This window comes from Nymphaea colorata, chromosome 5 (genome assembly GCF_008831285.2).
Source record: "Nymphaea colorata isolate Beijing-Zhang1983 chromosome 5, ASM883128v2, whole genome shotgun sequence".
Lineage (NCBI taxonomy): Eukaryota > Viridiplantae > Streptophyta > Magnoliopsida > Nymphaeales > Nymphaeaceae > Nymphaea > Nymphaea colorata.
In genome coordinates this window covers 26,046,473-26,318,624 of record NC_045142.1, presented here as the reverse complement: position 1 = coordinate 26,318,624, position 272,152 = coordinate 26,046,473, and the positions used below count along the sequence as shown (strand labels likewise).

At 39.5% G+C, this 272,152-nt stretch overlaps 23 protein-coding genes, 1 long non-coding RNA gene, 3 other non-coding genes and 1 pseudogene across 43 annotated transcripts; 17 read left to right on the top strand and 11 right to left on the bottom strand.

The window, feature by feature from the left end:
• Nucleotides 1-747: 747 nt before the first annotated feature.
• Nucleotides 748-4,260, bottom strand: LOC126410061 (uncharacterized). 2 transcript variants are annotated; one of them, XM_050077800.1, is made up of 4 exons: nucleotides 4,158-4,260; nucleotides 2,221-4,071; nucleotides 1,909-2,113; nucleotides 748-1,822 (listed from the first exon to the last, which is right to left on the bottom strand). In XM_050077800.1, exons 2-4 carry the CDS (start codon nucleotides 4,064-4,066, stop codon nucleotides 1,594-1,596), a joined length of 2,280 nt encoding a protein of 759 aa, XP_049933757.1. In that variant the 5' UTR covers nucleotides 4,067-4,071; nucleotides 4,158-4,260; the 3' UTR covers nucleotides 748-1,593. The 2 variants fall into 2 exon arrangements, with proteins under 2 accessions (XP_049933757.1, XP_049933756.1); XM_050077799.1 differs by lacking the exon at nucleotides 4,158-4,260 and having other exon boundaries at nucleotides 2,221-4,130.
• Nucleotides 4,261-9,850: 5,590 nt separating this feature from the next.
• LOC116255310 (uncharacterized) lies at nucleotides 9,851-15,432 on the top strand. Of its 3 annotated transcripts, XM_031631104.1 has the most exons (6): nucleotides 9,851-10,015; nucleotides 11,308-11,408; nucleotides 12,595-12,966; nucleotides 13,158-13,233; nucleotides 13,377-13,503; nucleotides 14,661-15,432. In XM_031631104.1, exons 3-6 carry the CDS (start codon nucleotides 12,853-12,855, stop codon nucleotides 14,842-14,844), a joined length of 501 nt encoding a protein of 166 aa, XP_031486964.1. In that variant the 5' UTR covers nucleotides 9,851-10,015; nucleotides 11,308-11,408; nucleotides 12,595-12,852; the 3' UTR covers nucleotides 14,845-15,432. The 3 variants fall into 3 exon arrangements, with proteins under 3 accessions (XP_031486964.1, XP_031486962.1, XP_031486963.1); XM_031631102.1 differs by lacking the exon at nucleotides 11,308-11,408; XM_031631103.1 differs by lacking the exon at nucleotides 11,308-11,408 and having other exon boundaries at nucleotides 9,851-10,020.
• A 5,285-nt stretch (nucleotides 15,433-20,717) lies between these two features.
• LOC116254934 (phospholipase D zeta 1-like) lies at nucleotides 20,718-38,466 on the top strand. Of its 5 annotated transcripts, none has more exons than XM_031630591.2 (20): nucleotides 20,718-21,224; nucleotides 22,205-22,306; nucleotides 22,548-22,669; nucleotides 23,239-23,380; nucleotides 24,952-25,119; nucleotides 26,470-26,643; nucleotides 27,415-27,657; nucleotides 27,739-27,855; nucleotides 28,252-28,391; nucleotides 28,516-28,665; nucleotides 28,774-28,930; nucleotides 29,013-29,525; nucleotides 30,868-30,978; nucleotides 32,314-32,460; nucleotides 32,535-32,732; nucleotides 32,920-33,021; nucleotides 33,353-33,484; nucleotides 34,021-34,086; nucleotides 34,764-34,825; nucleotides 34,923-38,466. In XM_031630591.2, exons 1-20 carry the CDS (start codon nucleotides 20,988-20,990, stop codon nucleotides 35,170-35,172), a joined length of 3,333 nt encoding a protein of 1,110 aa, XP_031486451.1. In that variant the 5' UTR covers nucleotides 20,718-20,987; the 3' UTR covers nucleotides 35,173-38,466. The 5 variants fall into 5 exon arrangements, 4 of the variants coding, with proteins under 4 accessions (XP_031486451.1, XP_031486452.1, XP_031486450.1 ...); XM_031630592.2 differs by having other exon boundaries at nucleotides 27,721-27,855; nucleotides 32,314-32,430; XM_031630590.2 differs by having other exon boundaries at nucleotides 27,721-27,855.
• LOC116255341 (small nucleolar RNA SNOR75) lies at nucleotides 36,250-36,319 on the top strand. The gene has a single exon (XR_004172845.1). It is a non-coding gene; the product is annotated as a small nucleolar RNA SNOR75 (small nucleolar RNA).
• On the top strand, nucleotides 36,836-36,911 carry LOC116255340 (small nucleolar RNA snoR53Y). Its single transcript, XR_004172844.1, has one exon. It is a non-coding gene; the product is annotated as a small nucleolar RNA snoR53Y (small nucleolar RNA).
• On the top strand, nucleotides 37,838-37,919 carry LOC116255335 (small nucleolar RNA R16). Its single transcript, XR_004172839.1, has one exon. It is a non-coding gene; the product is annotated as a small nucleolar RNA R16 (small nucleolar RNA).
• A 2,697-nt stretch (nucleotides 38,467-41,163) lies between the features above and the next one.
• On the top strand, nucleotides 41,164-42,123 carry LOC116254735 (uncharacterized). The gene has a single exon (XM_031630284.2). It carries the CDS (start codon nucleotides 41,421-41,423, stop codon nucleotides 41,985-41,987), a length of 567 nt encoding a protein of 188 aa, XP_031486144.1. The 5' UTR covers nucleotides 41,164-41,420; the 3' UTR covers nucleotides 41,988-42,123.
• A 5,874-nt stretch (nucleotides 42,124-47,997) lies between these two features.
• Nucleotides 47,998-54,812, bottom strand: LOC116254662 (dual specificity protein phosphatase PHS1). Of its 3 annotated transcripts, none has more exons than XM_031630192.2 (11): nucleotides 54,368-54,812; nucleotides 54,107-54,199; nucleotides 53,860-53,999; nucleotides 52,102-52,306; nucleotides 51,239-51,415; nucleotides 50,997-51,157; nucleotides 49,781-50,846; nucleotides 49,434-49,586; nucleotides 49,126-49,353; nucleotides 48,615-48,772; nucleotides 47,998-48,532 (listed from the first exon to the last, which is right to left on the bottom strand). In XM_031630192.2, the coding sequence occupies exons 1-11, from the start codon at nucleotides 54,398-54,400 to the stop codon at nucleotides 48,226-48,228; spliced, it is 2,721 nt and encodes a 906-aa protein (XP_031486052.1). In that variant the 5' UTR covers nucleotides 54,401-54,812; the 3' UTR covers nucleotides 47,998-48,225. The 3 variants fall into 3 exon arrangements, with proteins under 3 accessions (XP_031486052.1, XP_031486054.1, XP_031486053.1); XM_031630194.2 differs by having other exon boundaries at nucleotides 53,913-53,999; nucleotides 54,291-54,425; XM_031630193.2 differs by having other exon boundaries at nucleotides 54,291-54,419.
• A 9,960-nt stretch (nucleotides 54,813-64,772) lies between these two features.
• Nucleotides 64,773-65,935, bottom strand: LOC116254811 (RING-H2 finger protein ATL5-like). Its single transcript, XM_031630393.1, has one exon. It carries the CDS (start codon nucleotides 65,907-65,909, stop codon nucleotides 64,911-64,913), a length of 999 nt encoding a protein of 332 aa, XP_031486253.1. The 5' UTR covers nucleotides 65,910-65,935; the 3' UTR covers nucleotides 64,773-64,910.
• A 5,050-nt stretch (nucleotides 65,936-70,985) lies between these two features.
• LOC116254442 (midasin) lies at nucleotides 70,986-136,069 on the bottom strand. Of its 4 annotated transcripts, none has more exons than XM_031629836.2 (78): nucleotides 135,857-136,069; nucleotides 135,476-135,771; nucleotides 133,453-133,531; nucleotides 132,923-133,191; nucleotides 132,622-132,813; nucleotides 132,374-132,540; nucleotides 124,689-124,801; nucleotides 124,477-124,596; nucleotides 123,802-123,880; nucleotides 121,829-121,951; nucleotides 121,656-121,755; nucleotides 121,450-121,546; nucleotides 121,226-121,360; nucleotides 121,093-121,149; nucleotides 120,797-120,973; nucleotides 120,593-120,718; nucleotides 118,720-120,501; nucleotides 117,932-117,993; nucleotides 117,641-117,836; nucleotides 117,395-117,499; nucleotides 117,002-117,304; nucleotides 116,234-116,427; nucleotides 115,674-115,728; nucleotides 114,632-114,782; nucleotides 113,534-113,607; nucleotides 113,300-113,447; nucleotides 101,111-101,209; nucleotides 100,693-100,793; nucleotides 100,266-100,355; nucleotides 100,088-100,153; nucleotides 99,833-99,997; nucleotides 99,504-99,711; nucleotides 98,519-99,396; nucleotides 96,875-98,389; nucleotides 96,625-96,796; nucleotides 96,458-96,523; nucleotides 95,862-95,944; nucleotides 95,459-95,719; nucleotides 95,224-95,356; nucleotides 95,044-95,123; nucleotides 94,876-94,958; nucleotides 94,374-94,515; nucleotides 87,742-87,831; nucleotides 87,522-87,654; nucleotides 87,208-87,362; nucleotides 86,988-87,098; nucleotides 86,144-86,296; nucleotides 84,645-84,827; nucleotides 84,416-84,562; nucleotides 84,191-84,292; nucleotides 83,877-84,104; nucleotides 83,635-83,736; nucleotides 81,715-81,796; nucleotides 81,506-81,636; nucleotides 81,260-81,424; nucleotides 81,078-81,156; nucleotides 80,884-80,996; nucleotides 80,735-80,814; nucleotides 80,520-80,645; nucleotides 80,293-80,361; nucleotides 79,996-80,152; nucleotides 78,833-78,993; nucleotides 78,645-78,751; nucleotides 78,302-78,540; nucleotides 77,566-77,799; nucleotides 77,310-77,436; nucleotides 77,157-77,230; nucleotides 76,910-77,068; nucleotides 76,610-76,828; nucleotides 75,656-75,970; nucleotides 75,366-75,512; nucleotides 75,073-75,279; nucleotides 73,265-74,971; nucleotides 72,775-73,056; nucleotides 72,039-72,218; nucleotides 71,867-71,965; nucleotides 71,666-71,791; nucleotides 70,986-71,290 (listed from the first exon to the last, which is right to left on the bottom strand). In XM_031629836.2, the coding sequence occupies exons 1-78, from the start codon at nucleotides 135,959-135,961 to the stop codon at nucleotides 71,258-71,260; spliced, it is 16,269 nt and encodes a 5,422-aa protein (XP_031485696.1). In that variant the 5' UTR covers nucleotides 135,962-136,069; the 3' UTR covers nucleotides 70,986-71,257. The 4 variants fall into 4 exon arrangements, with proteins under 4 accessions (XP_031485696.1, XP_031485699.1, XP_031485698.1 ...); XM_031629839.2 differs by having other exon boundaries at nucleotides 96,637-96,796; XM_031629838.2 differs by having other exon boundaries at nucleotides 132,374-132,534.
• A 5,338-nt stretch (nucleotides 136,070-141,407) lies between these two features.
• Nucleotides 141,408-142,437, top strand: LOC116254845 (uncharacterized). The gene is made up of 2 exons (XM_031630451.2): nucleotides 141,408-141,602; nucleotides 141,687-142,437. The coding sequence occupies exons 1-2, from the start codon at nucleotides 141,513-141,515 to the stop codon at nucleotides 142,152-142,154; spliced, it is 558 nt and encodes a 185-aa protein (XP_031486311.1). The 5' UTR covers nucleotides 141,408-141,512; the 3' UTR covers nucleotides 142,155-142,437.
• A 20,074-nt stretch (nucleotides 142,438-162,511) lies between these two features.
• On the top strand, nucleotides 162,512-163,253 carry LOC116254190 (putative invertase inhibitor). Its single transcript, XM_031629381.2, has one exon. It carries the CDS (start codon nucleotides 162,582-162,584, stop codon nucleotides 163,119-163,121), a length of 540 nt encoding a protein of 179 aa, XP_031485241.1. The 5' UTR covers nucleotides 162,512-162,581; the 3' UTR covers nucleotides 163,122-163,253.
• Nucleotides 163,254-163,973: 720 nt separating this feature from the next.
• On the bottom strand, nucleotides 163,974-169,007 carry LOC116254186 (condensin-2 complex subunit H2). The gene is made up of 11 exons (XM_031629377.2): nucleotides 168,316-169,007; nucleotides 168,134-168,233; nucleotides 167,344-167,447; nucleotides 167,110-167,255; nucleotides 166,518-166,950; nucleotides 166,242-166,402; nucleotides 165,985-166,155; nucleotides 165,818-165,910; nucleotides 164,884-164,985; nucleotides 164,645-164,803; nucleotides 163,974-164,547 (listed from the first exon to the last, which is right to left on the bottom strand). Exons 1-11 carry the CDS (start codon nucleotides 168,485-168,487, stop codon nucleotides 164,167-164,169), a joined length of 2,022 nt encoding a protein of 673 aa, XP_031485237.1. The 5' UTR covers nucleotides 168,488-169,007; the 3' UTR covers nucleotides 163,974-164,166.
• Nucleotides 169,008-171,924: 2,917 nt separating this feature from the next.
• On the bottom strand, nucleotides 171,925-176,076 carry LOC116254191 (uncharacterized). Its single transcript, XM_031629382.2, has 6 exons — nucleotides 175,792-176,076; nucleotides 173,549-173,627; nucleotides 173,412-173,474; nucleotides 172,477-172,521; nucleotides 172,300-172,356; nucleotides 171,925-172,206 (listed from the first exon to the last, which is right to left on the bottom strand). Exons 1-6 carry the CDS (start codon nucleotides 175,986-175,988, stop codon nucleotides 172,114-172,116), a joined length of 534 nt encoding a protein of 177 aa, XP_031485242.1. The 5' UTR covers nucleotides 175,989-176,076; the 3' UTR covers nucleotides 171,925-172,113.
• Nucleotides 176,077-177,860: 1,784 nt separating this feature from the next.
• Nucleotides 177,861-186,928, bottom strand: LOC116254184 (uncharacterized). Of its 2 annotated transcripts, none has more exons than XM_031629373.2 (15): nucleotides 186,411-186,928; nucleotides 186,034-186,210; nucleotides 185,692-185,816; nucleotides 185,472-185,607; nucleotides 185,075-185,224; nucleotides 184,929-184,982; nucleotides 182,740-182,835; nucleotides 182,603-182,662; nucleotides 182,411-182,485; nucleotides 182,278-182,331; nucleotides 180,575-180,676; nucleotides 179,766-180,494; nucleotides 179,084-179,215; nucleotides 178,889-178,996; nucleotides 177,861-178,477 (listed from the first exon to the last, which is right to left on the bottom strand). In XM_031629373.2, exons 1-15 carry the CDS (start codon nucleotides 186,855-186,857, stop codon nucleotides 178,328-178,330), a joined length of 2,595 nt encoding a protein of 864 aa, XP_031485233.1. In that variant the 5' UTR covers nucleotides 186,858-186,928; the 3' UTR covers nucleotides 177,861-178,327. The 2 variants fall into 2 exon arrangements, with proteins under 2 accessions (XP_031485233.1, XP_031485234.1); XM_031629374.2 differs by having other exon boundaries at nucleotides 186,444-186,927.
• Nucleotides 186,929-187,693: 765 nt separating this feature from the next.
• On the bottom strand, nucleotides 187,694-190,682 carry LOC116254185 (probable pectinesterase/pectinesterase inhibitor 58). The gene is made up of 2 exons (XM_031629376.2): nucleotides 189,401-190,682; nucleotides 187,694-189,238 (listed from the first exon to the last, which is right to left on the bottom strand). The coding sequence occupies exons 1-2, from the start codon at nucleotides 190,485-190,487 to the stop codon at nucleotides 187,956-187,958; spliced, it is 2,370 nt and encodes a 789-aa protein (XP_031485236.1). The 5' UTR covers nucleotides 190,488-190,682; the 3' UTR covers nucleotides 187,694-187,955.
• Nucleotides 190,683-193,140: 2,458 nt separating this feature from the next.
• On the bottom strand, nucleotides 193,141-196,014 carry LOC116254187 (pectinesterase-like). Its single transcript, XM_031629378.2, has 3 exons — nucleotides 195,519-196,014; nucleotides 194,119-194,989; nucleotides 193,141-194,036 (listed from the first exon to the last, which is right to left on the bottom strand). The coding sequence occupies exons 1-3, from the start codon at nucleotides 195,714-195,716 to the stop codon at nucleotides 193,339-193,341; spliced, it is 1,767 nt and encodes a 588-aa protein (XP_031485238.1). The 5' UTR covers nucleotides 195,717-196,014; the 3' UTR covers nucleotides 193,141-193,338.
• Nucleotides 196,015-198,591: 2,577 nt separating this feature from the next.
• On the bottom strand, nucleotides 198,592-200,985 carry LOC116254188 (pectinesterase-like). The gene is made up of 3 exons (XM_031629379.2): nucleotides 200,655-200,985; nucleotides 199,643-200,516; nucleotides 198,592-199,545 (listed from the first exon to the last, which is right to left on the bottom strand). The coding sequence occupies exons 1-3, from the start codon at nucleotides 200,793-200,795 to the stop codon at nucleotides 198,848-198,850; spliced, it is 1,713 nt and encodes a 570-aa protein (XP_031485239.1). The 5' UTR covers nucleotides 200,796-200,985; the 3' UTR covers nucleotides 198,592-198,847.
• Nucleotides 200,986-206,701: 5,716 nt separating this feature from the next.
• Nucleotides 206,702-209,298, top strand: LOC116254189 (pectinesterase-like). The gene is made up of 3 exons (XM_031629380.2): nucleotides 206,702-207,442; nucleotides 207,659-207,963; nucleotides 208,361-209,298. Exons 1-3 carry the CDS (start codon nucleotides 206,748-206,750, stop codon nucleotides 209,047-209,049), a joined length of 1,689 nt encoding a protein of 562 aa, XP_031485240.1. The 5' UTR covers nucleotides 206,702-206,747; the 3' UTR covers nucleotides 209,050-209,298.
• Nucleotides 209,299-211,282: 1,984 nt separating this feature from the next.
• Nucleotides 211,283-214,753, top strand: LOC116253921 (pectinesterase-like). Its single transcript, XM_031628917.2, has 3 exons — nucleotides 211,283-212,081; nucleotides 212,796-213,100; nucleotides 213,915-214,753. The coding sequence occupies exons 1-3, from the start codon at nucleotides 211,381-211,383 to the stop codon at nucleotides 214,601-214,603; spliced, it is 1,695 nt and encodes a 564-aa protein (XP_031484777.1). The 5' UTR covers nucleotides 211,283-211,380; the 3' UTR covers nucleotides 214,604-214,753.
• A 6,118-nt stretch (nucleotides 214,754-220,871) lies between these two features.
• LOC116253947 (pectinesterase-like) lies at nucleotides 220,872-224,287 on the top strand. Its single transcript, XM_031628949.1, has 2 exons — nucleotides 220,872-222,099; nucleotides 223,410-224,287. Exons 1-2 carry the CDS (start codon nucleotides 221,112-221,114, stop codon nucleotides 224,093-224,095), a joined length of 1,674 nt encoding a protein of 557 aa, XP_031484809.1. The 5' UTR covers nucleotides 220,872-221,111; the 3' UTR covers nucleotides 224,096-224,287.
• Nucleotides 224,288-224,605: 318 nt separating this feature from the next.
• On the top strand, nucleotides 224,606-233,491 carry LOC116254057 (uncharacterized). Of its 2 annotated transcripts, XR_004172620.2 has the most exons (6): nucleotides 224,606-225,102; nucleotides 230,947-231,009; nucleotides 231,100-231,168; nucleotides 232,185-232,237; nucleotides 232,345-232,524; nucleotides 233,345-233,491. It is a non-coding gene; the product is annotated as an uncharacterized LOC116254057 (long non-coding RNA). The 2 variants fall into 2 exon arrangements; XR_007573348.1 differs by lacking the exons at nucleotides 232,185-232,237; nucleotides 232,345-232,524; nucleotides 233,345-233,491 and adding an exon at nucleotides 231,832-232,154.
• A 4,488-nt stretch (nucleotides 233,492-237,979) lies between these two features.
• On the top strand, nucleotides 237,980-240,151 carry LOC116254736 (pectinesterase-like). Its single transcript, XM_031630285.1, has 2 exons — nucleotides 237,980-239,312; nucleotides 239,429-240,151. The coding sequence occupies exons 1-2, from the start codon at nucleotides 238,337-238,339 to the stop codon at nucleotides 240,097-240,099; spliced, it is 1,647 nt and encodes a 548-aa protein (XP_031486145.1). The 5' UTR covers nucleotides 237,980-238,336; the 3' UTR covers nucleotides 240,100-240,151.
• Nucleotides 240,152-243,750: 3,599 nt separating this feature from the next.
• Nucleotides 243,751-245,784, top strand: LOC116254656 (pectinesterase-like). The gene is made up of 2 exons (XM_031630185.2): nucleotides 243,751-244,773; nucleotides 244,894-245,784. Exons 1-2 carry the CDS (start codon nucleotides 243,798-243,800, stop codon nucleotides 245,562-245,564), a joined length of 1,647 nt encoding a protein of 548 aa, XP_031486045.1. The 5' UTR covers nucleotides 243,751-243,797; the 3' UTR covers nucleotides 245,565-245,784.
• Nucleotides 245,785-250,614: 4,830 nt separating this feature from the next.
• Nucleotides 250,615-252,678, top strand: LOC116253889 (pectinesterase-like). Its single transcript, XM_031628875.1, has 2 exons — nucleotides 250,615-251,644; nucleotides 251,763-252,678. The coding sequence occupies exons 1-2, from the start codon at nucleotides 250,666-250,668 to the stop codon at nucleotides 252,431-252,433; spliced, it is 1,650 nt and encodes a 549-aa protein (XP_031484735.1). The 5' UTR covers nucleotides 250,615-250,665; the 3' UTR covers nucleotides 252,434-252,678.
• A 3,723-nt stretch (nucleotides 252,679-256,401) lies between these two features.
• Nucleotides 256,402-257,138, top strand: LOC116255286 (probable pectinesterase/pectinesterase inhibitor 41; annotated as a pseudogene).
• A 1,931-nt stretch (nucleotides 257,139-259,069) lies between these two features.
• LOC116254170 (sucrose synthase 4-like) lies at nucleotides 259,070-265,355 on the bottom strand. Of its 3 annotated transcripts, none has more exons than XM_031629349.2 (10): nucleotides 265,166-265,354; nucleotides 264,019-265,064; nucleotides 263,676-263,868; nucleotides 262,692-262,810; nucleotides 262,346-262,562; nucleotides 261,997-262,092; nucleotides 261,561-261,734; nucleotides 261,173-261,289; nucleotides 260,890-261,056; nucleotides 259,070-259,323 (listed from the first exon to the last, which is right to left on the bottom strand). In XM_031629349.2, exons 2-10 carry the CDS (start codon nucleotides 264,177-264,179, stop codon nucleotides 259,299-259,301), a joined length of 1,269 nt encoding a protein of 422 aa, XP_031485209.1. In that variant the 5' UTR covers nucleotides 264,180-265,064; nucleotides 265,166-265,354; the 3' UTR covers nucleotides 259,070-259,298. The 3 variants fall into 3 exon arrangements, with proteins under 3 accessions (XP_031485209.1, XP_031485210.1, XP_031485208.1); XM_031629350.2 differs by having other exon boundaries at nucleotides 259,070-259,430; nucleotides 265,166-265,352; XM_031629348.2 differs by lacking the exon at nucleotides 259,070-259,323 and adding an exon at nucleotides 259,542-259,923 and having other exon boundaries at nucleotides 265,166-265,355.
• Nucleotides 265,356-265,556: 201 nt separating this feature from the next.
• On the top strand, nucleotides 265,557-270,264 carry LOC116254169 (nucleolar GTP-binding protein 1-like). The gene is made up of 2 exons (XM_031629346.2): nucleotides 265,557-267,903; nucleotides 269,965-270,264. Exon 1 carries the CDS (start codon nucleotides 265,821-265,823, stop codon nucleotides 267,882-267,884), a length of 2,064 nt encoding a protein of 687 aa, XP_031485206.1. The 5' UTR covers nucleotides 265,557-265,820; the 3' UTR covers nucleotides 267,885-267,903; nucleotides 269,965-270,264.
• The last annotated feature ends 1,888 nt before the right edge of the window (nucleotides 270,265-272,152 follow it).

Here is a 272,152-nt window from a genome sequence, read left to right as displayed (position 1 = left end):
ATCGAACACGTTATTTTCTACATAAAAGAAGCAGCCCTACTGACATGGCTACTGCTATTCCTTTACACAAAGTTTAAATGAAGAGAGCTAGATACATAAATGAAGAAAGCATTCTTTGTGTCTGAATGGCTTATTGAGTATTCGCCAGTTAAAAGGGTTTCAGCGAATGGACATGCATGTTTTTCTAGTTGTCATGCTTGACTTGTGTTTTCTGGTGGAGCTACATGTCCTAGAAACAAGGTCAACACCTCAATATTATTCTGCGGAATGGCCTCTCTATCCTAAGAGCATTACGATTGATTTTAGCGGTGGTTTGTCCTGTCAGGCTTACATAAACAAGGATGCATAAATTAAAACTTGACAGTAAGGAAGGAAGACTGGTTTGTGGAATAGCCTCTCTACTCTTGAGGGCATTATGGTGGTTTTCTCCTGTAGGCTATTCAGAAATATAATCTTGATAGTCAGGAAGCCTGCATGTATGTAGATCTAGACAGAGCAAGCGTTTAGGAGCCGGAAGCTTCTATTGTCTGTTTAAGTCCTTACTAATCTGATTGTCATTTTGTATGGTCATTCCTGTGTTAGGAGATACTCGAGAAGAAACACTGGACAGCTTTAGGGGTTCATGTGACTGAGTCTATTTGCTTTGTCTGCTTAACTTGTATAACTATTTTCTTTGGAACAACAATAAGCAATTAGAAGTAGAACTGCAATGCCGAAACTAATGTGTATATGCTGCTTTGAATGCAGAGAGGCCACGTGCTGACTTCCAAAGAAGGGATATTCTTGCTCCATTCTATAATCACGTTGGTTTAATTATCTGCAGATGATTTCCCTCCTTTCAGGCTCGATCGTGTAAAGAACATTTGAAATAACGGCTTAGCTGAAGTAATCCAGTTTTGAACATTATTGGCTCCCATTATGCTGCAACCTGCTAGTTGTGGAACTCCTTTGTGGGAGCCAAATGCTTTCTATTCTTCTTTTCTGTACTGAAATATGCATAGATGAAGGCTTCAGTGGATCATACTTTGTTAGTAATACATTTTTATTTTCATTGATGCTGGTTCCGCGCAAATTATAAGCTGTTGGACCAGTATACTGTTACAATCAATGTTATCACTGCCGTATCGTATCGTGTATCGGTCGGGCCGACCTATACACTGTATCGTAACGTAGCGTAAATGTATCGTAACGTATCGTAAAATTAATTTTTTAATTTGTAAAAAATATTAAAAATTTATAAAAAATCAGAAAAAATCAGAAAAAATCTAAAAAAATCCGAAAAAACTAGTAAAAATCAGAAAAATTCAAGAAAAATGTATTTAAAGGAACATTCATCATTCATGTATATGAACTATGAAGTATGAGGTATGCATATGAACAAGACATTCCAAAATAAAAAATCAAACATTCAAAAAACAAAATAACATACTAAACAACCTAAGAGTATTCAATTACATCACAGTTCAGAAGTCAAAACTCAGAACATATTGACATAGTTTTCAAAACTCAAAACAAAAAGCATCGTCAATCGTCATTTGCATCATCATCTTCATTCTTCATCATCATCTTCACTTCCTTCATTAACTTCTTCTTCTATTCCCTCTGTTGCAAATGGAATGTCACCAACATTCCATTGCTCCCCCCAACCTCTCCTTCTTCAACAATCTCTACTGCTCCTTCAACATTCAAAAAATCAAGATCGTCCTCATCAAGTATTGCAGCTGGTTCTTCTTCAACCCAAGAATCTAATATATCAAAATGGTCAATGAAGATAGGATCATATTGATTGTGATGCTTCCTCGTAGATGTTGTTTCTAGTTGCCTAACAAGAGAAAAAATTAACAAATTGTTAGAGATTAAAATATATATTAGAATTTGATATTCTTGTATAACAAAACAAATGTTTACCTTTGTCTCAACTTCATATTATAACGAACATAAACAAGGTCATTCAACCTTTTATGTTCCAGCCTATTCCTCTTCTTACTATGGATGTGTTGAAATACACTCCAATTTCTTTCACATCCAGTTGCACTACATGTTTGACTGAGGATTCTAATTGCAAGCTTCCTTAATTCTGGGCAATCAGGCCCAAACCTTTCCCACCACAAATCTAATAACAGATGGAAAGTAAAAATGTTGTCAGCAATAAATATATGAGAAGGTAGAATAAAAGTTGAACAACAAAAACTAAAAGTATAAAGTTTCTTTTTCTAATACCTGGACGCATAGTTGTCCTGCATCGAACTGCTGTGTCTCTCGCCATGGTATCAGAAGCCGTATCATATTTGTTGATCGACATATGGATAGCGTCTTGTTCTTTACTGTCACTTACTAACACATCAATGCAATCCAACATGCCATACTCGACCTCTCTGTCCTTCTTAAAAGTGGGAAGATATCTAATAGCAGGATTTAGGTAGTAGGCTGCTGCATGAAGTGGGCGATGAAGTTGTCCAGACCACCTTTCATCTATAATCTTCCATATAGGCATGTACAACTTCTTTTTTCCCTTCATATTATCTCTAATGGCCTCCTTGGCTCTATTCATAGACTCGTATAAATATCCAATAGAAGGTCTATCTTCACTATCAACTAATCTGAGGACTTTCACTAGAGGTACACAAATCTTCAATAAGTGCACACATGATTCCCAAAAGTCAACATCGAAGATGGTATCCACAACTGTCGTAGCCTTTCTTTTATAGGCATGTGGATATGCAGCCCAATCATCATTTGAAAACATCTGCCTGAGAGAAGTTCTTTGCTTGACTATACCCTGCACAGTCAAAACATTTGTAGCAAACCGTGTTTGTGCAGGTCGAATCAATTCAGCCCCATTTGTGAATTTCCTCATCAAATTCAAGACATAAGCATGATTGTAAATAAACTTCGTGATTTCTTGGCATCTGTGAACTGTCAACTTCATATCATCCCTTTCACCAAGATCCTGAAGCATAAGATTTACACAGTGAGCAGCACATGGACTCCAATAAAATGTCCCATATCGTGCTGCTAACATTTCACCTGCAGCTTTATAATTTGCTGCATTATCAGTGATAAATTGTACGACATTTTCAGGCCCAACTTCTTCTATAACTTTATCAAAAATCCCAAACAACACATCAGCAGTATTAGGAGTATCAGACAAATCAACAGATTTTAAGAACATAGTACCAAGAGGGCAATATACAAGGAAGTTTACCAATGTTCTGTTCTTGATGTCTGTCCACCCATCTGCCATTACACTGCATCCTGTAGCTTTCCAGCTCAATTTTAGTTCATCACAATATGTCTTCACATCTCTAACTATATTGTTGAGAATTTTACCTCGCAATTTATGAAAAGAGGGCATTTTATATCCTCGCCCTACACTAGCAATCGCATCTGCTATAGGCTGATAATGATAAGAGTTTGCTGCATTGAAGGGAATGGATGCATCATAGAACCACCTTCCTATGGTTTCATCTGCTGCTTCAATAATATCCTTTGATTGCATGGCTATACGAATCTCAGGCTGAGCACCAGCAGCAGTATAATTGGGAAAAAAATTCTTGATCGAACCAGACATATTGCTCGACTTCATAGTAGGTACTCTACCACCACCAGTACGACCCTGACTTCTGCCACGTCCTCGTGAAACTGAACTTACACTTGCACCTCTTCTTTTTCTGGTTGCAGAAGAACCACCACCATGCATGATGCCTTTCCCTTTAGTTGTTTCCAAACTGACACCAACATCTTCTTGTTCAAGTTGAACATCTTCACCTTCACTTTCTTCTCCTTCATGTGGGTCCCCATATCCTTCCTCCGCATCTTCCATGTCCTTTTCAATCCTACTTGCTTTCACTGCATCAAGAAGTTGCTGACACTGGTGCTTTACATACGCTGGCAATGGGATCTCTTGGGAGCCATTGCAGGCAGCCACATCGCTGTGTGTACCAGCTATATGGTGTTTAAAGCGAGAAATCCCTCCTGATATGATTTGCTTACAATAATTGCACTTAACTCTTAATCTATTTTTGGGATTCACCCTTGTACACCACTGCCATGCAGGATCCGACATTATATCTTTACAAAACAAGTAAAAACATACAAATAAATGTAGGAAATAAGAGAAATGAACGATTCAATGGCAAAAATGAGTTATTTCTTACCTTCTTGGTGTTAAAAACCAAAAAACCCTCTTTCTCCAAGCTTCCCACCGTCCCAAGACTCCCCACAACGAGGAATGAAGCTTCTTCACCGGCAAATCTTGATGCAATGGAGAAAATCTCTCCCTCCCACGTCTCTGGTAGCGTTGAGAAACAAGAAGAGAGAGAGAGAGGAGCGTCGGTTTGAGAATAAGAAGCAAAAAAGGGGCCCGACGGCCCCTTTTTTAATTTTACTCCCGTATCGTGCGATACGGGGGTGTATCGCACGTATCGTGCGATACGCGTACGATACATACGCGTATCGTATTGATTAGGTGTACCGTATCGAAAATGATGATACGGACGATACGTATCGTACGATACGCGTCCGTATCGTACGATACGGATAACATTGGTTACAATGCTTTCATTGATGTTATATGTGGTTGGACTATACATAAGCAACAGTCCAAAAATTTATCTACGGTAGGTTTTTCCTGTCCATCAAACGGTGAAGTTTTTTTTTTCTTTCTTGGAGAAGTAAGTGAAACCCACAGTGCATTTTTGTTATGCATTTGCAACCGTTCTATTTGAACAGCTTATTTGATATTTCGTAAGTTGTCCCCAATGTTGCAACTCTTGTAAAGGGGTCCTTCCCCAGCTTGAATCTCTTGTCTAGATAATAATGAGAAAATGTGGAGCAGGCGTGGTGTTTTCTCTTGCTCTCTTATGATGCGTTCCATGTTCAACTCTGGAACCAAAAATTTTCCGGGTGAGAAAATTATGACCCACCATGAGAAAAGGAGTCCAAACCCTGCTCCCTTTCCCTTTTCTCATGTCCCTAGGTCTATGACTGCAGTGGTACCTTGGTTAGAGTTAGTGTACCTCCTGGCGCTACACTCCACCTCTATAAGACACGATAATAGCTTTTATAGGAGTTGTTCTTCCCTTTTTAATTTGTTTTTCCAATGAACAAATACAGATTGATCTTCTTGGCCTAACGCTTTTATACCGCTACGATTAAATTCTATATGGTAATTCTAGTGTCCTAAGTAACTTGTGGCTTGAATCAAACAAGTTCATTTTGAATTGGCACAATGTGGTTCCTTTTCATCGGCGAGACGAGCATGAACATTTAACGTTTAGTTTGAATTTGGTTAGCTTAGGCACATTAGTTAAATGGACTATGTATATATACTTTAAACCATTGTCATATATATCATTTACGGGTATTATAGGATGAGTTACTCCTGAGACATAATACGGTACTTGAAAAAATTTTGGATTTTTTTTAAAAATAAGGTAAAAATAAATAAATAAATAATTGATAATAAGACATTAAAAAATGATTAGATAAAATCATAAACATGATAGGATTTGGGTGAAAAATAGTAGATTAAAAGTAAATAATAGCCATATTAGGATTACCATGCAATAGATTTTGCCTGTTCCCATTTTACACCCAAGTGAGTTAATGAAGGAGTTAATGGTATGGGTTAGGGTTTCGTTAATTGAGGAACAGCTAAGCTCTCTCTCTCTCTCTCTATCTTTTTCTTTTCTCTTCTTTATTGAGTCTAATTTTTTGGTTAACCATGTTTCTTTCCTCTTTATACATGATCAAGATCCGTTACTCAGCACTCTCTTCTTTATTACACTTAATTTTCTAGTTAATCATCTCTCCCTCTTCCTTAATACATTTAAAAAAATAGAAACTTACGGTTTGGATTAACATTTAAAAACAATGCAGTAAAAAAGAAGAAAAAAAAAATCGTTTTTTTTCGTGTTTTTTTATTTTCAGACCTTTAAAAAAAAAGATGCATTTTATTGACGTTTTTTCGACTGACTCACATTTATTTAACGTATTTATCGTGTTTTGTGTAATAGAACGTGATTGAACACACTCCCTACGGCTGCATAAATGGAACAACGGTCGCAAAAGATAAAGGTACAAAGCTCATTTTTAACTTTTAAGGAAGAGATGGTCGAGGTGTTCCTCCGTTGCCAAAGTGTGTGGCTGATAATTGGTCCATGGGATGTATATATTAAGAACATAGTCGTTAACCCTCAAGGCGCAAGTTCTTTTCTTTTCTGAAAGTCCATGATTTGAACAAAGGAAAAAGTTCAACATTTGTGAATTCATGGATCATAGTTCCTGGGCCTGGGCCCAAAAAAAAGGAACTTGGGTCGGCCCGATAAACCTGGGTGGGCCTGACAATGAGTTTTTTTTTTTAAATTTTATTATAATTATATATATTTTATTATAATTAATTATAAATATATTTTAAATTTAATCAAGCCGAGCTCGGACTCAGGTTTTCCGGGCCGGCCTAGCCCGGCCCGATGCTCAGGCTTACCCTCAGAATCTAAGGTGGTTTCAGGACTTGAGTGGTTTACCATACACCTTTCGTGCAACCAAACAACCACCTTTGTAGCAACAAATAGTAATGCTCTTAATAATCAAGTTGAAGACATTGTCAACCCTCAAACTGACCAACTATGCTACGACTTTTTAAGCAAAATCAAACTTATGTATGAAGTTATAGCCAAATGGTTGTCCCTCAAATATAAATTTTGTTCCCAAAAAAATTGACTTGTTCAACTTAAATCATTTATGATGAACTCTTCAGCCAGTTAACTCTAAGGTTTCTTGTATGCCTAAAACTGCTGGATGACTTGAACAAGTTACTTGCTTCCACTGGAGCAGATTTGGGTTACCGATCTGGTGTGATAAGACTTGGATTTCTTTACATCACCGCCTTTAGAAAGGGAGAAAAGGAAAGGGGTGCACCACGAATACTGCATGAAGGTGGGGAATTTTTTTTTATTTCAAATTGGTGCTTCGTTTATGGTCAATTGACACATCCATCCCTGTCTTATTTCTCATTTTGCTATACACAAGTTCGCCTATGCTTTAGACTAGTTGTAGCAAAGTAGACTACAAACTTAGTAGAGAAATCCATCTAAGTTGGATTTCGGATAACTTTAGAGTGTCATTACATTTCCTACTAAAACCATATTGTCAAGTTTTAATCCTTAGAACATACGCATGCTCATGCTCCTCAAAGAGGCAAATTGCAAGAAACTAACCAAAAGTAATTTTATTTCTAAGATATTGAACAAACATTATAACCAAAATTCGTTGAAATTGTTATCTAAAATTACGATTGATATTCTTCTGAAATAAATTGAAGACTTGAGAAGCAAAGCTGAATGAGTTACTAAAATAGTAACGTGGAGTATGAATTTGTAGAATTAGGTACTCATTTTCACTTTGATGGTCACTTGATGCATGAGCCAACGGAAAAGAAAGAAAAAAACAAAAAAGGAAAATTTATCGTGAAGTTTGAGTGTAAAATGATGAAAAGGGTAAAAACTGGAAAAACGTGAAAAAAAAAGTGGATAAAAATGTTAATAAACACATTTTTTTTTCGTTTTTTGACGTTTAAAAAAATGGGGTTTTCGCCTCTTATTCAGCTTATTAGTTTGTTACTTTTTAAACATTTTTTGTTTGGAATAATACACGTTTTTTTGTAGCTATGGACAAAATGTTTTAGTGGGTGGTAGTCTCGATTTTTTTTTTGTTCTTTTTTCCCTCCCTTGCAGATTGGCCGACGCTAGCTGGTGCCATCTCAGAACAATCATTCTTATGTGTGTAAAATTATTTATCCAAATGTTATGCCGACACTTTAGTATGTTGGCACCAATCGATTGTAGTTGATTGGTTGGGTTTTTGGAGTTGCGTATTTGCATTTCTCACAAAGAAAAAAGTCTTGCTAGTGTCGTGCTTTCTTCTTCTTCAATACAAAACACTACATCTACTTGCCATCAAGGAAATTTATTTTATCCCAAAGTCCAGAGATTTGTACCTTCAGCGGAACAACCATAACCACTCCTGGGCTTGGGCTCCTGATTCGGTGAATCCCAACCAGTCCCATAGCAGTTTCGGCTTCAACCTCAAAAATGCTACGAACTATGACAACCATCTAGTTAGTAACCCTCTTTATAAACCTTTAAAGTATGTTACTTCCAATAGGTCACATATTAATATACCATACAAGCACAATTTTCTTCTGAAAAGCTAACTAAAAGAACACTCTGTTCAATCTGAAATCCCTTACACTTTAGATGAGACCGTACCTTGTTTTGGTAACAGGACATGGCTATGGTAAACTCTGTTATGGTTGTTACAATATGGTCAGATGAATCTAATATTTCCTTTTCAAACTTTGTGTTATGTCGGCAACGTGACTGTTTTTCTTGGTTGCTTGCTTGATCTTTCACTGAGATAATCTTGCTGAGACTCGTAGATTCAATGCCCTCTAATATTAATGAAGTGTCAAAAGAATCAGTATTCTGATCGGAGGATGAACATGCCGTTTTCTTTCTCCACCATCGCCCCTGTTGTATATGTAAATGCAAATTAACTTCGGCTGCCTGCTAGTTTCAACCTTCAATAATTTTTTTAGGCCCATACTTTTTTGTTTCATGTTAGGCAAAATTCTGTGAAATCCCCACCTTTTTCTTTATTGCGAAAAGGCATTTTCCAATGCTACCAACGTGAAAGAAAAAGAATCTAAAGAAGAAAGACTTCGCCCCCCCACAAGAAGTTGGCGAAGATGGTCATGAACATGAACCACATGATATTTCCTATGTTCGTCCCTCCAGAAGGACTCAATGCCATGACCAACTTACTTCAGATAAAGGTAAAGGGTACCTCACAAATTATTCATTATCCAATTAATAAATTAATTAATTAATTTCTGTTTCGGTTTAACAAATTTTTTTAATTTATAAATGTCTTCTGATAAATGATTGCACATTGGATAGTATTGTACAAACTACAAACTTTGGTGTCGTTAAAAGAATTGGTGCAAATTTTATGTGCACTATTTATGCATGAATACGAAGCCAACCAAACTTTAATTGGATTGAACAGGAAACACCTAGTCCAAACAAGCCTCTCATCTTCAATGCTCGCTATATACCTGGGCGACCATCTGTGACGGTCAGAGAGAGGAAGAGGGCAGAGAAAGCACCATCCGGTTTTCTTAATGCATGTCACTTGGCTCTCAAGTACCATGAATGCAGGTTTCCACAAATCCAACATTCCAATAAAACCATAAAAATCAAGTGTCAATATTAAATTTAATAATTTGTATAAAATTGATTACAAAAATTTCTTGAATCATAAAATATAATTTAAACACTGAAGTTTCAATTTTTTTATATTTCCATATAATTTGTATTTATGTAAACAACTTAAAAAGAAATTATAACGGACGAGCCAACGTTGGTACACAGTTCATTTTATATTTTTATTTTATATTTGGAACTGTGATGACATCGACTCTCTATATTACAAAAAAAAGAATATTGATATGCAAGTTGAAGGACAATATATTAATAATTGCGAGAGAGATGCCCATCTATGTGAAGACGTGTGCTTTCCTTTTAATTAATCGCTCCTTCTATTCAACACTACGCATTCGTTTTGATCAAACATTATTCTAACACAACAGTATTCAAACAAATGATAGATGAGCAACAGTATTTACAACAGTGAAGATAACGGAGGATGCAACTTGCGAAGCAGCGAAGCCCGAAAACGGGAATAGAGTAAGTCTCCTCTCACTTTTTTTTTTTTTTTTTTTTTTTTTTTTTTTTTTTTTTTTTTTTAAGGGTCCGTTTGATTGTCCGGGTAAAAATTTCACCCGCTCGACCTCTCACGCAAATCCCCCTCTCACCCGTCTCCTCCTCCCTCCGCAGACGACCCCCACATTTGAGACTGTCGCCGCTCTCACCGTCGCCGGTCCGCCGTCGCCGCTCTCACCATCGTCGCTCCGCTCCTCCGCCGGTTCACCAACGCCACAGTCGCCGCTTAAGTAAGGTTTCTCTCTTGCTGTCGCTGTGTCCCTTTCAGAAACGCCTAATTTTTTTTTCTCTCTCTCTTGCTCTCGTTGTCTCCCTTTCTGTCTTGCTCGTGTGTCCCTTTCTGTCTTGCTTCTCTTGCTCTCGTTGTCTCCCTTTCTGTCTTGCTCTCCCCCAAATTTCACATCTTCATATTGTTTTGATGCTGCATGTGCTGATTGTCTTTCTGATCAGAATTGCCTCTAGATTCCGTAGTTGATTAGCTTTTGAATGCCATGTTGGCGTGATTTACGGTTCTGCTTCTGTTCTCAATTGTGTATCAGCATATTGTTTAATCGTAGAATGCCTAAGGAGATCCGCGTAGAAGTTATGTTAGTTGCAGAGCGACTACTGAAATAGAAAACCTTCTACCACTTGTAAGATTTTTCTCCGCTTTGGAGGTGGGGAATTGCGTCAGGCCGAAACAGTGATATGGCTTGACACAACGAATGTTGTTCAAGGTTGAACAAGAAACTGGGCCTATGCATAGTGTAAAGCTGCTACAAGTTATGCGCCCCAAGCCCAAGCCTAGTGCATCAGTCACTTTAATTCTAGGCGAACGTTATTTTTCTGGGGCATTTCTGCTTTTCCTTCTCTTCTTGGTCTTCAAAAGTTTTTGCGAACAAAATATATGTTATCTTTCAAATTGTTTTTCATACAGTTTCTTTAAATTGCTTTTAATCCTTATCTAATATTTCTGTTATTAGGTTCACGTTATTTCGGTGCATCATTGAGGGCTGATGAACATGCATGTCTTAGACTTTGAAATTCTTGTGTATGTCCTTTTTTTCCACAGTTTATCCAGTAATTGTTCCTATATTTTTCCGTATTGCAAGATTTTCAACAATGCCTAGTTGAATGGTTCAGTTGAGCTCTACGTTAGTAAAATTGCCAAAGTTAGATGCAAAGGGGTCAGCAACGGCCTTTGGCTGTTGTGTGCGCAGCTGTGGCTCAAGTTCAAAACTTGTGTGGTTCTTGCTTATTCTTTGGTCATGCCAAAGTTGGTGGTGTACAATCTATGAGCCTTACTGCTGCTTTCCGAGTCTCCATACTCAAGACGGTTCAGTTCTGAATTTCCCATCCAATTCGTTCTGAAAGAGTTATAGAGGATGATTGGAGTTTTTTAATCGGTCTGGTATCATCCCCTCCTAACAGCATTCTCTTTCATACCTTTTAACTAATCAATACGACCTGGGAGAGCGTCTTTGGCTAAAACTCGATCGGTTTTTTGAAAACTAGCTTCTGATATGAAACTCTGGGTATTCAGGTTTTCTCTTGTTGTGTTCAATAAGATGCCTTGGGAGCAAGTAGCCTCTTCCAACGCACGACCTGCTCGTTCTGCTTGCAACAGTTCGATTAGTTCCTCAGGTGAAAAAACATTAGAGATTGCATCTTCTAAAACCAACATTTTCTGATGTTATTTATTGTACGATAATCTCTATATGCTTATTATGAATTTATACGCCGTGCAAATTGTATGAAGTGCTAAGTCCAGTTCCTTTCAGTTTGAAAAGAAAAGGCTCTTTATAAGTTATTTGCCAGCAATGCATATTACGCTGCGCCTCACGGCTGCGGCCGCGGCCGCGGCGTGCACCAGGCACATTGAAGGCTGCCGGCAAGCTATGGGACGACAGTCTTCGTTCCTCGGTCTAGCGTTCTAATAAGTAGGTTTAAGTTTGAAAGTTATTTATAAGAAAATTATCTGAACCGGAATCTGTGAGCAACGAGCATGTATTTTTCTGTGCTTGGGATAAGGCGTTTAATACAAATTGCTGTTGGAAGTCTTGAAATGAGCTTTTTGTTCTTTGTGAACATGATGATGCTTTGTATATTAGTTTTGCCCAAATGGCAGTCCTCTCTCTCTCTGTATGTGCGTGTTCTGGTTTCAGACTCTTTTTGCATCTCATAGCTATTTCTCACCCACAATCATTTTTCTTTCTAATTTGTAATTGATCCTCTTATACTGTTGACATTGGCACTTTTCACCTGGTTCATGTGTATCCAGTAACAAATTTTGTTTCTTCTGGAAATCATATTATCTGTCTGTGATATTGGCATAATTGTATCTATAATGATGACTTCTACTTGCAATTTATAGTGCATACTAGGCCCGTTAATATGTGTGAAAATTTGTTTGAGAAGCGTCTCAATGTGGGAGTTTTTAAGAATTTTCTTATTCTGTTCCAAGACCAACTTTGGTTGCCACTGTGCTTTTTTTTGTAGGATACGTGTTTACGATTAAGAAATTTTACCTTTTCAGAAGAAAATTGTGCTTGTATGGTATATTAATATGTGACCTAATGGAAGTAACAATTTTCGTGTACATTGCATTTTATATGCCAATGCAAAAACAATATTTATGAATATAAAAAATTAACGAATATGAAACCCCCAATTTATTATTAACTTATGTGATAAACAATACCTTGTTAAAAACTTGTTGATATTTATATTGATATTTTCCTTAATGTTATGTATTCACCAATTTGCCTTTGAAGCTTGCCTTTGAAGCTTACCCTTCAACACGTCGGGGCTTATGTCTTGTCTCTAATAGGTTCAACACCTCTGCCTCGCCTCATCGATTTTAGCAAGATTTTGGGTCGAGTTGCACAACATTGGAAGGCAACGTGTTCTAGTTGGCGCTTTGAGCTCTCTAGGCATCTCTACCTGATTCACTTCTCTTCACGCAGCAAAGGCCCGGGACAAATCCAGGAAGTTGGGATGAAGTGTAGAAGGAAGAATTCTCTTTAAGTCTCTACCTGATTCGCTTCTCTCCACCCAGCAAAGGCGTGTGAAAACCCAGAAAGTGGGGATGAAGGGTGGAAGGAAGAATTTGAAAAGGGCCATGGGGGATGACCTCCCATCCCTTCAAGAGGGGCAGTCCATAATGAAAGTGGCCTCTCTCCGAGGCTCCAATATCATCGAGGTAGCCATGCTTCAATCTCCACACCTTCTTTCCGATTCATAATTTTTTTCATCTTTGGTTTCGTATCTCAAAGAATGTTTTTTTTTTTCAATCTCACGAAGATACCTGATTTCCCATAGAATTGGCCGTGATATAGCTATATGTCTGTATCGAAAGATGATCTTATTTTTCTTCTTGTGTTTTATCTTCAGGTGATGGATGCCAGAGGAGATAAATCACTGGCATTGTTTCCTGCAAAGTTCCAGAAAAGCATTTGGATTAAACAAGGTATCCTTTCCTTGCCATACTCAAGCTTGGAGCTTCATTCCATGCTACATAATAGTTTTGTGAGGTTATGAGGGTTCATGTTCTATATTTTAGTCCTAACTTGATAGTAGGTCTTACCATGGTCGTTAAACCTTCAATCACAGGTAGCTTTGTAATTGTTGATGGAAGTGGGATGGACAAGGCACTCGAATTAGGACATAAGGTCACGTGTATTGTCTCACAAGTCCTGTTCTATGAGCAAGTTCGAGCACTTCAAAGATCACAGGAATGGTAATCCTAAATTATTGTGTTTGATTTTGTTGCCTTGTTCATTTGCGCTGGTATATGACATTTGTTTTATGTGCTCCAAGGAAATAAGCAAGGAAGTGCCTTAGATTTACATGTACCTCTTCATACCAAATTTGTTGCTTAAGTAGGCAATTTTCATGTTTAATCAAGCTAGATCAGTAATATTTGATTCTCCAAATCCTTCATCTATATAATTATGACTATGGTTTCCTGATGGGAATGGCTTTCTTTTTCTTTTTCAAGACGGCTGAATTTGCTTTAGTTGGTTCTACGTTCCAATTGGGTCTTATTTGATGCTTGAGTTGAACATTAATTGGTCGGCAAGGTATGGTGTTGATATTGGACCTTTTCATCATACATAGCTGTAAAGTGAAAGAAAAATGCAAAAATTAGTATTAACTTAAAGATAAGAGCAGTCTCTTATGCACATTCAGTTTAGCTCTTCGTTTTTGTACCACTACAGAACTTGGCTATGCTTCTGTGAGAACTATACCCACCAATTTCATACCCAGCCCTTCTACTTCGAAGCTTATTTTGCTGCAATAAAGGGTTCCCCGTATAGGATAGATTGTTCAAGTTGAACTGCTCATGCAACTGGACCCAAGGAAAAGTTGAACTTCAAGTGATGCTGGTGGACTAGATGTTGTCAGGTTGGGTTTGCGCCTCTTAAAAGTTTTGGTGCTTGTTGTGAATTTGCAATTCTCTTGTTCATTGAGGATCCAGGCGTTATGTGTTGCTAAGAGGCTTTAACTTTGAGGGGAAGTCTGAATCCATGTTGTTCAGATGTAGACACAACTTTTGGGAGAAGAAAATGGCTACTCTGGAAGCTTTCCTTTTTTAAATGAAAGTACAGAAGTCCAACTTTTTCTTTTTATGTGTCGGAGGTCACAATCAGAAAACTATTATTAGGATCTTGAGCTTGCTTAAGTGTTGGCCTCCTGCTTTATGCTGGTTGAAGAACAGTCTTCTCACTTGTGAACTGCGTAGGAACGATTCTTTGCCTTCGTTTCATCTGGCTCTGCAAAACAATGACTATCTTGTTATAAAACATCTTTTGTGGGCGTGTTTCTTTCTCTTCTGTTCTATTTCGTTACTTTCAATCTCAATGCTCATTCTCACTTGTCTTAATGCCCATGTAGGCCAGAAGTATTTCGCACTGAGAGGAGTGAACATGGACCAACAGAGGATGCTCATCCCACAGAAAGACAATGTTCAAGTGATGAGGATGATGACCTTCCTCCACTTGAAGCCAACTTAAACAGAGTCCGGCCATCACATTTTTATGTGGAGTCTGATGCTGATTCTGACGCATCTTCAGATTAATTGAACAAAGTGACCATCTTAAGCTTTATCAAGTTGGCTGCTCTTGAAGCTATACTAGAGCAGCTTTCGGGAGTTCAGTCCTGATTTTAACTTGAGATTCGGAGCTTCTCAAGTCTACTGATTCTCAAGTCTACTGATCTGCTTCATGTTGTTGGTTTTGAACGTGGTTGATTAATGCTTAACATGTCAACGCTTGATTGAGCCCTAAAGAGGGGTAATTTTCGGTTAGAAGAAGGTGTACAACGTCTGACATTTTGAGCATTCTCGACTGGCTTTTTCACCTCTTTCGAGGGTCAATAGGTATTCCTTGTCACTGCTTTTCGAGCTAAAAGACCAGCCCTAGGTTTCTTGACGCAGGGGTAATGTTGGACTGTTGCAGAGAGTTGTGTGAAGACATTGAAATGTTCAGCAATCACTTGAAGGTTAGATAATCCGGTTGCTGCTTAGCCCAGTATTTTGTGTATTTATATGTATAACTGTGTATTTATGCAAGTGCTTCACTAAAAAAATGCGAGCTGTTCGATGAGATAAAAAAAAGTATAAAGTGAATTTAAGTGTAATTTATTTTTTTAAATTTTTAGTACCAAATCTAATCGTAGTGAGAAAAGCAACAACATAGACCATGTTCTTGTAGCTCACAAAGGTTCGAATTTCTTCCTCTTCTTTCCTTGTACATGAAAAATCAAAATTTGTGTCCATTCACTAGATAGATTCACTTCATTTATTGGTTTTCAATGCTCTCTTACCTAAATTAGCCTTTGTCGAGATGGGCTTCTACACATATTACTCCGGAAACTCGACAGCAAAAAGATCCAAACTGTTTTACATTTTTTACAAATGCATTCCTATAACTTCCAAAATTCGTCACCAAGGAAAAACGACAAGTTTTACCTTTCTGGTATTTTCTTTCAAACTACAGCAAAGCCAACAACGTAATAATCACCCTTCTTGACATAGCTATCACTTGATTACAATTTACAAGTACAGGTCAAGTGCATGCATTAACGCTTCTTCATTAACTTGCTTTACTACTACTCTCTTTCTCCCTCTCCCTCTCTTTATCTATGTATTATATATATTTGTAGACTCTGTAAAACCAGGCAATGTGCTAAGATGATGAAGCCGCAGGCTGAATTTGAGTCACTTCGTCAACGTAACGATTATATGAGAATCATTTGCATTTCGTGGAAATAAATTGATCGACATCTATATCCCATGGATGCAGAAAGGAAAACGGTTCTACAGCCGAATCCATCAACTACTCCTACCATTCATTCATCCTTACTGAAGCAAACTTGCCTCCACTGAGCTACAGTTAAGCAAAACACATTCTTCTAATTGAACATATAACCAGCAAACCCAGTTCAACACTTTCTCATAGTTTCCTACTTGGCCTTTATATTTTTCTGTTAGCTAAAAGTGCGCAGTTTGGACACACAGATTTTGGTGGCAGAATGATGCAATTTCAGCAACTTCCAGAAACCACTATATTAGATTCACATATTTCCTGCATTCAAATAAATATTATGTGTATCTCAGAGAAATACTCTAAAAGTGTTCATCAATCTTGTCTGTGTCAATATCTTCTTCCTTTCTGAAGACATATTCAACCACAAGACCAAGGTTGTCAACAAATTTATGGTACTGTTGGCATCCTGCACACTATTGAACACTTTTACCATCAGAAAGCATTTTGAGAATGAAAGAGATAAAGAAGACATTGTGACACTGCAATCTACAAGTTACAAAATAAAACCAACCAATTTCATTGAGAGGCTGGATACCCCACAAAAAAGAAAAAAAGAAAAAAGAAAAAGAGAGAGCAAAGCAAACTCTGGCAACTAAAGAAACAACTAAATATGAGGCCAACTTCAATACTTGGGTTACACGGGTGCACCACTAATACTGCATGAAGGTGGGGAATTTTTTTTTTTTGGTTTCAAATTGATGCTTCTTTTATGGTCAATTGACACATCCATCCCTGTCTTATTACTCATTTTGCTATACACAAGTTCGCCTATGCTTTAGACTAGTTGTAGCAAAGTAGACTACAAACTTAGTAGAGAAATCCAGCAAGTTGGATTTCGGATAACTTTAGAGTGTCATTACATTTCCTACTAAAACCATATTGTCAAGTTTTAATCCTTAGAACATACGCATGCTCCTCAAAGAGGCAAATTGCAAGAAACTAACCAAAAGTAATTTTATTTCTAAGATATTGATGAAACATGATAACCAAAATTCGTTGAAATTGTTATCTAAAATTACGATTGATATTCTTCTGAAATAAATTGAAGACTTGAGAAGCAAAGCTGAATGAGTTGCTAAAATAGTAACGTGGAGTATGAATTTGTAGAATTAGGCACTCATTTTCACTTTGATGGTCCCTTGATGCATGAGCCAACGGAAAAGAAAGAAAAAAACAAAAAGGAAAATTTATCGTGAAGTTTGAGTGTAAAATGATGAAAAGGGTAAAAACTGGAAAAACGTGGAAAAAAAACTGGATAAAAATGTTAATAAACACATTTTTTTTCGTTTTTTGACGTTTAAAAAAATGGGGTTTTCGCCTCTTATTCAGCTTATTAGTTTGTTACTTTTTAAACATTTTTTTAATCAACTTTTTAAATTATTTATCCAAATGTTATGTTGACACTTTAGTGTGTTGGCACCAATCAAGTGTAGTTGATTCTTGGAAAACATTGAGTTTTTGGAGTTGCGTATTTGCATTTCTCACAAAGAAAGTCTTGTTAGTGTCGTGCTTTCTTCTTCTTCTTCAATACAAAACCCTACGTCTACTTGCCATCAAGGAAATTTATTTTATCCCAAAGTCCAGAGATTTGCACCTCAGCGTAACAATTATAATCACTCCTGGGCTCGGGCTCCTGATTCGATGAATCCCAACCTGCCCCCTAACAGTTTCTGCTTCAACCTCAAAAAAACTACAAACTATGACAACCATTTATTTAATAACCTTCTTTATAAACCCTTAAAATTCATCACAATTTTGGGTACAATACTAAATTTTTAGAATGTTTGATTGATCATTAAACTTCCTACTTCTTTCAAGTAGGAAACTTTTCTAATAGCCAATTAATCTCTCCCTGCAAAACTTTGTAGATAGTAATCCTAAAAATAAACATTGCGGGTTGCATTTAATAAAACATGGTTTGAGTAAATGAACACAATAAGGCACTTTTCTTTCATTTGCTTTTTTTGCAATAATTTTTTGGGTGGTGTTCTATTATTGCTTTTAATTGATGAGGTGGAGGTTTGACACATACATCACATGATGCCAGCTGTGCATGCTTAGGTATAAAAAGAGAATTTTCTACTTAAGCATGTCCTTTCTCCTGTAATTCCAATTACAAGCTTCATGTTTGTGTTTTTCTTTTCTAGTACTCCCAAACCAAGAAAATAGTTCTTCTAGAATCCAATCTATGAGAGCAAGTACCTGGGATAAGCTCGCGGATTTGTGGCACATCACCAATGCCATGTTTTCCCACATTGTCTCATAAGAGGGTGTTTGATATACCCAGAATCATGGAATTTTACAATAAAAATGTTTATTTTTTTACGAAATCATAATTATTAAACAAATGAGGTATTTTTTGGAATTAGGAAACTAAAACCTGGAATTTTGATTTCATTCCAGTTTGTGGAGGAATTATGATTCTGAAATTTTCAATCATTCTGAAATCAAAATTCTAAACCATCAAATCAAACGCCCCCCAAGTGAAAAGTGTTCTCAAAGAAACAAATGAATGCCATTGTCATTCTTTTCATATTTCATGCTTTAATTGGAGTAAGAAGGGCATTAGGGAATATCGACCTCTATTTAAAAGTTGTAAGGCAAAACTGAGTCCCCTATTAAGGAAATAAAAAAAAAATGGGTCCCATATCTGAAGTTATAGCCAAATGGTTGTCCCTCAATAGAAATTTGGTCCTGAAAGAATTTGTCCTCAATTCAATTTTAATGATCTAAGCTGAACTCTTCAGACAGGTGGACCTCCCAACAACTATTAGTTGTATGGTTTCTTCATTATTACTGCTTGGATGAAGTCATTTGCTTCCACTGTCCTCATTCCTGATGTGACACATTGGAGCATATTTGAGTTACCAATCTGATGTGATAAGATTTGGCTTTCCTTACATCACCACCTTTAGAAGGAGGGGAAAGGTAAAGGGTGCATCACACTTACTGCATGAAAGTTTTGTTGGTTCATAGCCAATTGACACATCCATCCCTGTCTTATTACTGGTTTTGCTATACACAAGTTCACCTATACTTTAGACTATAGTAACGAATCACGTCTCGGAGTTTTAAATGGCGGGGTTTTTCTTGGGTATAATATGGCGAGTTTGAAAAAAAAGGGAAAAAAAAATACGGTAAATTTTTAAAAATTTTAAAAAACTAAAAATGAGAAAAAAATAAAATAAATGAGAAACTAATAACACAAACATCAAAAGATAAGTAGATTTGTAACAAATAAAAAATGAAAAAAAAAACTATTTGGCATTAAAAAACTGAAAACGTGAAAAAAATGTGAAAAAACACGTTAAAAATGTGTTTTTTGTTTTTAACGGGTTTTCCAAAAAAATGTGTTTTTTTGAAGCTTTAAATAGCTATTTAATTTATCGCATTTTTTTCAGGAAAAAAATGCATTTTATGTAGTGATTTTGTTTTTAAGATATTGAAGAAACGTGACAACTAAAATTCGTTGAAATTGTTATATGAAATTGTGATTGAAACTCTTCAGCTGGACCCATCATGTTTTTTTAATAAGGGAATAAATTTGGCGATTCGGAGCTGGATTTGTCATTGACATATGTTTCAAGGACGAATATGGAAAAGATTTGAAATAAAAGTGTCGCCTTCAATAATTGAGGGAAAAGGTATCGTTTTGGAATATCTTTTGGTGCCGTGGATCTGTTTACGTACCGCCAAAAAACTTCTGAATGAACACGCCTAAGCCGAGTCCTTCCCCCAGAGAAACGGCTAAGACTCACTAAACCCGATACGACCCAGTTTCACCGAAACGAGTCGGCTTTCGTAAGCAACCTAAATCCAAAAAGGTGTGGATTTTAGATCTGGGTTCGTTTTCAAATCCAGATCCGATGAGCTCAAATTTGCATCCATCCTCTTTTGGGATCTTCACAGCCGATTGGATCCAGATTCAGGTGTGGCTTGATGACCCATTCCCACCTCTATGAAATGCACGTTTAACACTGGTATCAATCATTTGAATATTTGGATCGAAGCGACCAATTGACGTCAAAATAGTTGTCTTGAATATCAAATACATTGACTTAACCAATGTATGGTTTTCACATAGTTATATAAGTCCGATCTGAGCATATTTGATTTGAATTATTGAGATCAGATTAACCAAATCGTTCGGATGGTCAATGATAATGGTGCTAGCTTACCATTGTTTGTATTGATTGTTATTAAGGAAATAAATCCAATTTAGTGAAAGAACAACATGGTACCTCTCGGTTTTGATCTATCATTGAGCATCACAGAACAATTAGACCCACAATCAAATCGTAAACCAACGAGATCCAAAGCAAGTTTTAGATAACCATATTTTTGACTGGATCTAGATCCGATTACGCTAGATCCAACTAGTTCTAACTTGGTAAAGCTTAGCCCGAGCAAGAGTACCATCAATACTTCACTGGAATTTCATGCCAGCTAATGATATACATCGATCCGAAGAACGGACCCGAACCGTTAAAAAATTAAGGGTGTTGTGTCTCGGCTTATCGGACTCAGATCCGAGCAGAACCGATTCGTCATTCCAGCCGAATTCTCCCGCCTTCGTCGGGATTATAAATACCCAACCGCTTCAACCAACCACTTCCCTGGATTGCCGAGCCTGCTTCGTGGTTGTGAGCGCGACGCCTGAGGGAAACGAACAAGCTTTCTCTCTCTCTCTCTCGCTTGCTCTGTGACGCTACTTCTGAATCCGCTGGGCATGGAGGTTTTGTTGCCTCCGACTCACTAGGTTCTCCGACCCTTTGTCGAAGGAGGAGATTGTTGGAGCTCGGGGTTCAGCGGCGACGGCGTCGCCAAATACTCACGCGCTGCGGACGGAATTTGAGCTGGCCGGGAGGGCGAAGTGGCGGAAGAGAGGCGGTTGATGTCTGAGGAATCGTCGGATCGGTTCATCTTTGGTGACGGGGCTCACGACTATTTCCCAATGCCGTCGGAGACACCCCTGGCCGCCTCGTCTCGTTACTCGTTCCTCTGGGGGCCGGAACCAACGTGGATCTTTGATGAACTGCCTAAGGCGACGGTCCTCTCTATCTCGCAGCCGGATGCGAGCGATATTACGCCTGCGCTGCTCACGTATACCATCGAGTTTCAGTACAAGCAGGCACGCGTCTCATTCAGTCTCTGGAACATAGTTATTTAATGAATCTTTCCTTTGGTTCTTGTTTCGTTGATCGGTTAGCATTGGATCTTTTTAAGCGTCGTTGTACCTAAGAAAGTAGTTATTTGAATCGAACCGTTTCTGTAACATTTTCTGCATAAAAGACAAAACTGGTTTATCGGATTTTAAGTGCTCTACGTGGTTTCAGACGATTTTATTGGTTTTCAACTGAACCTAAGGAAATACACCTTTCTTTGGTTTCTTTTGATGCTAATTTTTTACGTTATGATTATTCTTTAGATGCATGAATGTTAAAGTGGACATCTATAATTGGATGCAAACAAAGTCCTTGTAATCTAAGGGAGTTAGGAACAGTTCCTCTGAATAGCAGACAAATTAACGAGGGCATGTTCATTTCTTTCTACTTTTAATTTTTTTTTCTTTCTACTTTTTTTTAAGCGATAATGAATTATTGACTGCCTGTGTACTGAAACGTCTTTGATCAACAGCACTGTGTTGACTTCGGCACTAATTATTGCTAGAAAGAATGCTGAAGTTCTAAAGAGCTATAAAGCATTGTTTTAAAGGGATAATATACGCCTTTTAGTCGTTATAGCAGTTAGCATTTTTTTTTTTTACCAGAGATCAGCTGAATGCTACCAAAATCCGAGAAAGGTTATGTTCCTTTGGTATCTACTAGCACTTTGGAATAATGAAAAACCTTATTCCCTGTAACATAGTTGTCAGTTTTGGAATTTGTTTTGGGTCAAACAAGGTTTGTAGAACGAAATACTAAATTAAGCCTTGCGAAAGATCTATTTTATAACAAAAGGGTGGCTTGCAGCTTGGTTTGAAAGCTTGATGTGCATTTTCTCCTTTCCTCATCTAGAAAATTATGACACTACGTTTTTGATACTTTTGCTTGTATTCAGTAGGAAAAATAAACATGCATATTTGTAGTGAAACCTTCTTTCCTTTTCCAGTTCAAGTGGCAATTGGTGAAGAAAGCTTCACAGGTTTTCTTTCTCCATTTTGCTTTGAAAAAGCGTGCAATCATCGAGGAATTTCATGAGAAACAAGAACAGGTAAGTTTTCTGCATTATCCTTTTATTATCTGATTTACTTTTGTTGATAAGTTTTCTGGAGTACCTTCTACCATGTTCAACATGAAGCATGTATTATTTTGTCAGTTAGATATCTATAGCAACTTTGTTTGTTGCATGCTTAGTAAACAGATTGCTGCATACATATCCAGTAAACAATGTGTAGCCTACTTTTGAAAAATTACCAATTCTAAGTCATGTTTGTTTATGTTTCACATGCAAGGCGAAAGAATGGCTTCAAAACTTGGGTATAGGTGAGCAAATTGTAGTTGCACAAGATGAAGATGAAGCTGATTATGTTGCTGCAGCACTACCACACGAAGAAAACTATGTAAATAGGAACAGGTGTTCCCTGAAACCCACAATCCAAAATGATATTATTATGCAATCAGTTTTCTGTACTGTTCTAAGATTCAATTGTTCAATACAAAGTCTGGTTTGTTCAATGTACATTTGATCACCTCTTGACAATCAACATTATGTTATATATAAATACCAAGCAAAATCATTTCACAAGCATGTAGAATTTGTATAATTTTTTGTATAAAATTATATGCTTTTTCTGACCACTCTAAAATATGGGAATTTTGTTTCATAATCTTCGTCTGTCTGCATAGCAATTTTCATTCTGTTGACAACTTGAACTTTCTGGAGATCTTTTTCTAGAGCTCCCTTACATTTGTTTGCTGCCTCTTGCATTCTCCAATACTGGACAATGATGTCCATCCCCTATGTTGCCTTCTCTCTCTCTCTCTACTCTCTTGCATGGTCTATAATATATACATTGAAATATGTGCACACAAATTCCTGCTTGTAATTCAATGAGGATGTCATATGTAGTGTATATGAACTAGAAAACATGTGAACTCAAAAGTATTTTGTGAAGATTTAGGTGATCATGTTTTTTGGAACAGGAATGTTCCTTCACGTGCAGCTTTGCCAATGATTAAACCAGCACTAGGACGAGAACGGTCTATTTCAGATAGAGCAAAGGTTGCAATGCAGGGATATCTAAATCATTTCTTGGGGAACATGGATATAGTGAACTCTAGGGAGGTATGCTTGATTTTCTGAAAGTAACAACCACTCTCCCACTCCTTGTAGACAAGAATGACATGCATCATTAGGCTGCACACTCACTTGCACTTTCTAGCTGAATTCACTTCCAGATTCGTGCATCCATTAAATTGTTATTATTCTTGTTCCTTTATAGTGCCTGTTACAAGTGTATATTATGGTTGGTCACATATTGCAATATTTTGAATCTTTAGCTTTGGCTTATTTTCCTTTATTTAAATTTCCCAATATTACCATTGTATTTATGAGGATCTAATTCCTTAAACTCTTTTGGAGTAAATGTTGTGTGATATCTTCAAGCATTGTCTACTGTAGTTGCAGAAGGTTCTTTGACTCATTTGTGAAAGAGCCTATTCATGGGAATATTTACTCTGCAGAAAGTAACAATTCTATTATTCTAATGAACACATTTTTTCAAATGATTTAACTACAAAATACTTTTATCAAATTACAGGTCTTTGTCCCAACCTGGCAAATGTGTTACGGGAATGAGGAAAACCATATTCATAGAGGTGGCTCGATCTTAATAAACCAACATATTGTAACATCTAGCAGGCATAGTGGATTGTTTACGTATTTGTTAATCCCTCTAGTGGCAAGGATGAGAAATCCTCTCAGGATTGTATTGCATATTTGCTGCAACGGTCTGGAGACAAAGTGTGTGGGCTGACTAAAAAGCCTTAAACTATTGTAAGATAATGTGAAAACTTTGGATGGCAGTTGTCACTTTATTTCTCGTAGGCCTGGCCATTTTTGTAATGATTCATTACTTTGTTCCTGAAGTCCATCAGGATTAATCATTAAATGGTATTATGCCACATTTGTTTCCATCTCCAAAACAAGCTTATAGGGACTCCTTCTCCCCCATTAACTCTCTCTCTCCCTCTTTCTCTCTTGTGCACATAGACACACACACACACACAACTCAGGCACATGCATGTTGGGAGGTGGGGAGAGTGGATGCCATTTGGTCAGGGGCCATTATTTTTTGTCTGTGTGTCTGTTTGCATACATGTGTGTCTATATTGATCCATTGAAACACTGGCTGCTGTGATAATGTATGCCACCAGGCTTAGACTTCCAGAGTGTTCCTGTTGAATTATAAAGTGCCCCTTCTCCAGCAGAGGCACATAAATAACTTGACCCATGAAACATGTGTGAGACTAGTTCTATCAGTACCCTTTGCTGGTTAGGTTTCATTCTGGACAAAGCCAGTTCAGTATTTGCTCAGCAGCTCAGCTAATGGGTATTTAATATTACTAGATATAATGAACTATTATCTATTCACAGAGTTGGTGCTAATACCTTAGAATGCCGACATGAGATTTTTACTTAACCATATGTTAATTTAGTTTCCAATCCATACGGAACCTGTTTTACCCATTTTGATTGAGTTCTTGAATTGAATGCCTTCTGCATATAATCCTTAGCAGTTCATATTGACTTTTAGATGTGAATTTTTAACCCATATGCTTTGTGAAATTTGACTGGCTTGCATTTTCTGTTTTCTGTCTTGTGCAAAAAGTAACCATAGAATTTATGAATTTTAGGTCTGCAGATTTCTGGAGGTCTCAACATTGTCTTTTCTTCCCGAGTATGGACATAAGCTAAAGGAGGATTATGTTATGGTGAAACATCTGCCTAACATTCAGAAGGATGTCAGTAGTTGCTGTTGTTTATGCCCTCTGTTTGATTGTTGCAATAGTAATTGGCAAAAGGTACAGATTTAGGGGTTCTTCTTTTTCCTCCTGATGCTTATAATTGTGATTTGACGGTATTTTCGTCCTTGCTATAAATCTTTGATCTAATTAAAGCACTGTATTTAAACTCTCTTTAACTAGCTCCAAGTTTCTGATCCTTCACAAGTTGTTCCATCTTGTAATATACTGCTTCTAGAACAAAAAAATGGCTCTTTTCTGTTCCATATGTTCATATGGGATATGTATGAGCCGTATGACTGTTAATCTTTATCATGTTATGCTGTTCCTGGAAATTTGGGAGTCAAGTTGATGTAAGAACGGAGAAATATTCTTGAGGCTAGACCTTGAGCCAAAATTTTCCACTTATGCCTTAAATAAGTAAGCTTGAGCTGAACTGCAAGCTTATATAGTTCAATGAGCTTAAGTGCATGATTGTTCTCATTGTGAGCTCCAAAACTTCTCCACTCAGTTAAACATATGTGGGTAAGTGTTTTTGGTACTACTGCAGGTCTGGAAGAACTCATAAAATTGACCTTTTCTTCAGAATATTATAATTTTGTAGGGCATATTTGACGGATTTGTTCTGCAGGCATGGAACTGTTTAATGGAAATCATCTTTAGATTTTAAGGACATGAAAAGAGAAAGTTGATGAATGCTTAAAATCAACTGAACTTGTTGGTATTTTTCTTAGTAATGGATTTTCTCTTCTCCTATGGGCGTGTGCTTTTTGATGTTGACATGTTTATCTAAGAAGCTAGTTTCTGGCTGGCTAGGCATTTCATGGTTAATCTACAAAGGTACAAACTAGAAACTAAGCTGTTTTATGGAAATTCATTTGCCTCTCTGTGTGAGTGTGTGAGACCTAGTCATCGTCTTGTCCTTTCAGTATCATCATTCATCAACAGCTGGGCACTCCTAGGAAAGTTATCTATCTAGCCAAGCCCCAAATAACCTGTTGCTTGATGATGTCATCAACCTAGTTGCTGATGGCAGTCACTTAATAAGCTCATATTGGAACTGAGGCGAGTCATGTCTCAGTCTTGTACACTCAGTTTGCCTGCTGAATAAATCATAGGAAAACAGTTGGTTTTAGTAAATCTTGTCCTGTAGGATCCACATATGATGCCTTTCTGTAGTTGGTGGATGGATAGAAAAGTTTTCATGCATAATTTCATCTCCTACATTCAATTCAAGATCATAATGCCCATTTATGATTTCCTTTACTTGTTTAGGTTTGCTTTGCTCCTTCTGTTACACGCATGGCTGCATATGTATATGTTTTATTGAATATGAAATAAACTTGTGCATCTGAAGCTACCTAACCTTTTGCATTGCATTTGCGGTAACTGATGACTTGCTTTTCACAGGTTTGGGCAGTTCTAAAACCAGGGTTTTTGGCTTTTCTGGAAGATCCTTTTGAGGATAAACTTTTGGATATAGTTGTTTTTGATGTACTTCCACCTTCTGATGGCAATGGTGGGACTAGGGTTTCTCTTGCAGAAGATACAAAGGAGAAAAATCCTCTGCGCTGTGGGTTCACTGTGAGTATCCTTGCAATTTCTGCTACTTATTCAGAAAACCGACTTGAATTTGTGAGTGTTTTTGGAGAGAGGAGTGGTCCAAGTTGTATTAACAACTTAATATTTATGACTCTTTCACCTGCCTCTACCTGCAAGATGCTCCCCTAAATGCTACTTTACAAGGCGACCGGCTAAGATTTGTGGTTTATGAACATTTATAAAAAAAAAGTGGAAGTATGAAAAATACGACTGCATATCTTGATTTTAGGAACAAATTGAAAATGCTATGTTAAATGCATCCCAAATATCTGTGGACAACTGGAATTGATCTGAGAAATATCATAGGCTTTAGGTTAAAAAACTTTTCTTCCTTATCACTGAGAGGATGCTGATATGTTTAGCCGGAAAGACTGCCTGCTTAACCTTGCACTACAAGTTTGTTTACTTTGTTTTACAGCTCCTTTACGAGGAAACCTCCAAATGTTCATACGGGTCTTGGAGTTTTAATATGTTCTGTTTTGGCAACTATTCCTAAAAAGGAGCCATAGTTTTAACATCACAATGTACTAAAAAATTTTGCAGTATCCTGAACGCACCATTGGGCTCCTTCAAGCCCTTTCAAATACTTATCTTCCTGCAACACAGGTCACTGTTTAGAGGTTTTTCAGGGATGGAGAACACTTATCGTTTTCATCGATACTCTTACTCTAAAATAATAGGTCAAATTGTTTCTAGAAAGAGAACATTTGTCTAGTACAAGAATATTTTGCTGATGTTTCAATTTCTCAAAAGGTGTCTTGCGGGACCAGGACCTTAAAGTTGAGGACCAGTAATAAGGCCAAAGTCCATGATTGGGTTGTTTCAGTAAATGATGCCGCTTTACGACCGCCTGAAGGCTGGTGTTATCCTCATAGATTTGGTGCTTTTGCTCCTCTAAGGGGTTTGAATGAAGATGGGAGTCAAGCTCAATGGTTCATTGATGGAAAAGCAGCATTTGAAGCAATTGCATCATCAATAGAAGGTGCAAAATCAGAGGTATATAAATTGTATGAGATTTGGTTTGGTCTTTCCAGATGTGAACTTATTATTGCTGATTAGCCTGAAGGGTATGTGCAGATTTTCATAACTGGTTGGTGGCTATGCCCAGAACTGTACTTACGCCGCCCTTTTAGTGTTCATGACTCCTCTCGACTTGATGTTTTGCTGGAAGAAAAAGCTAAGCAAGGGGTTCAGGTATCTAAACCTGGTTCCTGTTGATTCTATGATGTGTAGGAGTAGGAACAACCAAAACACAGATATGGAAGTCCAGTTTGCTTTAGTAATGCTCCCTAAGTCTATCAGGAGAATTGGCTTAATGATTTTGTCTTATCACTTGCTAAAAATCATCTTCTCCATCACAAACTGTAGATTCTACTTATCTGCTGGAAACTAAATCGTATGTTTCCTTGGTTTCTGGAAATTCAGCAATATTAATCCATTATCTGGATAATCATGAAAAAGTATGCCAAATCATTTGTATGAAATGGAGCATAGAGATCCCAGTACTTTATGCAAAAAATTGCATCTTATTTAAATTTAATTGTATATATCATGGGGCAAAAACATGCTGAATTTATTTGTATTATACAGATCTATATACTTCTATACAAGGAAGTTCCACTTGCATTGAAGATCAACAGTGTATATAGCAAGCGGCGACTTCTTAGCATTCATGAGAATGTGAAAGTTCTGCGTTATCCTGATCATTTCTCAACTGGCATTTATCTCTGGTAATGACTATATCTTTTAATGTTCTCTTTCTTTCCTTTTTTAACTATGTGATTCTATTACTTCCACTTGGTTTTTGCAATTGACTTCCGTATAGCACACTTAGATTACCTTCATGTCTTACAGGTCTCATCATGAAAAGATTGTCATTGTGGACTATCAAATTTGCTATATAGGGGGTTTAGACTTGTGTTTTGGTCGTTATGACAACCCTCAACATGAAGTTAATGATTTCCCTGCTCGGATATGGCCTGGCAAGGACTATTACAATCCCCGGTAAATACATCTCACTTTTTGGAATAACTCCCTTATACATTTCAATTAGCAATGTTCTGTCCTTCTGGACGCCTTTTTAGTTGTTGACTTGTTTCCGATGAATTACAGAGAGTCTGAGCCAAACTGTTGGGAAGATACCATGAAGGATGAATTGGACCGTGAAAAATATCCACGAATGCCATGGCATGATGTTCACTGTGCTCTATGGGGACCCCCTTGTCGTGATGTTGCAAGACATTTTGTCCAGCGTTGGAACTATGCTAAAGTTTGATTTCTTCCACATTATTAATTGGCTATTGTAGAAAATGGTTACATTCCTTATGTGGGATCTTGTTTTGTTCACACAGAGAAACAAAGCCCCAAATGAACAAGCAATCCCTCTACTTATTCCACAACATCACATGGTTATTCCACATTACATGGGTAAAGATAGTGCCATAGATCTTAAGCCCAAGCAGCATGAGAATTGTGGACTTAAATGCCAATATTCTGCTGCCTCCAGGACATCAGTACAAGATGTCCCACTGCTGTTACCTAAGGAGGCTGACCGAAAGGACATTGCTATTGGAGACACAAAAGGCAACGAACTAAGAATAAGTCCTGATGTCATTGACCAGAGAATGGTATCCAGCTGGAGCCATGTCTTTTCTTATAGGAAGTCGAAGGTTGATCATGGTCCAGATATGCAGATGGAAGGGTTTGTTAATGATCATGGTACCAAACGTATTCAAGGAAAGCCGTTGATAGACACATCTAAACAACAAAATGATGAGTGGTGGGATACCCAGGAGAGGCTCACATTTGACACTCCCACAAATGAAGCTACACAAGTTGGTCCCTGCTGCTCCTGTCGCTGTCAGGTTAATTTTGTCTTCACCTATCTGTTATATGAATTTTGTTGTTTTTTAAAATTCCCTAGTATGGTGCACATTTTTACTCCATAATTCTGTCAACTGATGCTATTGGAATTGCAAAGAGCAAATTTTTGTTCTGGATTGAAACAAAGGGTCTTGCTGAGTCTTTTGCTGATGTCAACATTCAATCTTAAAATTTGCTTTTATATCATGACACATTTAGCATCATATCCCTTCTTGAGGGCTGAAAATATCTAAGTCACATGGGTATGGGTACGGAGATATGGGTACGGACAAAACAACTTTAAAAATGTGGGTACGGGGGTACGACAGGATATATACACGTATATATGCAAAATAACACAAAAAAATTAAAAATGAAAGCAAGATTTTAATAAACAAGTGATATAAATAAAAACATTATATGTTAATGAATAGTAACTCTAAGAATATAATGAAAAGTAAGGTGGAAAAATTAAATCAAAGTAAAATTGATCAGTTTGGATCTAAAAGATACCAAAGTGTGTCCAAGTACCCAATTTGGGTACGGGTACGGCGACATGGGTATGTGGACCTTATTGAAGTACCCATGTGACTTAGGCTGAAATAATATGGCACCATGAGTATTATATATAAACCTTTATAAGGTGTCATCTGCTACTCCAAGTCTAAATTTGTTGACCAACTATGCTAACTATTTGTGGAGCCATCATCACTTCAAACTTGAGCTGGACTTATTTGGCTCTGGATCTGGATCTGACATTAGGGCAGCGGTACTTAATCCTGGTAACCTGGCTTGCCCAAGGGAGGCCTGATCTGAATCTGGTCTTGGATAGAATAAGAAACCAATTTCAATAAATTTTTTGTATTTTACATGCAAAATTTCTGGATCTTAATTGCACTTTGGGTGAGATTCATGTCCCTTACATAAATTTCTGTATTGCACCTACAGCCTTGTAAATGGGATCCTGTATATTCTACTCAATTACCTAAAACCCTAACGTTGGGCCCTAAATTTGGCTAAGTGAATTTGCCTCCATAATACTTAACCTTAGTAGGTCTGGACCTGACACCGCAGGGTCATTTTTCAGGTTGGACCAAAACCTGACCCATTGACAAGCCTCTCAAGTCTAACACTCCCTCCCACAGCAATGTCTGGATCTTTTTATTGAATAGTTCATTAGTGATCGCTGATATTCTTGTATATGTGTACCTGGATGAACTCATTCATTTATTGTGATAAACTTTATCCCAGTTTACTAGTAGTCTGTTGGCACTGGAAAAATTCAAGCTGCAGAAATTAAGGGCATAAAAATGGCACATTCACCTTAAATTTTTCTGGTGCTAGGTTGTCAGGAGTGTTGGGCAATGGTCTGCAGGAACAAGTCAAACCGAGGAAAGCATTCACAATGCATATTGCGCAATTATTGAGAAATCTGAACACTTCATATACATTGAGGTAACTGTCTTATCAATACCTGATTAGGAAAGAAACTATTGGCTTATATGCAATCCCTCCTTGGCACTAGAATTGTTTCTTATCCTTCCTCTAGCAGTGTTCTATGATTAGTACAGTTTAACGTTGTAGTAGCTTTGCAAGTTATGTATCCCATCTGTTAGCTTAATGACCAAAGTCAAGTAAACTTGTTGTCGGTATGGTGATGTTTGTGTGGAAAGTATTATTAGGATCATTTGAAAGAGCAATTCTTTTTCAATGACTTATGTTGTAATAGTTTTAATATGAAATGAGATTTTTCATAGTGCCTAAAGTTTTTTAGACTATGTTATTAATGTGAATGTCAACCACAACCCAAACTGTTGATAACTTGATTGATCCTCGATCCCTTAGAACCTTTTGAAATTGGCCCAATTAAGTTTGTTGTTGGATTCAATCAGCTCACTTCAACCTGCTTCTGTTAATAATGACCTTTTGATATAGCCAATAGGGAAGATGAAATTTCTATGGATCGTAGCTAAATTGTCCTAACAAGCTTCCAAAAGAATATGTGACTGGTGATTTACAGCCAACAATTGCTATTAGCCCATTAGACTTCTGGAGTTCTTTATTACATATTTTAAATATCCAGTTGAGAAGTGGTTGATCAATAATCATATTTGTAAATGAAAGTTTTACTGGCAACCTATTGAGTGTTTCTCACAGGTATCAAAACATACAAGATTTTACTGGAGATACAAAAGCTTTTGAATAATGCTTGCAGCACATCATGAAAATGATTTTAATCCCCAAATGCAATTGAATTATTAGTTTCATTAATGTTTCTAGAAGGACAACTTAATAACCTTATTGGGAAAAATAGTTGATGAGGCATAAGAAAGTTGATTAAATTGAGTTATTGACAGTTGTATTTTGTACTCCTAAATGTTCATGCTTTTCATTAAGGCTAAGATGTGGTTGGATGAATGAAATTATGAAGTGCCAATAGCAAAAAGTGATTGCCAGGTAGTTGGATCCTCTGGATATGTGATTGGTCTATTTAGGTGGAACTCTAATTTGTTGGTGTCAGAAGGTCTTTGTACACATGCCTGGAGTTTAGGAGGCTTCTGTATCAGGTGATAGTGTGGTATTTCAGGTAGTGAATGATTTGTGCACTAATCAGGTTAATACCTTATTCTATACAGTTCAAACATTGTGCTGCTTTTATCAACACATTATCATGATTTATTGGACACTGAGGATGTTTGACTTATGATGCCTTCATATATTAATGTTAAAGATGTATAGTCTCCTGTTTTTTAACAAGATGCTCATTGTCATATTCCCTCCATGTTTCAGAATCAGTTTTTCATATCAGGTCTTTCAGGAGATGATATAATCCACAACCGTGTGCTAGAAGCATTATACCGCCGAGTTTTGCGTGCATACAATGAAAAGAAAAGTTTTAGAGTAATTGTGGTTGTACCTCTCTTGCCTGGATTCCAGGTATCATAATTGCTGGTTCTGCTCTTTTTGAATCCATAAACTTGGTTTTTCTCATTAACCTTCTGATGCTACAGGGAGGGATAGATGATGGAGGTGCTGCAACTGTGAGAGCTCTAATGCACTGGCAGTATCGCACCATCTGCAGAGGACAGAGCTCTATACTGAAAAACTTACATGATATCATTGGTCCTAAAACTGATGATTATATTTCATTTTATGGCCTTAGATCTTATGGAAGGTTAGGCGATCATGGCCCTCTTGCCACTAGTCAGGTGAAAGTTGAAGCCTCTCTATGTTGCATCTCATCTCACTCTTTTTTGGTTAAGTTCAACTGTGCATCTTTGAGGCGATTGTCAAGATGCAGTGTTCCATCTTTTATCACTTGATTTATTATTGTCAATATCTTATGCATCATACCATCATGATTAGCTGATGTTGCAGTGAAATTTCCACTGTCAGGTCTATGTCCATAGCAAGCTGATGATTGTTGATGATCGTGCTGTGCTGGTTGGATCTGCTAATATAAATGACAGAAGTTTGCTAGGCTGCAGAGATTCTGAGGTACGCACATAACAACGTATCTGATTTTAGAAGGAAAGACCTGTGGTTTAGACTGTGGAGCCAATGAGAGTCGGATGTCTTGCCTTATGGCTCACGGTTGAGACATCAAGAACCCCTTAGCTGCCGCTGGCACATCAGGGAGCCTTGCTTTTGCCTTTATCATATTTTACTGGTGGAGCTTTTTGCCGTTTTCTCTATTTTTTAAGCCTATAGCTTCCATTCCAAGATTAAATCTGATTACTATTATTATATTTGAGAGTAAGCTAGATCAGACCTGTTAATGGTTTTTAACTTGCATTTTCTTCGTAAATTGTGGTTCTATTTTTTGCAGATTGGTATTCTTATTGAGGATAAAGAGTTTGTTGGTTCATGTATGAATGGAAGCCCATGGAGAGCTGGGAAGTTTGCTTACAGTCTCCGCATGTCATTGTGGTATGAACATCTTGGTTTACATCCTACAGAGGTTGGTCTATGTGTTCTGGTCTTCCTTTTCTCTGTTTTTATAGTTGCGGAATATGTTTAATTTTGTGTACCTTATGCAGCCTGTATCCATGTACATCTTACTCATTTTTATTCTGTTTTTTCTTTTTAATAATGCCAAGGATCACTTAAAGTCTGCCTGCATATGTTGGTTCTAGATTTAATAATCCATTTCCCGGAATGAATCATGACCATCCCTAAAGATCTTGCTTTTGTTTGTCTCTAACTCTACAGACTACAGGATATGCATGGGCATATTTTATGATAAATATATAACATAGTGCCTTATTTCCAAAAATTGCTTGCTGTGCATGGGCATATTTTATGATAAATAATTGACATAGTGCCTTATTTTCAAAAATTGCTTGCTGTGGTTGAGACTCAATTTTCTTCTAAGGAGTAGTGTTGGTCTATGTACATATTCTTCTAAATTAGGCATTCCACCTGTATCAACAGTTATCCGTACCTTTACAAACATGTCCCTTGTTATGACTAGGCTTGTTCTTGTTCTTCTTTCAGATGTCTAGAATTTGTGACCCTGTGATTGAAGCAACATACAAGGATATATGGATGGCAACTGCAAAGGTGAGTTCTAATTTGTGGTTTGCAAGCAAACCGTATCTGTCTTGATTTCAGTGACTCAGCCCTTCGATTTTTGCTTGAAATTCACCTTAGACATGTCATAATTGATAGGCTTAAAGGAGTTCGTTAGTTGCGTGCCGGTGAATATGCATGTGTCGGCATTTATCAAAGCAACTGCCGCATGCACGTACCTTCTTTTATTGTATTTGCTTGCATATTTTGTTGAAATTGAAAAGAATAAAAGCATGAAATACATTAAAGATGTCATTCGTAGATCCTACGTGTTAAATCTGCACCCTAGCTGAAGTGCATGCATATTCTATTTTAATGTTCCGAATGTCGGATAATAGATCGGTTTTGGATCAGAAATCTAATAGAAACCTATCCATTTTTTAGCCTAGGTGCCCTGGATATGTGTACTGTAGCTGTTCTAGAAGGCTTATTTATGTCTGTATCTTCCTCTTTGTTGCTGGAAACTTATGTTGATTACTCGGAAAAATTCTCTGTGATTGTACATTTGGTTGATTTACAACGCCGTTGATTGACCTGATTTGCATGAAGCCTGCTAATAGTGGTTGAACAGACTAAACGTTGCCTCCAAAGTTCTCAAGTTTTCTCTTTACCATTCGACATTTTGGTGCCTTAACTATTTGCCTTAATTCAACTTTCCGGATCTGCAGACAAATACCATCATCTATCAAGATGTATTTGCATGCATCCCGAATGATCGAATACACTCCAGGTAAAAATAAAATGGTGGGAATAACTCTTTTCTATGCGTGATCTTTCTTTCCTTGTAGAGATCCTTAAGCAAATGCTTCTATTTGTTATGGTTGCAGAACCGCATTAAGGCAAGCGATGGGTTACTGGAAGGAGAAGATTGGGCATACAACCATCGATTTAGGAATATCTCCTGAGAGGCTGGAGTCTTATCAAAATGGAGATGCCAGAGCAATTGACCCCATGGAGAAACTACAGTCAGTGAAAGGGTTCCTTGTCTCTTATCCCTTGGATTTCATGTGCCAAGAAGATCTAAGACCAGTATTCAACGAGACTGAGTTTTATGCGTCTCCGCAAGTCTTCCATTAACTACTTCAAGCAGAAATCAGTCTGCAGAAATGTGAGACGGCATACACCGAACTAGTTGTATATCCTCCTCCATTAATTTGTTAGTGAAGTGTGCACCTACTGCCTTTCTTGCCTCATTCAGATGGTTGGTGAAGGACGGACACCCTTTCCGTCGTTTGTCCAGGCAAACGATGGCGGAGGAAGTTTCCCACCACTGAATGCCTTGCCCCCAATTTGTAATTATTTTTTCCCTATTCTTTGCCCACCATTATGGGCGATATGTCACAATTCTTAGTTGTTTTATCATGGACAAGTGCATCTGTCAAATATGTAAAAGAAATAAAAAGCAAGGCAAGTTCCACAGTCCCAGGCCTGCCTATCCAATGGATTTGGATGTATAGATTAGAGAATGCTACCATATCTAATAGGACTAGTAGGAACCGTTATATCTTACTGGCACATTCGTGCAGTCTTGTTTGTCCAACGTTTCTTTTTAGATCTGGCTGGAAAGTTGAGCTTTGTGACTGTGAGGAGGGAGGGCAGCCGGCCGGGTGCGGAGCCCGACAACATCGGAAACGACCAGTCCATCTAACCCTCGCCGGCAGCCAGATCCATGGTCGGTCCAATGCTGGTGGTCCGGTGAAACGCGATGATGGTAATCGCCAATGGCCATGGAAAGAGAGGAAATAAAAGAGAGGTAGGAAAACTGAAAAGAGGCGGGAGGAAAATGACTAGGAAAAAGTGCGTGGAGCAAGGCCGGGTCGGGGCCCCGGTACCCGGGCCGGCTACTCGACGGTCTGTCGAGCAATAACTGGGTTCATGCGACTATGGAAAGTCAGATCTCGATGGCGATGGACGGTTCCGATGAAAGGCTTGAGCGACGAGGGAACCTTTAGGCCCTTGGAGGCCAATTTATTTTTTTAGGGGCTAAATTAGTCATTTTCAGTAGTCGGTCTGTCAAAAACCCTAGGATGCAAATTCTATATAACTAACCTCTCTCACTATCGACTGCCTCGCTCTCTCCCTGGTAGGTTTTCTGTTTATAATTTTTCCGTTCTCTGTTTTCCTTTTTCCCCTTCTGTGCTTGTGATGTGCGATCCTCTGTGATGAGAAACAGATGACGAGTCTGATATTCTTTGATGTCATACGAGGCATTTGTCTGAGAGGAGCTGTTTTGCTTGTCCTTCGTGATCTTTCTTGCCGATCCACCCCCTTTCTCTGTAACTCTATTACTATATGTTAATTTGTTTTGCGATACATAAACGCTCTTTCTTCTTTATTGTATATCTTTTTACTCAATTTTTCTTCCCTATAAAATAATACTGCGTTTGTTTGCACGCTAATGATTTTAACTCATTTTGTTTGTGGTTCTTCCTCAGCCAATTTATATCTTCTCGTTATAATCTCTGAAATAGTTCTTTCGGTCAGCACACCTTCCGGGACACTATTTGTTGAATTCCTATAGCTCTTCTTTAGTGCAGTTTTGATGGGCATTACCGCATCCGTGCTACTTCGACTAGGTTCTTCAAGACCCGCATTTTTGGAGTCTTGTTTGTCTTGTACGCTGTTTGAGCACTTGATTTCCTCCGAATGACCTTTTATCCAGAAAAAATACTAGTCTGGGTGGTTGTAAATTAAGGAAACGATTTTTGACACCCCCGTTGATCGTAACTGCAATTTGCAGGTTCCCAAGGATGTTTCCTTGACCATGCTAATACTGATTAGTTGATGAGTATTTTTCTCAAGTTGCTGAGGGAACTGCTTCTTCCATTTGTCCAATGTTTTTATCCGTCTTGGATGGTCTCCTGCTTTTGTTTCATTTTCTTCTGCGCTCGCCGTTCTTGTGTTAGCTCTTCTGCTGTGCGCCTTTCTGTGGTGCTGTTGATCTCAGGCTCGTTTGTTTGGATTATATTTGTAGTACAACCATTACAATTGTGTGTTTATATGTGTTTATCCTCTTGTAAAATTCAGATGATAATCCCGATTAAGTATTGGTCTCTCTCTTTTTCTTTACCAACAATAAAACACGCTCTTGCGGTGCAATATTTACTTTCTTGATCGATAATTCTCTTTTGTAGCTGCATCCTCATGAAGGATCTCCCACCTGTATTCTGAAACTTGATCTTGCATTTCTGACATTAGCATTATTTACCTACTCATCAGCACGCATTCTCAGGTTTTATGAAAGCTGATTACTGCATTGCTGGTGGGATAAAACTGATGCTTATATGTAATGGTTGGCTTACCAGCTCACTGCAATCTTTTGTTTTGGCATTAGAGTCAAATGGACCAACCAAAATATGTTTGCCATGTCACTTTGTTTTCTGTCGTAGACGAACATTTGCATTTTTTGCTTTCCAACTTCTATCTTTTCTGCGATTGGTGTTCCTATTGTTCATTAGCATCTATGCTGCAAATTAGTTTGTGCTGTTTTCGCAGTTATGCACGTCTTTGCTGAAGTTTTAGAGTAGTGGGCATGATGTTTAATCTTGAAAATGAATGATGTTGGCAATCAGTTTACGTTTTCCCACTTGCATCCTCTCGTTACATGGTAGAAATAGGGCTAACAGAAGGGAAATGATGGTAATGCTCTTTTCCTACTCACTTTGTCCTTCAACCGATTTCTTTTCTAAAACGTTTTCATTTGGTCATCGTAGGATGACTTTTTCTTGGAGACAACAAACAGCGGGGCAGATGATGTAAACTATCTTATCCTACACACTGAAATATGATGTGGACATAAACTCCGCTTATTATCTGATGCCCTTGTTTTCCTAAAAGTCTGTCTGTTCGTATGCAATGTGCAAAGTCCGTCGTCGTATTTTCTGTATAGTGCTAGCAGCTTCTCTAGTTCTTGGGAGATCTACTGCTCCACTCGAGCGTTGGTTCCCTTGCATTGTGAGTGTTTCTGCTTAACATCTTTTGGCGTCCCTGCATCTGGAGGTGGAAAATCAAACGGTTCTCTTTAAGGAGAAGTTTGGCACGCTCTCTTGTAATTTTACTTGTGGCATGCCTTCTTGTTGGTGCGGCATTGCCCATACATAAATGTGTATATCAATTTTTCATTTTTTACGTTGTATCTGAACATTCCATCTTTGTGGAGTTTATTTGATGTTCGGATCTCGTTGTCCCTAGCGTCATGCCTTGTAGTATTTTTCTTTTCCCAAGACAAACTAGATTGGAGCCGATTGTTCTGACCCTTGACCTTCTTCACCACGGGTGGGTGTTGGCCCATCCAAGAAAATTTGTCATATATGTAAAATTTATTTATTTTCTATTGGAAATCTAAGTGGTAATTATTTCGTTGATAGTTAATTATTCTTAAAAAGAATCCATGTTCATGACTTGGGAATTCGGGGGTGTTCTGAACATGATTTAAAGGCTATGTGATCTATTAGTTACTGCAGAACTTCTACTGTGGCTATAAAATATACACAGAGCAGGGGAACAGGGATCCTGGATTGCCACTGGTGTTTTTGGCCGTTCGCCCACCTTTGCATCTCTTCCGGACGAGCCAAAGCTCAATAACTTGCAAGGTTGGGAAGAAACGATTTCCTACAAGTTTCTGTATCCTTGGACTGGATTTTCAACGATTAAATACCTTGCACAAATGTTCGTAAATATCAGTTCATTTAAATTGATTTTGAAGTGTAAAATAAAATATAAGTTCATATCGTCCAAGTATCAGATCGGCAAAATGCTGATGCTATGCGTATCAGCCGATACGGAACGGCCTTTTAACTTTTCACATTCGATGCTTGTCCTATGGTTAGCAAAATTGTGACTCGGGCTTGAATTGGTGGAAGGTTGAAACACCTATATAATTTTTCTATAAATAATAGGAGGAAGAAGGTAAATTTCTTGGGACTTTATGTTTGATTTTTTTATCAGCTAAAACTGAACAACATGAAATATAAATGTGTATATTTGATAAGGTTTGTGATATTTCATAATTTAAAAAATAAACTTCAATTTTTGACTATGCACAGCAAAAAAAAAAAAAAAAGAAAAACCCCTAGTTGATCGATGTGTTTATCAACTATGGTTTGACCTACTAGGGGTCTGTCGGTAAGCGGTCAAGAAGTTGGTGCTTAGAAGTACCTGTCAAAGCTCAACAACTAAATTTGGCTCGGCTCTCACCTGTAGCGTCGGTCAAAACAGTGAGAAGTGACTGGATCCGTGCAGATCCACAAAATGGTCCAGACCCAGTCCTTTTTCTCTCCCTATTTTGAAACCCATTTACCTTCTTTTTTTGGCCTGTAATTAAAAAAATAAATATATTTTCTGCTTTCTTTTAGGCAAGTCCATAATTGTGATGGAAACTGAATAAGAGTCTAAAGTAGGATTTTATTTATAGAATTTTACTTTCATTGCTCTTGTTAGTTCTTAGTTCTATTTAAAAGTGCAACAATAAATTTAGTTGTAGAAAAATAATAATGAAATCGAGTTTTTTTGTTTCGAAGATAAGAGTTAACAGTTTTTATCAAAAGTTTTGCTCTTATAAAAAATTTGTAAAAATATGATTTCTAGTTACAAGGAAAAATTAAAATAATAATTTTTTATATAAAGTCATATATATATATATATATATATATATATATATATATATATATATATATTCAACTTTTTCTTTAAAATAATAATTTTTTTATAAAGTCATATATATATATATGTACGTTCCCGGTGGTCCAAATAGGCCTAAAATTATTGTTGAGTCAAAGTTGGACATTTCACTGGGCACGCCTCCCTTGAGCGCCTCCCCAACCTTAGACGCCCTTAATATCCGTCGGTTCTGGCGTGGACGGTCGAAGGACGTCTAGGCTTGGATATCGAGCGATGGAGCGCCTACCTTGTTCCCGAGTCCGTCGGTACTTTCACAAGTGGATTTTGATACTGCTCACAGATTATGTCAATTCAAATTCACACCACAAATTTTTTTCAAATTCAAAATAACTTGTTCCACTTAAATTTGGACATCATAGATGTCAATGGGTCCTCTTGTCCAACTTCCTCTGAAGCGAGAGACCATATCTTAAATCTAACGTATTTCCAATGCAATCCTTAGGGCTTCCTACCCTTTTATTACCAAAAATAATCAAAATACAACTTGTCTAAGATGTTTTAAGATCACAAGATCTTAGACAAAGTTCTTTGATAATTGATTTCTAAATAAGACATGAAGTTCTATGTTTAAACAACAACATTGGTTTATAAACTTTGCATCCTAGAATTCATGGATCTCAAGTCAAACCCCTTTCTTTCTAGCTTGATGGCCTTAAATAAAACGAACTCCCCTTTAGATCAGAACATCTAATCTAAGATCCTGGATAATCAAACCATATAGATTTCATTGGTAATTGCATTATCTATACTTGTTTTTTCAGTATCATTAAACTATAAGATTTATATCATTTATGCCTTATCTCTAGTAGGGCAAACCGAAGGACTTTAATTTAAAATTTGCTAGCTTTGGACAATTGACATTTTGGATGAATTACAAAACCCCCAATTGCTGAATGAGTTCACTGTACAATATTAATATATGTTCAATATTAATATAGTCAGCATTGAAGGAGTGGACACTTCGGCTCTCTTGTTAGGCAAATTGATCATCACACAATTGAATCACATCATGGACACTAAGCTTCATAATACTTTGCCCGTCATATGCGATGATCACAATGGCATGTCATAAAAAAGATACAACTTGCTTATATCCTTCTCAAAATATTATCTTTTGTGGAGGTTGGGACGTAAGTAATGAGATCACCGGGACCCTTTTTTACCTTTATCAAATCAATTTTATGATAAATTACAATTACTGACTATTTCTTTTTCCATTTGAAAATAGTTGAATGGGACCGAGTGAAGGCCCAGACGGTAGCTACAGAAAGTTATGTAGGCAATTTAAGAGATTGCCTAACTGGATTTCTTCACCGTGCTTGATGTGGGAGCAATTAATTACGGGCAATGAGGTAGACAGAACAAGAGTAGGTGGTCTGATGAAAGAGGTACTGTTATGAATGAAATTCTTGTTTTAGCAGAATCTGGAAATTTGGTGAACAATTGGGTCTTGATCTGCAAACAATCCATGGCCGGGAACGGTCGGACGTTTATTTATTTGTTTCCCTTCCCGTTTCCCTTCGAGCGCATGCACGATGGCACGTCTGTGAAGCATCTCTCTCTTCTCTCTCTCTCTCTCTCGGTCTTTCTGTGTGAGGGATCCGGTGTGCCTTTGGGTCGCAAGGATTCCTCATCGGCATCCGGCGATGGGCGTGGCGGTGATCTCGGACACATCATTGGTGTCGATTGCGCAGAATCTTCTAGGGTTTCATCCCGTGAAGGATCTTCTTCGATCATCCAATGTCTCCGTGATCACCGATTGTATGTCCGCTGAGGCGATTCTCGGCGGGATAGGCGCCATCTCCGCCGGGATACCGCCGCCGCCAGCTGTGAGGTTGAGGAAGCTGTCCGCCCCAAGCGCGCTCTCACGGAGGATGAGGCGCGCGAAAAGGAGGACGGTTTTGGAGGACGACGGCGGAGATTGGGAGGAGTTTGGTGGTGGGTCGGGCCGCGATGACGGTGACGGGCCGTTTGGGAACGGTAAGGATGGAGGCGGCGGTGGGTGGAGTTTTGGGTCGGGAGACGAGGGGTCGAACGCCGATCCGGCGTTTGATTTTGTGTACGAGGTGATTTCATGGTTAGCGCTTTCTCAGTGCCTTCAATTTGCCTTCAAGAGGTTTGTTCAGCTTCTGGAGGACAGGAACAAGGTTCCTGAGTTCGCCTTGGGTGATATATTCACGTTTCGGGCCCCACCCGCCAAGGTTGTTGGTTGAAAGTTGAAACACGTCCCCTTTCTGTATATTGTAAATACCAGAACACCGTTTTCTATTCATGAATTTCTGTATATTCTTTTATTTTCTTTGTATATCTTGGGTTTCTGATGTCAAAGAAAATTAATCATTTCTTCCCTCCGTTATTTCGTTAAATTTCTGTATAGTCTTCATTTGACTTTCTCTATGTTGGATTTCGCATAGCAAAGAAGGGAATCAATTTCTTGCTTTCATTTCCCATCTGTACATTGGTGAATCCTTGTGATTTTCTACTGATCTTTGACATCTGATTTTTGTCAAGGGAACACTTGTACGTAGGATCGTACGTCTCTATTTGATGTTAGAATATGACTGTTGAGTTTTTTCTCTCAATAATTTAGGCTGCATTAGGAACGTGAAAGATTGTCGAAGTTTAGCTGTTACCTTCTTGATACTGAAAGTTTCAATGTGCTAATGTCGTTTACCTTGGCAATTAGCACAAACATATCTGGCTTGGAGGCCTATTTAAAGTTAACAACAAGAAATTTAAAATAATAATACTGGTGACTATATTATCTTGTAATCCTTAAATGTGGGAATCTACAGTCACTAACTGGTGGTGGTTACGGGTATTTTTCTCTGGTGAACAAGATGAGATATGCAAGATTGCATTCCTTTTAAAAAGGCAACAATACTGTTTACCAAATGACAATTTCCGAGAAGCAAATGAGATCAATTTTTATTTTGAGATTTGAGCATAATCGACAATAACTTGTGCAAATGAGTTCTTATTCCTAGGTGTCATACAGATGCATGAGTAGCACATTATAGTTCATAAAAATGCAAAACTTGGAGGACTGATGTAGATAAACTGTGGTGGAAAGAAAGAATGTTTGCGGATGGTTCAAGACAAGTAGATCTGTTATTTGATGCAAAATCTGAAAAGTGTCCCTGATAAAATATCCTACACAAGGGTGTGGTTTAAAGCCAGAGAGGGAAGTCACACGACCTTCTCACTCACATTTTCTGTCGCACCTTGTGACAAAAATTTTGTAGAAACTATACAAGCTCAAAAGAGAATAGTGGAGGTGCCATGAGGTACACTTCACCATGCTTGAACAGGGAGAGTGTGGATGAAACACATTGTCTGTCTGACTGTCTCCTCCAGGATTGAGCCACACCCTAAACGACTTAGAGTGTACGAGGATGGTTAGCTCTATGATGGATGTTTAAGAACACGTATGTTAAGAGTTGGGGTTCTGATTTGTTGGACAGTAAACTAGAGGAAGCTGGGAGTATGCAAGGCAATTCTCAAAAGTGAAATTGTGAAGTCAGTGCCAAGAAAGTTGTTGGAATGTTAGACTTTTGAGTTTCAACTATTATTAGATTTAACTACTGAGAAGGTTGATTGAACTAAGAATATTAGAAGATGAAGTAGCACTTACGTCAGAGATTTGTCTAGGTAGGCGTAGGCATGTATGAATCTATTATGTTATGATTCTTGGTGTAGGAGTTAACACGAGGATCTTTCAAACTGATTCTTTCTTTTGTATGTTGCCAATCATTGTGCTTGTATGTGAGGTTTGGCTGAGGAAGCTAGTTACCTTCCTAGAAACGAGGAGTCTGTTGTGGACAACATCAATTTAATAATGAAACTATTGAATAAGTTGATATTTTTCTAAAATAAAGCCATGGCTGTCTCTTCAACTAAAGGTGGAGATGAAACTGGGTTGGATGTGAAGAAAATCTCATCTTGGTTGTCATCTGTATAAGTTGCCTAGTTCCGATTTATCTGGAAACAGCAATTGATCTGCAAAAGAATCTTGGTTTAGATTGATTTTTGCATCATATATCTTCTCAGTAGAAGATGACATTGTAAACATGCTTTGATGCGAATCTGGGTTAAACACTGAATACTCATCAATGGAGCTAACAAGTTTGTTTCTGAGCATGAACCATGCCTACCCAGAATTAGCAACATGTGCAGCGGAAACAACAGTAAACCAACTCACTTAATTAACCGCACAACAGACTTAACACGGAACTCTAGATTTCAGATGCTTCTTTTTGACTGCTTAAGCATATTTGGAAATGTTGGACATGCCTATAATTTTCTCTGTCTCTCACATTATGCACAACACAGAGCAATGTATTGATTGTGAGTTGCAGGTTGTTGATACTCTAGGCTGGAATTTTTTTATGCTTAATAATGATCGGATTGCTATGCGATGATTACATCATTATTAATTTGAATCTTTCATGATGGTGGGAAATATACTGTGGAAGATCTTGATAAAAACATGGGAAGTGCAGATAGTGGTAATCTTGCTACTTTTAGTACTTTCTATGTTCTTTACCTAATTAACTTGCACTTTTGTTTTTTTAGTCTTTTAGTAACACTGTAAATTTCCTGATTTTTTGCTCAGAAGGCATCCCCATTATCTATCATGAGTTTTTTGTTTGGAAAAAACTTTACATGTTTCCAAAAAAGATGTTTAGTAGCATTGTAGTTACTGAAGATGGAAGTTAGTCCTGGATTTATGAACCTCAGGTGCTTGACTGAGATGAGCATAATACGTACTGAGTTGACCATTTTTAAGAAATCTTAGCATTCTAGCTGGCCTACGATACATAGATTTTTGCTGCATAGTTATTAGTGCATAAATCTGGAAACATAGTTTACATAATGTTTAGTTGCCAGATACCCGCAAGTACCTTTCTTGTAAGTTTTTTGTTTCACAACTAACTTCTTTCTTAGCCACTAGGTCTTGCTGAGGTTCAATCTTCTCAAGCACTCTCATGTTTCTAGTTATAATGTTTAAATTGGTGACTTGTGTTGAAGGAGGTACGTGTTCAAGGTTCAACCAAGAGAGCAAAAACAGGGGTAGGATACACAACACTAAAAGGTCAATCATAAGAAAAGGTGTGGGCGAGATTAATTGAAGGTACTAGGGCTTAAGACTGGATAAAAGTAGAGTGGTTTTGAAAGTTAATAGCTGTGAGAAGCTATTCGATAATAAAAGGCAGAGTAAAGGATGGATTAACTAAGGATGCAAGTGTTAGACATGCTTAGAATATATTCTCTATAGGGATTGAGATAGCCAATGTAGAGTCCAGAAACTGAAATAATTGAAGTGGGGAGATGAAATATGAGAGAGTTCTCTGGACGAGCATATATATTTATAGGAAACAACTGCACTGCTCTAAGAATACAAAACTGACATGGTCTGTCACAAAATTCTTTCTCCAGCAGATGGATTGTGCAGAAGAATAAGATGGAAGATTCACATATAGTGGTCGAATCAATTTTATTGCATCAGTAATTGAGAATCCACAAGGAACCTGGCAAAAAGTTGGCACGGAACAGATGAAACAATTGGAAGAGTAAAGAAGGCACCCAGGATTTTTACTTGATGCACACAGTTAATTGTTTCACATTATTGGACGTCAGAAATCGACCATTCTACAGAGATCATTATGCACTCAGTTGTGGCTTTCAACAATTGACGAACCGACTTAAAGGTGCTGAAGAATGGTTAACCTTATGGATTAATATGGAACAATCAATAACGCAATTTTTAATAGTTAAAAAGTCGTTGACAAAGTGGTCAGTAAGAAGAAATGGACCGTGGATCGTCATGATTAGAACTAGGAGCAGTAGCCAGGGTGTGTGCATATTGGTGTGCAGGCACATGCTAGTGGGAAGTTGGTGCCAATAAATGTTAACAGGACTGCATTTTTGGTCATTTCATTTGATTCTTTGCTCTTCAATGTTCTCTTCGGACATCATCCCCTCCTTGTTAGCTGCTCTATCACAAAAATTGTAAAGGTTCTCATCATAAGTCATTAGTTTTAATCTATTGAACATTGCGTTTCTTTTTTGTTAATTTCGATTAAAATTTTGCTGCAATATCTCTGAGGATACGAGTAGCTTCTTGCATGATAAAGAAAGACACCTCCTCTGCTTTGGTTCAGATGGTTGATAAATTAAGGGGCAAAAGAAGATTGGTAGACGGGCAGCCACCGTATTACCTCTCCTCTGTCCTTTCGTTTTCCTTATTGTTTCCTTTTCCACCGTCATCATGCTGAAGGTTGATAAGTCGATGGGGGTTCTATTGCAGGTTTATCATGATACAAGAAGTAGGAACCGTATGGTAAATCTATTAGGAACAAATTTGTCATGACACGGCAGCTATTACGTTTAGCGGACATTGAAGGTTATTTCCCACAGTAAGAGGCTTTAACCTTGTCATGTTCCAAGTTCTATTAGATTGCATCTATTGAGCACAAATGTTTCTGTATTAGACTACTGGATAATAGTTCTGAGCTTTGAGGTTTCAATTAGCTGAAACTTTTTTCGCCAGAAACTTGGGGACTTGAACAGAAGCTTGGATTGTATTTGTAGGCTAGCAGTTTAAGATTTTCGGGCACTTTAAACCTTTCTTCTTGGTTGGTCTTGGGAAAAGAATCCAAATATAGAGCTGAGGTTTCAATTAGCTGAAACTTTTTTCGCTAGAAACTTGGGGACTTGAACAGAAGCTTGGATTGTATTTGTAGGCTAGCAGTTTAAGATTTTCGGGCACTTAAACCTTTCTTCTTGGTTGGTCTTGGGAAAAGAATCCAAATATAGAGCCGAACATAACACAGTATATGGTTCTTTCTGAGGAAATGCCGTCTTCCCTTAAGCCGTCGAGCATAAGCGTAGGTGTTTGGCCCTACCAACGTAAGAATTGTATGTTCGGCATGCCCTATTCTGGTTCTCTCAAATTTATTTTCGTTCGTGCTCTCCAACAAAGACTATTCAGGGCTTTAAGTGATATTTTTTTTCTCTTATTCTACGCTCGTTTTCCTGTGCAGTTCCTTGATCACAACTTACAATTTCATGTTTGAGTGCCGAATGCCTTCATGCTTGATGTTGGCATATGAACTTAATAATGACAGGGAAATACAAAACCTAACTAACAATAAAACAGTGATAAGAGAAAGACCGACGCACTTGTCAGGTAGTTGAAACTGGACGAGAGCGACCTTGTGAATGGTTCTCTATGATTGACGACTTCAGGAACTGCTTGTTCATCTCTTCCATTGCATTGCCAAGGCTGTGACAGAAATTTTCCATAGAGCCGTGCAAACCACAAAAATTGTTCATTTGAATATCTGTAGGTTGAGAAGGAAGGTCTATCTGAGACCATTTTTTGTTTCCAGATTGATACACGGTTATGCATGGGAGGGGAGGTTTTACTGTGGGGAGAATGACTAATGAGTCTCTCAACCCGAGGTCGTTTCCAGTACCAAAAGAGAGAGAAGGGCAGTTGGCTAGTTTTTAAGTTGATCCTTCGCGGATTTAAGAAATGTTCACCATGAATCTGTTAACCTGGCCGGCATTTTTCCGCCCAAATATGAAGTTTTCTGGGGCTGTGAATGTTCTTCGTTGTGGCGCCCACGCTAGCTTGATATATAACAGCTCGTTTTGGTCCTCTACATGTGACTGAGAAGAATCTAATAGGACGAACGCGAGGTGAGCTTGTGCCTTCTATGGAAAGGTTTATCCTTTTTCTCACTCCTACTCGCATAAATTGAAGCAAGGTCCCGTGGAGAATTGTCCAACTCTGGAGAGTCTGAAGATAACTAGCTGTAAGGAGGCAAAAGATGGGCCATCCTTCGGATGGGAGTCCAAATCGGCTGTCCATTGATTTACATTAGTTTGTTGTGAAGAAGGAAAGCCACAAATCATGAACAGCATTTGTTGAAAGAATGGAGCTTAAATAAGACATATTTAGGCTCGAAATAGTAAACTGTGTATACAGGCAGGGGTTGCTAAAATATGTGAACCAGAATGGACACGTCTGTTGGCCTTTTGGCAAATCTTTCGACGAAGAATGGTCGGCCTAGAACACACTTTCTGGTTTTAGCAAATCCAAGGATATACGATGCTTCCATTTCACATATCTGACTCGTCTCTGATGGGAGAACAGTAATGGGTCAATAGACTTCTCAATCTAAAGCTGCCACCTTTTTATCTAGAAGATCAAGATTGTAGGAAAATGAATCGATTTCTGACAAAATTATTTGCTGCTACTAGCAACAAAAGTATATACAACTGAATCTACAGAAAAAATTTCTTTCCGTGCTTCTGACTACTTGAGCCGCTTCTAGACTTGTACCTTTTTCCCAATGGACCGATATTAGGAAATCTAAAAATGGGGCTAAGTATCATGCCTTCGGCTTGTATGAGGGTATCCTTCCTTCCTAATCTTTCCCCTCAACCTATCTTCACAGCACCAATGATTTTCTGGAATTCCATCGTCATAGCGCTGTCAACACTTCCTGAAGAAATGCTCTTGTGCGACTTCTGCAAATGAAGCTTCAGGGAGCTGGTGCTGAGTCCAGCATTCTTTCCACAAATTGGGCATAGCTTCATCATTGGCTTCCTCTGCTGCCATTCCATTGAAGGGCTCCCATGCAATTTTTTATCGAGCTCCAACAGTATCCTTTTGAACCCATCATTGGGCTGCGAGCGATGATGAACCCTCTTAAGCTCATTCCATGCCTGTAGCAGAGTCAAGTGTCTGCAAAAGGTGAGATCCAGAGTTAGCAGAAGTTCCTTATGGGGGGTTCTTCAAATCTGAGATTCGATGGGACTGGTCATACTTCCTCAGCATCAGGTATGCAAGAACAACGGTCACACTTCTGCTCTTCCCTTCAAAACAGTGAACAAGAACTTTGCCACCTGACTGTTCGGCATGTTCAATGAAGTCTGAGCAAACTTCGAAGAGACTGTTGATTTCTGCATCGTCTGTATCACAGATCTGCACAACGGGAAGGTCATGTCAACATAGCAGCATGACATATTTGGTGAATAAGGTCCACTCATGATACTGGAAATTTTACAGGAGTGCTGGTAGGGAATGATGACGACAGGCAACTTAGAAATGGAAAAAGGCATGTCAGTTAAAGGGTGAATCTCCCTGCTTGACCTACGGAGGCTTCTATTTATTCACTACATTAGACACGAAAATGACCAAGGCATGTTCGCAGCGAGTAATGCATCCGAACACATGAAAGAACGCTCAAGAAAGAAACACATCAAGGAACCTCTCGACCCTCACTTTATTATTAGACAAAATGAAAGGGAACTGCAGAGGAGGAGCACAAATCTTACTGAGAAGTTGTTGTACTCAAAGAGTTCGTGAAATTGAGAATCTGCTTGTCCGACTTCATTTGAACATAAGCATAGTATATGTGTGATACCCAAGTATTGGAGGGTGTGCACAGATCTTGCAGCTAGTGCTCCACCGATAAACAAATTACCTGTAATCAATGAAGGCCTTTCTGTATTTGCAGCATCAGTAATCAAGACTATCCTTTCCAGAATGTGTTCTAGCCTTACCTGCGGGAAGCTACAAACTTATTTCAGACCGAAAAAAAAGCATACCCTACAAAAAAAATTCTAGGAGACAGGAAGATCACCTTGAGTTCATAGGCATCAACAACAATATGATTATCGCTGCCCTCGAAGAACCCACTGTTGAAGTTGTTGTCTTGGCAATATTTCACAACATCTGCTTTAAGCATTTCGTTCCAACGTTCCAGATCTCTACTCAGCTCTGCCTCCACCTCCACCTGTTTGTAGGCCAGATGAAAATAAAATTATATGCAGCCATCTGAAAAGGTCCCAAAAGCTAGAAACAAAAAGGGACGAAACTACAAGTATCAAATCATGTCAGGGCCAAATTGTTAAAAATTTAGAGAGATCATATGACATTTTTGTGGATAGACTAGATTCACATGTTGTATACACTGATATGAAACTTTACCTTGGCAAATTTGTTAAAGTCACGTAACTTCATGGTCAGTCGAAGGCTGCGGGGAGCCTCTAAACCCCCTCGATAATATCTTCCATGCCAATTGTCTCGTGAGATGGGAGATGTTGAATAAGAGCCAGATGAAGATGACTTAGGTGTTGTTTTCTGCAGCTCACACTCAACCGTATCTACATTAGTTTCTGTTGCATCTCGCTCCTTGCCAAAAGGGGAATGAAAGCTACATGTGGATGGTTGCCACGAATCAGAATTTGGAAAATCATCTCTTTCGGAGTCCCCAAGCGAGCTCCTGTTAATTATTGTTAAAAATGACCGAAGAAGGCAGTCCAATCTCTGGTAGACCGTCAAAAGAAATATATGAAATCCTTGTAACTCTCTGAGAGAAGCACGAAATCCACTTCGAAACTCATGGACAACAGGGGCTGAATCTGCAAAACTCGGATCTTGCAGTGAAGTGCCCTCTTCTGAGACCAGAAATCCAAGCTCTCCCCGACTAATTTCATATAGCAGGTTCCCTGAGAACTCAAAACTATTGAGAAGGAGCTCGACCATCTTGGGATACTGAGCTTGGTCATTTGCACGTTTACCAGCAGGAGGCCGGCGAGGAACACCTGTGTCAATTGCTATGACCTGGAAATCATCATATTTGGTATCCACTATTTCCTGTTCTCTGATAATATCAGCAGAATCAAGTGAAGTTGTCACCAACTCGGACAAATCTGAACTCTGAGAAACCAACGCAGATTTACATGGACTGATTCTACCATCAACTGAAGAAAATCTTCTCTCCTTCTGAAAAGTTTTGGATGCTCTATTTCTTCTTGGTATATAACCTAAATCTTCCTGAAATATTTCTGAGCCAGTGCATGCAACTTCTTCTGCAAATAATAGATTGGAGGAGTTCCCCCTCCACCCAAGCAAACGGCAGGGAAGTCTATCTTCATTTCTAAGCACCAGATCCAACATCAATATCCTGCCAAGTGCTGCAGCGGTCTTTTCAGCTACAGACTGTGATTCAAATGCACTCGTACTGTCCAAAAGGGGTGTGCCATGTACGTAACTGCCAATATACATAGTATAAGTAGATATACATATTCTATACTAAGTAGACGCGTGCATATTATAAGTAGATGTGCATGTCAGCATACTAAGAAGATGTTGGATGTTTAGAACGTCACACAAGCGAGACAACAGAGTTAGATGGCAGTACTTCATTAGAAGGAGACAACGGCTCAGTTCAAGCGCTTCTAACAACTCCGAACATGTCATTTCACCAATTTCATCTCCGTCTGCAGTTGCCTTTGTTTTAGCTTTCTCTGCACCATCCTTTATCTGCTGCCACTCAAAACTAGAATTGTGGATTACCCTGGCCTGCATCAAGCATTCATATGATGTGTATATTTTCCCCAAACTTAGAAATAAATGTCGAAAGTACCTACTTATAGTACAAACCTGTGGTGTTCGAATTCCTAACCATTTAGCAAACTCGTAGCCCAAGCGCTCCGACTGAGTGGCCATCCTTGAGGAGGAGAACTTTATCACTGCAGCTGCTTCTTTAGGAGTAAGGTCATCTTTGTCAGGCCTACCAAAAAGTGCAAAGAAGACAACCCCACCAGAATTCACTGTTACCTACATACAAGCATAAAGTTTCACAAAAGTAAACAAATTAATCATCTTATATTCAAAATAGAAAAGAAAAAGTTGATCAGGGAAATGGTAATACCACCTATAATGATAATCGAAAACAGGCAAGCTTGGGAATTGAAGCAAGGACGAGCTAAACCAGCCAGGAAAAAAGGGAAAATTGGAACCAAGGGAAATAGTTTGGAGGACTAATCAATTCATGAGCAAAATTAGCACTGCATCAGATGTTTGCCACTAAAACCAAGTTTTAAACAATCTTGGGATGAAAATTAAAAGGCCATCCTTGTCAGTTGTTACACGAAAGTGGTATAGTTTGACAAGAAATTCCTGATTTTTTGAAAAAAATTCTCTACTTTTGAACATCCTCAGTCCATCGATGCCGCAGTGCAGAGACAAAGATTTTCCTTTTTCAAGAGGGGCCATTATCTAATTTTTAAGAACTCTGCTGACGCTGAAATGAAATTTTGGAATATGCGAAGAGTAGATTTATAATTTTTCCAAAATTGAGGTTGGGCCATGGCCCTTGCTGCCCGCTCTAGGCCTTGATAACTAGGGGAGCAACTCGGGCTCGAACTTGAGCCGGCTGTTTTGCTAAAAAGGCTCGACGTCATAGGGTGGCGTAATCTACGATCATAAGACACACAGAGAAACATCTAGCAAATGGTAAATACCTCAACGTTCTTGGTCATTTCATCTTCAGACTGTTCTGCGCTACCGCTATGCTCAGTATGGTGCAAAGAAGAAAGCATGTCCCATGAGAACTCTCCTGACTCTATATCCAAAACTGCTGCTTTTCCAAGTCTGTCCCACAAACTAATCTCTTGGGATTCCTCATATGATGAGGAAATCCCTGAATCAGAATCCAAATCTTGCGGACTGTAAGAAAAGAAAAACATTGAGAATGAGGTTGAAGCAAAAGTTGTCAATTATGTCTGTATCTTTCAGATCAAGAACTTTCATATTGAAGCAATTGACATAGCTAATAAACAAAGACAGAAGCACGAGCTGACGAATGTTACAATTTAGATTTTCAGTTCTAGACAACAAAATATGTGAAAGGAAATAGAAAACAGGATGATAAATGCTTTCTTTGAACGATTTTTGTTACCCATTTAAACTGGAAAATTACGGTCCAATAAGGATTTTCCTAGTCTCCACAACAACGTAAGTAGTTGTATCCCTCATCCGTCATATTATGACCTGTGGGGGTAAAAAAAAAGAAGAATCCAGAACCCATCCAGATTGTCTAAAGCACAGGTAAATGTGAGCGTGTCTTTGTTAGCCTTTTAAAAGTTTACCCTTGTTTGAAGGAACACCATGTCCCAAATCACGCAGATCCAGTTTTCTGCCAAAAATGGCAGAACACCAAACAGATACACATGGAGCCCAGTCTATGGCATACAAGTTACAACATTGTTTCTGAAACTCCACCAACGACACGCCATCCCGTCCCTGGCGTTCCAAGAAAGAGAATCAACCGGGTTAATGCTTGGCGGCTCACGTAAACTCTCATGGACTGGTCTTATGTTAGGGAGCCAAAAAATTTCTGGCTAAGGGGCACTAGCAACCCTAGAAATGAGAAAAATTACCTTAAGGTGTCAAGTAAGTTTCATTGTTTTCATGTGGGCAATTGCCCATGCCCATCTTATATGAAACCCAACTTGGATGCCCTCAATAGCACAACATATTTTTTGAAGGTATGTGTCCGCTCAAATTTCGTCGAATCCAACCTAATCCAGTCCAGGCTTCGATCTCTTTTCTAAGACTAAATCCCGATCCGGGTGGCTGAATATCCATACATGTACAATGAAGTAAACAGGTGGAATGTTTTGCTTTGACTCGACCAGAGCTCAGGCACAAACTCGGCACGTTGAGTCCTGAGCCCAACTAAATTCCAAAAGGTTCAAGCTCAACCTACAAATCAAGATTTTTAGAAATTGTTGATCAATTTTGTTGGCTACATAAGGCACAGTTTAATTCATTGTCCGGCAATTCCCGGTCCAGTATCTTGTTTTGGTTCTAGCAAGTTCAAAACTTGGGAAACAAGCAAAATCATGAGAATTTCTAGTGCATGGAGTCTTGACCGCTCATCACATCGTGAGCAATTTTTAGTAAATTTAGCTTCATAAAAATTGACAAATGGTAGCTACCAACTGTGGATTATGTAGAAAACTACTCCGTTCACTACTATAAGATCATATTATACATCAGTTCATGAAGAATAAGTGTGGAATGTGCCGACATATATCCTGAAAATTGTTGGATACAGAGAACTGCTACGTTCACTAACACGTAGATCACATTATGCATTTCAAAGAACAATCATCAGAAAATAATCATCACCGTAGACAGATGGGAGATCCGGTGATCATCTCACTATATGCAACCGCCATTTTCCAACTAGAACATGAGAGGGGGACACCACTTACCGTTCGAAATCTCGATCAGACGTATCTGGAAACTGAAGGGGCATCGGTCTCACCTTCGGAGATCGGTTGGGGAATCCGGACGACCGACTGCTCATGCTCCGTCTACGAACCAGAGCGAGCCATTTGGAGAACGCCATTACCTGATCGGGCGAAGACCCACAGAAATTTTTCACAAGAATTCATGAAAATAAGCAAAACGAGGACGTGGGTATCCGATATTTTTCGCTAATTGGAACGCAATACTCACGCATGAGGACACGGACACGGACGAAGACGACGAACTGGATTCCTTAGAGGCCTCATCCAGCGCCCTGGCGAGCTCCTTCTCCTCTTCGCACTCCTGAAAATGAAAGAAATTTAAACCACCAGATCTGCTTTTCAGAGGAAAAGCGGAAAGAAACGCATCACGGCAAAAAGAGAATGAATTATACGTTGCTCTTTTCCCGATCCAGACGAATGGTGACCGATCTGAAAACAGAGAGCGAGAGAGAGAAAGAGAGAGAGAGACCTGGAGAGGAGGAACGAGCGGGAGCGTGACCATGGGAGGGACGGGATTGGGGTCGAGGGGAGATCAGATGGCGCTAATGATTTCGATTCTTTCCCTCCTTTTTCTTTTCCCTCTTTCTTAGCTTCTCCTCGCTTCCTTTTCTTCTGCAATCGGTTGCTTTTCCATTGCCCAAAAATAAAGCAAATTACTGTGTTGTCTTTTCCATTCAGGGCTCTTTTCAAATCGTGGGTCTTTTCTCGTTAGCTTTTTTTCACATGAAATTCACACATTCCATCGTCACAAACGAAATGCAAACTTTTCGCTGGTACTTGCAACAATGAAATATCATAATAAACAACATGCTTTGTATTTTGTATCCTACCAGGATTGGCAACTTAATGCTTTAACGTTTGAATTACTTCCCACGACAAGTGCTGGATCGCTTGAGTTGAGGTTTAATCTGATCAGAAGTTCATCGGATTTTGAAATCCATCAATTTCAAATTAGACCCTCAACCTCTATTAGTGGATGAGATCTTTTCACAGTGTAAAAGATAGATAAGTTGTAGATATCAAGTGCAGAACAGCTATCTCAATATTATTAAGTTCATACATTTACGATTCTTGACTTCCTTTTGTAGTCTCGACAATTTTTAGCAGCCTAGTGCGATTACAAATTTAATAAAATAAACATATGCCGTTTGGAGAGGCTGTCACTGCATATACTTGTTTTTAGAGTAAATGAAGTTTTTTTTTTTTTTACAAATTTAACTTGAAAGAACTAACTTAGAACTTAAACCCAGAAAATGAATGAACTTGTCGGTAACGACAAGTTGTGGATGACTTTGTCAATTGCCTATACATTATAATTGAAGTAGGAAACAACACCCTCCACTTTTCAAATATAAAAGTACGAGTTGGGAAATCTTTTATATGTTACAAGGAAGACTACAACGTACAAGTAGACTTGGTTTTTCAGCATTGATTGTCGGTCACATGGACACAATATAAATTTTTAAAATGTGTTTACATTGGTGAAAGATAGAGGCGCTGAACATGCGGCCATCTGGGCCTCAATCCAATAATAAGTCCTTGACGCAGTACATTGGGCGGGCATAATTAAACATAACACCTGATGCAGAGGATGTGTTGTGAGAGGTAGGAGGATTCCTCCATTTGAACCTGGTCTAGGAATCTACAAATCCAATGTAGAGGGATTGAATCTACAATACCTTTTGTTTATAATTGTAGATTTTTTTTTGTGATCTTCTTCATAAAATTGCACTTTTCATAAAAAAATTGTCAAATACATATATATATATATATATATATATATATATATATATATATATATATATATATATATATATATATATATATATATATATATATATATATATAAAGAAAGAAAGAGAGAGAGAGAGAGAGTCATCATATCTGTCTATCTTTTCAAGATGAAAGATGGGAGAAAATCAAGGAACAAATAAGATGGGAAAGATAGAACATTTTAGTTATCTAGTATTAATTTATAATATTTTTCCTTGATTTTTCTCTTAGTCTTTAAGTTGATTCCATTTTGTGTCTTGCACTTAAAAGTCACGTTCTACCAATTTCTCATGTATTAGTACATATATGTATAAAATGAAAAGTTGGTAAAAACCATACAACTTGGATGAGAGATAAAACCCAACCCATTAAAATTAATTATTTTTTTCAAATCTAACCATATTATGTTCTTAAGAGTGTTTTACTGAGAAACATATATTAAGTTAATCATTTTCTTACTTAAATAATGTTTTTATGTTTTTTAATAATAAAAAATAAACAGCTCCTATAGCATCAAAATTTTGATAGCAGAAACATCAATTTTTTTTTTTTTTTTTTTTACAAAAATGGCTTGAACTAAAATATGATTTATATTACATTGGTGTTTATATAAAAACATTAGAATGTTCACCTAAATCTCTTAAATTTGTATTAAAGAATGTCTTCACAAAATATGAACCTTATGTTTTAGTTCAGTTATTTTGTTAAAAAGAGATGATCTCTTTAACTATCATCGACCTTTTCTTGGTATTATTTCTCTAATGCTAGGGTTCTACGTTATGGTTTTGCATGCACCAGAAGTGATAAAAATGTCACTAGGGGGCCTCTTTCTTCCAAAGGTGGGCGTTTTCTTTGGAAGGTTTGGTTATTCACTACTCGAGTGCACTAAACAAACAGCAATTTAGTGTCAGTAAAAATGCATCTTATATTTTCATATGAACGTCAGTGTAGAAGAAGCACTACTGACGAGTAGTGGATCCCCACAACTAAAAACTATTGCCTTCGCAAGAAGCCTATAGCGGTGAAAACTTTCAGCGACTCATTGCGAAGGTCAGTGAAGATCCATCATTATTAACGATACTTGTCAAATTTCAGTGAATGTGTAAATCTATAATGACGAAGCATGGATCCGTGTCACTGGATTTTTTTTTTTTTTTTTTTTGTGTGTGCTATGTGAAAAGCCTATAGCGATGAGATCAGTCATCGGCATAGGCACTTCGAGGACACGAGTAAATGTCAATCATTACTGACGTCTTTCTTAAAAAGTCGTAAATGTACTGGTCTACAAAGTCCTTTCACGACAAAGTAAATATCGGAATACGCAAATCATTACTGATGTCCCGTCTATACGTTAGTGAAGGTGTGAATTGACAAAAAAAAAAACCTATAGCAGTGACAAGGGTATCGGCCATGGAAACTTCAATGACACAAAATAAATGTCAGTAAAGGTCAAATCATTACTGACGTCTACCTGTCGGGAATGACGTTGAAAAAAATTTTCTGTCGTTTTTCCATAAAAAAAACATTCATTTGCTTTTACTTTCAGTGATGCTGTTTTTTTAGGAAAACGTTATCAAAGGTTATGACCTTCAGTGATGTTGTTTCATGGTTAGAGTTTCAAATTTTTGATCTCTTGCATTTTTAATTAAAAAATATGATGATTAGTAACACGATACTATGTAAACGTTAGAGTTCTAAATTTCCATCAATCATTCTTTTCTTGTCCATATTTAAACTTTTAGTAATAGGAAAACAATTCTCATATGTAAATCTCACTTAACAGTGCTAAAAAACTCAGAAACTAAATCCTAATTGGTTAGAACATCGACTAATTAATTAGTCATGCTGATTAGCGATTTGCTACCTCATATTAGCGTCTTAGCGACAGTTAGGCCTGGGCATCGGGCCCGAAAATTGGCCCGTGTCAGCCCGATAACAACAGGGCCTGATTCGGCTCGATTTATTTTTTAATATTATTTTTATTTAATAATAATATATACTGTATTATTAAAAATATAATTTATATTTAAAACATAATTTTTTTTATTTTAACTGGGCTGGGTCTAGGCTGGGATGTTGGGTATAGGGCCAAGGCCTGCCCGATGACCAGGCCTAGCGACAGCCACCAGGCCACAGAAGGGCATCTCTTCCACCCGTCAAATGATGTTTTTGGGAAAACAAGAGAAATATTTCATGTTATTGCCAAAAACAGACACCCGAAGCTTTCCCTCCTTCCCCTTCCCAAGGTTAAAAGCAAGCAAGAGATGCCTAGATTGAATGGCCGACTGTTGAATAAGGTTGCACATGAGTTGAGTCGAGCCTGAGCTTGGATAGCTCGAGCTCGACTCGGCTCAATAAACTCGAGCTCAATCTCGGCTCGAACTCGAGTTGAGCTCCTCATAACAAGCTCGAGCCCGACTTGACTACACAAAATTGAGCTCGAACTCGGCTCGTTTAACTCGTTTAGACGTTAACTCGTGTAAGCATTAACTCATTTACCTTGTGTAAGCATTAATTCATGTAACTCTTTAACTCGTGTAAGCATTTAACTGTTGTAACTAGTGCAAATTTGTTTATTACCATCAAAGTTAAAACCGATGACCCAGATTTGGCAATATTCTATAGAGTACCGGTTTGCTAGTCGAGTCGAGTTCTTGAAACTCGAACTCGACTTGTTGATCGTTTCGAGTATCTTTAGAAGCTCGAACTCAGCTTGTATATAAATGAATCGAGCACGAGCTGAGTTTTTTTGAGTTTTTTGAGTGAGTTCGAGTTGGCTTGGCTCTTTGTGCAGCCTTACTGTTGTGAACATTCAAGGAAGGCAACCATATTAAGTTTTGATTAAACTAATTAATAGACCGCATCGGAGATTATATATTATGCAGAAACGTGATAAATACTACTTTTCTTCTTTTGTCCTACTGTTTTCTTATTTAATAAAAATGTAGAACAATAAATGAGTAATTAATGTCCCTATCCAGTTCATATCTATTTCTTGTTCTTTATCTTAACTTACCTGGCTAAGAAAAAAACACGCCACCCATGGCAGATTAGCCGGATCTTGTGGGTCCCCTTGCCCATCAATGTTACTGGGTTCAGATTAATTAGATCAGTCAACTTAGGTTAAAAAAATTTCTAAATTGATTATCATATTTCAATTTATTTGAATACTTTTTCATTTGAATGTAAATCTGACTACAAAGAAATTGGACTAAGATTAGACAGACCCATCCAAAATATAAAACTTGCCAATAAGGATGAGCTCATCATGAAATTCAAATTTAGATCAACAACATCCTTTTTAATTTCTTAAGGAGGCATTTGACTGCCTCTGATCTAAGATCCTCAAGATTTGAGATAGTCCGCAAATTTAGGATCAAACCCTTTTCCCTAGATCTTCAATCAGACATTTTTTTCAATGCAAAAAGGTTAATTGGATATTTGTAACCTGGATCATAGGTCTGATTTAAGATCCTTAGTTTAGATTTTATTATGATTTTTTTGTCACATTAATTGGATATTTTTCTCATTAATCTCATATCCCTTGTTCTCAAAGCAGTAAACTGTGCAAGATCTATAAAGTTTTGCTTTTAAAATGAAGGACTGGGGAATTGATTGTCAACCAATAGAGTAGGCACGTTGATCAATCAATGCGACAAATATATTTGTCAGAAATCTCTTGGTCTCCAAAAAAAAAAAAAAGAAAATTTTGAGAATTATTATCATATGGATGGATGAGGAATGAGATCCAAGTCCACGAGGGTCATGCTCTCTTAATTGGACAAGTTAAATCGAATTCAATGAAATGTGCTCCTTTTGCCTAAAGGACAAAGTCGGGTATACATATATATTTTTCCTAGTGCTTTAAATTTGTAAAACAAATCAAATCGGCCGACTCATAATTCACAAATGAGAAAAGCAAACATTTTTGCATTTCTTTTTCAAAAAAATTGAATGAAAGCATACATAAAAGTAAAAAAAGCTTAACATATTTAAAAAAAAAAGTAAAACTGAAGAGGGGGCGGCACTAGTCATTCATTTGGCCAATGAATCGAAGCATTTCAAATAAGTGGATTCAAGCTGATTCTAACAATCCCGAGGCACGAGTCATTCATTTAGCTAATGAATTGAAGCATTTCAAATCAGTCATTCAAGCGTATTGGATGGCAAAATGGTTCGGCTCGTCTAAGGACTCATGTTCGAGTCTTGGAGTGGTCACTGTCACATCCCAGTGCACTTTACATCTGAACCGTAAAAGGTTCTGAAACATGATATGTGAAAACCCAAAAAGGCGAGCAGTAGTCTCTCTTAAAGGTAGTGGAATGACCCACTCACGTTTAAATTAATGAACAAAAAAACTATTCTGACAACACCTTTCTCCCCAAATGAATAGCAATAGTATATCGTATTATATATAAAATATACACAATCACCTTCAATTGCTTTTTGATTTTTTTCGGATCTCATATTCGAGGAAATCTCAAATTTATGATAGATGAAGTCCACAGTTTCATCAAATTGTGGATTTCAACATCTAGATCCAACGTGGATTTCAAATCCACACTTTATAAAGTGCAGATTTGAAATCAGACCTTTTTTTTTTTTTTTTGACGGGGAGTGGCCGTGGTTGGATTTGAAAATCACAAACACAACTTTATAGAACTTCCATGATAGAACTACATCACCTTTCTCAAATCACATCATTGCATAGAACCAACATTAAATTTTATATGCTATTTTCAAAATGTTATTGAAATTGGGCAACTACTTGGTTGACTTGCAATTGAATTTGTGATTGACTTGAAATTAAATGTAGTGATTGGCTTGAAATTGAATGCATGCTCTTTATTGGGGTTGTTGCACCAAATGGCAACTCCAGAGAATTAGGGTTTTGGTTAGTATGAGAGAGCCCCACCTCCAGTTTTTGGCAGTTTCCCCATTTCGTGAAGTGATAAACATCACTAGTCCAGCAGCGAAGTCAGAAATTTTTTTTGAGGGGGACATTCATTCAATTTCTTTAATTTTTTTGGGGCACTTTTATATATATATATATATATATATATATATATATATATATATATATATATAACAATCAAATATATCAAAACATTAACATATATATTAAACTAATTTTGTGATGCTGGTGCGGGCAACTGCCTACACCAGCCAACATGTGTCTCCGCCACTGCACTAGTCCACCAAATCCATTTTATGCCATGTAGGATGACTTTACTATTACATGAAAATTAATATAAACATTTTGATATTGGAATGGTTAGACTGCTTGAAGACCTAATGGTCTCACCAACTAAAGCCAAATTTTGAACAGAGTTTTAGCGTCATCCAAACAGGATCTTCGCAGCAATTCCATGCTTGCTCCAGGTACTGGACTTTATATGTATTTCAACTTCATTGAAGGCTCTAAGTTCATCCACACAACTTGATTCAACAAAAATAACGGCGGAAATATTAATTGGAAATTTTATATGCCAAACCATATGGTAGAAACGGGTTGATGAGAAAAATAAACAAAAAATAACTGCGGAAAAATATTAAATGGAAATAAAAGCTTGGGGCCGAATAGCTAGGTGGAGCGTATTCCATTGCATTTAAGTTCATCAAATAATAATAGCCGCAATGTGCCATTTAGTGTGAGGCTGACGATACCGCAAAAAGCAAAAACGAAAATGTCAAAACGGGTCCTATAACTTTCACGCATTCAATCAATTTAGGGAGCCATCACTGTGATAGCCACTGGTGGAAGCCCGTACGCCGTGAAAGGGATCGTATTTATCAGCCGAGGATGGGAAAATTAATGGCGTTCAATATTGCCAAGTTAAAATCTCTTTGTTGTTTCAGAAAATGGAGAAATAAATGGATAAAGTTTCCACTGCACAACATCAATATGCTACATTCGTTCAAGCTAAATACGGTCAAGAGTTCATAGTTGGAGTAAGCGTTGGGCGGCAGAATTCTCTTTTTATTCACTAATACAATCCTTTTAAAATATATATATATATATATATATCATATGTTAAATATTCGATCATCCATAACATGTGATGACTTGCTGTTATATATATCAACTTCAGCTAATAAACTCAAAAGGGGTTGTTGTAGTGGGACTAGGAGTGGAAGCAGGTGCGGCTGGTGTGGGCACTTGCCCACATAGATCCACAAAAAATGCTTACATCCACATTGACACCTCAGGGTTATTGTGGGTGTGGGCAGTTGCCCACATAGATCCACAAAGAATGCTTACATCCACATTGACACCTCAGGGTTATTGTGGGTGTGGGCAGTTGCCCACATAGATCCACCAAAAATGCTTATATCCACATTGACACCTCAGGTTTTTTTTTTTTATTTACATATTACCATCCCTTAAAATTCTAAGATTACTCTCAACCAGAAACTTTGTGCTGCACACTTGATAAAAACCGGTGCCAGCTGAAGCTGGTGTACCTCTATAGGGGCTTTTGAAAAACAATATAAGTATCTTACTGTCCCATGTATTTGTTATACTATTACTATTACCAAATGGTTCCTTTATATATATATATATATATATATATATATATATATATATATATATATATATATATATATTTGAAAAATGTTTAAAAATTGAAGATGGACCTCCCATTAGAAGTGGAAGAGAATGAACAAATAATGTTATTGCCTATTGGCAACTTGTTGAGAAATTTCCAAGACTTTCAGTGCTCCACTGGAATTTTGTATTTACCTTGCGAAATATCTGAAATTTTACAAAATTTCAAAGACTATTTATTTACTTTTCCACCAAACTTGTCGGCTATTCACCGAAAGCTGTTTTCTTTATAATCAATGTATTTTTTTCTTTAAAAAATATTAAATATGCTCCCAAGAGATGCCCATAGAGTATGGACATTATTGAACAGGATGCGTTAGGTGGCATTGGAGAACTCCTGGAAGTTGTGTGAACCATGTATTTTATATAAATAGAAAAAGCGACCAAATAAAGAATCAAAAAGTTGGATATCGAAATATATTCAAATATATATATATATATTAGATTACGGATCAGATAACTAGATGGTTAGGTCTCACTGTCATGATGGTGCATAATTCATAAAGGTGTTCCCCACCTTACTAACAGAAACAATTGCTTGCAAGAGTTGAATTTTTTGAAATTTATTCAATGGCCCTTCAAGGAGGAACATGTATCTCTTGTCAAGGGTGGACAAAGGCGGGGTTATGTAGTGATGTCAATAGATCGTATTCAAAACGGTCACACTCTTAAGAAAAGTCCCATTTCGAATTTGAATCCCGAATCCGATTTCACAATCCGAATTCGATTATTACGTTAACCGAATATGAATCTGAATTTTGAACCAAATCTGGCCAATTTTCAAAATGTAAAGGTGTTGCATATAGGATTTCTTTTTAAAACTAAATCCGACCTTAATCTGATCAGATATTTATATATATCTGAATCTGTTTCCATTTAGGTGTCTTTATTAGATCCGAATCTAAGTTAATTTCTTAATCAGATATTAAAAAGAGTTTGGTCAGATATTCGGAGCCAAATCAGATATATTCATAATTGGATGGAGACTCTGGAGCATGGACCTAATCCAGTAGAAACATCTCATATGGCTGGACCGAGGTCCGGCCTCATTTATCAGTTTTGGATCCGCAAGGCCTTGTGGGCACTTGCCCACATATGGCTCTGCCACGAGTATTCATGCAGGTTTCCGTAAGCTAAGATCCAATAAACAGATAGTGATACCAATTGGAGCTTTGCGGCCTGTGATCTAGACTTATCAGCAGGTCGCCAGAAGACGATGCACTTTCGGCCGGATTCTGGTGCGTGCATATCCCGCCGGCCGGCGAGAGTAATTTATGCCTCCATATGGTAGGCAAGAAAATGAGATGCTTGTATATTTATCAGCTGCATTGAACTCAACCTCGAGAGGCATCACATTTCAGCTGCAGTCCTAGTCCATATTATTATTTCTTGCCAGCTTTTGGTAAACCTTGAGTAATGCATGCACTTGGTCTAATTTTGTCGCCTTCCATATGGATATATTATGGTGGCGAAGCCAGAAAAATTGGTTGGAGGGGCACTTGTTTAAAGAAACTCAAATCTGATGGGGCACTTTTATATATATATATAAGAATAAATATTTAAGATTTCTATATAAAAATAAAAAACTTTTAAGGGGCGACGATGTGGCTACACCACTGATATATTAGTGTGCTAGCTTGAGTTCTCACCTGCTTATGTAGAGTTTAACATGGACTAGATCATGAGAAAAGCTTCTTAGAGCATGGTTTTGTATGGAATAATCTAAATTAGAGAAAGTTTAGGGGCGGAGGCAGATTTGGGCAATTGCCCTCATGAAACCATGAAAACTACTTATTCTTATATTGATACATTACAGCAATTTTTTTTTTCCATTTACATGTTAGTGCCCCTTAGTCAAAATTTTCCAAAGGTTAAATAGGTTTTCTAGCAAATTGAAGGGCTTGGAGTCCGTTTTAGATAAGGTCATTGGAGTTGTTTTAGAACTAAATGCGACCCTAGAATTAGGGTCATTAACTTAAAGAACGCGCGTATTTAAAGAGGGGAAATTATAAGATGCAAGATTAGTACTACATCAATAGTTCTCAAGACTTTTCTGAGCTGTATTCTTGCTCATACTTCTTGTCACATTGAAGTGGGCCGCCCCAAAGGTAGCTTAGTGATGCAAACAGTTTTTTATGACTTAATTTTCTTTTTCCATCATTTCATCTTTCATGCAAAAAGTTGTCTGGGTTCTTAACCTTTTTCATCCAAGAATTAAAGTCTCTGTTGGGCATTGGGACCAAATCCACCATACCACAGTAACAGAACCAGAAATTTTGCTTTCACGGACACGAATACATATATTAAATCCTACTTTTCATGGTTATATGTTCTTTGTCAGCAATCAAACAATCTTTAGTTGCAAACGAGATGAATATAATATGATATTTCATTAATGCATTCTTCAAGTTTTAATCAAATCATGAAGCAAACAAAATGCATTAATTCTGAGCTTTCAGGAGAACACGAACGAGCCCAAGGTTGTTGGTGGTTTGGAAAAACAAACCGTATTATACAAAAACAAGTTATAATTACAGCAGAAAACGATAAGGCCGTTGAATTGGGCCCGATTGAATATCCGAATTGAAAAAAAGTATCAGATTCTTTTCCCACGAAATTTTTACAGTTTTTACCGTTTCACCTCATGGCCTTGCGGGTCGCAGCCGCCAACTTCGAGATCGACTTCGTTGGGTACGAACTCGCTAGAAGATCCAACCCATCTGTCCCGGCTGAGGATCTTCCTCAGCCCCACGAACCGACCCTCAGGCGGCGGCGGCGGAGGAGGAGACGGCTTCGCAGATTCGGGGGTCTCAATCTCCGCTGCTTCTTGTTCGTGGCGAACTCCCTCCGAAAGCTCCTCGTCCGAAGCCGTGCACTCGACGGCGGCGCCCAAGGTAACGGTCCCCAACGATTCCGCGTCGCCGGGAGCAGAGGCAACGGACGGCGGGGATTTCACTTCAGCCCTGCAGAGAGGACACGTGCAGTGTGACTGGAACCAGAGGTCGATGCAGTCAATGTGGAAGCAGTGGCCGCAGTCGCCGAGCTCTCGGCCCTTCTCCCCCTCCTCGAACTCGCAGAGGCAGACGGAGCACTCGAGGCCGCCCTGGTGGGCGAGGCAGGAGAAGACGAAGGAAGGGAGGGAGCAGAGGACGGCGGGGTCGAGGCCTTGGGGCGTCTGTCCGGTAGAGGGGGCCAATGGGTCGGGGCCGGAGAAGGTGAAAACGAAGTTGGGAGGGCGCCGACGACGGTGGTGGTGATGGTACCTGCGGTGGTCGGAGAGGTCTAGGAGAGAACGGGAAGACTGACGATGGAGGAACACGCGGGTGTAGACGTGGAAAACAATGAAAAAGAGGAGGAAGAAGAAGAGGGCGATGATGGCGCTCATCATGATCTTGCCGCTGAGCTCGAAGCCGTTGCCGGCGTACTGGAGCTGCTGCTGCTCTTGCCAGGCAGCCATCGGAGATGAAACCGGAGGTGGTGGCGGTGGATTCATTTGGACGGACATGGGTAGGACTGCCATTGCCACCCTCTGTAGCAATAGAGAGATAAGAAGGGAGAAGGTCAGGGCGATAGATATATGCAGCTCTACACCTCTCTTGGATATACGTGAACGCTTGTAACTAATCATGATCCGAGAAGACGAGAAGTAAGGCAAGAGGGTTAGACTTGAGAAAAAGATTCTAATTTGTGCCTATCGCATGTTTATCATATCGCTTCCTTTGGTGAATCTCTAAGTTGAGCAACACATTATGCACGTCGTTTATCCACAAGAGAAAAACTAAATGAAAGGTTAAGGGATAGGGAAAATCAGCATCAAAATAAGATTGATTTTACTTGCATATATATATATATAAGCATATAATATAACTATATATATGTATAAAAAGAAAGAGATACATAAAGAGAGAGAGAGTGAGAGAGAGATCTGGATCTCCGGAGGGTAATGCTTGATTGGAGGCCTTTCTCGTGTTTCATCTTCTCCTACTTTTGTTTTTTTCCTCCTTATATTACATATTTTAAGATGGTCATATTTTTGGAGTTCCAATGTGGGTCCCCCCTCTTGAGGACGAAACATGAGAACGATTTGTTTGAGCCAATCGCTGCACCGTGGGGTTAGGGTAATTACGGGCTCTAAATGCGTGTGGGGACCACACTGGTGCGTGGTTCTCATGCTGAACCTGTGGGCCCACATGAAATTAGAAAGATAAAATGCAAATGATATAATGACCAAAAAACTATCTGTCACCAATTTAGCAGCAAGTGGAGACCAAGACCAAGGGGCTTGTAATTGGATCTATTCATCAGATTCAGATCCATAGTGCAGATTTACAGTTTAGTAAAACTCAGTTCCATTCGGTCCAAATTCAAAATATATGTAATTAAGCTTCGAATATTGATCTAAATGGTATTATGCATGCAGTCAATTGTGTTTTGGATTTTTTTTTTATGTTTACTTGCTTTGGGGTTTGAGTGGACCTATGGTATACCCTTCAACTTGAGTGTCACGCTTGACACAGATAAGTAATGCATCAAATCGTAACAGCAACTATAGGATTCGAACCTGGAATCCCTTGGATGAGAACCACCGTGCCACTCTGTTGCGCTACGCCACTTGAGGTTTTAGACCTACAATCCGAGCATGAGTCTGTCGCCGGAACGACACACACTCTCTCCGATGGCGATGCATTTGCCTCCTCCTGCCGGCAAGTGGTTCAAACAAGAGATGATATCACATTCAACATTTCAACTTTAGTCCTACGACATCGCATTCAACGTTCAACATTAGTCCAAATCCAGGTTGTTTTTCGCCAAATTAAGATTGAGTGGACCCTAAATGCACTTAGTCCAGTTTTGGTCACAATCTAATCTAAAACATATAATGTATGATAACCACTTGTGCCACTAGGAACGTCTTTGCTTTCACATTTGCTGTTATCATTTCAAAGGTCGACTAGAAACCGAGACAAACTCCATATTGCCTGTCCATACCGGTCCACATCGTGTGTGTGCACGGGCCACATGCATGCATGCGTGTTCTTTTCCTTTTACGGGACGAACACGGAGATTTTTAGTCGCATTCTAGACGATGTTACCTTCACTTTCGAGGCCTACACATGCTTTGAATTGTACAAAAGGTAACTCTAGTAGGTCTTTCAGTTCAGTTTTTTTTTTTTTTTTTTTGATAGCTCCTGTTAAAGATTCAAAACATAATTCATGCGACAAGCTTCATATTGCATGGTCCATACCAGTCCACATTGTGTGCGTGCATGCATGCGTGTTCTTTTCCTTTTACGGGACGAACAGGGAGATTTTTAGTCGCATTCTTGACGATGTTACCTTCACTTTCGAGGTCTGGACATGCTTTGAATTGTACAAAATGTAACTCTAGCAGGTCTTTCAGTTCAGAATCTTTTTTTTGGATAGCTACTGTTAAAGATTTGAAACTATAATTCGGACTTCTGCAATAAAAAATTCCAAGCTCCTGATCATAGACCTACCCCCACTACACCAACTCCCTCTAGCTAATCCACAGCCTCAAAATGCATAGATATTGATAGTGAACTCCTTTTTCTTATAATGTTTGAACATCTTTTATACACAAATATTCAGCCAGGTTGGAGTTAGGCAGACAACTTTGGGTCAATATTAAGTTGCAGAGAAGCAGATCATTTAATTCAGTTGTCTTTCATGCCCGCACTTACAGTGCCATATATTGAATCTCAGTAGTCATGGACGACACAAGGAATCAAATGCTGCAAACTTGGGGCAGTTTTCCATTTGTTTTCACTTGAAATTTCAAAACTCAACTTAGGTGAAGGAACATTGTGGCTGGCTCAAGTGGTTCAAACTAGAAGCTCTTTCGTCCATCCCTAAAATAAGGACTTGAAAAGACCGTGTTTGATGGCCTTGGATTTGGATTTAAAATTCTATGCTAATGCTAATTTGAACGTGGTGCTTGAGATCTACTGTTTAAACAAAAAGCGCATATATATATATATATTGGAAACCATAAATTTAAGATCCGAAATACCCATGTCAAACCCTTAGTGATCCAACAAGGCATAAAAGGTGGGTGCCCATGAGATTTGAAACTTTCATCACTCATCTCATCAAGGTAAGGCGGTTATATAGAAAAAATCACATTTGAAAGGCTGTGACTAGTGTTATTGAAATCGACTTAAGAACCAAGTCTGCAAGGGTTCGATTCGAATTGGCCGATGCACGCCTATTCGGACCAAGAAGATATATATTATATATAATTATTTATCTCAATAGAATTTGGAAGAAACGTCACTGCATTGGTCGGATTGAAAAAAGGGATCAGATTCTGGTTCTCCTTCGTCGATGGGAGCAGCTTTTACATATTGTCTCAATCCTTGCGGATGGGGAGCAGCTTTCACAGATTATCTCAATCCTTGCGGAGGGGAGCAGCTTTTACAGATTATCTCAATCCTTGCGGATGGCAGCGGATGGACGGAGAGCACCAACACTCTAGAGAGAGAGAGAGAGAGAGAGAGAGAGAGATCTGTCTCTTTCTCTTTCTCTTTTTTCTTTGGATTTGCAAGGGCGCTCCTATTCTAATGGCGGAAGTCAGTTCCTCCCTTATCTCTCCCCTTCTTGATTAGCGAGTGCTTGCAACCCGTAGATATTTTCCTTTCGACTCGCACTCTCCCTCCTTCGTATACCGCTTCTTTCCTGCAACATCCTCTACTGCAGTCTCCAATCACCGTACTTCATCCTTAACCTGCCCGGGTCACCGTCCATCGTCGTAGTCCAAGAGTGTACTCAATTCGGGGACAGAACTCCTTAGCCACGGTAAAACCAGCGGCTAAAGACGGCAAGTATTATTTATTAGTTCCTTTCTATCCCACTTTTGGCACCAACGATTCTCGAGGGTCCCTTTTTTTTTTCTCTCTGTTTCATGATTTCCAAACCCCAAATCGGAAGAAGAAAGAAGCCAAAAGTCAAGTCTCAGTTCTCATTTTGGGTAACCTACTTTTCAAGTGCAAAAGTTCCAAAAGAAAACCGTGAAGGAGTTCTTTTCAATCAAAGATGTTGTTGGGTGGGTTGCTTGGACTCCAGAAACGAAATCCAATTCAATGGGAGCCGCTTTAATGAAACAGAGTGTGAGCCAAAATCCAAACTTCCAGATCAATTTGGGTTTCGAGTGTTGGGGTATTGAATTATAAGCTTAGTCCTCTTGGCCTCTCACTGGGTGTGTAATCTATACCATCCTCTACACGTCTCCTTTCGACATCGCAATAAGGTTTACTTCATACCACTTGCTTACCTCATGTCCATACCACTCCAAACTGTGCACTCTCAGTCTGTCTTTCTCATGTTAAAAATAAAAACAGGTAGATGAGATCATACATTTCACTGTGCCTCCCTGTTTCTGCAGTTGTATCCCTTGTCCGCTTTTTTCCTTGAAAGACGGGGAAATATAATTTTGTGGTCATAGGCCAGACACGAAGCAGGCAAAACCTTCATATTTGAGTTTTTAACCTTGAAATCCACAGTTACTCCTCTGTGTCCTGGTATGGAACATTGATTATATTATACGCAGAATATGAAACGCATGGAAAAGGTAAGAATTACATCAGGTTTTGAGGGCAGAATGATGCTCGTATTTGAAGATTCTTACATGCAGCTACTCGAATTAGAGACAAAAGCGCATGTTAAGAAACGTCCTCTTAAGCGACACCGCAAGAAACTCGACACATTTGTCTTAATATTCTCGTGCTTTGGGTGCATTGTTCTCTTCCCCCAAACGATAAGAAAGCCTCACACTACTAGCTGTCTCTATGTCCTTCAAACCAGGCCAGTGTGTTCGAGAAAACCAGAACCCCACTTTTAATGATGCACCTGCAAATATGCTTTGCCTTCAAAGCTGAAGAAGACCATGACAAGCACCGGCTTTGCATCTAGACTGATTCCGCAACTGTCAGGACGCCCAATTGGGGCAAAAACTACCAGTCTTGGTGTCCTAACTTGCAAAAACCTAGCTTTTGCGTTAATCTTAAGTAATTCGTCCAAAAAGACAAAATGTACGCACGTAGAAGTGCTATTCAAACGCTCTTAAAAAATAAAACACGATCGTTCCCGTTTTCTGTTGTGGCCCTCAATTTTTTTTTTTAACTAGAATGCCTTAAGGCTTACCAACCCAGCCCAAGTGCATGAAACCCTGTCGGAAGCAGTGAAACTAACAGAAAATTACTGAGATTGGGCACCTCAGCAATCCAGACTGCACTCATGCTACTTAGCGACAGAGTGGCGATGCCCCCACCCGTCACCAAAGGACAGGCAAGAATCTGCAGCAACGAACAGCAATCAAGACAGCTTCTCAATGAAACTGTAAGGCTATCCAGCAAGTGAGATGCGGACTAACACGACTTGAAAAAATATTCTGACAGCTTGCTGGCGAGTTGCATTAAACAGGATAACAACATTCAGTAGGCACCAGATGAATCTCACCTTGCCCACACGAAGTTGCTGTCCTGAGATTTCAGAATGATGAGGACCACAAACAACAGGCTCGCAATCCACAACTTCGTACTCAAATATTAGATAGATATACAACTCAACACCCACAGTGGCACGAAGGTAAGTGGCACGAGGGCAGTAATGATTGTGCTCTTAGGGAAAACTTAGGGATCAGGAAACTGGTGGACTAAATGTGAAGTATGTGTAAAATACCAATATCTGAAAATTAAAATTATATACATTAATAAAAAAATATTTATCACTAAAGCATCAAATAGGCAAGCGTACAAATATAAATAACTGTACATACAAGAGCTTAGATGTTTATAAATGCAATGACTAAGTGTCATTAGACCTTCTGAACAAGCAAAGGATGTACAAACCCTAATAACTACCATCTTAAGATGCTTTGCAACCGGAGACACCCTTGCCATGAGAAAACCCTGATAGGCCAACCAAAACAAAGCGTTTTTGCTCACAGTATTCCCCAAATTATTCATCTGCTATCTGCATAAGTTCAAACCACTGAAACCGAAAAAAGCATCAGCTTCCTGGAGAAACATACTATAGAAAATATTAAGCAAGAACGTAGTTGGCAAACTCTGAGCCGTGACTTGCCTGAGTTCATTCAGATCTAGACCATACTGAGTCTAAAAAGTGATGTTAATTGGTTAGAAGAAAACTTGGGCCAGTCAATAGTTGACTTGTCCCAACCAACAAAACTTGGCCCAAGTCAGCCAAATAATAATTTTTTTTGTTTTTGCAAAAGATGTTCTTATTGATGATGTAAACATATCTCTTCATTGTGTGTGTGTGTGCACGTCTCCATATGCCCAATCTTGAGATTCGCAAATCACAAATCATAAACAAGAATTTAGTTCCCGTAGAGAAAGCAGTTACCTGTCTGAGCAAACCAGAGAGAGTTCGTGGGAGGGCCTCAATATTGCTCAAGATGATGTAGTATGGGAATGGAAATGTGTCAAGGTACTTGGAGAAGGTTGGGGAACCATTTAAGAAAGAGACCGACTGACGGCAAGAAATGAATGTTAGATGAGTAAGTTGGAAAATGACAAATGAAAGTACAAAAGGTGAAAGGGTTACCTGGACATCTATGATAGATTCATGTGGGCTGTCAACAATAAGAAAGGCAATCATTCGCCTTTGGCTCAAAGCATCCCTTACACGACGCCTCAGATTCTCCTGGTAGAAGTGAAACCATGAGATTTCCGTCAAGTTAATAAGAAAAGCCAGACATGAATATGACCAAGTGTACCTTCTCATGGAACCGGCCATCTGCTATGATCAAAATAAGTTGTTGCAATGGGTTCTGTCCGGATGGAAGACGTGCATTTATCACTGCTGCATCTAGCATGCCATTCAGGTAATTCAAAAGATCGACCATGGGGTCATCTAGAATGGAATTATCTTGCTTGAATGATAAACTTGAAATCATCTGATAAAGCAAGCAACAAAGCCAACCATCAGAAAACAGGCCACAAAATTGTTAAAGGGTGCAAAAAACATGCTTGGATTCAGCTATAACTGAAGACAGTGAAAACACACAGGTAAAGCTGCCACTGAAACAATGAAACTTCCGTTAGCTTGGTTCTCGTACATATAGATCACCTAGAGACAACTTTAGCTATGTATACTTGGACACAAACAGCTTGGTTCCAACAGGCTGGATCTAATACCACAAACAATCTTTGATGGACCTGATTCAGGATCCAAACCCATCTTGTTAAGATGAATCTCCAGCATATTACAAGGGCTAAAAATTAAAAGGACTTAATCATAACAAAACTTGAATTACCGTGTGAGAAAGAAACTTCAACCTAGTTACCACTATGTAATTGCTTTGAGTTTCTACATTTCAGTTAATAAGCTCACTAATATGCACTGACAACAGTTCAATTTTGAAAATAGGCCTTATCATCCTGCCTGTTGAGCACTTGCACATAGTTATCACTTATCAGCATACTTCTAAAGCTGTAGCTAAGCATAGTTACCTTGATTCCAGCTTCAGACGTAAATGGCTGATGAAAATCCTGAAGCAATTGTATATTCCCTTTCTCCCCAAAACTAGCAACTGCCACTTGTCCAACTTCAAGTTGTGACATGGCACGACAGACTGTAATCAATGCTTCAATTGCAATATGGCCACATTGGCTTTCAGCCATACTGCGGGAATCATCAATTGCAACAACGACTTGATAATCCCGTTTGCTAGGTCGAGTCCGCCTCAGCCATATCTTATCCTTTCGAAAGTGACTAGCAATATATGGAATAACCTGCCAATTTCACATATATGAGAAAAAGTTCCTAGGAACTCCACATGTATTTGGCATAGTTAGGCTGCACGAGAAAATAAAACATGAAAGACATAATATATATATATTTATATATATATATATGGTTTATAGTTTAGTCAAGCTGCACACACATATAGAACGTGCAAAAAGAGAGCACCTATATAATCCAGATTCCAGATGGACTAACCTTCTTCATATTTATCCGCTTTCCAGTTCTATAGTCTCCTTGAAGTTTGCTAGCTAAAGTAGGTTCCATAACCAGCCGTAGTTGCTCGGCCAATTCCTGAGACAGTGAGCCAGTAATTTTTTCATACCTCGCCCAAATTTTGTTGGCATTATGCGTAACATCATGTGACAGTTCAGCAACATCTTTCCTCATTTTGTTCAAGTCTGAATGATTCATTGGATGATTTTCAAGTTCGGAGAGACCATCTTTAAAATTGGGATTTGTAACAAAAACTATATTTCCTGAACTGCTCCTTATGCGTTCATCAGCATGTGGCGACTCAATTCCATCATAAACGGCACCTGAGCATTCTGGCTCAGGAAGGACATTAGTTCTTTCTTCTCTAGCAAGATGGAAGGAAGGCAAAACTTCTTGTGTAGGTAGATAATTTTTTTCTGCATATGAACCACTTGACTCAATCATTTGGTCATCAAGATCTTCTTTCACTGATGAGGAATTTTTCAAGTTGACTTTATGATCTATCTGATCAGAAGTAGCGGAGTCAAGAGCCTGGGAGGTGCTTTTTTCAAGCTCAGAGGCAAACCTAAATTCATCACCAGTTTCATCACCAGTTTCACTAAGCTGATCCATTTTATTCGTGTCAGTCTCTGACACCATTCTTACCCTCTCTTTCCATTCTTTCAAGGCATCACCCATACTCCTGCAGGGGTTTGGGCGGGTTTTATTTGAAAGTGGAACTGATTCTGCAACTGATGGATGTTCCATGGCTTGGCCTGCAGTCATGTCCCCATTCTTGCTAGTGCAAGCAACCAAACCTTGAGAATTAGGAACGTCATTTTTTGGCACCCCATCAGGCATGTGTGGAAATTGATTGCCATTTCCCATCTGTAATTCTGGTCCCTGGCTTGATTCAAGGGAATCACTACCATTCACTTCATCAGCAGAATTTGTGTTGTGCACCAGCTGATCAGCAACATTTGCCTGATCCAGTTGCTTTCCTTCATCACTTCCCTTTTCAAGGGTGCCTGCAGACAGATCTTCAACAGCTGCAGTTTCATCTTCACTCCTAGGATTGGAACCATCTTCAGATGAATTTGCCTCAATCATATCTTCATCCTTACCCTCAAGTTCATGTGATTGATCAACAGTTTCATCAGGAGCCAAGTCCTCTCCCTCAGCTCCATTTGGGGCACTGTCTTCACTTGCTTCCATATCTCCCAAATTGAACTCTTCCTCATCATAATTAATACCTGCATGATCAATACATGCATTTTCCTTTTCCATATTCCTATCCTCCGAAGTTTCACTGCCACCGTCAGTTGCAACATCTTGCTCTTGCTGCTTGGTGAGTTTGTCATTGTCCAGACCCTTGTCTTCATCCATATGCGAAGAAGAATCATCCCTAGCCCCAAGTTCTTTGATGGTTGAATCTGACTCTTTGACAGATGGCCCCTTCTCATATTTTTCCTTCTTGTCATCAGGAGAAGCATCTTTATCCTTGTCCCACGGCATCTCGTCAACTATTTCATTATCATCTCCTGTTTGTCCCATTACAGATTCCAAGTTGTCATCATCACCACCTTCACTCTCATGTTCCTCAGAATCTTCACTAAGGCTGAAGGTATCACCATCAAAATGTTGCTCCATTTCTATTCCCATGTCATTGGCACTAGGTACAGGATCTCCGGGATCAGTTCCTCCTTTACTCTGAATGGTAGCAAAAAATCACAAATTAAAAGGATAAGGCAATAAGTTATTCTGAAAATAGTTACAAAAGTGAGAAATAGAGTCAATCTACATATGCTTACTTTATCAGAAACACCAAGCAGCTGTTCTTCATCATCTATCTGATTGCTTACATCAGTAATTCCTTCACCCTCCCCCATACCTGTTCCAGTCGCATCCTGGTATTTGGCACCAGAGCTAGCCTCATCTTGATCAATTTCTGCCACTCCAAACCCTTCCATGTACATCGACAAGAAGACATCTGCAAGCATGGAAGTCAACTCTGCAACCTGGAATCAGGTTAGGGAAATTGCCAGTCATTAGCCAAAAACCGAAGACCTTTGAGAACAATGAACTACAGGAAAGAAATCCATACACTTCTGTGGAAGATGAGAAATTCGAACAAGATTCTCTCTCCAGCACACAAAGCCATGTCCACCAACAGAAAAAGACTCTTCAAATGAATTCGCAATCTAGAGCACATCTTAGATAACTTATCATCAGCATAATCTACAAGTTTGCCCTGTCGAAATTCAACAAGATCAGATAAAATCACCTTGAAGAAACAGGTTACAGAACTATAGACAAAAAAAATGAGTCATCGATAAAAGGCTATAGTTCTGTAACAATAACAAGATAGTGCAAACCAATTTGGTGGAAACATACTGCGGAAATGATTGTGCACTGAAGTGCATCACCAATAGTATCCAAATTTAAGTCTTCCATTTTCTGCTTAAATAAGCAACCTAACTTGGAAATATTTCCCGACATCCACTCATCAGCCAGAGCATAATCTTCATGCAAGGAGAAATTATTTTCAAAAGCACCCATCACTTCTTTTAGAGTCCTTTCAAGTGACTCCATAAATGAACCACCCAGTTCTTTGAGGTTCTCAACAAATGAAGTCTCTTGACTCTGCACCTTTTCTGGTTGACCCTCAGGCCCCTTATCAAGGTTGAACTCCATCTTTATCTCCTTACCCTGGAACAAATAAGAACACGATCAATTTGGCTACCAAGTCACGTTCTTGGCTTTTGCATGATGAGATATTGGAAGTTCAGACTTATTATGCATAGTGCATACAACAAAAGGTTGATCCAGGACAAGTAATAAGAGATCAGACTGGCTTGAAAAAAAAAAACAGCTATCTCCAACTCTTGCTGCTGCATGACAAGATGCCAAAAAGTTAGTCATGATGACTAACAAGAGACTGAAACCAAATTCGAAAATAGATTCACATAAGGATCGGCAAGTTGGCATAAACAAGTTTTTATATAGATATGGTACTTGAGAGTTTAACTAGAAGAGTTGACAATAGTTGAGAAAAAGAGAACACCATGACACCCTCTATACATCTTGAGGAATGTCTTACAAATCGAGAAACTAGTCAACTACTATTGGCTTACTTTCATTTTGTGACTGCTCAGTGCTCACAGGAACCAACCAGTGACCCCAAGTCAACTGCCAGTCCACATTTACCAATATGAACAGCTGACAGGAAACAAATTAAGAAGCCACCGACACAGACATACATAAAAGGCAATTTGACAAGTAACAAGCAGTGGAGAAAATAATACTACCAATTGCAAAAATATTTTACAATATAAGAGAACACCACACCTTGTCAATGATGTTCATGAGCTGTCTTATGAGGCAATCTTTCCCAGATTCAGGTTCTAAGTTCCCCCCAGCAATCATCTGAATGCCCTTTTCAATCTCACTCAAGACTTCAAAGTTTTGAATCACAAACTCCTCCATTCGCTTTGTAATAAGGAGAGGATGCATAGGAGGAGCAGTGAGAACGCTATCATTACAAAGAAGATACTTGTCTAGCAAAGCCTGTTCATAACAGATACTTCAGTATCTTCAGGTAAGAATGGAAAAAGAAGACGGGTAATGGGAAGAGCGTCTGGACTTTACCTTGGATTGCTGAACAATAGGAGCAAATTTCTCAATCAAAGTCACAAACCCATTAACATCATCCCTCACTCCATCACAGCTGCTAAGATGAACGCCTTTAATATTCCCAAGCAACAACAATGACTCCCTAAACATTTGGCATAGATTATCAAAGACCGTCTGCACCAATGAAAGACAACAAAAATCAGTACAAGAAGTAGATGATAACAAACTAACATGAATGCACATATACAACAAGTATACTTGCCTTTTGATGCCACATTGATTTATAAGTTGCATGTTGCTCATGAGTGAGATCAAAAGTAGCACTAAGGCCAAGACCTGCAGAGGCAAGTACTGTCAAGCATCAAGCAGAATGCAAAACAGCATGTCTAGTGTATTAAACAACTGCCCTCTATACCATGTATTTCCATTGGTGATAGAAGCTTCCTCAAACTCTGAAGCTTGCTTGAAAGTCCATATGCAAGCACCCTATGATGTTGCTGGATCAGTATAAGATGCCCAATGAAAGATGTTGATGACTCAACCTACAAAACGCAGAACATGCACATACATACATTAAGTAGCTATCTACAGTTGTGAGTTACACTACTCAAGCACTGTGAATATTCACATCATCTGCAATATTAAAAACCCTGGGACATTTGGACATTAACCTGTTCAACAGTCAAATCTTTGTGGAACTTCACTCTAACTGCATTTAACTGCTGCATCATTGCCCAATTCCTGTAGTAGTACAGATTGACTATTCTCCACATTGATTCAATGTTTGCACCAACAGAACCATGATTGATCTCACAGGAAGATACAGTAGAAAGTTCCTCGAGATGAAGGAAGTGCTGCACTTCAAAGGCAGGCTGAAGAAACCAGCTGTGTGTATCATGCTCAACCTGTTAAAGACATAGCCAATATAAGATTGTTTTTCCAGGTATGGTCAAGTATATGATCGTTGTAGCAAACCTACATCCAACAAGATTTACAAGAAGATGATGAAAACTCACCCAGTATAATATAGTAAGACAATAGCAAAGCAACATCCAACAAGAATTACAAGATGATGAAGAGAAAAAAGCCAGTGTATTATAGTGAGACCACAATTAATATCCATAAGAAAGATGCTCCTAAAAGATGGATAATGATTGTAAAGTAAAGGAATAGGCCTGCAATGCATGCCCTGCTCAAAAATAAAAGACATAGCGCCCAAGGCTAGAATCTGAAAGCAAGCAGAGACACAATAGCCTCAAAGAATCTGCAATTATGTTGGCTGCAACTAGCCTCTGTAATGCATGCCATTTAGATTCATCTCAACTTTCACCATGATATATAATTTTGACATTCATGGTTATTTTGAATAGCTACTTGATAATGAAGAAAAAAAAAAACTTTCTATACCTTATGCTTGGACAATCCACTTCTTTCTAGGACCTTCAGAAGACTAGCAAAAGCTCTCCTTTTCTTCACATTGTAGGTTTTCTGTTTGCAGAGATCAACAAGCTGAGTGCTGCATATAAAGATATCATTAACTTGTTTCAAGCCCCTCTCATATGGCTCCTGAACACTGTCCATAATATCTTCATAGCAGAAAGAACATAGCATATTCTTCATTCTCCGAATACTGAGTCGCAGTTGTTCTGAAAATAAAATTAATGCAAAACAAGTAGACAAGAGAAAACATAATGAGATCATTTAAGGTGATACATAGCAAAAATCAGAAGAGAATGGACGACATCTGAACCTTCTGTTTGTTCAAAAATGTTAACAAAATCAACTTGCTGAATATCAGACCCAAAATGTTCCAGAATGGATATAACCTTCTTTGGCCAATGACTTCCCCAGAAAGTCCTAAAACAAGAAGTCATAGAAATATCATAAGCTGTGAAGGTACAGGAAAAGGAATGCACACGTGTGGATGTTTGCAGGAACCTGTTAGAGGTGCTAAGCTTGTCAAGATCTATCCCTTCAAGTAGCCAATTGGGATTAGTCCCAGAACCATGACGTGTAAGCACAGGAAGGGTTGGAGCATCAGTTCCTGAACTTGACACTTCCTTGTTTATAATAACCATGATAGGCTGCTGCAGCATGTCCTGTTTCACAAAGAATTTGATTTTCACAGACCATGTTAGAGTAAAGGAACACTATAAACCAATGTCGATGCAACCTGCTAAAATCACCTTGCAAACACACAAAGGGAGAAAGGTGAGAGCAGAGGGGGAGAGATCATTGAAAAAATGAACACATTAATTCCCTGAAAGATAGACTTGGTTGATAGAGGAGACAGGATCGACTCGGATGGTAGAGGAGACCAAGGGTTGGACAAAACTAGGATACACTTCTGCTCTACCTGCAGGCCACCTTCATCAGATATTACTACTTATAATTTGGTGTTTCTATATTTGCTTTTCTTTTATCTATTTGGTTTGTTGATCTGTAAAAAAGATACACATTAACTGTTGTTTCATGGAACTGTCAATAAAGGCCTTGGATTAACCTTTCTGAGACTGCCACCTCTATGCTTCGTAAAATTCCTGGTTCAGCCGTATTGTTTACTAAAACTACATGAACCTCTTCTAAAATACAAAAAGTTTGAACTGTTTTAAAACATAAAACTCTAAGAATGGGTTAGCATACATCACTTGGAAAGCCATGCTGCCATCTTTTACCAAAAGTACAAGCCTATTCCAGCATAATGTGACCTATAAAATGAAGTTCCGAGGTTAAAGTGTGCCGGTTGCAGTGCTTACTTATTTGACCATTGGCAGAAAAGGCTGTGTTTAGCACCTAAAAGAGGTGCTTTAGGCGTTTCGGGAAAACAATAGACCTTATCCAAATTTCAGTTGCACACAATGTCATGCATGCTTGGAAATTTTGAAGAATAAAAAGGAAATTTTTTTTGCATACTGCTTTCATACAGCTTAGTAATTAGTTATCACCCTTGATATCCAGTAGAATACCGAGATAGATGTATCAAGTAGCACAAAATGAAACAAAAAAGCAGCATGAAACAAAAAAGCAGCAGTTGGAACATCAGCTCATTGAGAAAGAAAGACGAAGCAAGAATCAAATAACAGAGCAATCAGTTTATTTACATTAAACTTCTGTACAAGCTTCTGCAGCTTCTGGCGAGTTCTTTTAGATGAGTCCATTAATGCATGATAACTATGATGCTCCCACTTTGTAAGCTTTGAAAGTTCTTCAAGCTCTAATTTCACACTTGCCTTGCTATTACTAATGTACCTATCAACCCTGAAGTGAAAAATATGCCAAGCCACAAAGAAATTATCAATGGGTCAAATCAGAAACTCACATTCACAAAAAAATTGTCAATGAGTGCAGCCAGAAAATAACTTTGAGATGGAGAAGAGTATGCATGAAATGAGACTTACAAAGGCAGGTACTGGATGTAATATCCAAATATGTTATATAAGATACAAGAGCTTTTCACCAAACGAAACCTGCAAATGCTTAAACAGATCAAGCAATGGACCTTATGTACGCATAGCTTGTCGTTGACTGAGCCAGCCTCAGAAACATAAGCGAATTACCTAAAGAATTCATTGCCCCACAAAACATTGATAAGGAGGGTACTTAAAACAATATTTTACAATCTCACCTTAGTTTTTCGTCAGAGAAGTCTTCAAGATTCAACTGCATATTGATCTGCCCATGAAATGCAAGCAGAAGCTCAAGACGACTTTTAAATTCACCAACATTTGATGTTTCTATGAACTCCTCCAGACTGCACATGTGATTTAGGTGAGAAATATGCTTCTGAATGTGTCATTCCTAAGATCGAAAACTTAAGGATACCAAACATAAGTGGCTTACACATTAATTGCAGATTCACCATCATCCTCAGCAGACTTGGAAGGACTTTGATAAATGATTGAATACAGGGGAAACCAAAGCTGCAACAGTAACATAAAATAATAAAGTGTCCAGATTTGACCCTAGACAACAAAATCAATTTGACACACCTTTCCAGCAGCAGATTCATATTTCCGTTGGACATCATCAAGCAATCCAGGCCACATATCAGACTCCATCCTCAGCCAATCAGAAACAAGGAAAAAGATTGGTTGCACCTTAGCTGACAACAAGAGAAAAGGACTTTGAAGAAGCTGATCCGGAGAAAATACAAGAACACAGGGATATATGAAGCACACTTTACCAGTGATAGATGGAATTTTTAAAGTATTTTCTTCCCAAGATTGAAACCGACCAAGCAAAAATTGCAACATGACGAGTACCTTAACAGGAGAGTTAAAATGTATGACGTTATAAAACTGAATATCCTAAGATTCCTCAACTAGGAGGGAACATAGAAAACAGAGTATACTAAGAAAGTGGCACCTGCACTAAGGGTGTACTTAGTGGAATGTCTATAAGCATCTTTAATGTTTTGCAGATTTGCTCAAGGGCCGGTTGGTCAGGGTGCTCCCTCAAAAGATCCAACACCCAATCATGGAGAGATGCAAGTGGCTTGACCATACGAACCAACTGAGGAGCATTTGGATCCTGCAAAATGGTTTAAAGAACAGCAGTTTTAATACACACACATGCACACACCCAAAGGAAGTGAAGAACATTCCTTACAACCTTGTAAAAATTATAGGGCCTAAAAGGCTGGAGGGCCGGATCAGCATATTCATTTGATTTCAAACACGTGTGAAACAGATGTCCCAACATAATGTGTGCATCTAACTTTGACGGCAAGGAAGGTGGTAATCCTGGAAATAAAGTGATAGCTCCAAAGATTACTTTGAGTATCACCATCAACAAAAGCTTAACAAAATAAGGCAACTTACCATTCAAAATCCTCCTTCCAAACCCGTAGGATAGCATAAATGAATCTACTCTGTCTTGAACGCTGACCTCAACTCTGCCAGGCTGCATGTAATACATAATGAGGATAAAGAATAACTAAAGATTATTATATGCTTGAATAGTTATTTGAACTAAGACAAAATTTTTTAGCTCAGGGTGCTGAGGTAGCAAATGTGTCTACTCTAAGAAAAACAAGTTTCAAGGAGCTTCTGAAAGTGGCATCTGCCACAAAATCCACAAAATTTTCAATGATACAAACTATCAAGAAAGCATTGTTAATGCTGAATACCATTAATCACTCTGGGACGTTCCAAAATTACTACTTACTGTAATGTGCTTCTCAAAAGATATAAAAAAATGTGAAAAGGTTAAAACTACTGCAAGCTAAGTTACCAAAATCAGAAGTCAGACACAGGCAGCGAAGGCCCACAAAAGGCTAGACAATGCTAGTTCGCTTCAAGTCAGTTCCAGTCAGATATATTTATTTGACTGTGTAGTGGGAAAGTTAGCTAGTGAATAATATATAATAGATAAATAAACTAGCTAGTTGGTAAATACCAAAGTCAACTGAGTAGTTAATTGGTATGGTAAGGTATGTGTGATATATATATACCCTGATACGAAGGAAGGGTGGCAATGGCCACCTGTATATACACACACACACAAACACACACACACACACACACAAACACACACACACACACACACAAACACACACACACACACACACACACACACACACACACACAGAGATTGAAAGAAAGTCGTACTAACAACAAGAATGTATCTAATCAGCCAATTGGTCATGAGCCATGGCCTAGCCAATTGGACAACAGTTGACGAGTCAGCTCATCACCCCATGTAAGATGGATATACTCAAAATCAAAATAATTGATTCTTTAATGAATTTTCTAATTGCCTTCACAATATCACAATACCATATTACATCTTAATCTCAGTGCTTCTAAATAGGGATGCAAACATGTCTGGATATGGCTTGCTGGTCACACCAGTTTTGGCTGTAGAAATCAAACTCAAACCTTATTCAAGGTCCGCACTTAGAAAACCCTAGCTTGCATAATAGTGCATCTTCTTGCCTAACAAAATCTCCAATGTTGTTCACAGTATCATGTTACAGGATGTCAATTAGCTCGGATATGGTTTACGATTTCCTCATTCTAATCATATTCCCATTTGAAAATCCACCTGCAAAACCTGACCTCTGTAACAGGGGGACTTATAGTTCAGCATGCTCCTAGACTCTGCTGAGGGACAACCAAATCATTGAATTCTACATGAACGTTTGACAAAATCACACCCAAGCACCTTTTCATTGTGGACAGACTTTTCCTTGTTGTCTCCACCCAAAGAAAAAACAAAGCAAAGGTATGACGTTATTGAACTGCACGTACCCCTTGGCAATTTTTAATCAACAATGAAGAGGACTTAACTTTTTACTAAAAAACAATTTGATTAGAGGTTCCACTGTTCAGAGGCATGCACCCTCTTTAACAAGTTTGACAATAAAAGAATTCCAAACCTATTAAAGGAACGGCAAAAAAGTAACAAAGTGGTCACAGAAATTTTATGGATCTCTAGTTTTCAACAATGTCTATTCAACCTCAACAACGATATGTAGTCAATACGTGCATCAATGAAAGACAAAACGATAGAAAGCTCTTGACACTGATATCAGGAGGCATAATCAAAAAATCAGAAATTTTATGGATCTCTAGTTTTCAACAATGTCTATTCAACCTCAACAACGATATGTAGTCAATACTTGCATCAATAGAAAGACAAAACGATAGAAAGCTCTTGACACTGATATCAGGAGGCATAATAAAAAAATCATATGTAAAAGAAAGAGATACAAATTGATGAAAAAAGTAGAAACTCACGCAGCTAACAAGCTGGGGTGATCCAAACAATTGACTGTGGACCTGCACCACATTCTTAAGAAGTGGCTCTTCAATGCGACTCCAATCATTCTCTAGAATTTCCTGTTTTATTCCCAGAGGCAATTATAAATTCACCTCATATATGCAAAATTGTGAAGACATATAGAACTATAGAAAAATAGAACGGCAGATTGGGCTTGATAAAGAATTGAAAGAATTGTTGGATATTCAATAAACTTTACCTCCTCTCCATGTTCAGGGTCAAACAGCATGTCCTGCCAGTCAAAAGACCAATCTTCCTCGGTGCTTATAGTTCTTAGACTTGAAACATCTACATCCAAAATGCTTCTGATCTTAAAGGCATAAGGCTTGAATTTGTAAATTTTAGATTCACTATCAACCCTTTCCTTTGCTTGAACTTTCATTTTAATCCACAGTTCCGCAAATTGGTCAAATATTTTATCCATGATCTGGCACACAAGACAGCTCAAAATGGATGAGGAACTATCTTATCCACATTTTAAACCCTCCATAACCTAAACTTAGGCTACCTCACCTTGATCGAAGCTTTATCCATAATTAATGAACTTCTAACATAGTTTGCTACATGTGCTAAATAAATCTGATTGACAGTCACATTTAACTCCAGAACTGGGACCTACAAGAAGAAGCATGTTTTTATCTAAAAGAGCATTTCTACAACACGTAATAAACAGGAACCTTAGATGCCATCAAACTGAAACCCTCCAAAAAAAAAAATTGATAATGTAAGATAGCTCACATCACTTGAAACATTCGACAACTTCTTCAAGAAGTTCACATCCTCCTCTGTTATCCACTCTGTGGCATATACACCAGGTTCCATACTCGAAGTATTCATGTTTTCTTCTCCAACGCCAGGAAATGCCATGAGAAAATGAAGCATTTTCTACCAAAAAGATAATTAGTTATGGTTGCTAAGAAAATGAGGCAAACATAATGAACAAAAACAAAGGCAAAAATCTACTCACCCAAACTCGCATCCTATCAGCAGTCTCGTCTATTTTATTCAGCAATTGTTTCTCCAAAGCATTTGATACAAGCATCGACAGTCCCAATTTCATTTCGTAAATTGCAACTTGGATAGGCTGGATTAGATCAGTGTAGGAAGCATATTCTTCCAAAAGATGTCGTAGAAAGCAGGAAGATGTTTCCTGAGCAATCAAAACACAGCCATCCCGACATCACTTTAAAGAAAAAGAACACACAGTGGGAGGAAAAGATTTATCAAAAGGCAGATCAGAATTGCATTATCTAGTTGGGCTATAGATTATAAGCGTAATAACACCGGCCCAAAGTAACTGAGTAATTGGTCTGGCATCCTGTAGAGAATATTAGTGCCCTTTGAAAATAACTGCAACTAAGGATGTTAGGTAATACCCATCACTATAGCTCAATTTTGATATGGAACTAACTGGATCCAAAGGCTCAGTGTTACACATGGTTTTAACACTATTTGCAATAACCCAAACCAAACATAACTCAAGCATCTGGTACCCGCACATAAGCAATTTCCTTAAACACCCAATCAAAGGTTAAGGACCAGGATACTAGTTAAACAAGGTAGACATGATCATCACTGTACCTCATCTCTTGCATATATGACGTATGATTATCCTCAATCTCAGAATATGCTCAATGCCTGCATACTGGACCTTCATGTTTGAAGGTTGAACATAATTCTGATAGCAACTGTAAAAATACTGACCCAAAAACCAATAGGAGTTTCCTCAACCATCATTTTAATCTAATTTATTTACCATACAAAGAATGTTATAAAATCAAAACACTATGTGATGTGATACCTGGTATGGAATCAAGGTATACGTAACCATTGCTGCCATTTGAAACTGTTAGAAATGGTGTATATAAACGTATGTATGTTATATTTATGCATATACACATTTCTAACTATAACTGTACATGCATGCCATGCACAATTATAGTTTTATATGTATAAATCTGATATATATGCCTGTATAGAGATTTATGTCTGTAAGCTTTGTATTTTTTTTAATTCTATTTTGGTAAATTTTGGTTCCTTTTCTCTTTTTTTTATTTTATTTTGCCCCAATATGGACAAGAAATGTGCCTTAACCGGATAGTTAGCCATTGGACTAGCTCCAGCCATTCCTTTTTGAACCGTTCGAGCTAGCCAATAGCTAGTCTATGACCGTTCTTCATGATTTCTGTCTATAAAATTATAAATAAGAGAATGTCTTCCTGATTTAAACACACTGTGATAAACTGTTTTCTTTCTGATTCTCAATAGGAGTTTTAGATTCATTCCACATTTGTGTTGTGGCCCTAGCATTTTGGAGAGAATAAACTTCTGGCAGTTATCAGCCTTTATTTCCAAAACTATTCAGGCTGTTATCAGCCTTATTTTCAGAAACACCATACCAAGCAGGAAAAAGTCAAGAAACTTGAACGGTTAATGATATTAACAAATATAACATATCATGCATACCTGCCAGTTGGAAACCTTATTGAGGGTTTGTTCTAACCGTGGGAATGCTGAGTCAAGCTCCTGTGCCAATCCCATGAGCAAAACCTCATCCAAGAAGGAATCACAATGAGATTTTAGAACATTATACTTGCTTGGTTCAGGACGAAACACAACCTGATCAATAAAAAGAAAAGTAAACAAACATCAATGAGTGAGATACAGCTGATGAACTATGAACCTAGGCAGTAAAAGCTAGATAAAATACATTATCGCAAAATTCTAAAATGCCAGGACCAGAGTCATTGGTACAATTGAGAAAGTTGATACAGAGAACCCAATGAGGGCTACTAAACCTAAGCATTTAATCTAGTTGTGCTTTCTGGCTCTTGTCATTCACTAAAAAAGTCTTGACCTGGTTTTTAAGTTAATCAACATCTACTATTCAACTCCATCACCTTCTTATAGTGCTATCTGATCTAGAAGAAGCACACTCAAAATGAGGAAGCAGAAAATTTAGGCTAGTGCATTTTCCTTTTTGGCATCCTGGTACCAAAAAAATAAAAGGAAAATAAATCTAAAGGGGTAAAATTTTCCCTTTGCGGTCCAGGCACCCATGTCACAGATAATATAGATAACTTGAAAAAGCAAACCTGTAAGACTTTTTCATGCTGCATGAAAGACGTGCTCAGGAAGATACCTTTGTGGGTGTGGGTGTGTGTGTGTGTGTGATGAACTTTCCAGAGAACCTCAGTGTAGTCACATATAAAAAGGCAGCAATCCTAATGGCTGCTACCACCATGTTGCTTAAGTGAAACATGCCAAATCTCTCCAATGAATAGAGGGAAAGAAGAAAACGTCTTACAACCTTCTTCTGCAGCTTCGCCTGTTTCTCCTTCAGAACAGCTAGGCTTTCTTTCAGCCAATTATTAGCTTCTTTACAATTGGTTCCAACTAAAAAGTCACTCTCTCGTCGCACCTAAAGACACGAGCAGAAATTCAGTGAAAGCTAACCGTGTGTTGCTTCTTTGAAAGCTAACCGTGTGTTGCTTCTTTCTCTTTCCTTGTGTGTAAGTGCAAAATTATACCTTTATCTCACATTCAACTAGTGAAATATTTTCTGTTATCTGAGATAACTTGCAACCATATCTGGTGACAGGATCGGGTGCATTTGGTAAAACAAGAAGCCGGAAATGCAAGACCCCGATCAGCAACCAAGCATGACCAAGCTCAGAAAGAGAACCTATTGAGAAGAAATAAAATGTCAGCACAAAATCAACTTATTCTAGAAAAGAAAGAAGCAGCCCATGTTACAGTCATAAGGATAGAAATGTGAAAAGAAAAAAACACACCCATACCTATCCAAAAAGAATAAAAAAATAACAAAAAAATTTTACATTACCCTCAGGTGTATTTGCAGAACACAAATACTTGAGCAAAGGTTCAATGCATCTACCAACTAATGTTCTCAGCACCCCATCACTTGACAATTCAAGAAGTACCATCAGTTCTTCCAGGCTTTGACATTGTTCACCCTGCATATGAAAAGTCTGGATTATCACAAGTTGGAAAAAAAATTGGTACCCATGAGCACTGCAAAATCATCATTACAAGAGATCTACCTTCAAACAACCATTTTCATCAGAAAACGTAAGTGACTTGATCTTATCAAAATCCTCTTCCTTGAAAGAACTTTTATGTGCCAATATAACCTGCCAAAAATAGAAATGAAACTAGTCCACAAGAGTTGGTAGCAGAAGCTGAACAACTATGTCAAATGGGTGTCGGACATGGAAACCGAATACAGCAATGTCCAAAAAAAAGGTGTGGCTATATATATATATAGTCACAGAAAACGCATTTTTTTCGAAAAAAACGGGTTAAATTAAATGGCAGTTTAAAACTTAAAAAAAAAAACGTTTTTGAAAAAACATTTTTTCGTGTTTTTTTCACGTTTTTCATTTTTTTCAGTTTTTTAAATGCCAAACAGTTCTTTATTTTCTATTTTTTATTTGTTGCAAATCTAGCTATCTTTTTGATGTTTGTATTATTAGTTTCTCACTTAGTTTATTTTTCCCCATTTTTAGTTTTTTATTTTATTTTAAAAATTTACATTTTTTCCCTTTTTTTCAAGCTCACTGTATTATATCCTATAAAAAACCTCGCCGTTTAAAACTCCGAGATATTATATATATACACTTAATTAACTGTTTAATAGCCTTTCTTGAGAAAACGTTATGTTTATGTTTTGAGGTTTTCTGCAGTGTTGAAACTTTTATTAGGTAGTTCTTTGAATTTTTCAATAATTATTGGACTCTTTATGTAAAGGGTTAAACTTAACCCTAATTACTTCTTTTTATTATATTAGAAGTGTGGGAGCCATAAGAAACTAACGAGCTCTCTTCTCTCCCTCGTTCTTCTCTCTTGTTCTCTTTTCTCTACCTTCTCTCAACGGTTCTATCTTCTACGTCTTCGTTCTTGCGGATTCAACAATGAAGTTCAACATGGTATCAGAGTAGATGGTCTTGGGACCCTGCTGATGTTGTTCTAAACCAGCAAGCTCCTTCGTTATCCTCCTTCCTCATCAACGTCTGGGTGCTATCTCTCTCTTGTGACTGAAAACAAAAGGTATTTCTTAGCCTGTCGAGGGTTAGGGTTTTGATCATAAATATGTAAATGTGATAAAAAAACCCTAACCCATGTTGATTACAGTCGGTGGTAAAGTTTCTAGCATGTGTAGACAGCCGTTGATCGCTGAAGATAAATATATATAAATTTTTTCCCTGCTGCAACTATACTATTGGTGTGAAGCTGGAGAGATTGTCGCGGTGTTGCAGATCTGAAATCTTCTTTATGTATTGTTGTTGTCGACAGATTTAGTATGTTATCTTTGCTACATTTGTATTCCTGTCGTGGAGTCCAAAGTGTGCTGTGACGTTGCAGAAATAGGGTGCTGCAAATCAGAATTTTCCTTTGTGTTTTAGTGTTGTCGTAGTGGAATTTTGCTGTAGTGGAGGTGCAGAGACAAAGACAGCATTATTATTAATATTCAGCTGTGGAGTAGCAATGGGTATTCTTATTTGAGGCACATTAACTTCACGATATTTTTAAGTTAGATTCAGTCTGCCGTGAACGTCCATATTCGTCTATCTTCAAGGGCTTGTCATGGCTGCAAATCTACAACATGGCCCTGGAAATCAGCCAACTGAGGCTGGGGTAGAGTACAAAGCATTCTCAAATCCTTTTTCTTTTGGATCTACTATCAAACTCGATGGATCTAATTATGATGTTTGGGCTAGAACTTTCATGTTATCAGTTGTTGGACATGGAAAGAAATATATATTAGAAGAAGATAAACCAACAGAAAAAATTGGCAAGTATTCACGGTGGGAGGAAGAAAACAGTATAATTAGTGCGTGGATTATGAATAGCACTCAACCTCATATTGCCGCTGGTCTTTGCTATTATAACACAGCTAAAGATATGTGGAATTCGCTTCGGCAGACATACTCTCAAGACAAGAACATCAGCAAAATTCTTCAGGTTCAACAAGAACTATTACAAATGCAGCAAGGTGACATGGATTTAACTGAATATTTTACCAAATTGAAGTTTAATTATGAAAAGATGAACTCTTTAAAGCCTCCTTGCAAGCATCGTCTCAAATCTCACATGGAGCAAATGATAGTTGTTAAATTTCTTGCTGGACTATCATCAGATTATTCTGCAGCCAAGGCACAAATGCTTACAGGGTCTGATTTTCTGGATCTTGAGGAGGCCTTCAACAGGCTAAATAGACTGGCGGTTACCCTTCCTCCCTCTACAAATAATTCACAGCCTTCTGCACTTGCCTCATTTGGAGGATGCCGAAGTGTACAATACCCTTCTCGTGGTAGAGGTCGTGGCCTAGGAGGACGTGGGAGACTCCAATGCACGTATTGCGGTCGTCTTGGTCACCTAGAGGATAGGTGCTGGAACAAAGTGGGTAAATCGAACAAAATCTTTGCCCACAACTATGACATCCTCCTCCATACCAGCTTCAAACTCTCAGTCCATTAGTATGGATCCCAAGGTGAATCCCACTGCTGCTTCAGTAGATGCCACGTCTCTCAAGTTAACTCCGGCAGAACTTGAATTAATTATGGAGCATCGATCAAATGTTGCACCGTCCACCTCATCGGCTTCTACTGCTATCACAGATTCAGCATTTTCTGCAGGTAGAACTCCCTCTAATGGTTGTTGGATAATTGACTCTGGAGCGTCTAGACATTTTTGTGGAGATGCTAGTATTTCGAACTTGCAGAAATTTTATCCCTCCCAATATGTAAGATTAGCTGATGGAAGACTATATCCGGTGGAAGGTCATGGAGATGTCCGCCTATCTCCATCTTTACATGTTCATGAAGTGCTTTATACTCCTGAATTCCCAAAGAACCTGTTATCTATAAGCAAAACTACTAAAGAGATGAATTGTCGAGTTATCTTTGACCCTGGCACTTGTGTATTTCAGGACTTATCGACTGGGAGGAAGATTGGTGGAGGCCATGAGAGAGATGGAATCTACTTCTTGGATACATTCATTAAAGAGGCATCCCTTTTGGTTGATTCATCTTCAAGTGCATTCCAATGGCATCTCAGACTTGGGCATCCGTCATTTCATAAACTTCGGCAGTTATGTCCTCAGATTTCTTCTTCAACCTCCATCGAGTGTGAAGCTTGTCAATTAGGCAAGCATAGTCGTACATCTTTTCCTTCGAGTCAAAGTCAGTCTAGCCAAAGTCTATTTGATTTAGTTCATGTTGATGTATGGGGGCCTAGTCGGTTTCGAGTCGGTTGTCATCCTGTTATTATCTTTCCATTGTTGATGATTTTTCTCGAGTTTTTTGGGTGTTCTTGATGAAAGACAAATCTGAAGCGTCTTGTATCTTGAAATCTTTCATCTTGGAAATAAAAACTCAATTTAGTACTTGTGTTAAGGTTGTTCGCATTGACAATGCTCTCGAGTTTAAATCTACTTCCCTACTTGAATTCTACAAATCTCATGGTATTGTGCCACAATTTACCTGCCCTCATACATCTCAACAAAATGGTGTAGTTGAAAGAAAACACCAACATTTGTTAGATGTAGCCCGCACTATAATGATTCATTCTCATATGCGCCAAATTTTGGGGAGATGCAATCTTAACCGCATGTTACCTAATAAATAGAATGCCTTCCTCTTCAATAGACAACAAGATACCAATTCAGATCCTTTACCCAAATAAGGCCTTGTTCTCTTTACCTTCCCGGGTATTTTGATGCACATGCTTTGTACATCGACTTGGACCTAATCGAGATAAACTTGCTGCACAAACAACTAAGTGTGTCATTGTGGGATACTCTCGAAATCAAAAAGGGTATCGATGCTTAGATCCTATATCTAATCGACAGTTTGTCAGTGCTGATGTAACCTTTCACGAGTCTTCTCTGTTCTTTGCTGCTAGCTCTTCACATTCTCAATCTGAGATGCCCTCCTCTGTTCCACTTCCAGTTCCTCCTATTCCACTTGAGTCCATTCCGTTTATTTCACCTCCTACTTGTCCCAATTCCTCCAGTCCACGGTTTAAAGACTCTCTTCTTATATATTCAAGAAGGAATTCATCATCTAATGACCTTGCACTGTCTTGCTCTCGAGAGGTACGTACTTCTGACTTACATAATATGCCTGAGTGTTCCATTGATGCTTCTCATCCTGATGATTTACCTATTGCACTACGTAAAGGGATCAGACAATGTACAATTCATCCTCTTTCTAAATTTATTAGTACATCTCATTTGGGAAACCATATATGCAAATTTATTGATGTCTTGTCAGCTACTTCAATTCCTATATCTCATGAACAAGCTCTTTTGGACTCTAAGTGGTACCAAGCGATGAAGGAGGAGATGGACTCTCTTGTATCTCGCCATACTTGGGATCTTGTCGAACCTCCATCTAGGGCAGATATTGTCGGCTCAAAATGGGTCTTCACTATCAAGTATAATTCTGACGGTACAGTTGAGTGATACAAGGCACGGTTGGTTGCAAAAGGGTACACACAGACGTATGGTATTGATTTCTTTGAAACCTTCTCCCATGTGGCACGTTTGGGTAATATACGACTAATTATATCTGTTGTTGTTTATCATGGATGGAATATGTACCAATTAGATGTCAAAAATGTCTTTCTATATGGGGATTTATCTGAAGTAGTATATATGCAGCAACTGCCAGGTTTTGAAAAACAAGAGGAGTGTACCAAGGTATGTTTATTAAAGAAGGCTATATACGGTTTGAAGCAGAGTCCTAGAGCATGGTTTCAAAAATTGTCTGATGTTGTATCCAAATTCGGGTTTCATAGATCTCCTTTAGATCATTCATTGTTTATAAAAAGGTCTTCACGAGGTATGGTGGTTATGGTGATATATATGGATGACATCATTTTAACTGGTGACAGTGAGCAAGAAATACAAGATACAAAAGTGCATCTCCAACAACACTTTGTTACTAAAGATCTTGGCTCCCTACGTTACTTCTTGGGGATAGAAGTAGCAAGAAGTAAAGAAGGTTTAGTTCTTTCCCAAAGAAAATATGTTCTTGATTTGCTCCAAGAGACAGGTATGACTGGAACCAAACCTGCATTTATTCCTATGAACTCTCGTATTCACTTATATAATGATAAATCTGAACTTGTGGATAGCAAGTCATATAGATCACTGATTGGAAAGCTACTATATATAACCATAACTCGGCCTGATATATCCTTTGTTGTGGGAAAACTGAGCCAGTTTATGGACAAGCCCAGAAAATCACATTGAGATGCAGCCATGCTTCTATTGAAATTTCTAAAAGGTTCTCCTGGAAAAGGTCTATTATTTAAAAAGGGTTCATCACTCCGGATAGAAGCTTATTCTGATGTAGATTATGCAGGCTCTATTGATGACAGAAAGTCTACTACGGGATTCTGTATTTTTGTTGGAGACAACTTAGTTTCTTGGCGAAGCAAGAAACAAGTTGTTGTGGCTCGATCTAGTGCAGAGTCATAATACCGAGCCATGGCTCAAACGGCAACTGAAATTACTTGGGTGAGAGCCATGTTAGAAGGTCTTGGAATTCAAATAGAACCGCCTATTAAAATGCACTGAGTCTGTGATAATAAAGCAGCTACTCATATAGCCAATAATCCTGTCTTTCACGAACGGACCAAACATATCGAGGTGGACTGTCACTATATTAAAGACTTAGTTCAAGCAGGGATTATTTCTCCTGAATATGTTGCTTCTGAAGATCAAGTTGCAGATATATTTACTAAAGCTCTTCCTATATCTGATTTCACAAAGTGTTGTAACAAGCCGAGCATGATAGACATCTATGCTCCAGCTTGAGGGGGAGTGTTGAGAAAACGTTATGTTTATGTTTTGAGGTTTTCTGCAGTGTTGAGCCTTTTATTAGGTAGTTCTTTGAATTTTTCAATAATTATTGGACTCTTTATGTAAAGGGTTAAACTTAACCCTAATTACTTCTTTTTATTATATTAGAAGTGTGGGAGCCGTAAGAAACTAACGAGCTCTCTTCTCACATCTATGCTCCAGCTTGAGGGGGAGTGTTGAGAAAACGTTATGTTTATGTTTTGAGGTTTTCTGCAGTGTTGAGCCTTTTATTAGGTAGTTCTTTGAATTTTTCAATAATTATTGGACTCTTTATGTAAAGGGTTAAACTTAACCCTAATTACTTCTTTTTATTATATTAGAAGTGTGGGAGCCGTAAGAAACTAACGAGCTCTCTTCTCTCTCTCGTTCTTCTCTCTTGTTCTCTTTTCTCTACCTTATCTCAACGGTTCTATCCTCTATGTCTTCGTTCTTGTGGATTCAACAATGAAGTTCAACAGCCTTATTTATCTACCTTTACATTTAAGTCATAAACCTTCCTCTATTAGGGCTGGTTTAATCAGGTGTGCATTTAAAATGGTCAATTTGGGCCTGATGCAGCTTACTGCACCGAAAGTGCTGTGCTAAAGAAACACCAGCATTGACACAGGTGCTGTAGCTGTTTAGGTGCATCCATGTGACACAGCTGAACAAGTTAAGCAGCTCGGAGTTCAGTTAATTTCGGAGTTCAATTAATTGTGTGCCACTCTATATATCATACACACTCTGCATGCGATTCTGCCTAAATATTGACAATACCCTCATTTATCAAGGTTATGAATAGATGTGCATATATATACACAGTACCTGATGTAAGAGGAAGAAAACAGAAGAATGAAGCAGAGTCATCATGTTGTTCCTTGGAAAACCATGATACCAAAGATATCCAGAAGAAACTCTACGTTGAAAACAATGGCTTGCATAATCCTTGATGAGAACTTCATTTGCACTGCAAAAGCATGAAATGTAAAATCAATATAGCACAAAAAAATTACACCTCAATCTACAATTTGTGTTATTACCTAGGGGCAACCATGTAGACTAGTGGTAAGAATAATATGAATTATATTTTTCCAAGCAAAACAAGAGTAATTTGGAACTTCAAATGGTGTTGTTGGGGGAAAGTTATGTGCAACTCAAGTAACGAAATTTTCCAGCATCCAACCAACCAAAACGATACAGTTAAATATTCACAACTTTAAAAGGTCGTCCTCAAAAATTTGATGCACAAATTCAATGGTAAACAGGTGATATGGGATCTGAACCTAGCAATCAGCTAAATCACAAAAAAGGAAAGAACGCATCTTACGGAAGCTGATCATCAGCTGCAATCATTATTGGATGTAAGAACATGTGGGGCACTATGTTCCCAAATTCATAGTTGTTACAACCCTGTAGAACGACACAAATACAAGAGTTCAAAAAGTGTACAGATATCAAGTATTAAACACATACCACACAAACAGAAATTACATACCAAACAATCTTTCTGGCTATAGGTCCACAAGGAAGAATGCCATCGAAACCATAGTTCAAGAATCATACAAGAGAGTTTCCCTGTTAATAAAGGGTATGACATCAGAATTTGGAAACAAAGGACATGAAAGCATAAGATAGAAGAGAACATATCATTCTTTACAAACTATGGCAGTCTTACCATAATCTGCTGAAGACCAATTATCAAGAATCCAAATTATGCTCTGGTGTGGTGAAAAATCTCCTGGCAGCCTTGAAGAAAACTTCAATGAGAAGTCAACCACATATTGCAGACGTTTGGATACATGTGTAAGCTGTAGAGTAAAGGACAAGATACAATCAAAACCAATGTAAAGTTAATAACCATTAAGATCAAGTGCAAACTGGAAGAAATTCAATAAATAAAGAAGGCTGACCTCGACTCGGCCTTTCAAATCTGTTAAAAAAATATCAAATAATCTCTGAAGCACATCCATATCAAGGTACAAACTTTTGCAGTTCGGCAAAGGACGAGTCTCCATCCAGCTCTTAAAGACAGGTTTACAGCATAGGGTATTGCTGAACCACGAACAACAAGCTGATGTTTTCACCATCAACTTGGAACTGGAACTTCCAACAGGTGATAATAAAGATAATCGAATGACATTCTTCTCCGACTCAAATCTTTGGAAAAGCATCTGCAAAAATATTTATTCAGCAGATAAACAGGACATCAGGTAACAGGACATCAGTAAGTATCAGAATTTATGCTTAACTGCAACAGCTACAAAAAAAAAACAAGATATTCGCCAAGGTCCAATGCTTTTCAACATAACCTACCAGATAAATATCTGTGAGGCCACGAATGATGTCATCCTCACCTTCCCCACCTTTGCTTGTAAGTAAATAGGCCATTGATAGACCTTCAAAATGTAAAGTAATTAAAAGCATAGAATAACTGAATAAGAAGTAATAACTACATGGCTCAAGTTTCCTAAAACAAAAATATTAAAGTTAAAAAACATGGAAATTAGAAACCTACAGAGAAGTTACAATTATTAAAGATGAGGATTACAAACAAGGGCACAACAGACACTATATGTCAATTACCAATGCTCAGTAATATCCCTGAATAGATAAGATGCCTGTCATTTGAATGTTATAAACAAAACAAAACAAGTCATGTATAGCAGCAGAATTTATAAAGATGCAGGAAAATCATCAAATATGGATCAGACTAAAAATAATAATAATAACCACCGACATTTTCAAGTAATGACTCCAGGATTTCACAACTACAAAATAGCAAATTCACGGATAGCATGTGTGTTCATTCTACTGATCTCAACCATGCTCGCGAATTTCATTCAGAAATTTCAATCCTGCACAACTTGAACTGAAGGTTCAACACAGTCCATGATAAACCAAGAACTCACCCTGCACCACCAGTAAGCGGAATTCTGTACTTGAGAAAACTATAGCTTCAACTAAGGAATCCTCCTCTGCCCAACAAAAATAGCAGATTCAGTAACAGAAGCAACACCGGGAAACAAGAGAGGAGAGAGAGAAGAAGAAGAAGAAGAAGAAGAAGAAGAAGAAGAACCTGAATCACAACCTAAGAACCAGTTTTTATTGCAAAATCCTAACAATTGTTGCATCTGATGAAAGACACCAAGAGAGGATGGCATAACCGGGTGCCCTCCATGCTTCCAGAATGTAGAGATGGAAAAATTGCAGTTCCAGTGAGGTGCCTGATCCAAATTCCTGCCTGCAGCCTAAATAGAGGAACAGGATTAAAATGAATAAACATGGGCAGTTCTGAAACAACGGTCAAGATTACAAGGACCCCCTACCATAAATCCGTTGACTTCTTCAGGAAATTGTTCATGGAGTTTTTCTGTTTCCTTCTTAAGCGAATGCCAAGAGATAACCATGTCTTTGGACTGGTTTGAGTTAATATGTTTCCAGAATGATATATGGTTATCAATGATATTAGCATACACTTGTTGAAGGAAACCAAAGCAAGGAGAGATAAGCATTGCATCAAGCACTCTCACTTCCAGCCTCTTCAGAGAATCAAACACAGGTAAGATGTAGGAATGGAAACGCCACATTGGGTAGCAGGACTTCCCTGGTATGGATAAAATTTCGCTCTTTGGTTCTGGGAGTGCATCTATGCATTCACGTTCCCATTGCAGAAAACTAAGCTGCAGTAAGCGGACACCTCGAATTGCATTGAGAAAACGTTTTTTCACTTCGTTTGATGCTTTCAACTCTAAGACCTTCACTGACAGTAGTGGTGTGGTTCTCACATCAACAGTAATCTGTTCATGACATGCAATGACCTCCGACCAAATTGGATGTGCAATCATCTTCTCTAATACACTTACAAAGCAGTTGAGAAAATGACAATATGGTTCAAATTTTGAAGCATGATATCTAAACCACATGACATATAAATCAACATCATCCAGAGTTGCTTGTTCAATTGCCCAGTTAGCCGCAAATGTAAGCATCTTCTCGACTAGACCTAAGTCCAAATTTGGAACTTTGTAAGCTTTCAGCTGCTCAGATGATGCTGGAAACAACATTAATAATAAATGCTTACGAGAAAGGATTTGTGGATGCATCTTAACAAGGGCAGGCGGCATCGAGGTCAAAGTACAATATGAAGCAAATTGAGAAGCAAGAAATTCTACATACATGCAGTTTCCTTTAACATAAGCTTGTTTCGGGTACCAGAGGTAACTAGGAGTGTTTAATGGTGATGGCCATCCTCCTGGCATAGATAAAGAAGACTCAAATAATGTGTCAAACACTTTTGCATCCAGATCCTTAAGGTATAAAGACGCTGAATGCATGAGAATGTCCTTCCCAGCTGAAGATCCAAAAGAAGACAGATATACATGTTCCATACTTAGAAGCAAACTCTGCATGTTGTCACTACCATTCATAAGGAGTTTTTGATACAAGTAGACCCACTTTGATAGCTCCAAAAAGGAAATATATAATCCAAAATTTGTGCCCTCTGCTTTGAAATATAGGTGTGCTCTAGCCATAGCATTAATCACCTTATAACAAGGAATGCCAGATAATACCAAGAACCTCTTCACATCCTCCAGCTCAAAGCACTTCTCCTCACAACCAGCCTCAAGTTCAGAAGCCAACCAGTAAGGCTGCAACAAAAACACTTCGATTCCTCTATTTCTCATTGCCCTGGATACCTCCCCATAATTTGGGTCTACTGTAAGAAACAGGCGGAAGCCACTGTCAGCTCGGACAACCATTGGCTTACCATTCACAAGGCCACGCTCATTGACAGTAATTGTCCCCTGTGGCTCCAACAATGAATTGATTCTATCAAGAACCTGAACAAGCAAGCATTTAGTAGAATAAGAAACAAGGTATAAGTTGTTTTTCATAGTAAAAATAGATGACATACTAAAAGAAACAAGGTATAAGTTGTTTTTCATAGTAAAAATAGATGACATACTAACCGTGGGATTACATAAATTTGCATTGTCCAGCAATACCCATTCCCCACGCTCAGCTGCCTTGATCAACCCTCCTACAACCCACTCAAACTTCCCTGAAAAAGATTTTGATGCACACGTTGCCTTTGAATCAGATATGGTTTTGATTGCAGAATTAAGTTCTTCAACTGACCAAGATAGAGGTAAATGCAATTTCTCCTGGTTGATATGGACCTCTGTACCAATCTCAATTAATGAATTTATGTAGCCTGGATCTCCAAGAAAAGAATGGTGACCTGAAACAGAAGATGACTTTGTACTAGGTAGCAATTGGAGCCACTTCTTGACAAAGCTCAATTCAATCTCTGGATCTCTACTGTCACCATCAAAATATGAGCTGCAAAACTCGTTTATGTACCTTTCAATTTCAACAATGGTAGAATGCAAATGGCGCAAGGCATTGTACTGTTCAAAACAGCCAAGCAATTCAGACATGTCAGTTGCAGATGATAGACTATATTCATGTAGCGTATTGCCTGTGAGTTCAGAAAGTAATCTGACAAGTGATGTTTTTCCAGAGGAGGGTGGGCCAACCAAAATACAACACCATCCTTGCTTAACGCAGTGCACTACAGATTCTAAGCTGTGGCGCATCCCAGGCAACAGATGAAGTGGAGTCTTAGAAACTTTTGCTGGTTGAAAGTGTTTTCTACTTATGCATGCTCCACCAACAATAAGTTCTTGCTCATTGATTTGAACCATCGGAAATGCAGATATGTAAGGCTTATCCCCAAAAACTTCCTCATAGAGCTTCATAACTTGTTTGCGGTCATCTACTGTACGCATTCTTTGCAGGTAAACAACACTAAGAAAGCAATCTGCCCTCGATGTGGAAGGAGAACCTATAGAACAAGCTCAGAGAAGAGAACCAAGTTAGGAACTATCATTTCAAAAAGCAAAAAAACAGTTTGTGCATAGAAGATTTGTTTCCCAAAATATAGAAAACCACCTTCAAGAAGCTGGCATGCACGGAGGACATCCCGCAGATTGAATTCCCATGGACTGCCACTCTGACCATAAGCAGAGTGTACCATAGTATCTTCATAAAGACGATTATTAAAGGTAATCAGCTTGGAAAGCAGTGGTCTTGGAATGGATGGGAAAAGTGAATTACAAATAAAAAAATAATCATCTACGCCTAGTTCCTCCACATAAACCTGATACATTTGAAAAAAAAAAATAGAGTGATAAGTAGCATGACAAACAAATAGCAAATTGTACATGAATGAGCATTGAATCACCCTCATCAAATCACCAGATTAACTGAAGAGGACATACCTTGGTAAAGCGATTCAGAAAAGACCTTGGAAGGCCTTTCCTGCCACCACCCTGATATGTTGGATTTTGACATGCAAAAACCCTAAAGGTAGGTGGACACTTGAAGGTAAGCCCCAGTTCTGGAATATAAACTTCAGCCCGGTGATCTAATATTGCATTTAGACCCTGGAAAGCAATTGGCTCAATAAGTTACTATTGGACAACCAAAAACATACAAATGAGGAAAAGCAAAAGCAGCTGAGGTTGGGATACTGCCTCAAGCACAGACTGAGGAGCCAAATTGAGTTCATCCAACAGAACCCAAGATCCACTCTTTATAGCCTGTGGTTACAAGTAGCATGAAATAGAAAATATAAGCCTAAAAGAATTTTCAGACACAAGAAAAATTACTCTCAAAATAATTGCAAAACAAACATTGATCAGACAAGTCAACCTGGAGAAGTATCCCATCAGACCAAGCAAATTGAATTCCTGTTTCACCATCAACAGGTAGATCTGATCCCAATAAATCCATAATATCCGTCTGAAATAGGAACAACAAAACAGAGATTATTTTTCTTACCAGAAAACTACTAGATTACCACACCATTTTTTTCAGGTCAGCAGAAGGGAAACACACTTTCCCTTAATTGGACCACATGTGGGCCTAGATGCCAGCTGAGAAAGACGAACTGCACAGCATCATCTCAGACCCACATGACAGTTCAGATTTTCTCACTCATATTTGTTTAGTTTATTCCAGTAGCAAGTGGCTGATGAACATTTTTCAATGGTAAGCATCTTCTCATCGTTTCAATCAGAAAATACAAGGCATTAACGTATCCAAATTCCAAACTAACATCAAGCTATAACTGGCTTACTTCTTCAGATAGGTTTATTCTGACAATATTATGCCCCGACAAGTTAGCAAGAGCAACCACTAAGCTGGTCTTCCCCACACCTGGACTTCCTTCCAGTAACACTACAAGCAAGAAAAACATAAACAAAGTCAGATTGCAATTTTATAATATAAAGTGGAAGATCAACGACTCTGAAAACAAAGATATATATATATATAAAGTGGAATGGACAAAAATATTTGTATAGTGAGAACTGAAACTAAGATGTCAGGACACTTAATTTGACAAAAAATGATGGAACATCATGATAAACCATTCATTTCCATATCAGGCATCTTCCATCTGAAATGGCTGCCTATTCAGATAGAACTCCATTAACAAATTGCACTATAACCATCACACACTCCAAACATGATAGAGAAGCACATGCTAAAATTACCTGGCTTTGGAAGCTGCATTGCCCGCAGAACACGTAAGGCATTTCTAGCAGTAGTTGGTGCCAACAATTGAAAATTTTCACCTTTAAAGTTCTTGTCACCTAAAATGAAATAAATGTGCACAATTTATCAAAATTACAAACTTGCAGGAATTCACAGGCCGCAACCAACACCACTTACCAAATGAACAAAGTACAAACTATTTCGACGTGTAAATCATTAGTATTACTATCCAAACATCTACTTTAAAAAAGCTCCTAACATCAGCAGAAAAATGGCCCATTTGTTCCTCCCTGATTCTCAGAGACGAACTCTTTAGTTCAACTAAAGATTTCATTTTCCAAATTCGAGATCACTTGCCATCCAAATAAGTTACCACATGGCCGGGAATCAAGAGATGATTCTTGTGCAAGAGATGTATGCAGTATGACACGTGGAACTTACCTTAAACTCTGCCATGTGCCAGAATTATTTCATGCACAACGAAAGATGTGTGTGCCCTAAGCTACACAAAATTGGATAATCAGAAACCAATATGAATGTAGTTGCATCCCATATGCAGGTGTACCCATGGGCCTTCCAAATTTTCCTACATTGCAATCATATGTAGCAATGCTTTTCAAGTATCTATGATTAGAATTTTTCTCATTTTCTTTTCATTACATCATCACGTTCAAACCCACACTTCTAGCAGAAAAAAAAGATTCTACAGCCTCCTCACTGAGAGCTCCACAGCAATGATAGAACCTAACCTGCCTATTGTTGAAATTAGAAAGTTTGGCCTTTAAGTGTGGTAGTCATTTGATTATTTAAAAGTTAGAGTTCCCTTTTGTCTTTTTACTATTTTATTTGTCTTACTTTTGTAACAGCCATAGCCGTGCCCTAATCTCTCTTTAAGTAGAGATTAAAGTACGATATGAATTTAGTCTCTCTCTCTCTCTCTCTCTCTCTCTCTCTCCCCCTTCTCCATTACGCAACATGGTATCAGAGACAGGTTGGCGTGATCTTCTCAAGCTGCTGCTCACGTGATCATCTCAGGCTGCTGCTGGCGTGATCACTGATTTCTCTCGTCTTTCTTGCTGCATGGAGGAGGACCTGATCTCACCTATGTGGAAGGCGTGATCAGATCCTCAAGTGGAGTTTGTGGAGAAGATTTTATGTGTTGTTCATGGATGTTGTTTAGAGTATTGAAGCAAAGTTGATCTGCAGTTTGTGGTTGTTGTTTAAGGCATGATCAGAGGTTCGGGTGGAGCAGAATATATGCAGAACTTATCTACGCAACGCAAGACGTGGACTTGCTGTTTGAGAGTTGAGGTTGGGAATAGAAGAAGCAGCGGCAGACTTCGTTTGTAAGGTTGTGCTTTCAGCAGAATATTTTCAGCAAGGTTTTCCCTTTTTTTTCTTGCTGTTCGGGGTTGTGAAAGAGGCTTGTGCACGTTTCTTGGTTTGGTTCCTGACGTCTGCGTGAAGTTGCAGCATATTATTTTATCTTGGTATTCTCATTCTTAATTTCCTGTTGTAATTCATTATGGCTGAGAACCACAAATCAGAGGGTGGCAATGATCATAAAGGAGTTGGAAATCCCTTCTCCTATGGATCTACGGATAAATTAGATGGACACAACTATAAACTGTGGTCCAGGTCTTTTATGTTGTCAGTCAAAGGACATCGAAAAAGACACATAATTGAAGAGGATGAGCCTATTGACAAGTCAGAGAAGTACATGACCTGGGAAGAGGACGACAGCATGGTTATGTCTTGGATCATGAATAGTGTCCAACCACAAATTGCTTCTACTATTACTTACTGTTAAAATAGATTGTAATGGGGAACCGGGTCCATATCTGGACCCGGTCCCATGGGCATGGGTACCGAGGCTGGCTCGGTACCCTAGGCAGCACTCTTTCTCTCCCTCTTATATATTCTTCACTTACGTGTAATTGTTGTGTTAAGTGAATAGATTTTCTCTCTCCTAGGGTTGCGGTGGTGCACCTAGGTTAGAGCTTCCCCGTGGTTTTTTCCTCTTTCTGAGGTTTTTCCACGTATACCGTGTGTTCCTTTCTTCTTCCTTCGTGTGTTGTTGCATCTCGTGTTTCCGCCGTCGTCCCTGCGCCGCTGCCGCCTTTGGAGTTTTTTTTTTCGGCCGCCGTTGGGGTTTCCTGCGCCGCCAGTTTCCGCGCAGCCGCTGTCGAAGTTTCCGCTGCCGTGGGTGTCTCTCTTTTCCGCAGTCGGACGATCCAGCGCCGTCACGCCTTGGTTTCCGTGTGGCGCTGGTGTTTCAGCCACTGCTGTGTCGTCTTGTTGCTGCCTGGTGTTGCGTCTGACTTGACTGCTTGTGATGGCGGAAGAGATCGCACCTAAAAGTGATGTGGCCTTTGACGCGAGCAGCGCTCCCAAGAGCGAGAACTTGCCGGTCCAGGTCACGCCCATTCGTCTGACTAAAGATAACTATCTCTCTTGGTCTGCTGCTCTCGAGATTGGGATAACGAGCCGTGGTCGTCTCCCCTATATCACAGGCGACAAACCGGCGCCCAGCAAAACTGATCCTCAATGGGCGACTTGGGTGTTGGAAGACAGTCAGGTTAAGGTGTGGATCATCAGCTCTGTGTCCGCTGATATTCAGCCTCTTATTCTGCGGAAGCCGACTTCGTTTGATATGTGGACTGTGCTTGCGAGGATGTATGGTCGCAAGAAAAGGGTTCTGCGTACATACCAGATTAAACGCAGTATTTATTCTCTGAAACAGGGTGACTTGTCTGTTGCCTCCTTCTATGCAGCCCTGAAAACTAAGTGGGAGGAACTTGATTATCATGTGAATGATAACTGGACTGTGGTTCCGATCATGCCCGGTACTGGGAAAAGGAATGGATGGACCGGACGTTCCTTTTACTTGGAGGCTTGCGTGATGAATTTGAATCCATTCGGAGTCAAATTCTCAACTGTGATGAGATTCCTGGAATAGAAGATGTTTATGCCAAAGTGGAATCCGAGGAACAAAGACGCCAAGTGATGTAGATTGACCCCAGTCATGGGAGTGGTCCCTCGGCCTTTGTTAGTCGTTCTTCTATGCCTGGCTAGCGCCCTGTTAGGCGATGTACCCATTGTCACAAGTCAGGACATTCTGTTGACTTTTGTTGGGATCTTCACCCTGAGAAGAGACTTGTTCGTGGTCGCCCTCCATCTAGTCGGCGAGGTTCTCTTGTGCAGGACTCAAATCAGAGTGGTTCTTCAAGTGGTGAAAAGTCGAGGCTTTCCCCGGATCAAATCAAGGAACTACAAGCTTATATCAGTCGTCTTTCTACTACGTCAGAGGACACATCTACGTCTGATGGAGCTAAGTTAGCTCAGGCTCTTGTTGCTACTAGTGATCAAGGTAATTCCTCTCTCGGTGATTGGATTGTTGACAGTGGGGCTACTCATCATATGACCGGGGACCCTAAGATGTTTCAAGAATACAAGTTGACTGCTGGGCAGCAGCGTGTTTCTACTTTCTATGGCTGATGATTCTTCTATTTTTGTGGCTGGAAAAGGGAGTTTATCATTACTGAACAAATATTGTCTTCATAATGCCCTGCATGTTCCCAATATTCCCGTAAATTTGTTATCTGTCAGCAGTATTACCAAAGAGCTAAACTGTAATCTAATATTCTCTGCTGATCGTTGTTTCCTGCAGGACTTGGGGACGGGGCAGAAGATTGGGATTGGTTCGGCTATTGATGGTCTCTACAGAATGCCAGTACAGGTTGCTTCTGCTTTGATTTTAGCCACCAGTGGACAGTTGTCTGGCGTGGATGACAGATCCGTTATTATGCGCTGGCACGAGAGACTTGGTCATCTTCCTTTTCAGTTGATTAAACAGTTGTTTCCTAAGATGTTTCAGTCTGTTTCTTTGGACACCTTCGCCTGTGAAGTGTGTCAGTTGTCTAAGCATGTTAGGGCCTCGTACCCTATTTCGTTCAATAAAACCAGCCGTCCATTTGCTTTGGTTCACTCTGATGTTTGGGGTCCTTCGGCAGTACCCACTTGTCGTGGTTTTCATTATTTCATGACTCTTATTGATGACTACTCTCGGTGTACGTTCGTGTATTTGTTGAAAGAACGTAGTGAAGTTCCCGACATTGTCAAAAACTTCGTTGCATTTGTTGAAACTCAATTCCAGACCTTTGTTCAGGCCCTTCGTACTGACAATGCTCGAGAGTATGTCTCCCAATCCCTTGATGACTTCTTGCGAAGCAAGGGTATTATACATGAAACATCTTGTAGCTACACACCTCCTCAGAATGGCGTGGCTGAAAGGAAGAACCGTCATTTGTTAAATGTCACCCGGGCCATTATGTTTCAACGTCGTGTCCCTAAGCGGTACTGGGGTGATGCACTTCTCACTAGTGCTCATCTCATTAACCGTATGCCTACTCGTGTGTTGAATGGTCATTCCCCTTATTCTGTTTTGTAGCCTACTCAGAATCCCTGGCCTTTGACCCCTCGGGTGTTTGGGTGTGTTTGCTTTGTCCATGATCATAATCTCACTCTCAAGAAACTTGATCCTCGGTCCATGAAAGTGGTCTTTTTGGCGTATTCCTCCACCCAGAAGGGATACAAGTGTGTCGATCCTAGCACTTCCAGAGTATATGTCTCCAGGGATGTTACCTTTCATGAACATGAGGCATACTTTCCTGCAAATCCTCTTCAGGGGGAGTGTCTAGGTGAGAGAGTGGAAGAGTATTCTTCGCATCAGTTGATTCAGTACACGGATTTCTTGGATTACACGGCTAGTTCTCCGAGTGTGGTAGACACAGTCAGTGAGGACAGAGACAGTCAGATGGAGGGGGGGCCTGTGGAAGAACAGTCCCGTGATCATTTGTTTGGTCAGGTATACAACAGGAAGAAGAAGGATGTGATGGAGGTTGTTGATGTTACCAATCCCAATCTTGTGAGCTCCCCGGATGATCCAAGTCCAATGAATGAAGATCTTCCCATAGCCCTGCGCAAAGGCACCAGGTCATGTACTTCTCATCCTATTCAGAGATTTGTTTTGTATGCTAAACTCAGTAAAGACTATAAGTGCTTTATTACCTCTTTATCTATGGCTGTTATTCCCAGGTCAGTGGAAGATGCCAAGGAGGATCCTAAATGGCTACAGGCCATGACAGAGGAGATGGACGCCCTGGCAAAGAACAATACGTGGGAGGTTGTTGATATTCCCAAGGGAACTCACTTAGTTGGTTCCAAGTGGGTGTTTACTGTGAAGTACAAACCTGATGGCACTGTAGAACGCTATAAAGCTCGTCACGTTGCAAAGGGGTTTAGCCAGAAATATGGGATTGACTATCTTGAGACGTTCGCTCCCGTTGCTAAACTGAAGACAGTAAGGGTCATCTTAGCTCTGGCAGTGCAAAAGAAGTGGAGCATGGACCAACTTGATGTCAAGAACGCCTTCTTGAATGGTCACCTTCAGGAAGAAGTCTATATGAGCATGCCGCCTGGATATGCGCAGAACGAAAAGTGTTGTTATCTCAAGAAAACATTGTATGGTCTCAAGCAGTCCCCTAGAGCGTGGTTTGAAAGACTAAGGGTTGTGATGAAGACTAATGGATATAAACAGGGAAATGGTGATCACACCCTCTTCATCAAGCAGAGAAATGGTCTGGTGAGCCTTCTACTTGTATATGTTGATGATATGATTGTCACAGGTGATGACGAAGAAGAAAAAAGGAAGATGAAAGAAACGTTAGCTGCTGAATTCGATCTCAAAGATGTGGGTAAATTGAGGTATTTTTTGGGAATTGAGATCGCACGATCTGAGACTGGACTTGTTATGAGCCAAAGGAAATACACTTTGGATCTTCTAAAAGAGACAGGTAAACTGGAATGCAGGCCCTTTCTTACTCCAATGGAGTCTGGCACAAGGATAAGTATCAAAACTGGGACGATCTTGGATGAGGAAGGAAAAGGGAGGTATCAGCGGCTGGTTGGTAAACTCATTTATCTCACTCTTACTTGCCCGGATATTACGTATGTTGTGGGTGTGTTAAGTCAGTTTATGCATGCCCCTACTGATTGTCATTGGAAAAGTGCTGAAAGAGTATTGGGATACTTAAAGAATGACCCAGGGAAAGGACTGCTCTATACTCGACAAGGTCAACTCAGCATTGAAGGATACTCTGACACCGACTGGGCAGGATGCACAGATACTAGAAGGTCTACCACAGGATACTGTATCTTTCTTGGAGGTAACCTGGTGGTATGGAGAAGTAAAAGACAAGAAGTTTGTTCCAGGTCCAGTGCTGAGGCTCAATACAGGGCGGTTGCTATGGGGGTTACAGAAATGTTGTGGCTCAAAATTCTTTTAGCAGATATTGGGGTGAAAATGGAAGAGAAGATGAAGATGTATTGTGACAACAAGTCGGCTATTAACTTGGCAAACAATCCAGTCCTGCACGACAGAACCAAACATGTAGAGATCGATCGCCACTTCATACGGGAACGCATAGATTCAAAGAAGTTTCCTGCCTTATATGAAGTCTGAAGATCAAGTTGTTGATGTCTTAACTAAGTCTTTATGTACATCTCAATTTGAGAAAAATGTTAGCAAGCTTGGCATGTTTGACATGTATGCCAAGCTTGAGGGGGAGTGTTAAAATAGATTGTAATGGGGAACTGGGTCCATATCTGGACCCGGTCCCATGGGGCATGGGTACCGAGGCTGGCTCGGTACCCTAGGCAGCACTCTTTCTCTCCCTCTTATATATTCTTCACTTACGTGTAATTGTTGTGTTAAGTGAATAGATTTTCTCTCTCTTAGGGTTGCGGTGGTGCACCTAGGTTAGAGCTTCCCCGTGGTTTTTTCCTCTTTCTGAGGTTTTCCCATGTATACCGTGTGTTCCTTTCTTCTTCCTTCGAGTGTTGCGTGTTTCTACACTTACTATACTCCTGCAAAGGAGATGTGGGAATTCCTTAGGCAGACATATTCACAAGATAAGAATGTGAGCAAAATCCTTCAAGTTGAAGAAGAGTTGCACAACCTCCGACAGGGAAATCATGACTTATCACAATACTTTGCAACAGTTAAAGCTACCTATGAACGTCTGAAATTCTTGCGCCCTCCGTGCAAATCTTGTTATAAGTCACACTTTGAACCTACTATGGTTGCAAAGTTTCTTGTTGGTCTCTCTCCTGAGTATGCTGCTACTAAGGATCAGATGCTCACTGGAAGTGAAATTCCTGATCTCTCTGATGCATACAACAGACTTAGCCGTCTGGCTATTAGCTTGTCTCAACCAGCTGGTGTGACGCCAGCTTCTGCTCTTGCTGTGGGGGGTGGTCGTGGTCATGGCACCACCTATAGTGCCAGACGAAGAGGTATAGGTCGTGAAACTGGGGGCCGTGGGAGGTTCCAATGCACCTATTGTGGAAAGATTGAACACTTGGAGGATCGCTGTTGGGATAAACATGGTAGCACATCCTCTTTGTCGCATGGAAGAAATATGGTCACCAAACAGGGCAAGAGCCCTACTCACTCTTTTATGGGCTCTGCACAGGTTGCGACTCCTACAGTGGAGGACTCTTCGTCTAGTATAGCACCAAAGAGTCAGAGACAGTTACCATTAGCATTGACAGAGTTGAGTATGAGCAATTTTTAGCACACAAAGCCTCCACATCGTTGACTGATCGAGCCTTCTCAGCGAGTCCTTCACGTCTGATTATTGCTTCAGGAGCATCAAGACATTTCTGCAGTAGACCTGGGTCTTTCACTACTTTACATAGATTTCCCCAGCCACGTCATGTCAAAATTGCAGATGGTAGACGGTCACCCATATTGGGTTATGGAGATGTGAAGCTTTTTCAATCTATGACTATTTCACATGTTTTAAATGCTCCTGAATTTTCATCTCATTTGCTCTCTGTCAAACGGTTGACTACTGATTTACACTGTCGCATTATTTTTTACTTTGGTTCATGCTCATTTCAGGACTTGTAAACTCGGAAGACGATTGGTGGCGGCTATGAGAAAGGGGGGCGCCTACATCCTGTCGGCTCCTATGGGTCTTGCTGCTACCTCTTCTACATCAGAGCCTACATTCTTCCAGTGGCATCTCCAGCTTGGTCATCCTTCAACACCCAAGTTCCGTTCTCTCCTACCTAATCTTTCAGTTCCAGAGTATTTTCAATGTGAGGCTTGTCAACTTGGCAAGCACACACATAGTAGTTTTCCTTCGAGTCTTAGTCCTTCAAGTCAAGGATTATTTGATCTTCTTCATGTTGATGTGTGGGGGCCTAGCAGGGTTACTAGCCGAGCTAAGTTTAGCTACTTTCTTGTCGTTGTTGATGATTATTCTCGAGTCAGTTGGGTATTCCTTTTGAAGGAAAGGTCTGAAGTAATTTGTATTCTCAAAAACTTGATTATTGAAATAAAGACTCAATTTGGTTCTGTAGTTAAGTGTATTCGCACTGATAATGATCTTGAGTTCAAATCATCTATCTTAATGACCTTTTATGCTGAAAATGGTATCTCTCCCCAATTTACATGTCCTCATACCTCACAACAGAATGGAGTTGCCGAACGAAAACATAGGCAACTTCTAACTGTTGCTCATACCAATCATCTATCTTAATGACCTTTTATGCTGAAAATGGGATCTCTCTCCAATTTACATGTCCTCATACCTCACAACAGAATGGAGTTGCCGAATGAAAACATAGGCAACTTCTAACTGTTGCTCATACCCTAATGCTTCATAATCATGTACCCGCATACTTATGGGGTGATGTCATACTCATGGCTTGTTACCTGACCAATCGTTTGCCATCATCCTCCATTGACAACAAAGTACCGATTAAACTTGTTTATCCCAATCGAAGCTTATTTTCCGTTGCACCAAAAGTTTTTGGTTGTACCTGTTTTGTTCACATCCTTGGACCTAAACGTAATAAACTTTCTGCTCAAGCCATTAAGTGTGTGTTCATTGGCTATCCTCGAAACCAAAAAAGGTACAAGTGCTTTGATCCGGTAACTCACAAAGAGTATATCAGTGCAGATGTCACTTTTTTCGAGTCTCAGTTTTACTTTAGTCCTACTTCTGTGTCATCTGAGATACTATGTCCTATCCCTTTACATATTCCTCCTGCCCCGTTGTAATCTTTTCCATCTCCTACTCTAACTATGAATAGGTTTCAGGATCCTCCATTGGTCTACACTCGGCGACAGGACCCTTCTCGTGGTCGACCATCAGACTCTTCTCAGGATGTGAGCTCCACTGAAGTAAGTATACCTGATGTTGTTCCTTCAGATGACTTGCCTATAGCCCTGCGCAAAGGCAAGAGACAGTGTACCATGCATCTTATCTCTCACTTTGTTTCCACTGCCCATCTTGATGATAACTTACAACAATTTCTTAAGGCTATGTCAGTTCATACTGTCCCAACTTGTCATCATCAGGTCTTACTAGACTGTAAATGGCGAACAGCTATGCAAGATGAGATGGATGCTCACGTACAACGTGGTACATGGGAATTGGTTGATCCACCTAAAGATTGTGACATTGTTGGCTCCAAATGGGTATTTATAGTCAAGTATCATTCAAATGGGTCATTAGAGTGATACAAGGCTCGATTAGTGGCTAAAGGTTACACTCAGACATACGGGGTTGACTTCTTTGAGACGTTCTCTCCAGTTGCCAGGTTGGGCACTATTCGCCTTATTATTTCTATTGTGATACACTCTGATTGGCCTATGTATCAGCTTGATGTGAAGAATGCCTTTCTGTATGGTGACCTTGAGGAGACTGTATATATGCAACAACCTTCAGGGTTCGAGCAACAGGGGGAGTGTGGTAAAGTGTTTCGACTGAAGAAGGCTATCTATGGACTTAAACAAAGTCCCAGGACATGGTTCCACAAATTATCAGAGGTCGTTTCACAATGTGGATTTGAACGATCTCCTTTGGATCATTCTCTATTCATCAAGAAGACCTCCACAAGTAAAGATGTCATGATAGTATATGTTGATGACATTTTCTTGAAAGGTGATTGTGGTCAAAAAATCTATGCTACAAAGGTTTTCCTTCAAAAGCATTTTGTCACGAAGGATCTTGGTCACTTGAGATATTTTCTTGGGATTGAAGTTGTGCAGAACAAAGAAGGTGTAGTATTGTCTCAAAGGAAGTATGTCCTTGACCTACTGCAGGACACAGGGATGCTAGGGACCAAGCCGGCTAATCTCCCTATGAATCCACGTATTCATCTTCATGATGATCAATCAGTCCCGATCTTAAAGGTCTCTCATTGGAAAACTGCTTTATGTTACTGTAACAAGACCAGACATTAGCTTTGCTGTTGGAAAATTAAGTTAGTTTATGGAAAAGCCTAGAAAAGTCCACTGGGATGAGGCGTTGATGGTGTTGAAATACCTAAAATCATTCCCAGGCAGAGGCCTCTTCTTTAAGAAAGGTGAATCTCTAGAAGTTGTTGCTTACAGTGATGCTGACTATGTAGGGTCTATTGATGATAGAAAGTCCACGACTGGCTTCTGTGTCTTTGTTGGGGGTAATCTTATATCATGGAGAAGCAAGAAACAAAATATAGTCTCTAGATCAAGTGCAGAATCTGAATATAGAGCAATAGCTCAAACAGCAACGGAGATGACGTGGGTTAAATCTATGCTAACGAATATGAGTATTCATGTTCCTCTTCCTATGAAAATGTACTGTGATAACAAGGCTGCCACTTATATTGCAAACAATCCAGTATTTCCTGAAAGAACTAAGTACATTCAGGTGGATTGTCATTATGTTCGGGATCTTATAAAAGAAGGTGTGGTGTCTACGGTTCATGTAGCTTCTGAAGATCAAGCAGCAGATATGTTTACGAAAGTTCTTCCGATTGGTGATTTCTCTACATGTTGTGACAAGCTGAGCATGGTTGATATCTATGCTCAAGCTTGAGGGAGAGTGTTGAAATTAGAAAGTTTGGCCTTAAGTGTGGTAGTCATTTCATTATTTAAAAGTTAGAGTTCCCTTTTGTCTTTTTACTAATCTCTCTTTAAGTAGAGATTATAGCACGATATGAATTTAGTCTCTCTCTCTCTCTCTCTCTCTCTCTCTCTCTCTCTCCCTTCTCCATTACGCAACACCTACTGTAGCAGGGTGGCTCTTTATTTCACAAGACCTGGACAATTACCCGTACTCCATCGAACTGGGAGTTTATGTGTCCCTTCCTTCTCTTCCTCCCTTGTTAAGATAGGCCAGCACCTGGCCACCAAAATAATACCTAGTAGCTTTCAGTACAAACATTAAAAGACGTATGGATGCACAGATGCAAGTCACACAACAAACGTCATTTTAGATAGACCAGTTCAACCAATTAGTGACCTAGACAGTTCAAATGAGCACAGGTTTGGAGACAAAGAGCAAATGCAGGTATCAGTCTGATACTATTTAATGATTAGTGTGAAATATGTATGCCAGCACACACAAACAGCCATACGCCGCACACATTGGAACCTATAATGGGTCTGAATAATGTGCGACAACATATTATTTGGACCATATGAAAATCTTGAATATGGTTTCCTACACATAGGTTGGTCGAGTGCAGCAAACAGTAATCAAGCTTTTGGTTCACATAATTCAAAAAACAAGGCAGAACTAACCAACAGACCTCATATGGAATCCTACTGAACCAGAATTAAGAAGGGCCAGGATAGAGGTTCTAGCATGCCACCTCAACCAACACATTATGAGATGAAAGAAAAAAAAAAGATTTATAGAACTTAAAAGTTAAAACATTAAAATTAATATTTATTTTGCTTGGCTCACCTAAGAAATGCAGTTTAGCCTGCCATGCACCTGACAAAGCCACCCAGGTGCAACTAGAGCAAGTTTTGGTTATAACACATTGGTCCCAAAAGGCTATATTTTGGAACTCAAACCCCAAAAGGGTACGCTTGTGACTGATATGGCATGTGAAACATCATGCAATCCAAACCTATTTCCTTGTTTATCCTTGATAGATAAATATGTGTCCAAGTATATCGCCAACCTGCAGGACTACTAGTTTACCCGCCCATTAACAATCACCCAATAGCAAACACTGGAACACTAATACTATGAAAAAAAATTGATGAAGATGTAAAGCACTTCACCCCAAGATGAACAAAAGACCACAATTAGGGAGAAATATAGATAAATTGGTACCTCTCACAATGTAGAAAGGATCAATTCCAAACAGATGAGGTGATTTAGCCTCATTCCTGACTGCCACATTTTCTGCAACGCCATTGTTACCCCATGCATAGCTTCCAATTTCAGCAACTTTGGCATCCAGAGGACTGGAGGTATAAACCTGATATAAGAAATTGTATGGTATAATTCATACAAGACAAGCACAATCTAGAACATAGAACATAATGTTCAAGGCATGAGAACAACCTCAAGCTCCTTCACAAGAAAAGCCAGACAACTCTCTCTCACTTGTTGCGCCATGGATTTTGAAATTCCTGTTCCTGAAAGTGCCAAAGGAAGAAAATCAAAGATTGTAAGGAGGCCCGAGTGCAAATCAAACACAAAACAAGCAATAGAATATCCAAAAGATAAAAGAGTGAAGACAATAAGCTGAAGAATAACCACCAAAAAATGTATGTCAACCTGGGTAACCAGTCCTTTGGTTGGCAACCAGCTGAATGGTTCATATGAGTCTATGACCATTTAATTAGATGAGCTTCATCGATAAGTCAAATGACTAGGTCCATTAGCAGCCATTTGGTCATAGCTAGATCTACAGTTCTCTCTCTCTCTCTCTCTCTCTCGCTCTCTCTCCCTCCCCCCCCCCAACTTTTTCCCCCCTTCCCCACCCCCCCAAAACTCCGTGCCACCTTTTATATGTAACATAGGAACACAAATATATATTTGAACTCCAACTGATTACCCCCTGACTGACCTGTGTCTGATTTCGATTTTGACTTCTAGCTTCCAAAGTCATGAGCATGGAAGATCCACAAACTCTTACGAAGAAAAATTCCAATTAACGAAAAAAGAATCAAAGAGGGTGATCACAAGAATATGATATCAACAGAAATTTCAACAAATTTACTTGATGACAGAAAAACACCATGAAGCATCACAAATAATAACTTGCACCTTTTAATTAGATCTCAAGTCTAAAGCACATCAAACAAGAACCACATTTCAGAATCAAATATAAGCTGCATTAAATAAGAACACAAATCACAAGCGCCAAGCATACATGAAGTAGCTAGCAGTTCAACAGCATGTATTGGACACATGACATGCCTAAAACAAGCATTTGAAGCAGGCAAAGCAAAAAAAAGTCATCCAAAAATATAGCTTCGTGGAAGTACCTAAGGAGAGTCCATCAGTAAGAGCACAAAGCAAATTATATTATTCCCAGCAACTAAGCAGATATAAGTAAGAAGAGTTTTGAATTTGTTGGCATTGGACCCCTAAATTGCCTAAAGCACATATCAAGAAAAGTAAACAATTTATTTGAACATAGTTTCATGGAAATACCTAAGGTGAGCCCATCAAGCAACACAAGGAATGCACCATGAATGAAAGCATAGATGGATCCAAGATCTTGCTCAGCTACATTGACAAAATCAATCCAAGACAAGAGATCTCTTATGGTCAGAACCCTTCCAATTTGCAGTTCATGAAACCACTGTTCAGACAACCACCATAGAAAAAGAAAAAGAAAAGTTATTAATCCAAAAAACAATGAGAGAGAGAGAGAGATGAAAAATAATCCAGGCCCAAAACTAGAGAATCATTACTTGAAAAGATTGCTAAAATGAAGTACTGTAATATCATCGTGAGATTTCTCTGAGATTTTTCAAAAGAAAATCATTTTCAGTATATTTTAAACTCTTTTGGGATTTCTTTTTACATTTTAATAACAGTTTCCAATTTTGATGGTTTTGTAAAAAACTTAGTAGAAAACTTATCATCTTAAACTTTGTGGGTTTCTTTTAACATTGTAGCAACTATTTTGAATCCTATCAATGATTTTGTAAAAAAAAAAAGGTATAAAACTCATAATTTTGTAATTCACTTTTATATTTTATATTTTCATTTTTTTGGAATTAAAATAGACTTACCAATTAATACCCAAGAGAAATGTCACCAAGAAAAACCAAGAATGATACTTGAAGTGGCAATCCATGAAGGCCTGCAACAAGGATTGAACCCCACGCACCAATCTGGATGCATTTGGTTATTATTGCTCGATTAATTTTTTCTAAATATACGTTATAAGGAACAAAGTCTAAACTTCATGTACGCCCTAAACATCTTTTCTGCCACATACAAGTTTTAACGCACCAAGATCATAAATGGTTATAAGGAACAAAGTCTAAACTTCATGTACGCCCTAAACATCTTTTCTGCCACATACAAGTTTTAACGCACCAAGATCATAAATGGTTGTCATGAAGAAAAAATATTGTTTATCACATACAAACAGAAACCTGAACATACAAAATAAAATGTTTAATGCATCCATCACGTTTAATGCAAAAGAATCACATAGGAATGAAAAGTAAAGATAACATACTTCCCAGAAACTCAATAATGGCTGCACAAGATACAAGAGTTCAGGCCTAGAGAATCTGCAATAGAGAGAGACCACAAGAGGTCAACCTCAAATGGAAAATGCCAATTCAGAAAAAATCAACAGAGCTAACAATAATCAAAAACACATTTAACTTTTATATATTGTCCAAGTATATCTAAATTTTCTTGAATTAATTAAAATTATCCATAGCTTCATTTCTGTCAAGACATACTAAATCAGTGAAAAGTTTCCATTTTTGCATCCAAAAGTGACTCGGAAAACATATGTAAGTTCATGAATGCACCAAATTTTCCTTCCTTAACTTTTTTACATTAATAAAAGAAAAAAAATCCTCAAATAATGCAAAAATTTATAGAAAAGAAAATTTACCGCTTTGCATAGAGTTGAAGTGATAACCTCAGCTAAATGGAAGGTTAATTTTGTTAATGCTACACAACGCAGGTGTGTTTTTCACAACAACAAAAGTTTAGCCAAACCTTTAAGTGCATCTTAGAAAATTTCCCTAAAAAAAGAAATTATAAAGGGAGAAAGATGTTTGCCTTTTTTCAGCGATGCCCCTAAGCTCATTTAGGTCATTAGTTGGTGGAACCCATATCTCCGTGAAACGATTCCGCAGAGCAGGAGAAAGTTCTTTCTTTCCAAAATCACCACCTGGATTCATGGTAGCAAGAAGGAAGAAATTCCTGTGTGCGGTTATTTCTTCCACCATGGAGCCTCCTTTCTCAGCCAAAACCTAAACCCCCGAGCACAAAAAGAACTCCTTAGATAATTACTTACAAGAAAATAGTTTGGACAACAGTCATACAGAAATCTGCCACCACATTGACCAAGAGAGTGACATGATCTAACTAATACAAACAGCACATCACCAATAACTACCCAATCACCCACAAATTATTACATAGCTCAACTGCGAAAAATGAGCAACAAATGATGAAGCTAAAATTAGACAATAAGGGTGAATGCATGCACAGTACATAGTGTCATAATCTAACAATGGCATCAATAAGTCAACAATACCCCGCCCAAGTAAAAACCAGCTAGCTCTGAACAAACCTAAACACCTTATGAGACATAACCAATTCAACAGCATCAACATATTGACCAGCACAAAACCAATTAACTTACAAAAGCCTCATGACATTAAGACCCATTTTCTGACCAACCTTATGTCTGACCAACTTAATACGCCAAATGAACTACCAATTGCCAGCATTCTTCAATGGGAAAACAAAAAGGAATAAAAAAGGAAACAACAACAAAGACAGATCATGGAGCCACACAGGATGATGGTGTCGCAGACTCACCAATTTTCTCTCAGGCTCCATAACACTGTTCAATCTTTCAAGCACACTATCATCAGCAAGAGATACTTCATCCACAAGAAATAAATCACCATTCTTCATTGCCTGAACCAATGGTCCATCCTTCCAAGCAAATAATGATTTCCATTTACTATGGAGATCCGATAGTTCAAGCTTAAATTGCTCCAGCATCCTAATGTCTTCTCCAACCATACCAGAACAAGCACCAGCATCCTCCAAGGAATTTCTAAGATGATCAAGTGCAGCCAAAGTGGATTGAGCATTCCCAACATCTGGAGATAAAGACTAACAGCACAAGATAACCCAAACTCAAAAAAACTCAAAAAGAAGCATTAAAAACAACAGCATGACAAGAATATCCAACAGAAAGCTTACAGCAATCATTTTAATCCCATTGAAAGTCTTCATGAGCTTCATCCTCTCAATGACATTGCTAAATTGAGATGCAATCCAGGCACGCTCACGAACTGGATAATAACCCTAAAATGCAATGACCACATTTGGAGATAAATATATCAGTCCACTATGAAAATTTCTGATGAGAAGTACCAACCAAAAAAAATTACATTTTTCAGCAAAGAGAAAATAAATGATCAACTAAGAGTCTAAGATGAAACTTACCCCAAGAAAATCAGAAGTCTCAGTGTACCTGTGACAATTCAGAATATGCAACTGTGAACCCAAAACATTACTTAGCAGTTGACATATAGTCGTCTTCCCACTGCCAGTTTCTCCAACAAGAAGAACAGGCTCCCTCATTTGATAACAACGTTCAACAAGAAAATATAATCGCTGCATGCTACGGGTCCAGGTAATCCTGCAAATATGGAAGATAGATTACAAAAAGACAACGTAAAATACTACAAAGATTATAGACAAAGTAGTAGATTTACTAATTGATGTCAGTCATACTTGCCAACGATTGGTGACACTTGTAAGCTTTTACTTGGTTCAACAGGGAACGCTAAAGATTCCTGAAATTTTATCACAGAAAAAATAAATTAATCAATAACCAACACACTTGAAAACAGAACACTTCATTACATTCACATATTAAGACTATCACGGACAACAACATCCACATGTTACCCATGCAAGATTACATCCATAAAATCTAGTGACAAGCAAAAATCATCAAGTTTGATGGATGCCAGAACATCCTTAAAGATGCACATCTGTGACCTCCTTTTCCAGTTATTCCCCAAACCTGGTGAGTTATGTCCCACGTCCACATAGGAATCTCCTCACCTGTCTGGTCTTGAAGCAACAGAGATTCCTTGTATTAAACATTTGTCCTGTTGCAAGTTCAAGGCCTTGAGCTGACACACTAGAAATGTGATTGGAGCGCACAGATAAAGACAACCACAGGATATAGCATCATAGTGCGTGCATTTGATTATCAGCATCTTAATGTGCACATTTGCTTATTCAGTATAGAAGATGTAATATCTTCCAAAAAAGGCAATAATTGGAGATAACATTATCTATGATATAAAATTCTGAATTGGAGTTGACACTCGTAATCTTCCAATTCCTGTTTGGATCATTGATTTAATAACTAGAAATAAATAAACAAGCTTAACAACAAAACCTAAAAATCAATCACTAGCCCAATTTGACTAATCACCATCAAGTATACAAGAGAAGGCACCACAATTGTAGAAAGGGGGGGAGGGTGCAGAGGGAGAGAGAGAGCATACAGCTGAATATAGTACATCTTTGCTTATTTCAACGCGGAGATGTTTCTTCAAAACTTCTTTCACTACTTCTTGTTCACTTTCATCTCGTAACCTTTCAGCTAAAATGTAGTAACCATCCTTTGCTAAATCTACACCAAACTTTCTAAAACGGTCAGCCCATCGAAACAAGTCACGTGGTGTTATGAAACCAAGTTTTCCAGCAAACACTTTGCTTCCCTGCCTGTGACGCTGCAGATCTCTCATAATGCTAACCATCTTAATTGAATAACTTCTTGGAATTTCACATCTATGCTCCAATATGGTAATCAACTCATCTTCAGGTATTTCATCAACATGAATCTCTAGAAACCGATTGCGAAAAGCTCTAGAAAGAACCTTACGTCCACCATAGGAAATGGGAGGATTTTGAGTAGCAAAGAGCATAAAGTCTGGATGTGGCTTAACCGTTTCCTGCAACTCTGGCAAAAAGATCTCCCTGTTGTCATCCAATAATCTATTTAGAGCTTCTAACACATCTGATGGTGCAAGATTTAACTCATCCAGAACTATCCAATAACCCTTACGAACAGCCTCAACTAGAATGCCCTCCTGAAAAGCGAGTTTCCCGGAGGTATCTGCAACATAAGAACCAAAATATTCTTGCAGATCCGTATGCTCATGATTATTGATACGAACAAATCTGTGGCCAAAAATTGTGGCAAGATACCGAACAAGACTAGTTTTCCCACTTGATGTTGGGCCTTGCAAGAGGACAGGATACCTACGAACAAAGGCAGCACGTGCAAGGGAATTAAGGTGCCCCTTGATGCTTTCTGTCAAAACATAATGTTTGCAGAACAGATCAGATGATGATGCTTCAAGTGCTTGTTTGTTGCTGCAATAATAACTGAACGGAATGTCTTGAGGCTTTTTCCCCAGGCCCTTCAACAAAATTGACATAATGATGTCATGCATGATTTTAGCACTATGGTGATCCAGCAACGTCAGGAAAAACATACAAAAGCCATCATATAGGGCCTTCTCAAATGAAAACTTTGGTAACGCTAACTTTGTATATTCCATGGAACGGGCAAGAGAACGCAAACTAAACTGTGGTTTTTGACCAGCCCCATCAAACAACCTTTCTTCTGATTGCTTCCTGCATTCTCTATAAAAATTTGAAATATTCTTCACAATGTCCACATTTGGTTTCTCTATAAACTGCACATCTTCAATATATTGAGCTACAAACATGTCCAGATCTTCATCACTTAACATGTCATCTACAAAAATTTCAGTAAACCTGCTACGAATGGAAAAAGGTAGATCTCTTTTTCCTGCATCAGTTGCAGGGTTCATGCACGCAAAAATCCGAAAGTTATGATGCCGGTGTATGTACTCAATATCCCCCCTTTCTGCCAAGCAAAGGGTACCGTCTCCACCTTCCAGAACGCCAGTAAGTCTCTGTAGCGTCTCTGGTGGAGCCAAATTAACTTCATCCAGCAAAATCCAGGAGCCATTTTTCAGAGCTTTTACTAATGCCCCTTCCACAAAAGAAAATGACATGGAAGAAGTAGACGTAGTTTGCTTCATAGCAGAATTCACCCTTATAGAAAAAGACATCCAGCGCTGGACAATGTCTTTTCCCAGTGATCTTTTCCGCTTTTTAAAACTCTCAGGTTCGTCAATTTGACCTAATGGTTTCTTAAACGCGCTGACAGCTTTCTGAAATGCATTCAAGAGTTTACTCCACCTCTTTTCATTTGCATATTTTCTAACACGCTGAAGAAACATAATGTTCTCCTGTAATGTTATCAGCCAAGACAGTAATCAATTAGATGGCACATCAATCAAATTTTGACTGCATTCATTTAGTGTCATAAAACAACATTACCTGCACCGGAAATGTCCTTGAGAATAGGTCATTGAACTCCTTCAGCAGAGTGATACATGTAGAATGTGAATCAACTGGTTTGAAGCCACCTAAAAGTTCAGCAGCATCTGTCTGCTGGCTTAAATTCTACAACACAATTAAATAATTGTCACTATGAAGTACAAATATAGCTCACAACAGTAGAGAAAGATTCATGACAGGTACCAGAACAGTCAACGGCATTCCCAATCGTGCTGCAAGAATTTGTACAAGTGTGGTCTTCCCCGTTCCAGTCTCACCAACAAGAAGAACAGGCTCATTATACTTAACAGCGCCAGCCACCTTTTCAAGAATGCGCAAGGAACTTCCAATATTGACGAACTTGCGTCCATAATCTTGCAACTGCAAGAACAAAAGATGAAAAGTAATGAATAAAGAACATAGTTTTTTATTAGGCCTATAGAATGATTTTCATTGAAGTACTCCAAGATAACAAAAAAGGGTTTCATAAATAGAAGTACCGGTTCTTGGAAAGTTTCAAGAATGACACGGCCAATTTGCAAATCTGACTTAACATTCTGCAGGGAAAGGCAGATATCACATTTGAGCCATGTAGATTAGCAACAATAAATCATATTTAACAGCTCGTAAAACCTGAAACGCAGGCTTGTGATGCCTCTGCAAATACTCCACTTCAGCTTGAGGTACAACCCACATCTTTCCAATTTCTTTCATTAGCAAGAGCCTGCTTTCAGGAGATGTTATTGATGAAGCAAATACATCTATAGCCTGAATAAAGATAGAGAATAGGTTGGTAACCAAAACCCCAGAAAATACATAAATCTTATTAAGGCATAATTTCAAAATATAAGCCAGACCTCTTGATAAATGTGTTTAAGTTGAGAATCTGACAATGTAAGCCCATAAATCCTAGTACCTTGATCCATAATCCTCTGGCACCACTTCAAGAGATCCCTGCAGCTCAAATTTCAGTGTGCAATAAAGCATAAGGAGTACATGTGATTACAAAAAGAACATAGAAGATTCTAAACAACAGCAGAAACTAAAATGTTTCACGTCATACCTTAACGAAAACCTGCAAAATGTACCACCTGAACCTGCAACCCCAAGGCTATAGCCTCCATGTTGTGCTGATATGATGGTGTTGACCTTCTCCATGGTGTCTGCAGTCCATTTTTTATCAGATGGAGAGAGAAAGAACTGATAGATAACAAATGCACTATGAAGAAAACAAACCTATCAATTTTGGAGTAATATGTTGTAGACTTGGAAACCATTTCTTCACAATATCTAACATGTCCTCGTTACTAGCAGCCTCAACTGAAACTTTTCTCCAATGACCACTCAAGGGGCTCCTTCCTGTTGCATGACATGAGCTCTCTGATTTAGACCCTTCAATGTGAATACAATCAGCCATTTGCCAAGCACAGAAAACAGCAAAGCTAGACCTTTAAAGTTGCATGATATCCAAGAATTCAGAGTGAACTAAATATTGAAAGTCCTAGAGAGGCCAAAAGGAACTACTTCTTCAGTTCTTCTATATTAAAGTACATAACAGGATTTTTTTGCACCAATTGCTACAGCGACCGTGGTAAGTGTCTTCTTTTTTAGCTTCTACGAAAGGATAGAACATACTTCAGTTGGATGTCAAGAATGCATTTTAAAATAAAAATTTAAACGAAGAAATTTACATGGACTGCCATATATAAGAATGTTACTGAAGGCAATTTCACCTGCATAAAGCTCTTACAGTTTAAACAACCTCCCAAAGCTTGTTATGATAGATTTAGTAATGCTATGTTAGGATATGGTTCTAGATACTCTTACATTACTTCCTTTGTAAAGAAATCAAACTTAAGAAATCATTATCTCATTATTATATGCTAATGATATCATTGGTGAACATGTTGAAACTTGAAAGTATAAATAATTTTAAGTTCATTCTGAGAAAAGAAATTTGAGATATCAGACCTGGTTTCCTAACATGTTTTTCGAGAATTGAAGCAGCTTATTTTCACAAGAGTATCAAACTAAACTTGCTATGGAGGTAATAAAGCGGTTAGTTATAATTGATGATAAGATTTGTGGGTCCCAAAGTTGTAAGAGCCAAAATGAAGATAAATGAGAGATTCTATACACGATCCTACTCCCTACGAGAACTGATTAGATCACCGGTAAGTATCATCAGACCAGAAATTGTATATGCAGTACATGTTGCTAGTGAATTTCAACATGCTCCCACTTCTGTAAATATTAGTGCAATTCTTCAAATTCTAAGACACACAAAGGAAGCAATTAATAAAGGGTTATCGGGTATCCTTCATCATCATCCTTGAATAATTGCTTACAATGATTCTGATTGGGGGAATGACCCAAGTAACCATCATCCACCATTTGTTTTCCATGTTCTCAGGAAAAATTGCGAATATCATAAGGATGTAAAAACAACAGATATGATTCTCGACAGCTAGTTAGATATAGAGCTATCTCTACCACTACAATAGAGGTTTTTTTGACTTAGACAATCTCTAAGTGACATTGAAGTATTTTCGAAGTAACCTACCAAACTGTGTTACAAAAATAAGTTTGCCATATATATGCACACCAACACACATTTCCTGAATACACGAAGTCAATGTGTTATTGAAGAAAATTATAGATCTTCCTCATGTCTAACATTGATCTGAGTATCAGTCTATCAGATGGTTGACTTCTTCACCAAAGCGCTATATTTTTCCTAGATAATCTTCTTCTTGGCAAACTTCCATTTGTCACACAAGTTTGAGAAGGGGGGGTATACATATGTATATCCAATGTGTTTGTGTGTGTTGTGCATGATTGAGCTATTAGTTCATTGGTATATATGAAAGCATGATAGACTAGTATTTCACAGTATATAAGTTATAGTCTACTGGTATACATGAAAATATAAGCTGTATTTCACGGCCTCTAACACACACGCATACATATTACATGCACTTTTGTGTAGTATAAGCCTTTTTTTGTCTTATATTTCAATTTTGTGTACTTCTCAGGAGTAGAAGAGAGACATCAAAGTCCAAGGAATGGACAAGATTTCTCATGGCTTTATGAAGGTATCAATGACAAGATCATTAGGAAACACAGAAATTTAAAAAAAAAAAAAAAGCCAAATCAAATGAATATGCCAAGAGCAACTATTTACTTATTTCTGCTCAATAAAGAATGACCTTTTATATTATTGCAGAAATCAATTCTTGAACTTGATACTGTTGCCAATAACTGGAATCCTTTGGCTGCACTAACAGTCTGCAAAACAACCCACGTAATATGCAAACGTGAGTCGAAAAAAAAGATGAAAGTATCCATTAATAGTAGAAGCTCAAGAAAGCCAAATATAATGTGAAAATGGCAGAACGATATCATAATCAATATTTTCTCACCTTCCTGAATGAAACAAGGAAATATTACATGGAGATCAAAGGAGATGACAGTAACTAAAGTCTAACTCTCCGCAAGGGTCGGTCACCTAATCGAACATGAAACTCAATGATCCTTTTGTTCAGAAAGAGCAACAAAGGGTGGATATTCATTACGCATATTTTTTCAGCTGTCATGCAGTAGATAACATATTCCTAGCTGAAGAAACACAACAGATGATATTGTTTGTGCACTTCAGAGAATAATCTAGCTCTTGGTAGGCTCCCAGTTTGCGTGTTACCATTATAAAAGCTGAATTTTCATTATTGAAATTTCTTGGAAACTTCCCAAATCTGTAGAATTATTATCAGATATTAATAAAGCACTCTGCCAAAAAAATACATCAGAGCTTAATAGAGTTGCTAGTCCAGCAAAACAAAGTATAAGATTTCAAACCTCATGTAGTGGAAAGAACTGAAAATTACCTCCACTTGACTGCCAATGAATAAATTTCGACTCTCTAACAATGGTGCAATAACAGACAGAATCTCTGATGGTGCTTTGTCAATATCTTCAAATACAACCCAGAACCCATTGAGGACAGCCTATCAGGCAAGCACGAAGGGTTGCATGATTGAGGACCCAAATTGTGATGGCAAAGAAAATGCAGGATACCAAACTATCATAAAATACAGACCTGAGTGAGTGAACCAGGTTGCCACTTGAACTCACCCGGAGACTCAGTGCATACATAACTTCCAAGCAATGTTTTTACATCCATCTGATCATCAGTATAAATAAAAAGGACATCTGCAAAAGAGTTTAAAATAACAGATTGTCAACAACCCTCTAAATATAGAGATAGTCAGTTGTACACCACTAGAGTGTTAATTTACAAAAGAGCATTACACTAACCCAAAAAAACAATGACCAGCAAACTTTCTTGAGACTGATGTCAAAGTTCCTCAAGTTATAATCCAAAAATTTTTTACAAGGCAGGTTAATGTTTCCCTCGAGAAGCAGACATAAGTATGTGGAGATGAAATACTGAATAAAAATAGAAGCATTCCAGTGCCTCAGATACACATAAATTACACCGAGGCTTAAAATTTAGGTATGCTTGCTTCAAAAATCTTACCTTGCCCAATGATCTGATCCAAGGAAAGGAAACAACAATTTTGGTGTTGCTTAGATCGCCAAGGTTTCATTTTTTAATAAGACAGCTTGCCTGAAGAAGGTAAAGGCTCTAACGCCCATGGTCTTCTTCAGAGAGAAGGATGGAGCCTTCCAAATAGTGGAAGAACCCTCAGAAATGGAAGAAAGATAATCACATCTAATTTCCAAATGAACTACTATTATCATATATACAGCAATAAAATTTCCTCTGCTGACCATAAAACTTGCCTATTCACGATGAGCACATGGCAACCCATTTTTCTGCCTTAAACGTATCTGCTCACCATTCAAGAGCATTTTCCTTGCACATTTTCCAAAAAGAGAAAGACGAAAACCTCAGCAAGGGTATACAATGGTCAAAAGTATATTTAGACAAATTAAGTACTTACAAATATTTTATATAACTCAGAGGCATGCTAATTCAAGCCATTGCTTCCTTTTTCAACTTTACTGGAGTGGAATAAAGCCAGCTCAATGGTAAGGAACCCGGTCAAGGGTTTCCCTAACAAGAGGCTGAATGAATTAGCCACTCTTGACTTGATGAGCCAATCTTTCCTTCTCCTCATTCAGTTAATTTAATCTAGCTCCTTATTTATGGGAAGAATATGAGTGATGGGGTTAGAGAAATAAAGAAGATCCAAGTAAATACAAGCAATGATCAATCTAAGAAGAATGGCCCCACAAACACATTCATAAAAGAGTGAGGACCTGTATCTACAGCTCAACACTTCGGATACAAGTGACACATGGCATGGCACAATCCCAAGAATTTCACAGTCTCATCTGGTGTGGTCAACAGACCAATGAATTTCTTTTTCCAACTTTGGCTGAGCCAAATCCCATTTGTTGCTCTATTGTCAACCTTCTAATATTCTTTTTCTTCAAATTAGCACCGCATGACATTCTATCTTTGACCCTACCATAGGGATTTATATAAATAACATTTTTCAGCTAGGGAGAATATAACATATCTAACAATCATTTAGGCATGCATTATTTTATCATCCATTAACAATTGTCTATGTAGAAACACGAACAAGGAGAGGAAGAAAACGACGATCACGATGTAACGTGGAAAAAACCCTCAACTAGAGGGAAAAAAAACCACGGATGAGGAGGAGCCGGTGCCCACTAGCCGCCAGACTCTCTCTCTCTAAGATTTCATTAACTCCAAAGATTAGGGTTACAATGCTATAAGTATGCCCTAATAAGGACATACTGGATCGGGTCCAAATCTTGACCCGTATACCAATAACCTTCAACACTCTCCCTCAAGTTGGGCATACATATCAAACATGCCCAACTTGGATATATTTCTCTCAAATGAAGTTGAAGATAGAGCTTTCGTCAGAACATCAGCGGTTTGGTCTTCAGACTTCATGTAAGGTAAGATCAACTCTTTAGCATCAATCCTTTCACAGATGAAGTGACGATCAATTTCAACATGCTTTGTTCTGTCATGTAGAACAAGGTTGTTGGCTAAGTTGATAGCAGACTTGTTGTCACAGTACATCTTTATAGGTCCTTCAATCTCTATTCCAATATCAGTCAACAATATTTTCAACCATAGTAACTCTGACACTCTCATAGCAACGGCTCTATATTCTGCCTCTGCACTAGACCGAAAACATACATCCTGTCTCTTACTCCTCCATACTACAAGGTTTCCTCCTAAGTAGACACAGTACCCTGTAGTAGACCGTCTAGTATCAGCACAACCTGCCCAGTCTGCATCAGAATACCTCTCGATCTCAACAGTCTCTTGTTTCACATACAAGAGTCCCTTGCCAGGATTTCTCTTCAAGTAACATAAAACTCTGTCCACAGCCTTCAAATGTGCATCAGTAGGTGCATGCATAAATTGACTCAATACATTCACCGCAAAGGTAATATCTGGTCTCGTGAGAGTAAGATAGATCAATTTCCCAACCAGACGTTGATAACTTCCCTTAGCTTCTTCACCGAGCAGCTCTCCATCTCTAAGTCTCAACTTGTGTCCTATGTCAAGTGGGGTAGAAGCAGGTCTACACCCCAATTGACCAGTCTCTTCCAACAGGTCTAATGTGTATTTCCTTTGGTTTAGCACAAGGCCAGTACTAGATCTAGCAATCTCAATACCAAGGAAATACCTCAGCTTGCCAAGATCCTTGAGATCAAATTCTGTAGCTAGTAACCCTTTTAACTTGATGATCTCCTCCTCATCATTTCCTGTGACTATCATGTCATCCACATAAACAAGTAGAAGAGTGACCCTGCCCTCTTTTTTCTTCACAAATAGAGTGTGATCTCCATTCCCTTGTTTGTACCCATGATGTTGCATTACTCGTCTCAGTCGTTCGAACCATGCTCTGGGTGACTGCTTGAGGCCATATAAGGCCTTTTTCAGCTTACAGCACTTCTCTGGTTCTTCATATCCTGGAGGCATATGCATATAGACTTCTTCTTCGAGGTCACCATTGAGGAAGGCATTCTTAACATCTAGTTGGTACATTTTCCACTTCTTCATCACAGCTAGGGATATAACAACTCTAACTGTCTTCATTTTCGCAACAGGAGCAAAGGTCTCCAAGTAGTCAATTTCATATTTTTGGCTAAACCCCTTGGCCACAAGACGAGCTTTATATCTTTCAACACTTCCATCTGGTTTGTACTTAATGGTATACACTCATTTGGATCCAACTAGGTGAGCCGTCTCAGGAATCTTCACAACTTCTCATGTCATGTTTCTTCTCAAGGCTTCCATTTCTTCTTCCATAGCATCAGCCCACTTGGAATCACTTTGAGCTTCAGCAACGGTCCTGGGAATCACAGCCAAGGAAAGAGAAGAAACAAAATACTTGTAGTCCTTGCCAAGTCTGGAATAAGATACAAAATTACCAATAGGGTGTTGAGTACATGACCTGACACCCTTTCTCAGGGCAATGGGAAGATCTTCATTTTTCTTTTCACCCTCATCTTGAGTCTTCAAGGTAGGACTTGGTTCATCCAAGGAAGGAGTGGCATTGGGATTGGCAGTAGATCTCGCACCACAAGTCACATCCTCTGTCCGAACACCTCGTCTAGAGTAGACCTGTCCAAACAAACGATTGCCTTCTTTCTCAATACCAGTGTCACACCCTTCCTCCTTCTCAGCCACATCAACAACAGTGAGAGGTTCTGCTTTCCTGTAGTCCAAAAAATCTGTAAATTGGAGTTTCTGACTCTGAGAATACTCTTCCCTAACCACAGACTTCTCCCCCTGAAGAGGATTCTCACCAAAGTAAGAGGCATGTTCCAAGAAGGTAACATCTCTCGTAACATAAACTCTACCAGTGAGGGGGTCAATACATCTGTATCCTTTTTGAGTACGGGAATACCCAACAAACACACCTTTGATAGACCTGGGATCAAGTTTTTTAATATTGGGGCTGTGATTATGTATAAAACACACACAACCAAAAACACGAGGAGGAAGTAGAAATGGTGGACGACTGCCAGGAAGTAATGAATGGGGAGTCCGACCATTCAGAACACGACTGGGCATGCGGTTGATGAGATACGCACTAGTGAGGACAGCATCACCCCAATAGTGTTTGGGAAGATTTCTCTGAAACAGAAGGGCCCTGGTGACATTAAGAAGCTGGCGATTTTTTCTTTCAGCCACTCCATTTTGTGGAGGGGTATAACTACAATAAGTCTCATGAACAATCCCCCTTTGTCGAAGAAAATCCTCAACAGAAAATCCTCAACAGACTGACACATATACTCACGGGCATTATCGGACTTGAAGGTTTTAATATTGCCACCATATTGAGTGTGCACAAGAAGGATGAAAGTCTCTATGATATGAGGAACCTCACTGCGATCTTTTAACAAGTACACAAAGGTAGCCCGAGAGTAATCATCAATAAAAGTGATAAAATACTGAAAACCTTGACGGGTATGAATTCCCGAAGGCCCCCACACATCCGAGTAAACCAAAGAAAAAACTTCATTAACACAACTAGTAGAAACAGGGTACGAAGCCCTCACATGTTTGGCAAACTGACACACATCACAAGAAATCAAAGACAAGTTCAAAGAAGAACACAAAGCGGGAAACAACTGTTTCAAAATCCCAAAAGGTAAATGCCCAAAACGTTCATGCCAGTACAAAAAAGACTGAAGACAATCTTCTCTCCGTTTTTCTGTCTTGCTAATGGTTGTCATAAGAGTTGTAGCCACATGCATGGGAAGACGGTATAGGCCATCAGACGCCAAATCAATCCCAATCCGCTTCCCTGTCACCAAGTCCTGCAAAACACAACGGTCGGTAGAAAAAACAAGTTCACAGTTCAGCTCTTGTAAGTTTATTAACTGACAAGAGATTTAAGGGAAACTGGGGAACATGTAATGCTCCCCGCACATGAAATTTGTCCAACAAGGACAGAGTCCCTTCGCCTGCCACAACAGTAGATGAACCATCTGCGAGAGAAACTCGTTCTCTTCCCGAAGATAACTTATATTCATGAAACAATTTTGGGTTACCTGTCATGTGGTGAGTGGCACCACTATCCACAATCCATTCCCCCACAGAAGAGTTACTTGTATCGCCAATAACTGCAAGAGCTTGATTAGCCTTTGTCTCATCAGGTGTCGCGGCCTGGTTGACATCGATCCGACCCAAGTAGGCCCTCAGTTCACGAAGCTGGACAGCAGAAATGGAGACTTTTTCTCCACTGGATTTTTGCACCTCAGACATAGGCGTCCTCCCAATAGAAGACCTCCCTTTGTTTCCCTTCTTCTCTGGATGAAGATCCCAACAATAATCCACAGTGTGACCAGTCTTCTTGCAGTGAGTGCATCTGCGAAGGGATCTAGACGGGCCGCCAGGACCACGACTCACAAGAGCGGATCTCTCATGATAGGGCACAAGTTCCCTCTTCCCCTCATTTGTAACAAGCCTTCTCTGTTCTTCCGCTTCAACACAGGAGTACACATCTTCAATACTGGACACCTCTCCTGAATTCAGAATCTGGCTTCTAACACCTTCAAACTCATCATTTAAACCTGCTAAAAAGAGGAACACCCTGTTTTTCCATTCCTGAGCAACATAAAGTGCCTGATCTTGGGGACAATGCCAAGGAATATCAGAATGATAGTCAAGCTCTTCCCACTTGGCTTTCAAAGCCCCATATTACTCTGCAACAGAAGAGTTCCCTTGTCGAATGTCATAGACTGTCTTCATTATTTGGTAAGTACGAATTGTCGTTTTCTTTTGGTCATACATTTGCTCTAGGACCACCCACATGTCTCTAGCAGTCTTCTTCTGAAGGATAAGGGGCTGAATATCGGCGGAGACGGAGTTGACAATCCAAGTTTTCACTTGATTATCCTCAAGAAACCAAGTATGCCACACACCACTTGTTCTTGCTGGTTCGGGGTTGCTCCCATCGATATAGGCCATCCGACCACGGCCAGCAATCCCCATAGTCATAGCAGGCGACCACGAGAAATAGTTCTCCTTTGTAAGGCGAAGAGTGATGACCTGCATGGGAACATTCTCAGTTCTAAAAGCCCCAATTTCAGTTTGATTTGTGTTGATGGTTGACGAGGAAGAAGCTGCCATAATCACAGACCAGTCTAGCAACGGGCACGGGCAGCGGTAAAACACGAGAGGCACCAGCGGAATACCAAAGGGCGACGTCCGGTCGGCAGCAAGGGCAGCGACAGAGAGCAAGTCTCGGCAACAAGGGAGACAGGAAGCAGCAGCACAACACAGCACAAAAAAAAAAACAGATAGGCAGGGAGCAGGCAACGGACAAAACGGAGGAGAACGCCGAAACCTCACTGGCGGTAGAGACAGCAAGAGGGCAGCGCCGGAAAACCGAGAGAGCGGCGTTGGGTGGGTTGCAGAACCAGGCGGAAGCAGAGGGCGGCGCTAGGTTGCCGAAAAAAGGGCAACGCTGGGCGATGCGTCGGGTGACAGAAAACGGAAGAGAGGGACGCCGGAAAAAGGGCCAGAACCTGAGCAGCGCTGGGCAGGTCGTCGCTGGGTGGAGGCGTCGGTTGCAACGGGCGAAGCTCGGGCACAAGCGTCGGGCGCAGGCGTCAGGTGCGTGCGATGAACAGTGTCGGGCGAATCCTCCTCCAACACGAACAAAAGACAGATGACCAACCAGTAACGCCGGAACTTCACGGCTCTGATACCATGTAGAAACATGAACAAGGAGAGGAACAAAACGACGATCACGATGTAACATGGAAACAACCCTCAACTAGAGGGAAAAAAACCACGGATGAGGAGGAGCCGGTGCCCACTAGCCGCCAGACTCTCTCTCTAAGATTTCATTAACTCCAAAGATTAGGGTTACAATGCTATAAGTATGCCCTAATAAGGACATACTGGATCGGGTCCAGATCTGGACCCGTATACCAATAACCTTCAACAGTCTACCGTAGAAAGCCAAATTTTTCTATAGACTAGAAAACAACCCCAAGCAAAGGTGATGCAGAGCAGGACCAGACACATCACTCTCCCGGTTCCAATTCCCCGCCTCAGGTCCCACCTTTGGGCGTCAGTGCAGATCATGAGTTTTCAACAGTGGAATCCCCTGTGGACCAGGAGCATAGTCGAGAGGAGGTACCCCTACGTAGATACTCGAGACGCACCAAGGGTTGAATTGTAATTTTGGTTTACATATATTGTTTTGAGATCCATTATGTAAGTATGTTCATTTTTTATCTATGTGGATCCATTCGGATTCGGGGTATTTGTTCAGGACCCGACCCATTGCTACTCTCGTCCATATAAATGGGCAACGATTTGATTTTGGATGATACGTTGAAGTCGAAAGAAAAAGAAAGATGTTACTTTGTTTGAGTTGTTTCCTCATCTACTTTGTTGTCACCTAGTGTAACTACTTTAGCTTTAGAAAGTTCGAATTTCTATTCTTCAAGTTTCGACTTGCATCAAAAGGCCACGAAGACACATCACATGGAATTAAACAAACTACGAACTGATGCAATTTAGGAAAGTACAAGTAGAAAGCAAACTACCACTCGCAACTATTATGAAGACAAAAAAGGATGTAAACTTAGAATATAAGAAAAGTTATAATTTGATCCAAACAACAAAGCACACTTGAATGTTTGTCCAACACCTTACCAGAAATCTATGAAATGAAAAAACCAGAAAGAACCTAATCAATAAACAAACTTCAGAGGCGGATGAAAACAGAAGTAAACCTCTCTTGCCAGCAACTCGTGCCATTTCATTAATTAAAGCAGTCTTCCCTGAACCTATAGGACCATGGAGAAGAACGGGCCATTCTTGACTTAGTGCCAGCAAAGCCGAGTCAAAACTCCTTTTCATGGTTGAAGTTAGGATGAACGGCAAGATTGTGTTGCTGAAACTTGAGAAGGAAATATTTTAGCATGAGGGCTTCGATATACGCAAAACATCACCTAAAATGCATCCAAAAAGAATGATATACCGTCTATTTTGAGTGATACCCACTCTTAGGATATCATGGCCGTGGCCGTCTGATGTTATCAGAGAGTTGTAAAGAGAAAGCTTATCACACAGAGTATCGTTGTCATTTGAGGTCCCCGTGTCCTCCTCTTTGTTTTCTTCCATAAGCCATCCAGCCTTTTCAATTGAGATATCCTGACAAAAATCCTCCCAACTGCCAAAATAAATTTCGCCCCAGATCAGATTTTTTATGCAAATAATCATAACTTCCATCTCCCAAAAATAATAAAAAAAGTCAAATATATTATTGAACATAAACCAACCGGAGAAAGCATCCAAGACCAATGTTGGTGGTGAGACCCAGGTTTTTGCTTGGTCTATCACTCATTCTCAGGATAACTGATAATACTTGTATGCAGCACCATCTAATGTCCAAAATTTCCTCCTCTGAACCTTCGCTTGGTTCAATGATTTCAGACCAATGAAGTAGGTCTTGGACACAAGACCAGTCCCATAGCCCAGAGAAAACATGAGGCTCTAGTTCAAGGAGGCGGTAGGATGCTCGAATGACATTTAGCAAGTGAGCTGTATCCTGGAAATGAAATTTTATAGATAGTCAAGTCATGCAGAAGTAGAAACACAAACAAATTTTTATTTTCCTCACTTGCATTTTTCCCTGAAAGGAATGGGACCAATGGATTAAGGATGCATGTATTATTCACAGCATGCTCCCCCAAGAATAAATAAATAAATGAAAAAGAAAAAAACATATACAGAAGAGAAGACAAGTCAAAAACAATGTTTTGCCAGTATCCTAAGAGAGGCCTCAGTGAACAGAAAGATAATAACAAACCTGACATGTAGCAGCAAAAGAACTTTGTCTGAGGCATTCAAAGGGAGGAGGAGCAAATTGGAAATAATTTAATATTGACCTACATCAAGTAAAAAAAATGCAGATAAGTATCTCAAATTTTATTAAAAAAATGCAGCAGAAAAAATCTTCCAAGAACCAGTAAGTTTCATCTGTACTCTCAGTGGGGGTAAAGAATCAAAAATAAAGAGTTCATTCCAACAGAGGGGAAAAAAACAGGCCAAGAACAGTACTACAGCATAAATTGTTGATAGTTCCTACAATTGTTCGCTAGGAGGAACAGGTATCGAACAACACAAATAGGGTGTTTTAGTAGCATAAATTGGACATTTCCATCTTCGCTTGCATAGAACCAATATAATATGGTAATTTGGTAGTAAACATTTGACAAGTCAAAACACCACCATCACATTTAAGGCTGCGAATACAGAGCATCAAGTGCCCTTTATCCTACAGGTGAAAACAAGAAAACACACGTACGCACACAAAAAAACACAAGGCCCATGATGCACTGATCATCCTCTCCATCATTATACGGTGTTGTTTTAAATGCCTGTTCTGTAACCCTCAGACTTCCAAGTTGTACAAGTTTCTTCTCTCTTTTGACATACCCATTAAAAGATTGTCCAAACTTTCATTAACATCTTCTCCTAATGATGTGGATTCCTTTCATCATCATTCCAACATGTCTCAACTAGAAGAGAAGCAATAACATACTTCTTACCAAACAGAAGCATGGTCCAAAGTGATTCTAATTTGATTTTCATGTTGACAAAGCAGGCTTCAACAATACCCATGCATCAAATACACATTGAAACCGATGCCAAAAATGCACATGTTGAACAAGCATGTCCATGAGTTTGAACAGGTCCACTACCCAAGATTGTAAGCTCAATAGCTCATTATATTTATTATTTATTTAACATGTAGGCTTGAAATCTGTATTTACATATGCCCTCCTATGACAGTTCATATTTCATACTTTTGAAACTGAACTTCAAAATCCATAAATAGCATATGTTTGAAATGAAGGGTACCATTCTTGGCCATAGGTTGCTAAAATACATTATTTGTGCAGTTATATTATTTTACCACTGTTTCACAGATTCTCCTCGATAGGTATAGTTTTATTACTAAAAGGAAACCATTCTATTCCTAATAAGATGAACGTCCTTCCATTTCTATTCTAGTCTAGGCAAGAAAAGCTGCAAGATGCTACTCTCCTTTTATGGAAAGGTTGCAAGCATTGCGCTCGAACATGACAAGTAGTAGCTTTAGCGGTTCTTTTATTCAATTACAGCACGGATTCCTCCTAGCCAAAGGATTTAGCAGTTGACACAAAGGAAAAAAGCATTCGCTATTTCAAATTGTATTAAAATTCATTGTTAATGCAAATAACACACCCAGGAATTGGACATCACATGCACACACACACACATAAATATGCAGAGTAACAGCAGATATAATTTCATCTCAAGAAATATATATGCAAAAAATAAGATTGAACGCCACTGAAATGAACGAAACATATAGACGGTTTAGCCAATGACATATGGACTGTTTTGCATCAATTTGGATATCCCCATTGTTTTGTATCGCAATGCCCCTGCAGCATCAACCAGTCGATGCATTCTTCCATTTCAGAAAAACATAACGGTGTTCAGAATTCATTTGAAGAACCGAAATAGTTAAACACCATACCAAACCCATGGAGAAACAGGACAAGTCCATCTCACGCCGTGAAGGAGACATTAAGCGGAACAGACTTGACCAGGGCTGCGTGCAGCTTCCTATGAGATGTCAATTCCGTTGCTTGATATCCAGGGCAAATTCAAATATCAGAAGAGACAACAAGAATTACTCGTTCAGGGTATGATAACCACAAAATGACAATTCAATTACGAGTGACTATTCAACAGAATACGGGGGGGACGCAGAACAGCGAAATACAAAGAACCTAATGAAAAAGTGTGATCAGGCCCGATGGGCAGCGAAAGAAGCCTACCCTAAGACGAATGGAGCCAATGCCAGGCTCCTTCCAAAAGCAAATACCGCAAACTCATGTAGTCGCAGGCTCCAACCGCTTCTAAAATAGAATTGGAACCCACGGCCCTCCCCGCCGTCGATATCCATCATCTCCCCCGAACGTTCATGCATAAGACGGAGAAGTTCAAGCACTCTGGCGACAATTCTTCGCGTGAAGGCCCGAAAGCATCCCAGTACAGGGAGTGTAAATTCCGGGTCCAAAAAGATATCCGTCACCGCTTCCAACACTTCCTCTTCCTCGAGCGACACCCCCTGCTAATAACACAATTATCTGATAAACATCACAAGAAAGAACGCCATGTCTGCCAAGAGGAAAAAGAAGCCGCAACCGTCCCAATACCTTCTGCAAGAGAGCAACGAATCTCTGATCGGATTGAAGAGGGACGCAGCGAGCGATTAGCCTGTCTAACGCTTTGCGGAGAAGACGACGCCGTTCGTCCGCCATTCCTAGACTCGGTTCTCTTCACTTCTCTTTGCTGCTGTAAGGAGTTCAAGAAGCGGAGGAGCTCGTTACGGTTCAGAGACGACGGACGTTGCTGTCTGGGTCTCTTTAGCGCGGGGCAATGCGCGGAGAGGGTTATTGGCGGTCTTTTTCTAAGGGTTTAGGGTTTTTAAGTCGGTGCCGTTTGAAGCTCATCCGGGCATCACTTTACCGGGCGCCAAGCCACTTTTGGAATTGTTCTCAGAGCTACCTCCGTTATCTGATATTTCCTTAACGCCACCTGTTCTTGTTTCGTGCCTACTAATCGGCAAAGGCGGAGGGAGGGGGGCCGTTGAGCCAAAGAAAATATATAATATATTGAAAATATATAATATATTGAAAAAATCAAATTATTTTTAGTTTGGTTGGACTTGTTGCTCCTTTTGATCCTATCCGTCGCTCCCCTTGACTCTACCTATCACTCCTCTTAGCTCAAATAGTGAATCGTTTGGCCCACTCCTAAAAAAATTCTGGTTTGGCCTCCACTAATACGCGCAAGATCAGAAAGTGTTGGACCTTTCCAACAAAAAGTAGTTGGGCATTAGGAAGACAACGGAAATGACATTTTAATCGATTAAAATTTTAATCTAAAAAACGATGCTTAAGTTGGGTACTTATCTGTAAATTGTTAACAACAACACCTCTCCTTAGAATATTTGAAAACATGTACCGTATTTTTTAAATTATCAGTCGGATTAAAAATTTCCCTCCAATTTTAGAGTCCAAGTTTACTTTGTATACAGAGCTCAATACCAAGTCCACCTAAGTCGGGCCAATAATTTATTTTTAACAATATTTAATTTAAAATATTTGTTTTTGTTGTATTTAATCATCTTGATATATTATATTTTATTATACTTGGGTCAAGCTGTCGAGCTACCGCCCATCCTGAGCTCCACTTTTTAAGTCAGCTCGATGCCCGAATATATCTAGCTACTTATTTTACTTTGAATATGCTTAAACATATCTGGTAGAGAAATTTGAATCTCATTGTTATTTTAATAAAATTCTATATGTAGTTTCATAATTTAATATTTCAAATGCGAGTCCAAGGTTTGATAAGGGTGAGATAAACAATCAATTGTTAAAAGCAAAGGTACAAGTCTGGTCTGAACTAGAATCTAATTACATACTGTCTGATTGAATTGAGTTATGAGAATACTGGATTCGACCTGAATCTGAATCATTTATTTGCTCGGGGGCGGAGGGAAGCGGGCCTCACTTCAATTAATGAAAAATAATTTTTTTACATTTAAAAAATATTTTTTAATTGCGTAATGTATTTTTTGTATTAGAATTCAGTTTGGCCCTACCCTAATCGAGAGGTAGAGTGCCGGCCCACTCCTAAACAAAATCCGGACTCTGCCCCTGTATTTGCCTGCACCATATTGATAGCCGAGTGAATGGTCAAGATTTATGGGCGACTCATCCAAGGTGGTACCTGATAATATTTCGCACCTTCACGTATACTGCTCATTGGTTACTACTGCTTGAAGCATGTGGTGAATATTAGATTTGCAAATGGTTCGTACTCGGATCCATTAATTCCATTAAAATTTGGATTCGAATTCGTATATTTGCTACGCATAAAATCCACAAATTTCCAATCCTAAACCTTCTCTATTCCCAATTCATAACACATGTTCTCAGAATACCTGATCGAATAACACAATCTTCTGGTGACGCGGAACATGATGTGATTGTAGAAGGTATTCTCAAGTTCAACTACCAAATCTTTGTCAAAATCATATCACATTTTACAAGGCAAAAATATACTGTTCATGAAATATGTATTATGCAAATATTTATTCCAATAATACAATGTAATGTTTTTCGTATGAAACGTCTCTTTATGAGGACTTTTGGCATTAATGGGAACAGGTTGTCACTGTTCCGTTGATTCAACGTAGTTTGTTGTTCCGTGGATTCAACAAAGTTTGCTTCAAATGAATGAAGCATTATGTTATAGTGTTTTATGGATCTACCTTAATTTGTATAACACGTTTATAAAACAATAACAACCTATTACTATTGTCGAACGGTCCTTTAAAAACACAAACCATGTGTCTTCTCCTAAGTTTCACGAGTTGGGTACCAAACGTGTACCCAGTATCCAACCAAACTACACCCTAGCTGAGGTCCGAAAATCAGGCACCGGTTGTCGGGCTGGTCCGGTTGGCCCGATATTTTATTTAATTTATACATTATTTTACATTTAAAATATGTTTTTAAATTTTAACGAGGTCGAGCCCTCGAGTAGTCAAGCCAAGCACGACTTCTAGCTCAAGTCTAACTCCTTATCGAGCAGGGCCAGCCCTGATGGCGAGCCTTAGTCAAGTTGAAGGCATTAGATCAAATCTCCAATCTACCATTCCTTCGCCTCAACTTGGCTTGGTAGTTGAAGCTCGCCATTGATTCACCACAAAGAATAAAAATCTACTTCCATTTTAAATGCCAATATCTCAGCTCTAGGCTAAGTGGTTAGCTCCTTGTAAGGTTGCTTGTCATATGTGACATTTTTTGTGGGCACACATTACATAGACAGTGCTGCATCTTGACAAGGTGTTGTACATGTGGCAATGCTGCATAATAAATGCCGCGTTGAGGTTCTTTGTTTGCTTCTCTCCACACATTGACAAAGTTCACTTCATATTGGCTATAAAACGAAACAATACAGTTTGCATCAACTAACATATTAACAAGATATATGGAAGCTTGATTGACGGTTTTTAATACGAAAGAACTACAAAATAACTGATTTTGGAAAGTCTGTCATAGTTACCAAGAACTCACCTTTCCTCAAGTACTTTTCCTTGCTTGTGAATTTCTTAGTACTTCATATTGCTATTTGTATCAAACTGTGATGATATAATAATTTCTGAACACTCTTTTCTTCCCTTTCACCATTTTTCTTTTCTTTGCAGCAAAGACTTAATGGTTTCCACAAGGTTGGCTAAATGCAACGACTCTGGTTAACCTACATATGGGCCCTGGTACGAAGAAAACCCTAAAGAGACAATGGAACTCAGAGCTAAGCTTGGGCACCGGGTCGGGCCGTCGTTGGGTACCTGGTACCCGGCTCGACTCATGTATGGGCCCGGGCCTTAAAAAATGAGACCCGGGCCAGCCCGGGTTGGCCCGATAAGCTCATATTGAGTTCGATAATGATTTTTTTATCATTATATATATATATATTATTTAAATTAATTATTTTTATGTATTATTTTATATTAAAAATCTTTTTTAAATGTAACGGGGTTGGACTCTGGTTTTTTGAGTCGGGCCAGGCCCGACCTGAGTTTTAGATGTCGGGCTGGCCTTACTGAGGGCTTTGGCTTTTCTAAGTCTCCCATTTTGGACTATGTTTCATTGGGTTTGAAATAAAAAACTATGAATCAAAATAAAAAGCTTCTCAAGCATATATCTCCAACCAAGGATAAACACTTAAGACAAAGGGCAGAAGAAAGGGGGGGCCTGCATGGTCTTTGACCCTGCCTCAAAAATTTAAAAAAAATGTTTAGATTTAAAATTTTAGAAAATTTTACTTGTTGTATATACAAAGTTTTACAAAATGATATTTTAGTCTGTGCCGAAATTTAAAAACTTTAATTCATCTAGCTCAACCCCCAACCCCTGCTTAAGAGTCCCATTTTGTGATAAAGTATGATAGCACCTAACAAAAAAAAAGTTAAACTAACTATTCTTTTGCAGCTGTTTCACTATGTCAGAAAAATAATGTTATTTCCTCTTCTTATATTGACAACAAGAAAGCTCGCCTACCTTAATAGCTAATCTCATGTGCAGAATCATAGAAACATTAATTTGAACTCCAAGAAAGGATGAATCCTCCAAACTTTTGTTTGGGGCACCAACTCACCAACCTCTTTATTGCAAAAACTATTTTCATCTTACAAGGAAAAGATGCCTTTCCTTTGTAAAGAAAAAGTGGAAATTTTCCCTTGAGTATTTATTGTTTGTGAAACCAACCCCTTGAATATTTTAAATATTTGAGGAGGCCTCCAAAAAATCCTCAAACCCTGACATTTGTGTGCATGTGTGTGTTTTTGCATGCGCTTATGCCCTAGGGCATGCTGGTCCAAAAGAAGGACCAAAATTTTTTCGAATCTATTGATTCTCCGATACATCAAACTAGTATGCCCCGTCACCTTATAAAGTGTATTTATGTCACTTATTTTATTTTACACTTTATTTTGTCATTCCATAAAAGGTTCCCTGCTTTTTCATGAGGGACACTATGTTCATTTCCTGACCCGATAAATCAAAGAGTCTGGCTCGAGGCGGCTTGACACCCCAAACCTCAAACCCGAGTCCAAGTTCGGCCTGACATCCGAAACTTAAGCTCTTGCTCTACCCATTCATTCAAACCTGAGCTTCACTCGACTACATTAAACATATATATATATTTTATTATAAAATAATATATAAATATAATTAAGTGAACCAGTATTGCTACTCACGAAATTCTAAAAAAGGAAAACCGTTTTTTGAAGACAAAAATGAAAATAGAAAGAAGTGAAAAGCTTAGAAAAGACGTTTTTACATAATTACCAAAATGTCCTCTTTTTTCTTTCAGTGTACATGGGTTGCATGCACCTAATGGCACACACAACTCACTCTCCACAAAAGTGTCATCACAGAAAAGGAAAAGAAAGATACTGAACTGTCAAAAATCCTTGCAAACATGAAGTCCTTCAAGCGCTTATAGTGACTCGTTCCGATAATTTCCATTATCGTCGAGGAGAAAGAGACGCCAGCAAAGACAAACAATATTCAGACGTCCAAGTAATTGCGTTGATAATTGCACCATAATCAGATCTGCCCATGAAACACAATCGCCTGTTATTGTCCTTGATTCCTTTTCCCAGGCAAGACAATCCAAGATGACAATGGATCGCATTTCTGTCTGGCTTGAAATACATTATTTCACTTGTGAGAGACTCTAAGAAGGACACCCGTGAATAGTCTGACACTAAAGAGCACGGTGCAGTTCAATTAAAGATAAAACATAAAAGAAAAGTAATGTTGTGCAGATGTTTATGTTAAGAATGTGTTTAATCATATAGAAGTTAACCAGTGAGAATCTACATAAAAGTTATGTTTTCTACGTTTATGTATAAGATTTTCTGTAATCCAAAAAGTTTGAGGAATGTTCTGAAATTCTGAGATGCACATCAAACCAACACAGTTTTTATGTGAACTATTAAGAATAAAGAGTACATGGATACAATTAGTCCTGTGAAAACAGGATCATAAATGTGAAAAGCAAGCTGGGTATTACACCTCTACGTCCCAAGAAAATGTATCTTGTTTGCCATGGAAAGTAATCCTCACCTCACACGTAAATTACTTTCACATGAAACCAATTCCAACCAAACGCCCTCTTCCATTAGGACCGACCGGTCTTTTCCTTTTAAAGCTTTCAAAAGCAGAGTTCGTTACAAAGCTCTCTCCCTCTCCCTCTCTCTCTCTTCCCCTGGAGACACCAGCGAAGAAGATGGCAGCAAGATGCCCTGTGTTCCCCATTGCGCAGTCCTCCTGCGAACTTGGGGACTACGATTTTGATCCTCAGATTCAGTACCTCAAGGTCATTCTCCTTCTTCTGTTTCTTCTTCAACTGCTCCGCATATTTCTTGTGTACCCATGTGTTCTCCTTCTCTGAATGTAACAGGTACTCGAAGAGGCAAGAGAACACCGGAGAGGGCTGCCGTTATCCAAGAGCCACGTCCATACAAATTCTCCAAACAAGAACCAGAAGCAGCAGAACCGACAAAGGGAAGAGGCCGAAGAAGTGACCAAGAAGAAGGGCAGCAAGAGGAGGTGGTGGAACCCGGGATCCCTGTTCTTCTGGAAGACGAAGCGGTTGGAGCCCCAAATGTCATTGCCATCGTCCCACCCGATGAAAATAGTAACTCTTGGTGGTTCTTTGCCGCCCGTGAGATCGTATTCTGGCCCCATTTATGGTTCCGCCGAGTTGCTCCCTTCCAGAAAGAGCCTGCCGGCGACTCCAGTTCGCAGGGGAGGGAGGGGAGAGGATGAAGAGGTGCTCAACGTCCCGTACCTGAGCCTCAAGGAGCTTAATATGGCTCAACACCACCGTCGATTCTCCACCTCCTCCCCGATCTATTTGGTCACGTAGCACTTCTGCCGTTTTCGTGCTCCTCTTTCTTCATTTCTCTGTTGGTTTCTTCTCTTGTTGGTCAAAAGGCCAACAGAAGCGAGATGGGTATCTATGTTCCTCTTCTTGCCTTCAAATTTCTTTGAGTTGAATGCTTCTTTTATGGGCATGCTGTAGTTTTTCTGCCATTTCTTGCACCCGATATTGAGAGGAAATGAAACCAGAAGTTGATGCTTTCCTTTTTCCTCTGAACAAGACAGAACAAATGAAATGTGAAGAGGGGACAAATTTTAGACAGGTCTCACTTTGGCTATTCCATGTACTTTCTGTAATTTTCTGACTCCCCTCTTTTGCTGGATGACCTACTTGACTTGGTGATAATTCTAGTCATATCTTACTGAGACATCAACTGTATATTGGGCCCAAAGCTTGCTTAAACAGATCTGTATCCTTTTCTTGTTTGTGTTTCTTCTGGGATGCAACTCTGCTCATCTGAATCTCATTAAGCTGGACATGTTTCCGACACCTCTGTAAGTCCGTGCATTAAATCTGAAAGAAGTCCGTGTCCCTCACAGGGATCATACTATGAAATACATTATTCTCCAACTCGATGCACACATTCTTTAGCTCTCCTTTCTTTTTTGCAATCAAATTATGTCCACAGAGGCACACCTCAAATGTTGAGTTTTTTTTTTTTCCCTTAAACTGATAGGTCCCAACTCCTAAGTCTATTCCCCATAGCTGGGTAGGTGCAAGGAGCTCTGGGGTTCATTGTCAACTCTATTCAAACTTGAAGATTTTAAGAGGATTTCCTAGCTATATATTTACATACACCATTAACAAGGGTGATCATGTACAATATCCTTTGTGTTTAGAGGGCTTTTTCTTGGGTAGACTTGGTATCAGTCACTGCTAATTGGTAAGCCTTTAGATGACATATAAAACCCTTGAAGGTTAGTCTACTCATTGAAAATGTACAAACTTCGGCCTTGGAGTGACAGAAGCATTGTCAGTAAGACTCAACAGTCAGTCAGACTCAGTCACTCAAATTCGTAACTTTAGTCTGCTTTTCACCAAAAGGTTCTTGCACCAGATGGATGATCTTGATGGATGGACCAGATTGAGTCTCTCTCTCTCTTCTCGATGGATCAGATCGAGTCTCTTTCTCTCTTGATGGGCCATATTGACTCTTTCTCTCTCTCTCTCTCTCTCTCTCTCTCTCTATGTGGGCCTTTGGACAAGCGACAAAGTAGACCATAATGGATTTATGGGACCAGCATGGCCAATGTACCGAAATCAGAGGCAGGATACCCGTGCCTTGGTGGACAGGAGGCACCTCTCTCTCTCTCTTTTTTTCTTCCTTGGTCACGTTTGACGCTACTTTCTAAGGGGAAACAAGCCTTTTTGTGCATGCTCTTTCCGTGATGGCGTGGCACCAAGAGCGAGACCACATCTGCTTTTTTACTGTTTTCCAAATTTCCGTTGGTCTCTCTTTCTTCATTGATCGTTCATATTCAACATTTAGTGATGGTGAACAAGGAGCAAGTGCTAATCAGTTACTTGGGTGGTCTCCATAGCAGTTGCAAGTTGTAACATTTTTATATTTCTCTCTCTATCTTTCCAGTTGCTTGCTTGTCTCCGCAATAATTGGTAGGTTCTAAACTTCTCTCTCTCTCTCTCTCTCCCCCTCCCTATATATATATATATATATGCCGGAAGAAAAGGTAAAGGATAGAAGAAAAGGTAAAGGATAGAAGGGTATCATAATGAGAAAAACTTTTATTCAGGAGGAGAGGAGATCCACTCCAGCTTTCCTCATCATTTCTCTGTCAAAAAGTATCGCCTGCTCTCGTTTCAGAAAAGATATATATATTATGAAGTAACTATACTGGAGGAATGTGGGCAGCGCTGTCAACGGAGATGTGCCACATTGGGCTTTTTTTCATTATGCTCGTCTCACCACGACATTGGAAGCCGATTCATGTGTTCATCTTCTTTATTCGGATTCAAGAATGCCAAACTTCGTATAGGGACAAACTCAGTGGCAGGCAGACCGTGATGATCGGTTCTTCCGGTCAAAATCCCTCTTGACTAGTGAGAGCTTCACACCTAGAAATACTCACAGATTGCCACCAATCTTGGTTCTTCAGCTTCTTTTTCGCCAAAAGATATCACATCAACAAACAGTGGTGTGCCAATCAATGTGTACTGGACACACACATCATGCTTGAGATCGGTGAAGATAAATTGCAGTGAAGATAAATTGCAGCAAAATGGATTCCAAACCCGGTTGACATGTCTACTTGAGACAGTGAAGATAAATTGCATCAAAATCAGTGAGTTACTGTTACTAAAGATATTTTACAGTCAAGATGAACTGAATTTAAGGGGAGATTCATTTCATTGGTAACATTTTCCTTTATATCCTCATTGTGACTATTTAAAATTCTCTCAGTACGGTCGATAATAAATACTCAGTTGGCTCCTTAGCATAATTTAATGGAGGTAGGTACAAACTAAGGTTATGACTCATAAAAAGAAAAATATCCAAAAGTAAATATTTCAAAAATATTATTAATTACTGTTAAATAAACTTTTGAAAGAAACGTTATTAAATTTCTTAAAAGGAAAAACTTGGGTGACGTCTTTGAAGTTCCTACGGTTGAAATATTTCAGCCGAATTGTGGGTGGTGGCCTTTAAGAGGCTCACATGTTCACGTGGACATTGGCTGCTGTCATTAACTCATCAGATTTAATAGTTTAAACTGTGTGACCGATTTTCCCTGATCTTGTCGAATTTGGTACACATAAAAAATTAAAAACCCTAAAACATGTCCCAATTTTTTTATACGTTCCAATAAAGATTTTAATGATCTCCATGAAAGACCAAAAAGGTGTTTGAGTAACTTCATGGACCTAACGTCACAGGAGTTTTATATGTTAGAGGAAAGGCGAGAGAGTGGGCAGATCCACTTTGAGAGCCTGCTAGAGTGCAGCCCGTCTTTACCTCTATGTTCATAGAGGCATTATGAATTGGTAGGTCGGAAAATTACTTCTAATTGCTTGCTTTAACTGATCTAACAAAAGTATTCACCCTAAAATTACCTATGATCACACCTGAGATTCTCATTTTTATTCTTTTAAGCGGAAGCTCGGATCTAAGTAACAGAAATTTTAAGTTTTAACAAGAGTCGATCTTAGAAAACTTCTGATGGCACATTTTGGACAATACCTTCTATTTTGAAAAAAATTGTTTTCTTAACATTTTTTAAAAATTGGTTTCTGTGTTTGGATTACGCACCTTTTTGAAACTAAAACTCATTATTTTCTGAATAACCTGGGAGAGAAGCAGGCTGTCCAATCCATTTTGAAAACCTTTTTTTTTTAAAAAAAAAGGAGAAAACGAGGTGTTTAGTATCATCCAAATCTACTGAGAACATAAGAGAGGCACAAACTTTGTCAGAGCTCACTTTTTTTAGCCCATGTGGCCTTCCTATCTCCCTCGTAATGCACAAGTTTTTCAAGAGAAATAGATTACGAGTTTTCTTTATTTACACTTTGCTTTCTAAATAATCGGTGTCCTTTTCGATGATTTTAAAGCTGACGACATAAAGTGCTTGCCGTTCCGCATAGACTGAAGTTGTCAGCCCATGAGTCCGCGACAGACTCATTGCTTGTGAAAAACTCTACATAAATATATTTATAGTGTCACTTTTCAATTAAAATTTACATATTAAGGCTGCAATCAGCAAAATTTCTAGCTTTATCACTAGATTAAACTCAATAAAAACAACCAAATGCTTGCAAGTTTGCAACATCATGTGCCGCAGGAGAATCATATAATTGCCATTATCATTTTTTTACTTGTGAATTGGTGAATCTGCAGAATCACATAATCGGTAGTCTCACCGATTTGGCTCCTAAATCGCTTGGAAATTTTTTTCATCTTCACTCATCGATCGATCACTCTCCCTTTCTTTTTCTAAAGTATATCAAGAGAAGGGCCGTACCGATGCATAAATAATATTCTATCTAACAAATTTTGTCGTTCTACGACAACATTTAGTAAATTGAGTATGAATTTTAGTACGTGGAAGCGACCAGTCTCCGCCAGTGCACATGACCGAGATGCTTTCAAATGCTTTACAAGTAAAAACGCGTTTCTTTTGATTCCACCTAAGTGGCAAGGTACGCATCAGATCCTGTTGGTAATCCTTTCTTTGCCTGGTGTTTTTACAGGCGGTTAACAAGTATTTTATCATTTCACAATATTAAGGTGAAATACTCCGGCCCATTGGCTGGAGTACTTTATATATATATATATATATATATAATATATATATATATATATATATATAAAGATGATAGACATTTTGGTTCTATAATATTAATTCATTCTTTTTTTCCTTGTTTTTTGAAACAACCTTCACAAATAAGTTAGATGACTCTGGATAGCCAAAGTGACACATACGATCTAGAATTCTAAACTTTTAAAGCATAATTAGGTCTATCCACCTTCGCATTGAATGTTTGCCATTGAGCACTTAACGATGAAATGGAAAAGCAAAATAGTCATGACACGTTCTACACTTTCGAACATAGTTAGGTCTATTAGTCTTTCTATTCGTCTTTGCATTCAAGGTTTGCCATTGAGTATTTAATGATGAAAAAGAAAAGCAAAATAATTGTTATGCATGCCAGTAAAAGTTAGCATTTAATTTACCTAGCCTTCTATTTTTATTTCGTATATCATATCACATCATATAACGTTAACTTTTTTATGAGTTTCAATAGTTTAAAAGGGCATTGTCGCGATACGAAATGATGTGATGCTCATGGCGCCTTTAAAGATTCACTGACGCATTCTTAAAACAAATTTATGTCTTTCTAAATCCTGCTCAATATCCCAGCAAATTTACGGCCCAAAATTACCTCTCTCTTTCTCTATCTCAAAAGGCAGTTGGAATTGACAATATAGTCAATGTAAGACCCACCTTTTTTTTTTTAAGTTTTATTAAACATTTGGAACGTAAATTGTGGAGGAATCACAAATTAAAGATCAAATGATTTCTAACAAATATTTCAAACTGTCAAGTTTATCATGAAATATTCATGAAAAAAATAGAGATAAGGGCATACCTAACCACATTTTACAACAATTAACCTTTCCTTGAGGTAGTGTTTGATGGCCAGGAAATTTGGAATTGAAAATATATTTCTGGAAATATATTTTCTGGAATAAAGGAATGAGAAAAATCTTTCCGATTCTCATTTTGATGTGTGTGTGATAACTGAGAAATATATTTCTGTGTTTGATGATACAAAAATATATTTCTAGAAATATATTTCTGTGTTCGATAATAAGGAAACATATTTTTATATTTACATAATCTTTATATAGTTTCTTAAACACATAAATAAATAATAAACCATCTACGAAATCACGACCAGTGATAAAATGAACATGATCTTTACTAAGCAAGAGCTCCATTATCAAACTCAAATTTACTGACTGAGAATGTCATATAATCAAGTGTCAATTTTCATGTTCAAACTAATAAAATTCATATCCCAAAATAGCATGAAAGAAAGTTTAACCTTCCAAAGCAGCTCATACACATGTTCCATGGCACCGTTGATATGTTTCTCACAAGATTTTGGAATAAGAAAAACATATCATGGATGTCCTCATACGAGTTTGCATGGTCTAACAGACACAGGTATTTATGAATTTTTGACTAAAACACCATACTTTAGTAATCAAATTCAATGCAGAACCAGACATGTAGTATCAAATTGTAATAACACACTACATAGTCTGAAAGAAAGCTTACAGCCACCACAGCAGGAATGTATAGAACTTGACCTTGGCCCTTGAAGAACACAAATTGAAAAATCCAAATTGATCTTGTAAAGAGAATTCCAAATGATGCCACTGGCAAATAAAAAATACAATGTATATTACAAGATTCAAACCAATTCTCCTTGAATCAAATCAACAAATCACTAACAGGATTTTTAAGAAGAATTAACATAAAAGTTAACCAAGGAGATACTCTGATTAAAGTTAATGGAAAAGGCATTTCGTACAAACCTCTGTGCCAACAGGGAATGCAGCTATCCAACTGTAGCGACAGTTTATAATTTTCTAGCGACAGTTTCATGGTTGTTTTAGCTACTCATGTCAAATATTTAGCCATTCAATAAGATATGACAGTCCAATGATTTCTCTCTCTCTCTCTCTCTATATATATATATATATATATATATATATATATATATAATCAATTAAACTAAAAAAAATCAATTTGTCGCAACTTTTTTAGTGAGATCACGTAAATGATTTTAAATTTACAACCTCAGTTACAAAAGATGAGGCAATGAAATAGCCTGTAGCGTGCAATCAACTCGGAGATAATGTTTTTCTGCTTCAAACTTTTCCAACAAAACTTCTTAATTTATAAGCAAAGTTCAAGGTTCTGCTGAAATACAAATCAGACTTGATGAGCTGACGGGTTCTGATTGATGCTGCTGATGGCAGAAAATCAGCTGAACTCTGCAATTGATGAGGTTTCATCTCAGCTTAGAGCTGATGACACGACAAATGGTGCAACAACAGCTTCTGATGAAGTTGAAGCTGCTATATGATCACGATATTCGTTACATGAAAAGAAGAGGCATCAACATCAACTACTGTCATGCTTCTTAATGAATGCTTCTGATGAACACAGATTCAGATAAAATGAAGGCAAGTCTGCAGAACCGTGTGAAATAGGAGGCAGAAAACAAAACAACAAAAAGAAGTGAACAGATAAAAGGAAGGCAAGTCACGCACGCACGGACAGAAAACCAGAAAACAAAAAGAACAAAGATGGCAGAGCTAAATATCTGGAAAATCAACCAAAAATTTTAAAGCGGGAGAGAAGGGAACTGACCTTGGTGAAGGTATGGGAGAATGAGAGAAGATGAAAAATAGGTGACGGAGCAGGAGGAGCAGGGGAGGGAAAATCAATCTTCTCAGTTGTTCTTCTTCGTCTGTCAATCGACCCCAACTGCTTCAACGACAACAAAATCAAGCTATCTTCAACAACAGCAAAATCATGATTTCTACCCCAGCAAGGATTTTCAGGCCACGCCCTATGTTTCCTTTCGACGTACAGGCCTCTATCCGCTCGCTTAGGAGGCACAAGGAGGAGAATCAAGAATGTATCCTGAAAGCCGAGGGACCGTCAAACGCCTTCACTCGTATAGAATCTCAAGGGTTGCCAAATGAAAAGGCAGAAATCAGAGTGGAAGAAAAGGGGAAAGAACTAAACAAGGGGAACTCACCGTGATGGTCTGCAGCAAAATCAGGCGTTCATGCACAGGTAGGGACTCGGGATGGAGCGACACAGCGTAGGGAGGGAGACAAGGGAGGCAGCAAGAGAGAGATGAGGGTGAGTGTCCGGAGCAGGAGAATGAGAGTGCGTGGGACGACGAGGACGTAGTGGCTGTGGCTGGGTGAGAAACTCGCGGCAGGGAAGAGGCAACGCGAGCTGCGAGCGCTAGGGCAACGGTCCGAAAAAAAATATCGGCCTCAACGGTCGAAAATATAATTCCGCGTTTGATACGTTGGAATTTTTTTTAAAATTTGAATAATTATTTCGGTGCTACAGTAAAATACCGGGCTATCAAACACTACCTGACTGCTTTTTTAGAGGAGAAGACTCAACGATAGAGAAATTGAGAGAGAGAGAATGTCATGACCCAATATTTGACACCATTTTTTTTTTCATTTCTATAATAGCGGAAGCAACATTGAGTCATGACGAAAACATAAAGAAATCAGACACTGTTTTATTTCAATAATAAAATACTTGGACCCAAACAAAAATAACCACAAATCCCAAAACCGACGCAGTGTCCAGATTGCCAATGTCTGCCTATCACAAGCCTGAGGATGTCAATCTAATAGCCACAAACCCTCAAGAACTACAAGTAGAAATAGAAAGAATGGTCAGAATTCCTGTGAGTATGGAAAAATTCAGCCATGAATGGAACATGGCCCAACAAAGTAATATTTTATCTCTTCAAACAAAAGCGGATAAGACCCTATGATCAACAGCCATAAGTACCCAAATTTTAACACACGAAAAGTTACGTCTCATTATCAGAAACAAAACGAGGTGTGCACAACCTGCAAAATTTGGTAGGCTTCCCACTATGGTTTTCTGACAATGTCATGGCCATCGTGTGCAGCAACAGAAATCCCCGTGGGCACAACTCACGGGCAGAACAAAACATATCTTTATCAGGCGATCCAACAGATCGAAGGTACCTACAGTGAAGCCTCCTGAGATATTCCAGATCGCCGCTGCAGCAGCATGACCCCTCTAGGAAACCCGGTTTGAGGGACCAGGAGATGCCTCGCTCTCCAACAGAAACAGAACAGAACCCCGGGCCCTTGTGCCACTCAATACCCTTTGGGCCCTCCAGTACAGACATAGAAGTGTGCGACAACAGTGAGCTCATATGCGTCACTACCTCCCGAGACAAAGCCAAATACCGGGCAAAAACACAAGCTCATACTCGCATAAACCATTGCACACAGTCCACATTTCGCCTTCGAATTTCAAATGTGAGGGTTTCTCATCATTAGACTTCGTCTATTACCTTTCACAAAAACCGCCTTTAGGTTCGGTTTTCGAAACAACAAAAATAAGCCATTTTATAACTTGATTTAATGGCAACAAAACAAAGTCAAGTAAACATGCAACAATACATAGTATCTTACGTCCAGAAATTCAAATAATAATATTGTAATCATTATATAGACCTTTTTTTCTGAAATTTAAACAAAATCAAAGAGCAATAATACATAACATTTCGTTTTTCTACTAAATTACAAACACATCTTATAAAAACCCTTTTCTAGCAATTTTTAAGAACTCGGAGGGCACTACTTTGCAATATCGTATAAAATTATCAATTTTTACTGAAAATAACTTTCGCATGCCTCTTCTTGAGAAAGTTTTTTGCAAAAACGTTGCGGCATAAATTTCTGAAAAATATAACTGCTTTTCCAAAAACTACACTATTAAGGTGGACCATTCTTGTAATTTTCTAAATTTGATATAAATTTGGTCGAACCCTAGCCCCTCTTTTCATTTCTCGCTGGTCTTTCTCTCCCCTCATGGGAGCACCTCCTTCATTTCAAAAATTAATATATCTTCATCAGGTTTTTCAAAAATTATGAAATTTTACAGAGATAATATTGAGAAGCATATGAATCCAATGAGCTCTTGCTCAACAATTTCCAACAATGGAACTGACAGCGCCAGCCGCCAGAATACCATTCAGTTTTTGGTTTTACAGGAAAGCATTCCAGCAACACACGGTCACTCAAAAATCTGTATCTCCTCAACTGCTTATCCAAAAATTATGAAATTTTACAAGAGTAATCCTCAGAAGCAGGCAAATTCAACGAGTGCTTACCCATTATTTTTCAACTCCGGAGCTAGCAGCGCCGGTCGCCGGAATCCGATGTAGTTTTCAGATTTTCTGTCGCAGAAAACACTCCAGCTACAGACATTCATTCAAAAATATATATCTTTTTATATGCGACTCCAAAAATTATGAAATTTTACAGGAGTAATCTACAGAAGATGAATCCAAGGAACTCTTAATCTTTGTTTTCCGACACCGGAGCTGACAACACCTATCGCCGGAAGTCGCTGTAGTTTTCGAATTTTCTAAACACTTTTAAGAAAAAATCACAAGCGACCAACGAGCTAACTCCCTAACGCCTTTCATCTTGGGAGCTAATTTGGGAGCTAATTTGGGGCCGTGCTTCATCTTGGGAGCTAATGAGGTTAATACAAAGTGCTGCCCAAGTTTCATCTGAAACGGAGCTAGCATTGATTTTTAAATATTATATGATTTCTGTCCTCCCTGAGTGATGCCTGAAATGGGGATCGCCTAAGGCCGTTTAACCAGGCCAAGTCTCACGGTATTGCCTTCATTATACCCTTTTTATTTTCTGTACACATTTAATTAAATCTCATACATGCATATATATATTTTCATTTCTAGGAAATCAAAGATTAATCAACTAAGAACACTGTATACTACTCTCATCATACAATGCCTCATGCGCATACATATATCTACATGTATATGTATCTATAGAAAAATAAAAAAAATACACGGCTTCATGCTACAATCATAACTGAATATCCCCATACGTGTTAATCGAAATTGATTTCCACCAACAACTCCTTTCCTTGATCTCAATCAAAAGAGAGCAAAGATGAGGATCTTTCTCTCTCTTTCTCCCTCTTTCACTCAAATTCCTTGCTACTGGACGTTCTCCTCTATGGCTGCGGCAAAAGGAGTGATCAATTTCTAAAAAATGGGGTTAAATAAACCCTCTACAAGGCCTCCCTTATTGCCATACGAGTTCTTTCAGTTTCTCACAGGAAAAAGGAACGGTCTTTCAGTTTCCTTTCTCATTTCTATTAAATCTTTTCAATTAGTAAATCATTCATGTCTTTCCATAACTGTTCTCTTGACAGTTTTTAGCTATTCTTATTAATTGTTTAAATCTACCATTTATAACTTAAACGTTTTAACAATTAAGGAAACAAATGAGAAATCATGGGTCTTACATCCTTCTCCCCTAAAAAGAAATTTCGTCCTCAAAATTTGAGCGTACCATATTGAAACAATTCAGGAGAACTCTTTCTCATATCCTCTTCTAGCTCCCACATACATTCTTTGATCCCATGATGCTGCCACTCCACTTGGACTAGTGGGATGATCTTCTTTCGCAACACATGTTCATTTCAGTCTACAATCTGAAGTGGCTTTTCTTATGTTATCAGATCTTCTTGCAATTCTACGTCTTCGTAATCTATCACATGCGAAGGATCATGTATATACTTCCTTAGCATCGACAAGTGAAATACTGGATGAACATGGCTATATTGCGGTGGAAGTCCAATTCGACATGCAACATCTCCAACTTTTTCTAGAATCTCGAATGGACCAATGTATCTTGGACTCAATTTTCCCTTCTTTTCGAATTGAAAAACACTCTTGGTGGGTGATATCTTTCTGAATCATAGACGAAAGGTGGACTGTGTATGCATTGGTCTATGTGAGTACGAGCTCTTGTTTTGCGACGTGTTTGGTTTCGTCTCGAAAGGTAGTGGTGTGCTTGATCTCACTAATGGCGTACACTTATCTGTCTGCACTGGAAGGCCCATAGGGTATTGTGCGGCACATGGGCCCGAGATTTTGTTCTGTTTCTGTTGGAGAGCAAGGCATCTCCTGGACCCTCACCCTGGGTGCCTAGAGGGGCCCTGCTACTGCAGCGGCAATCTGACTATCTCAGGTGGCTTCACTGCATGTTACCCTCGATCTGTTGAATCACCTAATGAAGATATGTCCTGTTCTGCCCGTGAGTGCTCACAGGGATTTCTGTTGTTGCTCGGCACCATGACCATACCCATTGTAATGATAGGCCACGGTCGAAAGTCTACGAAATTTTGGAGGTTTTGTATACATCGTTTTTTATAATGTGACGTAACTCTAATATGTGTTAAGATTTGGAGTCTTATGGTTGTGGTTCATAAGGCCCTTATATGAATTTGTTTTACAAAATCAAATATTATTTTGTTGGGCCATGTTCAATTCATAGTTGGATTTTTCCATACTTAGGGGAATTCTGACCCTTCTTTCTATCTCTATAGGTAGTCCTTGATAAATTATAGCTCATGGACGGATGACCTCAGCCTTGTGACGGACGGGCATTGGCATTCTGGACACTATGTCGGTTTTGGACTTAGTGGTTATTTTAGTTATTTGGGTCCAAGTGTTTTACTTTTAATACAGTGTATTTGATTTGGTTTTGGTCATGACTCAATGTTACTTTCACTATTATTTATACAAAGCAAAAAAAAATTGGTGTCAAAAATTGGGTCGTGACAAATTTGGTATCAGAGCATAGTGTCTAGAGTTCTTGTCCAATGCCGTTGTCGATCACAAGCAGAGGAAAGGTCACCCAAGCTTGTTAAAGAAGGGTGTTTTTGATTTATTGTGAATATTGAGTTTTAAAGTTCTACCTGATTGCTTTACTTATGAGTACAATAGTTATATTTTGTTTTTTTCCATGCGGTATAGTTTAAATGGCACACACTATAGGAGGAAGTGCTAGAGGTAGAGGCAAAAACCCTCGCAACACCAGGGGTCGAAATGTGGAGACTCATTCTACCAACACTGGGACACCTGTTGGAAACATGCAACAACAACAAACGTTCATTATCAACACATTGCATATGATTACGGGGTTGATGCATGGACTGGCGCAGATTGTTCCTTCAGGAGGAACCATTACAGAAACAAACGGGACAACGAATGGTGAGGCAAGAGGCGCAACTCACTAACAGTTTATGAGCTTGCATCTTCCAAAGTTTCATGAGAAAGACACTGCGGACGATGCAGAAGAATGAACAAAAAAATTCGAGAAGATCTTTACCACCCTGGAAGTGCCTGAAAACAAGAAGGTTCGGTTTGGAACCCTTTATGTTGAAAAGAGATGCTGAGAAATGGTGGTCAACCCAACGTGAAGTGAAGTTCACAAATCACGAAGCGACTTGGGAAGAATTCAAGGAAGCCTTCACACATGCTTACATCCCAGCCTTCACACGGAAGGAACATATGCAAGAATTCTTGGAGCTTCAACAAAGGAGTATGAGCCTGCACAAATACGTTGTCAAATTCAGACACTTGGAAAAGTACTGCCCTCATGTGTATACTTCTGATACGGACAAAGCAAATAAGTTCATCAGAGGTCTTAAAGACGGGTTGCAGAGAAAATTAATGGGTAGTCACCCACGAGACTTGGACGATGCAATTGACATGACCACACATTTCGATGAGGACTGGAACAGGACTCATGGGACACACCAGATGAATGAATTTCTGCTGTCCAAGTCGAGGTCAAACATGTTCAAGAAGAGGAGCAATGACAGGGTGAACTAAGGGGGCAGATTCAAGAGATAGAGGCCATCATCATCTAGGCAGGACGAGGAATGCCCCAAATGTCATCGCCAACATCCCGGTAAAACATGTTACAGAGATTTCAGGGCATGTCTCTACTGCGAAACGCAAAGACATTTTATCCGTGAGTGCCCAAAGAAGAAAGAGGTTGTGCAGAGGTGTGGTGCAGCCAACCAACCAGCATAAAAGAAGGTACCTGCGAGAGTTTATGCAACCACGGTAGAGGATTTGCAATGCACTGACCTGAAGGTATCCATCTTGTACATTCTCATTGGGCTCATATTCTGTTTGACTCTGGTGCATCACATTCCTTTGTTTCTGAGAGATTTGCTGAACTTTAAAGTTACAAAGAAAAAATATGCCTTATGAATTGTTAGTCGCTATGCCCATGGAAAACAAAGACTCATGCAAAGCGTATTTAGGAAATGTGCAACTTGTGGTAATAAATATGAAGTGGTATAACGTAATCCTAAGAATAGATTGGTTATACCATCACTATGCGACAATAGATTGCAGAAGGAAAAAGTTGAAGATTCAGTTGGAGAACGCTCAAAAGATAGAATTTGGGGTAAAAACGCCTCAAGATCAAAAAAAGTTAGTTATCTCAGTAGTTAAGGCAAGAAAGTACATGAAAAATGGGTGCACTGCCTATTCATGCAATCGACCAGAAATTAAAACCCATCAGTGAAGAACGTACGGTGAAGGACTTTGCAAGCGTGTTCTCTGAAGATTTACCTGGATTGCCTCATTTACGAGAGGTGGAGTTTGACATCGAGTTGATACCAGGAACTGCACCTATTTCTAAGGCTACATATAGAATGACACCAGCAAAACTGGAAGAATTAAAGAAACAGATTCAAGACTTAGCCAGTAAGGAATTCATCCGTCCAAGTGTGTCACCTTTGTGAGCACTAGTCCTGTTTGTGAAGAAGAATGATGGGTTAATACAATTATGTATTGACTACCGAATGTTGAACTAGGTTACAATCAAGAAACGATATCCATTGCCTAGAATCGAAGATTTATTCGATCAATTAAAGGAAGCAAAAGTGTTTTCTAAGATAGACTTGAGATCGGGATACCATCAATTGCGAATTAAGGAAGAAAATATTCTCAAAACAACATTTTGCATACGTTATAGACATTATGAGTTTCGAGTGATGCCTTTCGGACTCACAAACGCCCCGACAGCTTTTATGGATCTCATGAATCGAATATTTCATGAGTACTTAGACCGACTCGTTATAGTGTTCATTGACGACGTGCTAGTGTACTCAAAATGTGAAGCATCACATGCAGTACATGTCAAGCTGGTGATGAAGATATTGAGACAAAATCAACTGTATGCCAAGTATTCTAACTGTGAGTTTTGGCTAGACAAAGTAAATTTCTTGGAGCACATAATGTCAGGGGAGAGAGTATCAGTTGATCCAGCCAAAGTGGAAGTTGTACAACAATGGAATGCGCCAACGAATGTAACAAAAATCAGAAATTTTCTTGGTTTGGCAGGTTACTACAAGAAGTTCATTAAGGATATCTCAAATATTGCAACCTCAATGACTAAATTGCTACGAAAGGAATTGCTACAGAAAATTGTCAGAAGAGTTTCCAAACGTTGAATGATAATTTGACAAACGCACTAATTCTAACATTGTCAAATGAGAGAAAAGGGTTTGTGGTATATAACGATGCGTCAGGAACATGTTATGGAGCTATGCTTATGCAAAGAGATAAAGTCATAATATATGCCTTTAGACAACTGAAACCACATGATAAAAACTATCAAACATATGATCAAGAATTAGGAGTTGTGGTATTTGCACTAAAAATATGGAGGCATTTCCTCCATGGTGTGAAATTGGAAGTATTTTCTGACCATAAATCTCTCAAATATTTGTTCTCACAGAAGGAATTGAACCTAGGATAGAAAAGATAACTGGAATATCTCAAAGATTACGACTTTGAGATAAAGTATCATCCAGGAAAGGCTAATGTGGCAGCTAATGCACTCAGCAGAAAGGCGTTTGCTAAAGGTAGTGGACTATTAATGCAAACATGGAATTTGGTAGAAGACTTTGAACAATGGCATCCATTACGATATGATAATGAAAAGGTGAAGTGTGCTTGAATAATTAGAGATAGATTCATTGAGGAAATTATTGAGATACAAAAACAGAACTCTGAATATACAAAGTTGAGACTTGAGTGTCACAAGAACGAAGGAACTCCTTATTCTGAAGCTGATTATGGATCTGTATGGTTCAACGGTAGATTTTGGGCTCCGAATGGTTCAGAGGTGAAAAACAAGCCGTTAGAAGAGGCACACAAATCAAGATACACCATACATCAAGGAAGCACCAAGATGTATCAAAATTTAAGAATAAACTTTTGATGCCCAGGAATGAAGAAAGAGATTGCTGAGTTCGTTTCACGATGCTTGGTGTGTCAACAGGTTAAAGTGGAACATCAGAAACTGGGTGACTTGATGCAACAGATATAGATTCCTCAATGGAAATGGGAAGACATCACCATGGATTTCATAGTGGGGTTACCACGTACTCGACGACAACATGATGCTATTTGGGTAGTGGCGGACCGCCTAACTAAATGTGCACATTTTCTTCCTATCAAGATTTCACAATCACTTGAAAGTCTGGTTGATTTGTATGTTGATGAAATTGTGAGACTTCGTGGAATCCTTAAATCAATCATCTCTGACAGAGATCTAAGATTTACATCCAGGTTTGGGAAGGTTACAAGAGGCATTGAGAACAAAATTGAAACTAAGTACAACATTTCATTCGCAAATAGATGGGCAATCTGAGTGAACCATTTAGACTCTTGAGGATATGTTAAGAGCTTGTATTTTGCAATGGAAGGGTGAATGGGATAAACATGTGAAGTTGGTCGAATTTGCCTACAATAATAGCTATCATTCTAGCATCGAAATGGCTTCATTTGAAGTCCTCAATAATCGACTTTGTAGATCACCATCGTGTTGGACCGAGATAGGAGACAACAAGATTGATGATACCTTGTTAATCCAATACTACGCTGACCAAGTCAACATGATTAGAAAGAAGCTTTTGGTTGTTCAGAGTCGACAAAAGAATTATGCAGACCAATGACGAAGAGAATTGACTTTTGAAGTTGGAAATCATGTATTTGTCAATATATCACCCACCAAAAGTGTTTTCCAATTCGAAAAGAAGAGAAAATTGAGTCCAAGATACATTGGTTTGTTCGAGATTTTGGAGAAAAGTTGGAGAGGTTGCATATCAAATTGCTCTTCCATCGCAATATAGTCATGTTCATCCAGTATTTCACGTGTCGATGTTAAGGAAGTACATACCTGATCCATCTCATGTGATAGACTACGAAGAAATTGATTTACATAAAGATTTGACAACAAAAGAACAAGCACTGCAGATTATAGATCGAAAGGAACGTGTGTTACGAAAGAAGATCATCTCACTAGTTCAAATGGAATGACAACATCATGACATCAAAGAATGCACGTGGGAGCCAAAAGAGGACGTGAGAAAGAGTTACCCTCAACTATTTTAATAAGGTATGCTCAAGTTTCGAGGATAAAATTTCTTTTTAGGAGGGAAGGATGTAAGACCCATGATTTTTTTTTTTTAAGTTTCCTTAAACATTTGGAACGTAAATTGGGGAGGAATCACAAATGGAAGATCAAATGATTTCTAACAAATATTTCAAACTGTCAAGTTTATCATAAATGAAATATTTGTGGAAAAGATAGAGATAAAGGCATATCTAACCACATTTTACAACAATTAACATTTCCTTTACTGCTTTCTTAAATGAGAAGACTCAACGATAGAGAAGTTGAGAGAGAGAGAGAGAGAGAGAACATGAGAGAAACGTCCTCATTCTTGCTCTCTTGTTGGGATTGAGCTCTCTTGTTGGGATTGAGATTGTTGGCTGCTGAAAAGAAACCAGAGGCAAAGAGGCTGACGAAAAACCATCTCAGATTTTTTTTAGGTACGGGGAATATTCAGTTTGCATGTATCATGAAGCCTCTGTATTTTGAGTTCTTATAGATATGAATACATGTGAATCTATGTATGTGAATCTATGTATCTATACGCCTAGAAAGAAATAAACGTGTGAGGCATCGCATGTTGGATTAACTTGTTTCTCTTTGTTCTTTTATTCATTATTTCGTCTGTGAGACCCCGAAACTAGAATCTTCCCTAAAACAGAACATGTATATCTAAGTTAGGGCTTTGTTAGAGGATTCAAACCAACTGCAGAAAGAAACTTTTATACCAGAACCTCACGGAGGGTCTTGCTACAGAACGCGCAACACAGATTTGAAGAGGGGAGGACTTGGTGGCCTTTTTGAACTTGCTATGATACTAAAAAAAAAGAAAAAAAAAGAGGGAAACAACCCAAAATAATGTCGACAGAGGGCAAGGTCTGCTCTGCTCGACCTAGGGTAAACCGACAATCGGCAAACAAAAGAAAAAAAAAAGAGGGATGGAAGGAAAGACCTCATGCCTTACCGACGAATAGGACAGTCGCCCGAGCTGGTGGCAGAGGGGCGACATGGGGAATGGAGGAACAAGACATTGATTCCTCATGTCGGTTCTTCATGGTCGCAATGAGAGGGAGATTGAGAGGACGCCTTTGAAGTTGGGAGGTCGTCGTTCTCACGGTGACAGTGCTGAGAAATGGGAGCAGCAGAGACGGCAGCAGTGGCTGGGAGGGTCAGACGGCCGGTCGCAGCAGAAGGAAGCCTGGCAATGGATCTCGCGCGAGACTGAGAGATCTCCCTCATGCTGGTGTTGGGTCGCTGAAAACGATGGAGACTCCATCGCCGGACGAACACAAAGAAGAGGACAAAGCAGCCCGTGAGGAGAGAGAAAATCAGGCAAGGAAATGAGAAAAATTAGGGTTCGACCTATTTTATATCAAACTTGGAAATTTTCAAACTTAGTCCACCTTATTAGAAAAGTTCTCGAAAAACCTGTTATAATGTTTAGAAATTCATGTCGCAACATTTTTGCTGAAAACTTTTTCAAAAAGAGGCTCGCGGCAGTTATTTTCAGTAACCAGAGATTCCATGCGAAATTGCAAAGTAGTACCCTCCTAGTTCTTAGAAATTGCCAAAAAGGTGTTTTTGTAAATTTGTTTGCAATTTCAAAGGAAAAACTTAATGTTATGTATTATTGCTCCTTGATACCCTGAGTTTGTTGTAAAATTTTAGAAAAAAGGTTTTGAAATTAAATTAAGAATAATTAGAGGAGGAAAGCCACGTTATGAGAATTTAAATATAAATTTTTTGTTTCCAAATGATAATTGTTATATTATTATTTGAGATTTCTAGATGTGATATTCCTTCGATGGTTTCCGGGTTGTTTTAATTTACTTTATTTGCCATTAAGTTAAGCAGAAAATGACTTATTGAAACTGAGCTTGAGGGTGGTTCCCGTGAGAGGTATTAGACGATGTCTAGTGATGATAAACACTCACATTCAAATTTCGTAGGTGAAACGTGGACTGTTTATGTATTGGTATATGTAAGTGCGCACTTGTGTTTTGCCAAGTGTTTGGTTTCGTCCCGAGAAGTAGTAGTGCGCTTGAGCTTACTGTTGACGCACCTCTTCTGTTTGCACTGGAGGGCCCATAGGGTATTGGGTGGCACAAGGGCCCAAAATTTTGTCTTGTTTCTATTAGAGAGTAAGGCGTCTTATGGTCCCTCACCCCGGGTGCCTAGAGGGGCCCTGCTCTATAGCGGTAATCTGAGATATCTCAGGAGGGTTCACTACAGGTTACCCTCGATTTTTTGGATCGCCTGGTAAAGATATATTATGTTCTGCCCTTGAGTGCCCACGGGGATTTCTGTTGTTGCTCGGCACGATGACCATACCTATTGTAGTGATAAGCCATGATCGTCTACGAAATTTTAGAGATTTTGTACACTTCGTTTTTTATAATGTGACCTAACTTTAATAGGTGTTAAGATTTGGAGTCTTATGGTTGTGGTTCATAAGGCTCTTATATGAATTTGTTTTATAAATCAAATATTATTTTATTGAGCCATGTTTCATTTATAGCTGGATTTTTTCCATGCTCAAAAGAATTCTCATCCTTCTTTGTATACCTCAGTCTTGTGATGGACAAACATTGACATTTTGGACACTGCATCGATTTTGGACTTAGTGGTTATTTTAATTGTTTGGGTCTAACTGTTTTATTTTAATACAGTGTATTTGAGTTTATTTTGATCATGACTCAATGTTACTTCCGTTATTATTTATAAAAGAAAAAAAAAATTGATGTCAAAATTGGGTCCTGACAGTCAATGCCACTCAAATTTCCCTTTCTTAATATTCATGTTGCTTTAGGTTAAAACTATTTAATGGCAAAAATTTTGGGTAACTTTCGATTTGATGTTAAAAGTGTAAGCAACGTCAAATAATTTTCGTATAAAGTAATAAATTGGAAATGCTTGAACTTTTTCTTCTTATATATACATATATAATGTATAGAAATTTAGGAAAGCATACATTTAAGGCAAAATGAATGTATCATACATAACTATATAACTATGTATGAGTTGATTGATGGTCCACAACATGCAACTTGTAGAGTTACTTTTTTTTAAGTGAATAATACCTTTTTATGTTGCTTTTTCCGAATGAGTGGAAAGCGAAATCACATGAATATGTGTGATCTGCTCGGGTACTCCTATTGGTACATAGTTGTGGCGATACAATAAAAGTACGTGGATATGACCATATTTTAAAATTTATTGTTTTAAGCTAAATTTTTTCTTTAATTTTGATTTTTCCTTTTTTTATTCCCTTGCACTTATATTCAATTTTTTATCTAAAACTTTTTGTGGATTATATATATATATATATATATATAAATTATTGTAGCTGTACCTGTACCTCAAACCCATGAAAACATATATTGCATTTGAAAAAATAAATTTAGATGCAACACTCTCTGAGTTATCAATCGGTTAGGGAACAACTAATTCAGTGGTTTTTTCATTTTTCCTGGTTTTCCCTCTCAAGTCAGATTCCTTCCAATTAAGTTAAACAGTTATAAGCCTGTGAGGCAGACCGTGAAATTCTCACAGCCAAAGCTCACTATCACCACTATACGTTCATTGCATGCATTTCTCTTCTCTTGGTAAAAACACGTCATTCCCAGGAGGAACAGGTCCTGCCCACTTCAATTTGAACGGTGCAGCGCGTTGCTTGCTCCTCTACATTTCCCTCTTCGCCAGAAACACAACTCCAGACGCCCTTAAAATAAACATGCAGCCGAAAACTTCTCCAAAATTTGAACACCAACCATATAAACATCTACCTCTGAAAGCTTGGCACAAGGAAGTAGAAGAAGAAGAAGAAAGTTGTAGAGAAAATGGCTGGCTCTCATGCGTTGCTGCTCCCCATTGCTGTCTTCCTTGTCCTCTCCTTTGGCGCGGCCCCGTCTGCGTCTACCAACGACGCGGACTTGCTTCATCAGGTCTGCAGCAAAGTGACTTTCAAAGATCTCTGCATTTCTTCCTTGGGCTCTGATCCTTCCAGCAGCACCGCGGACATAAACAAGCTCGCCGTTCTGTCAGTCCAAGTGGCCAAGGAACACGCCAAGGCTACGTACTCCTACATCGAGCACTTGCTGAACTCGACCGCCGGCGATCCATCCCTGCAACAGTCCCTGACCGACTGCTCGGACGTGTACGTGGACATCGTCGAGCAGCTCGAGGATTCTATCAGCGCGTTCAGTGAGAAGCAATACAAGAACATAAACACTTGGGTGAGTGCAGCCGTCAGTGATGTGCAGACGTGTGATGACGGGTTCAAGGAACAGCAAGTAGAAAGGTCTCCATTGGTGCAGAAGAATGCAATTACCTCCAACCTCTGTAGTAACGTGCTTGCTATCCTCAAGATGCTTGGTTGAACATGTTCAGGATCGCTTTAGTAAATTTTATTTTTCTCGTTGTTCTTTGTTCTCAAGGCTGTACTTTGGTTTTCTGTAAAGCCAAATCTCTGAAAGTGATATAAGATGATGTCATAAATACTTTCTTGAGGAGCTTCTAGTGGTATAAAAGGGTTACATTTAGATTTAAATGCATGTTAGTTTACAGTTCCCAAACTGAACATTTATATTCAGCTTGGATCCTCCATGAATGATAATTGAATAACATTATTCATGGGGTTAACCATTTTAACAGTATGTCAACCTTTATTACTTGTTGCTCAACTAAAACGGTTCATGCAAATTTAAAGTTGCAATTTAAAACACGATCAGCACCTGCCTTACAAGGAATGAAGGAATTAGGCCATTGCCAGAAAGAAAGAGACCGTCTGTGGCAAGGACAAGGACCAGGGAAACCAGAAAGCCTCAGAATGGCACATAGATGAAGAATGGCTATGCCACAACAGAACCACTTGGAGTCATCAGCAGTTGGCAAGGCAAAAGAAAGATTTGCTTGCTCCTTCTTACGCATCAAAAAGAGATTCATGTTCATTGATGTGCAAATTTCCTTCAAGTTCCACTACTTCACCGTATGACACGAAAATAGCTTTTACATGTTAAAGACAGTATTCAGCCCCACGGCATGTGACGTTTGACTACTCAATTCCTGTGAGAAAAAGTAAATATGCCATAGCATTTCAGGTGTGAGTTCTTGAATCAGAGTCGTCATATAAGGTAGGCTATGGTTCCAGTGGAAACTCGTTGCCCCTCAATTCACATGAATGCACCTACCGAACTTAAAGAATGTCAGAGAAAAGAACTGTTTGGTTACTCTTTTTCTGAATGTACATAAATACCAGTCCAACTCCCTTGGAAGTGCAGAACAGCATAAAGAATCAGAAGAGCTACCCTTACATATGTTACATAACAGAGAAAATAAGGATTAGGACAGCGTTGATCCTAAGTTACAGATACACATACTGCTCTCAAGTCTTCCGTTAGCTGATACAATGTACAAATTGTTGGATTACCTAGCGAATGCAATATTTTTCAGAAACTGGCTTCTGCGTCTTCTCTTGCTTTCTGGGGTACACTTGATGCTCCAACCTTTTCCAGCTTTACAGGACAACTTGCCACTGGAAGGAGACAATTTTGTTGGTGATGCTGACAGTGTTGTTGCTGTCCCATCCAACAAATGGTTCTCATCATCAAAATTCTTTGCTGGAGAACTGATTCTTTTCTTCTTTGTGTCAAGCTTTCGAACCACAGAAGGAGCCCTATAATTGAGCATTTCTTCATGCTTTCTGTTGTTTGAAAGCAGGCTTACATAGAAGGGATTTGCTGCTGTGAAACAGAGAGGCCCATTACTTGATTTTCCTTTATCTAGTGCAACATTACCATTGTTTACCTGAAAAAGAAAAATAAATTTATTAAGGCAAATCTTTTAGCACAAAATATAGAAAAAACTAGGTTCTGATGAGACAGTTAAGAGAAAAGAGCCTTACTAGCTGAAGAAGAGCTGAAAATGTCCGAGCAATTTCATATTTTGGTTGACCACCTACCAGTTCAGCAAAGGACCTGCTGCCACCAAAATCTTTTTCTGACGACAACTTGGCCATGAATTTTTCTCCATATTCATGGATATCAAAAGGAGGGTGCAACTCCTGCTTGTGGATAAAGAGATAAGGAAAGATATGGACATAAGGTCCAAGCAACATAAGGACACCAACCACTTAAGACATACCTGTTCTTCCAAGCTATGTTCTATCCTTTGCTTCCATGTTGAAACATGGGCAGCTAATTCAGTCTGTTTTTCAGCTTCAGCTATTCTGGCCAGAAGGGCGTCCTTGAAAAAAAGAGAAACAAATAGTCATTAGGTATCCTTATAACCAGTAGAAAACAAGCGTGAAGAATTACCACAAACATAAAGCTGACCAAAACAGAAAAAGGGACATTCCTACAAGTACAGATTATCAAATACCATGTCCGCCGGACTGGCAATGATGGACTAAAGTTGAGACTGCACTACATTCTAATCTTGGAAACAAACATGAAGAAAATTGCCACTAAAATAAAACTGACTAAATGAGGAAAAAAAGTTCCAAAAGGTCCTGTTATTCAGCTGACATGCCTGCTAATGATAGGTAAAATTAAGGGTACATTACATTCGAGAGTTTTGCTGTATCCGCTGCTAGTCATAGAAAGCAAGAAGAAGTAAAACAGAAGCCAATACATTCCCTTGAACTAGACCATCTGATAGAGCCAGAACATGCATAGTGATAATAGGAAGGCTTAACATGGTCACATACTACGATACTAACCCCTATCTTTACCAGACAAACAAGAAGTCAAAATTAAGAAATCACGTGCTAAACTGTTAAGGGTAAAAACCCATTTACTATAATTGTTCATTGTCATTCGATAAGATGTACAAGACTTTAACTCAAGACCACCCTCTAGCAAGGGGTATTCCAAAGGCTTCCAATTATACAAAAGCAAAATATTCTGAAACTAACCCTTATCCTTCTAAACAAGTACATATCCCTACGTAACAAGCATAATTTCGGAAATTACAAAATACATGCTAAAAGGGAAATCAATCACATAAGTGACCATCATGATACAAAAATAATAAATAACATAAATATTAGAAAAGCTGCCATAGGATTTCTTTTTACCAGATGAGAACGACATAAATCTTCAAGGCTTGTAGTAGCATTTAGGTCTTCATTTTCAGTGGAATGGTTGTTGCACATCCCCCCAATATCATCCTGTAACGTACATACAGAGAGGTTAGTGCTCATACAAAATTTCCATTTGACAAATAAGCACCAAATCAGCTCACCGCTCCAGAGAATGCAGCAGCTTCATTATCCATGTAACTGTCATGAAATAGTCCTGTGTCAGTCTCCTCGAAGTCATATTGTTCATTTACACAGTCATTATCTTCAATATCATTGTTGGGTTCAGGAAAAGCATCTGAAGCTTGAATACCAGAAACAAGGGATTCCCTAAGCTGATAAAAGCAAAAAAAAAAAAAATGTCAGTAAAGAATCGATGCATAATACTTCCATGAACGACAAAAAATAGATGAAAGTCGACCTTTTGAAAAGGAGCAGGAGATTGAGTTGCTCGTAGTCTTTCTACAGCATCCATTGCATCAGCAAACTCTGGGTTTGCCGTTCCATGCAATCTTGCACAAGAAAATTTTGCCAAAGCAATCTTCTGCTTAGAGCAGGATCTCAAACGACATACAAGGCTTGCTGCATAGTAATTGCAGGTGATTTTTAATCCTTATAGTTTCAACAGTGAGAGATGTCACAAGGGAAGTGCTCCTAGAGTGAAATCCAAAGCAAGGTCGATGGGGCATTGACAAACCTTTTTTGAATGGCTTAACTTTTAATGTGCCAGGTTCATGGGGATTTAGTGGCACCCATGGATCATCATCTAAATCTTCTAGTTCTGAGAAACCTCCCCCCATATCTTCTCCAGCATGTGCAGTGTCATCTGGAAAATCATGACAAAAGTTGGGTGCAGGGCCAATATCGTTGTCCTCTTCAAAATTGCAGCTGTCTCTTGCAACTCCATTCATTTCAAGATCTCGACCTTTTCCAAGCCCTGATTTCTGCGCAGACCCATGTCTTATTGGAGACTGCAAGAAACTTCTACGAGACTTGGACCTTGCTGAGCTGCCTTTCTGAGTTGACATTTGAAGGTTCGAACATACATTGGCCTTCAGAAAGTTATCGATAGCTTCCGAATCACAAGGGTCTAACAGAAGAAAATCTCGATGAAGACTACTTGTAGCTATCTGCGAGTAAAGTTTAACCACTTTAGCAATACATACAGAAGCTCCTCAGCACAAATACTGCTGGTGGATGATGGCACCAAATAGTACCTGGTTAAACAACGGATCCAAAAGGAGAAAACAAATAAAAAAAGCAATCCCCTGAAAACAAATTGAGCTTGCCTGATAAGAAGACAATTCTCCCATGTCACTCGTCGCATCTAAACATTCCCCTTCCAATACAAGCAAGCTGGCAGGTGGCTTCACTGGACGATTGAATGAAGGATTATCGCTACCTAAGTCATCATCCAGGTCGATATTCGCCTCAACTGCCAGGAACAAAGTGTCAATATTAGGGATAAACAAAATAAAATAAAATTGTAAGGCGGTATAATTTTCAACTTTTCACTTTCTCACCCGGCACATCATCTAAGCTCAAAAACTCCTCATTATCATCATCAACTACTGCATCAACATCAGTCCCATCTGGTTGAATTGAACTCTTTTCTTGAGCATCCTGTCTGTTCAACATGCCAAAAATAATCAACACAGTATTAAGCATGGATATCTCTAGAAAGGCGCAACCACAAACGTAAGGATGAAGTAAAAACATGCAAAAACTCCTATACACTTATTGACACATAAACAAGCAGAAAGCATCAGAATTTTTTCTTCCTTGGTTGAACGAATTCAGCAAAGCTCACCACATCATTATGCAGTTATCTTGGAGAAAGAAAGCCTCATCGGCTGTCACGAGCAAACTTCTACCCAAGAATATGGAAGGCCTATTTGAAACATTCTCCAGAAAAAAAAAAAAAAAAAAAGGCTGTTGCAATTGCGTATTGTAAGTGAACATAAGTAACCACAAATATCTCACTTAAGTAAAACCTTCAATGAATTTCACCTTATCAAACGAATGGAATAATTCATTGATGGAGAGATGATAAACAGTTAATCAACTTTATTATGCAATAAAAAAAGTAAGATTCACTAGCATGTGCTTATTAATTTATTATTGAAGCTCAAATCACGATTCAGACAAAAGCCAAAACTTTACCATAGGAAAGAACAATATTATGAATCTCAACTGATAGAACAAAGAAACATGGCCCAACTAATAATGACCCGAATGACAACGAGATGCATCGGTGGTGGGCACAAAATAAAAAGCACAAGAAAAAAAATCAAGACAAAGAGCAAACCTAACCTCTTTTGGGAAATGAACTCAAGCGCGTGCACGACCAGCGTGTACAAGTACTCGACCTTCCTGCTGTACACTTGGATTGATCCTTGCAGCAATAGTGCAGCTGCATAAAGAACCATCAATCCTTCAGACAATCCCCAAAACAAAGACAATCGCAAAGAAGAAGAGAAAGAAACAGAGCCGACCTTCCGCGAAGTTAACGACGGGGCAGCCATCGTCGCCCAACCCGCCGGAGGAGCAGATCTCCAGGAGGTACTCCTCGAGTTGCTTTGCGACATCTACAGCCCAATTGGACTCGAGGTCGCGGTTCGGTTGGAGAATGTGGAACCTCCCCTCGCTCTTCTCCCTCTCGCTCATTACTGCCGGGGGAAACTTTTTCCATACCAAGGCATGAATGCCCTAGGAAGGGAAGGGGTGGGGTGACGGAGCAAGCGAGCGAGATTTTGTGTGTGTGTGTGTGTGTGTGAGAGAGAGAGAGAGAAAGAGAACACCTCGAACGAAAGGAAGAAAGAAGACCGTTGAAACGCGGATAGATCAGCGAGAGACTGAATGGGAGAGAGAAAGAGAGACAGAGGGGAAGAGGAAGAAGCAATGAGCGGGAAAACGCCGAGAAAATTTTCAGAACTCGCGTTTTGAATCTCTCTCAGCGACGGGAACGGGTTGGACCTCGGTATTAGCATCACTGCTGGACCTGGATCCGACTAGGAGGAGCAGCTCCGGATCTTCACGGAAGAAACAATATTCGGTGACGCAAATAGCATTTGGTAGATTTAAATGGACATGTTTTTTTCGAATATAATACGATTAGCTTGAAACATATAAAAAAAATACAGTATACTTTTAAAAATTTTAAAAACTAAAACTAAATAAAATAAGTAAAAAACTAATAGCACAAACGTAAAAACTAAGTAGACATACGACAAATAAAAAATAATAAATGAGAAAAAAAACTGTTTGGCATTAAAAAACTGAAAAAAAGGTGAAAAAAACACGTAAAAATGCGTTAAAACACATTATTTTGTTTTTAATGTTTTTTTTTCAAAAAAACGTTTTTTTTTTAATTTTAAACAGCCCTTTAATTTATCACGTTTTTTTTTTAAATGAATTGAATCTAATTAAGAAAACATCAACCAAAGAGCGCATAGGCACATTGATGGGTCAGGTTCGAGTTGTTGGATTTGGACAAAGATCTGACCATCTGATGCTCAACTCAAGCCAAGATAGCTTTTAGTGTTTCTTGCTGGCAAGAGCTTCCTGGATTCTTGTGAGAGAAAACAATCAAGAAAAGAAAAAAACTGAGAGAGTGAACCAAGATAGAAAAAAAAAATCAATCTTAAAATGCGACTGGTTTGAATTCATTATCTAGAAAAAAAAAGCCCTAGATTTTAACGTTAAAATCGATATGAATATCGGCAGCAGTTTGATTTAATACACCATCGGTTTCAGAGGACAATTTGTTTATTTTTTATTAGTTTTTTATATTTGCGTTCTTTCCTTCGTTTTTTCTCTTTAGGCACTTTGATTTCCCGAGGAAAACGGTTGACAGAGGAAGAATGACTTCCCCCAATCTGGTGACGGACATGGCCCATACATGATCATGATGAGCAGCGATGAATCTTCACGGATAATTTTCCTTCAAATTTAGACACCATTAATTCCTTTTGTGAGACCTTTTGATTTTAAATCCTTTTCTTCTGTTGGGCTTAAAAATTCGAGCACCTGATTTTTCTGGTTCAGAAAATGATTCCAACTCTACTACGTTTAGTCAATCATATGAACTTTCTTGAATAATGTCGCGTTCAAAAACCAATTTCTGTCATGTCAGTCCGGGAGGATGTGAGTTTCAAGATTCTAAATCTTGAAAATCCCAAGCAAGAACCGAATATAAACAATCATGGAAAACATATGTAAGAAAAATTTCAATCCACTCGAAATCCGGAGGAGGAGTTGAATTGCAGAGAGCTTCGACTGTCTTTTCTGGAAACAGTGAAAAAGATGCAATCACAAGACCTTTTCCTGCTATCGAAATACTTGAACCAAAATATCCAGAGCTCAATTTTTTGTTTCTGTTTTCACAGTACTGACTGATGCCGGTTCCCGAAGAGCAAGACACAAATGAAAATAACATACGAAATTTCATGAAGTCGACAGACTTTCGAAAAGTCCATTAACACATGAAGTTAGTAGCGAACACGTTCATGAATTTTTGCAAATGATCGAACCGTGCTGTCGATTGAAAAAAACAATCTTCTTTCGTGCAAGAACGCGAGAAAGAGAGAGAGAGAGCAAAAAACCAGAGGACATAAATTGGGAAGAGTGAATGAGAAAAAATGTTCTTATTTTCTGTCAGCCTCCTTCATTGGAGTGCATCTCCTGTCTGCAAAGTGGGAGAAGACTCAAGCAGAGAGGTCGCTCCATTCGTTGCTGTTCGCACAGATAAAATCCTGAAAATCATGTAGGATCTTCAAGAAGAACTATGTGCGAATAAACAATTTAGCAATAAAAGGAAATCCACACAGAAAGGGAGATAATAAAGAAGAAAACGGGAAGACAGGAAAAAAGAACAGCATAGGAGTTTCTCGAATAAGATTTCACAGGCACAAAATCCACCTGTATAAAGAACGTCAGAAAAGAGAGAGAGAGAGGGAGAGATGCAAACCAGAGGGAGGTAAATTGAGTAGAGTTTACTCGGCAAGCAAAAAAATGTAGCTGCAAAGAAACTATTACAGAACATGAACATGGAGAAAGAGGCAAAAAAAAATCACCAGAGAAGTTTCTTGATTAAATCTTTAGAACCCATTTTAGGGTTTCAAGAGTAACACCGCTTCGACCCACGATGGCGTTGGGTTTATAGGGTTTCACAACAACGCTTCTAAACCCTAGAATGTGTAATTACCAAACTATCCCTACTTTTTTTCATCAACACCATACATTTTAGGTATTCCCCCAATGGATCATTTGGCTTGCTTCCAAAAGAAGCCAGAAAAGTGTAAGAACATTTTGCAATACATGTCGTTTACTTTTAACAGCTAGATTCGTTTTATTTCGTTGATTTTTGGCTTCAATTAGATTATTTAAACTTTACCTTTGGAAACTTAATAAATTATCATAACTAGGCATATGGTTCAAACTTGATATATACAGTATTTTGCGAAATTTAATCTACCGGTATACCTTACGTTTTCTACAAAAAATTAACCAAGTACGTAACCAAACAGATCTTCTATGAAATCACCTGAGTTGTACATACGACCGCTAATGGAAAACAGACTAAGATAATCCAAGTAAAAGGGAAAAGACAAAACCACCCAAACCCACCCAATTGCTTCCAACATGCTATACTTGGGAAAACAACCATCCAAGGCCAAAGCAACCATCTCCAAATTTGAGAAACAAAAAAGCAAAAGCACTTCAAATAGAAGGGAACCGTCAGAAAAATGAGTGTTTAAAGAAAACTCAAAATCGGCCAAGAAAAAATGAGTCTCCAACCTACTTATGACCCTTTTTGCTGCGTTGTTGCAAAAGAAGAAGAAAAAGAAAAGTCCTTTTTCCACAACCCGCCGCCGCCGCCAAAAAAAAAAAATCGACTAATCTAAACGCAAGGCGACCCAATAGCATGCACATTTGGTTCAACCAATTCTCTCGGGGTATGTAAACAGTTGACGAATTATTTAGCTAAGATTCAAAGGAAACTGAAAGAAATATCTACGGTACGGCTCATTCACATTGAACTACAATCCCCAAGAACAAGGCAAGAATGAACATTTGCGCCAGACAAAATAAAAATTTTGGAGTACAGAAAACAAAACTTCAAAATTACTACTCACATACACAAAATTTTACAATGATTCTAATACAAAAGCAAATACGCAAAAAATAGTAAGGATAGAAAATCTCTATCATCAACGATGTTGTCGATGACACGCTTTGATTTGTAATTCCAAGTGGACAAGCTTCTACATAGAAGCCACCATTTTCCCATTTTAGTCATAACTAGCATTCAGAAACTTGAGCAGTTCGTTCCGTTTATTCTCTGCTTCCTTGTCCTCTTTCGTTTTCTCCACCTTCAATAGAATCTGGAAAACATGTGGAACTAAATTCAGAACGTTGTTGAAACGAAGTTTAGCATCTTCCTCCGCAAAACATGGGAAATGGGAAATGGGAGATACCTTTTTACCAGAGACAGCACTCCGGCGGACACCATCATCCTTGTCACGCCCAAGGAACTGAATTAAGGCAGGTAAGAACACAAATTCAGCGGCATTTTTCAAAGTTATGAACAAGGCAAAGTTGTTTTAACTTTTTAAATGATCAAATGGAATCACAGCGACAAGTCTGCAAAGAACCTTTGAGAGTTGAACAGGACTGCTGCATCTCTCCTCCTGTGGTTTCTATATAATGCTCCCGTTGCCAGAAAGCCCACGTCAGAAACAACAGCCAGCCAGACAATTCAGCGCCAAGTTACCCGGTTGCAGACCCCAGCTCCAATGTCAAAGAGCAAACCAAAAGTAGGCAGCACAATATATAAGCACCGGTACAGCTCTTCCAATAATTCTAAGGGGCTTATCATTTACATGGCCATATACAAAGACCAGAGAACCACACCAATGGGCTAGGGCTATAAACCAAAATGCAAAACGTAATTTGGTCCACAAATCTTGGTTATAGTTTTAAAGACCATTGCAGTTTTGGATTTCAACAAGCATGCTTCAGCGGTTTAGCTAGATTACATGACAACAGAGATGCAGAATAACACTGGTTGAAGAGATTTTGATGCCATTTCAAAAACCCCTGGGACTAATCTTTCTATCAAAAAAAGACTGCAAAAGAACTTTTAAATGCATAGAAGCGACAGCGACCAATGACCAAATTTTTTAGCAAGGTTTGCCTTTGAACAATTTTTCTTTCCAATACTTTGATTTCTACGAAAATCTCAGAAGTTTTCAAAGTTAAAAAATATAAAGAACAAAAAAAAAGTTATTTGATAATAAGTTTTCTGATATCTTTCTGGCGAAAACATAAAAAACGAGTAGAAATGCTTTTCAAAACATCAAAGAAGCAGAAGAACTAATTACATGCTTAAAAATATGAAAGAAGGGATTTCAGAAAATCCGTGACAAATATTGGGAATATCTTGGGATAATATCGCATTTGCATTTTTTATAATATTTTGAAAATGATGGGATATTTTGCCAATATTATTAGCTAGCTATAGAATGGTGATAAGATTGGGATGGTTTTCAAAATATTGGATATATTAATGACTACGATAGAAGCTTACCTCTTTTGTCTTTTGCTTGGAATGCTTCTGCCGATGCTTCTTACTTCTCTCCTTGTCCTTCACCTACACAAAAGGAAGGATAAGAGATCCAATCTCCAAATCAAATATGATCTTCAGAAGAGGACATCAATCAGCACCTTCTTTGAACGGCTACTGGACTTGTGTTTCTTTGAGCGACCAGACACCTCATCTTCGCAGTCTGATGAGCCCCCAACACTGCCGTTATAATGGCCCGGTCAGGCGGTCAGCCAAAAATGTTCATATACATGTCCGTACCGATACTTACAAGTTTCAAGTGAACACAATTATTGAACAAGGCCAAGAACCAAAGACTTGAATGCATTGGATTACCCTGCATCTATCCAAGGGTTGGATATGACATGAGATTTACCTTAATCCACAATTCCACCAAACTGCAGATTTTAGAACAGTGGATTGAAGATCCATCTTTTATGCCAAATTCATGGACTGCTAGTCAGGAGGTAGGTAGTTTGACTATAGATCGATGAACTAAAGATGCACCAAACACAAACTTCCATTGTAGTCTACGAAACTTTCAGAAAAGGAATCTAAGATGCAGATTGAAATAAATGGACCTGAGATCCTGGGACTCGATATCAGATCTCAAATCACCTCGGATATTTAATCTAACAATCATGGCATGGCAGAGAGACAAAATAAATGTTTCAAGAGGAAAAAAATTCAAAACGATAAAAAATGTCACTATCATTTATGAAACTATATTCAATACAGTTGGAACACTGCAAAACCATAAGACAATATAAGTTTGATTAGAATCTTAAATCTGACAATTCAGATTGGATATAAAACAATGGCAATCAATTCAAGATACATTTGGTGGAAGCAGTCCCCCTCGAGCACCATGCCACTTTTAGACGCATGGGTAAGGTGTTAGTTTTCTGCCACTAATGCTGAGCTGTGCAATGAGCCACAAGCTGTGCACTTGGAGGACACACACCAGCAAAAATCTTACTTCTATAAGTGATGCCCCTAATTTTACTTATATCAGAACATGCACTGAGTTATGTAACGGTCACAAGCTTTGGATTACTAAAATTTTAGCTTTGGCTCAGCTAGATTTATCTGTACTTCAGTTCAGCTATAATCATCAACATTCTTAGCAAGTTCCCAAAAACAAAAATTGCATAGTAACCACAGAGTCTACATAACCAATTAAGTTTATTGAACGAAAGAAAAAACTTTAAATTCCCACAGACAGACAAGTTATCTCTGCTTCCCATAGTACATCGCCTCTATTCTAACTATTTCAAATTTCAAAAACAGCTACAAAGATGTTTCAAATTTCATTGCTACAAATGAAATTTGCAAGAGAATATACATAAATATCTACTATCTTCAACTAATGATTGTAAAGTATTTCAAAATTTAACGTAGCTTTAGCCCAAAATGTAGAACACAGATATACATATGTGTGCGTGTGTGTGTGTGCATTGAAACAGAACCATCCACAAAAAATTAGTAACAGCAATTTTAAAAATGAAGAAGGGAAACCTATATTCTCCCTTTCCAAATTTTTATGTTTACTCAGAACAAAAGAACGATTCATCTTGAGGCCATATCCACAACACTTATCCTGGAAAGGGAAGGCACGTCTTAAGGGCACTACTGAAGTGTACCGAGCGACTTACAACAACAGTCACCTCATAAAAGTAAATAAAATGCATTCTCTAACTCTATATATTTTGCATTCCATTCCTTTTTACGTAATTTGCTAACTACACCAGGCCTAGCAGGTGTTGGGCGTCCACAACTTTTAATTGTACTCCCGGTTAAACCGTCACATAACAAATTCAAGCATCCAAGCTTTCCCCATTCATAGTTTTTAATTGTCGTCTCAATTAATCCATCACAAAGCGGGCAAAAGAAATTCCCCTATACGTGTCAAACAACGAAAAACGAGTACTGCTCTCCAATCAATTACATAAAAAACAAAAACTTTCATATTTCTGTAGACTGTAGACTCCTCCCTCATTCACCCAAATATGATTGCGAAGATTTAACGCTTCCAAATCAGTTCGCCATATCCTGAATGCAGGAAAACCCCCACGTCCGTCGCGCATATATCTCTCAGCATATGCCTCAAAAAGGACTAACTAGTACCCCTTTTATTATATTCGATTCCCCCATGGATCAACCACTTAAAGAAAAGGCAAAACACAAACGAATTAAAGCCAAAACAAATTCCCTTTCCCTTTTCACGGGAAAGTTCACAGAAAACACAAACATGTCGAACGAAGACGAAAAATAGATGAACGTCACAGGATGAAAAGAGTTCATGAATGACACGCATAGAAACAAATGAAATTGAATTAAAAATCGGAGGAAGGAAGAAAAAAACCTGTAGTCCGACTCAGAAGAGGAGTCAGAAGAATACGAAAAAGAGGAGGACGACGGGGAATCGTGTCTGCGCCTCCGCTTGGTACGATGCTTGTGCTTCCTCCGCATCTTGGAGGAGCCCTTGTCTCTGCTGTTGCGGCGGCGCTTCCGATCCGGAGATGAGGACGAAGACGCCGGAGACGAAGACGAGACCGCCATTTCTGCCACCGAGAGAGGGAGAGAGAGAGAGAGGAGGAGGGCGATCCCAACACCGCGATTGGGGCAATCGCTAAATCGGTGCGGAAGGGCTTCCTTGAAATTACATTAAAGGGATTGACCCTGTGAAGTTGTTTCATTTTGAAGGCGATATTTTCGGATGCCATAAAAACGACAGATTTTGTTAAAATAATATTTAAAGTTCTCTTGGTAAAAGAAAAAACTTGCTTAGGCAGCCCCAAGATGGCCATTTTTTTTAGCACTAAGTTGGCCACTATAACACCCGAATGAAAAAAACATATTGATTTTTTTCTTTCACCTTCTTCTTCTACTTCTACTTTCTTTAAATTCCTTTTATATTTTTGTTGTTTATTTTTTCTAACAATTAACTGAAGTAACTTATGAGGTTCCATATGTCATATTGCACAAAATTTGTGGTTGCTTACTCCAAACATCATGAGGATGTTTGATGCCATGAATACTAAAACAGTGTCTTATGATATCATGAGAGTGTTTGATACCATGAATACTAACACAGTGTCTTATGAATCTGTTTCAAAGATTGAAGACATATTCATGAGACATTGCATTCTAGTGTTACATGAAAATATTGTGTTGGTGTTCTTGTTACCAAATGCTCTCTTAAAAGCATGCTTAGCTAATACAAGATCATGCTTCCATCTTAATTCAATTGAACGCTAAAGCTCCAATTAACTTAATTGAACATTATGGATAATAGGCATTTTACATTGTAAGTGTTATTTACGATGATCATGGTAACATCTCCCATAATCCTTGAAATTTTGAGGGGCACTTTTCACATGCTTTGATTAAAAGAACCTGTTAATTGTTTAACTAACATGTGGCCTAATGTTCTACCGTGTGAGGAAAAAGACATTTTCATCTTTTTCCTTTGAAAAAGAAGTTGTCTTTTCGGTTTTCACTGTTGCCCTCGTAGAGGAGGGGTGGTGGGGAGTCCTCTTCTTACCATCAACGGTAATTTGACCATTTCTAGCTCTAGTACACTGTCTCGCTCGGTACAGGTAACCTGCTCCTCACCAAGTGCGGCATGCTGAGCTTCACGAGCAAAGTTTTAAGCTATCTCCAGTGCTGATGGAGTAAACATGATCTTCTTCTCAAAGAACAGACCTATTAACAGGTCCGTTTTCTGAAGAGTTCTTCATAGTAAAAGGAAAAGACAGTTTTCAATAGAAAGTTGATCTTCAAACCTCTCAAAAATAGTTGCAATCAAACTGAAACTCCTGTACCGAGTCAATTACCATGAAAATCGATCTTGAAGCCTTTTGAACACAGTTGCATTAGAACGTGAACCATGTACTGAGCCGGCATGGATACTGCAACCCCTTTATGGGTATCATGTCCCCAAATAGTGGTTCAGACAAAAAGTGTGGTTTGCCTGCCAACGGTTGAACATCGAAAAGTTTCAGGCAAGAAATGGCCGACAAATAGTCGGAAATCAAAAATATTACCCAACTCCACAACTGGGGCACAGATATGCTCATTTCAAGATTCAAAGACAACTTGGCTACACGCAGGAAGAGACGAAAATTAGAAGCAAGTGGTTAGCACAACTATGGAGGGCACTAGCAAATGGGCCATGACCATTCTGGTTGCTTGTGAGGCTGAGCCTCGCTAAGCCCGTCTGATGAAGGTTCTTGGCGATCAAGGGGTCTTCACCTCAGAGTTTCACACTGTTAAGGAGGTGACCATAAGTGCAGCGGGTTAATTCACGGAAGGCAAGTCTCCTGCCCAAGTGTGTTACTTTGCTATCTTAAGAAAAAAACAAGTTCTTGCAGCAGGTTAATCCAGTGTGGGCAAGTCTCCTGCCCAAGAGTGGTCACTCCTCTATCTTAAGAGAAAAAACGAGTATGTTTGAAACTTGAAACCTGTAATGTAAACAAAAATTTATGGAAGTTAAGCTGAAAGAATTACATCAAATCTGAAGCTTAATTTGCTATTTTAAATACAAAAGCCTCATCAGAGGTGCTCAGCATTTAGGTGGGGACAGCTATATCCTAATTCCAAGAATAGCTGCTTGGCTGGGGGAAGAAGCTCATCTATTTAGGGACATAACAATATCAATCGAGAATAACCCCCCCAAAAAACTCAAATATCTATAGCTGGTGACGACAAAACTATAGGCAAAATTGCTGGGGTGCTTACCCTCAAATACCTACCAGAAACTGTTTTGTGACAAACATGAAGGCTGGGATTTTGGATGTAGCAATTTCATTTTCCCGAATCACAGGAAAATATGGACGGGTTTGTCAAACCAAAAGGTAAAATGCTGGGGTCTCAAACAAAAGGCTGATGCCCAAATGTCACTTCCAAGCTTTCCTCCCTCTAAACTGCTTGCCGGAATGTTTCTGCCGATTCTTTTTCTCCTGCCTGGAACGTGCAGCCTTGGCTCTCCTTGCTGCTAGAGGCATTGCCTTCTTATGCTCTTTCTGCCTGTTGCTCAATCCTCCAGTCTGCAAAGAATGAGGGTGAAAATGAATACGTAGTGAAGAGATGCAATCATAGAAAGCTGCACTCGACCCCCATAAATGCATCAGTTTAGGCTTCAATATAGATTTATTAAGCTTCTGCTACCAGCCTCGAACCCAAAACCTCAAAATAAGTTATTACGAACAGTTGCTAGACCAGATCCAAAATATGGATTACAAAACATCCAAGAGCATGCTTTAAAAGACCAACTAAATTGGTTTCCCAACTACAGTAAATGATTTTGACCAGGAGAAAGGAGAATTGGCCAAAAATCTTTAGAATCGTTACATGGACCATGAAGTTGATCCTTCCTATTTCCCAACAGACATGGATTGCATATCCATCCAGCAGGAATAATGTAATGATCATATTAAATTCAAGAAAGCACATCGAACCTTTTTCTGCTTCACAGCAGTTCGTGCTAGGTATTTCCCTCTCTCCTCTCTCCCTGCTTTCACGATTGCCAACCTCTCCTCTTTAGTCAGTTTCCTTTTAATGTTTGCCTGTAAGGAAAATTATATCCATCAGTCAAGGCTATTGCAAAGTAGTGAAAATACCTGAAATGTCATTGAAATAAGCAAATATATTACCTCAAGTTTAGTAGGATCAACACGTGTTTTATGAAGGGTTTCAGCATCAGGAATCTTTGGTACTACATTTGAGTCCGATTGGCCTCTCGACAAGCCATGTGATGCCAATGCTAACTTTGCTTCCTTCTTTGCCTGCGTTAGACCATTGCAGTTAAGAAACCAAAGTAGACACTCTGGACACAAACATGCCGTTTTGGGAATTACTTAACTTTATTAAGACTTTCTAAAGACAATTTTCAAACGACCAGCAATAAATCAAAGTCTTAACCATAAATACTAAAGTAAGCTTCACAACACTAGGATAGAAGCATATGAGGTCGATAAAAAAAAAAGAAAGGCACCACAGGCCAAAAGTTGAGTAGGTAAGGGCATTCGAAGTGCTTAATCACCCTGTGAACATACTCAAACCATAAAAGAGCATGAAAATGCAAAGCTAGGTCCTACATTTCAAGAATAGTAATTTCTTCATCTGAGCAAAATAAAAAAAAGCAGCAGAATGTTTTCTATGATTACTATAAGCAACAGAATATGCTTTGAAGGGAATGATGGAGCAAAAGAAGTAATAAACCACCATAGCAAGAGTAATTGTATGTTTGTAGCTACTGTTGCCACAAGCTTTGAACATTGCCACTGTCATGCTTTTTCCATCTGAAAGTAAACGAAGTCAACATGAGAAACATACTTTTAACTTCTTTATTAGCTGGAATTCTTCATTGGATAGAATGCCATCAGAATTCACTGGTGTGACATCTTCCATCTTCGTGGACACCAACCTCCTCAAAGCCCCAAGACTTGAATCAGTACTGATTGGAATATCTGGCTCAGGTCGCTTCCGCTTATGCAGTCTACATTCACCATCACCAATGGGTTCACTATGACTGCCATTTTCTTCACCTACTTCATCTCCCATAGCAGAATCGAAATAATCATGACCATCACTGTTATCATCTTCATTTTCACTCCCATCATCCTCATCCACATCCTTCTCATCCACATCCTCCTCATCCACCTCATCCTCCTCATCCACCTCATCCTCATCCACCTCCTCATCCTCATCCACATCTTCTTCTTCACTCCCATTGACCTCCTCATCCTCATCCTCCTCCTCGTCATCTTCTTCTTCTGCTTCTTCACTCCCATGAATAGCTACATCTTCCTCACGCTCAACACAACCAGCATTACTGTCACTATCATCATCACCACCAGACTCTTCACCTCTTCCACTGTCACTAATAAAGCCGTCTTCATCAACATCACTGCCATCACTAGGTTTTGATCTCTGCTGATATTCTAACAATAGATCAGCACCAGGCACATCACTAGATACTTTGACTTCCCCAAATGCCTTTGGCCTAGCTTTGGGATCAGAAGATCGCCCGCGATCTTTCTTGGAAAGCAATGCAGGGCATAACTGGAAAAAGGGCATATTGTAAGTAAATCCATGAAGAAAGAAAATGAGGCAGAAAAAGGTATTACGAGCAATTATATAACCTGTCTAAATAAGGACATTAATGAACGAGCAGCTGAGGAAACAGCTTTTTCACGAGAACTCCTGTAGAGGACAAGGTCTTGGAGCAATTCTTCAGTCATCAGCTGGTGCATATAGAGAATACAATATTATATTTGGTCAGGATGCAAAACAGTCCTCTTACACAATAATTTCAACAATCAGAGCCAATATTGTCCTGCTTTGTTTCAGCAGTAAAGTTTCAATAATAAAGATAACCACTCATGAACCCAGTCACCATAGGGAAAAAAAGCAAAAGGACAAGACAGGCTCCCCACCACATGAGGAGGCCTATTAGCTTCAAATAAGTTACAAAACAATTAATTCTTTTGTTTATTTTGAAAATAATCTCCTGCCGATTGTCCCAGATATTTTATTTCAGTTAGAGGCCATTCTTGGTACAATTTAACTTGCAAAATCAGAAACACAGTTATTGTCACAATGTGTGTTTTGTGCATTCAGAAAGTTTATGTATGTGTGTGTATATATATATATATATATATATATATATATATATATATATATATATATATATATATATATATATAAACATGAAAAATTTAAAGAAGACAACCAATGAGAATGGCACATGCAACACAGTAATCAACATCAAGGAATTGGGACATACTAGTAATTTCAGACCAACTATTAACAGCTTCCTTGTAGCCATAAACATTGGTTAGGAATTTAGAATCTGCCAATGGATGATAACTGGAGAGAGCAAAATGCCCAAAACTTTAATCAGCAGATAATAGATATATGGTTATCAGTTCTGCTTCAACATACACAAAAACTGTGAAGCATTTAACTTCAACATATGGGCAATCTCCAGTGAAGCCCTCTCTCATTCAAGCTTCTTTATGTGAAATATGCCTTAAACCAGACAAAAGTTGTTAATAAACTATGGAGGTCTTAAACGAGTCATATTGACAACTTTTTCTCATTTCTTTTCCCGTTCCATACCCATGATCTTCACAGAGTAAAGTCAGAGTTACATTTCCCTGATAAAGGATGAATTTCATTTACAAAATCTAGATTGTTGGGATTCATTTTTCGAATGGAAAACCACTCGTTCACTGCAATTTGCATAACTGTTCAATGCAAGGAAAGCTTGTGGTGCATTTTGTGCACGCCAAACAGAGGCAGCAGAATATCTGACTTCACATATTATGATACTTTAGGGTTTTTATCACACACAAATTCTGGAAGACAACAGTGGTTCATTGGAGTGACTAGTACTACTACAGTTGCTTCTGTAAACACATCAACCTTCACTGCAAAATCCTTTCAACTTCTTTAAGATTTACTGATATTCTTCATAGCAACAGAGAATACATGACATGGCAGTAGCAAATGAGAAATTGTTAGTAAACAATCTAAAATTCATAAAAAGACAGCAGACAACACCAAACATATTTTCTCTGAAATAGAAAACAGAAGATTTCTTCACCTACTTGATCAATAAATAAATGGACAACCATGGTCAATCAAGAGAAATATAAATGTGTTATAAGGAAGTAACTATGGCCCAATATAATGATTGATATCCTTGTACACTATGTTGCTTCAAGCAAGCATATCTAGTATGACCTCCATCAAAAGCTTATCACAAATAATCTTGCTATTAACAAGTACAGACAGAAAAGAAGCAGCAACATGCACAAAAATTGCTGAAAGTATTAGATACCAGAGGAATGCGTAAACAGATTTCCCTCACAACATTCAGCCCAACAGCAATAGCCTGACATGACAAATGTGCAAAGGGTCAAGCAGCTTTCTACAAAAAAAGAAAATGGCAACAGAAAAAAGACCCACCATACCTCGGGTCGAGAACGGTCATGGATGAATTGATTTACTATCTGCCTGAAGAGTGACTCAACTGCATCAGGAGGCACCTAAAAAACATCAACACATACCATAGATATCAGGCCATAGATTTCAAGCAATTCTCTTGAGGTGGCAAGCCAGAATGAGAAGGAAAAGAAACAGGAGAACAGGAAAAAAAATGGTACCATATGATGGCATGCCTGAACTGCAGAAGCAAGAAGACTTGTGACATCTTTCTGATGAGGCTGCAGAAAGGAAGATGGATAAGAATCCAAGAAGAAAGTGCTTTCATGTTCTCTCAAACTTGAGTTTCCATGCATACCTGAGCATATTTTTGAATATAAGGATAGAAATTCAATAGAACTAGGCAATGAAGTCCAATTGTTCGTGCAATCACTTTTAGCATCATCATCCTAACCTGAAATGTCAGACAATATTCAGAATCGACTAAAAGAAAAAAAAGAAAAAATCAATAAGTAATTTAAGGAGGCATTTCAGAGCTAGAGAACTGTTTATACACATTGGCAAATTTCAATAATCTATTGCTACAGAGACCTAAACATTTCCCTCAACAATTTTGCTGTTGCTCTTACATCTGTTGTGCTGTTAGTTTTTTCAAAATAATTTAATCATTGCCCCTACAGAAGAAATTAGTAATTACCATTAAAATGCCCTTACATAGCAGCACTCATTCATAGAATAAAAATCCTGCCTATGTAGTACTTTGACGTTCCCAGTTTTAACCCATTTTTACGCCTAGATAACATATTCATTATGTAGTTTCACCTGAATATCACAGGTCTCATCCTTAATCATCCATTACATGTTATACATACCAAAGTGCCATTAGTTCAAGGCAAAACATTGTAATGGTATACAGCCATCAACCTAAAATTGAAAGGACTACAACTGGATAATGCATTAAAATAAATAAGATTTCTACTACAACGTATTCAAAATCAGAAAAGGTTCACCAACTACTTTCAAACATTAAGATTTTCAATAATCATAATAGAAAAAAAAAACATAGCAGTAATATTTGTCATGATACTACAAATCAAGTATGAAGGACAATATTTAAAATTTACAGACTAACAGCTTATGTTGTTGGCTTGAATACACACAATATCATTTTTCCCCCAAGATCATTTAAGTAATGTACTCATCTCTTTCTCTGCACCAATAATTAGTGCCCAAGGCAGAATCGACTGGATACAAACTACTATGACCAAATACTCTAATCAACATATTATATTTAAAGTACTAGCAACCAGAACATCAAATTTAACGTTTTTGTATGGATAAAAATAAAATAGTGGGTCCGGTAGCATTTTTACCAAGAATAGAGTTAAAAACTATGTGACACGGGAGACGTACTCCGCTCTGGTACGCTGGTACGCGGAACAAGGTATGGCGAGAGTGTTGGGTACAGGTTGGATCGGGTTAGGGTAAGACCGATCCAAACTATAAAAAAACCGTTGTTTTTATGTTACCAAAGGTCAACCTCTTCAGCTCAACCCCGACCGGCATTGTTCCACAGTAGACCGATGACGTCCAGCGACTGATGGCCACGTCCAGCGGTGCACGGCCGAAACTGGCAGCAGCCAGGTAAGAGTTTTTTTTTTTTTTTTTCCACTATTACAACTTAGGGTTCTGTTTTCTTGATTTGGGGTTTTCATTTTTTTGATTTGAGGATGTTGTGTGTGAAGATTGAATGTAAATCTATAGATTTATATGCGTTTTCATGTCGTGTTTGATTTATGTGTTTATCCGTTGCTGCCACTTTTGTTTGGTTGCATTTTATTTCTGTCGGCTATTCCAGCTGCTAGTTTTGTTTGGATGCTGCCACTTTTGATTCAAAGTTTGATGAATCTATCATATATTTCTTTCCATTCTCTTCATCAACCAAAAAAAAAGTGATGTTGCCGATCAGCCAAGCTTATGCGCAAGTCTAAATGAAGAGTGATCGCCTGATCACGATCAATTTTCTCACTTTTTTGTAACAACTGATTGCTTATTGTTTTATTCTTTGAACTTTCTGTTCATTATATATTTTTGTTTTACATCTTTTTATTGTTTAGTTTGTAGATTTTTTATGGGATTACACTTATGAGTTATGAACTATTAATGTTTTTTTTTTCATTTTATCATTTTTGAGAACTTAAAATTTTGCCGTAATTGTGTACCCACAATTTTCAAAATCACTGTACCCGAAGCTGTATCGTCGTACCCGTACCCGTACCCGTACCGTACCCCCACCATGTGACATAGGTTAAAACCAAATAGAAATTAGCAAGCCCTATGTGTGTTTTAGCATATAAGAAACAATGACTGGACATAGATTGACAATATCCTATACTAGATAAAAAAATAAGGCAATAATCACTAGAAAGATGATGTCAACTGCGAAAAAAAAGAACCAACTTTCAGCGGCATATTTTTAGCATCACAAGCTAAAAAAGGGAAGATGTAAAACTGAGTGTTAAAAAAGAGAAAGTTGAAAATGCATGCCTCAAATAGTTCATTGCATGTTTGAAGGTGAGAAAACAGCTTCTCTGCGAAGCCCTGCAGGTCATTAGAGATGTCAAGCTAAACTCTAAACCTGTAATCCAGTGAGAAGTAGCAAACAACAATAACAAGCAAATAAATTTTCAAACCTGAGCATCCCTTAATCGAGAAAGAGGGGAATAGCTGTTTGGTCCCATATTTTCAGATGAAACTCTCTGCTGTCTCTTTAAACTGCGCATTACACGCTCCAACTTTGCCTTTTTTTTCTTCTTGCTAGCAGTTGTACCTTTATGATGGGCCTAAGTCACATGAAATGAAGCACATCAGAGACCATAAGCTATAAAACATCATAGATATGGTATCGAATTATCAATTCTAAGATGAATTTTTTTGCAATAGTCCATCACCGATTCATATATTCTAGCATAAGGAAGATAATAGATGAGAAGTGAACAGAAGCAACAGCAGAACGTCCATAAAAGTGGGAGCTTCAAAAGTCCCAAAAAGAACCTGAAATGGAAGAAAATGAAGCTCTAAAAGAGTTACCTTATAGACATCCTCCTTATTGAGAATAACTACAGGTTTCTGCTCAGTTCCTTCATCTTCACTATCAGAGTTCTCACTCTCATTGTCCCCCACCCGTTCATAACCAAGAAGGAAGGAAAGAGCATCTTTCATAACCCTGTATTTGTTAAAATGTCATACATCAGACAATCTGAACTGCATTTTAAAAGCAATTTTTTTAAGCCGTTGTTGAATTTGAAACCTGGAAGAATGATGGAAACAAGCTTCACAAATTGCATTTGCAGTCTTGTCATCAAACCACACCCTCCGACGATGGAGATCACAAAGTACACGAAGGGATCTCCTTGCTCTAGCCTCATCATCTTCCTACAATGCGAAACCTCTTTAGACATGATTTACACCCACAAATAAATGCCAGAAGGCACATAAAATTCAAGGTATCCATATTGAAGTATAAGCACAGACAATGTTGACTAAGTACAGTAGGATCAATTTTGAGTACGAGTTGGACGATGGAAACAATCTCAGATTCAATGTTCGGTCATGGTAAAAAAGAAGTAGGCCACAGAACAAGCATACCCACCTTGAGCATATTAATAAGGATATCTTGAGGATTGAGTTTGCCATCCTTCTTATTCTTCTTCTGATTCATCCTTCTGATGCTATGCACAACATGGGAGAAGGAAAGCTTTCGCAAAATGCCGTGCTGAAGTGTTTGAAGGTCCATAAAGATCGACACTGTTTCTGCAATATCAACCATCTGACCCACGAAAAGGAATAGTTACAGATAGGAATTCACGAACCACCAACCCGAATTTTTTCATCTTTAACATGAATATCCAGGGCGTTCACCCTTAAATTCGATTAACTTCGACTACTACTGAGTTTAATCTTTCGGCGAATTGAGAAATTTGCAAGCAGAACATAGGAACAAAATCTGATCAACACAAAACGAAGTACCGGAAAAAAGAGAAGGAGAAACGAATAATTCACCCCACGGTTGCCGAGAAGCATTAGTGCTTTGGCTATCTGAAGCCGAAGATCGCCTGGGAGAGAGGCCGCGTTGATCCGGAGAAGCTCGACGAGTTCACCGGGGAAGCCGTCCAGGCGGCCCGGGTAGAAGGGCATGACGTGCGCAAGAAACATACAGAGGTCGCCGAGCTCCTTAGCGACGGCGGGCTCGCAACCGCCGGACAAGCGAGAGAGACCAGCGGTCTGCCGGAAGAGGTCGAGGGAGGAGTGGAAGCGGCTGTAGACGCGGCCGAGCTCCTCCTCGTAGCCCTCCGGGTCGCGCTTCATCTCCGACTGAAGCGTCACGAGGCTGAGCTTTTCCGCGCTCCGGCCTGACGCCGTTAAAGATTCCGGCATCATCCCGCCGGGAAAAGCCGCCGCCTCCACCCTCACCATATCTGGCCGCTGGGGAAGTGGCGGGAGAGAGGAGAAAAAAGAAGGGAACAACACAAGGGCTTCTTCCGCAAACCAAAACGTTCAACCGGATCTTCAGTCACAAGAAATTCCGAACCGACTGAGAACAAAAATATTGTTCACATAGCGTACCGTTCAACGCACAAGTCTTCCCTCATTTATCGCCACGTCATGCCTTCAGTCCTCAAATCCCCTTTCTCTTCAACTAGCAAGTATTGGGGCTTGACCTTTGGTTGCTTTCTGGATTCTTTAGCATTTTAGAGGATAATTGTTTCGGTTGGATATCTGATCCAATCTCATTAACTGGCGAAACGGCTTTTCTTTAAAGTATATTTTTAGGCAAGGTTTTTCTTTAAAGTATCAATAAAGCTAGTTCATTTTTCTTGGACAAAAAAATAGTGGATTGAAATGTGAAAAAATAATAGAAAAAAATTCGTGATAAATTTATTATTATATTGAGAACGTACAACATTAGGTAAACTTTTTGTCCAGTGATTTAAAATTCTGTTGGAACTATTCATTCGGTATCCAAATTCATCAAAATATTTCGTGCAAATTTTAAGTGGCTGTGCCAAGGTGGAGGAATTTTCCCTTTCATGTCACAGTATTTTTGTTTTTTGAAAAACAAAATAACCTGATCATTTTTCTCATTTTGTTGTGATGGGGACCTTTTTTGTCACTCTTATTGAGTTCAATCCATGGACCTAACGATACCCTTCACATCCTCTTCAACCTTTTGGTAAAGTGTATTTGCTCTAACTTTTCAACTGCTTCAAGCGAACAAAAGCAAAACATTATTCCAAAAAATGGATGGAGTATAAGCCAAGATGGAGGTGAACTCATTAACAAGCTGTTTCTTCTTTTTACATTTTTACATGTCCATTACACCTAAAAAATTAAAATTAAAAATAAAAGTTTGTGGGAAGAGAAAGCAGAAAGAGAGAGACAGGGACAACAATGGAGTAGAAAAGGAGAAATTTTTCAAAGGCGACAACCTTGTTCTTGATGGTGTTTTTCTTCCACCTCTGGCCAATAAACTTATTTTGTGTTCTCTCCAAACAGTTACAGGTCCAGAACATTTTATGCTGCAGAAGGAGCGGCTGCAGGAGGTTCACCTGTGGCAGTGTATGGTGCACTAGAAATGGGAGCTTGTGCAATATTTGTGGTGTTATGCAACGCACCAAGAGCGGCAGAATACACGGTTGTGGCGTTTTCTGCATCAAAAATGGCCGCGGTCATGTTGGTGGGCTTATATGCAGTGGCAGGGGCGGCTGCAGACTCACTCGTGGTGCTGTCTTCTGTTGCAGAGGGAGCGGGTGCTGGTGCTGCAGCAGGGCTGGTGACTGGTGACTCACTTGTGGCGTCTGTCGCAGCAGTGATGGGTGCTGGAGCTGATGCTAATTCACTTGTGGTGTTGTATACTGCAGCAGGCTCGGGGCCTGTCAACTCACTTGTGGTGTGTGTTGCAGCAGGACCAATGGGTGCTGGAGTGGGTGCTAACTCACTTGTGCTGTTGTCTGCTGCAGCAGGAGTGGGTGCTGGAGAAGGTGCCGATTCGCTTGTGGTGTTTGCTGCAGCAGGAGCTTCTGTGGAGTCGTCTGCTGGAGGAGGAGCGGCTGTTGGCCCGGCTGCGGCAGTGAATGCTGCAGTAGGAGTGGCTGCGTATCCAAGAGGCAACAGGCCGCCAATATAAGGCACACCACTCTGCTTGATCCACTGGCTCCCCATGATGAAGCCCTCGACTGTGAACTTCAGGGCATGGTCGGTTGTAATGTTCTTGAGCCCCTTCCATTGCACTCTGTTGGCAGTGCTCGCACCAGGCCCCCTGTTGTCAAATTCACTGTAGAACAGTGTGTCGAGAGCAAAGTCATCCAACCATGGCTCCCAACCAGCGGGATGAATGAGATCATCCATCCATGACTGCATGATGAAAGTCCTGGAGTACAGCTTCCATGGGCGGCCGAGGTATGTGGGGAGCGTGTTTCTCAGAGGGTAGTAGGCAGGGTCTGCAACTATGGTGCAGTTGTGGAGGATGAGAGCAGTGGGCTCGTCCTTTTCCTTCCTTCCTTGAGCTGTTATGGTGTTCTGTTGGTTGGACAGTGGCTTCCTAGCAACGATGACGCAATTCTGGAGGACGACGGCGGAGTTGCCGAAGATGAAGTCGATGGTGCCGGAGACGGTGCAGTCGCGGTAGAACTGCCGGTGGGTGTGAGCGTAGAGCGTGTCTTGGTAGCCATCAATCTGGCAGTTGTAGAAGATGGACAAGTCCGACTGCACGCGGAGGGCAACTGCTTGGTGCTTCTCTGCTCCTGCACTGTTCTCAAACCCGATGTCCCTTGCTATAAACCCATTTCCAATTGCAGCTGCAAAGATTGAATGGACGACTCAGTTGGTTTTCTTAGAAGAAAAATAAAATGATTCCTCGAGTTTATGTAATTGCATAGACATTAGATGCATGAATGATCAGTCACTAGCTAGTGAATATGAAGAAAAGATGTTAACGGTGCATAATCTGCTATGCTTACCAAAAGTAGCAGACTTAAAAGTGGGTATCCCATCAATAAAGTTCCTGTTTCCTGTGATCTTCGTCTTGGTTGGTCCATCTCCTAAGAGCATCACATGAGTCTGGTTACTGGCAATGCGCACGATCTCGTCATACACGCCGGCCTTCACATATATTACAAACGTCTCGTTTTGCAAAATGGGCACAACCATGAGTGCATCGTTAATGGTGGTATAGTCGCCACTCCCATCCTTGGCCACGACAACGTTGGGAACAATTTTAGATGTAGGTACGGCGAGCAACTTCCGCTTTCCGGCCGTCACCCACGTCGGAAAACCGTCATTTCCGACGACGGGCTTTGCAGTCATGAGCCGGCGCCGTCTGAAGAGGGAGAAGTCGAACGAGTTGAGGACGGACGATATTTGGCTCACAATCGAAAGCGTGTTGCTGGTGAGCTCGTTGGCAGTTTTCAGGAGCTTCTTCATCCTGTCGCCGATGTCGCCGGTGGTGTTTTCGAAACCATCGAGGCAGGTCTCCTGGTAGGTCATTGCACCACTGAGCCAAATCTTGATGCTGTTGACGAGATCATCGACGTCATGGCCTGAATGAATGGTGTCGATGTGATTGAGGGACCTCTTGAGGTCGTCAACGGCGTAGTCCATGAGCTCCTTGCAGCTCTCGAGCGCGTGCTCCGCCCTGACATCCTTGGCAGCCTCCTTGAGCAGATCAGATTGGCTGAAGGCCTTGCGAATATGGTCGATGGTGACCTTGAAAGAGAGCTTGACTAACTCCTTAGGATCGGTCGTGTCGTAACCAGAGGCGGAGGAAGAGAGGCTGTCGATGCAAGTCTGCTTGTAGGCCGTGCCTTGGCATATGGCGGTGATGGCTCTTGAAGTTTCAGTGGTTCCATCAGAAGGTTGGGGGATGCCGGTGGCGTTGTGCAGGCTTACAGAGACGCCGACGCCGACGGCGACGGCGACGACCATCGTCACCAGAATAACGGAAGAGACGGATATGATGATGATCCGCCGCTTCCTCTGTCTCTCCACGTGCGCTTGATTGGCAAGAGAGAACTTGCCATGAGCATTAAAGGAATCCAGAGGTTGCATCTTCTGGAAGTCTGCTTCTCTTTTCTTTACCAACTCGGTAAAGAAAAGAGAGAAACAGAGAGAGAGGGAGAGGGGGGGGAGGGGAGAGAGACAGAGGTGAATGTTTCTGGAGGACCAATTGGTGGAAGGTGAGGCTCTTGGGGATCCTCTTTTATGGTTCTTTCCCTCTCTGCTGGCGTGTTTGGATTGTTGGTTGGCAATCAACAGTGACAGTGGAGATCAATTGTGTTACTTGTAACAGAAACTGGTAATTAATGGCAAGTGAAAGGCAGCGCTGGATTTTAGGGGAACAGTCCACAAATGGTGTTAACATCCGGTGGATTATGGAGGAGTTTGGTTGATTATCAAGCTTTATTTAGTGCTGTTTTAGGTGAGGAGCTCTTGGATCTGTTGGTAGGGAATTTCCCCGTGAATTTGCTCTGTTTTAGCTGTTGTCTTAATATTGCTTGAAATGTTTGCTTTTTTTGGGTACTTCTCTTCTTAATCTGCATTTTTTTTGGGATGTTATTTGACAATAAGTGATTCTAATTGTTTATTATCTGTCGCTCATGTCCAAAAAAAGTGTGTGGATAAATGGGAAATCATTGTGCTCAAAATGGTCACGTATAAACATAATTTATTTAAGCTGTTTTTTACATATTAGTTTGTTTTCTTTGAAATATTACTTCATCTTGCATTTGTTTTTTGTTCTCTTCTTCTTTCTCTCTCTCTCTCGGCTGCTCATTTGGACATTGAGAGCTGGCGATTTCTTTGTCCATTAATGACATTTTAAAAGTGTGCAGACAACAGAGCAAAAAATTTATTTCGTTGTAGTTTTTTGAAATTTTTAAAGGGACAAACAATATTTTCAAAACTTTTACTGAAAGATTTTCAAAATGGGAGGGTCATGCCCCCCCCTACTAAGCCCTCTCTGGCCCTTGTTGTTAATTCTTGAAGGATTGAACTAAAAGAATGCCTATATATATCATTTATATTATTTATAAAAGCTTCTGTATTGTAGTTTTTTCAATTTTTTTGGGAACACCAATAATTTAAAGGTATAGTATAAGTAAGTTCTATAACCGGTGATTATTTCACCGCTATAGACCGTCATTCATCTTATGTCGCGCCATTTTTTTTTTTTTGTCATTTTCAAGAATTGTCCCCTAACGTACGTGACCATAAGGACATAATATGTGATTGACTAACAAGTACATACATTGAGCTCTTTTTCCATGGACACATTTAAATTTAATGGAGAGAGAGAGAGAAGAGACGCGTCCTAAGAATTTATTAGCTTCTTGACAAAGCCTAACTATGTCGATGTGACCTATACTGACATGTGATTGACAAACTCAAGGAAGGCAAGAAAACTATTTTTTTGAAATTTTTCTAATCAAAATAAGCTCAAACCATTCATCTTGAAATCCTTTCAGCCAATTATCCATTTTGGTATGCTAATGAAATTTTCACATAAACACGTTAATTAAAACTATAATTTCCATTTCCAAGTCTAACCTTTACTCATAATCTCAAAAAATGGTCTTTCATTTATATTTTTTATGGTATAGGCCTCACTTTCGAACTTGTCAAATAAAAGTTCGACACTACAAAAATTTAGTCTGGATGAAAATTTCAAATGGTCTTTTACAAGGATCGTTCTTCTTCAACAAGTACCCCAAATCTGATAAAACGTGGTTTACATGTTTGAACCCGAACATGTTGACAGTAATGCTCCTGAAAAAAACAAAGAGACAAATCCCACATACAAGGACCATAAAAAGAACATTTGGTCAGGTGAGGAGCAAGCAAAGTGGTACATTTTCATTAGTTAGAGCCCAAACTATATATGGACTGGTGTGGGCAGTTAGCCATACGAGCACCTCAAGGGTTATTTATTTTCAAGTGAATACCTTTAAACATTTACTATATTATGTATATAAGTATCTCTTGGAACATAAAAATCTATGAAGAGTGCCCTGGTCAGAAATGTTTTTTTGGCTCTCCAACTACCATCAATGTGTTGAAAAGATTAAATGGTGTTGCCCTGAGGTACATAAAGCTGGTCTGGTACTTTGTGGGGATAAAAGGAACTGGTCTGGTACTTTATGGAGATAAAAGGAAGGGTGAGTTTTAGCATTTCTAGTAGACGGTATCATAAAATATTCTTCCTACTCACCCAACTATTAAATTGTGTTTCCTTTGCCACAAGGAGACCAGACCAAACTTCACTTGTTTTTCTTTTGCCCATACACAATAAAACCAAATTTTTTATGGTAGAGTACCGTGGTCGGTGGGTGTTTGAAGCAGAACATGTTATTGTCACTCCGGTGCATCTTAATCCTTGTGAAAACATATTTTCTTTACCTCTTACATTTTTGTCATTATAATCGCAGTACTACTTTCTCTCTCTAATTATTTGTGGATATTCAAAGGACAATGTGGGCTCCAATCTATGCATCGATGCAGCCTTAAACCGAACTTGGTTATATGTGTCATACGTGTACATGATTTTTCATGTGCCAGTATGGTTAACATTTCTCTTTAATGAAGAAAAGGAGTATTCAGCTCTGACTCGGAGATGACAGTATAATCTTCCTATCCACCCACCCAAAAGGGCAGTTTTTTTGCGACAAACTAACAAATGATATCCTGTCTTAATTTTGATTTCTTTAGAATGTAATGTGATTAAGTGGTGTAGTCATACAATTATTTCTCTAATTGATCCTCTGGTATTGCTTGTAAGATAAACTTATATTTTGCTTCTCAATCTCATATCAATTACATAAAATCAATCACAGGCAACCAATTGATCCAAAGACAGCAAAAGACGTATCTCCCATCTCAATCCTTGCTTTCCAAATTTCAAATCTCAATGAAACAAGCCATCATGGTAGGGAATCCCAGCGCCAGGAAGCCACTTGGTGCCATCAAGGAAGGGTCCGATGGTGTACTGAAGGACCTCCTTCCTGCTGGTGAGCACATGGAAGCCAGGCCACTTGACCCTCTGCGAAGTCTGAGCTCCAGGCCCCCTGTTGTTGTACTCAGCGTAGTAGAGAGTCTTGAGAGCGAAGTCTCCGTCCCATGGCAGCCACCCAGCGGGCTGGATGAGGTCGCCGATGGTGGACTCCATGACCACGGTGCTGGCGTACTCCTTCCATGGCCTCCCCAAGTAGCTGCGGATTTGGAATCGCACAGGGTAGAGCCGGGCATCGGGGACGATCCTGCAGTTTTGAATGACGAAGGACGTGCCCTCCCTCTTATCCGTTCTTCCATGGGCGGTGATAGTGTTCTCCTGGCCGTTCAACGGCCGCCTCACTACGATCAGGCAGTTCTGGAAGACGGCGGCGGAGTTGCCGAAGATGAAGTCGACGGTGCCGGAGATGACACAGTTCCTGTACAGCTGCCGGTGAGTTTGGGCGTAGAGCGTGTCTTGGTACCCATCCATGCGGCAGTTATAGAGGACGGCATGGTCCGATTGGATGCGGAGGGCGACTGCTTGGTGCTTAGCAGCGCCGGCTGTGTTGCGGAAGCCCATTGCATGCGCCATGAAGCCGTCCGCGATTGCAGCTGTCGAACGGGAGGTGCTTGTTAAGCTCACAGAGAAAGGAATCAGTACAACAATTTTGCATGAGAGAGAGAGAGAGCTCACTGAAGCTGGCGGTGCCGTAGGTGGGGACGCCGTCGACGTTGTTCTTCCGGCCGGTGACGATGGTCTTCCTGGGGCCATCGCCATACATGAATACGTTCACCTTCTGCTCGTCCACTATGACATGCTCGTCATAGATCCCAGCCTTCACGTAGATGACGTACCTCCCCATATAGGTCTTGGGCATGGCCTCCAGCGCGGCCGTGATGGTTGTGAACTTTCCGCTGCCGTCCTTCGCCACCACCGCATGCGGCCTCGGCCTATTGGTTCGGCGGAGCTCCCCCAGCAGCCGGCGGTCCTCCGCCGACAGCCACTCGGGGTACCCTTCCTTCCTGAGCTCCTCGTTTGTTTCCGCTTCCGTAAGCAGGCGATCATGCTTGAGCTCGATGGGGAAGGCAGAAAAAATCGTGGACAGCTCCGTGATAATGGCAAGGGCATTGCTGGTGAGCTCGGACGAGGCTTTGAGCGCCTTCTGCATGGCGGTCTTCGCATTGGTGTCGTTCAGGCCGTCGACGCAGGTCACCTGGTAGGAGATGACCGCGCTCAGCCAGTTCCTGAGGTCCGCCGTTCGTTTCGGCAGGTCCTTCAACTCGTTCTGGGAAACGTCCGAGAAGGTGTAGTGGAGCTCATGCGTCGCGAACTGCAGCAATTCCTTGCAGTCCTCCAGCGCCTGCCGGGTCATGCCGTCGTAGGTGCGGTTGCCGGAGGCGGCGAGGTTGTGGGAGACGTTCAACGCCTTCGTCACCTCATCGATCGTCACCTTCACTGCTGCCTCGATGGCGTCCTTCGGCTTCGCCGTCTCGTTCACGGCATTGGAGAGGAAGGAGGTGCAGGTGTCCTTGTAGTCCGTTGGTGCGCAGATGGTAGTGATCAGCTGCAATCACAATTTAATGGACCAAGTAAGAGGGTTGTGGCTGAAGAGTGCCGAAATAAAAAAGCTTAGATTTCAAAGGCACTAATTATTGTAAATTATGTGAAAAAAAAATCACATATAAATAAAAATAAATTGTTTGGGTCCGTATAGGCAAGAGCACAGGCACACACGTCACGTAGTTCTGTCATTGGTTAGTCAAATCACTTTCCTAAAGAGATCCGAGATCTCCAAAGGTTCTTTTCTTCAAAAATGGACCCTTATAAGCTACATTAATATTTGAGACTGAATCTAGTACTTAACCCTCTTATAAAAACAATAATTTGGCAAGTTATACATAATAGTTTGAGTGTATATATAAAAAATTAAGCCGAAAAATGGTCTTTTTGAGATCACCAAACGTTGAACTTAATTTTCTTAAACTACTAATCTCCACAATGTAGTTCCTAAAGTAAGAAACATAAACAAATGATAAGAAAGCAATCTTAATTGTCAAGTGAATTGAGCATAATTTCAAGACTTTGGTAATTACTTCCATCTTGGGGCTGAGGCTGTCTTCATCCTGAGGTGGCTGGCCCATTACACGTGCTGGGTTCTTCCTTACTTCTACAAAAGCAACGGCGATCACGACAGCGACGATGGCGATGCCGAAGATGGCAGTGGCCATGATCTTCCGAGCAGCGGTGCCGCTGCCCTTCTTCTCTGGGTCAAGGTGGCCGTAGCCACTCATTTTTACCTTCTTTTTCTTCCAATGTGTTTGCTACCACTCTGCAACAAAGGGTTAGAAAGACAGGATATGTAAATAACAATACTCTAATCTAAAGTTTTTTTTCTTTTTTTTTTTGGTCCCCTTCTCTCTTAAGGCTGTCTGTGATTTGTTTGCTTCTTTCTTTTTTTTAATAAAGATGTTCTCTCTCCCTCCACCCCTTCTTCTTCTTACTGATCTTGTTTGAAAGGGAGAAGAAGATCGACTGGGGGAGAAAGAGAGAGGAGGAAAGAAAGAAAGAGAGAAAGAGGGAGAGAGGAGAGTCCCCTTCTACCTTTTCCTTTGCTTTACGGGGGAATTTATATGCAGAGAGGGTCGTTAGTGATGGGTGGAGGACCTCTTGATCTGGATCGAAAAGTGAGGAAGGCCGAAGAAGATACTCATACGCGCCGCCCGTTCTCTCGGGGGAAGACTTGGTCCTAAGCTGTATGACGCGTTACTCATCATACGGCTTTCACAGAGAGCCACGTGGAATATAGTTTCTCCTTTATGGACTCGAATAGATCCTGTTTGACTATTCAACTCCGAACACAGCAAGGTGATCAAAGCAATTCTCTTTAGCGTATATTTTGTTACTTCGCTTACGTGGTTTCTATCACAAGTTTTTAATAAATTTTTAATAATATATATCTATATTATTAAATAAAACTAATAAAAAATTAAAACCGAAAAGTTCTCTCTATACTAAAATTACCAAAATACCTTACTTTAGGCTGTTAAATGTAATAAACATATTTTATTAGTCCATTAAGTTGGGTACACCAGGTTTGTGTTAACCTAAAGCCTGTTTATGTGAACTGCTCAAGTAGGCCACAAAACCAAAAACCGAACCCAAACTGTTGGGATTTGGAGCAGCATTTTTGGTTCCTTTTCCACGTAAATGAAGTCAACAATCAATCTAGAAATAATACTACAAGAACTTTCATTGAAATTTGTACAAATCTTCGCACCCTTGAGAGACAAACAGGTTAAGTGACCACCCCTCTGCATAAAAACTAAGCATAGGGGTATGTAATGGTCAAAATACTTTCAAAAAGTTAAAAGAAAAAGAAGTTTTTGAGAAGGACAAAAAAGGGTTATGAAAAAAGTGACACGTTTAAAACGCATATTTTTCTCAAAAAGAATTCTAAATCTTCCCAACAGGCTAAGATTAACGATTTTCAATGATGTGTTGAAGTCTGAAAACACCAGTTCCAAATTGAAGCAAGTTTTACTCGTTTAAATTTTGTATATAACAGTTATGCCAAGTTAACTATTTTTTTTTGCAGACGAATGTTGTTGGTAGCTACTTTACCGGCTTGCGGGCAACGGCAGAACCAAAATTTTTTCATGAAGAAAGTTGAATTAAAGTTTCTAAATTTTGACATGTGCTAAAATATTAATTTTTAAAATTTTTTATATATAACAAGTGATTCTTTTACAAATTTACATGTAATTTTTTTTTAAGATAGGGCTAAAGCCCTTGAGCCCAACCTTAGCTCTGTCCTCGTAAGAACCGCAGGCGCTATTGTAGCCAAGTTAACTATCTTTTTTTTGCAGACTAATGTTGTTGGTAGTTACTTTACCGGCTTGCGGGCAAGGGGGAACCAAAAATTTTTCATGAGAAAGGTTGAATTAAAGTTTCTAAATTTTGACATTCGCTAAAATGTTATTTTTAAAATTTTTTATATAAAACAAGTGATTTTTTTACAAATTTACATGTAATTTTTTTTTAAGATAAGGCTAAGGCCCTTCAGCCCTATCTTAACTCTGTCCTTGTAAGCAGTGCAGGCCCTATTGTAACCACTATAGGAGCTATAGGTGTTGAGGTTAGCTGTTAAGCGTCTTAACTCATTTTTTAATGAGTTTATGGTTGTACTTGTCAACTTCAAAGTAACACTAACGGCCTTTTTATAATTTAAAAGAATAGCATCCACTAAAATTAATAATAAGGTTTTTATTGACCCACTAATTTCATTGAGGAAGTTGTTTATGTGTAAAGGTTAGCAATGATCAAAATACCATCATTAAAATAACAAAAACCTTTTAAAACAATAAAAAAAATTTGTGAAAAATTTTAAAAAGTTTTAAAATATATCTATTATTTTATAAAAAAACCAAAAAATAAGCCCAAGCCCCTTTCTCGCAAGAGACACATGGACCAATGCTCTTCGTAATTCGCCCTCCGCTGCAAATTTTGTATTCCACCACCACCTATGGGGCCCACTCTTCATGGGGGGATGATGGTCGGCCTGTCATCGAGACAACTGAAATGACAGTCGACCCATCGTCGAAGCGACCAAGATGACAGTCTGTCTGTCATCCGGATGTTGGTTTTGCCGAATCAAGGTCAAATCTTATTGATCTAGTCCAACATTGGGAGTGCTCAAATTTCACCATCGTTCTTTGATACAAATTATATATATATATCTACAAGGGACTTTTTGTTAATAAACTTAATTATTGAGCAGATACTTGGCTATTCACGATTAATAAAGTTTATAGGAGAAGACATTTAATAAAATTTTTAAAAAGCATGGCATATTCAAGAAAGACGTTATTATGCAAAAAAAAGAAGAAGAAGCCTTATTTGATGGAAAATGATAAATGAATTATAGCAATAGACAAATTGGTATTTAGATCTTTGTGCTGATGAACACAAAGTTAAATTATTTTGGATTGGTTGGCATAACATTTGTACTTGTATTTTTTGCCATTTGTTTATGGTTTCATATATTTAAAAATTTAAATGATCAAAATATGATTTTGCTTTGGCATGTGCTAATTTGTAAGCATCAAGAAAGAGCGAAAGAGATAATTCACTGAACCGTCTACATTCTATTTAAGGCTATTTCAATGGCGGTCAATTGAACAATTTATTCATATATAAAGAAATCAATATACATGGATGATCCCCATCCGGACCAAGTTCCGAATTGCTGATCTTTAAAAAAAAAAAAGAAAAAATAATCTTTATTCGTTTTTCCTCCCCCACTTCTTGAAAAGAATCAGATAACACTCTAAAGGGAAAGAAAGAAACAAAGAGAAAAAAGAGGCAGCCCATAAATCCGCAGCTGTAGATCTTATCGGAATGTTCGTCTCTAAATTCTCTGAAATCAATGGACAAGGCCTTGGACGAAAGGGGTGCCGGAGGCGGGCAGCCAGCTGGCGCCGTCGAGGAATGTTCCGACGGTATACTGAAGGGCCTCCCTCTTGTCGGTGATCACCTTGAACCCAGGCCAGTTGACTCTGCCGGTGGTGATGGCACCGGGGCCCTTGTTGTTGTACTCTGCATAGAAGAGCGTCTTGAGGGCGAAGTCCCCATCCCATGGCATCCACCCAGCAGGCTGGATGACGTCTCCAATGGTGGACTCCATGACCACAGTCCTCGAATACTCCTTCCATGGCCTCCCCAAGTAGCTGGGGATCTTCAGCCTGTCGGGGAAGAGCTGGCCGTCGGGCACAATCCTGCAGTTCTGGATAACGAGGCCGGTGGGTTCCCTCCTGTCTGTCCTGCCGTGGGCTGTGACTGTGTTCTGCTGGTTGTCCAGCGGGCGCCTGATTATGATCAGGCAGTTCTGGAAGATGGCGGAGGAGTCGCCGAAGATGAAGTCGATGGTGCCGGAGATGACGCAGTTCCGGTAGAATTGCCGGTGGGTCTGGGCGTAGAGCGTGTCTTGATAGCCGTCCATGCGGCAGTTGTAGAAGACGGCTTGGTCGGATTGGACGCGGAGGGCGACGGCCTGGTGCTTGGCAGCCCCGGCGGTGTTGCGGAAGCCCATCGAGTGCGCCATGAAACCGTCTCCGACCACCGCTGCAGAATCATAGATTCCAACGTTAGCCATAGTCGCCAACGGATAAGAAGAAGATCATTAGAAGAAGAGAAGGGGAGAGAGAGAGAGGAAAGTGACCGAAGGTTGCTGTCTTGAAGGTCTGGACGCCGTCGACGAAGTTCTTGCTGCCGGAGACGATGGTCCTCCTTGGGCCATCACCATACATGAGAACGTTCACCTTGGACTTATCCATGAGCACCTGCTCGTTATAGATCCCAGCCTTCACGTAGATGACGTATCTCCCCACGTAGGTCTTGGGCATGGCATTCAGCGCATCATTGATTGTCTTGAATTGCCCGGTCCCGTCCTTCGCCACCACCACATTGGGCGTCGGCCTTCTCGCCGGGTGGAGCGACGCCAGCATCCGGCGGTCCTCGGCCGACATCCACTCGGGGTACTCATCCTTCTGGAGCTTCTCGGGGGACTCCTCCTCGGAGAAAAGGCGGCGGCCGGTCTTGAAGGAAATGGAGAAGCTGGCGAAGATGTTGGAGAGCTCCGTAACGATGGCGAGGGCGTTGCTGCTGAGCTCCGACGAAACCTTGAGCCCCTTCTCCATGGTCTCCTTCGCGCTGCTGTTGTTGAAGCCGTCGAGGCAGGTCACCTGGTAGGAGATGACAGCGCTCAGCCAGTTCCTGAGGTCGTCGGCGCGGCTCGGGAGATCCTTCATGTCGTTTGCGGACACGTCCGAGAAGGTGTCGTGGAGCTCGTCCCTGGCGTACTGAAGCAGCTCCTTGCAGTTCTCCAGCGCTTGCTGGGTCATGTCATCGTGGGTGCCGTTCCCGCTGGCAGCGAGATCGTGGGTGAGGTTGAACGCCTTCGTCACCTCCTCGATCGTCACATTCACCGCCGCTTCGATGACTTCTTTCGGCTTTGCCGTCGAGTTCACGGCGCCGGAGAGGAAGGTGGTGCACGTCTCCTTGTAGTCCGTCGGCGAGCAAATGGTGTTAATCATCTGCATTTTGTTGCCGGAGTTAACAAATGGGTGCAAGCAGGGTTCCAATATGGTGTTACCAAATGCGTGACCTAAGCTTGCCGTGATCGAAGTAAAAGATCATCAGACTTACGAACCAGTTTGAGCGTTCATACTAACCTCAGATCTGGTGCTGAGTTCTGCACCATCCCCGCCGCTTCCTTGGCCCTTCTTCTTAGTTTCCGTCACCGCCACGGCGATGACGACCGCAACGACAGCGACACCGAAAAGGGTGGACACCAAGATCGCCTTGGCGCCCATTTTTGTCTTTTTTCCGTCGAGAGTGTTACAGATCTAACACTCTAGGTGAGTCCCTTTTGATGATGACAGTGAAGCTTTTTCTTTTTTTTGGTTTTTGGTTTCTGAAATCTTCTCCCCTTCTTATTGCTTCTTCTTCCACTTGTCGCTCTTGATTGGAGGGGAGAAGATGGAAGGGAGAGAGAGAAGAGGACTCTTCTGCTTCTTGGTGTTGCTATAGAAGGGGGCATTTATAAGATAGAAGGCTTGGTGGACGGGTGGCCGACCTGTTTGTGTGGATCGAAGACTGTGGAGAGCCATCCGGAAAATGAGTGGATTGGACGTTGGTCTTTGCATGGCCTGCATGGAAGTCCACAAAACAACGACAAAAGCTCTGTCTCTCTCTCTAAATTTAACAATGGACTTAACAACGACAAAAGCTCTTTGTCTCTCTCTCTAAATTTAACAAATATTGATTTCTATCTTCATATGTCTTCAATAAATTGCATTCACTATAGTTTGCGACTGGTCGTCAGAATACAGTGTCAAGATATGCTTGTAATATTGTCTCACATCTTTGATACACTAACTTAGATATCTTGTTTTGTCTAATTAAGGAATGCCTCAGAAAGTTGTGGTGCACCCTTAGATTAAGGCGAGTTTTACACGCTTAAAATAGTGAAAGGTAAAGCATCCGATAGTTAGCAAAGCAAATAGAGAAGTACATAATATAATTTTTAAAAAATGGATAACCAAGTGCTATCTAATCTACAGCATGAAAAAGAAATGAACCACTGATAAGCTCTCGAAAATCCACGTAAGTTTTGGTAAGTACTCTTCCAATCCAATCTGGTCTATATGCAATTTCTTGAGAGGCCATTAGATGGCAATGGAATGCACGTTCCATTTATTAAAATGTGCATCAAACACTATTCGCAGACCACAGAACTGACTAGCACGGGAAGCTTGCTCGAGCTCGCTTCCCTCTCTCGATACTTCTCTCTCTCTCTCTCTCTCTCTTTCATTTTTCACCACGAGTCGCTTGCACATTGCTCCACACTGATGCTATGGAGGCAAGATCCGTATCTTCCATCACTCACCATGAGTCGCTGCTCCCTGCTCCTCACAACGCTCCAGCGATCGATTACCATTTGCACTCTTTCTCCCTCTCTCAGTACTTGGATACTCATGGTGGTTTAGCAAGTTTGGCTGCTCTTCACCATTTATGTTCATGTTTCTTCCAATCTCCATGCTTTGAACTGTTTGGAGTACCTGCGATGGATCACCATTTTCACTCTTTCTCCCCCTCTTAGTACCTGGATTTCTCGCCCATCTCCTGCTACTCATGGTGGTTTAGCAAGTTTGGCTGCTCTTCACCATTTATGATCATGCTTCTCCCAATCTCCATGCTCTGAATGCGTGGTTTAGGGCAGAATTGAAGAAATGAAGCATATCTAGGGCTACAAAAGTGTGGTGGTAAATGTCGGGTTAAATATGTTTTCTTCCATCTTCTTTTCATTCAAGTTCCTTTGAACTGTTTGGAGTCGTCCATTGTTTTTCTCTAATTGATTTTAATCTGTTTTAGGAGCAATTGATTAGCAGATTGTCGTTGTGAAAGTGCTGCCTTAAGTTGTTTATGGTGTGGGTGCCTTGTCCACCGATTTCCATTGAAAACACTGTGAGTTTTGCTATTTTGTCTCGTTTACCTAGCCTTGTTTATATTTGCGTTTATTTTTTTTTTAGTGTCAGTCATTTTACTTAGGTTTTGCCTCATTTTTGTTCACAAATGGTTCTTTTAGGTTTAGTTAATTAGGGACTAGCCAATTTTTCACAAAAGCTAGCAAAGATTTTTACTTCAATTTTTTCATGTCTTATTATTCTTGGTGTGTTCGGTGGCCATACCAGGTGGTGTTTCTCTGTTATTATAGTTTTCAAAAGAATCTACAAAAGCAGATAGGCAGAATCATGCATGACCTTGAGTTTTAGTATAACCTTCTTCTTGTAGAAGAGAATGACGTTTCCTAACATACATTTACCTTGTAAACATGTAAGGATGCACTCTAATCATCAAATTTGTTGGAGTAGAATTCTTGACAAACCTATCAATTGCATGTTATTCATAGAGAGCGAAATACCAGCTTGTTAGTAGTTGGAAAAGCAAATCATCTTGTTCAGTGGAAACAATTCTCATAATAAAACTTATCTTTCTGAAAAAAAAAATGTAGGCTGAACATGTCATCAAAGTATAATTTAAGGAATAAAGTAATGATCAACTGATCTTATGGAATCAACACTGAACTCCTAGTCATCCACTCATGTTGCTTATCTTTTCTGATTCCTCTCATACTAGATAAATTGCATGTTATTGGTAGATCAGAAAGTATTCCCTAGTTTAAGCCTTCTCATATGTTTCATTAAATGACTTGAAAAATATATTATTGCATCCATATCCTTTTAAAGAGGTTCTCAATGTTCATCTCTATTAAAATGAATGATCCATTTTAATATTCTGAAGAATCTTCGGATGCTCTCAAAGCAAATACTTTTATTTCCCCCCTCCTATTGCCAATCGCCATTGTTATCTTTAGGATATACCAGCATTTGGATTTTTAATTGGTGATTTTTGTATAAAAGCTATGTTTTTTTTTTGTTTGAACGTGCTAGTCCAAAATCTGTTCATGAGCTCATGGATTTCAATTAGGTTTGACACTTGATCTCCATGCAAAGTTAACAAATTTCTTTCTCTCATCAAAATTCTGGGCTTGTTTTCGTTGGGTTGTAATTGATTACTTGGCTTCCCTACTTCTACAGTTCTTTACTATGCTTGTGTTAGTAGATATTTATTTCAGGTGTTATGCTTTAATTTTTTTTGTCCCTTTTCTTTAATATGTTGCAAATTTTGTCTTTACTGTTAAATAAATACCATTTTTTGTTCCAACAGTAGCTGATCATAGGTGAATAAGAAAGGTTGGACCCATCTTTGTCAAATACATATTTTTTCTTCGTTTTGCTCATAAGTGTACTGTGGAATTGATATCTGCATATCATCAAGCTTTCTATAAAAGGACCTTCATAAAGAGCATGGCTAACCATGGACTCCTAAGCAACACAGTTTAAAAGCTAGAAGTTCATAGCAACATTGTTGATCAAAAAATGACTCAGAAAGCAGATTTTAGAAATAAAGCATATATATATATATATATAAAAACTATTGTTTCATCTTGGCTATTCAAACACTTCATTTGAGTATTCTTACGAAGATATCGCAGATTATAAGAAACAAATAATAAGTTAAAACAAATAAAATAGAACACAAATGTTGGGCATGACAAACAAGATAGACAATACAAATAGGGATGATCAAACATTGAAAAAGGAACATGGTGTTTTCTTTCCAAAACAGTCGAACAATGGACAGGATGTCTTGTCCATTCCGTTCAGTTGTACATCTATCAAACGGCCTTTTAGTATATATGTTTCAGCAATCTAACACCAAAAGGGTGGTCAAAACTTTCCATGAACTGTTCAGAATCAGTTGAAGAAACTATTATATATATATATATATATATATAATATAATGAAAAAAAGTTATGAACACCATCTATTTTTCCTTTTTTAAATTTGGAGGATCCCATGAATGAGCTGGGTGACTTTCAATAGTAAAAAAAAAAATATGTGAGTTATGGTAATAAAATATGACACTCTTCTTTCTTAAGTAAAAAGATGGAACATTTTTGTTTTCTTTTTTTTCTTTTTTTAGGAATAGGATAATGATGGAAAGAATAAAAACTTTTGCTTGAAGACTTCTTTTTGGCTGTGGTCAATAGCAAGGATTTCATTTTCTTATCTATATATACATGCACTTGCAAATGCTTTTGTTAAAATCCATTACATGAATATGAGTTTGATGTCCAATAAACTTGACAGTCAATAAGGTAAAAGTTAATCACGGTGTAAAATTTGATAGCCTAAAACATCAGATCCTAGGCCCGTTAGAAAATCTCGTTTATGTGGTTCGGGGCTTACAAAGTAAACAAAGATTAGATTTCAGATCTTAGAAAAATGAAGATTTAAAATCGGCACTTTATGTGCATAAAACTTCGGATTTAAGGTGTGATGGTAGGGGAGCGATCAGGATATGAGATCTTTTCTTAGGTCACATTTGATTTCAGATCTGCCGTGAAATAAACACAAGGACGTTTTCTTTTTCAAATTTTAGTAGAAATTGAGTCGGTTGCGTGTTTGGTACGCTGTACTCACTATCCCCATGATGCGTTCTCATAGGGATTTTGTATAATTTTAGCACCTAAACATATGCTTCAAGTTCTTTTTTTTCTTTTTTAAGGGTGAGTGGCTTATACTGCTCCTAAGGCCATCCATGTACCCATTCTCCTGAGTTCACAGAGCATGCTTAGGGATCTTTTACATGCAAAAATAAAATTAAAATGTGATAGTTACACGAAGTCTTAAAGGAAGTGGATTACCTTGCCGCCTCGTACCACCCCCTCACGGAACATATGCTTCGAGTTCAAAGGCCGAAAATACAATAGCTTTGGATAGAAACCCCTTTTATTTTAGTGCATCAGGACACAAAACTGTCATACAAAATACAGTCCCATAAAATTGTATATACATATTTCTCTTTGACTAATAGATTTGCATATAAGTATACCAAACTTGCGCTTCTTCTCTCTCTCTCGTTCCGTGTGAAGTCCTGACCCTATTGCCGGTCATGGATTTGATAAGACCGCACCAACTTGTTGCTCTTCGGCCTAAAGTGATCCATAAGGTCTACGGGGCCACAAATTTTGGTGGGTTCCTGCCAAATAGTAAAAGGGTTCGGACTCGGTTCGGATCCAGGCTTGAGTGAGTCTAACCCAATTGGGTGTCATAGTATCTGATAGTCCAGTTTGTGGCGTGCGAAGGTCCTATAAAACACAATAACTAAATAGCAAATGGCTGAAGATGGATAAAAAGAAGCCCCGCTCCCCAAGGGAACGTAAAATGTGAAAGATAAGATCTCAATCCCGGATCCAAATGTGGGGCAGACGCGAGCAAGTGCCAAAGTTGAATCCGTTACATTCACAAAAAAGCAATGGAAGACCAATTCACTGTGGGGTGGGTTCAAACCCGACCAAATTCCGGCCGGCAATCAGTGGGTTTCAAACTCGACCAAATTCCGGCCGGCGTCCAGTGGGTTTCAAACTCGACCAAATTCCGGCCGGCATCCAATAAGATAAAAGGGTAAAAATGAAGACGAAGAAGATGACAGAGGGAGGGCACCAAGTTTGGAAAAAATAAATTTATTCATCCGTCGGCTCTTGTTGACTTGGGGAGCTCCCCCCGTCGCACCGCCCCCTGATGGCGGCTGTTAGGCCAACGAGTGGCCCATTACTGGGAACACAACAAAGAGGAATGACTTAGAGAGAGAAAAGCCCGGACCCGTCCACCGCCGGTCATGGAGAGAAACTTTAGTTGAGGCCAGTACCCAAAGACTCCACATAAATCCAAGTGTTTTAAAGGGCAGCAGGACCTACCACAGGGTAAAAAAAATTAGCTGTGTTCCACATATATGGTTCATATTCTTTTAATCAAATGGTCGTTAAACATAATTCAAGTATGCAATTTAAATACTTTATTGAATTAAATCGCTTCATTTCAACATACAAAAGATTCAAGGAGGAGGGCATTGAAGTTGAGCAGCTTGGGATTCAATTTTATATATATATATATATATATATATGGAGAGAGAGAGAGAGAGAGAAAAGTTTCCGCGTTTTGGTGGTTGACTAGAGAAGTCGAAAGAAGGATCCATGCCCTTTTCTCTCTAGATCGAGATCAGGACCAAATGTAGATTCGCGTCTATCAGAATTCAGATCTCTATATAAACGACTCCGCAAATGCGGCCTCCTCACCAACACGGGCAGAAAGCAACCAAGAAGAAGAGACGTAGATAGGGAGGGAGAGAGAGAGACAATGTCTCAGGCAACCGCCATTGTCACTGGCTTCACCATCCTCACCTTCTTCGTCGTCCTTCTGCCCGTCTCCTCCTCAGAAAACATCACTCAACCGGTCGCCCCTGACACAGCCTGCGACGTCACCACCAACCCTTCCTTCTGCAAGACCCTTATCCCCAGCCGAGCTCGCTCCGACCTCTATGGCTACGGCCGCTACCTGATCAAGAAGTCCCTGCAACAATCGGCCAAATTCTCCTTCCTCCTCGACCGAACCGTCAGGGGCAAACGCCGACTCTCGCCGCTGGCGACCGGCGCCCTGAACGACTGCCTCCTCCTCTCCGAGCTCAGCACCGACTTCTTGATCTCCTCCCTCACCACCCTCGACTCCAACGACACCACCAACCTCCCGGACGCGCAGGGAGACAAAGTCCATACACTCCTCAGCGCCATTATCACCAACCAGCAGACTTGCTTAGATGGGCTCAACGAGGCTTCCTTCCTGAAACAAAGGGACCCTCTCCACGCCCCGCTAAACGACGACAAGAAGCTCTTCAGTGTCTCGCTCGCCATGTTCGCCCACTCGTGGGTGCCCAAGAACAAGACCAGGAAGGCCGCTCCCGGCGCCGCCAAACACAAGCCCGGCCGGCACCTTTCCGACGAGCTGGCAGTGCGGGAGGACGGGATCCCTTACTGGGTCAACCGTGGGATTTTCAGGTACTATTTGGAGACTGACAAAGTTATTTTCACACTTTTCTTATGGAACTGCATGCCCATTGTTCTACTTTACTTCATCGTTAATCTCCTTATCAATAAGAGCTCAAATCACTTGGTTAGGCGCCGATTGGAGCACTTAACGATCTTCAAAATCGAAACAGTTCTATGTTTCAATGAGAATGTGGATTAATTATTGTCTCAAATCTGCGGTTGCAGGATGAACAGACGGATGGCGCTTGAGGGAGACAGTGTCCTGGTGAACGACCTGGTGACGGTCGCGCAGGACGGGAGCGGCAACTTCACCACCATCAACGACGCCGTGGCCGCGGCGCCGGACAAAAGTATCGCCGACAATGGCTACTTCGTGATCTACGTGACCGCCGGCGTCTACCAGGAGTACGTGTCGATAGGGAAGAAGAAGATGAACATAATGATGGTGGGTGATGGCATCAACCAGACGATCATCACGGGCAACAGAAGCGTGGTTGACGGCTGGACCACCTTCCACTCCGCTACCCTCGGTGAGTTAATCATAATTTACAGCGGCAATTGGATCGGAAAATTCAATATGAAAGTCGCTCAATCTTTAGACGAACAGAAATCAATTCAGATTCAAATCTTTAAGAATTTTATGAGTTGGTTCATAATTAGCTTGGACCTGACTTTTATAAGCGGAAAACAAAACTCTTTCTTAATCAGCTCGCACGGAAATATCCGGGTATTATCCGAAATACATAAATTTGCATAAAAATTCCATACAAAGCAAATTTGAAGCTTCAAAGTACCCCATAAAAAAACATTTGTATCTGACAAAAGCGACCATTAATTATTCTTTTCAAAACTTAGAAATATAGATTGTCAATTTGGTTTAATGAGTCTTATACAACAATAACAGTCAATTGCTTTCTCTTTGTGCAGCTGTGGTTGGCCAAGGTTTTATCGGGATTGGCTTCACCGTCCAGAACACGGCCGGACCGGCGAAGCACCAAGCAGTTGCAGTGAGGAACGGGGCCGACACCTCCACCTTTTACCAGTGCAGCTTCGAGGGCTACCAGGACACGCTCTACACCCACTCCCTGCGCCAGTTCTACAGGGAATGCGACGTCTACGGCACGGTCGACTTCATCTTTGGCAACGCGGCTGTGGTCTTCCAGAACTGCAACCTCTACGCTAGACTGCCGCTGCCCGGCCAGAACAACATGTTCACGGCTCAGGGCAGGTCGGACCCGAATCAGAACACAGGCACCTCCATCGTAAACTGCTCCATTCTGGCCGCCCCGGACCTGGCGGCCGACGGCAAGACCCAGTCGTATCTTGGCCGGCCGTGGAAGGAATACTCAAGAACAGTCTACATGCATTCCTTCATCGATGGCTTGATCGACCCCGCCGGTTGGTCGCCGTGGTCCGGCGACTTTGCGCTCAGCACGCTGTACTACGGAGAGTTTGGCAACAGAGGGCCTGGTTCGGACCCCAGCAGGAGGGTCCAGTGGCCCGGCCACCATATTATGACCCTCAATGACACCAGCAACTTCACTGTGGTTAACTTTGTGCAAGGGAACGCCTGGTTGCCTACCACGTCCGTGACCTTCTCAGCTGGACTCGACTGAGTGGAGAAAGAAGAAAAAGTCATTTGTCTTTCTTTGCCAGTATGCTCACTCTTCTACGTCGCAGGAGAACAGAACCAAACTAAGACGGCAACCCTTTTGTCCTCTTCCCAATACAGCAGGACAGCACAAGTTGTTCTGCAAATTTTCTTCTTCAATTTTTTTCTTTACTTTTGGCGTATGATCCATTCTTATATGATTACGAAGCATAAGAATTATGATGCCATTGAAAAAGTAAAATTTTATTGTTACTGTTGATTCAAATCTCTCTTTCTCTCTCCCTCCATGGCATCTGTTTCTGCAAGGCATTGATCATGATTGGAAGAGAGCATTGTTTAATTGTTGGTGCTTATTCATATTGTTGATTCAAATCTCTCTCCCTCTCCATACATGACATGTATTTGTACAAGGCAGTATTGTGATTGGTAGAGAATATGATTGGTCTGATGGATGAAAGTGGGAATATAATCTATTATCTCCACCATTCATTAGGGGCACTCAAGAGCCTTCGTCATGGCAGTCAATTATGGTATGATCAGCCCCCACTTGGATAGTTGGTGCAAAGATCTGGAAAATGAATCCTGACGCCGGCCATGAGAAGCAAGACTGCCATCGGATTGGACATACCCAATTTACGATCCGAGTTTCGACCCATTTAGCAGGATCTGATATGGAGAAAATGGGTTTTAGATATTAATGGGCCCCAATTTGAGTCCAACTAGAGTTGAATCTTCCATGAATATCTGAAAAAACAAAAGAAAGCATGAGAATAGGAAGAAATTGGCACAACATAAAAAAATAATTCATATCTAATATATTCTCTGTGCATGGCATCAGACTGTGGTCGATTAATTTGCAAACTTGCTATTTATTCATCCAGAATGCATCCAATTTCTGTTTTGAACCACCCGCTTCGATTCATTAATTTGATCCGTTTTACTTTAGAAGCATCAAATGTCACCACGGACGGTTACTTCTTGGAATTCTCTATGCTGGTGCCACATATCAGATTTTGTACTCTTCCTGGCTGTGCTATTTTTATATCAAGAATGCAGATCATTAAGCCGTGTCAAGTAATGGGCAGCGAGTCAGGGGAAAAAATTAGGCCAATATATTTGCTGGTGTTGGTCAAATCGGCCTGGTTTGTCAGATACATGAATGAAATTATAATTAAAACATATCTTTTTATTAGTAACTATGACAGATGCAGAACCGATACATATTAGCCGATACGACCTGTCGTTGGTGTGTGTGTCCGATTCAAGTTAGACAAGTTATAGCACAACTTTTGGAGAGTTTAGTTAAGTTGGTGGCTGGCTTAAAGAAGATGCCCTGCTCCACATGTTCTAGAGCAGAATGTCCATTCCATGTGTCGCAGGGACGATGTAACACTTGGAACGCACAAAAGTTGGGTTCCACGAGTCATTTATGTTTGCGACGATATGGATCCCACCACTTGCATTGTTTATGTTTTCTTGTGTAACTGCAAGTTAAAAAAGATAACATCAATTTTTAAAGTTGATAATTTTTTTAGGAAATTATGTCCTACCTACGATTAGTTCATAATGTTACTCTGCACTCAATTAATGTGAATGAATCGAGTGCTCACCACACAACACTAAAATGGCACTCAATTAATGTTGTTATTTACAAAGTCTGAAATATTTGTTAAAGCAGGCAAAGGATTCCGTTGCCCAAAAGGGTTTGTCTTCATGAATCAAAGGGTTCCTTAGCTCATGCATATCTTTAATTGAAGAAGAACATCGCCATTAAAGATGAAAACTGTTGCCTTTAACGATATCGGGATTAGAGGAGATCTGCGCTCGTTAAGTCAGCCTTTGTTTATCGCAAAAATTGAGCTGACCGTCGTCGATTTCAACTCAAGGTTTCCTTCAGTTTATGTTAGCAACAAAAGGCTACTGGAGATTCTAGAACTGAAAAGTTGCTTTTGGGTAGGATGGCACTCAGCTTTCCCACAATCTTCTTCTGCGGAAATAATAAAAGAAGAACACCGCCATTGAGATCTCTGCAGACCTAAATGCAGCACTCAGTTTGAAAATTTCCATCTCCCCATTTGCTGACTTCTGTCCTCTTCCTCTAATAGCGGCGCACAGAGAGAAAGAGAGAAACGCGCTTTTGATAGTTGACTAAGACGCACAGCAAAAAAGAAGCACCACATCTACTTTTCTTTATAAAATTGATCTGAACCTAAAAGCAGGAATCCTCCCGCACCATTGTTTCTCCATTATATAAACTCATCCCCATGACCTCCACCTTCCTCACACTTTTCCTATCCATCACAGAGCGCGCGCGCGAGAGATCAAGAGAGAGAGAATGTCTGTTTCAACCACTACCCACTTCTCAGCCTCCATTGTTTTCGTGCTCTTCGTCTTCGTCCTCCTGCCTTTCTCCTCCTCGCAGAACCTCACTCAGTCGGTGACCCCAGAGAAGGCCTGCAACCTCACCACCAACCCCTCCTTCTGCAAGTCCCTCATCCCAAGCCGAGCTCGCTCCAACCTCTACGGCTACGGTCGCTATCTGGTCAACAAGTCCCTGCGCCAGTCCGCCACCTTCTCCTCTCTCATCGACGGAACCATCCGAGGCAACGCCTCGCTCCCCTCTCAGGCCGCCGGCGCCCTGGTCGACTGCCTCCTTCTTTCCCAGCTTACCACCGACTTTCTGGTCTCGTCCCTCGCTACCCTCGAGTCCAATGATACCACGAAGCTCCCCGACGCTCAGGGCGACAAGGTTCAGACCCTCCTGAGCGCCATCGTCACCAATCAGCAGACCTGCTTGGACGGGCTTACCCAAGCCAACTTCTTGAAGCGGAAGAACGCTCTTTACGCACCATTGGTTAATGGCACCAAGCTCTACAGTGTCTCCCTCGCTATGTTCACCCACTCCTGGGTGCCCAAGAAGAAGAAGACCAAGACGGCCGGGGACGCCGCCTCCAAAACCAGACCTGGCCGGGAACTTCTCGACCGACTGGACTATGAGGACGGCCTTCCTTATTGGGTGAACCGTGATATTTTCAGGTAATTACTTTTTATTTCTTCAACCGTGATATATAAAATACAATTTTTTTACATAAAGCAAAAAAGGCAAAACCTCTATTTAAAAAGATAAAAAATAAAAAATTATATATTCTCATAACTTATGTTGCGTCTTTTCAACAGAAATCAAGAACTAAAGTAAGCCCATCTCACTACTGAATTTTTCGACCTTCTTGAAGGTAATTGAGTCCAATTTTTTGGTTGAAGAAGGTTTCGAAAGTTGTAAAACCTTTTGTATATCATTTCTACTTTATTCATCTTGTATAATTGTTTACTACACGTAAGGATTAACAACATTATCATGTATGCGTAAAAAAACTCACTTACAGCTTTATTTATAACTAAAGATCATCTCTAGATTCTAAGAAGCATGCTTGGAATGCATTGACGCGATAGACTCGTTAAAATATATCGTGGTTTTTCATGGTGATGTACAACTACAAGGTGCAGCAATGGCTGAGTCGATAACCCAATTTGCGCGCTTTCCAAGGAATTGTCTACGCGAATAAAGAATTACAAATCCACCTCATGTGACACTAAACGATGATTTAAAGTCACAATTACACTAAGAAAAGGACTGACAAAAATCATGTGAACAGATTTCATAATGAAGACAAACACGAGGAAAGAGATCACGCGATATTATTGTTAAAATTTTGCAAAATTAATAACATGCTTTCTAAATTTGTCCTTCAGGATGAATAGGAGGATGGCGCTGGAGGAGGACAGCGTGCTGGTGAGCGACGTAGTCTATGTCGCCCAAGACGGGACCGGCAACTTCACGGCCATCGGCGACGCCGTCGCGGCTGCGCCGAACATTTCCGATCCAAATGGTGGATATTTTGTCATATACGTGGCGGCGGGCGTGTACCGGGAGTATGTATCCATAGACAAAAGGAAGAAGAACATAATGATGGTGGGTGACGGGATCAACCAGACGATAATCACGGGCAACCGGAGCGTTGGCGATGGCTGGACCACCTTCAACTCTGCAACTCTGGGTAAGTTTCACTTTTCTTCACATTCATGGCAATAAAGTTTCAGTTGTGATAACGTATGTCTGCCCACAAAAAGAGAGAAAGATGGGGAGAAAAAGAAATAAGAAGATCGAGTCTAGTTGGAAAGCATAGGGATTGACGACAGCAACAGCTTGTCCTTCGTCTCCAGAGCTGCAGAAAAAGCTTCTGAGTTCGACAATATCTCAGCACGTTTCCGTGATGGTTTTTCCCTAGATCGACATAAATTAAAGCGGAAAATATTTGGTAAGTTAATTATAAAATAAGGTTTTCTTTGTAAATTTGTTCATAAAAATTAATTGAACACAAATTCATTAATAGTTAATGTTGTTCTGGACAAACTAAACGTTTCTAATCAGTCATCGGATCTCAACTAAAACCTTTTTTCTTCCAAAAAACTTACATGAAAAAAGGATTGATTTCATAGAATGCATGTAATTTCAAAGGACATAAACCCAATATTTTATAATATAACTTATTGATTTTGATGTTAACGGACAAAGTCAGCAAAGAAATTAAAGAACCCGTGAACATACATCTGGCGTCAAAATATTAATATAATCCAAGCCTCTCAAGAGAACAGCGTTTAATTCAAAACAATTGGGCGGAAAAAGTACAAACAAAAAGTTTGAAATACATGTGAATGTGCAGATAAAAAAAAAGTCATATAACAACAAACAATTTTATTCCATAATATATGTAAAAGGTAGATCTATGTGTCCAAATCAAACATAATTGGCAATTCAATTGTGTCTCACAGACTAATATACAAGCACTGATCTTCTCATTCATGGTGCAGCTGTGGTTGGCCAAGGTTTCGTTGGAATTGGCTTCACCGTCCAGAACACCGCCGGACCGGCGAAAGGCCAAGCGGTTGCAGTCAGAAATGGAGCGGACACCTCCACCTTCTACCAGTGCAGTTTCGAGGGCTACCAGGACACGCTCTACACCCACTCCATGCGCCAGTTCTACAGGGAATGCGACGTTTACGGCACGGTCGACTTCATCTTTGGCAACGCTGCCGTGGTCTTTCAAGACAGCAACCTCTACGCCAGGCTGCCGCTGCCCGGCCAGGCCAACATGTTCACCGCCCAGGGCAGGACGGACCCGAACCAGAACACAGGCACCTCCATCATAAACTGCTCAGTTCTGGCCGCGCCGGACCTGGCGGCCGATGGCAAGACCCAGTCGTATCTCGGCAGGCCCTGGAAGGAGTACTCGAGAACAGTCTACATGCATTCCTTCATCGACGGTTTGATCGACCCCACCGGTTGGTCGCCTTGGTCCGGCGACTTTGCACTGAGCACGTTGTACTATGGAGAGTATGGCAACAGAGGGCCTGGTTCGGACACCAGCAAGAGGGTGCAGTGGCTTGGCTACCATGCCATGGCCCTGAACGAAACCAGCAACTTCACCGTGGTTAACTTCGTGCAAGGGGATGTCTGGTTGCCCGCCACTTCTGTAACCTTCTCTGCTGGTCTCGATTGAGCAGAACAGATTTCTTTTAGTTTTCTTGTTTTCCAGAAAGTGGTTGGGTTTGGATGAAAAGTTCATTCTTCTAGGTTACCGAAAAAACTGTAAACAATGGATTTTGTTCCATTCCAAATAGAACAAGACAGACAGAGGATTACTGGCACACTTACAGATTGGTCAGTTGAATTATATATATATATATATATGCATCTGACACACACACACATTCATTACTACTGCGAAAAACTGAAAAGTTATTCGAACAATTGGGATTGAGTAGTTTCTGTGAACTGATATGTTAGGAATAGTTCTGCATTATTGTGCTCAAGATAACGAGAAGATATTCTTTTTTCACTAAATTTGAAACATAATTTCTGTTGTTCTCATGTGAGCAGTGAGGTGATTTTCCAGTGGGCTCAAATCAGGTGCCTGAAACACTGCATCTGATTAATTTCTTTCATGCCCATACCGGATGGTGCCTGAAATATTACTATATCTGAAATATACCAAGGTCCTGGTTCCAACTGCGTATTTGGATTTGAGGAAACGTTTTGACCTTAAAATTTAGTTTAGTCAAGTGCTTAGGAAAAAAACTTATATATATATATATATAATATATATATATATATATATATATATATATATATATAATATATATATATATATATATATATATATATATATATATATATATATATATATATATATATCGTCAAACCCACATCCAAGATTAAATATGCAAACCATCTTATAAATATTCCTTGGTTCGAACGACATTTTAGAGAACATTTCATAAGAAAAACAACATGAATCATTATTAGTACACTAAATTGTTAGAACACATAATGGAGAACGCCTTGTTTTTCTAAGAAATGTGATGTTATTACAAGGGTTGATGTTAAAATTCAACAAATCAAACAGGTTAGTAACAAATTATGTTTCCTGAAATAAGAAAATCTATCCTTACAATATGTATCACATGAAGACTTTAATTTTCTTATCATTCACGCATTGAGGGTGTTCTTTAACAGGAACTCTGCGGTTTTTTGGAATACGATATTCCATTGAATGTGTGCATAAGAACTAGCATGTTACCTAGCATCCTCTTTAATGGACTAGCGGGACCTTTCCTATGGGGCTCCGCTAATTAATTTAGAAAGAGACTACTCTGTGAGTATGATTTAAATTTACGAAACCAGTTTCCATGCTCAAAACTTGAAGAACTAAAGAGTCCTATTCATTTTAATAAATAGGCTTTGCTTTAGAAACAAGTAATTTACATACACTCAATCGTACATCACGCATTCGCTAAATCTTGACTACTAAATGTCTTACCAATTGGGATAACTCTCTCATCTCTCTTTTCAAAATATTTAACAATGAACATTGTGTTGAGAGAGACAGAGAAAGAGAGAGCCGATAAAATGAAAATATATAGCAAAATTTGGGGACAAGAAGTCCCTAAATACATAATCAAACCACAAAAACGAAATATAAGAAGAGAATATACAAGTTAGTATAACAATAAAACGTAATAAGAGAGGTTGAGAGAGAGTGGACAGACAGAACAGCATAGTCACCCAGCAGTAGACGAAGGACGGCGCCGTAGCCGCATAGCAAAGTCAACATCTCCCTACACAAGGCGTGCCACAGACTCCGACGATGAAAAGGTGTCCCTGAATACCCTGTTGTTGCATTTTTTCCAAATGCGCCACCAAGAAGAAATGAGCCACAACCTCCAAACACGACCCCAGGTAAAAGACAGGTGAGAAGAAGGACAAAAGAAGAAAAAAAGGCGAATGGATGGTCGGTTTGGAAGGTTGTTAACAAAGGAAGAGAAAGAGAGAGAGAGTCTTAAACTTTAATTACAACTGTATTTTACATGACTTCTCTATCATTGAATCTCCACTCACTAGAAAAAAAGGAAGTTGAAAATTTATAAGAGCCAGACAGACTTATTCTAAATTGTTCAAACTTATAACAGTTATTATATACATATTAGTCTAAATTGTACAAATTTATAACAGTTATTATATACATATCATGTCCTTATTTTATGTTTTCCTAAGTAGGTGCAAGATATCTAAATTATATATAAAAAATAATAATAAAAGTTCGACCTCTAGGTCATATTTCTTGGCTTGATCAGAAAGCTAAAACCGTTAATTTTTAAAACATTATGAAGACATATGTCTGCTTTTCACGTTCTTTCTTTCCTAAGTAATTGCATGGTGAGATATATGATAAACAACGCTTTATATGTACTTAAGAGGTAACCAAAACCCAGCTGGTAATTAGACTCTCTCTCTCTCTCTCTCTCTCTCTCTTTATATATATATATATATATATATATATATATATATATATATATATATATATATATATATATATATAGCTATTCTTTCCTTCAACTGTCAGAAATTTTTATTTCTTATTTCTCAAGGAAATTAAAACAAAGAAAGTTCGACCGAACAAGTATCAACGCCTACTGCCGTTGTGGAACACAATGAATGGTCTGGAGTTGCGGAAATCAAGAATAGTCTAGAGAGAGAGAGAGAGAGAGAGCGACAAACAGAAGCCGGTCTCTGTAACGCGTATTCCATTATTCCATAAAGAATGAAGCTAGGTAGTAATGCTTTTCATAGGTATGATATATTCACTATCATTAATTTTTAGTGTGAGAAAATGATGTAATGAAGTAACGAATCGTGAAGTCTTCATGGTAAAGGATGGACATTGTCCTATTCTCTGATTCCGCCTCTAATTTGCATCCTAATTTTTTTCTGAATGGACTGCATATAAATCTGAATCTTGAGATCCAGTATGAAAAATGAAGAATCGGATCAAAAGCTACCTTCCAGAGAATCCCGTCGTATTGAACTTGGAGGTTACGCAGACCTTGTCCGGAACTTATCCGTGGCGTGGAAAACACCTAACCCGGTTTGATCCAGATGGGCTTATGCAACTTGGATCGTGTTTCAAAATTTCGAACCACCCTGTAAAAAAAAGAAAAAAGAAAATTCAAAACTTATATCTATTGGTCACTCAGTTATTCAGGCCGCCTTAAAGATGAAATCCTGGCTCCGCCCTTGACTTTGCTGGCATGGGCCGATTCGATGCGTATGGTCTAGTGGAGGTTCCTGTTCTTAGATCCAAACTAAAACTCGGATGAGTTGGAAATGGATCTCTACCAATCGATTCAAATAAGCTGTGGTGTTAGTTTGGAGCATGGGTGAAATCAGGCATGGAGATCCAAATTGATCAATTTGGTTATCGATAACGGTATATCCGTTTAGCATCCCTGATTCCCAATGTATGTGAACTTAGCCCAGATCCAGATTATGGTTGGCTGCTTATCTTGGATTCTTGTTAAGATCTGGATCAAATCTGATTCGTTCCGGCCTCTGTTGAGCAGTAATTGTTTTCTCTCACTCTACTGTCATTTTAGCCATGTATAAATCTAAGATATAATTGTTCATATTGGTGCTAGAATTTTGAACCGATGTTCAACATTACATTTGGATTGGACTCGACCCGACCCATATCCAAGCACAAAAAGAGATGCACCTTAGCTGTCATAAAGCATTACCATGGGTCACCGGTTTCGAGCAATTAAATACCATTTTGTTCACAAAAACAGAATACTAAACGTTATTTTAAATGCATTACTTTATATGTTAATTTTTTGAAGATATCATATTAAATAAATAAATAAATGTTATTTTAAAGAGGTTGTAGCACATTCCTTCCTTTGGGCATTCAAACTTTAAATGCATTTCATTCATTATTTTTAGTTCAGAAAAATAACATTCACTGTAATAAACAACTGATGACTAGATTTTTACCATTCATCAGTCTGACCATCTACGCGATAAGCAACTGATGACTAGACTTTTACCGATTCATTAATCCGACCATCTACGCTACACGCTTCTCTTCTCCAAACGTTACAAAGCTTTAAAGCTTGGTCAAAGTTGGAAAGCCAATGGTTTGACGTTGACCGTTGACTTGACCTGATTAGGATGTGTGAGAAAGGCGAGTCATGACTGCACCCAGTTTTTATTAAAAAACGATGGACCCGAAGTCAAGCCGCAAGCGGGAGTCTACCGTGCTATTCGAACCTAATAACGGGATAAAAGCAAGTAGTATACATTAAGAAACAGTGAAGAACACTTCTTTTCTAACCATCGCCTCGTTAGCTAGCAAGTCAAAATAACTTATTGTCCAAACGAGATATACAAGGGATATTTAAGTACACAAGTGCGCACATAATTGCTATAGAAGAAGGGGAATTCAAAGAAAGAGCTAATCGGCAGCCGACGAATAACTTTACAACTCAGCAACAGAAAATGTACTTTTATTAGTTATTGTGGAGATTTTTTTTGTAATTAAATAATAATGTGACCATTGTATTGCATCGGTGAATGCTTGAATAGGCAATTCTAATGCATCGAAGGACAATTTATTAGAAACATTTTTAATATGGATTTGTTTAGTTTTTCTACCACTAGGAGCAGAGACAAGGAAGGGCTTGCATGGACCCTGACCTCACTTCAAAGCAGCCAAGGTGTGTGGTAACGATTGCTACTCGAACAAGAGACCGGCTGCAGCCCACTTACCCAAGCGGATGCACCAACTCCCTTTGAGACTAATATTCTAATTGCTTTAATGGACATAAACAACACCTAAACACAAATAAAGTAAATATTGAATTGTTAAGTTATTCTAGTTGGGATAGTTCAAACTAACAAATGAGTTAATGTGGGTAAGAAACCCAACTAAGTTTTATTTCGAATTATTTCGAAAATATGGAGCAGAATTAAGATGGGGTAGGCATGGTGATTAGACGGCAGCGCACAAGCATATGGACACGTTCCTCAGCCTCGGCTTACTCGTTGAGTAGCTTAGAAGGAGCAGGACAGATCAACTACTCGGGTCGAGTACCCGAGATGTTTTCTCCCCCTTTCGAAACACGTCCATGTGTTCATGTGTCCCACCAAACATCAACCCCTTTCACTTCATAAGAGGCACCCAGTTGCAACTCCTCAATCAAATAATATTTTTTGCTTCTTAGTGAATCGTGACTAGTTTGGAGATATATATGACTAATATATATGACTAATATATTATAGGAGATAAAAACCAGACATCTTAAATTTATGTGAAAAAAGTGTTTGAAACAAAACATGAACGTTTTACTGTGCTTATAAATACTAAACTAATATAAATCATGACTTAGTATAATTAATGTTTGTTAAAAAAATTAGTTTTTATGTTAAAAGAGCCGTACATTTTTTTACTACTACAAAACATTATTTTAAGTAAGAAACAACAAACTTAATCTATGTTTATCATCAAATCACTCTAAAGAACACATCTACAAGGTCAGATTTCAAAAAAATAATTTTAATAAATAATTTCAGTAGATCTGGTTTTTGTCCCTACACAAGTGGTTTCTTTGAGTTTGGAAGAATATGGATGATGTGCTTCGGCGTTTGCTTTATCACAATGATTTAATGATCAAATAACCAAAACAATAATTTGATGAACGTGTTTGTATAATTTATTTATCGGATCTGAACGGCGAAGAGACGTTGGTTCTTAAGGGCTAAAAAAACAAAACAAAAGTGTGAAATGCAGTAGAACAAGATGGGCAAAAAAAAAACATGGTTTTGTACCCACAAGGAATGTGATCTAAAACTTTGATTTGTATGACCAGGAAGAAGAAATTCAATTTATGTACATCGTGAAACCTGGCTAGTGGAACTCATGATTCATCATAATCCCCGTTTGATTCATCTTGAATTTAAACCGATTTGAAAAGGGAATTGGTCTGTTATTATGGTTTGGATCGGATATTCCATGCAGTACCATTGTTTTTAGTTTGAAATGCACTCAGCACACATATATTTTTGTAAGTAGCTCATAAGGTTTAATTAAACATGAATAACTGAATGAATCTATAAAATAAATCACAAACACAAGCTTCATAAATGAAAAACGTCAACATGTTCTTAAAATGCTAGCTTACCTTCATTAATAGAAAAAAGTCACCAATCATATTTTTTAAGTCAATGTCACAGCATTAATCTACCTACAAGCTTTAATCACTCCTAAAGAAAGTAAATACTAATGTGAATATATGTATATATATTACTAATGTCAATATTCCAATTTCTAATAAACCTTTTAAATATACTTTATTGAATTAAACTTAGAGAAGGCATTTATTATTATTCAAAAGTAAAAACTCTTGTTAAATACAGGAAAAAAATGGGCCGTTCCTACACGACTCTCTCTCTCTCTCGCGCGCGCGCTTATCAAGGTCTAGACGCCTTGGTTAGTTGACCAGAAAAGCCCAATTGCACGTGAAGCCGGAGAATGGAAGCAATCATGCATGAAACGCCTATAAGTACGTGCCTCTTCTTCCTCTTCCTCTCCACCTACAAGCTTTAACACAGTCGGGATCTTTCTCCCTCCCTCTTTTTCTCTCTCTCTCTCTCTCTCTCTGAAAATCACGAAGATGGTTCGCTCGTTGAACCTCATTGGTACTCCTACCATCACCTTCTTCTTCTTCTTCTTCTCAATTCTGATCAGCCACTTCCTCCCATTCTCCTTCTCACAGGACTTTACCGATGAATCGGTGAGCCCAGACCAGGCCTGCAACGTAACCCTCAATCCCTCCTTCTGCAGGTCCCTCATCCCAAGTCAGTCTCGCTCCAACCTCCACGGCTACGGCCGGTACCTGGTAGAGAAGTCCCTCCACCAGTCCGCCACCTTCTCATCCCTCATCGACCGGACCATCCGAGACAACGCCTCCCTCCCATCTCAGGCCGCCGGCGCCCTCGCCGACTGCTTCCTCCTCTCCCAGCTCACCACCGACTTCTTGCTCTCCTCCCTCGCCACCCTCGACTCCAACAACACCACCACCAACCTGCCCGACGATCAGGCCGACGACAACGTTCAGACCCTCCTGAGTGCCATCGTCACCAACCAGCAGACATGCCTGGAAGGCCTCACCCAGGCCAACTTCTCCCAGCGCGGCCACAAGCTCTACGCCCCGCTGGAGAACGGCACTCAGCTCTACAGCCTCTCCCTCGCCGTGCTCACCCGTTCCTGGGCCACCCAGAAGGCCAAGCGCGAAAGGCAATTGCTGGACGAGTTGAGAGTGCGGCGAGATGGCGTGCCCCGGTGGGTGAATAAGCAGGCATTGGAGTTTGCATCTGGCAGGAGGATGGCCCTCCAGACGGTGGGGAGCGTCGTGGTGGCGCAGGACGGGTCCGGCAACTATCGCACCATCGGCGACGCCATCGCCGCCGCTCCGTTGAAGAACGACGGGAGCAAGGGGTTCTTTCTGATCCGGGTGAAGGCGGGGGTGTACAATGAGTACGTGACAGTGGACAAGAAGAAGAAGTTCGTAATGATGGTGGGAGACGGCGCCGGAAGGACGATCATCACCGGCCAGCGCAGCGTCGGAGACGGCTCCACAACTTTCAACTCTGCAACTCTTGGTGAGGTTTCATGTCCCTTGATGCTTAGACCATTTTTTTATGGGTTTGTTGATGAATTCCTCACCTTATTAATTGGCCCGTTACGAAATTAATTTTCATCAATTTCTCCGAATATATTTGTTCATCCTTCTAACAAATAGACAAGTTTTTTATTTTTTAAACATAGCTTGGTGGATTTCTTTCTTTCTTTTTTTTGTTGATGAGCAATGGTGGAGCCAAAAATTTCTAAATTTTTGAGAGAGTTAATTATAATTACAAAATTTTAAATGGAACAGAAATATTATTTTTCAAAATATTTATATAAAATAAGATTTTTTTTAAATTTATATATATAAATTTTAATTGTTTTTCGAGTGGCCAGGGCTCAGCCGGCCCTTTGGTTCCACCCCTGTTGCTGAGGAATCCTTCAAAGCCAACAGCATGAGGAGTAAAATGTGCAACAAAAAGTGCCAATTTTAAGGCGCAAATCCCAATGCTACTCATAACTTAAGAACTATGTTGAATATAAATAAACAAATGGACGTTAGATAATCAAGCATAAAAAAATTAGAAGACCGTTTTTTAATAAAAATAAGCACATAGATCAATCTCCAGGTCAAGAAAACCTAAGAACCCTGAAGTTTTATAAGCATTTAAGAAGTCAATATGAGTTTAAAAAATTACTTCTTACATAGAACTCCCGATAGACGATGACCATTTTCCAGATTACAGAATTCAACTTATCTGTACCAAAAACATGAAGTTTTAGATGTATGTGACCATTTTTACGGGAAAATTCATGCATACAGTAAAAAGCTCACATTTTCATCTGTTAAAGTGCAGTGCCAGAACAAAAGTAGCATCTTTTCTCAACTCGGACCAACCTTCTACTTACTTTATCCAAATGGTGTCCAATAGTCGAACTAACATAGAAAGAGATGATAATATTAAGAACCTAACATAGAAAGAGAAACTAGCTGCATATACAGTAGGAACTATAGTATGAAATATATATATATATCCAAAGTCGAACCTTATGAAACAAACTACGCGGAGCATATCTCGTGGTCACATTTGGTTATAACAACTTGGTTGCATGAAACTTTTAAAATGCTCATAAGAAACAAGCTTGCGTGATAACTTTCCTACTCGATCCAACTAAAAAATATGTTATGCAAGACGTCGAAAAACAAACGCATGCCTCTTAACATTGACTCCATCTACACGTACACACAAGCCAAAGCTTGCGTGGTGAATCTTGTGTCAAGAAATGCTGTAGTTCGTTTGACGGCGTAGAAAAGCAATTTCTAATGTAGTCGTCATGGCTGCAGCGGTGCTGGGCCAAGGCTTCGTCGGGATCGGCATCACCGTCCGGAACACGGCGGGGCGAACCAAGGGGCAAGCGGTCGCCGTCCGAAACGGCGCCGACCTCTCCGCCTTCTACAGATGCAGCTTCGAGGGCTACCAAGATACTCTCTACGCCCATTCCCTGCGTCAGTTCTACAGAGACTGCGACGTATACGGCACCGTCGACTTCATCTTCGGCAACGCCGCGGCCGTCTTCCAGAACTGCAACCTCTACGCCAGACTCCCCAACGGAAACATCAACACGGTCACGGCTCAGGGGAGAACCGACCCCAACCAGAACACCGGCACCTCCTTCATCAACTGCAATGTCCTGGCTACTTCTGAATTATCCGGGAACTCCAATGTCAAAACGTTTCTTGGGCGGCCATGGAGGCAGTACTCGAGAGTGGTGTTCATGAAGTCTAATCTTGGTAGCCTGATTAATCCCGCTGGTTGGTCTCCTTGGTCCGGAAATTTTGCGCTGGGGACGTTATATTATGGGGAATACGACAACCGAGGCCCTGGTTCCGGCACTGCTGGAAGAGTGAAGTGGCCTGGATTCCATGTGATGGCTGCCAATGATGCCCAACGCTTCACGGTGTCTAGTTTTGTGCAGGGTGGTGATTGGTTGCCTAGAACAACTGTGCCATTCGCAGCTGGGCTGGTTTAGATCTGTGGAAATCCTGCTTGGTTGCCTTTCATTCGTTTGTTTGTTGATTTATATGTGAATTTGAAGAACGGGCAAAGATGTTGTGCAAGTTTGATTTCAAGATGAATTGTTTGTACACGTTTAAATGAATAAAGTGTTTTTGGCTAGTGGATCGTTTTATGGTAGTGAACATTTGAAAGTTCTTTGTGAAGATATGGCTGTGAAATAAAAGGAACATTCTTGGATATATGTATATATAGGTATATATGTATGTCAATCCTGCTTATTCATTTAAGAATTGGATTTTCACAACGCCATCGCCATCCATTCCATCTAATTCATACGCATGATCATTGTTATTGAATTTGGAGTTTAAGAGCAAGGTGACAAGAAAATATTTCGTACTAAAGAGTAAGGAAATCAACTTCAAATTTTAAGTCTTATTTCTCTATCGATTTTTGCCATCCCCACAACATATTCATTGAATTTTAGGGGAATTGCTTTGTTTCCATTTTCATATCTCAGAAATAATCGGACGAACGAGCACAAGTTTTGGCGTTACCGAGTTATGCGGAAAAGGTTTCCGTCTCGTCTTCTCGGTTAGTTTCCGTTTTTGGGCAGCCGTCCAATTTTCTGCCGACTTCAACGACTATTTTGAATGCTTCGCGGGTAAAACAAGAATGAGGGTTCGCGCTCTGCAATTGACTGGTGCGTGCTCTCTCTTCGTCCCCCACTCTCTCCTTCTCCTTCTCTTTCTCTGTTCCTTCCAAAGGGATCGTCCTGGTGCGTGGGTACCTGAGGTTTCAGGTAGAGGCAGAGCCGGTGGAATGCGACCAGCTTTTCTGGCTTCGGGACCCCTTTGCCGTGTTCCTTGGGTTTCCGAATATGAGAAACCTAATGTCGACTCTCGCAGCAGATGAAGGCCTTTGAAGTTCGTCTAATCGTAGTCTTAAACCTTCTCTCGCCCCAGACGAATGCTTCGTAGCCTGCTCGCCTCCTTGGCAGCCATTCGGAGGGTCTGATTTTAGGTACTGCTCGTTTCTTCTTTTCTTCCCTTCCTTCCTAAACCGCTGTCCGTTAAATAAGCTCTTCTATGCTTCTCTCTCGTGTTTCCATCTTATTCGTGTTGTTTACCATTTTTTTTTATTGTTCCTTCTTCATCGCTCTCAATCTTGAACGCTTTTGTTTGCTCGCTTTGGAATACGAATTTGCTTGCCGATGCATCATTTTGCCCGATTCTCTAAAGTTGCAATAGAGCTTTTTTTGCTCCGTTAAGTTCCTTCCGCGAGCCCATGAATCGATGTTTCACTTGGCTGATTTGTATTCGATTATTTTTGTTTGTCGTGTGTTTCTCCTTTATTTTATAACTTTCATCTGATGTTACTTTCATATTCCTCCATTACTATGCTATTGTGCTGCGGTGTTTTCCATGAACCACATTTAGTTGACTGTTGCTGAAAACCACGCTCTCCTAAGGCTTTCTTAATTTTACCCTTTTTGTGTCCATATTCGTTCTTTCATGGCGCGGAATTCAAATTTGGGTTTTGTCTCTGCAATGGCTTTGATTGCTATAAGGTGTGGTGGTTGGATGATTGACTTTGTTTGTATGATCTTGCAATCAAATGTCTTGAAGTTGAATTGCTTTATATCTAGATTATGTTGCTTTTCATCCATTTTTATTCTCTTCAGTCTTCGTCACCAAAGATCGATTTTACCGGGACTATTTTTTACTTTTTTAAGTTTAAAACTTCTAATTTGATTGTCACGAGGCACATGGTTCAGTGCCTCTAGGTGGATGAAGTGTATGCTACTTCTTGATGTGGAATCAGATTAGCATAAACTAAGTGTTTACTGCATCAATTATTTCATAATTTTCAAAATCTTAACACATTCTTCAAATTTTTTAAAACATTTTTTTGGGTGTTGTTGTTTACAACTCATAAAATTTCAAAACTCTTGAACTACTTGCACTACTTGAAAATTCTTTTCTCATTTTGCAAAACTCTTGCACTTTTTTAATTTTTTGCAAGAAACATTAACTTTTTGACTAACTCGACAAATTTTATAGAGAAATTTTCAAAATTTTTAAATAGTTTTAAAATTTCTCATCTTTGGGGCTTTGCAACTCCCAACTTTATTTTACAAATGACCTTTTTAAAGAGTGTCATCTAAATGGTACTTTATGTAGGTTCTTTTAAACCCAACTTTCACAAGTTTTATGAACTCAAAACTTTCATGAATGAAATGATGAATTTTCATAATTTTCGAAAGGTTAACACATTCTTCTAAATTTTCAAAACTTTTTTGAGTGTTGTTTATAACTCATAAAATTTCAAACCATTTCAAAACTCTTGAACCACTTGCACTACTTGAAAATTCTTTTCTCATTTTGCAAAACTCTTGCACCTTTTTAACTTTTTGACCAACAGCAAATTTTATAGAGAAATTCTCAAAATTTTTAAACAGTTTTAAGATTTCTCATCTTTTAGGCTTTGCAACTCCCAACTTTATTTTACAAATGACCTTTTTAAAGGGTGTCGTCCAAATGGTACTTTATGTAGATGCTTTCAAAAATTCAAACTCAACTTTCACAAGTTTTATATACTCAAACTTTCACGAATGAAATTAAGAAATCTTCATAATTTTCAAAAGATTAACACATTCTTCTAAATTTTCAAAACATTTTTGAGTGTTGTTGTTTATATCTCATAAAATTTCAAACCATTTCAAAACTCTTGACCTACTTGCACCACTTGAAAGATTGGAAAATATGAAAACAAAAAGAATACAAGATGTTGGGAAATACGTGAAAGAAAGTAAGAACAAATATTCTACCTTGTTTCAGGTTATTATAGTTCCCTGTGATTTCAATGAAGGTTGTGGCCAAAGATGAGACAGCGAAGAGACAACTATTCAAAAGGATCTATCAATTGAAGTTTCCTATACATCATGACAATACTAAGATGTTTCAAAATAAATTTTGGGGGACCCAAAATTAAACGAGAAATTGTCAAGTATGATGTTAAATGTTTAAGCTGTTAGAGAATGAAAGTGGAACAGCAGTCAGTGACTTGGTGGTTTGCTAAAAGGATCGTTTGTTTCACTGTGAAATTGGGATGATAATACCATGGATTTTGTGACAGAATTACCTCGTCCCATGAGGCAAAATAATGCTATTTGTGTGACTATTGTATTAGACTCACCAGGCCATCTCATTTTCTACAAAGAGCAATCAGTCAGTCTCTTGAAATCCTTGTGGATTTGTAATTTGTATATAAATGAAATTGGTAAACTACATGGCACACGAAATCCATTACTACTGATTAAGATTCACAATTTACTTCTTGACCTGGGGATTACTGCTGGAAGGATTGAACACTAAAGTTAGAAAGACTATGACTTTTCATCCCCAATTGGATGGGTAATACTAAAGGGAAAGGAGGTTAGGATAAACATATGAAATTGATAGAATTCGCCTATAATAATAGCTCTCATTCTTGTGTGGAGACACCAATTGAAGTTCAGTCTAGAAAACCACGTTGAACTCTTGCACTTTTTTAACTTTCTGCAAGAAACATTATTTTTTTGACTAACTTAACAAATTTTATATAGAAATTTTCAAAATTCTTAAAATAGTTTTAAAATTTCTTATCTTTCATGCTTTGCAACTCCCAACTTTATTTTACAATGACCTTTTTAAAGAGTGTCATCCAAATGGTACTTTATGTAGATGCTTTCAAAAATTCAAACTCGGATTTCACAAGTTTTATATACTCAAACTTTCACTAATGAAATTATGAAATCTTCATAATTTTCAAAAGCTTAACACATTCTTCTAACTTTTAAAAACATTTTTGAGTGTTGTTGTTTATATCTCATAAAATTTCAAAACATTTCAAAACTCTTGACCTACTTGCACTACTTGAAAGATGGGAAAATATGAAAACAAAAAGAATACATGATGTTGAGAAATACGTAAAAGAAAGTAAGAATAAATATTCAACATTGTTTCAGGTTATTATAGTTCCCTGTGGTTTCAATGAAGGTTGTGGCCAAAGATGAGACAGCGAAGAGACAACTATCCAAAAGGATCTATCAATTGAAGTTTCCTATACATCATGACAATACTAAGATGTTTCAAATAAATTTTGGGGGACCCAAAATTAAACGAGAAATTGTCAAATATGATGTTAAATGTTTAAGCTGTTAGAGAATGAAAGTGGAACAGCAGTCAGTGACCTGGTGGTTTGCTAAAAGGATCGTTTATTTCACTATGAAATTGGGATGATAATACCATGGATTTTGTGACAGAATTACCTCGTCCCATGAGGCAAAATAATGCTATTTGTGTGACTATTGTATTCGACTCACCAGGCCATCTCATTTTCTATAAAGAGCAATCAGTCAGTCTCTTGAAATCCTTGCAAATTTGTAATTTGTATATAAATGAAATTGGTAAACTACATGGCACATAAAATCCATTACTAATGATTAAGATTCACAATTTACTTCTTGACCTGGGGATTACTGCTGAAAGGATTGAACACTAAAGTTAGAAAGACTGTGACTTTTCATCCCCAATTGGATGGGTAATACTAAAGGGAAACATATGAAATTGATAGAATTCGCCTATAATAATAGCTCTCATTCTTGTGTGGAGATGACACCAAGTGAAGTTCAGTCTAAAAAACCACTTGAACGCCTTTATGTGAACTAAATTTGGAGATTATAAGATCGAGAAAACCTTAGTACTAGAAGACTATACTGACTAAGCGACTAATTGGTCATGAAAAAAAAAAAGGAACTTGATGACAACTCAAAGCAGACAAAAGAGTTATGCTAATAACAGATTCAGAGAGTTTGTCTTTGAGGTACAAGATCATGTATTTCTGAAGATTTTACTACCAGGTGCCTTTCATACACACTTTTTCTACCATGCTCTCGTACCATGATGTTCCAAAATTGCTGTACGTGTACACACCTGCCCATACCAAGACCTATATCTATGTGACTTAGTTTATAATATAATAATATAAGTGTAAATTGAATTTTTGACCTACTATAAAGGGTAATTCAGGTACATGTATATATGTGTGGTGATAAGCCTGAATTTCAATATAAAATATCAACTTTTATGGTTACGTACAAGTTGGATGATTGTAGAATGTATATGTATATGTGTGCATGCACACATGCATGTGTGTGTTTATAACAAAAAGGGTATTATTTAAAAAACCAGAAAAAAATGTGCAGCAGAGGGTCATTGATGTAAATGAGTGTTTTTGGAATTTTTGTATTAGTTAATGTTGACTATGTTATTGCTTAAAAAGGATACATTATATTTCTAATTATGCATATATCTTACGTTTCTACACAAAAGGGAGATGAGGGAGGGGAGTTGGGTTTGACCCAATGGTCCACACCAACTCAGCTCCACTCACCACCTCTCATGTCTTGTCCAAAATAAAAACAGCTAGAGATGGGAGAGGAGGGCTTACGGGCAGAATGAGGTAGAGGGAGGTCAGAGGCTAAGCAAGAGAAAGAGGGAATGAAAGAAAGAGAGAAAGAAGGGAGTGAGGTGGAGAGCAGAGAGAATAACATGGGAGAAAAAAAAAAGAAAGAAAGAGAAGCTGCAACAATGGCAAGTGAAGGGGAAAAAGCTCAGAGGAGGAGGCCAGAGAGAGTATGTGAGAGTTGGAAAAAAAAAAGAAAGAGAAGCTGTAACAACAAGAAGTAAAGAGGAAAAAATGGAAGAAGCTCACAGCAGCATCAATAGGAGCAGAGAGGGAGGAGGAGGACAGCAAAGTAAAAACAAGACTACATTAAAAAGTATGCACAAGAAATATCCATATATACAAATCATACAAATTCTGAACACTGTAAAGCACATGAAGTTATGAGCGTATAGAAATAGTAATGTAAAACAAGATATACAAATACATAAATGCTCACTTACATTCTTATAGTAAGTTCTGTTGCTTTTGTTATTAATGGGTAAAATAGAATGTATTTCTGAACATTCTGCCGATGCTACATTATTCTCCTCAGAAATTCAAGATGCTAATCTTGTGTGGTCCATTCCATGTCTCATGGGTGCAAGTACTGGTGCGATATAGGTATGGTGGTGCAGGTATGGGTACACCAGTTTTAAAATTATGGGTACAGGGTACGACAGAGCATGAATATAAATATATACATTGTATATCCGCAAAAGTTTTCAAAATTAAAGAAAGGAGAGAAAAATATAGAATCTAGGTGGAAGGGAAATAAAAAGAAGCAAAAAATGAAAATTAAAGCAAAAATTTGAAAAGATAAATTTTTAAGTTTTAAAATACAGCCAACCTGCGTACCGACACGGGTTCTTGGCCATATCACACGTACCAGGGTGACATAGGGTCCATTCCTTCTGGCAAAAGCAACTTGACCAAAATATTAAAGTTACATGTTTTGTGACTAAGTTAATTCGTTCTTTGCTGTTATCTACGAAAGCTATAGCACAAAATCCAGACATGAAGTTGTCCTTCTATTGTTTGTAGGATAATTAGTGGCATAAATGGATGACAGAAGCAAAATGACTAGCTTAAAAGCACGCTGAGTAAATATTCACGATGATCTTTTCCTCTGAATTTTTGTTTCTCAATGCATAGGAATGGAACTTATGCACTATAATATTATGATGAGTGTATTGCACAACTGTATGCCATCTGGTCCAAGTTCCTGAATGTGTTGGTCAGAAGCTTGAAAGTACTGTAAGTTGGTAACTAATATGTAAATATTGAACTGGAAAATGCTTGATAGATTATCCTCTTTAAGAACATCGGGTGTTGATTGAGGAACTGCTTATGCTTCCTTTTTTCTTGCTGCAACCTAAGCTTTAACAAGCAGACAGGTGAGGTGCCAAAAACTTCAGGAGAAGTGCCAAAGTTGAAGTGCTTGTAAGTGTGTACATTTTTAGATTATGGATTTTCTTTTCTAACTAGCAGTTGGCATGTACACAATGGTAGAAACCAATACTTTCGGTGTAGGTTTTTGATGACAGCCTGGCTAGCCCCATGCAATATGCAAAATTGACAAGGAAAAAAGGCACCTCAAGAGTATGTTTCTCCTTAATAGATGTGCTTTATCCTTCCAGAGTTAAATGTTCTAGTGTTGATAATGAAAGTGCTGTTTCCTCTACTGCTTCTTTTCTTTTGTAATTTTCTGTTCTCTGCTAGGTTTGTAGTTTGTTTGTTCTGATCCTGATTCATGGGCAGGTTGTACTACCATGCATTATGTCTACAAGGAATTAGTTGGGTAGACCTGTAAACATTGAATTGTCTTTGATTTTGATTTTGAATCACAATAATCAATTTAATGGCGATTAAATTTCTTGAAATACATTTGCATGCACTTCAAAATGAGAGTAATTCATGCTCACAGGATCTCCGTATCAACTTGATTGTCAAAATAAGTATGCCATTTGCACAGACATAACGTCATAAACAGATGTGAGATCAGCAATTGCCATATCTGAAACGGACTCATATATTAGGTAGTATAGCCTTCATAATAAATCTGCAGATTAATTCACTAGCTTGCCGTTTGCGACTCAAGGATCTGCAATTAATTTTCTTGTACTTAAAAAACTTAATTAATTTACACTAAGTAATGGAAAACATGTTGCATGGAAACATTTAACTAATATTCCTGCTTCAAGTCGTCTCAATTTACAACCCCAAGGTGCAAAGGGCTTATATGAGGTGACCTGCTTCTTGCAGTTACGCCTAGGCGATCTTCACATTCATAATGGCATTACCGTGCAGGAATTTGTCATACAATAGCTTCACGAACATGGCTTCTACTGCAGCTACTTCTTGTATGCAACAAAGCTTGCAAGAGCCCTCATATCATCTCATGATTTGCATATTCTTTTCATCCATGACGTTCCTCACTGTCACTGTCAATCACCATTACCATCCTTCTGCAATCTAGTTAGACAGTGTAAAGGCACAGGAAAAAGAACAAGCTTCTTTCTTTGCATTTTGAACTTGTGACAATGGAAGTTTTTCAGAACCATCAAGTACCTAGTTTACTCATTGTATTAACATTTTTTTATTACACATTGATGCAGTAACATCATACATTATTCCTTGAATGAATGCTGCAATAGTCGTAAACCAAAATGTGAGGTTACTCTCCTCGTTTTTCTTTTAAACCCAAGCATGGAACTGTTTTTCCAATGCCGGGCCTGCAATTCTTTGAAATGAGATTCTAATAGCTTTTGTTGACAGATTTTTCTTTTCACATAAATTGCAATAGTCAGAGTCCATTAGTGCTGCAAGTCGATGTATGACGGGGACAATGCAATAGATGGTGCTGTAGTTTCCTTCACAAAGAAAGGCAACTGGGCATTGGGCAAACACGGACTTTTATGGAAGATGACAATGAAAATGATAAGTACATTATTGAGGGTAAGCCACTTTCTGTTGCTCAAATACTATGGGTTGTGCCTAGGCTTGGGCATCGGGCCAGCACAGCCTGCTAAGAGTTGGGATAGGCTGGCCCACAGCCCGAAACCTGAGCTCGGGTCCGACTCGGTTTGGTTAAAATAAAAAATATATTTTTAAATATAAAATAAAGACTTAATATAAATTATGTTTTTATTAATAAAATATATCATTATTAAAATAAAAATGATATGAAAAAACATATCGGACCGAATCGGGCCCCATCAGGCTAAGGCTGGTTTTTCTGGGCCCGAGCCCGAGTTCGATTGGGCTGGGTACTGGGTACCCGTTAGGTACCCGGCCCTATGCCTAGCCTTAGTTGTATCTATATAATGGGTCTTACATTGAGAAGCTCTAATAATGCCTATAACTGATAACTGATGTTAAGAATTTTAGCAGTCAGGGAAATCATATTTTTCTGTGTATTCAGGTAAAGGCTCAATCCAAACATGGGTTATTGAGAAAATTATTAAAATGTTAACAGCCTGTCATGGAAGTGCAGGGGAAGCTCAGACAAGGATTTCAAGGTTTAGTCTTTCTAAGCCTTTCTTTGAACTACACTAGTGATGAACGTATCAAATAATACACTGGAAATTCACCTTTTTTTGGGATAGAAAGGCAGTACAGAGATACCAGAAATAAGAGTATATGGTTCTCATATATCGGTTGTCTCTAGAAACTGTAGGCCTCTTTTATGCAGTATGTTTTCTTCATGTCAGATGAAATATGTTTAATTGTTGAAAAAACAGTATAGTTAAGAGTCTCATGTTCGACCTTCCGTTAGACTTTCACTGCGCCCCTATACAATTTCCCCTTCTTTGCAATGGCCACCGGCGGCTAACATAGCCAACAGCTGGCGACGTCGGCAGACATCGGCAGCCTGGTAAGTGTGTGTGTTTGTTTTTCTTTTCTAGGGGCATAGAACTTTAAGGTAACGTTTTTTCCAATTTGGATTTAAAAAAAAAAAAAAATTCCCACTATGTTTTGCTGTTTTCCTTTGTACTTTAAACTGTGGAATGCGTACGTCTTTGTGCTTTTGCTTAAACTATGTGTATTTTTGTATGTATTTGGCTGCCACCTTGTTTAGTTGCATTTCATACCAATTCAGCAACATTGGTTTGAGGGATTTGTTTGTCATGTTTTCTTTTCAGTGGTAATTTGTGCACGCCCATCCTATCTAGATCATATATGCTCCACAAGTCTACTGGTACTAAAATGATAATAGTTATTTGCAAGAAAGTAATAATATTCCATAAAATAGTTAACATGTGTCCTGGATATGGGTCAAGTTCTGGCCTCAAACGCCGAAAAAAGAGACAGAGCTGAAGCATCTTGATTTGATCTGCGCAAGAACTGATTAAAAATGTCTAATCGAGTAATAAGTCGGAACTAAATGTCTAATCAAGCAATGAGTTAGGACTGCTGCATGCCTAATTTTCTAATTAATTTAATCTCTAGTTCCTTTAGTCGATTGACAAATTCGTCCCTAACTTCGGCTTTAAGTGTTCCAAATTGATATTTAGGGTCACATTTGCGGAAGCGATCTAATCCGACCTTAAAAAAATAAATGAATTCATTGGTAGCATGTTGTACAAATCATTTTCAGATAACAGAAACTCATTTTGTTCTTAACCATGATTGGCTGACCTTAAAAAAATAAATGAATTCATTGGTAGCATGTTGTACAAATCATTTTCAGATAACAGAAACTCATTTTGTTCTTAACCATGATTGGCTGATGGTTATGGTTAAAAGTTATATATATACACAAAATGATCAAGGCTAAGGAGGGACCATCTGTGTCAATTGAATATTAGTCAATCATGTATTTGTCAATGATCAAAATAAAAAAAGAAAAGAAAGGGGGAAGTACAGCAATTACTGTTAAGTCAAAATCTCCAACATCGAAGTATGAAACACGTTAGCTTTATATAAAGTTATCCCTTCCCATGCACTCAATTCATCAGTGTCAGTTTTTATCCATATCACTTTTTGTTTTAATTTTAGAAGGTTAAACTAATAAAAACTACATAGTTTTAAAAAACTATGCCCGTACAATAATAAAACTACATAAAGTAACTTCACACACGTCACTTGGTATTCTCAATGATTTTAGTGTGACGCTGGCTGTTGACCGCTGATTACACGCAGATTTGAGATCAGATGAGAGAGATAGGGTGCGAGAGATGTCTATAAGGGGTTTTATGAGGATAGACCTGTAGAATTTTATAATAAAAAATTCCATTTTTCGTGAAATGGAATTATGACTTCAGAATTTGACAGTTCTTTCATCTCTTTGTAAGGCACATGACGTGAATGTTCTATTTCATCAATCCTCTGTTTTATGAAACACGTTAGGAATCAAAATTTCATACTACCAAGCATAAAGAAAACTGGAATTTCATTGTAATTCTAGTTTGAATAATTCTAGTTTGAAGTGGAATTTAGTTTTTAGGATTATACACTTCAATGACACAATAAGAGAAAAATGAAAGCTGCAGACACCCATTAATTATTGTTGCTTATATATTATATACACGCGGATTGGCCTTCTCATCATCCGATCTCACCAGGACAAAGAGCTATAGCTTGGTAGAGACATCACCAAACTGAAACACCAACCAAGATGGTGAGCTCTGCAACAGCCTTCACCATGTCCCTTATCCCACTCTTCTTCACCCTCACCCTCACTCTCCTCTTCCCTTCCTCCATCTCTCAAAACTTCGGTGCTAGTGCCCCCGTTGCGCCAGGCCACTTCTGCACCTTCACTACCCATCCCTTTTCTGTCAGTCCCTATTGCCGTCGCTAAAAATATGTTTTCTTCCTGTGACCTTTTTTTTGTGTGATCTATAAAGCTGAAATCTTAAACATAAATCTTTATAAATTTATTCAAAAAGGCACAATACGCAGGCAAGTCCTTAAAAATAACAGTTTGAATTCTACTTGTATATTTTTAATATGCAGATCACATTTGTAACGTTATAAAATAGTCGTTAAATATATAAGGTCTGCTCATGTAAGTCACAGATCGATAATATATACATATGTCAGCCGGCGAGCAGATGGTTAAATATTTAGAACTTGCCTGCTAAAAATCTTTAGCCGTGTGGTATTAACAAATAATAATGGTTTATGGTTTAATGACAGTTTATGTTACTTGTAATGACGGGCTATGATGTTTGTAATGATGGTTTTTGATGATTTGAGTTAGGGGTCTTATATATATCTAGACATCCAGCAACAGGCTGATTTTAGTATGTATATATATATATATGTGTGTGTGTACATGATCCCTCTGTCCGGATGCCTCACACATGCTGCCAACCAGGTGCAATCTGTCTGAGTTGAGTGTATGCAAAATCCGGATGCACTGACGGCCAGGGTGTTTCATCATGCGCGCACACACACGCACACACTCTCTTGAGCGGGACGGAGAGAGAGCAAGAGATAGAACATGAACGTTCTCCGGATTTTTCTTTGAGATGTCGTCGTTAGGAATATAACATGTGATCGATTAACAATTTTTTCTTTGAGATGCTGTCTTTGTTAGAAACATAACGTATGACCGATCAAACGATTTTGGACAGGAAAACCAAGTATGGGTTTTGTTGGTCTTGGTTCCCAGCGCACTAAATTTGAATGAAAAAAGTTGGTCAAAAAGAAATAAAATGGAATAATGAAAAGAATAATTGCTTTCTGCTCGACCGTTCTTTAATTTTAAGGCCACAAATAAAAGCAGCAGGTCTACCACAAGCTCCCGCCACCATATGGACGACAAACTTCTGAAATTTCCAGTAAAGGAGACGAAATTGAATCACTTTTGTGTAATTGATTTTTTTTTTTTCAAAAGAACTTTCAAAGGTATAACAGAAGCATTTTGAAGCGATTAGTTTTATTTGACCATCTTTCTGTGTTGTTTTTTGTTCCTCTAAAATAAATTGACCATGGTATTGTCAAAACATTATCTTCTCTCTCTCTCTCTCTCTCTCTCTCACACACACACACACACTCATATATATATATTTTTATGATATCGTTTTTTTAATTTTTAATTTATGATTTTATAATTTCGTCCAAATTAAAAAACCCTTGTTGGAGCAAGGAAACTTAGTACTAAGAAAAAAGTTTATAGGAGTTTAAGTAAGAAGAATGTTCTTTTTCCTCTGCTAATAAAAAAAAATTTCCAATAATAAAATGAAGCGTATCCAGATTAGTGAGAAAAATGCGATGCATGGTAAATATTTCTCATTTTATGCATAGGGACCTGACTGAACTTGCCCTTCAACTCGAGAGTAGCAGTGAAATCTAACTCAACTAATGGCTGAACTCTTACCCAAGTCTGAACGAGGGAGTCCGACTCAGTGACGGCCCGAACCACAAGATCCGCCACTTCAGCACGTTGTCCGTAAACGCCATCCAGGTACGGCCGTTTCTTACCATTACAACGTCATCTTCCTCAGTCAAGAAAAGTTCGCTTTTATGTTCAACGTCCTTCACATCACCTACTATTCTCTCTCTCTCTCTCTCTCTCTCTCTCTCTCTCTATATATATATATATATATATATATATATATATATATATATATATATTGCTTCTCACAACGAGAAGATGAATGCGAATCTGCTGGTTATAAGATTTCAAAATTGGGTTTGAGACACCTCATCGATAATTTACGTATGGCTTCCCTTTCTAGAAGGCAATTAGCTTACTACCCGAAAGGCAAGATGAGAAAATGAACTCACTGGCAACAAAAAGTGCAGTCCGGTGCCAACACGGACCACGAAGCTCAACTCGAGAAAGGAGGGAACTCGATGGCTGGAGACAGGATTGCATATCAAATCCCGCACCCATTTGCCTTTTTAAAAAAATGATATCCGATTAAAAAAAATCAGAATGACAACCGGCTGAAGAAGTCAGGTTTCAGATTTAAATAATTGTTCGATCGGATTTATTTTGGATGCTATAAATAAATGTCTTATAGCTAATGTCCAGAAATTCTGAAGTACATTGTAATGCGGTTGAAAGTTGGATTTGAATTTTTGATGTTAAGCTAACAACTGGATTTGGATTGTGAACTCAGATTCAGATTTGGTAAAAAGTGGACATAGTAAGGAAGTTATATATCTTATTCAAATCCGATTAATTGACATCTCTACTCACTTATTGCTCTGCAGCTGTTGTGTCCAACATAGGGATGTAATGAACATATATGATTCCCTTTTGTATTTACCATTTACATTATACAACTAGTTGGAAGTCAAGTACATATTTATATTTGAATCACTGAATGACAACTCTTGTTATAGAGAGTGATCTGGCCATCTAAGTTCATGTGAAACAAATGGGTTGTTGAGAAAAAATAAGGAGAAAAAAGTGTGAACTAACATTAGATGACAAAAAATGTCTTTTATTTATTTATTCATTGTTTTCCTCTTAATCATTCATCATCTTGCATCGGGCGGCTTTGGTTAGACGGATGAATGACTATGAAAAGCTAGAGTCACCCTTGAATTATGATTCAAACTATGCAAGAGGATGTTTTGACTGCTTATTTAAATAGTTTGACTAGTGAATTCTTGTCCAAAGCCATAGTGGAAACACTGGAATCTACAAGTTAGCTTCCCACTATTGAATTCTTGTCCAACGCCAGCGCCCGGCCGCCATGGAGATCGTTCATAAATACGTAGAGAGACGGGTGCCTTCCCACCACTCCATCTCACAAGCACAAGAGCAATAGCTTGGTAGAGACATCACCAAACTGAAACACCAATCAAGATGGTGAGCTCTGCAACAGCCTTCACCATGTCCTTCATCCCACTCTTCTTCACCCTCACTCTCCTCTTCCCTACCACCATGTCTCAAAACTTCACTTCTGCCGCACCTGTCACTCCGGACCACGCCTGCAGCTTCACTACCGATCCTTCCTTCTGTCAGTCCCTCTTGCCGAGTGAATCCCTATCCAACTTCTACGGCTACGGCCAGTACCTCATCAAGAAGTCCTTACAGCAGTCAGCCACCTTCTCTTCCCTCATAAACGAGACCATAAGAGATAAGGCAGCCCTCACCCCACGAGCGGCAGCAGCTCTCGAAGATTGCCTGCTTCTCTCCGAACTCACCACTGATTTCTTGGTTAACTCCCTCTCCACCCTCGACTCCTGCGACTCCACCAGCCTGGCGGAAGACCAGGCAGACCTGGTCCATACCCTCATGAGTGGCATCGTCACCAACCAGCGCACTTGCTTGGATGCCCTCACCCAGGCGTCCTTCTTGCAGCACGGCCATAAGTTGTATGCGCCATTGATGAATGGGTCTCAGCTCTACAGTGTGTCGCTGGCCATGCTCACCAACTCCTGGGCATTCAAGCGCAGGAAGGCCGTCGACCCTGGCAGGAAGCTGCTGGATGACCTCAGAGTAGGTAGCGATGGTGCCCCTCGATGGGTGAACCGGAACATCTTCCATTTCGCCGCTGGAAGGAGGATGGCACTGCAGACAGTGGGCAGCGTGGTGGTGGCTCAGGATGGCAGCGGCAATTACCGCACCATCAGCGAAGCCATTGCTGCTGCTCCAGCCAACGACGGAAGCAATGGGTACTACGTGATCAACGTGAAGACGGGAGTGTACCAGGAGTACGTCACCATACCTAAGACCAAGAAGTACATAATGATGGTCGGTGACGGAATGGGTAAGACCATCATCACCGGCAACCGTAACGTCGTCGACGGATATACCACCTTCAATTCCGCAACCTTCGGTGAGAATTTTTGAATCTAAACCGACTAATTTTTTGCTACGAATTACTTTGCCTGCTTGACAGTGTGAGGTTTACCATGAGTGTTTTGATCTGATCAAATCCTCCCACTGTCGCAGCTGTCTTTGGAGATGGCTTCGTGGCAACGGGAATTACGGTTCGCAACACGGCCGGAGCTGTCAAGCAACAGGCGGTGGCCATGACGAATGGCGCCGACCTCTCCACTTTCTACCAGTGCAGCTTCGAAGGGTACCAAGACACTCTCTACACCTTCTCCATGCGTCAGTTTTTCAGAGACTGCAACATCTACGGCACCATCGATTTCATATTCGGCGACGCGGCCGTCATTTTCCAAAGCTGCAACATTTACGTTCGGCTGCCGAATCACGGGCAGTTCAACACGGTCACGGCTCAAGGGAGAAGCGACCCCAACGAGAACACGGGCACATCCATCATCAACTGCAACATCTTGCCTGCTTCTAATCTTGGCAATGTACAGACGTATCTGGGCAGGCCATGGCAGCAATACTCGAGGACTGTGGTCATGCAGTCCAATCTCGGCAGCCTCATAAACCCTGCCGGTTGGTCTCCTTGGTCCGGCAATTTTGCGCTTAGCACGTTGTACTACGGCGAGTACAGCAACAGCGGTCCGGGTGCGGCCACCGGGGGCAGGGTCAAGTGGGCTGGGTTCCATTTGATGAGTGCGAGTGATGCTAGCCGCTTCAGCGTGTCCAATTTCGTGCAAGGAAATAATTGGCTACCGAAGACGGGCGTGCCATTCGGAGGTTGATGATTTCGTGTCATATACTTCATTTGTTTTTCACGTTTTTAGATTTTTTGCACTAGGCCGTGATATTCTTCATTCATTTATTTATTTTTATCTGTTGTTAAGAGGCTGTAAGGCTTCTTAGATTTAGTTTGTTTCTTACTCATAGAACAAAAGCTATGTGATACGAAGTATTGTTGTATTCAATATGCAGAATTTTGAAAGGTATATATACAATGTTATGATTCCAATTTTCCTACTTTTTCTTCCATCTACTTTGTGGATTCCCCGATTTTCATTTTTTCTTAATGTGCATTTCCTTTTCCGTTATTTTTAAGCGGTCAACTTTTAATTTGTTGGCACTATAGCCCCGAAAAGACCCAAATATCAGTTTGGATGCATAAAAAATCATGTACTAAAAAGTGGGTGATGACCAAAATACTTCTGACTTAAACAGGCAAAACTGTTTATGTACATTATATTGGTGCATGAAATATTTGTGCTCAGTATAGTTAATGATGAAATTATTCTTGATTAATTTAAAAAACTGTTTACAAGGACAAAAAAAAGAAACCAAAAACTTGAAAAGACTAAAAAGCATACTCATTTCACAATAATTTCCAAAATATTCCGACCCTTTGCCTTTTCTTTTGTTTGCCAGTGTGCATCCAGTAAATTACACAACTCATAAAAATCTTTTTTGCGCAGACAAAAAGAAAAGTAACAAAAAAAGTTAGAAAATAAAAAAAAACATTTAAGTTGATTGCGCGTGTAAGAAACTGCCAATTAACTTTGGGCAAGCAACGGCTCGGTAGGTAATTGATTGCCCGTGTAAGAAACTGCCAATTAACTTTTTAGATGACCAACTTAGCTTGATGCTTGAAATTTTCAACATGTAACTCCAAAGAAATTCCGTCCTCTTTATCTAGTCACATTGGGGTTGTTAATCAGTCTTTTCAACAAAATTTAAGTTGTCTCTTCACAAACTCAAGCCGCAACCAGACGAAGATTGCATGGCGGAAATACACGGGGCTGGTGCAGGCGACTGCCCAAACCAGCTCATGAAAAGTTTCATTGGAAATGTTTGTGGTGACTCAGATGCCAACAGCGTGGTAAGCATTTTACTTGTCCTATATAAAAATTTTGATAAATAAAGTCTATGTCAAAATTTAAAAACTTTAATTCGTCCATTCTCATGAAAAATTTCAGACTCTGCCTTTGAACCGGAATGATTCCTTGGTCACTTACTTTTAAGCATTTGAACACATATTTTGTCTTTTATATATATATATATATATATATATATATATAGAGAGAGAGAGAGAGAGAGAGAGAGACTCTAGAATCAGCTTCACAAATACATATCCAAGGTCTTGGTTAATATTCTCTAGAGAAAGGTCTTGGTCATAACCAAGAGAGAGACTCTTGGTAAATATTCTCTAGGGAAAAATATATATTTGGGACGACTTGACTTTATTGTTTCGAATTTATTTGTGACCGTGGAAAGACTCTAGAATCACCTTCACAAATCCAAGGTCGACTAATTCGATACATTGATTAATATTCTCTAGAGAAAAAGATATATTTGGAACGACTTGACTTTATGGAGATGGCCACCAAATACAGAAAGATCCAGACTCGATACATTGATTAACAACTCGATTTTGACGTGGAGATGGCCACCAAACACAGAAAGATCCAGACTCACTCTTGGATCACGGTTTGGATCCAATACGTATGACCAATTCACCGAATCATCTTTAAAACGGATCCGATTCATAAGACCGATCTAGCGACGTTGGTCTCCCACCGGCAACACTTCTCATTTTTACTTGGGCCGAATCTTCAAATCGGACTCAGGATCCAGATTTGAATAGGGCGAGTTTGGATCACATTGGACTCGAGTAGTAGTCCCACTTCCACCAAACATTCACATCTACTTAAATTAAAATTCCACAGCCTCCTTTGTTTCCTTGTGAGGAAAAAGACAGGTGTTCGGGTTGAGTCTGGATCTATTTGGGTCCGACACGGTGATGACCCGAACCACAAGTTCAGCTACTTTGTGAGCACTCGGTCCCGAAACGTCTCGCCGTTATTGACCATTATAACGTCATTTTTCCCACACAATTCACGTGTCTTTGGCAGCCGAGTCTTTGATCATTGAAGAGATTTTTCTTATAAATTAAATATTCCCAATTGAAAAGATTAAAAAAAAGTGCCAAATTGAATTTGGAAATCTGAACGAAAACAACATCAAAATTGCTTCTACCAATGACGAAATGTATGTGAACATGCAGAATATAAGAATAATTCAAATTTGGGTTCTGAAACACCTGAACAATGGTTTATGTTGAAATTCGGATTCATCGAACATGGCCCAGAGATGCGCTTTCCTTTGTTAAAAGGCGACTACGAGGAAACAAAGATCAGGAAAAGAATTCTAGGGAAGAAAAGTGCACTCAGGTGCCGAGATGGACCGTAAAACTAAGGCTGTACATCAACCGGAGCCAACTCGACCTCTACTCAAAACTCGCTCGAAAAAACTCGGCTCGTTTATAAAACCGGCCAATTTTGAGCTTACAAAGATACCCGAAATGCCAAACGAGTCCGTTTCGAGTTTCAGAAACTCAAGTCGACTCGCAAACCAGTACTCTATATAATACTATAAAAACCAGTTAATGGGTTTTAACTTTTAGGGTAAAAAGAAATTTTTACAAGTTACGAGAGTTAAATGCTTGCACGATTCAAACTAGTTACATAAGTTAACACTTACACGAGGTTAAACGAATTAGTAATGACAAGAGTTAACGTGTAAATGAGTTGAGTTCGAACTCGATTTGGCATAGTCGAATCAAGCTCGAGCTTGTTATAAGGAGCTCGAGGTTGAGTTTTTTTTGAACCAAGTCAAGCTTCAGCTATTAACTCCACTCGTGTGCAGTTCTACCCAAAACTCGACCAGACAAAGGACCGAGAAACGATGAGGACCTTGCTAAGATACGTCACAAGTCACACCGAGCACCCGAGTATCTTTTTTTCATGACTAAAAGCGTAGCGAGTCCTCAATACTTGGTGGGGACTCCCTCACAATATATTATTTGTTCAAGATACTCGAACTGCGTAAGATTTTTACGCTTGGCTTTATATTAAACTTTTGTGCGTATGCTTTTATATAAACTTCCACGTCCATTCGAATAATTTAGTATATTTGCTTCACATATAAGCTATTAATAGACGCGTACAGATCCCCTTATTCGGCGGCCCAGCAGCTGGTTGACGACTGCCACAATAAATCAGAGATCAACATATTATTAGTGTTGACTACTGGAGAGTCAATATTTCACGCTTGGCCGAGGGAAGTGGGCGTTTGGGGACAACTTCCTCTCCCACTCTTTCCCACGGAAAATCCATACTGCTTAACTTTCTAAAACCTTATGTCTTCTTTCCTCGACGACCAAGGAAGTGCATTAGAAGCTGCAACGTTGCAGCTTAATATAACTCATGCGAACAGGGGAAGAGAGAGAGAGAGAGGATCATTTGACCGCACATCCCAAAGAGATTTTGACAATTGAATTCAACCTGCAAGTTGGCCGCGCCAACGCTTGGCCGACATGCAGATCGTGTATCTATATATAACAAACGGATGCGCCTTCTCAGCATCCCATCTCACCAGGACAAGAGCCATAGCTTGGTAGAGACATCACCATACTGAAACACCAAACAAGATGGGGAGCTCTGCAGCAGCCTTCACCACGTTCTTCATCCCACTCTTCTTCACCCTCACCCTCCTCTTCCCTACCTCCACGTCTCAAAACTTCACTGCTGCCGCCCCTGTCACTCCGGACCACGCCTGCACCTTCACTACCGATCCTTCCTTCTGTCAGTCCCTCTTGCCGAGTGAATCCCTCTCCAACTTCTATGGCTACGGCCAGTACCTCATAAAGAAGTCCTTACAGCAGTCAGCCACCTTCTCTTCCCTCATAAACGAGACCATAAGAGATAAGGCAGCCCTCACCCCACGAGCGGCAGCAGCTCTCGAAGATTGCCTGCTTCTCTCCGAACTCACCACTGATTTCTTGGTTAACTCCCTCTCCACCCTCGACTCTTGCGACTCCACCACCCTGGCCGAAAACCAGGCAGACCTGGTCCATACCCTCATGAGCGGCATCGTCACCAACCAGCGCACTTGCTTGGATGCCCTCACCCAGGCGTCCTTCTTGCAACGCGGCCATAAGCTGTATGCTCCGCTGATGAATGGGTCTCAGCTCTACAGTGTCTCGCTGGCCATGCTCACCAACTCCTGGGCATTCAAGCACAAGAAGGCCGTCGACCCTGGCAGGAAGCTGCTGGACGACCTGAGAGTCGGCAGCGATGGTGCCCCTCATTGGGTGAACCGGAATATCTTCCATTTCGCCGCCGGAAGGAGGATGGCGCTGCAGACAGTGGGCAGCGTGGTGGTGGCTCAGGATGGCAGCGGCAACTACCGCACCATCAGTGAAGCCATTGCTGCTGCTCCGGCCAACGACGGGAGCAAGGGTTACTATGTGATCAACGTGAAGGCAGGAGTCTACCAGGAATACGTTACCATACCCAAGACCAAGAAGTACATAATGATGGTCGGCGACGGAATGGGCAAGACCATCATCACCGGTAACCGTAACGTAGTCGACGGATATACCACCTTCAATTCCGCAACCCTAGGTGAGAATTTTGTCCTCAACCAACTAAAAATATTCTACCAAGTGCTTTGAACCTTGATTAATTTGGCGGATTTACAATAAACAATATTTTTTACATGACCATGTCTTGCTATTTTCGCAGCTGTACTTGGTGACGGTTTCGTGGCAACCGGAATCACGGTTAGGAACACGGCCGGAGCTGCCAAACAGCAGGCGGTCGCCATGAGAAGCGGCGCCGACCTCTCCACTTTCTACCAGTGCAGCTTTGAAGGGTACCAAGACACTCTCTACACATACTCCATGCGTCAGTTTTTCAGAAACTGCAACATCTACGGCACCGTGGACTTCATCTTTGGCGACGCAGCCGTGGTCTTCCAAGGCTGCAACATGTACGTCAGGCAGCCGTCTTCAGGGCAGTTCAACACGGTCACGGCTCAAGGGAGGAGTGACCCCAACGAGAACACGGGCACCTCCATCATCAACTGTAACATCTTGGCTGCTTCTGCTCTCGGCGGTGCTAAGACTTATCTGGGCAGGCCATGGAGGCAGTACTCGAGGACGGTGGTGATGCAATCTAACCTCGGTAGCCTGATAGACCCTGCTGGTTGGGCTCCTTGGTCCGGCACTTTTGCTCTCAGCACTCTGTACTATGGCGAGTACAGCAACAGCGGCCCAGGCGCGGCCACAGGTGGCAGGGTGACGTGGGCCGGCTTCCATCTGATGGGCGCAAGCGATGCTAGCCGCTTCACTGTTTCCAATTTCGTACAAGGAGGCAATTGGCTGCCGAAGACAGGCGTGCCTTTCACAAAGTGATTAATTTTTGTTTGAGCCCGAGATTTACAGGCAAAGGAGTGTTTAGTTAGAGTGTCAACATCTCTAGTTCTTTTCATTTTAGAGTCTTTCATTAAGCCATAATACTCTTCATTTATTTATTCATCTGTATCTAAGAGGCAGTTGGCCTTCCTAAATCTAGGTAGCTTGCTCTTTCCGCATGGTACATAACTACATAAGCGATGGGCTTCTAAATATTGTACTACACATTCTGGATCTTGACAAAGTATATAAGAAAGTTCTGGTTCTTATTTTTTTAGTTTGTCTAATTCCTGCTTGAATATATTAAAGTTTGTATTTCCGTTCCCTTATTTTTGTTTAATTGTCATTCTTCGGATGGTAGCGAATAATGTAAGCGAGATTTTTCTCCGGCGTCAAATTGAAAGGGACGTGCACTTACCTTGAGCTCGAAGTGGATGCCCGTGACAAGCAGCCGTTTTGTTGGATTTTTTTTTTTTTATTTTAATCGACTCAGAAAGAAACATCATGAAAATGTGTACTTTGCCATGCACGTATGAAACATGTCATATTCTTGCTTTTCAGATTCGATTTCTAATTAATCGCATGCACAAAAATGCATATTAGAGTATTCGTCCAGTACCTTCCGTGACATTTTTCTTCTCTTACTTTTTTCACATGAAAACAGCATAAGTGACATCCTTTTCTCTGACGTTCGATCTTGCATAAATTGAGCTTCAACACAACAATTGTGTAAAAAATTAATCTGGACAATCTAATAAAAAAAATTCATGCAAGAGCAGCCGTTTTGTTGGATTTTTTTTTTTGTTTTGTTTTGATTGACTCAGAAAGAAACATCAAGAAAATGTGTACATTACCATTCACGTATGTAACATCTCATATTCTTGTCTTTCAGATTCAATTTCTAATTAATCGCATGTATAAAAATGCAGATTATAATATTCGCCGACTACCTTCCTTCCGTGACATTTTCCTTTTATTTTTTGACATGAAAATAGCATCAGTGACATCCTTTTCTCTGACGTTCGAGCTTGCATCAATAGAAACGTCAGTAGAGACCCTTTCTCTATGTGAGAACTCCAATTGAGCATCAACACAACAATTGTGTAAAAAATTAATCTGGAAAATCTATTAAAAAAATTCATACAAGTTAAATTCAAAATTATGAAAGCGTCACCACAATGGAATGTAAAAAAAAAAGAGTTTGACAAGATCTACACACTGGAGAGGGAATACAAACCGAGCATGAGAAACTGACGCCCGATGCGAGTCCGCACTGTCAGAAATTTTTTTAACTGGGTCCAGAGTATTAGGAACAAGATACAAAACAACACTCTGTCGCACACTCAAGAGGAGGTTAGAAGCAACAAGGAAGAAGACAATGATTTACGTGGTTCGGAGTAATAATCTCCTACGTCCACGGTCGTAGAGATTTATTGTATTCTCTCTCTCTGATAAACACATAGACACACCCACAGAAGCGGCGGCCATCCTCTAAACATAAGGATTAGGGCAAACCCGCATTTGTACAAAATGACATATATGCCCTTACAATATGTCATATGAGTGTCCAGTATGAAACAAGTTCCATACACCAACACAGAGCGTCTAAGGCTTATGGATATAGATGTAACCCGTGTGGTGCCGTAATCCAGCTACGTCTCGAGTAGGAACATAATCGTCGTTATGCATGCAGGAATGTGTGACGGAATAGTGTCACTATGTGAACATCTTAATTTGAAGCAGTTCAAAAGTGGACTCTTCAATGCGTGACTTGGGTGGAAGTAACTTGCACGTTTGGGATTGCCTATGGCCTTCTTTGGGTTCAAACCAAACGGCGGCTGAGTATTCAAACCCAGCATGCCAAAGTCCATTGGGTCCAAATTGGTGCCTGAAGATGGACTGAACCCAGTGCTAGTAAGTAGATGGTTGAAAAGACGAGCACCTCGAAAATCTGATCCACCAAAATTGGTTTTACTCATTCCTTGTACTATATGTATATGGTGAATGAGTTTAAAATATCTCTTGCACTTCTACTCATACCCTTCATTTCTTTTCCCCGTTTTTTCTTCTTGTTGATAGATCTTACGGGAAAAAGAGAATTCAAAATCAAGTCCTAAATTCGTGGGATTGACTCTTGGCAGAATCAGAATTGGAAGACTTGACAGGATTCGATAGGAACTACTCAAGAATCTGGCGACTGCGTTCCATTAGTGGTTGCTCAAGACCGCTGCTAAAGCTGAGATTTGCGACCACAAAAGGACGGGGGAACAGCATCTGGTTTGGACTCACTAATATTATTTATTATTCATCCCCTCCAACTCCAATCCATTAACTAAACTGTCCTCTGCAAGAAAGCTGACAGGGACGCGAGCATCTGACATGTTGTGTACATATGAAAGAGATGTTAATGTAGCGACTGATTTTAGTAGAACCTGTTTATATTTTAGCCATTCAGAACATCCACCATTTAGCAGGATTGAATCGCCGTATAAGATAATTAAAATCTGTCACATAAACTACGCCAATATTTTGTTGCAATTTTATCGTATATCTCCGTAAAGACTATCAGTCGTTATGTGCAGAAAGCCGAAAGTCTGAAGTGCTATGATCAACGTTGGCAACAGTTGAAGCTGGGCGATCAATGTCTGTGTAGGTTACTTGCACGTCTAAGATACTGGTAACTAACCCTTTTAGGTGACCAACTACTTCGATCGATGCTTGAAAATCTTCAACATCTAATCCCAATCCCATTCCGCCAACTTTATCTTGCTAGTCGCAACATGTGACCAACTTAATTTTCTTCCTCATAAATCTAGTTTAGCCATGCATGAGAATACCATTCGTTCTCTCACATAGTTTTGGACGTCATGTATATATATATATATATGTGAAAGAGAGAGAGAGATTATCAGCTTGACTAGTTCATTAAAATTAATATTCTAAGGAAATTAAAGGGATTCCTGAGATGACTTGAATTTTTTGTTTATGGTGGGGCCGTGGAAAAGCAAGAACAGCTTGATTTTGACGTGACGATCGTTGCCAAACACACAATTTTTGTTTTCTAAATTTTAACCAATATTCTGATTTGATCCTATTGAAAAAAACAAAAGAAAAAACCACGGTCCGAATACAATTGGGACAATTGTCTGTATGGTTTTGATGAACGAATCGATTAATGAACCCAAGTTAGTAACATTGGCCTGCTACGGGCACCATCTTTACACGTAACAAGGTTAGAATCGGGCTGAATCTTCGAATTGGATCGATATACAGATCTGTATTGGATGAGATCGGAAGATAAGAGTACTTCTCCAAACATTAACTTTTTTTGGTCTGCTTCTACATACATAAAAGTGTCGCAAATATAGACAGGGTGGTGAGTGTCCCGGGTCAAACGGGTCGCACATGTCCAGAACACCGCACAAGTCACTGCATGAGTTCACAGGAATATTTTTGTCATTTTATAAGTACTTATTTTCGCCTTTTTTTTTATTTACCTTTATATTGAGGTATTACTCTTTTTGCATAAACGTCATCCAGTCTCCAGTCTTGGTCGTTCATGACTATTATAACGTCATTTTCATCAGCAAAGGAAACTTCACTTTAAATTCAACATCCTTTGCATCGTTTGATATTTTTATTGATTTTATTGCGACATAGCCGCCTATTAACCGCATACGTATAAATTTCACGTGCGTTTGGCATCTGAAAAATGACAAGGCGCCCCCAGAGAGGGGGAGAGAGAGCCGTGATGGAACATTTTTCGTAACTTTATTGATTTCTTTAAATTAATATACATATTCTCAGCATGCATTTGTCACTTCCAAATATCGTTGAACTGACCTTTATCAATGCCGTCCCAAACATGTGCGTTGAGAAAAATGGTGAGCTAACAAAGTCTGTATTTCGACAATGTGTAAAATGTTTTGCTAACTCACTGAATAACAAAAGTATTCATGTGATTTTCTTACAAAATATATACTCAATAAACTATTAAAAGTTTGAAACCAGCCACACACACACACACACACACACATATATATATATATATATATATATATAAGAATTCAATTATGGGTACTGAGGCACCTGATCAATAATTCATGTTGACAGTCATATTCGATCAAGGGTGGTCCAAGAATTTGATTCCTTTACTAAATTGCAACTACCCAAAATGTGGTTTGGTTACCAACAAGAAAGCAAGATGAAGAAAAGAACTCTAGCTAGTCAAGAAAAGTGTTATCCGGTGCCAAAATATAAATGCAACTTATTTTAAAGAAGCACTTCAAGTACACATAAATACTTGTTTACGTAATGCCTTATATCAAACTTTTTTTCATATTATGCTATTTTTCCATATGAATTAAAGATAACGCCAGGAGTTTGAGCTAAAAATTTTTGTTTATGGGACACTAAATATATAGTTAACAAAATTTCAATTGATTGATCTTGAAGAAAAGCAGTATCTATATAATTGGAGGGATCAAATGAACCAGCACAAACAACCCACTAATGTCGATATCTCTCCCAATATATAATTTTCTACCTTCATTCTTTGTTCATTGATTTTTTCCTTAATAAAAGGAGGCATAACCTCGGGAGTCGGCAGGCCGATGATCGGATCGATAACTCTCCAAATCGCATCTGCAGCACCACATTAACGACTCGAACTAATAATCAGATTTGGATGGTTGACTATCAATAGCAAGTCAGATTTCCAGCATGGTCGTAGAAAGTGGTTGTTTGGGGAAATTTCCTCTCCAACTCTTTCCGTGGGAACTGATTCACGTTCAAAAGCCCTACTTTCCTGGTGCCTCCATGGCCGTTTACCTTCATGCACTTGGATTACGACCTCAGAGAGAGAGAGAGAGAGAGAGAGGATCTTTTGACTGATTATTCAAAATTGGGATTTTGACTATTGAATTATTGTGGACTGCTACTGGTCAGACTAAAATCTTCAAGTTGGCAGCGCCAACGTCCGCCTGCCATGACATGCAGATCGTTTATATATAGGAGCGCCTTCTCAGTTCTCACCATCCCATATCACCAATACAAGAGCTTTGGATAGCTAAAGGCGTCGCAAGCTAAAACACCAATCAAGATGGTGCCCCCTGCAACGACCTCGACCATGAATTTCATCCCCCTCCTCTTCCTCACCCTCACACTCTTCTTCCCTTCCTCTATCTCTCAAAACTTCAGTGCTCCTGGCCCCGTCACTCCAGACCATGCCTGCACCTTCACCACCGATCCTTCCTTCTGTCAGTCCCTCTTGCCTAGTGAATCCCTATCCAACTTCTACGGCTACGGCCGGTACCTCATCAAGAAGTCCTTACAGCAGTCAGCCACCTTCTCTTCCCTCATAAACGAGACCATAAGAGATAAGGCCGCCCTCACCCCACGAGCGGCAGCGGCTCTCGAAGATTGCCTGCTGCTCTCCGAACTCACTACCGATTTCTTGGTTAACTCCCTCTCCACCCTCGACTCCTGCGACTCCACCAGCCTCGCCCAAGACCAGGCAGACCTGGTCCATACCCTCATGAGCGGCATCGTCACCAACCAGCGGACTTGCTTGGATGCCCTCACCCAGGCGTCCTTCTTGCAGCGCGGCCATAAGTTGTATGCTCCGCTGATGAATGGGTCCCAGCTATACAGCGTGTCGCTCGCCATGCTCACAAACTCCTGGGCATTCAGGCACAGGAAGGCCGTCGACCCTGGCAGGAAGCTGCTGGACGACCTGAGAGTAGGCAGCGATGGTGCACCCGCCTGGGTGAATCGGAACATCTTCCATTTCGCCGCCGGAAGGAGGATGGCACTGCAGACAGTGGGCAGCGTGGTGGTGGCTCAGGATGGCAGCGGCAATTACCGAACCATCAGTGAAGCCATTGCTGCTGCTCCGGCCAACGACGGAAGCAACGGTTATTATGTGATCAACGTGAAGGCAGGAGTGTACCAGGAATACGTCACCATACCCAAGACCAAGAAGTACATAATGATGGTCGGCGACGGAATGGGCAAGACCGTCATCACCGGCAACCGTAACGTCGTAGACGGATATACCACCTTCAATTCTGCAACCCTAGGTGAATTTTTCTCCCGAATTTGCTAAATATAGGCTACAAAGAACGTTGCACCATGATTAATTTGGTAGGCATATAATAAGCAGTGTTTTGATATGATCAAATCCTGCCATTGTCACAGCTGTGCTTGGTGATGGTTTCGTGGCAACCGGAATCACGGTTCAGAACACGGCCGGGGCTGCCAAGCAACAGGCAGTCGCCATGAGAAGCGGTGCCGACCTCTCCACTTTCTACCAGTGCAGCTTCGAAGGGTACCAAGACACTCTTTACACCTACTCCATGCGTCAGTTCTTCAGGGACTGCAACATCTACGGCACCGTGGACTTCATCTTTGGCGATGCGGCCGTCGTCTTCCAAAACTGCAACATGTACGTCAGGCAGCCGTCTTCAGGGCAGTTCAACACAGTCACGGCTCAAGGGAGAAGCGACCCCAACGAGAACACGGGCACCTCCATCATCAACTGTAACATCTTGGCTGCATCCGCACTGGGGGGTGCTAAGACTTATCTGGGCAGGCCATGGAGGCAGTACTCGAGGACCGTAGTAATGCAATCTAACCTTGGCAGCCTGATAGACCCTGCTGGTTGGGCTCCTTGGTCCGGCACTTTTGCTCTCAGCACCCTGTACTACGGCGAGTACAGCAACAGTGGCCCGGGGGCGGCCACCGGCGGCAGGGTGACGTGGGCCGGCTTCCATCTAATGGGCGCTAGCGATGCTAGCCGCTTCACAGTTTCCAATTTCGTACAAGGAAGCAGTTGGCTGCCGAAGACAGGCGTGCCATTCACAGCGTGATGAACTTTTGTTTGAACCAGAAGCGTTATTTCAAAAGCTAAGGAGCGCTTAGTTAAGAGTTTGAACATTTTCTGTAGTTTTCCTTTTAGGTTTTTGCATTAAGCCACGATACTCTTCATTTATTTATTCATCTGTTGCTAAGAGGCGGTTAGCCTCTCTGTACTTAGCTAGCTTGTCCTTTCCACACAATACATAAGCTATGTGCTTCGAAGTATTGTACTCGACGTGCAGGATCTGGAAAAAGTATACCGAATTCTTATGATTTTCTAAGCTTGTCTAATACTCTCTTTAATTTTTTTTTTTAATTTGTATCTTCCGTTTCATTATTTTTGTTTGTTGGCACGTTATGTCACTCTTTGGATGGTAGCGAATAGAATAAGTAACGTGTTTTTCTCGACAAAATTGAAAAGGACGTGCACTTATCCTGTGCTCGAAGAGGATACCCTCGTTCTGTGGGGAAAGTTTTAATTTTATTTAAACCAAGAAGAGATCGCATGATAATGTCTACCTTATCATATGAGGATATATTTCGTATTTAATTTCATGAGATATATCAATTAAACAAGCACACTGTAACTAACTTCACACTTCTCTGCTTTTTTTAATAGGTCTAACGTTTTTTCATCTACCAGCATCTCCACTGACGCTTGCTTTTTCATCGTTGAAAACTTCTGTGACATCCTTTTCTCTGATGTTCAAGCTTGCATAATAGAAACGTCAGTAAAGATCCTCTTTTTCTGGCGACTCTTCAATTGAGCCTCAATAACAAAAATTTTCTTTTATAATAATCAAGATATTCTATTCCAAAAAATTAATACTAGTTAATTTCAAGGTATGCAAACTTGAGACAAGCATGACCCGATAAAGCTTTTATACATGCTCGGAACAAGAAGATCTGAGGTAAAGTGGATAGGATATGCAAGCTTCACCAAGATGGGTGAATGTTGGTGTATGTTGATCCATACTGAACACTCATATGCAATATCGGAGATCCAACTGAGGGTTTGCCTTAATCCTTATGTTTAGAGGGCATATATGTCATTTTTTATAAATGCGGGTTTGCCCTAATCCTTATGTTTAGAGGATGGTCGCCGCTTCTGTGGGTTGTTCTGTTTGTTCATCTGAGAGAGAATACAAGAAATTTGTGCGACCGTGGACGTAGGAGATTATTGCTCCGAACCACGTAAATCATTGTCTTCTTCTTTGTTGCTTCTAACCTTTTCTTGAGTGTGCGACCGAGTGTTGTTTTGTTTGTTGTTCATAACACTACATGCTGAAGGGAGAATCAAATTGGGCAAGAGAAACTGATGCCCGATCCAAATCCGGACGGTCTGAAAATGTTTAACTTGGTCCCAAACGTCCAAAGCATTTGGATATGGACCTAACCCGTGTAGTGCGGTTATATATCCAGTGGTATTGCTGCCTCGATCGGCTACGTCTCAGAATCTGTGAGTGAATGGTGTTACCATGTGAACATATTAATTTGAAGCAGTTCAAAAGTGGGCTCTTCTTCAATGTGTGGGTTCAGTGGAGGTAACTTGTACGCCTTCTTTGAGTTGATGCCTTAATAAGAGGCGGGTCATGGCAGTCCTTTGATGGACTAAACCCGACGCTAGTAAGAACAAGATTCAAAAGAAAAACACTTGCTCTCACACACCCTTCATTTTTTTTCCCCATCTTTTTCTTCTTGTTCGTTGATCTTAAGAGAAGAAAGAATTTAAAATCAAGTCCTAAAACTAGAGATGACAATATCTGGTTTTGGACTCACAAATTCCCTTCCTATCGACTAACTAAACTGTCCTCTACAAGAAATGAAAGAGATGCTGATGTATTGACTGCTGTTACTACAAACTGTTCAAATTTTAGCCATTGTGAATCGGCATTTGGCAGGATTGGATATATATATATATATATATATATATAATTGAAATTTGTCACAGTTCGATGGCTAAAAATAAAAAACTAATATCATTCTAGTTTTATGGCATGTCTCTAGAAAGACTATCAATTGTTATATATATGTAGGATACCAACATTGGCAATAGTTCAACCTGGGCGACCAATGTCTGTGTAGGTTACTTGCACGTCTAAGATACTGGTAGCTAACCTTTTAGGTGACCAACTTAGATCGATGCTTGAAAATTTTCAACATGCACACATTCCGCCTACTTTATCTAGCTAGTCGCAACATGTGACCAACTTAATTTTCGTCTTCATAAATCTGATTTAGACATGCATGAGAATACCGTTATTTCGCTCACATAGTTTTGGACGTCATGCCGCGTCCATTAATTATGCCAATGATTTTGACGTGGGGATCGCCACCAAACACACGGATTTTTTATTTAATTTTTAGCAATATCATGATTTAATTTGATCCTATTGAAGAAAAATAGAAGAAAAAGTCACGGTTCGAATCCAATCTGGGCAATCGTCTGTATGGTTTTGATAATCGAATCAATTCATCAACCCAAGTTAGTAACAATATTGGCTTATTACGGGCAAGGGCGAAGCCAAGGTAGGGCCTGCACAAGTCTCGACAGGACTCAGCAATATAGAACACCACAGCTCTTTTAACACCAACTGCCATGAAGCCAAGGCTGCCACTGACCCAACAAGAAAACCAACTACCAAAATCTGCTGGTAACTACAAACTCCTTCTGAAACCAACTGAAAACCAATATGAAATTCTGCTACTACTGAAAGGAAACTGCTATGCTACTGAAAACCAAACTGCAATGAACTGAAAACTGACGGCCGATTCCTCAAGAGTACGCCAATTGATGGGACCTTAGATCCGCCGTCGGTGAATTCGCTTACCGAATGTTGGTCCCTCCCCAAGACCTCTCGAGGTAGCCGTAGACTCAAACAAAACCTCCCTGCTTGACTTCACATGGGCATTTCTGTCTTTCTCTAAAAAAATATTTCTTTTACTTTTTTAATTTTGTTTTGATAAAGGGGTTGTTATTATTTTTCCACATTAAGGGTATTCTAGTCATCCGAACACACTAAACCCACTTGTTGTGGGCTTGTTGTGGGCCTGAACTTTGAAAGCTCAAGCACCCTATGTCTCTTGGGTCCGGAGTTACAGGCTAGGACTTGCTGTTGTGACCAGTTACAACTTTAATTGGCAAATAAAAATGAAGATGACTCAAAGATTGAGGCATCTAATTTATCCCAACTTTTGGAATAGATTTATGAAACATATAAAAACTGTTCCATTTACAAACGGGTCCCTAAGAACATAAAAAGGAAAATATTCATTTACAAGAATTAGAATTAATAAGAATCATATGCTTTTCCACGGTCAATAAATTGAATTCCAATAACAATAACGAACAAAGTATAAATTAATGAGAGAGTAATAAGCGATGGGGGTGAATTAAATTAAATTTACTACAGACTCTTAATATTACAAATATATACGCCAATTAAATTAATGTAACTTTAGAGTTGATTCAGCTATATATGTATGAGAAAGAAAGAGAATTTAATTCCTTGTCCCCGTGACACGATATAAGTGGAAAAAAAGTTCAAAGCGGAGTATTTTGATATAATAATTCAATTATGGGTACTGAGACACCTGTTCAATAATTGATGCGGAAACTTAATTCACAATCATATTCGTTCAAACGTGGCCCAAGAATTTGATTCCTTTTCTAAATAGCAACTACCCAAAAGGCGGTTCGGTTTCAATCTAGAAAACTCTTATCCGGTGCCAAAATGGACCACTGTTCAACTTCAGATCAAGAGACACTCCATATACCAACTGGTTACCGTCATGCTTTGCAAAAAAACTTTGTTCATATATTTTTCCAACCGTAACGTCGTCGACGGATATACCACCTTCAATTCCCCAACCCTAGGTGAGCTTTGTTTTCCTGAAACTAACCACGTATAAGCTACAAAGTACTTAGCACCTTGATTAATTGGGTAGATTTATAATGAACAACGTTTTCGCCTGATCAAATCCTGCCACTGTCGCACCTGTACTTGGGGATGGCTTTGTGGCGACCGGAATCACGGTTAGGAACACGGCGGGGGCTGCCAAGCATCAGGCAGTGGCCATGAGAAGCGGCGCCGACCTCTCCACGTTCTACCAGTGTAGCTTCGAAGGGTACCAAGACACTCTCTACACACACTCCATGCGTCAGTTCTTCAGAAACTGCAACATCTACGGCACCATGGACTTCATCTTCGGAGACGCCACTGTCGTCTTTCAAAACTGCAATATGTACGTCAGGCAGCCTGGCCCCGGACAGTTCAACACTGTCACGGCTCAAGGGAGAAGCGACCCCAACGAGAACACGGGCACCTCCATCATCAACTGCAACATCTTGCCTGCTTCAGCTCTCAGTGGTGTGAAGACTTATCTGGGCAGGCCATGGCAGCAGTACTCGAGGACGGTAGTGATGCAATCTAACCTTGGCAGCATGATAGACCCTGCTGGTTGGGCTCCTTGGTCCGGCACTTTTGCTCTCAGCACTCTGTACTACGGCGAATACAGCAACAGCGGCCCGGGGGCGCAGCCATCGGTGGCAGGGTGAAGTGGGCCGGCTTCCATCTGATGAGCACAAGCGATGCCAGCCGCTTCACTGTGTCCAATTTCATACTTGGCTGCCGAAGACCGGCGTCCCATTCACCGCGTGATTATTTTTTGTTTGAACTACATGCGTGATTTTCTTAGTTAGAGTTCTGACATCTTCAATTCTTTTCCTTCTACCGTCAGGTCATGGTATTCTTCATTTGTTTATGCATCTGTATTTAAGAGGCAGTTAGCCTTCAAAAATTTAGATACCTCGTTCTTTTCGCGTAGTACTTAAGCGATGTGATTCGAAGTATTGTACTCACGTGCAACATCCGGAAAAAAATATACAGAAAGTTGATTCTTATTTTCTTAGTTTGTCTAATTTCTGATTGAATTTTTTTAAATTTCTATTTTTTCCGTTTCATTATTGTAGTTTGTTGGCACGTTAGTGTCACTATTTGGATGGTTGCGATTACTGTTACTGAGATTTTGCTCGACAAAGTTGAAAGGGACGTGCGCTTACCGTTTTTTTGGAAATCATTTTTTTTTAGTTACACTGAAAAGAAATAGCACGAAAATGTGTACCTTACCATGTAATATGTCATATATTGTCTTATAAGATGGTACCTTTCATATTAAATTTCTAATTAATAGTATTCATAAAAAATGAAGATACATCAATTAATCAGGCACGCATGACATGCTTAATCTTCCGTGACATGTCTTTGCGCCATTACTGACACGACTTTTTCCGTCCATCAAAAGCAAATACCGGTAACCCCTCCATTTCTTCCGTGACATTTTTTTTCTCATGTTTATTTAACATGAAAATAGCGTCAGTAATAGCCATCTGCACTTACACTTGCCTTTCGGCTATACTGTCTACGAAAAAATTGTGCACATGAATGTATTATAGTCAAAATACTACTGTCTAAGTAAAAAAAAAAGATTATGAAAAGGTTAAAAGTCTAAAGACATATACTTTTTTTTTTACAAAAAAATTTGAAAATACCTTACTACCCGTTTCTTTTTTCATTTAATTTTTACCAACATTCTGATTTGATCCAATTGAAAAAAAAAATAGCGGTTGTAATCCAATTGGGCCACCCGTGTGCATGGTTTTGATAATCGAATCAATTCATCAACCCAAGTTAGTAACATTGGCGGGTTTCGCGCACCATACATACATGTAAAAATTGGTTGGAATCAGTGTTGAATCTTCAAATTGGATCGAGATCCAGATATGTAATGGATGAGATCAGATGACGAAAAGAAAATGACAAACAGTACTTGTCCACACATTCATTTCAATTTTTTGTCTACTCCTACCAAAAATTGTAAGCTAGAACTCGTTTGCGCCCGTAGAGGAAAATAACATCTTTAATTTCTGGGCGAATAGGGACAAATGGAGCCAAGATGGTGGGTGTGCTGGGTCAAACGCACGCCTCATATGTCCAGAACATCTCACAAGTAGCCCCATGAATTTGGCATGGCCATTTTTTTCTTCTTAAAAAGAATTTCTTTTACTTTTATAATTTTATGTTATCTTTTTTTTAAGGTTTTTTTTTCTTCTTTAAAGGTTTTCTGGTCATGAAGGGGGAGTCCTTATTATTTTCAGGAATGGGACAAAGCCAAACTAAATCATAATACCAAAAATACATTATATAACTAAAAATTTTCAATTTTTTCAATGTATTTTTTTTTTTAGTTAGCTATGGTGGAGCCACGACCTTCCACCACGACCATGTCCAATTTTCTTCTTTAAAGGTATTCTGGTCATGAAGGCCTAAGTTTCTTTCTTCTTCTTCTTTTACTTTTTGAACCGACAGTGTAATCTCTCCGGCGATGAGAGTCTGAGGGATGGAAATGCTACTGCTGTGAGTGAGGTAGCTAGATGGTTTTCTCTTGGTAAGAAAAGGGTGAGGCGTTGAGGCTTGTTTATAGGGAAGTTAATAATTGAGCAACTACATGGAAAACCAGCGGTTGCTGTGGGAAAACCACCGGCCGATACTACTGTATAGAAATCAACTTAGGCTTCGATTAAAGTATGCTGAATAAGGCTATAGAAAATGAAATGATTGAAAGCGAATTAAAATTGCAACAGGAAAAAGAAAATGCAACACTATTAATGACTCACAAGTATTCGTCATTTTGTTCTGAACTATATAACAGCTTTCGGATTGCTCCATGCAGTGTGGTTAACCGCTTTAGCTTGTCTGAGTATGGAAAATAAATGCTCATGTCGCAGCCAGGAGATACGATATTGAACTTAGGATCAAAAACGTCAATGCCATTAACAACTCTGTACAATCCAGGAAGAGTAAATGCACAACAGCTCTAATATTGTCCAATAACATCATCGCTGAAACAAAGACCAAACTTAATGTTATATGCCAAGATACCATGCAGTGTGGTCAGAATCAGCAGCATTGGCAGCCAATGCAAATCGATTACCATGCTAGCCCATATCTGAGTGTAAAAAAGTAAAAAATTATTTCATTAACTATTTTAAAATAATTATTAGCTCATTTTTAACAAAAAATAAAAAAATGGCTAATATGGACAACGCCATCATGCATATCAGTGAAAAGTATCATTTTAAAGGTTTTATATACAAGAAGGGAACTTACATTTACAGTATTGATATCAACAACAAAATGACATTCTATGCACGTCAGTGGTAAAGAAATCACTTCCACTCATAGGGAACATTCATAACGAAAACCATACACATTCTAGAAACATGTGCCATTCATGTGCAAGGAGTGACAGACGAATCTGACGAAACACATAGATTTAACTATACTTTGCTAGGACAACAGCTGATGCCATTCTAACCGACCTAGGGATCACAAGCAAAGAATGATAAAAACAAGGAAGAAAGAACACAAAAATTCACATGGTTTAGACTAAACACTCCTACTTCCACGGCTGCACCACATTCTCTTTTCTCCCGGTTCTCCTGTTTATAATAAGAACGCTTGATGAAAATTACAGTTACACATATACCTTCAACAGGAAGTAGACTCCATAACGTAATATACCTTTCAGCTTTGTTGACAAAACGTGTGGGATCATTTAGACAAGGAAACCTTTTGTCCTTTTGTTTTCTAATACCTCAGGAATGCCTGAATGTCAATTCTGGGTATTGAGTAGGGGTACCACATAGCTTTGATAGAAAAAGGACTTTTGCAAATGAAACGTTGGCCCTTGTTCATTTGACCTTTTGCATGACAAAATTTTCAGAAATATTTACTTGATTTTATCCACTGATTTTCCTTGCTCTTACTGCATTTAAATATCATCACCTAAAACTGATTTTACATTTACATGCATACAAACATTGATTCCTATTGAAAAACTTAGCTCCTTTCAGTGCTTTCACTGCTAATCTGTTAAACCCTTTTACTAGGTTATAAGTAGCCGAATTTAAAAGCCTGTAAAAATATACAGATATATAAAATCTTAAGTTACTTTCAGGATGAACATGAGTCCAGAAAACCTTTTCCCTATCTTAGTACATCCTGTGCTTTCCCCTCGCAATAATTTAATTTTTTTTATAGGAACTAACAGTTATTTCATGCTAAATAATTGCCTAAGCAATATCATGCTGTTAATATGGCCATCCACTGTAGTGATAGATGCAAAATCATGACCTAGGACCTCCACGAAACTAATTTACATTTACCAGTTTAACACTTGACCGTTCGTAAAACCTGAGACATTTTTGTACAATAACCTGAGAACTCATTAATGGCCCAGGTTATGGAAGAATTAAGGGTGCACTGAATCTGATGATCCTATTCCAAAGAATAAAAGCATCACAGAACCAAGAAATAGAATACTTTCAAGTTATAAGTCCATTAAATAGATAACAGTGATCAAGGAAATGAAATTAGAAAATGCTTCAAAGAGATTGAAAGCGTACCTTCCTGCAATCTCCTGGAATGTGCTAGTGATAATGAAATCAGAACTGTTCATGGCAATTAGATCAGCAGTATATTGGCAAGAAAAGTGATATCTGTTATCATATTTTCTCCAATATATATCTGAATCTGGATACCTTGTTTTCTCTAGACCATGTGCAATGGTGCACTGCAGAGTGAACCAAAACCCAAAAAGGTCAACACTATACACCTTCACATATAAAAGGAAGATAGACATAGTCAACCAATACAACAAAAAATAGGCTAATCTGACGAGTGACATGCCTGTGTAACTCCTAGTTTGTGAGATAGCAAAGACGCCACAAGATTTCCATCACTGTAGTTGCCAACAATCAAATCTGGTGAAGCTTGCAACTCTGCAGCAATTTCACTGGCTGCATCCTGTATGATGAGATGGAAATACTCAGAAACCAGAAAATGCATTTACCATAGTGAATGATCAAATGTGTTAATTTCATACCATAAATGGACCATTAACAAAAGAGCCAATTTACGCATTAGAATTTTTCAGAATTGATAGAAAATACTATTCTAAAACTGTTTTACCTCTGAAAATTTCTCTAAGTAAGGCCACACATCCAACATTGAAATCCACTTCCGGAAAATCCCATTCTTTGTTTTGAAAGGCACTACTATTCTAAAACTGTTTTACCTCTGAAAATTTCTCTAAGTAAGGCCACACATCAAACATTGAAATCCACTTCCGGAAAATCCCATTCTTTGTTTTGAAAAGCACCCGCAGAATATGTGCATGCTGAGTTCCACTTATTTTTTCAAGACGTCGGCTACATGTTGTCCCTTTAGCATCAGGTATCAACCTAGTCACCTGCAGAGAAGTGATATGTAGCCATGTCTAAATCTAACAGAAACCTAAGCAACATGCAGGAAACTGGAAAATATCATAAAGAAAATTACAGATGATGCCCCCTTAAAGAAACAAGAAACAAAAACACAGCTTTGCCCCACTTTACACAAATGAAGCAATATATCGTAATCTACAAAAAGGTGTTAGATCATTTATGACAATATATCTACAACAAAAGTTCGATAACTGTCTAATAGTAAAGACCACAGTGGATAAAGCTTACCACAAGTATTTTCGGACTAACATTCAGCCCTTGCTTTTTTATTCTACTAATCATCTCAGTCTCTAAAGCGCGAACTTGGTGCAGTATATAAACAACCTGAAAATAGAAATAACACCAGCTGATTTACAACAGTAGGATTACAACAACATGTTAACAACAAAACCATACATCACTGTTTACAACTAAGCGACATACCTCAGTTCACAATTAAACAAGTCACTTTTAGAATATATCTCAGTTGACAATTAAACAAATCTTGTTTAGAACATAAAACATATTCCAATTCGCAATAAAATGGATCAGTTTAAAACCAATGACGGCTCTTCCAAATGTTTGATAATAATATTACCTGTCCACCAGTGTCTGGCAGGCCTAGAACATTTGCTTGGCCGAAGTATCCATGAGGAGAAAGGATCACAACATTAAACACCATAGGGATCCTTCCAAGAAATGCCTCTAAAGTTGACGGATCAGGTGCTTGTAGTATATCCAAAAGTAATCGGACCATCTCCAAAACTGATTGAGCTGTGTTACCCCAACCTCTTGCTAAACCCAGTTCCTGAAATCTGATTTCAAAATACAACAGAAAAAAGAAAAAACTGCCACATTGTAACACTATCCAGAATTATCACGGCCATTTACCTTGTTGTTTTATGGTCAAAAAACTACAAATAATGAGTTCAAAAATCGCTTACTTATACTCAAAAACAGAAAATGGTACATCAGAGGAAAACTTAGACAAACATTGCTCTGCCTTCGAGAGGGCTGACTGAAGACTGGCCAAGGTCTTTATTCTGTCCGTTACCAACAGCACCTTCAAAATTTATCACAGTAAACCATCACCTGTTTATGACATTGTCTTTTAAGCAAAGGTACTAACAAACTGAGAGTCAGAGAAAGAGGGAGAGAGAGAGAGAGAGAGAGCTTTCATCAACATTGCAAAAAATAATCATTTCCAACAGGAAGTTGGAAGGACTATAATGCTCTGATCAATTCAATCAGAAAAACAAAAACCACCAAACCAAAGAGAAGAGAGAGAGAGAGAGAGAGGGATGCAATCCTGATTTGTGACAGAAAAACATTAGAAAAGTTGCAAAGTAGTATTTACGCAGGAGCATGCTGAAATATCATGCACGCTGATGCATTAAAAATTAATTGGGCATAGAAAATGTCTAGCTTATAAACACAGCACGTGAAGACTGTCGAGTTAACCTGGATTCACTATATCTAAATGTGGTTTTATAGATAACTCCTTCCAGACTATATTTGAACACAGCCTTAGCCTGTTCTATTTCTCAAATCTACAAATTACAGACTGAGAAGTAAAATGGATGGATTACTATATCAAGGTGGAGACCAACAAAGAAGAAGAAACATCCTAAGACTTGAACTGTCCATCATGAATAGGTTAATCTACACCTGGAACCTCTGTGCCATTCACTAAAAGAATAAGATCACCAACATAAACTAGTGCGCCCCTATTTAGAACTAGGATAAAAAATGTGATATCAATACATAAAGATATGACTTCTTGTAAGCAATACAGCTTATTCACCATCAATGCCTCAAAGGAAAATGTAGGCTTCAGAAGATTTTGACATAAATCATACAATCTGAAAACATTAAGGAAAATGACATACATGTCATTATTTAAGCATCAAAAGGAGAAGACAATTTACATGTCCTTTATACTTGTGTGCTTGAAGGAAATCGAACAAAGGCTCCATGGAAGTGGAATCATGAAACATTCTTGATGAAAGATGACGGTTAAGAAATTGTACGCCATTTCCAATCCATGATGGCTGGCTTGGACGAGGAAATGAACTATTAAATGGTCCAAAGTCCAACTCCAGCACGTAATTGTCTTCAAAGCTGCACAAAATGAAGACTAAAATTTAAGTTCATCAACATCAAGTTATAGTTTATTGGAAACATTAAAGATGAAAAAAAGAGAATAGATCTGCCATAGACAGAAGGTTTAGGCCAACCGTCAAAGATCCTCAAGGTTTGAAAAACGCAGACCTTTCATCCTCAAGGCGTTCTTTGAACTTCAAATACTCCGCTATATTCAATTGTTCCACATTAAGCTCATGAAAGTTAAAAAGTACAAATTCCCAAACTCCAGGCCTTGGTCGGATGGCCATCGCAACATATGGAGGTAAAACTATAGATTCCTGCAACATATCAAATTCAGTACTAACAGCAACTCCCGTACATCAACCCAGATTATTTTTAGAGATTGGAAAGCACATTGGAAACTTCCGCATTTGCATGTTCAAGAAGTAAAAAAACGAGGACATCACTTTGAGGTGTGAGGGGGGGGGGGGGGGAGAGAGATTATATCCACCTGCGTGCAACTCAAGACATCCTTGAAAGATCCATCACTAAGGCTTTTTAGCCCATCATCAATAGGAATTATGCTTTCAAGCTCATCAACCAGATGATGCGGTTGTAGAATACCCTTACTTTGATCTACATACCCTTTTAGACCATCTCACACGTTGTTATTCTTGGGCAATGATTCATACTCTGTTCTTCAAAAGATTATAAAAATGAAAAAGGTAACCTCCATGATCTTCATCAAAGCACCAACCCTAGCAAGTAAAACTTCACTAACCTGAAGACGACACTCCTAAAACCCCATTTTTCCAGTCGTAGTTTTCTTACAAAGAGCAACCCAACATCGCTCAACTCCAATTCACTCGCGAGCCAAATCCAGAGCAGCAGTTTTAATGCATAAATTAAGCAAGTCCCCTGTTTCCCTGGATGTTTATTTCCTTCCTCCTATCCTGCTTCCAACGATCAAGTCTCTTATCATCCTCAGCAAGCTCTTCTTCCAAACTCTTCTCTCGGAATCGATCCTAGCGATAGAAGCCAACACCTCAATTGCTCGCCCTCGATGGCAACACGATGCCATCATCTTTCTCAAAATCTCGCAGAAGCAACTACAATTCATACAGTACCAGAAGCAGCATATCTGCCATCTTATAGGATCACCTTCTCTCGAACAAAGTTCGTACAAATCCCGCCAAGCTTGCTTGAAGCAGAAACTCCAACGATCAAGACAACTAAAGCGGAAACATGAATCGTTTAAGGACAATCTTAACAGAACAAGTCGACCGATAAAATCACCGCGACGTACACCAAACGGAAAAGAAAAAGAAGAAACCTGGAAAGGAGGTAAGCGAGATCGTTCCGGTGAGAATAGAGAGAGACCTTGATCTGCTCTCTCATGCTGACCATTCTCTTCAGCCCTGGATTCTCCATGGCGTTCTCTGCTCTCTCTCTCTGCGAAGGGACGCAGATTGGAAGACGCTGGAGCTAAATCCACGTTGCACCTTGCGAAGTCGTAAAAATGATCCGACCAATAAATGCTACTTTTATAGCTATTGTCGCTTTGTGTACATAACAAATATGAATATGTACATTACATGAAAAAAATTTCGACCGTTGAGTCGATTCGGAAAAATTTTTTCGGAATAATATTTCCACTGAAAACGTCTAAACATATTTCCAAAAAATAAATTTTTTAGTTAGGGCACGCTCTTCGCCTCTTCTTCCTCTCTCAGTTCCTCTCTCAGCCACCGCAGCCACTTCGTCCTCACGCCCCTCGCCCGCAGCCGCAGGTCGGCAGCCCTCTTCGTCCTCGTCCTCACGCAGCCGCAGGTCGGCAGCCCTCTTCGTCCTCAAGCAACCGCTGCTGCCGCGAATTCCTCACACGCAGTCGCAGCCCTCTTCGTCCTGACGCAGCGTGGAGACTCTTTCTTCCTCTCTCTCGGTAGGGTCTGCCGTCCGCCGGTGGTTGGAGAAGAAGGGGGAGAAAAATGATGAAGAAGATGACGGTCGTGTCGTCGGGAAAGGATCTGGTGGACATTGTGCTGTCGCGGACTCAACGGCAGACACCTACGGTGGTGCACAAGGGCTACGCTATTTCCCGCCTCCGGCAGTTCTACATGCGGAAGGTAAAGTTCACGCAGACTACCTTCCACGACAAGCTCTCCACCATCATCGACGACTTCCCCCGCCTCGACGACATCCACCCCTTCTACTCCGACCTCCTTCACGTGCTCTACAACAAGGACCACTACAAGCTCGCCCTTGCTCAGGTGAACACCGCTCGATCCCTCATCGGCCGTGTCGCCAAGGATTACGTCCGCCTGCTCAAGTTCGGCGACTCCCTGTACCGCTGCAAGTCCTTGAAGGTCGCTGCACTCGGTCGGATGTGCACCATCGTCAAGCGCATAGGTCCATCCCTCGCCTACCTCGAGCAGGTCCGCCAGCACATGTCCCGTCTCCCCTCCATCGACCCCAATACCCGCACCATCCTCATATGCGGCTTCCCCAACGTCGGAAAATCATCCTTCATCAACAAGATCACTCGCGCCGACGTCGACGTCCAACCCTACGCCTTCACCACCAAGTCCCTCTTCGTCGGCCACACCGACTACAAGTACCTCCGCTACCAAGTAATCGACACCCCCGGCATCCTCGACCGGCCGTTCGAGGACAGGAATATCATTGAAATGTGCAGCATCACCGCCCTCGCCCACCTCCGTGCTGCCATCCTCTTCTTCCTCGATGTCTCCGGCTCTTGTGGGTATACCGTCAAGCAGCAAGCCTCCCTTTTCCACAGCATCAAATCCCTCTTCGCCAACAAGGCCCTCATCATCGTCTGCAACAAGATCGACCTTCAGCCCCTGGAGTCTCTCCCGGAGGAGGATCGCCTCCTGGTGATGGAGATGAAGGAGGAGGCAGCCAAGACGGCTGCCACTGCGGGAGGAGGTGGGGAGGAGGACAAGGTGCTTCTGACCATGAGCACGCTGACGGACATCGGGGTCGTAGACGTGAAGAACACCGCCTGTGAGAGGCTGCTGAACCAGAGGGTGGAGGTAAAAATGAAGTCCAAGAAACTGAACGAGTGCCTGAACCGGTTCCACGTCGCGATACCGAAGCCCAGGGACAACAAGGAGCGGCCTCCGTGCATTCCTCAGGGCATACTTGAGGCGAGGGCAGGGGAAGCTGCTGCTGCTGCTGCTGCTACTGGCGATGGGGAGGAGGCAGCTAAGGTGAAGCCCGAGGGAAGGAAGCTTGAGAAGGATATTGAGAACGAGAATGGCGGAGCAGGTGTCTATTCTGCCAATCTGAAGAAGCATTACATTCTTGCGGACGACGAATGGAAGGAGGATATAATGCCGGAGATCTTAGATGGACACAATGTCTACGATTTCGTAGATTCTGATATATTGGCACGGCTTGAGGAATTGGAGAGGGAGGAGGGCCTTAGTCTTCAGGCAGAAGAGGGCGACGAGGACGAGGAGATGGAGGGAGCAGAATTGACAGAGGAAGAACAGAAGGTGTTGGCAGAGATCCGAAAGAAGAAAAGCTTGCTCATTCGGGAGCATCGGATGAAGAAGAGCACGGCTGAAAGCAAGCCAATTGTGCCGAGGAAATTTGACAAGGATCGGAAATTCACTGCTGGGAGAATGGGTAGGGAGTTATCTAAATTAGGTATGGACCCTAGTGCTGCCGTTAACAGGGCAAGGAGCAGGTCTGTGACTAGGAGAGGAAGAAAGAGGGAGAGGTCCGGTGCGCCAGGTGGCGATGGTGGAGCTGATGCCATGGATGTGGATGACGACCAACCTAACAAGAAGTTGCGTTTGCGAGATAGATCAAGATCCAGGTCAAGACCTCCTTTTGGTGAAATTGTCCCTGGGGAAGGCTTCAAGGATTCTGCCCAGAAGCAGAAGGCCCTCGCTCTTGCGAAGAACTCTGCCAAGAAGAGAAATAAGGCTGCCCGACGTGGAGAGGCCGACAGGGTTATTCCGAACTTGAAGCCCAAACATTTGTTCTCTGGAAAGCGTTCAATTGGGAAGACAGACAGAAGATAAAAAGTTGTGTTTGGATCAGGTAAGCACCTCTTAATCTGGGAGGATTATTTTGTTTGACGTAACAAAGCTCGTGCTGAATCTGGTATTGTTCCGTTCGGTTAATTATCATTCAAAATTTTATGTGTTTTAGTGACAAGGATTTTGTTTTGTCAGAGTTTGTTAAACGTTGATTGATTTGTTGTTGATATTGCTGTGCGTTGAACTAACTGCCATGGTTGTTCTTGTATCATGAATTGCCTTAACACGGAGTTGACATAGGTATAATTAATTTGACCTCAGGTAGTTCGCAACAATTTAATGTTGCTTTGAAGAGCAAGTTGTGTCATGGTTGCTTATTAACATAAACCGAATAAAAGGTTGGTGTATATTAGAGCTTTCAGCTGGTTTAGCGGTCCAATGTCATGTTTTCAAAGCGAAGACGCTTTGTGGTTGTGCATTGTTGAATTCTGACTGCCCCAAAAGTCATGGAAAGAATGAGTTGATATTTATTATGCACTTGCTGAGTCCATCATTATCCACTGTTGTGGTGGACAAGTAAATAGCGGAAAATAAATTAAAGTAGCTTTTCCTGATTTGGATGGTGCATGTCTTAATGTGTGGGGATTCTGGGGAATGTGATGCATGACCCTGATTTAGTGCTTATTGAGGGAGTCACTTTTGGTGGTGCTGCTAATTGCACACATTCCATGGTTTGGTTAAATGAAGTCTTAAGCATGGGCCTTTTTGAGCTCAAACATGGTTGGTCACATGGATTCTGGTCAGTCAAGCTTGAATGGTGTAGATAGGATGACCCAAGCAAAATATTAACTAGTTAGCATTTTTGCTTTACATTTATTTATATTCAAATTAGAGCAAAGATGCATTTTCTAACAATGTTGATTACACCAGTACGACCAATTTTGTCAGCACAAACGTGCATGACTAATCGTCTTCTCCCATGGTCTGGTTTGAGGGGAGAAATGCCCTAAATTAGGTTTTCAGTAACATCTGATTTTAGATATTATTTTGACATTTTGAGAAAGATGTTGAATTCAATTGGACAAAACTGTCAAGATGGGAAGGATAGGGAACCAGTATGGCTGAGGATGGACTTTGCTGCAGATTGTGATGGTGGATTGGTTATTGCGGTTTGGGGTTCGAACTCCTTAGGCTTGTTAAGGCAATTCCACAACTTGGGCATCCATTACTGCTTGTTCTCTTATTTCTTATGCAGGATCTACCTGTGGTTCTTTTTAAGATCAGACATAGAGATTGTATCTGTAATGATAGGTTTGTTATAACAAGCAAAAGTAGCGGCCAAATGGCTAAATGAGAATCTTTACCGCTGGCCAATATCCCTTTCTCTTCCAAAAAAATTTCTGTGGTATGCTTTATAATTTTTGAGGTATGTCATTTGGAAAAAAAAGTGAAGTCAATTAACTTTTCTAACTACTACTTTTATGAGTGGGGAACTGGGATGCATGCATGGGGTCAACCTTGGTGATCAAATCTGGTCAATGGAAAAGAAAGTTTGTTCCTAATTTCTGTAATGGACAAAGAAGAACGAGTTATATGTTATGTCAGTTGATTTCTTCTGGATAATAAAAGATAAAACTTCTTGAACCACTTCTTTTTCTTGTTTTGATCCATTGGCTTCATGTCTAGAATCATTTATTCGTCCAGGTAGAGAAAAGAAAACTATAAAAAAAAACCCCTAGTAACAAACCCATGGAGTACAGTTCCTATAAATGTAGCTACAACTGCCTTATTTGATCGTTGCTCCATTCCCTGTTGCACATATCCTCCATTTTAGTGCTTCTCTTGTCCTCTTCTGTGTAGTAGGTCGCATTTTGAATTCCATAAAAATACTCAAATTCTCAAATCCTTGCTGATGCCTGCTTCCATTTAGCATAGTCTCTCTCTCTCTCTCTTGCTCCCACTACTGCACACAGTACACAGACTCATGCTTGTGTGTGGAGACATACATGTTATTCATTCATACTTACATTTAGATACACACATAGTGGTACTCAATGTTTTCAATTGGCGTTGTTTGTTGCGTTCTTCTTTCCTATGTTACTCACGCGATATTCTTTTCCAGGTTTTCATCGATATAAATGGCCTAATGCCACCTGTGATGAACAAAAGATCCAGTGTGCATATGTTCTCAAACATCCACAAGTGGTGGCCCATCTGGATATATAAATAACTCCAGAGTTGCAGGGGGAAATTTTGTCCTTTACCATTGTTTCTTTGATAGCCGCTGTCCCTTTCTTTTTCTTTCTCTTCAGCTACTACTTTGATATCCCAATTTTGTCAGTGAGGATGTTTCCATACCATAAAATTATTTGTGCTGTGAATTTTAACAAAAAATTAATATTATATCTTGTTTGTTTTAGAATGAGGATTCTCGAATTTGTTCAATGGCTTTGCATGTCCAAATTGTTGGGGGTCTGGGAGCTGTTTAGTAGTTTGGCAGATGCAGGAGCTGATACTGCAGGCAATCAGCTATGCACTATGGCCTTCTGAAGCTTGGTCGAAACATTTGCCTGCCTGGTTGTCAGGATTGACGTACTGTTGCTTTAGAGATCGCTCTTGAGAGTCCCTTGAAAGTGAAACATAATGGTGTTATATTTTTCCTGATTGTCAAAAACGGAGGGCCTGCTTCTGTGACCATTTTCCTGCTAGGACTTCCGAGGTTTAAAACAATCAAGCTGCATTGCTTGCAGTTAGCTTTTCTATGTTTTGCTGTGGTTGCTTATTAATATATATCATCACTTCTGCTTCTGCTTTGTGACGATTCATGCTAGGGAATGCCCCTGTGTGTTGTTTATTATATGTTGTGAGATTCTCAGGCACATTCATGGTTCAGGAATCACAAGACTTTCATGACAATTGATTGTTGTGCCTCTGAGCAAGTCGCAACTATGATGAACTATCTTAAGTTTCAGAGGGTCGTCATTACCATTGAACTGAACCACTGGTTGCAATTTAGTTTTCTTTATGCAGTGTGTTACTTTTCTGTATTGGTCATTAGGAACAAAGGTTTCTGAGTTGGTTCCTTCAGGTGATCTTTCTGTAAGAGAGCAACTTTAGAAGTATTCTTGTTCCTTGGTCTCTCATTCAATTCCCCTTGAGCCATGCGTTCAAGATCTAGTTTCTTGGGACGTCTTCTTATTAATAATGGACTCCAAAAGTTGATGTGAACAAGTGCCATTAATTTTTCTAAGTGGAGGAATATGCCATACTCAAGAGCTAGCGAACATATGTCATCCAATGGTTTGGCATGAGACTACATTTGAAAGGTACGGTATCTTAGAAGCTTTAGAAAATGGTGTTCTCTTGGTGTTCCAAGAGATGTTTAAACTTTTACACACATGGAAGGCTAGATTTCCAACAATGGTTTACTAACAGGGGAGTCAAGAAATGCAGCTTTTCCTCAACAGCAAAGTATGTTGATCTCGTGAACGAACTTGCTGCGATACGTACTGCGGCCGCTCAAAAAGAGTGAGGAAAGGCACATCTCGACAGTCTGGAGGAAAATTCAATGGTTCACGAAGGAAAGAAGATACTGTTATTATGGTAAACCAAATTTGCATTCAGATTGCTTCCACAAACCCCAAATGTTAGAATATTGCTGTGATGGCTGAATGCCGCACTCTTAGCTCTGCCTGTGTGTTTCTGGATGAGAAAATGGATGATGACTAACTCTCTGGATTTTCCTGGATTTCTTCTCTAGTAGAAGGGATTGAATGCAACTTTGTATCAGGTCATGGATGAGTAATCTAACAGCCCTATAGCCCTACTATAGAGAGAATTGTGCCCCACCCTTCCTCCAGGCCTGTTTTTGGTGCTTTAAAGTGCCACCTTCAATGCGTGGTAACTTGTACACTAATAACCTCTTTAGGAGGTTGATGCTGCTAATACTTGAATTGGAGACTGACCATTTATCAGCCACCAACCCACTTAGCAGCCACCAGGTACCAATTTTCTAACTGAATTAAGCATAAGGGGACAATCTTATGACGTAAAGGGCAAGCCACTTTGTGGGGTTCGTTCAATAGATAATCCTGGACATACTCAGGGCATTATTCCCTGGGCGTCCGCTTTGTGGTGGCGGTTCTTCCATTTTTTGAGAAAAGGCTCCATTTCCCGTATTTATCTTGCACTGATCTTTTCAGCAGAAAAAACAGCAAATTTGTGTAGGCTCAACGACATAAAGCGATCAAACGAGATCTATGTTAAGCATGCATCATTGTAGGATACTCGTATACGATCAAACGAGATCT

Coding starts and splice junctions, on each gene's coding strand:
- LOC126410061 (XM_050077800.1), bottom strand. CDS start 4,066: ATGTCGGATCCTGCATGGCAGTGGTGTACAAGGGTGAATCCCAAAAAT. Junction 2,114..2,220: donor CAGGACAACTATGCGTCCAG/GTATTAGAAAAA, acceptor ATCTGTTATTAG/ATTTGTGGTGGGAAAGGTTT. Junction 1,823..1,908: donor AATATGAAGTTGAGACAAAG/GTAAACATTTGT, acceptor TTCTCTTGTTAG/GCAACTAGAAACAACATCTA.
- LOC116255310 (XM_031631102.1), top strand. CDS start 12,853: ATGAAGGGTGGAAGGAAGAATTTGAAAAGGGCCATGGGGGATGACCTC. Junction 12,967..13,157: donor GAGGCTCCAATATCATCGAG/GTAGCCATGCTT, acceptor TTTTATCTTCAG/GTGATGGATGCCAGAGGAGA. Junction 13,504..14,660: donor CTTCAAAGATCACAGGAATG/GTAATCCTAAAT, acceptor ATGCCCATGTAG/GCCAGAAGTATTTCGCACTG.
- LOC116254934 (XM_031630590.2), top strand. CDS start 20,988: ATGTCTGAGGAATCGTCGGATCGGTTCATCTTTGGTGACGGGGCTCAC. Junction 28,931..29,012: donor AGCGTTGGAACTATGCTAAA/GTTTGATTTCTT, acceptor TTGTTCACACAG/AGAAACAAAGCCCCAAATGA. Junction 34,087..34,763: donor TATGGATGGCAACTGCAAAG/GTGAGTTCTAAT, acceptor CCGGATCTGCAG/ACAAATACCATCATCTATCA.
- LOC116254735 (XM_031630284.2), top strand. CDS start 41,421: ATGGGCGTGGCGGTGATCTCGGACACATCATTGGTGTCGATTGCGCAG.
- LOC116254662 (XM_031630192.2), bottom strand. CDS start 54,400: ATGGTCACGCTCCCGCTCGTTCCTCCTCTCCAG. Junction 54,000..54,106: donor CCGTGTCCGTGTCCTCATGC/GTGAGTATTGCG, acceptor TCGCCCGATCAG/GTAATGGCGTTCTCCAAATG. Junction 48,533..48,614: donor GCATACCTGATGCTGAGGAA/GTATGACCAGTC, acceptor CACCTTTTGCAG/ACACTTGACTCTGCTACAGG.
- LOC116254811 (XM_031630393.1), bottom strand. CDS start 65,909: ATGATTAGTTACAAGCGTTCACGTATATCCAAGAGAGGTGTAGAGCTG.
- LOC116254442 (XM_031629836.2), bottom strand. CDS start 135,961: ATGGCGGACGAACGGCGTCGTCTTCTCCGCAAAGCGTTAGACAGGCTA. Junction 132,541..132,621: donor GGTATCACTCAAAATAGACG/GTATATCATTCT, acceptor TTCCTTCTCAAG/TTTCAGCAACACAATCTTGC. Junction 100,154..100,265: donor CTGATGGGATACTTCTCCAG/GTTGACTTGTCT, acceptor TTGTAACCACAG/GCTATAAAGAGTGGATCTTG.
- LOC116254845 (XM_031630451.2), top strand. CDS start 141,513: ATGGCAGCAAGATGCCCTGTGTTCCCCATTGCGCAGTCCTCCTGCGAA. Junction 141,603..141,686: donor CTCAGATTCAGTACCTCAAG/GTCATTCTCCTT, acceptor TGAATGTAACAG/GTACTCGAAGAGGCAAGAGA.
- LOC116254190 (XM_031629381.2), top strand. CDS start 162,582: ATGGCTGGCTCTCATGCGTTGCTGCTCCCCATTGCTGTCTTCCTTGTC.
- LOC116254186 (XM_031629377.2), bottom strand. CDS start 168,487: ATGAGCGAGAGGGAGAAGAGCGAGGGGAGGTTCCACATTCTCCAACCG. Junction 166,156..166,241: donor CTCCTGCTCCTTTTCAAAAG/GTCGACTTTCAT, acceptor TGCTTTTATCAG/CTTAGGGAATCCCTTGTTTC. Junction 164,548..164,644: donor TTTCAGCTCTTCTTCAGCTA/GTAAGGCTCTTT, acceptor TTTCTTTTTCAG/GTAAACAATGGTAATGTTGC.
- LOC116254191 (XM_031629382.2), bottom strand. CDS start 175,988: ATGGCGGTCTCGTCTTCGTCTCCGGCGTCTTCGTCCTCATCTCCGGAT. Junction 173,475..173,548: donor CCAGTAGCCGTTCAAAGAAG/GTGCTGATTGAT, acceptor CCTTTTGTGTAG/GTGAAGGACAAGGAGAGAAG. Junction 172,207..172,299: donor GTGCTGTCTCTGGTAAAAAG/GTATCTCCCATT, acceptor CATGTTTTCCAG/ATTCTATTGAAGGTGGAGAA.
- LOC116254184 (XM_031629373.2), bottom strand. CDS start 186,857: ATGGTGAGGGTGGAGGCGGCGGCTTTTCCCGGCGGGATGATGCCGGAA. Junction 182,486..182,602: donor TTCAGGCATGCCATCATATG/GTACCATTTTTT, acceptor GATGTTTTTTAG/GTGCCTCCTGATGCAGTTGA. Junction 179,216..179,765: donor AGCTAATAAAGAAGTTAAAA/GTATGTTTCTCA, acceptor GGTCTAACGCAG/GCAAAGAAGGAAGCAAAGTT.
- LOC116254185 (XM_031629376.2), bottom strand. CDS start 190,487: ATGCAACCTCTGGATTCCTTTAATGCTCATGGCAAGTTCTCTCTTGCC. Junction 189,239..189,400: donor TTTTAAGTCTGCTACTTTTG/GTAAGCATAGCA, acceptor CAATCTTTGCAG/CTGCAATTGGAAATGGGTTT.
- LOC116254187 (XM_031629378.2), bottom strand. CDS start 195,716: ATGAGTGGCTACGGCCACCTTGACCCAGAGAAGAAGGGCAGCGGCACC. Junction 194,990..195,518: donor GCCTCAGCCCCAAGATGGAA/GTAATTACCAAA, acceptor TTGTGATTGCAG/CTGATCACTACCATCTGCGC. Junction 194,037..194,118: donor CTACGGCACCGCCAGCTTCA/GTGAGCTCTCTC, acceptor CCCGTTCGACAG/CTGCAATCGCGGACGGCTTC.
- LOC116254188 (XM_031629379.2), bottom strand. CDS start 200,795: ATGGGCGCCAAGGCGATCTTGGTGTCCACCCTTTTCGGTGTCGCTGTC. Junction 200,517..200,654: donor AACTCAGCACCAGATCTGAG/GTTAGTATGAAC, acceptor AACAAAATGCAG/ATGATTAACACCATTTGCTC. Junction 199,546..199,642: donor CTTCAAGACAGCAACCTTCG/GTCACTTTCCTC, acceptor ATGATTCTGCAG/CGGTGGTCGGAGACGGTTTC.
- LOC116254189 (XM_031629380.2), top strand. CDS start 206,748: ATGTCTCAGGCAACCGCCATTGTCACTGGCTTCACCATCCTCACCTTC. Junction 207,443..207,658: donor GTCAACCGTGGGATTTTCAG/GTACTATTTGGA, acceptor CTGCGGTTGCAG/GATGAACAGACGGATGGCGC. Junction 207,964..208,360: donor CTTCCACTCCGCTACCCTCG/GTGAGTTAATCA, acceptor CTCTTTGTGCAG/CTGTGGTTGGCCAAGGTTTT.
- LOC116253921 (XM_031628917.2), top strand. CDS start 211,381: ATGTCTGTTTCAACCACTACCCACTTCTCAGCCTCCATTGTTTTCGTG. Junction 212,082..212,795: donor GTGAACCGTGATATTTTCAG/GTAATTACTTTT, acceptor TTTGTCCTTCAG/GATGAATAGGAGGATGGCGC. Junction 213,101..213,914: donor CTTCAACTCTGCAACTCTGG/GTAAGTTTCACT, acceptor TTCATGGTGCAG/CTGTGGTTGGCCAAGGTTTC.
- LOC116253947 (XM_031628949.1), top strand. CDS start 221,112: ATGGTTCGCTCGTTGAACCTCATTGGTACTCCTACCATCACCTTCTTC. Junction 222,100..223,409: donor TTTCAACTCTGCAACTCTTG/GTGAGGTTTCAT, acceptor TCATGGCTGCAG/CGGTGCTGGGCCAAGGCTTC.
- LOC116254736 (XM_031630285.1), top strand. CDS start 238,337: ATGGTGAGCTCTGCAACAGCCTTCACCATGTCCTTCATCCCACTCTTC. Junction 239,313..239,428: donor CTTCAATTCCGCAACCTTCG/GTGAGAATTTTT, acceptor CCACTGTCGCAG/CTGTCTTTGGAGATGGCTTC.
- LOC116254656 (XM_031630185.2), top strand. CDS start 243,798: ATGGGGAGCTCTGCAGCAGCCTTCACCACGTTCTTCATCCCACTCTTC. Junction 244,774..244,893: donor CTTCAATTCCGCAACCCTAG/GTGAGAATTTTG, acceptor CTATTTTCGCAG/CTGTACTTGGTGACGGTTTC.
- LOC116253889 (XM_031628875.1), top strand. CDS start 250,666: ATGGTGCCCCCTGCAACGACCTCGACCATGAATTTCATCCCCCTCCTC. Junction 251,645..251,762: donor CTTCAATTCTGCAACCCTAG/GTGAATTTTTCT, acceptor CCATTGTCACAG/CTGTGCTTGGTGATGGTTTC.
- LOC116254170 (XM_031629348.2), bottom strand. CDS start 264,179: ATGTTGCAGGAATCTATAGTTTTACCTCCATATGTTGCGATGGCCATC. Junction 263,869..264,018: donor GAACGCCTTGAGGATGAAAG/GTCTGCGTTTTT, acceptor CATTTTGTGCAG/CTTTGAAGACAATTACGTGC. Junction 262,093..262,345: donor TGCCAGACACTGGTGGACAG/GTAATATTATTA, acceptor TTCTATTTTCAG/GTTGTTTATATACTGCACCA.
- LOC116254169 (XM_031629346.2), top strand. CDS start 265,821: ATGATGAAGAAGATGACGGTCGTGTCGTCGGGAAAGGATCTGGTGGAC.